This window comes from Balaenoptera acutorostrata, chromosome 4 (genome assembly GCF_949987535.1).
Source record: "Balaenoptera acutorostrata chromosome 4, mBalAcu1.1, whole genome shotgun sequence".
Taxonomy (NCBI): Eukaryota; Metazoa; Chordata; class Mammalia; order Artiodactyla; family Balaenopteridae; genus Balaenoptera; species Balaenoptera acutorostrata.
Window position 1 is genome coordinate 72,879,996 of NC_080067.1, and position 288,358 is coordinate 73,168,353.

The 288,358-nt window shown below is 37.8% G+C and overlaps 1 protein-coding gene across 1 annotated transcript; it reads right to left on the bottom strand.

Moving 5' to 3' along the window:
* Positions 1-1,222: 1,222 nt before the first annotated feature.
* P3H2 (prolyl 3-hydroxylase 2) lies at positions 1,223-163,129 on the bottom strand. The gene is made up of 15 exons (XM_007195216.2): positions 162,341-163,129; positions 42,927-43,079; positions 41,312-41,501; positions 30,901-31,032; positions 29,126-29,268; positions 28,700-28,789; positions 23,372-23,412; positions 21,508-21,602; positions 15,054-15,181; positions 14,399-14,494; positions 13,728-13,878; positions 12,741-12,858; positions 11,703-11,778; positions 7,116-7,256; positions 1,223-2,280 (listed from the first exon to the last, which is right to left on the bottom strand). Exons 1-15 carry the CDS (start codon positions 162,812-162,814, stop codon positions 2,188-2,190), a joined length of 2,121 nt encoding a protein of 706 aa, XP_007195278.2. The 5' UTR covers positions 162,815-163,129; the 3' UTR covers positions 1,223-2,187.
* Between the last annotated feature and the right edge of the window lie 125,229 nt (positions 163,130-288,358).

Below are 288,358 nucleotides of genomic sequence, written 5' to 3' on the forward strand. Positions count from 1 at the left end.
AACATACATGCTTGAGAGAATACGTGATGTCCCAGGTAGAACCGGACATGGGTAGCCTGCCAAACAGGAATAACGACTCTGCTGTCAGCAAGGAAACAAGATGGGGATCTACCCCCATGCCCATCTATCGAGGTCTCTGCTCATTGTCTGTGGGGCTGAATGGCAGTCAGTGCTGGAGTCCTAGCCTCTTCCAGAGCATCCAGGAAGCGCAGGCTGCAAGGAGCCAAAGACTGTTTTCTTTGTTGACGCCTTGTTGCCCGAAAACAGAAATTAGATCCTTGGCCATAACCTCCTATCAGCAAATCTGAGTGCCAGCAAATGCTTCTCAGTAAGAGAGCAGACAAATAGCAACCTCCCTTTCCAAAGTTCAGGGATTTTCAGCCCTAAAATTAGGTTTCAAGTTTTAAAATCACACATACACATAATGGAACCATTCACAATTCTGAAAAAGTTGGTAGAAGTAAATTTGGTTGTATTTGTGAATATTTCTAAAATCAGTTTTAAGGTTTGTTTCGTTTTAGCTTTGTTCTGTATTTAGAGCAAGAGGGAGGGCTTTTGGAAACAATTACAGACAATGATGTCATTTTCAGAGAAGGAAACTGAAGCCCAGAAAGGGAAAGAGAGTAGCTCCAGGTCACACAGCAGAGCATATTCGATCAGGCTGGGATTATAATCTGAGGCTCTTTTCACTCTCCCATGATGAAAATGCAACCAGAAGGTTGGGTGAAAAACGGATGGCACATAAATCATTATGACTCGACTTTTCAGTTTCAAAGGATGAATGTTCTTACCACTACCCAAGATCATAAATGGCAGAAAGTAAATGTGATTTTAAGAAAATGCTTTTATCCGTTGGTTTTCTTAAGGGCTACAACCTCTACCACTGCCCATCACAGAGGCAGATGATCTCGCATGCGTTAGTGGAGCAGACCCCCTCGGCTAGAACAACCCCAGTCCCCATCCCCCAAAACATTGTCTTTGCAGTGTCTTCTTTAGAATTCACACCAAGGACCAGATGTTCTCTGGATTAACACCTGTTTGCTAACCATATCTGTTTCTTCAGAAGTAATGCTCCCACCTTCCTTGCAGCCCCCAAGCACCTGCCAGCAAAACTAGCCATGGCCCAGTATTACCCCGGGTGGTCCCCAAAGCTCCTGGGGGATCCCAAAACCATTACCTGGAGACAAACGAAACATTTGGGAAAAGAAAAATAAACACCAAATATTAAAAGAAGGCTCCCTTTATTTAAAAAATCAGATACAAGCACTAAAATCCGTGAGCTGGAGAGCACCAAAGGGACCCCCAAAATATATGCAGATGGAGAGTGGAATCCATCCAAAATCATTTTCTTCTTCCTGAAGAACAAAACACACCTTCTCAACAGTGGACCCCACTCTCCCCATGGCAACTTGGCCATGGTGCCCTGATTCAGGTGCAATTAAAGATTTCCTTCCAAAGTCACTGGGATGAAGAGCCATTCCACTTCAACCCCTGTACAACCTTTTTAAAGACACAACTCCTCGGGCAGTCCTTTCTGGCACCCGGCTGGAGGGCGAACGGAAGTTTCCAGTGTAACGGCGCTCTCTGCTGAAAACACCAGAGTCAAAAACTCCACCCGGGCCCTGGGAAGGCTGAGCTCCTCCTTCTCATGCAGTCGTCATCAGAGTCATTCCTTTGCAGAGCCTGGGGGCCCTCAAGCCAGCAATACCTGAAGCAGTTCTGACCTCACCAGAGACTCCTCAGAGTCAAACTCATGGCCATCAGCCCTGGGGGAGATGGTGGCTGAAAGGCACAGAGCCAGGAAGGCCTTCTGAGTCCAAATCACATGCCAACTTTAGAAGTGGGCATGTCTGGGAACTGTTGTTTCGCCAAGAATGGACTTACTCTTTCTGCTTGAGTTTTAGGATCTACAGCAAATGAATTGTGTGTGTGTGTGTGTGTGTGTGTGTGTGTGTGTGTGTGTGTATGTGGTGGGGAGGGCATGACTGGGCTTTGAGAGATGACCTGCTGAAAAACCAAGACAGAAAGACCGAGAGGGGCAAAGCAAGCATCCTTAGGCACAGAAGGGAGATCTGGTGACTCATATTAACCTGTTAATTTATACCATGGCTCTGTACAAAAATAAAAAGGTTCTCATAAGATTAACAATTTAAATAAATATCTGATAGAATACTCTTTTTCTCATTTTTATAGCTCATCTTTGGGGTTGATATTTGGTTTGTGCTTCCCTTGCTGTTCTTGATCCAGGATCGCGATCACTTCATCGGCCTGTATTCGCTCCTGCAAAAAAGACAATTTACACATTGCTGTGACAAGCATAATAATCAGTGGCAGAAGCTTCCTCAACACTTCCAGGCATCCATCTGTACATGGATGGGTGCTAAATCTGGCTAAGAAGGAAACCTCATCTCCATCCCTACCCGGGTGCCTTCTCTTGACTTCCCTATGTCCTGAGCAGTTACTTTCCAAGATTTCTCTCTTGCCAAGAAATCTTGTATATTCAACTGCTGACTTCCCTTGCTACTTTGTGGTCCCACAGAGATCTCCAATTCAGTTCTCCAGGTCAGTGTTCAAGCTGAATTCACCATGTTCTCCCCCACAGACCTACTCTGTCCTCTTCACATATTTCTTCTCTCAGTAAAGACCACCACTGCTCCCCCATTTGCCCCAAAAGCCTGACCAGGGTTTCTTGGATCTGATAAATCACCAGTCCTCTCTGTTCTGCCTCCTGTTTCTGCCCCCTTTTTTTTTCAGTGCACATACTGTTGCCTTACTTTAGGCCAGTGTTTCTTAACCTTGGCACGGCTGACGTCTTGGAGCAGAGAACTCTCTGCTGTGTGAGCTGTTCTGTGCATTGTAGGATGTTTAGCAGCATCTCTGGCTTCTGCCTACTACAGGTAACCAGTGGCACATGCCCGGCCCCAAGTCGTGACAGCCAAAAATGTCTCTAAATGTTGCCAAATGTGCCCTACAGGACGCAAAACCGCTCCTGCTTGAGGACCATGGGTTTACCCTCTCATCATCTCTTAACTCAATTACTGCACCAGCTTCCAAACTGATCTGTTTCACACCCCTCCCACGTGCTTCTGATGCACTTGAATCATGACCCCCACCTTTTCCTGCTCACTGCTCACAACCCTCACATGGGTTCCCATTGCTCGACGCTCCAGATCCGACCTTCTTGATGTGCTTATAAGGACTCTGACTTTTCTCTCTTCTTCAGCTCGCCTTGTCTTCCCCTCTCGCCTCACCTTACGTTCCACCTTCCTGACTTACCACAAGGTCTCTGCATGCAGCACTCTGAGAAGGACTTCCTCATCCTACTCCAGGTTAAGTGCCCCTAGGATTTAAAGGATGCTTCCATCGCATCCTAGGCTGTCTCTTATCCCCACACCAATCCTTCAACAGGCCCAGCTGGTCTACCTCCAAATGGCATCTCCAATCGCCCACATCTTTTCACCTTCTTTATCATGACTCTAGTCTACGACGTGTTAGCTACAGTAATCTTTCCTATCCTGTAACTCCTGGGGCTGGAGGAGATGAGGACGGAATATTGCTTCCCCCCTACAGTTAGGGTAGAATTCATATTTCTTGAGCAGCTTGTCCAGTCTGATCGCCGCCTCCTCTGTGCCCTCTTTTCAGCCGGCTCTCCGCCTCGCATACCATGTTCTGGCCACCCTGGTTTTCTTTGCTTCTTGACTGTTCTGTGTTCATTCTTGTCTCTGGGCCTTTACAACCTCTTCTCCCCCTGGAATACTCGTCCCAAGACCTTTACCACGGTTAGCTTCTTCTTGTCACTTGTCTGGAGGCCCCTAACACTTCATCCCCGGCTCCTTTTTACTCTCAGATCAGTTGCCTTGTTCTCTTTCCCACACATCATTTCTCACTATCTGAAAATCCCTCAATTATTTATTCTTTTACTTGTTTGTTGTCTTTTTTCACTAGAAGGTAAGCTCCGTGAAAGCAGGGAGTCTTGTCATGTTTGGTCACTGTTGTATTTCCTGTGTCCAGAAAAGCTACGGACATTTGGCAAGGGAGTATTATAGTTGATGAATAAATAGAGAAGTGGATGAAGGGCTGCCCCTGTCTAAAATGTCTCTCCCTAAGGAAATCATGATCATCTTTTAAGGCTCATGTCAAATGCCATCTCCTCAATGAAGCCTTTCCTGGTTTCCTCTTTCTATCCCCTAAACATCATGCATTTTTTTTAAATTAATTAATTTTATTTTTAGCTGCATCTCGTCTTAGTTGCTGCATGTGGGATCTTTCATTGCAGTGTGCCGGCTCTTCGTTGCGGCACACGGGCTTCTCTAGTTGTGGCGTGCAGGCTCTCTAGTTGTGACCCGTGTGCTCAGTAGTTGTGGCGCATAGGCTTAGTTGCCCTGCGGCATGTGAGATCTTAGTTCCCCAGCTAGGGATTGAACCAGTGTCCCCTGCATTGCAGGACGGATTCTTAACCACTGTACCATGAGGGAAGTCCCCACCATGCATTTTTGCCTCTAATAATTCCTACTGAACTTTGCTATGCTTTTATTACTCAGGCCCCTGTATTATCTCTTCACTTTGACTTTAAGCTCCCTGAAAATAAAAGTTATGTCTTATCTAGTTTGTATCTCCTATAGGTAGTCCCTAGCACAATGTCCAGCATAGTAAGTTACAAAAAGAACTATTTTATGACTTGAAAACAAAGCCTCTTGTATTCAAGAGCTTGTAATTGAGCGTGATGTTGACCAAAAGGCACCTACAAGGACCAAATATACTAAATAACAGAAAACTAAATTGCCTTGATGTCCAAATAAAATGGGTATTACTTTTGTGAATATGGGGAGAACATCTTGCTGATTAGCAAACTGATGTAGATATAAAATGTTGCAATCTGAATGCACAGGAGACTGTTGTCATGTACGTCCTGAAAGGAAAGATGTTTAAGAGCTGCAAGTCTCTATACAAGGAACTGAAGCTTCTAATATTGGGCATCCTTACCAGTGTATGTTGCTAAATACTCCTTGAGAATTCAGTGCCTTTAAAGTAATCTATAATGAGCATGGAAGTCTGCCAGTTCTGATGATGTATTGATAGGCAGGCTTTCTTTGCCCAGGGATTCAACCTGAGAGTAGATGCCTAACTCAGGGACTCTGAAGTTTTTTTGCACATTGAAATCACCTGGGAAGCTTTTAAAAGTTCCGACACTCAGGTTACAGCCCAAACCAATTAACCCAGAATTTCCAAGGGTGGTAGACAAAATGTCGATAGTCGGTAAAGATCGCCAGTTGATTCCAATGTGGAGCAAAGTCTGGGAATCACGTCATAGGCAAAATGTTCTAGCAGTTGCCTCAGAGGCGCTGGTCATTTTCTTCTGTGACCACTAGATGTCGCCACAGCATGGAGAGTGAAGAATTTTCCAAACACTGTACTTTCCAGGTTAGCAAGGCTCAAAGAGAACTTTGTGTTAGCTTATTTTAATATAAAAAATATCTTGGAAGAGAGGGCTGAGGTAATGAATAATAAAACAGGTTAAATGTTTATTGAATTAAACACTAAAGAGAAAAAAAGGCGAGGCAGTTTTTCAACAATGTGATAGCTGCTCTGCGTACTCAGGTACCTAGGTTCCTTAGTCCAGAAGGAGTGATGTGGAGGAACGCTGACATTTTGGATGTGGAGACACAGGAGGAGAGAGGAATTACAGGTGAAGGAGACTGCTCAGTCCCCAGTGACGTTTTCAGATCTCTCCCCGCTCTGCTCCCTCTGTCAGGACCATTCTTTTCTCTTTCTGTGCCTGGCTATCGTCCTGTGCTCTCTTAGGATTGCGCTTATATACGTTAAGTCTTCCTTGTTATCCCCCTGCAAACGCAGACTGCTGTCTTCTCCCCGTCATTTCCTTTTCAGTCTTTCTAAGCTCCTCGTGGTCAAAGCTATGCTTTGTTCAACTGTGTACCCCCAGGGCCTACCTAGTGGAGTTTTCCAGGCACATAGTAGATCTTCCATAAACATTTGTGAAATATATGAAAGAATGCTTAGGGGATATGGCCTAAAAACTGAGTCAGCTTTGACAGCAAAAAGTATATGAGAAAGAGAAATTCATTTTAAAATTTCTGATGAAATTGGATTCAATTTAGGGATGTAAAGAGGAAATTTGGTTAGAATGCCATTTTCAAGACTAGAATTTCATAGCTTCATTAAGACTCAAGGCTGGAGGAGACTCTGAAGTCATCCGGTTTAGCCCTTGCCATGAAGTTTCAGGTTCAGGTTCAGCGTTCCATGCCAAGCAGTTGCTGAGGCTTTGATTGGAGCTGTCCAGTGACAAGAAACTCAATACTTACAAAGAAGACAAGTCCACCAAATAGTGCTGATGATTAGAAAGTTATTCCTTATGTTGAGCCTAGATTTTCCTCCCAGGGGCTTGTATCCAGAGGTCTTAATTCATCCCTCTGCAGCCTCACAGACAGACACCATAATCTCTGCCCACAGCATCCAGAAGGATGTGATCATGGTCTATTACCCAGGCTAAGCATCCTTAGCTACTTCCAATAGAATAATAACAATATTTTAATATTTAACTTAATAGTAGTAAATGATAAACTTTCAGGTCTCCTCACCCTCTTCTACATATGTTTCATAAATTATTCAGTGAACTTTTTAAGGATTTGTTGAGAAAACAAATCAGTCTTCCCAGTGACCAGTAAAAAATGATTCCTCTCTCCTGATGCTACAATTTATGAATAAACTCAAGACTAATTAGAGACTGCCAAATATCACTGTGATGTCTATTTCTGCAAACCTTCACTTCTAAGAACCCATCTGATTAAGAACTGCATTCATAGCCCTTCTTTTCCTCAAGCTCATCCTACAAATATCAAATGTGTAATTGCTAGGTCATGGATCTGATTAACAAAATTTGTTCTTGCTTAGAAAACAGAGCCAGTGTTGGAAACCAGACAGAAAGGATTCTGTAAAAGTTTTTGTTTGGTTTTGGTTTTGGTTTGGTTTTTTTTCCCCATGATCTCTAAGATTCCTGAACGGTTATGGATCAACCCAAAGGACTTTTCCGATAAATCAGTTCATGAAGCAGGTCTATAGGGTGTCTCAGTGGCTTTCTGGGTGGGTCAGAAACTCACCAATTCTCTGTAGAGTGGGTCCAAGGTAAACCACAGAGCCACTGCACACCTCTGGCCCTTGGTGACTGCCTTCACCCCATGCGGGTTCTCTCCTCCAGATGAGAAGCTGATCATACGCCCACACTTTGGTTTTATAGAGGCCTGAGAAAGAGAGTGAGAATTTGACTCTCAATTCCTATACTGTTAACATTTCTACAATCCCCCTTCTCTATCCTTCTAATGGAATCCTGGGGTTGAAGAAGACAAAATTGTTTCAGTTTCCTCGACTGTAAAACAAAGATAAGGTCAAAACAATACCTAATTCAGAAAATAAAGTTATCAGGTAAAACGGCTGGCACAGTCCATGGTAAATGGTAATTGCTCAATACAAGCTATGTTAGGGGCTGGTAAACTTCATGAAGGCAAAGCCTCTCCCTTTTAATTCACGTCTCTAATTTTAGCACTAGCACAACATCTGGCCTAAGTAGATGTACATTTAATATTTGTGGAATGACAAAAGCAAATCAAGGGGACATGTAGAGTGCTGGTAAATTCTTTTTTTTTTTTTTTTTTTAAAGGATTTTCTTTTTTTTATTTATTTATTTATTTATTATTTATTTATTATTTTTGTCTGTATTGGGTCTTCGGTTCGTGCGAGGGCTTTCTCCAGTTGCGGCAAGCGGGGGCCACTCTTCATCGCGGTGCGCGGGCCTTTCTCTATCGCGGCCCCTCCCGTCGCGGGGCACAGGCTCCAGACGCGCAGGCTCAGTAATTGTGGCTCACGGGCCCAGCTGCTCCGCGGCATGTGGGATCTTCCCAGACCAGGGCTCGAACCCGTGTCCCCTGCATTAGCAGGCAGATTCTCAACCACTGCGCCACCAGGGAAGCCCTGGTAAATTCTTATAATTGATCTAGGTAGTGGTTCCATGGGTGCACCCTTGCTAATTCCTTATTGTGCATTTATGGTTTGTGAACTTCTCGTAACACAAAAATTTTTCAAAGTCAAGTCTAATCCCATATGATACTTTAATTCCCGTTACAGTATTCCTGCCCAGTAGTCCTTAGCCAATGTTTTCATACCTCCAGTGATGAGAACACACCACCCCTTCAGGTGACCAATCCCATGGCCTCCAGGGCTCTGGAATGATGGGCGCAGTCCTTCCAAGCTTGGCTCAGATGGAGCTGTCCACTAATGATTAGGTAGGACAGGGTAGAAGGGAAAGAGGCACTGCTGGGGGCCCTGAGCCAGAGTATTAGATCAAACAAGCAGGCTCTCCAAACTGAGTAAGCTGAAGCAATGGAATATTAGGGGTCTCGCTTCCGTGAGTAAAGTGTCTGCTCTAAGCAGAGTTCATTTTTCTTTCTTGAGGAACACAGAAACCTGACTTATTCCATAGTACAGCTTAGAAATAAAAGCAAGAAAGTGGCACCAATCGTTGTACTATTTGATAAGATGGACCAGTTCTAACAATTTTCTGAATTGACTTGAGTTGATACATGACCATTAGAAGAAACTTTGGTCCCCTTCACCATAAAATGGGGTGGCTAAGTTTTTCCACTGCCAGCTTCAGGAGGAATATTTGGAAGATTTCCTGAAGTCCTTGGATTCTACTTAATGTAGGTACTCCCAGACTGTGTGACGAACTTGTGGAAGGTCAAAGGTAAGTGGAGTAGTCAAAGATCCTGAGGGGTCTGTGTGTGTGTTGTTTGTGTGCATGTGTTAAAAGGAAGAGCAGAGAAAAGCAGTCACTTTCTGGGTTACTCTTCTGTTCACAATAACTGAGGAGTGATTTGTCTTTGCTAGAGAGAGTTGCTTTTCTCAAGCAGCTTTATCAAAGTGACTTTCTGCTGTAAATCTAGGTTCCTAGTTACTGGTGCCTTCAGTATCAATCCGATTTTGTGTTTCTGGAGGAGGAATTTGTTGTGCATTTTCACACAGAAACAGTAAAATAACTAATACTAGAAAATATATGAAGCAGGACAGGAAAGCCTTCCTATACACATGGCTTTAGGATCTAATTTCAAATTTTCTGAGCTGCTCATTCCCTGGTGCTGGTCAAGGGCTTACTTATCCACATGTGGTCGTCATTGCTTCTGTGATTAGAGTCTTGGCATCAACATGTTACAATACTAAAGAGAGGCTGTGGGAACAATTTAATGCTTTGTCTCTGATGGAAGAATTGAAAATATGCTTACACATGGAGAACTTTGGGCAAAGAAGCTATCAATTGCCTGAAGCAGTTGGGATTGGTTATAGGTATGTGGGGTCACAAAGGACTAATCTTATCAAATGGAGAGCATCACTTCTCATATATCAGGTATGCGGAGGAATAAACAAGCTCCACTAATGACATTGCTTCTAAGGGAAAATGTATTCTGAAGTTTAAATGATTGTAAACATACATTTGGAACACAGCTCCACTGAGTTTAGTTTTTCATGAAGCAAATGGAACTCATTGGATTTTATCTTTTTCAAACTTGCACAGAGAAACCAAAATAACTAAATACCCATGTTTCACAAATATGCTGCTGTCGAAAATAATCCATGGTTCTTCCAAGTATGACGAAAGAAAATTCCTTTTGCTTTGCATCTAACTGATGATTAAAGTCAGAGAAAGCTTTGTGCTGTACTTGCCTTGAATAAATGTAAATCTTCAGCCACCATTCAGTAATTATACAGTTTCCAGATTTTTCCAAAGTAAAGAACTTAGGAGACTATTCTTCCTTGCATAGCACAAAGCTGGGGCATTTCCCTGCTCCAGTTTTCCCTCCAGAATCAAAGGAGGGAAAACTGAAAAGGAAAACTATCCATTTCTCTTTGTTATTGGCACGGGTTACCTAAGAATTTTAATTATCTACAAAATGCTCCCAAAACTCCACCATATGCGTTAATCTGAAGTAGAACTAATTTTTGAAAATAGATCTCTCAACTTGGAGCTTTTTCATTAAAACATTTTTTAAATTAGTTTTTCTTTTACTTTTTTAGGGGATGGTGGTGGTTAGATTCAGTACTTTTAAAAATAGCTGCATCTTTATCTTAAAAGTATAAATCTCTTAAAGGGGAATAGTATCTGCTTTCACACCTTTAAAAAGCAGAATTACAGTTAATTTGCATTCAAAAATTGGTGAATTCACACATATTTAATGATTCATTTAATTAATGATTCATACATAGTATGAATTAATGATTCATACATATCAATAATATTCCCGCCTTACTTATTTTCAAACATTGAGCATTTCCAAATATGGCCACTAGATGGAGAAGAAGCAAAGAAATCTTTTCAACCACCTGCCTGATTTTCTTTTCAATTGTGTGAAATTCAAGCAGTTTTGAACCTGTTAGCAGAGCTCAGAAATCAAATGCTTTCTGCACAGAGCCTTTTCAAAAGTTGATATTTTTGTATTGGCATTTAAACTGAGCCTGGATCATCAGTCTTGATTTAATTTCCCAAATCATGAAGCATAAAGATACTCCCATGATAATATTTAAGCTTTTTACAAAAAGGAGTGTGAGGCATCATGACCTTTTAAATATACAGTACATTAAAGTGTATGAAATATTTTTCTTAATTATATCAATGTTTCTGGACAATTTTAACCAGAATTCCCATAGGTTTTCCCTTTAAATCCAGTAATACATCGTTTTTATATCATTTGCTTACACCCTGGTAGTATGCCATGAATGAGACCAAGAAGAGGGTACAAAATATGAGGGGAAAAACATAAAACTCAGAAAAAAGTTGTGGAAATAGCTTACATAATGAAAAATCCTTGAAGTTTATCACATACATGTCTCAACTATTTTGATTTTGTATAGAGGAAAGAGATATCTCATAATCTATTTATAATTCAATTATCTCCTCAATCAGAAAACCTCTTTTTTCTACCATGGCATATGCTGTTCGGCTTAAAGACCAAAGATTCTGGCTATACGGTTTATAAGTGTTCAGTAGACTGGTTTTCCAAAGACATTAGTTTGCATAGGAAGATGGTGGTTGAGTTTAACTTTTGATTTTTGATCTACGAAGGTGTGTTTAGAATCTCATCCAAAGTATGAATATATAACACATGTGTGTCTGTGTGAATGTGTATATATCAATTTTCAAGTATAGGTTTACTTACCATCAGAATTTTATAAATATATATGTATACATATATATATACACACGCATATCATAATTTGGATAATGAGGGGTCTGGAAGCCAATGCTCACCTAAACATACAGAGCACCAGGGTACTTGAAAGCCATTCTGTGGAGTCATTTGACTTGTCATAGTCATGGGTGATTTAAGAATAGGTGTTTTTATGTTTCCATCAGATTACTTGACAAAGAATCAGAAGACCTAGGTTCTGGTTCTAAGTCTAACACAAACTAACTATATGATCCTTAATATATATTCTTTAAATTACCCATCTGTAAAAAGGAAAAGAAGATTTTTATTGATGATTCCATTTCTAACATTTTATAATGTACACATTTACTGGATCTCTCTCCACCTCATGAATTCTCAAGCTCAGAAATATTTGAAATCCAGCAGTCTTTGGAAAGTGGCAAAATTGAGACTAAAAATGCTAGATAAATTTGCAAGAATAGGCTGGCTTACAGTCACAGTCTTGGCATCCATCTCCGTGAATATGAATTCTCCTCCTTCAAAGTCATCATTCATATATAGGAGAGCACTGTAAAAAGAAAGGGAAGCAATTTGACCTCTTATATGCCTACACAACATCACCGCAGAATACTGCAGACTGGGCATGAACTGACCAGCCTGATTAGTAAGTTTCCTCTGAACTAAACATTAAAATGATTGACCCTCCTAACCCTCAAGAGTAAGATCAGATGTAGGGTCATAACCCTGAAGTATTTATTTATTCCACTCAGGTTAAAGTTTTAATTATATGTCAAACTTCATCTCACATTTCACCTCCTCCAAATAAAACCTAACTAGGTGTAATCTAGCCCTTTGATCTCGCCCACAGAATCTAAAACTCTATTCTTTCCTTTTATACTAATAACTCGAAAGGATGTATTTTTTCCGTAAGTAGCTGGAGAGATCTAAGGGGTGTATCCAAGTCTTGCAGATAGGGGGCGCTGAATAAACATTTTTGTATAGAGCACAGTGTACTAATAATTAACACATTATATACATGATGACTACAACTCCTGACTCTTTACACAGTAAAATATCATTCAATAAGAGAAAACCTTTTTGTCCTGAGTTTTCAGTTTCTTACTTACAAAATGCAGACATAGTTAAATGATGTGATGAGATCCCTATGCCTGCTGAGATGCACACCCTGTGTTCTCAGACTGAGATACTAATACATATACCGCAAGGAATATGTTTAAATAAAAGCCAAGTGAGAAAAAAAAAACAACATAAACTTTACTTTTTATGTTAAAACAAAAGGGACATTCTGTGGAATAAGATGCAACAAATCGTGCAGGGATTTTTAAGATAAAAATATGAGACGCTGAAGTCACTTCTCAGTTGTGGCAGCTGCTTCAGAAGATTATTTGAGCATTTCTGCTTCATCGAGATGAATGTGATGACAAGCAAAACAGATCAGCTTCCTAGTTTCCACGGGGTTTTGATAACTGTTGGGCAAAAGCTTGGTTCTGAATCAGATGCTGGCTGTACCTATAGTCCCGGAATGTGTAAGCAGGGGGCTCCTTCCAGCATTCATTGGCCTCTGGATCCAACAGGCAGTTGTCAGCATGGATGGGATGACTGAGGTCATTTCTTCTATCCTGTTGACCTGCCAGGAAAGGGAACGGGGAAGCATGAGAAATTGAATGCTGTAAACTGCAAGAGCAAAGCTGGCAATCTGTCTTCTCCCATGGCTGCTGCCCTTTGCAAATTTGAGGATCAGAAGGCAGGGCAGGCTAAAGAACACTGGGCAAGCACCGTGAAGAGACTAGGGTCCTGCTTTGATACGAACTTGATGTAAAAAACTGTAGGCAAGTCACACCTGTCTCTTCAGCTATAAAAGTTCTCCGATATAAATATACATGCAGAAATTCCATGCATTTCATGGGCTGTACTTTGTGTGGGGCAGTCAAAGGATGAGGATAAAATGCAAACGTCAAAAAGGAAAGATCTGATGCAGCTGAAGGTTCACAAGTGGAAAAGTCTACTTCTGTGACATTCTCTCTCCCCTCCTCCTCAGGAGGGTAGAGAAGAGAAGATGGAGAGAAAAAAATAGTGATGCCAGGGTGTGAGGGGGTCTCTGCCTTTTTAAGCACATTTCTTTCAACAATCCTTTTTATCTTCTATGCTTCCCCTCAATGCTGGTGGGCATAATGGTGACTGTAATTTCCAGGTTCTTGAACCCTGAAAAGTGAAACCTAGAGCAGAAAAGTATTTTTCTGTGTGATGGTAGCAAGCAGAAGAAATGGATTTGAAAGGGAAAATAGGCAGCGTGGTGGTCTTCTAATACTTTAGGGGACCAGCAAAGTAGAAAAAGAGGGAAGGGAAAAATCAGAGTGAGTAAGCTTCTTTTGTTTTAGAAATGCAGAACTCTTCTGAACCGTTAGTCTGACATGTTCATAGAGCTTTGTTCTGCATTGTTTTCTTTCTCATTTCACTGTGGGTAAAAGGGAACACGTTCAGACTCTGGAATCTCACCAGACAGGGCTGTGCGGCAGACCATGTGTGTATAGGAAAAATACAGGGTTGAGTTCAGCATGAAATAGGATTCGACAATCTTTCGAGCCTTCTCGCTGATGTCATAAAACAGACGGGCACTCTTCAGGGGGACTCGGCCTTCATAGCCAAACTGAAGAAAAAGAAGAATATTAGGAACCACTGGGTTGATTGGAAGCCTTGAGAAAACCATATGCTAGGTTTTATTAAGCCAATATAGATGCTCCTCTCGCTGTTGGCTCGTGGGAATACTACTACAGACCTGTGGATTTGGTTTAGGAAACTGAGGGAAAGTTGGAAGCTAATCGTCCCTCTCCTCTTCTCTCAGGACACTTTCCTCCCCCTTCTACAAAAACGCCTCTCGCAGTACAGACTGACAACTTTTTTGAGTATGTTTTCACCATTGGACCTTGAGCTTCTTGAGGACAAGGGGGTTGTGTATTATCTGTCAGACGCAAATCTAGGAAATAGAGTTTGATCCATTGATAACCGAATGGAGGAATTAAAAACAATGAAGGTACCATTTCATACTTGCTCCCTTCAATGACCTGATAGGTCTATATCTTAAACCCTTCTCTTCCCTGTATCTGCCATTCCCAGAAGATCCTGGGTTGACAATTAGGAATTCAGATCCAAAAGAAGTTAAGTTTTACTTTGAGTGCTTTCAGGACAGTTGCACCTTCAAACTTTTCATTGGGTGTATGGGGTGAAGTTTTTCCTCTGTATCCATCACCAACAAGCATGATTCCCTAGAAGCAAAATACAAGGTGCTTTATTAATGAGGATTATGAATTCATCACATCTCCCTTTCTGCCTTGACTGCCAGAAAGCTGAGAACCAAAGTCAATACTCAGAACCATCTCCATTTTATTCTAGGATTCCGGTATCATTAATTCTTCCAACCAAAAGAGGGATCTTTATTTAACTTTCACCCCGCATTTTCATTATAAAATGGTGCCACCACTTTCTGTAGAAATAGGTAGAACATAAATAATTAATATATTGATTAATCATTGATAAAAATAAAGAGATTTTTCCCAGCGACTTTATATGATAGGCAGGGCACATGCTGGATGCAGTTGTCCTAGGAATTAAGCCTCTAGCTCTTCCAGACCCAAGAGCCATGTACAGAGCTGGACAAAACTCCAATCACCCCAACCCAAAGGCTATGAAAGTGCCTCCACAATCAATGTCCTTCTCCTAAAGAAAGTAACATTTCAGGCTTGGTTTCCTGGCTCCAAGTAAGTCCAGGACCAAAGCTCTTCCACGCTCAGGCCAGACCAGTGCAGTGGGGCTTCCGGGCCTCACACTAGCAACGCTGTGCAACTCCCGGCACTGTTCTTCCGACAGGACGTTATCCAGGAGGACACGCTGAGTCCCGTTCAGCTGCTCGGAGTTGTAGACGAACGTGATGTTCTCATAAAGCAGGGGGCCACCTGCAGGGACAAAACACATGGTTGTCCTTGTTACCTCTGTTCCCAAGGCGGGAAGCACAGAACACCCAACAGCTTTCAACGTGCAGTTCAGGAGTCAGTTTCCTCACGAATATTTAGGAACGCAGAGACAAATTACAAATCTGGAAGGCTGAGAAACGCAATATAGATTCAAGAAAAAGGCAGATGTCTGGCTACCAGGTTTCCCCATGATGTCGTAAGTAATATATTACATTTGTATAGGATTTGGGGATTGATAAACTATTTTTTTTTTCACTTGATTCCAGGGATGATCCCGCAAAACAGACTGGGCATCTCATAGGATTCTTCTCGGTGAAGACTTTCCAGAATTCTCTCAGCAGTGGGCCCCTCCCTTCTCCACAGCCCTGGGTTCCTACCTCTGCCAAAACATCTCATGCAATTACTGGATGACATGACCTCAGGGTAGGTAAAGACTTTTTAAAGAGATAGCAGGACAACCAAACAATTGAAAAAAAAAAAAAGAAAGAAAGAGAGAAAAAAATTATTTGACAACATGTTTGTGTCCTCAGTTCCACCGGTATCCAGAGCAAAACCTTCACCAAGTAACTCAGGGAATAAATGCCCATCAGGACAGTCATAACCAAGTCACCTGACTCCTTCCCAGTCTTCTTTCCACCATCTACTGACTCTGGATGGTCTGACTTTTGGAATATCTCTTTTTCTCTGCTCTCTGGGCAAATTATATCGATATATATATATATATATATATATATATATATATATATATATATATATATATATATATGTATATATATATATATATATCTCCCCCACAGGGAAGTTTCCTGTAGGCACCTGCTCCCTCACTGGACAGAGCTTACAACTTTATAAAATTAGCTCCATATTGGCTCTTCAAAGCATGATGCTTTGTTTTAGGTGGCGAAATGACAAAATCTAGACCTGACATGGTTCTTTCCTCATAGAGAATAGGACTGAAGGACAAAGCCTCTGATGGTGAGGAAATCTTCCAATGTAGCAAAGTACAAACACCTTGAACCAGAAAACTGAATAGAAAAGCAAAACTTGTTTTTCTCCTCTTTATAATATTCCTCCTAAGGGACCTGATGCCTGTCAACAAGAGCAGTTCACCATGGAGGGCATGGGGGTGAGGAGGGCTCCTCCCATCCTCCCCAGTTGGGCAATGGTCACCAGCACCCTGGTCTAAAACACATCATTGAAGGAGAAAGAGGCAACTGAAATTGATGTCTACTCTTTGGCTTTAAAACAGATTAGTCAAACTAGGGAACAGCACTGAATGTTATTAGTCCAGTTGGGATAAAAGAGTTACTACAGCCCATGATTAATGGAATATTAAAATAATGGGACAGTGTTTCTCAATCTTGACTAATGTACGGTTATCTGTTAAAGCAAAAGTTCCCTAAGAAGATTCAGTGCTGACAAATTATTTGTACTGCAGTTTTACTTCCATGTTTGCAATCATAAAACTGTAAGTACAGTATTTATTTTTATAGCTTCATACAACTATCATACCCAAACCAATGTACAAGATTAAATAAAAGCAAGACCATAAAACCAGCTAAATTCAAATTAACAATATTAATAAAATGGTTAATCCTATTTTGTGGAAACTGAAAAGCAATGTTCCACATGAATATTCTAATGAGTGATCTGGCCCTGGTTCTTCTGAGCCAGCATTCCTCAGAGTGCTCTTGGTGTGCAATGACTCATTCTACTACAAGTTTTCTCTGTTGAAACTACTGTGGAATCTTAGTGGACCATGATGAATTTTGGCCTTCATCTGGTCTTAATACATTATTCATAAGTTTGTCCTACTTCAATTCTTATTAGTCTTTGACCATTGAAGTGTTATTAACCGATGCCAATGTGATGGTAACTGCATCCATACCCACTGAGGTATGAAATCTCATGGCAATCCTTGGCTATAAGTGGTTATTCAGATGACCCACTAGTTGCCCCTCTTAATTTTTTAAATGACCATCAAAATTTATAAACACAGAATTTCTTGGATTCCAGGAATATATCCACAAGCTCCCAGTATTAGTATCAATCTTTTGGAAGAATAGAAAATACATACATAAATATCTATATCTATATCTATGTATCTCCTACAATTCAATGTTTTTCAAACTGTGTTCTACAGAAAAGTTTTTAATGAAAAAAGAGTTTATTGATCAAATATGTTTGGGAAGTACTGGGGTAAACAAAATTTAAGAGGACTTCTTGGAACTTTTAATATGTGAACAGGCATTATGAATATCCTAAATATCAATATAATATGCAGCAGTTCTCACCCTTAAATAAACACAATACCCACCCTTTCTTCCTTCCCTCTTTCCTCCCTCCCTTCCTCGCTCCCTGCTTCCTCCCTCCTTCCCTCATTCCTTCCTTCCCGTCTTCCCCTTCTTTCCTCCTTCCCTCCCTCCCTCCTTCCCACCCTCCCACCCTCCCTCCCTCCTTCCTTCCTATGGCAGAGAGACTCTAGGTTGGCCCCTAATGGTCACAGCCTCCTGGTACGCATAGGTTTGTGTACTTTGCTTCCCTCAAGTGTGGGTGGTACCTGGAGCTTGCCTCTAACTAACAGAATATGGCAAAGGTGATGGGCTATCACATCTTTGATTGGTTACATAACATTGCAACTCCTATTTTGCTGGTTGACTCAATCTGTTGCTTTCTCAGCTTATAGTCTGATGAAACAAGTGGCTGTATTGGACAGGCTCACACAGCAAGGAATTGAGGGCATCCTCCAGCCAACAGTCAACCAGAAACTGAGAACCACAGTCCAATAGCCTTCAGGAACCGAATTCTGTCATCTGAGCTTGGAAGAAGATAGTTTCCCAGCTTTAGAAGAGACGTCAGCCCTGATCAACACTTGATGGAACCTTGTGACAGACCCTGAAGCAATGGACCCAGCTAAGCTACCCCCATAGTCCTGACCCACAGAAACTGTGAGATAGTAAGTGTATGTTATTGTAAGCTGCTACCTTTGTGTTAAATTTTTTCACAGCATGGAATGGACCTCTTAACAAAAAACACAGTTTGTTTGGGAAAGGCTGCTCTAATCTATATAGTTAAGATCCATAGCCACATTGAGACTGTCCCTCAAATATTCAAAAGTGAATGGCACATTCCATTTCCATTCAGAAACATAGAGAGAGACATTCCTTCAACATGAAAGACAAGATACTTGTACGTTCACTGGAAAGAATTTTCTAGTATAAAATTCGAATAGAAATGGAAGACAGATCAAGGGTTTAGTGGACTAGGTTGGTTTGTACTTTGCCATGTTTTTCTCATTTTCTATATTGAGAGTGTATCACTTTAAATATATTTAGTTTACTTTCAAAACATGACTTCAAAAGTTATCTTAGAACATTCAGAAAAATGCTTACCATGCTTAAGCTCTGTATAAGTATTTTCCATTATTATGATGATCATTTTTGAATTGTTAAAATATGCCTGGTATATTGTGTTAAGTTTGAATGAGATATCGTAATAAGCATATAGCATAATGGATTATATTTAAAAGAGAGCTACTGGGATATTGACAATTTCCCCAACCATGGCATAAGCAATATACAAGGATCAGGTGAAGGGACAGAGTGCAACACAGAGTCTAAAATACCTAAATTCCAACAGGTTTGGGCAGAATCTATACTAGACATCTGCCTTTCATGTAGCTTGCACAACCACCACTAAGCACAGAGTTTCATACAGAGGTTTCCCACATATCCATTTAACAAAAAACAGGCAACTACCTACCCATTAACCAAAAGGAAAACAAAAATATAAAAGGAAAAATAAATCCTGCCATTCAAAAATGCAAGTCTACCAGCCTATAAATGACTAGTAGCACAACAGACAGAGAAAAACATTAAAATAAAAATAGAAATGTAGTCCAATAAGTTGTGGTTCCTGGGATCTGATTTGATGGCTTCAGCCAACTCTTAACCACAGCCTAAGGAGATTTAGTTAAACAACTGAATTCTTCTCTCATTCATAAAGTATGTGCCTGGCTCTGACTCTCCATTTGTAATAAAGAGGAATCTTATAGGAAAATGCTCTTTTGTGTTCACTGCCTATGGCTCAGGGCAAGAAGATATATTTTACCATAAATATGACAAGGTCATACAAGTTACAACGGGAGTGTGCTAACAAGACCTTATATGAGCACCACCCTTTACAGTTTACAAAACACTTTCATATTCATCCTCTCCAAAGAGTTGCTATCCTTCTGTTACAGGTGAGGATGATAAGGATCAGAGAGAGTGAGTCTCTAGTTACCCATCACTCTGGAGAACATCAGACTAAGACAGGCTTCCTGACTCCAAGTTCAAAGTGATTTCTACTATACCCCCGCTGACTCTGGGATTATTATCGAGCAGGGCTTTTGGAAAACTTGTGGTTGAAAGAAGAATGGATAAGTGACAGATGTTTTTAATAAGATGACAAGCATATTCCAAGGACTGGAGTCACTCTGCGGTGCAGTAGCCCTGAGTCACTCCCATCTTAATGCGCGGGAGACATACAGTATGAATACTACTAAATACTGTTAGGTAACCAGAGTAGATGACAATCTCTTTGTGGAAGATGAGAAAAGCTGAAATATATTCTACTCTGGAAGCACGCATCCTTTCTTGCCTCCCTGACATCTGCTTTCAGCCAGACTAAGATGTTGAAAGTGTTTTCTCATTGGGAACTTTGCCTCTGTCTACCACTGTTCTTAATTTAGACCATATTTTGATCTCTAGTGACTGCACAGAAGGCCTTCCAGTAGGTTCCCAGGGAACATCCTATGATTCATTAGCCCATTCAATGGCAGAAATGATAGAATTTGGCAACCCAGTCAATCATGACCTTTCTCCATCCTGTGTAGTTTTCTGTTCTACTCTTCCCATTAGCCTTCTTAGTCAGTTGCTGGACATCAGATCCCCTGGTAGCCCGAAAAAAAATGCTTTGAAATTTGGCAACTGTCCTGGAGCTTCCCAAACGTTTACAGCAAAGTGCCGGCTTACTGGCATGTACTTCCTGGGTGATTTCTCAGCTTAAAAAGCAACGTGAACTCTGGCTGACCATGAAGCTCTCTGGCACTCATAAAATAGCTTGGGCTTTGTGACTACAAACTGAGGTCCAGGTCAGATTAGATGAGCGTATTATCCTGTTTACTGCCTCAAACTGACTTGGAAGCTGAGGAAGGAAAGGGCTGGGAAATGTGAGAGCTGCAGAGAGCCAGAAGTTTTCAAATCAGCTAGAGGAATGTGCTGACATCTCTCTTGTTGGGGAAAGGGGGACTGTACTTATTCTCAATGCAGGTTTTTGAAAAACCTCTTCTTATCTTGCAATTATTTAATCAATAGGGAATACATTTCAGATATTTAGACACTTCTATGTTCCATCATCAGGCGAAGAACAGAAAATGGGATTTGGATTCAAAAGCCTGGTTAACCTATTACAAGCTCTGAGGCTTTGGATAGGTCACTAAATCTCTGTGAGCCTCAGTTTTCTTGCCTGTGAAGTGGGGGACACTTGTCTCACAGGAGATGCTGCCAGTATTAAAATGAACTGTGTATAAATTTGCTGGGAAAATTGTAAAACATATAGAAGTAATAATAATTGTTAAGGATTACTACTGTTGTTAGTACTACACTTGCTAATAAGTTATGATTACAACAATGTTTGGCTCTATTTAAAACCTACGCTTGGCAACACTCCACCTATGGCTCCAGTCATTTTGAGGTTATGTAAACAGGCATCTAATATCCTGCTGTCTCCATCTCTGAGCCTTTTGTGTCCTTTGTTTCATCCACTTGAATGGCTCCCTCCACACTTCTGTCAATCTAATCTAAATTCTACTGATTTCTCAAAGCCCTGATCAGATATGTGCCTCAAGGATCTTAGGTTAACTAATATCCCGTGTGACCTGTCTCTTCAAGTTCCCCCGATACACAGTCTATTCCATGCTCTCTAGCACTCCCTTCCAATGTGAGAGAAGCAAGCCAGGTAACCTCTCCAAGCCTCAGGTACTCAACTGAGGACGGCAATGATCATATAGTCCCTGCCTAGCTCACAGGACTCCTGTGAGTGAATTTGGTAGCACTTTTGTTGAAAACCAAAGGTAGTGAGTGATATACGCACCTGAGACATACTTGTTTTTGAGACTTGCTTTCAGAATTTTATGAACTGGAGTAGTTTAGTCCTATTCTTTATTTTTCAGTGAAAATGGGTTCTGCCCTGATCCGGGTAAGAACTGGCCAAGTCCCAGCCTCCCCTTCCCCTCCTTCTAAGAGTAAAAGTGCAACAATACTTACCCTCTCTTAGGTCTCGGTCTATCTTGGGTGATGACTTTTTCCGCGTTGATAATCCATGAACTTCTGTCCCCTCCACATTCACTCCTGAAGGGACCCTGCCCATTCAAAAAAAAGAGTTGAAATAGCAATATCCCATTGACTAAAAATGTTCAAAGGCAAAGGATACCTTACTCAGGTAGTCTATGACTTCATATTATATATTTTTGTGGTTCAAAAGTCCACATCTTTCAAGATCAAATTAGGTGCTATTGCCTCCATGAAGCTCTTCTCTATTTTCCCAATGAGTGTGCTCTATTTCACTTCTCTAAATCTTCTCAGCAACCTTTATTACAGTTCATTGTATCCATAATGTAAACCACTTGAGATTAGACTTTGAGTACCAACAGAGCATGAAACAATGATCACGTGCATGTTTACAATGCTCAGAGTGTTGTATTATATGTCTTGAATATAGAGCACATCACTGAAAGATGGTTGAATTGAAATAAATCATGTCCGACTGTAGTGGTTCTCGACTATTCCAAGATAGAAGACATGAGTTTGTGTCAAACTTTGTGAACACACACAATAGCATGATGCCCTTTCAATATATACAAATTGAGCAAATCCAAATATGCATATACATTCTTGGATCTCTTGAAATAATTTGAGGTCACCCAGGGGTTGAGCCCTTGAAGCTCAGTGAAAGACCACAAGATTTTGAATAAGAAGGTCTGGATCTGCCAGTCCTTCATGGTGAGACACTGAGTCCTTTGCCTTGTCAGGGCCTCAGTTTCTGATTTTGATAATAACCTGGACTTCAAGATCTTGTGGACTAAGAATGCCGCCTGCCATATCAGTAAACGAAGGATGTTGTGGCCATCAGCCACTACAGCCTCCCCTGATGGTGAGCCCTGAAGGAACTGAGGATGGAAACAGGATACCCACCATCAAGCAGTCAGGCACCACAGCCTCCCCCCAACGGTGCACCCTGAGGGGACTCAGGATGGGAAAACACAGGACACTGGCCCCGGAGAGCTGAGGTGCATATCAAAGGAATGATTTCAATGAGCCCAGGCTCTTGAATCTTCCCATACATAGAAAAGCGTAAACCCTAAATTAACTAGGGATGTCTGGTTTTCTTTAATTAACAGTAATCTTTTGCTATTCTGACTGTCTGCTTTTTGTTACAAAACTCCTATACATCCTGGCTCCTCCCTTAACTCTTGGGAGCAGTCCCTCAGAGCCATCTGAGAGGCTGTCTCCTGGGCTTGAAGTCCTCAGAAAATCCACTGAATAAAACATAACTCTCAATTTTACAGTGCATTTTTTTCTTCAGTTGACAATCAATCTCAAACGTGTAACTCCAAAATTCTATGACTCCTTGAAATGCTCAGAACATGTAAACTGACTTTTGACATCTATCATTTTAAAAACTGAGTTTTCTTCATTTCTGATTGAGTTCATGACACTTAATATTTTAGCTTGCTGTAAAACTTTCCGAGCTTGATGCTTTCAAATAAATGCAGTAAGAAAATTTAGCATGAAAAAGATAATTTAATTGTTTTTTTCCTATTAAAAAATCAAAAACAGCATCCAACTTTCTCTGATTTAGAGTCACAGAACATTTAGCCATTAGAGATCACCTGATTCAACCCCTTGATGTGAGGAAAAGCATGAGACCCAGAGAGGAAGATAAATTATTTAAGGTGCCTTGGAAATAAGAGGAAGAGCTGGGACCAGAATGCAGAACTCCTAATTCCCAGTTCAGAGCTCTTCTAGTTATATCCTTTTGCCTATTTCATAGAGCCCAAGTTCTTTATAATAAATATGATTCTAAGTATTTCTTCTCATTACAAATAAACATTCTAAATGGAGAACTTACTGATTCTCAGCCTGTCGTCCTCCATATTGAATCCAATAATTCTGTTTAAAAAAAAAAACAAAAACAAAACTCAGTAGTTTTGTCACTAAAATTCCATGTACAGAAATAAGATAAAACACTCAAAAGACGTAAAATATTAGAAAACTTGCATATTATGTAAAGCTATAATATAGTATTTATTTTTAAATTTTAATAAAAAGGAAGGCTAAGGTTGGTGCAATTTTGGCTAAGACAAAATGGATTAAAAAAATAGCATGGCATTAGCTTGGGCATCCATCCTTTTGTCCAAGAAAGTGATTTAGAATTTGGTAGCAAGAGACACTTAGAAGATAATTAAGTATAACTCCTTTCACTTTTATAAATAAAACAAATAAACAAAAAGTCCAGTCTGGTTAATCATCTGTATAGGATCATAAAGTAAGTGATTTTTTTTCTCCTAGGGTCATTTGGGATAACATAACTTTCAAAAATAGTAAGACCGGATATAAACATATTAGAAATGTTACATTAGAAATGTACATTAAAATTATCCTAATTTTAAAAATGCATCAATAAAAACATAACATAACTAAGAAAGAGATGAAAAATGTGTTACAAGTAGGATATATTATAAACAGTGCTTTTTATATTAACTATTAACATGTACAGTATATAAAGAACTTATATAGCAACGAACAGATAAATGAATAAAATACATGTCCAGGTAAATCAAATGAGAGGACAAATGATTAATAATAATTTGTGAAAACCTGATTTTTGCTGGTAATAATAATTTGTGAGAAGTTGATTTTTGCTGGTAATCAAAGGAATACAAATTAAAACAACAGTGGTGTACCATTTTGTACATAATATATTAGGCATATGAATGAGTTTAAGATGCTACTTCTCATTGCTAAGATGTTCATGGTAAAACCATAAACTTTTATGAACTGTTAGGAATAATGAAGGTACCAGAAAACTCTCCTAGAAAAAAAATTTCAAAAATTTTAAACCTTCTCATATCCTTTGATGGCAGAGTTAACCCACTTCTGGAAATTTATCCTATAGATATAGTTCAGTAGAAAGAAAAATGCTTAATGCATTCATTTCGGCACAAAAGAACAAAAACAAATAAAACAAATGTTCAACAGCAGGAAAAGGATTAACTTATTTATTGTACATCAACTATAGATGTAGCTAAAAATAATTTTGAAAGCTGTAAAGATATAGAAATTGCTTACGCTATCCCAAATAAAAATCAATAAATAAAAATAGAAATCTATATATACTGTGGTACTACTTCTACAAAAGGGATGTCTTCATATGAAGAATGTTTAAAAGACAACATGGGGGACTTCCCTGGTGACACAGTGGTTAAGAATCCACCTGCCAACTAAAAGCTGGTTCTTTAAGAAGATAAACAAAATTGATAAACCACTAGCCAGACTCATCAAGAAAAAAAGGGAGAAGACTCAAACCAACAGAATTAGAAATGAAAAAGGAGAAGTAACAACCGACACTGCAGAAATACAAAGGATCATGAGAGATTACTACAAGAAACTATATGCCAATAAAATGGACAACCTGTAAGAAAAGGACATATTCTTAGAAAAGCACAATTTTCCAAGACTGAACCAGGAAGAAATAGAAAATATAAACAGACCAATCACAAACACTGAAATTGAAACTGTGATTAAAAATCTTCCAACAAACAAAAGCCCAGGACCAGATGGCTTCACAGGCAAATTCTATCAAACATTTAGAGAAGAGCTAACACCTATCCTTCTCAAACTCTTCCAAAATATAGCAGAGGGAGGAATACTCCTAAACTCATTCTATGAGGCCACCACCACCCTGATACCAAAACCAGACAAAGATGTCACAAAAAAAGAAAATTACAGGCCAATATCACTGATGAACATACATGCAAAAATCCTCAACAAAATACTAGCAAACAGAATCCAACACCACATTAAAAGGATCATACACCATGAACAAGTGGGGTTTATCCCAGGAATGCAAGGATTCTTCAATATACATATATCGATCAATGTGATACACCATATTAACAAATTGAAAGATAAAAACCATATGATAATCTCAATAGATGCAGAAAAAGCTTTTGACAAAATTCAACACCCATTTATGATAAAAACCCTCCAGAAAGTAGGCATAGAGGGAATTTACCTCAACATAATGAAGGCCATATATGACAAACTCACAGCCAACATCATTCTCAATGGTGAAAAACTGAAACCTTTTCCACTAAGATCAGGAACAAGACAAGGTTGCCCACTCTCACCACTATTATTCAACATAGTTTTGGAAGTTTCAGCCACAGCAATCAGAGAAGAAAAAGAAATAAAAGGAATCCAAATTGGAAAAGAAGAAGTAAAACTGTGACTGTTTGCAGATGACATGATATTATACATAGAGAATCCTAAAGATGCTACCAGAAAACTACTAGAGCTAAACAATGAATTTGGTAAAGTAGCAGGATACAAAATTAATGCACAGAAATCTCTTTCATTCCTCTACACTAATGATGAAAAATCTGAAAGAGAAAGTAAGGAACCGCCCTGCCTTACCATTGCAACAAAAAGAATAAAATACCTAGGAATAAACCTACCTTAGGAGATAAAAGACCTGTATGCAGAAAACTATAAGACACTGTTGAAAGAAATTAAAGATGATACAAACAGATGGAGAGATATACCATGTTCTTGGATTGGAAGAATCAACATTGTGAAAATGGCTATACTACCCAAAGCAATCTACAGATTCAATGCAATCCCTGTCAAACTACTAATGGCATTTTTCACAGAACTAGAACAAAATATTTCACAATTTGTATGGAAACACAAAAGACCCCGAATAGCCAAAGCAACCTTGAGAAAGAAAAATGGAGCTGGAGGAATCAGGCTCCCTGACTTCAGACTATATATACTACAAAGCTACAGTAATCAAGCCAGTATGGTACTGGCACAAAAACAGAAATATAGATGAATGGAACAGGATAGAAAGCCCAGAGATAAACCCACACACATATGGTCACCTTATCTTTGATAAAGGAGGCAAAAATAAACAATGGAGAAAAGACAGCCTCTTCAATAAGTGGTGCTGGGAAAACTGGACAGCTACATGTAAAAGAATGAAATTAGAATACTTCCTAACACCATACACAAAAATAAACTCAAAATGGATTAAAGACCTAAATGTAAGGCCAGACACTATAAAACTCTTTGAGGAAAACATAAGCAGAACACTCTTGATATCAATCACAGCAAGATCCTTTTTGACCCACCTCCTAGAGAAATGGAAATAAAAACAAAAATAAAAAAATGGGACCTAATGAAATGTCAAAGCTTTTGCACAGCAAAGGAAACCATAAACAAGATGAAAACACAACCCTCAGAATGGGAGAAAATATTTGCAAATGAAGCAACTGACAAAGGATTAATCTCCAAAATATACAAGCAGCTCAAGCAGCTCAATATCATAAAAACAAACAACCCAATCCAAAAATGAGCAGAAGACCTAAATAGAAATTTCTCCAAAGAAGATGTACAGATTGCCAACAAACACATGAAAGGATGCTCAACATCACTAATCATTAGAGAAATGCAAATCAAAACTCCAATAAGGTATCACCTCACACTGGTCAGAATGGCCATCATCAAAAAGTCTACAAGCAATAAATGCTGGACAGAGTGTGGAGAAAAGGGAACCCTCTTGCACTGTTGGTGGGAATTAAATTGATAGAGCCACTATGGGGAACAGTATGGAGGTGCCTTAAAAAACTAAAAATAGAACTACCATATGACCCAGCAATCCCATTACTGGTCATATACCCTGAGAAAACCATAATTCAAAAAGAGACATGTACCACAATGTTCATTGCAGCACTATTTACAATAGCCAGGACATGGAAGCAACCTAAGTGTCCATTGACAGATGAATGGATAAAGAAGATGTGGCACAAATATACACTGGAATATTACTCAGCCATAAAAAGAAACAAAACTGAGTTATTTGTAGTGAGGTGGATGGACTTAGAGTCTGTCTGTCATACAGAGTGAAGTAAGTCAGAAAGAGAAAAACAAATACTGTATGCGTAAACATAGATATGGAATCTAAAAAAAAAAAAAAAATGGTCCTGAAGAACTTAGGGGCAGGACAGGAATAAAGACACAGACGTAAAGAATGGACTTGAGGACACAAGGAGGGGGAAGGGTAAGCTGGGACGAAGTGAGAGAGTGGCATGGACATATATGCACTACCAAATGTAAAACAGATAGCTAGTGGGAAGCAGCTGCATAGCACAGGGAGATCAGCTGGGTGCTTTGTGTCCACCTAGAGGGGTGGGATAGGGAGGTTGGGAAGGAGATGCAAGAGGGAGGAGATATGGGGATACATGCGTATGTATAGCTGATTCACTTTGTTATACAGCAGAAACTAACACACCATTGTAAAGCAATTATACTCCAATAAACATGTTAAAAAAAAAAAAAAAAAAGAATCCACCTGCCAGTGCAGGGGACATGGGTTTGATCCCTGGGCCAGGAAGATTCCACATGCTGCAGAGCACCTAAGCCCGTGTGCCACAACTACTGAGCCTGCACTCTAGAGTCCATGAGTCACAACTACTGAGCCCACATGCCACAACTACTGAGCCCACGCTCTGCAGCTACTGAAACCCACATGCTCTAGGGCTCGTGTGTCGCAACAACTGAGCCTGTGTGCTGTAACTACTGAAGCCCGTGTGCCTACAGCCCATGTTCCACAACAAGAGAAGCCACCTCAATGAGAAGCACGCGCACCGCAACGAAGAAGAGCCCCCGCTCGCCACAACTAGAGAAAGCCAGAAAGCCTGTGCAGAGCAAGGAAGATCCAACACAGCCCCAAAAAATTAGAAAAAAAAAGACAACATGGACACGTGGAAAAAAGTAGTCAGCATGATAGGTAGCACGATTGTGACTGATTCTTTTCTTTTGAAGTCTTTTTATTGTTTAAAATGTTTAAGAGAAATGTTTAAAAGAAAATACAAAATGTTGTATACAGAAATTAGGAAATAAAACAATCCTGAGGCAAACATGTCATATTCAAACCATTTCTTTCCTATCCAAGTATATTTGCTTTTGACTTTAGCTCTCAGTGACATGGAAATCTGTTAAAGTCTTTTACAGTTTGTCACATATACAGGGTAAACAGCCCCTCCCTCCGGTGTTTGTTTACAAAAGGCAGGGGATTATAATCTTCAACAAAAGGGGCTGGGGAATACAATCATAAATAAGAAGTCCACCGAATAGTTCCTTTAAAGACCTTTTCCTCTCTCCTCTTTGCTCTTACCGGCTCAGTGTATGAAAATCCCAGACCCTCTGCAGCTGATTTTATTAGTTCTGATTCCAGGTTATGATGCTTCACAAACATCGCCAAATCCTACAGGAAAAAAAAAAAAAAAAGAAAATGTATATTTAAATAACAATTAAAAGGTATGATTAATGTTCAAGTGGAAATAATTTTCTTTAGACAGTAACAAATGAGCTAAAAAAATATTCACAGCGGCAAAAAATGTCTCTATCTCTGTAGATTTTCACAAGCTAGCACATAGGCGAAAAACACGCTTTTAGCATTACTAATTAAAGTTGCAAAGAACTGAGTCCTAGAACCTTTACTAAATTGTTAGCTATCTTTAAGAGAAGTGTTATATTTTTACCAACTCTCCCCAGAGCACTGAGCAGAATAATGAGTTTCTTCTCAGAACATGGGTCTCACCTCTCTGGCCTGGATAGATGCTGGGTCAGTGCTGTCGTCCAGCAGACTCTCATAGTAATCCACATTGTCTCTGACATCCTCGTCATCCGGATGGAGTAGAAGATAGGCCTTGGCACACTCCAAGGCTTTCACATATTCGCCAACTGAAAAACCCAGGAGTTGCGGCATTAGAGTCAGCCTAGGTTGGTCTACAAAATTTTTAAAAGATACGTCAACATGTCCATGAGAGTCAGCATGAAATGATCAGTAAGAGGGAAGATGCTACCTACTGTATAGCACAGGGAACCCTACTCAATACTCTGTAATAACCAATATGGGGAAAGAATCTGAAAAATAGTGGATATATATATATATATATATATATATATATATATATATATATAACTGAATCACTTTGCTTTACACCTGAAACTAACACAACATTGGCAATCAACTGTACTACAATATAAAATAAAAATTAAAAGAAAAGAGGGACGATGCCATGAGGCCGAGTAGAAGCAGCAGAAATAGTTGCAGATGAAAGGAAGGACAGGATTTCAGGTATTCCAAAGGTACTAACTTCAGTCTGCTATGCTGCTAGATGTCTTCAACAAATTATCAAAGCCTCCATCTGAAGATATTTGCTGGCAACTTACATTATTTAATACAGAGTAGAATTTTTGAAGTTAATTCTGATTTTTGTACTGAATTTGAAAACATGATATCTAAGACCAATTTCTGCAATCCAAATTCTATTAATTGCTTTTAAACATAAGATGCTCACTCTTTCTTTCTCAATGAGATAAATGGAAATTAAACCTTTATTGAGATATCAATTTTCACATAATGATTTGGGAATATTTAAAATTTGAAAATATATTCTGTTGCTGTGCAATGAAAAGTGTACTCCGTGTGGAGAAAAAATCGGCAACATCTGTCAAAATTACAAACAAATAAACCATTTGATGCAGCAAATGTACTTCTAGAAATTTATCCTATAGATATTTACATGCAAATGTAAATGACATACAGGAAATATTATTCATTTGATCATCGATTGTAATAGTAAAATATTACAAACAACACAATGCTCATCAGTAAGGAGACACATTAAGTAAATTATAGTATGGTGATACCTAGATATAAAGAAAAATTAATGAGGAAGATCTTTATGTACTGAAACAACTAGATTGAACCATATAAAACTGCCAGAATTTGACCATTTTTGACCAAGCAAAAGGGAATTTCATAGGTCCAACATACTAAAAAAAATCTGATATGTATCGTTAAGTGAAGAAAACAATGTGAGAAAGAGTGTAAACAATGTGCTATCTTCTATGTGTAAGAGGATAAAATAATTCAGAGACAGTGTGTGTGTTGTGTGTGTGTGTGTTGTTTCTGTATGAAATTTTGGAAGGGTAAATAAACTGTGGATTTTAGGGCATGAAATTGGGTTGTGGGGAAAAAAAGAGAGAGAGGTTTTTAGATATTTAGTCTTTAAACCTGTGAGTATATTATCTTTTCAAATTAAGTTGAAAAATTAAATTTAAAAATCACATAAAACATCAATCTAGTATAACTTTCAGGGCATTGTCACAACATTTGCCCACTTGTGGTTTCACCTTCTGCTCTTGTTCTGAGCTGTAGTGATGTGAGGTGAGAGAGAAAATGCATACACCCCCATAGCTTGATTACAACTGAGGAAGGCAGAGGACTAACCCACAAAAATTCGATGTCTGTTGTGATGAGCCACACCCCTTCCCCCCAAAGGTTTTCACAGATAATCCACGCTTTACCTCGATAGTAGGCAAACTGTAGGTAGTCATAATGTAGGGGAAGAAAGTTCTCGATTGGTGAGAGGCGGCCAGGGCGGGTGGCAAGTTCCCTCACACACTCATGCTGACAAACCAGCACCTGCACATAGTGATCTGAAAAACAAGAGCCAAGAAGTGGTTTCCTCTCATCTGCTCAATGTCCAGACTTCAAAGTGAGAACCACGGTTACACAGGGCATCTCACCTCACCATACACTCTTAGAGAGATATCATTATTATCCTCACTCATGACCAGAAATCCTTTTCACAAAGAAAGTAAGTGACTCGCCAAGGCTTCCTAACCAGTGATCACTAGATTAATTACTCATAGATTTCAAATGTATAGCACTCTTTCCTTCCGTGTATTCTTTTTCTACATCTCCTGAAAGTGACATAGCCCATCTCATCCCACCCATGCCCAGCTGAGTAGATTACTTTCTTATTTAACAACTTGGGGGGGTCTCATTTTGGACGTTAGATGGCCTGAAGTGTCCTGGAGTCAAGATGGGAAGTTCAGATCCCAGTTATGTTAAGGACCGGTTGAGAGAAAGAAACTGCCATGTACGTGGGGAGTTCACGCAGAGAAGTGAAGCCACAATGCTCTTTTTCCTTGCTAACATTTTCAAACCACTTTTACTAAAGGGGAAATAAAAACAACATTCCTTTACATCTATTGATCAGGAACCTATTCTACCCAGTTACAAATTAGTCTATCACCTGGGCATTATAAATCCTAATACTGTAGGGACTGGTAAAATAGGAGAAGGATGAAAGCTAAAGAATTTGAAGAAGCATTTTGCCTCTTTTTCTTTGTTCCCCTTTCTTTGTTCCCATTCTTCTCACTTGCAAACAGGCGAGGATCCTGAAGTGCAGGGGTTTTCATGCTCCTTTTAGCTCTGGGTTCTATCTCATACAAGCATGAGCTGAGGAAACACAAGTGGCTAATGTCCCAGAAAGAAAACCCTTCTTACATTTTGCCCTGACTCTGATTTTTACAATGAAGATAGAGGCAGTCTTTTCCATTAAGAGAATAGTCCATTCATGCTTGTGCAGAGCAAGTTTTCTTGAGAATAATGATAAAACCACCCGACTTCATGACTGTACAGTCTAATCCACAACTGCCTCCTTTCAAAAGGCTTTCTATTAGGCAGAGTTTGGCTTGTATCTAGATGACCTTGAAGAGGGACCCCCAAAACACAACAGAAAGGAAATATCTGTTTCCTGGTGTGTAGGGAAATGTGCTAGTTCTCTTAAAACCTGGCTAACTCAATCTAATATAGTACAGCTAATAGGATCACTATCATCCATTGGTTCTTAATTCCAGTTGGAAGACATGAGAAGAATGGGTTATGTTTATTTGATTAGCATGTTAGAAATAAATAGCTGGCTATTTTATTTCTTAAGAAAACAACAAACAACTCTCAAGCATTTCTCCTAGTTTCGCTGGCCATTTGCTTTCCTCTTTACCTTTTAATATGCACTCCTAATTCCAAACGACAAACAAAAGGAAAAGGTGGGAAACACACCCAACAGGAATCCACAATCTGAATGAAAGTATTTTTCAAAGTAAGATATTAATAGCAGCAAAGTAAGAGTGACAAAATCATATCCTTTAGGGCTTCAGTGAGCATGGCTAGTAATAAATAACTGCATTCAGAAGCCATTTGTAGTTTTCTCCAATTGGTAATGTTCTTCCAACTCTAAAAGTCAAAAATTCTGGCTTTCTAAATACATTCTGTATTTTAAAAGCCAGTTTTACTCCTAATCGAGAATAGTTTTGAACCAGGCAGGAATTTACATAGTTAGGGTAATGATATCCCTTTTTATTAGTTGTATTCCTTGCCTCCTTTCTATATCAAATGCTATTGTGAAATTATTATGTTTTAATATGTTTGAGATTCAAAACACTTGCATGGGAATGCTTTTAAAGATTTCCATCTCATAATGAATTGGATATGCTTCAAATTCCTGAGAAGACTTACCATATTCCTGTAACATATAATATTTGATTGAACTTGAGGGACTATGAATTTTTTATCACTTTTCTTTATTGGAAGTGGGGTGATGGTGGTGGTAGCTGTGTTAGTATTAGGAGCCTGAGTTAGGAGACGTCTATTCTTTTCCAGCAACCAACAGGCTGTGGTGACCTCAGAAAACTGAGAAATGTTAATTTGTGGGAATTTGTCAGTCAATTCTCTTAAACCAGATCTAGGACATTTGCCAAAGCTGTTCAGTGGCCATTGGTAGAGGTAGGTGTAGAGATGAATGGTGGGAATGAAGGCAGGGCACCTATCCTTAAAAAAACTACAAGACAGTAAACTGTAATAAAGGAAAAGCCTGCCCATTCTGAAATAAAATATTAAGTTAAAGAAATATTCAGCAGTTGAAATGTGAAGCACACATAAAACTGACATTCAAATGAGCAGTGTTTACAAAAATGCAAGTAAATGGCTCTAATAGAGGCCCAGCAAAATAAAACCTTAGGGAAAAAAAATCCCCAATAATGCTGTATCGATTTTAAGTGAATTGAGTTGAACTTGAGTAATTGAATGTGTAGCAAATAAGTCACTTGACAAATAATATATTTACAATAGCCAAGATATGGAAGCAGCCTAAGTGCCCATCACTAGATGAATGTATAAAGAAGATGTGATATACATGCACACACAATGGAATAGTACTCAGCCCTCAGCCATAAAAAAAGAATGAAATCTTGTTACTTGTGGCAACATGGATGGACCTAGAAGGTATTATGCTAATAAGTCAGAAAGAGAAAGAAAAATACTATATGGTTTCACTTATATGTGCAATCTAAAAACAAAACAAAACAAAACAGAGCAAATGAACAAACATAACAAAACAGAGACAGAGTTATAGATACAGAGAACAAATGGGCCAGAGGGGTAGGTGGTAGGGGAGGAAAAAAATAGGTGAGGGAGCTTAAGACAAACAAACTTCCAGTTGCAAAATGAATAAGCCATGGGTATGAAATGCACAGTGTGGGGAATATAGTCAATAACTATGTAATATCTTTGTATGGTGACATATTGTAACTAGACTTATTGTGGTGATCAGTTTGAAATGTATAGAAAAACACATTTCTAAAATGTAAAAAAAAAAAAGGCTAAAAGAAGGCACATTGATTTTCAGTTTACTTCTTAGTCTAAATTTTGATAGATATTTCCTAATTATCCTTCTAAAAAACCTCAACACAAACTTGCACAAGGCTTAGATAGCCTCATCCACCAGAGGGCAGACAGCAGAAGCAAGAAGAACTACAGTCCTGCAGCCTGTGGAAGAAAAACCACATTTACAGAAAGATAGACAAGATGAAAAGGCAGAGGGCTATGTACTAGATGAAGGAACAAGATAAAACCCCAGAAAAACAACTAAATGAAATGGAGATAGGCAACCTTCCAGAAAAACAATTCAGAATAATGATAGCGAAGATGATCCAGGACCTCGGAAAAACAATGGAGGCAAAGAGAGTAGATGCAAGAAATGTTTAACAAAGACCTAGGAGAATTAAAGAACAAACAAACAGAGGTGAACAATACGATAACTGAAAAGAAAAATACACTAGAAGGAATCAAAAGCAGAATAACTGAGGCAGAAGAACGGATAAGTGACCTGGAAGACAGAATGGTGGAATTCACTGAGGCGGAACAGAATAAAGAAAAAAGAATGAAAAGAAATGAAGAGAGCCTAAGAGACCTCTGGGACAAAATTACACGCAACAACATTCGCATTATGGGGGTCCCAGAAGCAGAAGGGAGACAGAAAGGACCCGAGAAAATATTTGAAGAGATTATAGTCAAAAACTTCCCTAACATGGGAAAAGAAATAGCCACCCAAGTCCAGGAAGCGCAGAGAGTCCCATACAGATTAAACCCAAGGAGAAACATGCCGAGACACATAGTAATCAAACTGGAAAAAATTAAAGACAAAGAAAAATTATTGAAAGCAGCAAGGGAAAAACGACAAATAACATACAAGGAAATTCCCATAAGGCTAACAGCTGATTTCTCAGCAGAAACTCTACAAGCCAGAAGGGAGTGACATGACATATTTAAAGTGATGAAAGGGAAGAACCTACAACCAAGATTACTCTACCCAGCAAGGATATCATTCATTTTCAATGGAGAAATCAGAAGCTTTACAGACAAGCAAAAGCTAAGAGAATTAAGCACCACCAAACCAGCTCTACAACAAATGCTAAAGGAACTTCTCTAAGTGGGAAGCAAAAGAGAATAAAAGGACCTACAAAAGCAAACCCAAAACAATTAAGAAAATGGTAAAAGGACATATATATCAATAATTACCTTAAACATGAATGGATCAAGTGCTCCAACCAAAAGACACAAGCTCGCTGAATGGATACAAAAACAAGCCCCATATATATGCTGTCTACAAGAGACCCACTTCACACTGAGGGACACATACAGACTGAAAGTGAGGGGATGGAAAAAAATATTCCATGCAAATGGAAATCAAAAGAAAGCTGGAGTAGCAATACGCATATCAGATAAAATAGACTTTAAAATAAAAAATGTTACAAGAGACAAGGAAGGACACTACATAATGATCAAGGGATCAATCCAAGAAGAAGATATAACAATTATAAATATATATGCACCCAACGTAGGAGCACCTCAATACATAAGGCAACTGCTAACAGCTATAAAAGAGGAAATTGACAGTAACACAATAATAGTGGGGGACTTTAAAACCTCACTTACACCAATGGATAGATCATCCAGACAGAAAATTAATAAGGAAACACAAGCTTTAAATGACAAAATAGACCAGATAGATTTAATTGATATTTATAGGACATTCCATACAAAAACAGCAGATTCTTCTCAAGTGTGCACGGGACACTTACAGTATAGATCACATCTTGGGTCACAAATCAAGCCTCAGTAAATTTAAGAAAATTGAAATCATATCAAACATCTTTTCTGACCACAATGCTATGATATTAGAAATTAATTACAGGGGAAAAAAACGTAAAAAACACAAACACTTGGAGGATAAACAATACATTACTAAATAACCAAGAGATCACTGAAGAAATCAAAGAGGAAATCAAAAAATACCTAGAGACAAATGACAATGAAAACACGATGATCCAAAACCTATGGGACACAGCAAAAGCAGTTCTAAGAGGGAAGTTTATCACAATACAATCCTACCTCAAGAAACAACAAACATCTCAAATAAACAATCTAACCTTACACCTAAAGGAACTAGAGAAAGAAGAACAAACAAAACCCAAAGTTAGTAGAAGGAAAGAAATCATAAAGATCAGACCAGAGATAAATAAAATAGAAACAAAGAAAACAATAGCAAAGATCAATAAAACTAAAAGCTGGTTCTGTGAGAAGATAAACAAAATTGATAAACCACTAGCCAGACTCATCAAGAAAAGGAGGGAGAGAACTCAAATCAATAAAATTAGAAATGAAAAAGGAGAAGTTACAACAGACACCGCAGAAATACAAAGCATCCTAAGAGACTACTACAAGCAACTCTATGCCAATAAAATGGACAACCTGGAAGAAATGGACAAATTCTTAGAAAGGTATAACCTTCCAAGACTGAACCAGGAAGAAACAGAAAATATGAACTGACTAATCACAAGTAACGAAATTGAAACTGTGATCAAAAATCTTCCAACAAACAAAAGTCCAGGACCAGAATTCTATCAAACATTTAGAGAAGAGCTAACACCCATCCTTCTCAAACTCTTCCAAAAAATTGCAGAGGAAGGAGCACTCCCAATCACATTCTATTAGGCCACCATCACCCTGATACCAAAACCAGGCAAAGATACTACAAAAAAAGAAAATGAGAGACCAATATCACTGATGAATATAGATGCAAAAATCCTCAACAAAATACTATCAAACAGAATCCAACAGCAGATTAAAAGGATCATACACCATGATCAAGTGGGATTTATCCCAGGGATGAAAGGATTCTTCAGTATATGCAAATCAATCAATGTGACACACCATATTAACAAATTGAAGAAGAAAAGCCATATGATCATCTCAATAGATGCAGAAAAAGCTTTTGACAAAATTCAACACCCATTTATGATAAAAACTCTCCAGAATGTGGACATACAGGGAACCTACCTCAACATAATAAAGGCCATATATGACAAACCCACAGCAAACGTCATTCTCAATGGTGAAAAACTAAAAGCATTTCCTCTAAGATCAGGAACGAGACAAGGATGTCCACTCTCACCACTATTATTCAACATAGTTTTGGAAGTCCTAGCCATGGAAATCAGAGAAGAAAAAGAAATAAAAGGAATACAAATTGGAAAAGAACAAGTAAAACTGTCACTGCCTGCAGATGACATGATACTATACATAGAGAATCCTAAAGATGTGACCAGAAAACTAATAGAGCTAATCAATGAATTTGGCAACGTTGCAGGATACAAAATTAATGCACAGAAATCTCTTGCATTCCTATACACTAATGATGAAAAATCTGAAAGAGAAATTAAGGAAACACTCGCATTTACCATTGCAACCAGAAGAATAAAATACCTAGGAATAAACCTACCTAGGGAGACAAAAGACCTGTATGTAGGAAACTATAAGAACCTGATGAAAGAAATTAAAGATGATACAAACAGATGGAGAGATATACCATGTCCTTGGATTGGAGAATCAATATTGTGAAAATGAGTATACTACCCAAAGCAATCTACAGATTCAATGTAATCCCTATCAAATTACCAATGGCATTTTTTACAGAACTAGAACAAAAAATCTTAAAATTTGTATGGAGACAAAAAAGACCCCGAATAGCCAAAGTGGTCTTGAGGGAAAAAAACGGAGCTGGAGGAATCAGACTCCCTGACTTCAGACTATAATACAAAGCTACAGTAATCAAGACAATATGGTACTGGCACAAAAACAGAAACATAGATCAATGGAACAGGATAGAAAGCCCAGAGATAAACCCATGCACCCATGGTCAACTAATCTATGACAAAGGAGGCAAGGATATGCAATGGAGAAAAGTCAGTCTCTTCAATAAGTGGTGCTGGGAAAACTGGACAGCTACATGTAAAAGAATGAAATTAGAACACTCCCTAACACCATTCACAAAAATAAACTAAAAATGGATTAGAGACCTAAATGTAAGACTGGACACTATAAAACTCTTAGAGGAAATAGGAAGAACACTCTTTGACATAAACCACAGCAAGATCTTTTTTGAACCACTTCTTAGAGTAATGGAAATAAAAACAAAAATAAACAAATGGGACCTAATGAGACTTAAAAGCTTTTGCTCAGCAAAGGAAACTACAAACATGATGAAAAGACAACCCTCAGAATGGGAGAAAATATTTGCAAACGAATCAACGGATAAAGGATTAATCTCCAAAATATATAAACAGCTCATGCAGCTCAATATTAAAAAAACACACAACCCAATCCAAAAATGGGCAGAAGACCTAAATAGACATTTCTCCAAAGAAGCCATACAGATGGCCAAGAAGCACATGAAAAGTTGCTCAACATCGCTAATTATTAGAGAAATGCAAATCAAAACTCCAATGAGGTATCACCTCACACCAGTTAGAATGGGCATCATCAGAAAATCTACAAACAACAAATGCTGGAGTGGGTGTGAAGAAAAGGGAACCCTCTTGCACCGTTGGTGGGAATTTAAATTGATACAGCCACTTTGGAGAACAGTATGGAGGTTCCTTAAAAAACTAAAAATAGAATTACCATATGACCCAGCAATCCCACTACTGGGCATATACCGAGAGAAAACCATAATTCAAAAAGACACATGCACCCCAATGTTCATGGCAGCACTATTTACAATAGCCAGGACATGGAAGCAGCCTAAATGCCCATCGACAGGTGAATGGATAAAGAAGATGTGGTACATATATACAATGGAATATTACACAGCCATAAAAAGGAATGAAATTAGTTTATTTGTAGAGACGTGGATGGCTCTAGAGACTGTCATACAGAGTGAAGTAAGTCAGAAAGAGAAAAAATATCATATATTAATGCATATATGTGGAACCTAGAAAAATGGTACAGGTGAACCGGTTTGCAGGGCAGAAATTGAGACACAGACGTAGAGAACACACATATGGGCACCAAGGCGGGAAAGTGGCAGAGCAGGGTGGTGGGGTGTTGAATTGGGAGATTGAGATTTACATATATACACTAATATATATATAATGGATAAATAATAAGAACCTGCTGTATAAAAAAATAAATAAAATTAAATTTAAAAAACGAAAAAAAAACACAATTTAAGACCTATATTTTCACAAATATAGAGTATTATTAACCGTTTTAATCTCTGCAATGTGATTGATGGATATGTCATCTCCTTCCTTCCCTCATCCTTTCTTCCTTCCACCCATTCATTTAACAGATAGTCACTAAGCACCTGCTATTTGCCAGTCACTATAAGTAGGCACTGAGGATTAAGCACTTAACAAGATAGGGCTATAGCCAAGTGATAGAAGATAACATTTTCAAGTCTGTAAGTGGAAATGAGCCTGGCGTATCTTAGGAATTAAAATAAGTACAGTAGGAATGGATTAAAGAGATAGAAAAAGAGAGAGGATGAAAATGAACACTGGTATGCAGTCATGAAAGTCCTTGTTAAAGGTTTGGGGTTTTATTTCAATTGCAATGGAAGCCAGTGGCGTGGCAGGGGGTGATTCAGCATATCTGTGAGCAGACTTTCTGTTTTTTGGAAAACTGTTCTGTCTGCCTACAGAGTAAAACCTGATCAGAACATGAGGACCAGCAAGGAGACTATCACAGTGAATTTGTTAAAATATAGTGTTGATTTGAACCAGGGTGGTAGCAAAAGGAGTGGAGGGAACCAGGAAATCTCAAATGCTATTAGGAAGTAGCATCTTTCAAAGTTTGGTAACAAGTTGGAGGAGAATAAGAGTTGAAGGAAATGTTGGATTGAAAGATAACTTCTAGGGATTTGGTTTGAGCTACTAGGTGAGTGATGCTTTTTATGAAGACAGAAAACATTGGAAGTTGGGGAAAGAAAACTGACTTCATTAATTTGCATTTCTATGAGTATATGCAAAGTTGAACATTGTTTTTCATGTTTTATAACTTGGAATACAATATGCACTCAACAAATATGTGTTAAACATTTATTATTGAATAAATAACCTTTGCCCATTTTTCAGCTGTGTAGATCTTCAAAGTATGGGCTCTAGAGTGAGAAAATCCTACGTTTGATTCCCAGTTTCACCTTAATCCCATTACTTAATCTTTCTGAGGTCTAAATTCCTCATTTAAAAGGGGAGAAGAGGGTGAAAAACAATACCTACAAGGAGTTGTTTATAGGATTAAAAGAGATATAACTATATAAAATGCTCTGTATATTTTAACTGCTAAATAAATTTTGCTTATTTTTATTACTACCAATAAATAAGAAATGAAGTACCAGTACTACTAATAATTCACAGTCTGTGTTTAAGTATTAATGATATTAACTGTTTTCCTGTAAACATTTTGCAACTTTTTCCATTTGCTATTATAAATCAATTTGATTAAGGTATTTTTTATATTTATAAATCTTATGTAAAATCTATCTTTTTCTTAAAATTTCTTGTCTTTCATCATGCTAAGAAGAGCTTTCCTACTGTTATACAAATATTCTCTTGCATTTTCTTCTAACAGTTCTATTTTTACTCATATTATTAATATAATAGAATTTATTTCGTGTATTTTTTCATATGCAGCGGAGAACTCAGTCCCCACCATACATGGTTAGCTAGTCAGCCTCCCCAATTAATGTATAATGAACTTTACCTACTATTTTAAATTGTGGTATACTAAATTCCCATATGTAACAAAATATTCATTTAAGTAATAGAAGAAGACTATACAAAGGTATTCACTACTACATTATTAATCATAATAAAAAATTGCAGCTTCCTTAGTATTCATCAGTAAAGGACTGGTCAAATAAATTACGCTTTCCCCATATAATGCAATAAGGTAGATCTACATGTACTTACATGAGAAGTCCACAATATATTGTTAAGCATAAAATAAAACAAAAAACATATACTGAAAATCAATATTTACAGTGTTGTCTTATTTTTATAAAAATGAAATAATAATTATAAATAAATACCTAAATATTTATGCATATATCTGAAAAAGCTTGGGAGCATAGTCACCAAAATTTAAGCTAGGGAAAGTAATCCACGGGAGAGAGGATAGGATACGTATATGAGAATTTTTTTACAATTATACTTTTTACAATATATACTTCTACATTATTGGAATAGTTTTACAGATGGCATGTAGTATTTCTATCATCAGGAAATCAAGGGAAAAAATAAACTTTACCTGCAATGGCTTCATAGAGACCAGCTTTATACCCTAAGTACTCATATTCCTCAAATCTCTGAGGCCCCTCACACAGGGCTCTGCACTCCGTATCTTCATTGAAATATTCTCTTAAAGCTTGTTCAAAGTACTTGATAGCTAGTTCAAAGTCATCTGCCTCATAATGTTTAACTCCTTCACTGTAACTCTCCTGGAAAGAAACAGAGAAAAATTATTTTTCAAAGAGCACCCAAGGGGCACTTGAATGGCAAAATTCAGGCAGACTCTGGATCACTTAGGTAGGTGGGTATGGGACTCTTGCACTGTTGAAGATAAAGAAGGGTCGCACTGGGAGATAAAGGGAAACTTCCCTGGCTTCAACTAATTGTAAATGAGAAGGGACTGACTGAGCAGGCCTACTGCTGTGGCATCAATCAATTTCATTTTCTTCCTGAGCTCAATCAAGACTATATTTTCTAACCCTTTTGAATGCAGGTAGGGCCATGCAACAAAGTGCAGGAAGACTGATGTGGGTGGACGTGACACTCAATTCCAGGCCTGGTTCAAATTTTGTGTGTGTGTGTGTGTGTGTGTGTATACTGCAATTTTATTTCAATTGCATAAACAAAGTTAGTGTGTAAGAAATTTAAATGAAGCAGTATGGTAAAATTAGCAGAGAACCAAAAACTCTAAAAAGGAAGTACACCTAAAACATGAGAATTCAACATTCATTAACGTTTCATCTTCAGTTTTGATTGACACTTGATGCTTGCAAATTTTGAAACAAACTTTGAGATCATGATGACTATTTTGAATAGATTTCAGCACCAGCACTAAGATTTGTGCATTCAGTTGGTTTGCAGTTGACTTGTTAGCCGTTTACATAGTGTATAGTACAGATTTGTCACAGATCAGATCACAGCGTTGAAGGAAAGAAGTACCTTCCTGTAATTAGAAAGGATCCCCTAAACTGCACTCAGCTGAAGACATCCAATGTACAAGAGCACGAAAACCATCATAATAATGTGGCTCCAGGGAACATAGTTCATTTTTTTTTTTAAAAAAAAGGAAAAAAGACCTTCATCTAAAATCTTCCTCTCTTAGACTTTTCTTCAGTCCTCTTGGAGGCCACACATTGAGAATGGTGATGTATCCAATTGAAAAAGAGGCCCTTTCAACACACTGTGAACTTCAAGTAAGATTTCATTTAAAGGAATAATTATGTAGCTTAAAAAAATCAAAATTTGAAAAGTACAGGTACCGTGGAAAAAGCCACTGGACTGGTTGCTGGGAAACCATGGTGTGACCCTGAGTAATTCACATGGGCTTCAATTCCAGTGGGTAAAATTGAAGTGCTGGAGTGGGTGCTGAGGCTCAGAGAGGGTTACAGACATTTACGTCACATCTTAATTTTCACCATATCATACTGATTTTCTAGGTTAATTTTCTTTTTCTTTCAATTTTTCAACCCTGAATTGTGATACTTCATCTTAGGAACTCTGAAAGTGTAAAAATGATACTGTATTGGACGTTGGGAATCAATGTGAGATATCCGTTCATAGGAATTTGCTTTGAGTCCATTGAAAGTTAGGAGCACTAAGCTCCTCATGGTTAGGACAGGGTCCCCAAAGCTCACCAGGTGTGGTTTGGCATCCCGATCTACCAGCTGGAGGTCTTCAACGCCCGCCATCGTTCTGTAATTCTTGATGTTCTGCTGCATTTCCATGTGCTCAGGGTTGGCCATGAAAAATGTGTGCGCTGCTTCCACTGCCTTTTCCAGCTGGTTAAGCTATAAAGAGAAAAAAAAGGATCAAATGAAGGCTAATATTTCTAAACTGGGTTCAGCACCAGTCCAAGGTCTCAAGACAGAAAGTGTCAGGGCTGAGTTCTAGTTCACATTCACTCTACCCAGCCTCCACACTAAAGGGCAAGAGGTTAAAAAACAGTGCTCCTAAAATGATATGTGGGTATTTTGGCATTGGTGAAAATGGATAAATGTGCTTTGTTCCAAGTTCGTTTTCTTCTCCCTCTTTTCTAAGACATCTGTGTTTTCTGGGAAATTGAATCTACATGCTTCTGTTTGTCTTATGATTGATCAAAATTAAAATCTGCCAATGCTGTGCCACCTCTAATTCACATTTTCAATATTTTTGTCTTTTATTTTCTCTTCTTTTCTTTTTGTTCCTTTTGCCTTTAATCCTGAAAATGGAAGAATAAACTGTGACTTTCTGAAGGATGAGATTAGGGATACCTCCCACTCCTCCAAATCTGTTTTCCGGCTTTAGAATGTGAAGAACACAAAGTTAAAAGGAATAAATTTTTCCAATCCAGAAGAGATGCTAAATACAGCACACAAAATGTTATACCACATTCCTTTGATTGAGAAATTGATTCCAAACTTACAAGTTGGATTCTCATTAATATAAAAAGGAAGGATTTTTTTTTTTAATTTCATTTCCCTTCTTCAAGCAGTTTTTTTTTTTTTTCTTGCTTTTTTTTAATTAATTTATTTATTTAGGGGTGTGTTGGGTCTTCGTTTCTGTGCGAGGGCTTTCTCTAGTTGTGACGAGCGGGGGCCACACTGCATCGCGGTGCGCGGGCCTCTCACTGTCGCGGCCTCTCTTGTTGCGGAGCACAGGCTCCAGACGCGCAGGCTCAGTAGTTGTGGCTCACGGGCCTAGTTGCTCCGCGGCATGTGGGATCTTCCCAGACCAGGGCTCGAACCCGTGTCCCCTGCATTGGCAGGCAGATTCTCAACCACTGCGCCACCAGGGAAGCCCAAAGAAAGGATTTTTAATAAACTACAAAGACACTATAAATCTCCTCTTAAACCACTTAATAAGCTGCTCTCCATGTAACGTGCAATGATGCATTTTTTGGTAACAAAATGTAATTAAATTTACTTGATTTAATACATTTTGCCCTATGCTTTATTCATGGAGAATGTCTATAGACAGAACCTTTTGCCTCATTTCAGAAAAGTGAATATTCACACTAGTACTAGTCATTTTCATGGTGAAATCCAAATTATGCTTGGTCTATTTTGAGGTATAAAGAAATGAAACTCACTGTTACTGAACAAATAAATATAAAATCATGGAAGGCATATAAGATTCAACTGAGTCAGCTTTTGATAGCCTGGCCACTCAAGTATTAGTAAGAAATAGAAAGTAGTAGTAGGTTCCTGAGCTCCCAGTCACTGCCTTCTCATGATATATAAAGAATCTTATCCCTTACTACAGAAACCATAAACTGCCCTATTTTAAGATCTGATATCCTTAACTTTGTTTAATGATAGTAAAGCCTTCTCTTTTTCTTTTTAATTTGCATATTCTTAGCTACTGGCCTTCTTTCCATTAAATCTTGCCTGAAAGCAGCTTTCCTTGCCATTTTTACCTTTGTTCTCGATTCTGTGGTTTCAGAATTATTTTTGCTGTCAAAATCATTAATTTTGAATTCCTGGTTTCTTTCTTAAATTTCCTCAATTTCTCATACACCAACACAGACAAATATGAGTTGTACGGATGTCTACATAGTGACAAGTATATAGCTATAGAGGAAAATGAATAGGTTCTAAATCGGGTATGTGTCCACACTTACTGATCAAGTGAACCTGGAAAAAGTCATTTAAACATTTGTGTCTTGGTTCTCCATTAAGAAACCGCCGTACCACCACCTACTACATAGGATTTTGAAATGATTTAATTGTGTATTATATATAAATGTGCTTCAGAAATCACTAAAACCCTAAAAAAAAAAACAACAACAGGATACAATTTATATAAGATCTATTCATTTCAAGGATGTGAATATACGCTCATTAACGCTGGGTATGTATAGTCTACAACTCCCATAGACACATAATTTATGAGGATATAGTGAGGTACTTGTGGTTGGTGGAAACTGCCTCCAGTTAAGGGCCAAACTATAAGTTCTGAACACAACAGGTTAGTACTGACACGCTTTAGTTTTATAACACCAGCCATTAACATTGAACGAACATAGATAAATTTTTATAAATTTTGCACTTTCCTACCTTCATGTTTTGCTCAGACTGTTCCAGTGACCTAGAGATCCTCTGACACTTGGATTTTCTTGTTGAAATCTAACATATCCTATAAGGCCAAGCTTAAATCCTGCCTTCTCTAAGAAAATTTTTCTCAACCCTAAAGCTACAGTCAAGCACTGCAATATCATCGTATCCCTGTTCTTCTACTGGCACTTATCATACTCTGCCATATGTGGCACCTACCTAAGTATATTTGTTACTCCTAGTAGAACTTTCCGAGGATAGGGACCACATGACTTATTTATCTTTTTGTTTTCCATCTACTTTACATATAGATGATGTCTATGATATGTTTAGGAAAAGAGAAAAATAAATTCTAAGAAGCAAACATTTACACACAAATCAAAAGGTATATTACATGTGAGTGTGCTTCATAAGCTATAATGGACGAGAAGGATGTAAGTTCAATAACAACATCTCTGAAGTCATCATTCACACTGAGAGCTTCCAATACTGATTGATTATCATTGATGAATGTGATTCAGTAGCTCCTGAAAACTGTTAGCCAACACTGATAAATTGGTTCCTTCTCTTAAATTTGACCACATTGGTTTTTTGCTTATTTGGTGCTTTCCCCATTTATAACCCAGTATTAAACATAATACCATGTTCCCCAATATAAATATAAAGAAGATTCCATGACTTAAGGTTAATCCATAAAACTTATTCATGAACTGGCTTTTAAATTATTGTGAACCAGTTCAGGAAACTAGAATTGGCTGCCAGAGATTCTATATAAAACAGGCCATCGTTTTAACTGGAAGCTTGATATCTTTGTAGTCCACTTTTGAAATTAGATACACACATCTGAAGTGGTAGGAAAAGTCTAGGTGAACATGTGTGTGCTACATATGAGCCTGTACTATTAGATGGAGATTATTATAAGGCCGTATAAGTACTAGGTTTCAGCTAAGTAAGGATCTACCTGCTACTCCATTGAAACAAACAAGAAGCTAACTGCCTTTAAAGGCTTCAAACTGGATTTCCTTTAAGACCAAATTAAAACATACCACAGGAGAGGGTAACTCTAATGTGAGGGTAACTCTATGCGTTAGAAAAGTAAATTGTAAAATAAAGAACAACTGAGGAAAGGGGAATGATTCAACAAGATATCATGCTTTTGGGGAGCTTGCTGCTCTACTGAGATATGAGAAATAACTGGTAAGAAATGCCTTCAAGAAGCACTGGTTCATTTCATCTCAGGCTGTGAAGAACTAAGGCAAAAATTTTCTCCTGCCAGCCATGCTGCATGAAAAAAGGCTGATTAAATTAACACCCTGCTGATGTTTGGAAGTTACTCAGTCAACTGATGAATGAACCAGACTCTATTGACACACAAATGGTTTCCATAATGAATAATAAAGGAGCATTTCAAAAATGTACATTGACTACTTAAAAACTGTCAATAGCTATCCATTGACCACAGAGGTGATTCCAGAAACTATGTACCAAGACATTCAGGAAACTGTAGGATTTGGCCCCTGCCCTATCTTTCTAGCATAACTTCCTCCTATTTACCACTATGCAAACTTTTCCCAGGAAAGTTCTAGAAAAACTTCTAGAAGTTTTATAATTTACCATCCCCCATTCAAGAAAACACAGGCTCAGTACTCCAGCCATACCAAATTCTTTATTTCACTCATTCATTTATTCAACAAGTATTTATTTTGCATTAAATCCATGCCAGGCACTGTGAAAGTCTGAAAGTCGATGAGAATAGCTACATGGCCAAAACAGACAAAAACCCTGCTTTCCAGGTGTTTACAGTCTCATCCAAGGGGACAAGCCTCAAGTAAATAAATCATTAATGAAAGTAAGTTGAGGTTGCACTAAGTGCTATGAAGAAATAAATGAACAAACAATACAGTAAGAGCTGGCTGGGCTGGGTGAAAGCAGGACTCCTTTAGATAAATTAGTCAAGTAAGGTCTCTGCAATGTGATTTTTGAGCTGAGACTTACATGTTGAAAAGCCAGTCATGAACAGAAGAGGAGGAAGAGTGTTCCAGGCAAAAGAAAGTCAAGCAAAAAAGGCCCTGAAATGGAAAAAGCTTGACATATTTTAAAAGCAGAGTAGAAACTAAGAAGAGAGATTTGAGAAGTTGGATAACAGATCACTTATATGCTACAGTAAAGAGTTTGAACATTATTCTAAGTGCAAGAGGAAACCATTAAAGAATTTTAAATAATACCTGATACATATTTTCAAATGATAATTCAGACTGCTATGTGGAGAACAGATCTTTGGTAGCAGGCAGGAGAACACTGCAGTAATCCAGGTCAGAGTAATGCTTTTACATCGCAAAATAAAAATGGGACAGCATAGGTTTGCCTCCTCTTTTTCACCCCTCCCTCTTCCATTCCTTTCTCTTCCTTTCCATTTTTGCCCATCCTTGCCATAGCAAAGTTTCTCAATTCCGAATGCGGACGCATAGCCCAAAAGGAAGCAATTCTAAAATTTCCAAACTTATTTTAGGAAAGACATACAAGTTCCCTCTCTTCTAAATTAGCATAAATATGAAGCTCAAATATTTTGAGTATGAGTTTAGAACAGCTTGTAGGACATGTGCCGGAAAGGAAAGGGACTAATCCTAAAACACATTAAAACATGTAAAGAACACTGCATCCTTTTGAAAGAGAATATTTAAGATTACATTCCATTTTCTGAAGCCTTTTACACAACCAGTATAAAACATCAAGCCTGAAATAAGTAATTTCCATTCTTGTACTCAAACGACTTTTTCAATAAGGAAAGGAATTCTTTCTCTACTTTCCCCACCCTAACTTTGGGAATTCATCCAATATCACGCATTATAGTTTGATGCAGTGCTATATTTTTGCCTTGGCTCTTTACTTAAATTTCACAATATAGCAACTTTAGAGAATTTTTAACCCCATATGAAGTTTCTTACCAACTGCCAAACATGTAAATAGACAGTGAAGACATCCTGTTTCTAAGCCATAGCAGAATTTTTAAGTTCTGATTAGCAGCATAACCACACTAGATGCAGGGGGAAGGAAGTCATCAGATTACAGCATGTACATCATCTGAACACTAAAAATTCATGGGCTGAAAACGTTCGTCTTTCTTTTATGAAGCGGGAAGATTTTTTTTATTAATGGTGATACCCAACATTTTTGTAGATACTTCAGCTCTTGCTAATGTCTCCAAATTTACCTCAAATTTTTGTCAACCCGAAGTTAATTTTCCTTCACAGAACCACATCAGTAAATAAATAAATAAACTTCAAATAACTGAACAACATATTAAAAGAATACTGCTGGGAATTTCCTGGCAGTCCAGTGGTTAGAACTCCGTGTTTTCACTGCCAGTGGTTAGGACTCCGTGCTTTCACTGCCGAGGGCCCAGGTTCAATCTCTGGTTGGGGAATTAAGAGCCCGCAAGCCATGGAATGGCCATAAAAAAAGAGAATACTGTTAAAATAAAGACCCATCCAATTTTGAAACAAAATTTGGAAGCAGTTTGTCTGAACTACTGAATTAAACTAAATCCTACAAGTTACAGTGTTCCAAATGTAATGACCAGGCTTTTTCATGAGAACTCAATCTTAGGAAATTCCTAAACATTTCCATATAAAGGAGTCAGATTTTTAGAGAGTCCAAAAATAGCCATATGAAAACTAACTTTTCCTTCTTATGCCATAATTTCTGGCGATGTTACTGTCCTTTATGTTGTTAATATAATTTGCAAAAAGCCCCATATATTGAGCTCTTTTCATAGTTCAGTTATAGGAAATAATTGGTTGATTTTCCTGATTAATTTATAAAATTAATTTCACCAGACATTGAGGACTACATGATAGGCTGTGTTGTCCTTTTTGTCTTGACTACAAGAAAGCTCAGAACTAAACTGTATTTTCATTTACTGTAACTATATCATGCTGGTTTATAGTATATCAAAGTGAAGCTAGTATATTTCCATTTTTTTCTTTGAGTTTTTTTGTTTTGCTCCCATTTCAAAAATCTAATTATACAAATAATTGCTTTCACAAGGTAACTCAAAGTTCTTCTGGATACAGAAAAGGTGCAATTTACTCAAAAGATAAACCTCCAAAGGAAATTTCTAGTAATTAAATTCTTTCCTACATGGCAAGGGAGGAAATTTAGAACTTTTTAGCTTTAAAGAACACATAGTAATTCACACGTTAGGTGTCCATGCTAAATGAAGAAAATTAACTTATCTTTGCATTTACAGAATGTTAGTCTAAAGTGTAGTCATGGTTATAAGTAAATATTTGTAGCTTTCAAAAGGCTATTTGGTAAGGATTAGATGAGAAAGGACATATTTAAAGAGTAACATTTTCTCTGTGGAGTAAGCTGGAAAGGAAACATACGTCTTTTTCAAGCACTCTCTTTTGCCAACTGCTTTTACCCTTTCCTTCAATTACTTACTGTCCTGAGCCTGAATAATAGACTCGCGTTTTTTCTAAATGCTCTAAGTTTTAATCCGATGTTTACAACTGAACGTTAAACACTGATGGTGCCTTGCCACCGTCAAATGAGGTTACCCGTATGAGCTCAGTGGAACGACAGATTCTATCAGTTAAGCTTTCAGGAAGATTTCTTATCTAAAGAAAAACCATCTCTCAGGGTAACAAAAACACTAAAGTGAAGGAGCAAAACTTTTAAACGTGCTACTTCATATTAGAGACTATTTAAAACAAAAAGTCCTTGAGTTTTTGAGAAGAAAAAAAACAGGGAACTCAAAATATTAGCCAAAAAATATGTGTGTGCTTAATTGGACAAAGTCCCTCAGGCTGTCTGTGTATTGTCTAAGTCCTAACAAGAGAACAGAAAAGACTTGGATGGCTGCTGGGTACAGAGAGAGTACTATCTCAGTGATGGAACATGAGCAAGTCATATCTGCCACGGATCAAATGAAATTAATGTGTGGTTTATTGGTATGTTACCGTTATTTTTGGTTTTAAACATTAGGACAGGGTAAGACTGAACAACTGGGAAGGCATCTTAACCTCTGTGGTATTGTCCAGAAGTCTCCCTTGAGGTGTCAGAGAATGACTAACGTTACCAAAAAGAAAGTTTAGGCTAAGACCTCTCTGACCTTTGTTTCCTGCTACTGTTTTTCGAAACACAGCTTTCATCCTCTTTAAAAATGTCTTTGGAAGGCAGCTGTCACTCATTTCATATTCAGTTTTGCCAACATCCCATGACTGTTGTAGTAATCATCACTTTAACATGTAAAGAATCTTATTCGTGTCTGATTTTGAAAAATAGTAAATAGAAATCCAATGTCCCTCTTTGTGATCTCAGAATTGTACTCTCCTTTGTGACCCCCATACCATGTGAGCATAATTTTGTTTGTAAGCTTGTTAATAAGAATTTACACTCATATACTGTTGTGTAGTTTGCAAAGCACTTTACAATACTACTAATAAGAATTAAAATAATAAAAATGATCGTTTATCGAGTGTATACACAATCCTTATTGCGAAATTCTTCAAGAAGCTGGAAGATGAACCCTTATACCTCACCCAGGGCCCAGTGCAAAAGTAGTTGATCGTTATTTACAAGAGCACGTCATAATACAAACAATGAGCTATAGCACCATGGGGAAGCTAGTGCTGGCACAGACTGAGTGGCCCTTAATGAACCTGATGGTATGAAAACAAAGTTTGTTGTTCTAACTGTTCACGCATGCTTAGCTTCTGCCTGGCTTTCATTATGACAAATGGAGATGAATGCTGTCTATCCCTAGTGACCCATTAAAAAGTTCTAGCTGGCCATCACTTTGCTAGAGCCAACAGCCTAATTGCTCACTACCAGAGTTGTATCCCCTTAGCGATCAGCAGCCAGATCACATTCTTTACACCAAACTGTACAGAGGTGCAATCATTTGAATTTATTTGTCAAATGCAATTGCAAAATGGCAAATAAACTGGATTTGGGCTTTCTGCTTCTAAGATATCCTTTAAAAATCAGCAGTGAAATAGCTTCATATAGATCTGGCACTGATTTTTCTGCCCTTGAGAATATAAAAAACGTTTCAAAACTTTTTTGTATATCAGCCACATTGTTTTGTGAAATAACAAAGTGATGGGTAGAAAATGCTCGTCATAGGTGAGAAGGAGCGGGAGAACTGAGGACTGAGAATCAAAGTTTGGGTTTAGTTCCTGTTTCTTTCACAAGCACCCACATTTCCTGAGTGGATGACAGATGAAGGAATATGTGTCAGGGAAAAGAAGTAACACACTGGGCTTTGCCTTCTTAATTGTAACAGTGCTAGGATAACGCTGGAGATAGCTTGCCAAAATTGATGATTTGGGGAGGGGCTTTAGGGTTTAGTGAGCATATAGAAAAATGCTATCATTACCATTTCTACCATCTTCTTTTCATTCTGGTCTCCCTTCCATTTTGTGTTTATGAAACAAATTTGACATTTCACCCAAACCACTCCGCTGTGAGAAATATAAGAAAAGCAAACAAGCAAATCAAATGCTTTCCCACTTGTACCTTTTTGGTATAAATATGCCACATTCCTCTATGAAATATAAACTTTCTCTTGCTCTTATAAGGGTGGGGAGATTTACTTCAAAAAGTATTTCAAAACCTTCACTTCAGCTCATGTAAAAGAAAGCACCATGGCTGCAAGCCAAAGGGAGTTTCACTCCAAAGACCCACCTTGGAGGGGACTTCAAGAAGAGACTAAGGTCCTTTCAGGTATTTAACCCATCAGGATGACTAATTGGTACTCTTAACCTGACAGGCTGCAGGGTCTTATTAAAGTGGTGGTTTTGATGATAGAGTTCTTTCAATGTTTCATAAGCTCCTCTGGCATCACACCGGTACTTTGTGAAGCATTCAGCCGCAGCAATAACCTTAGGCTGTATTGTAAATTAAATGTCCCTGCCATATACACAGGTTAAATAGAAACCCACACATTTCCTCCATACCTCAGTCAATAGACTGTACTGGAAAGAAGTTCCAGTCCCCCTGAATTTCTGAGGAGGTTAAAGCTTGGAGAAAATCTGCTTACTTACTGAACATTTTTCTGTTACTTTGGTGGAACTTGCATTGGTCTTCTGAAAATTAACTTCCATTAACCAAGATAACCAGGGCTAGAAAGGCCCTTTAAATCACAGAGTACTAGTGCTTCACTTTACAGGTGGATAAAACATTTGCATAGAAAATCAGTGGCAAGACTATGGTTAGAATCTACATCTTTTCTTAAAACATTCACAAACACGTATTTGGGATTTTATTCCCTGTGATTTCAAAGCGGAGATGAGTTCATGCATATGTGGTTCATGTAACATGTGTTTCCTGCTCACCTCTGCCATAGAAAGAACTGTGATAGATGTTCTCTGAGGATATAAAATATTTACAGTATAGTCCTTGACCTTTTATTAAATACAGTTCAACAGGGCAAGGAGACATACACGACTATTCATATCAAGAACTAAGTCTGTACAGGATTAGAGGGCAGAGTGAGTTACAGTCAACACGGTGCTATTGAAATTGAGAGAAATTTGAAACCACAGTAACCTGGAAGGTACAGGAAAGGCCTCATGGAGAACTGAGGCCTGAGAGACTGGGTCTTGAAGAATAGAAAACATGTGGATGTCTCAGATGCAGAATAAGGTGAGCAGGAAGAAATAGGAATGACTCAGATGTTTTTATAGAATAGTAATTTGGCTGAATTGGCTCATGTGGAAGGACTAGATTGCAGAGTAATGGAAAACAAGGTTGAATGCAGCTGGAATTTGAGGATCTTTGAACACTAAACTGAGGTGTTTTGACTTTTATTTTTGGAAAAAGAGACTCAGATATATCTATGTGTGCATGTATGTGAGTGTAGTTATGAAAATCACCCCTGTCTCATTTCAAAAATAATTCAAAAAATAAAAAATACAATATTTGAGGTAACTATAAAAATGTTTTTCTTAAGACTTTATTATTATTTTTTTTTTGGAGCAATTTTAGGTTCAGAGCAAGATTGAGAGGAAAAACAGAGATTTCCAATATCCCCCCATGTTGCCAAACAGGCATAGCCTCTCCCATTATCAACATCCCTAACCACAGTGGTACATTTGTTACAAACAACTGAGGAACCTACAACAACACACCATAATCACCCAAAGACCATAGTAATCACTACTGGTAGTATACATTCTATGGGTTTAGAGAAATGTATAATGACAAGTATATATCATTATAGTATCATACAGAGCATTTTCATGCCCTAAAAATCCTCTGTTCTCCCATCTATTCATCACCCCCACCCCAACCCCTGGCAACCACTGATCTTTTTACTGTCTCCGTAGCTTTGCCTTTTCCAGAATGTTATATAGTTATAATCACAGTATTGTGACTTTTCAGATTGGCTTCTTTCACTTAGTGATGTGCATTTGAGGTTTCTCTGTCTTTTCACTTGATAGCTCATTTCTTTTTAGCATTGAGTAATATTCCACTGTCTGATGTACCACAGTTTATTTATTTATTCACTTACATATGAATAAATACTGTAGGTATGTCAGTATTTATAAGCAGTATGTCATGGCTGTTTCCAAGTCTTGCAAATTATGAATAAAGCTGCTATAAACATCTGGGTGCAGATTATTGTGCTAACATAAGTTTTCAACTCCTTTAGAGAAATACCAAGGAATGATATTGCTGGATGGTGTAGTAAGAGCAGTTTAGTTTTGTAAGAAACTGCTGTTCTGTCTTCTGGAGTGGCCTCACCATTTTGCATTCCCATCAGCAATGAATGAGAGTTCTTATTGCTCCACATCCTTGCCAGCATTTGATGTTGTCAGTGTTCTGAATATTGGTCTCATAGTTGTGTAGCAGTATTTCATTTCTGCTTTAATTTGCATTTCCCTGATGAAGTATGATGTAGAGGATTTTTTCATATGCTTAATTACGATCTGTATATATTCATTGGTAAGGTGTCTGTTAAAGTCTTTACTCATTTTTAAATTGGGTTGTTGGTTTTCTTATTTTTGAGTTTTAAGAGTTTTTTGTATATTTTGGGTAACAATTCTTTATCTCAAATGTGCCTTTTGCCAATATATTTTCCCTAGTCTGTTGCTTGTCTTCTAATTCTCTTCACATTGTCTTTTGTAGAACAGAAGCTTTTAATTTTAATGAAGCCCATCTTATCAGTTATTCCATTTATGGATGGTGCCTTTGGTGTTGTATCCAAAAAGCTACTGCCATATCCAAAGTCATCTATGTTATCTTCTAGAATTTTTATATTTGTGCAGTTTAATCAATTTTGAGTTAATTTTTGTGAAGGACATAATTTTTTATGTAGATTCCTTTTTTTTTTTTTTTTTTTGCATGTGACTATCCAGTTGTTCCAGCATCATTTTGAAAAGACTGTCTTTGCTTCATTGTATTGCCTTCACTCCTTTGTCAAAGATCAGTGAATATATTTATATGGGTCTATTTCTGGGCTATTTACTCTCTTCCATTGATCTATATGTCTGTTTTTGTGCCAGTACCATACTGTTTTGATTGCTTTAGATTTGTAGTATAATTTCAAGTTCAGGATCATTGGTTTTGTTTTGTTTGGTTTCGTACCTTTCTCAAGATTGCTTTGGCTTTTTGGGGTCTTTTGTGGTTCCATACAAATTTTAGGAGGATTTACTCTAGTTCTGTAAAAATTGCCCTTGATATTTTGATAAGGAGTGTATAAAACCAGAAATCAACTACAAGAACAAAACTGAAAAAAAAAAAACACATGGAAACTAAATAACACGCTACTAAACACAAAACAGGATGATGAAGAATTCAAAGAGGAAATCAAAAAATACTTTGAGACAAATGAAAATGGAATCACAACTGTCCAAAACCTATAGGATGCAGCAAAAGCAGTTCAAAGAGGGAAGTTTGTAGTGATACAGGCCTCTCTCAAGAAACAAGAAAAATCTCAGATAAACAGTCTAAATGTACATTTAAAGGAATTAGAAAAAGAAGAATGAGCCAAGACCAAATTTAGTAGAAAGAAGGATATTAAAAAGATCAGAGCAGAAATAAATAAAATAAACAAAAAAAACCCCAGAAAAGATCAGTGAAACTAAGATTTGGTTCTTGGAAAAGATAAACAAAATTGACAAATCTTTAGCCAGGCTCATCAGGAAAAAAAAAAAGAGAAAGAGCCCAAAGAAATAAAATTAGAAATAAGAGGAGAAATTACAATGAATGCCACATATATACAAAGGATCGTAAGAGAATACTAAAATCATATGCCCACAAATTATAAAACTTAGATGAAATGGGTAACTTCCACTGTATGTAGAAACATGCAATCATCCAAAACTGAATTATGAATAAATAAAAAATGGGAATAGACTGATTTGCTAGTAATGAAATTGAAACAGTAATTTAAAAAACTCCTCCCCAAAAAAGTCCAGGTCCAGAGGGCTTCACAGGTGAATTCTACCAAACATTTAAAAAGGAGTTAATACCTATCCTTCTCAAATGATTCCAAAAAATTGAAGAGGAAAAAACACTTCCAAACTCATTTTATGAGGGCAGCATTACCCAAATACCAAAACCAGACAAAGACACCACAAAGAAAGAAAATTACAGGCCACTATCCCTGGTGAACATAAATGTAAAAATCCACAACAAAATATTAGTAAACCAAATTTAACAGACATTAAAAGAATTATACACTATGGATCAAGTGGGATTTATTCCAGGGATGTAAGGATGGTTTAACATCCATAAATCAATCAATGTGATACATCACGTTAATAAAATGAAGAATAAAAATCATATGATTACCTCAACAGATGAAGGAAAATCATGTGACAAAATTCAACATCTATTTATGATAAAAGTTCTCAACAAAGCTGGCATAGAGGGAACATACCTCAACATAATAAAGGCCATTTATGACAAACTCACAGCTAACATCATACTCAACCCCGAAAAGCTGAAAGCTTTTCCTCTAAGATCAGGAATAAGACAAGGATTTCCACTCACCACTTTTATTCAACACAGTATTAGAAGTCCTCACCATAGCAATTAGAAATATAGAAATAAAAGGCATTCAAATTGTAAAGGAAGAAGTAAAACTGTCACTATTCACAGATGACATGATACTATATATAGGAAACCTGAAAGACTCCACCAAAAAAAAATTAGAACTACTAAATAAATTCATAAAGTTGCAGATCCCTTCCTCCAGGTCAGTTAGTCTCTGATGATACTAGAGCAAGTTAAAGAAGAAGTAAGTTGATTGTCTTAGTCACCTTAGGCTGCCATAATGAAATACGCTGAATGGGTGGCTTAAACAAGAGATATTTATTTTCTCACAGTTCTGGAGTCTGGATATGTGAGATAAGGGTTCCAGCTTGGCCAGGCTTTGGTGAAAGTCCTCTTCCTTGTTTGCAGATGGTCACCTTCTCCTTCTGTCCTCATATGTAGTGGGCGGCTCTCTGGTGTCTACTCTTATAAGGGCATTAATCTTATCATGAGTGCCCCACTCTCATGACCTCATCTAAACCTAATAACCTCCCAAAGCCCTCACCTCCAAACGCCATCACAATGGTAGTTAAAGATTCAACATATTAATTTTGGGGGAACACAATTCTGTCCACTGCATTAGTCAAAGGAAATGTAAAAATTAAGGACATCCTTAAAATTTCAAAGCCAGTCAATTATGGAATATGATTGAAACAGCAATGGAAATCAGTTTTTTTAGGCGATTCCAAAATTTTGTCGTGGGTTAAAGAAAATAATCATTTCATTTTGAACTTGGTTGTGTTTGGTATAATGGGAGGAATGCAAAAGAATGCATCTCCTTAGCAGTGAAGAATCTTGACTGGAGAACTGATCAATTGAGAGTTGGGCAAGGTCTTCACCTAAGGCACACTTGGGACCTTTGGTCCAGAGAAAGAGAAGACTTTCAAGGATGAAGGCATGATCAATTAGTATAAGTAACTCAAAGCAACCCAGAAGTGCAGGGAAAATGCCTTTGGGTCTGTGGTTAACCCTTATCTTGCTAAGATGTGTATTCCCCTGGATGGTCATGAGAGTTATTATTTTTTAATGTTTTTATAGTTAATTAAGTATAAGATAAACTGTATTAAAAATTAAATTTATATAGGGTAAGATTTTTAGAATCTTTAATATGCTACTATGATAGTTCATTTCTATAAGTGGAATTATTTTTCTACATTTTTCAAACTTTTTTGACCAAAGAACCATCCTTCCTGCTTCAGAGTGACTCAAGGGACTAATCAGCCTTCTGAGACTCTACTTTGTTGGTATGTATATAGCAACCCACACTGTGGTAAACTTCATTAACTTTGATGAAAGAATGGTTTAATTGTAAAATCATTACGTAAGTGATCCCAGAATCCCAAAATGCAAAGACTGAAATGGTCCTTAGACATCATTTGGTGTAAGACTCCCTCCTCGAATACTTATGTGAATAAGATAACTAAAATATAAAGTGAAAAATTGTTCTCAGGGTCACATAAATCCTGATAGAAATGCTAGATCCCACAACCTGGTCTTCTAATTCCAAAGTTAATGGTGTTTCACTACTTCATTGCATCTAAGACTAAGTGGCCAATCCTTTTTATTTAGCATGAAAATAAAGAATGTACCATTTTGGATAAGTACATATAAAAAAGTTACACCCAAAATATATCCCTCCAAAAGACATAAAAGAATACTTTTCTCCATGCCACCCAGAGTAAGCAAAATTAAAGTTAAAAAGTGGCTGCTAATGAGTACAAAAGAGAACTATAGGATTGGGTTCAAATGAAGAGACTGGTTTGAATTGAACCACAGCCTAGAAAAATCATATCAATAGACGATAAAATTATATTTAGTGGTTAAAAAAAACCTCAGGGTTTCTGATTTTAACTTTGCACATACTGTGGGTTTACATTGGCTTCCTTCCCCTTAAAATGTTATGTTGTGGCAGAGTTTAGCAGCTGTATGTTTGGTTTATACTAAGAAAAGATTGCCATTATGATCTTCCGCATACGGAGTTCAATCCTCCCACTTTGTCTGCATAAGATAATATAAGGTTTGTATTTCTAGGGAAACTGAGGTTCAGGCCACTCTACTTTGTCTTTCAGTTCAACCTGACCAACATTTAATGAGGATCTTATGCTGGGTATTGGGTGGGTGGGGATGATAGGGAGGAATGTGAGTTAATTCCTGCTTTTTATTAGTAATCTGTGGGACGGGGTGGGAAATCAGACAAATACCTATAATTCAGGGTTGAGTATGATTAAGAGAAGAGAAGTAAAAACAAATACTGTAAGGATTCAAAGTAGGGAAAAGCACTTCTAAATAGGTGGATTTGGGTCTAGAAAGTCTTCATGGAGATCTTATTATGAATACGGCATTTGTAATGGAACCTGAAAAATGGATGGACTTTCAACAGACAGAGTCACCAGGAAGGGCATCTCACAATTGGTAAGACACCAATAAACAGTGTTATCCATATGTAAGGATTAGTTTGTTGGAAGTACTAGTGTTGAGAGTGGCTTAAAGTATGTAAGAACACTTAAAAAGTAGGCTGGGGACAAAGTGGTATGGGTTTGAAGCTAAGCACATGTTGTATCACACTTGGGGGAACACTTGAAACTTTCAGAGCAAATGGAGTGACCTGAATCTTTTGAAACTCGCTTCCAGAAACATCTCAGTCTCATTGGAAAGGAGTAAGTCTAGGTTACTAGGTTATACTAGGTCAGTCTGTAGTGAGGCAGCTTAGATCAATCTCACTGAGCTCCAGGGGCCAGTATACCCTACTCCATCCAGTCAGGTCTCAACCTGGCCTTTCATCCCTAGCATTATGGAACCAAGCCACATAATCACACTCTGAAAGTTACAGCTGGTCAGGCATGCCAACAGAGTGCTAAATTGCCACATTTCCCATTACTGAAAGACCCACTTTCTGTTAGTCTAAAGCCTCTTTAAGGCTTTCAAAGATCGAAAGCCTTTTAAAGACTCCACTGCAAGTCCAATTTTCAATCAGAAAGAAATCCCAGCCAAGTTATTAAAATGAACATAGCCTTCCACCTGGGAGTTGCCATCTCTGCTCTCTTTACCCAGAACATGTGGTCCTGCTACAAAATAATATAAGCAGGGTTCATTCTTTTCATTTGAAAACACTCCCATGAGGCACTAAAGGAATTCTCACTTGCTTCTCCTCAGAGACAGTGAGGCAGAGAGATTCTGTTACACTTTTATTAATCTTTGCCTCATGCCCCATGTGAGCACACGGAAGTCTTATAGGAAAGGCTATATCAATTGCAATTATTAACCTTGTGCTTTCCTGTTCAGGAAGTGAAGATGTTGAAACCTATAAGAGTAAAAGGGAGATGAATGGGAGCCTAAATCCTACTCTTCCTACTCCAAGCTCTAGTGAAAAAGAAGCTCAGAGCAAATGTTCATATTCTTAAAGGGAAGAAAGTAAGTATGCGTGTGAGTACTTAAGATAAACAACAGTCTCCTACCACTTATTTTACGAAGAAATTTAACATAACTAATCTCAAGTCATTATCATATGTAGGCTGGGCAGATATTAATGTCCCAATTTCACAGTGACAAAAATGAAGCTCAGAGAAGCTAAATAATAATAGTTGCTACTATTATTGAGGCCAGAGACATGAAATAAATGTCTTATATGTATGACCACATGTTTATGAGCTAAATTGTATCCCCTAAGTCTCATAGGTGAATTTAGGTGAACTCTTACCCCAGGACCTAAGGATGTGACTGTATTTGGAGATAGGGCCTTTAAAGAGGTAATTAAGTTAAAATGAGGCCTTTAGGATTAGGCCTATCTGGCCCTAATCCAATCTGACTGGTGTTTTTATAAGAAAAAAAGATGAGGACACAGAGAGAGACATCACTGACACTAGTGCATAGAGGAAAGGCCATGTGAAGACACAGGGAGAAGGTGACCACCTGCAAGCCAAGGAGAGAGGCCTCAGAAGAAACCATTCCTGCAGACACCTTGATCTTGAACTCCTAGTCTCCAGAAGTGTGAGAAAATGAATGCCTGCTGTTTAAGCCCCCCAGTCTGTGGTATTCTCTTATGGAAACCTTAGCAAAGTAATATACAACATTTGAAAAATGAAAATAACAGAGAGGTAGGAATCAATAACTTCATTTACAATTGAGAAAACTAAAAACCATAAGTAACTGAATCTGACTTTAAATCCAACGATGTCTTACACCAGAACTTGGGCCCTTCATCTCACTGCTGTATTCTCCCAAGTGATAAGCTGATCAATGACAATGCTAACAACTAAATTAGGGCATTGTAACTTTTAACTCAGTGTTCTTTCCATCAGAGTATCATGAAATTACCTTGGTAGGCCAGTTTCGACATTAAAACAGGGTGGGAAACAGGGTTAAGAAAAAAATAGAGTTCCAAATGAAAATTAAAATACCTGGTTTCCCTTATAATTTCTCAGGATAAGACCAAAAAATTCAAGACAAATGAATCTTCTCTTCTAGGCATTCTGGAATGGTACAGCTGTTTTTTATTTATGGTACTTAAACTTCCCATTCTGAAAAGGAGTTTGATCAAAACTCTTCCTCTAAGCATCCCCTTTCACTTTATTGTAACCAAAAAGTTTTCCTAATGCAGAAAGCTCCCAAAGGGAAGATACTTTCCTGGTATTATTTTAATTAGCTAGTAAAGTTCCTGAAAAATGCTGAAAACTCATAATACCAGAGAACCAGACAGAGAAGTCTGCCTGGGAAATGTCATCACAGTTTTGTAAAGCAGAGTTTCTAAGACTCCATATTAACTCTGATCTGATCAAATTAAAAGTGAAGTTTTTAACAATAGGTATGGACTAAATCACAGCATAATTATTTGGTAGAGTATTATACGCCCACTGAGACTAATGAGCCATGCAAAGATGCTCATGATACATTTGAAAGAAAAAAGCAGACTGTATGAAACTATGAATAGTAAGAACCCATTCATGTAATATAAATTCATTAAAAAATTTTATACACCAAATGTTAATAGCAGCTGTGTTCAAGTGGAGTCAGGGAACTTAACTTAGGACTTAATAATTAATCTCTATTTTTCATCTTGTTTTCTAATTTTCAAAAACAAATATATGGTATAGCTGTGTTATGAAGAAATAGAAATGGAAGATAAATGGGAAAATAAGCAAAAGTCAAGGTTTATTATGATTTCCTGAAAAAAGAAATATACTAGTCAAGGAAGGACTTAATCTTGGAAGAAGCTCTTTTAATACCATGAGTGAAATCTTGGAAGAAGCTCTTTTAATACCATGAGTGAAATCTTGGAAGAAGCTCTTTTAATACCATGAGTGAATTTGATTTCTAGAATTTAAGTAAGACAAGTGAAATTCTGAGAATCTGTGTGTGTGTGTGTGTGTGTGTGTGTGTGTGTGCATGAGCACTCCTGTGTGCATGAAGGGCATCATATTTAAATGCACAAAGGCAAACAGCTGTGGGGAACTTTCTTGTGAACTCCTGTTCCCCTTAATCTATTTAACACACTGAAGCCAGAATAATCTTTCTAAAATGCAAGTCTGATCTTATCCCTCCCTGATTGAAATTTTCAAAGGCTCCCCCCTGGTCTGAGGGTAAATTCATATTCCTTAAGTGACTCACAAGCTCCTGCCTAACTGGTCCTGGTTTACTGGCCCAGACTTTCTTCTCACTATTCTCTGTTGCTTTCTCAGCTATGGTCCTGTTGGATTTTGTCTCAGTTCCATTTGCTCTCTCCTCTCTGAATTTCTATGCTCTTTTTTTCGAAAAATTATCCTTCCAAATCTTTGCCTAATTATTTCTCACTCATCTTTAGTTGTTTGCTTAGACATCATTCCCTCATAGTGCCTCCCTCAAGGCATTACAATCATCCACTGACGTGCCTGAGTTCTCCATTGGTTCTCTTGGGGCAGAGTTATGAAGATGTTGTTGTTTACCAGTATACAGAAGGTTATGAGATTTTGCAAGTTAAAAACATTGATGCATTTGTAGAAAAAATAGAACAATATTCTCTCTTTTAATTTGAAGGTATACTCAACTCACAAAGAGCTCTGTCTCTACGTGGCTCTGATTGGCTATTACATTGCTGGTGATTAACCCTCCTTGGCACATCTTGGGTTTTCAGCAACTGGATGAAAGGCTAGTCATGTAGCTGTCCACTCATCAAACACTGGAGAGTTTTGCTTAATGTGTCAGTGTAGGCTAGCCACCAATTATACGTGATAGGCACACAGGGCATGAGTGTGTCCATTGCAATATATCAATATCAACATAGTAAGAGATGATAGCATTGAGAGAGCTACAAAAAGTAGATAAACAATAATCAGGTGGTGAATTAAGTGCAAAAGAGAGTGATGTGGGTATGCAGAATATTTAACTCAAAACTGGTGGCATTTATTCTATCCCCAAGTTTTTCAAATTATAGAAAATGATTAAAAACTATAGCACTCTCCTGATAGCTGTTTTCTGAAAGGAGTTCGGTTAAACTGGAACTAGTAAGTCATTCTTGAGCAATTTTTAAAGATAAAAATAAACTAATGATAATGATGAGGATCTGTTAGCAAACTGACTAACTGAAAGACATTTACTTAAATAGGCATAGACTTCAGCCAGCTACCTGATGACAGATTCATTGGTGGAAAGACAAGCAGGTCTGTCTTCTTGCCACATGGGATGGGGCAAGGGTGAAACATGTAAGAAGAGAAAAATATACAAATAAAACCTGTAAATTCCAAAGAGAAAACAGATTTTCCTTGTAAATATTTTCCCTTAGGACTTCTGACATCCTTTAGGGAAACGATGATTTTAACAACCCTGGCTTTGCATGCTGCTGGGTTTTCAAATATATTTTCCAGAACTGGAGGGTAAATGGAATGGTCCTGGCTGCCAAATGCTGATGGCTTCAAAATCCTCTATGAGAAAAGAAAATTGAGTCAATTAAATCATCACTTCATCATTTTCACATATGCAATATTGCACTGAGACCAAGAATTTGGTGTGGGTAAGATAGCAGTAAATCTGATTTGATCCCATTTTTAAAAAAATAGGAAAAATTATTTATCTTTTTCTTTGTATTTGTCCTCAAGAAAAATACTTCTTTGGGAATTTACTGTCTACTAGGGAGAAAAAAACTTTTGGTGGCAAAATATAGACAATAGATAGCTGATTTATGAGGAGCACTTATTACTTATAGGTGAGGAATTAGGAAGAGATAATGTGAAGAATATAATACGTGCTGGTCTTTGAGGAAAAGACGTGATTTGGCTATGAGGAGTGGGTGCTCGGCAAAGGTTTGTTAAACTAAAAGAATGAATGGGTGAATGAATAAATACTTATTTCAGGTCTACATGAAATTGGAGAATTTTTTGAATTTTCTTTTCATTGAAATTCCATTCTGCAGTTGTATCCAAATAATTTTTATTCTTTCTGAGAGAAAAGTAGACAGGGGACCAAGAGGTACGGTTATGTGAGAAAGCATATCACTGGGGAAAGAGAGGTAAAACTACATAAAGGAAGGGATACTTGGGATCAACCTTGACAGATGGATAGGGTTTGACAGCTGAAAATGGATAGAAAAATGTATTCTAGGAGAAGTAACTATAACTGAAAAAAGCATGCTATGTATTGACAAAGAAGTTCTAATTGGCTGCAGGTGAGGTTGATGATGGGGGAGAGTGAGAAATTAGGCTGGAGGAGAGATTTTCATTGTGAATGTACTCGAATGAATGAATGTAGACACCAACCCTAAGCCCACAACATCCTCTGTGGCTTAAGTCAAAACGAGGGGCTCACTGTTTTCTATGCCATTCATGGCGGTCTTGTGACTTCTCCAATGCCTTGGTCTTAGCATGAGAGCCTTCTTTATCTATCATTCTGATCTATATCACTCTTCCCAATAGCCAGCAACATGCTTTCAAGCTGATGTCTTCAGAACTGCAGAAAATTCTTTACTAGACTTGTGAGGAAGGAGACACTCAAGTAATGAAGAAAGTATGGGACCAGGACACAGGAGACATGGATTCTAGTTCTGGCAACTTGCTGAGTAACCTTAAGAAAGCCAATCAATATTTCTGAATCTGCCACTTCTGTAAAATGAAGGGGTTGGGCCAGGTGATTTTTAAGATGACTTCTAGCTTGCTGTGTTTACATATTTAGATTATATGAATTTCAAGAATGAAAGGCAAAAATAGTATAATCAACTTAATCCCTTTTAGAAACTTAATTGTGAAAAACTTTTAAGAGTGTTTCAGTATATAACAAGCCTTACCCAGAAACCCTTTGGCTCACCCTCCCTTCACTCACTGAAGAATAATTCATTCCCATCCCAGGACCTTCCTTTCATGCCAGTAAGAGACTGTATTCCACAGTAGAAACAGCACTTATCTAGGTAGGAATTCGCGATGAACTCTCCTTGTCTGTCTTACTCATCCCCTTTTGACCAGCCTAGACCTACTCCTCAAGATGAAAGATCTACTTGAGAATGGGTCCCACATTTCTGATCTTTCCTAAACTGGCATCTTTAGGATCAGGTTTAGTTCAGCATCATTACACTCACTGGGCCCATCATACAGGGAGTAGATTGCGGCCCTCACTACTTTAGCCTTTTGGGTATTCCCGGAATGAGCCAGGGTTCAGCCAGTACCTTTGGAGAACCACTTTGGACAAATCATAATGGCTATATTCTTGCCTGGCCTTAAATTCTGCCCGAAAGATAGGACCGGAGATGAATGGTCCACTGGAAGTAAGCAGTTGTTAGAAAAATCTGGATAGAGAAGTTTGTGTGTATGTGTGTGGTTGGAGGGAGCAAGGAGGGGAATTTGCATTCTGCTTTTTGAATGAGTGTTTTCCCTTGGAATTCAGGCATGCTGGTAGGTCTCTAGTAAATACACTTGCTCTTTAGTTTGTTGTTCTCTCTTTCAATCCTCTTAGTCAATCATCAGTCACTCTATTTCTGGCTCATTTATCCGAAGGGAAAGAAATCCACAACAGAGTTCACTGGTAGGATTTCCTGTTCTTCTGCTGATTTCAGTGTGTGGTAAATCCTAATCTGTCTTAGTTTAGTTGCCTGGTGTGTTTAATGGGAATAACAGTAATGCTTAATTTTTATTCAATGTATCTTACTTATTCATCTGGAATATGATTTGTGGAAAGAATGACAAGTTCATAAGTTACAAATCTAACATTAATTTACTATATTCCCACTCCTTTTTCCATTGAATCTCTGCGATGGAAAAGACCATAAGAGTCACTTGGCCAAACCTCCACCCTCTCTTCTGGTGCTTAAATCCTCTGCAAATTTCTGTCAATGATCATGTGACTTCTTCTTGAATACCCGCAGTGAAAGGAAATTCAGTCTTCCAAAGCAGCCCATTCCAGCTTTGGACAGCTCTGGCCATTCCAGTGTCCTTTCTTATGCTGACTAGAATCTCTCTTAAAATTTCTACCAACCCAATCCACTAGCCACAGCCATTCCAAATAGGTCTAAGGTGGCCCTTCAAATGTGTGTACAAAATCAATGAGTTCTTTCAGTAAAAAATCTGGTTCCTTTAAGAATGTTTTTTATCAGTGACTACCAATATCTTAGATCTGAAGCCAGATCGGTGGCAGCACACTCTATCATGGGACCTGCCCCATCCTCTCTCTGTGTGTTCCCTTGAATTTGTTCTTTAGTCCCTTTCCAGCTGTCCTGTCAGTCAGAAGTAGTCTTCTGTATCCTAAAGAATTTTGTTCAAGGAAGCAGTATATCATACGGCAATGTCATTTATTTTTCCTTCATAAATCAGGCAGCCATGGCTTGAGCAGTGCAGTGAAATTCTACTTACGAGTATACATTTAAGCCACCTCAGCTGCTCTCTCAGGAAAGAAAGAAAAAAAAAAACAAAACTATTTTACTGTTGGTTCTCCAGTTACCAAAGTTTGGGAATCATCCCAAAAAATATTTCAAAAGGAGGTATTATTTCCAGAGGCTAAATAGCACACACATGGGATGCAAAAGGTTTGTTGATTCTATGGAGCCAGTAACAGCATGGTAAATATATCTGACTCCTGACAATAACCAAAACAAATCCCAGAGACAGCTTGGTTAATGGGAAATGGATTTAAAAAGAAATTCTCCTCTGGCTTTCTCCTTAGCACATTTACTGCCAGCAGTACACAGTTATGTGTTTGCCATGGAGCTACACCCCTAAGCCACAATGCATTATACATGTGGTATGAGTTGTTGAGTGCTGTTGATGCTACAGCCGCTGCTAGCCTTGGAACAGGAGGCAAGCTTTGTTTGTGGATTCACAAGCAAACAGATGAACATTATAACTCTCCACAGTCTATCTCCTGAAAGGTTTCTCTCTTTCACTTGAATGATCTTGTCTTTGTGATTAAAGCCAAATTATTCGGGACACTGGAATGGTGAAAACTGGTCCCAAGTGGGCAGAAAGTGCTTTAATGCCACAGAAAACTCTCTAATGCCATAGACACATATTCCCCCGTATGTACACATACATATTAACCTAAGTATAACCGATTCGAACAAGTCAGTGAAAAATGAAGGCGTTTAGCTTATCGTTCCCATGAGTTATCAGGTGAGTGAAGACACAGTGGTCAATTCCACAGCCTTTTATGAATTTATCCTTTTATTATGAAAGCTTTTACATGCAGCTGCTCAAGAATTATATGAAACTTTATAAAGAAGTATTATTTTACTCAGCAAAAATAGTTTCTAATAAGAGGACATCGACTTTAAATTACTTTCTTAGCCATTGTGGTTAGTTTTGCTAAACTAATTATTCACATTTTCTCACCGGTTTAATCTCACTTGTACACAGATGCACATTTCTGCAAAATAATAATGATAATGGTAATCATAATAATAATAATAGTAATAGCTACCATGCATTGTACTGCTGTGCTAAACACTTTAAACATATTATCACATGAAGTTTTCTTAACATCACTGTAAGGTTAGTGGTAATAATCTCATTTTTACAGATGAGAAAAACAAGGCTTAAATGTTAAATATTTCAGGTATTTCTAACTCTACTACTTCACACTGGTAGTTTACCTTCACACTATAGGCATAAGGAGAAAATGAATTATAAGTGGTTGTGGATTTATTTCCATATGTTATCACTTGGATTGTCACACTCCTCTCTTTAAACTGTTCACTATTCTAGGACAGACTAAATATTTCTGTCTTTTCCTCTAATACAGATGTCTGTAAGCTCCTTGTGTGGTAATGGGCCAGACTACTATGGAAATAGATGCAGAAACCTTAATGCCACTGTGACTAATGTAGGAAGAAACCACTGGATTCTATACCACTTGTCCCTATCCAAAATACACACAGGAGACTTTTAGAACACACAAGGAAATTTAGACTTAGCTTGACCAAGACCTCCCTTCAAAAAGTCAAGAGAATTGCCATTCATTCAGTAACTGGGGAGATTCAATACAGTCACTTCTTTGACCTGGCATTTAAGGAAAGTATAGTCAGACAAACAGAAGAGAAAAATCCCCATGGGGAACTGGCCCTCCCAGAGTCTGTGAACATAGACTCCTCTCAGGCAATGGAGGTTAATGACACTGGTATTACTTTAACCACGTTTTTCCCTAGAATAGACACCTATTTTTATGCCAAAATACAAGGTATTTCTTTCTAATCCAGAAGTACAATGTGAGAATTTCATATTCAGAGTGGTTGGAGAGGTTAAGCTTAGTTTCCAGAACTGAGAAATGGTCAAAACACTTAGCGGTATTGGTTCAATGATTTAATGATTTAGTCTTACATGAGAAGGTCCCTCTATCCTTACATCCATAAATGGCAGGATGCTTACAGTCATTCCCAATTCAGTTGACCCTTGAACAACGCAGGGGTTGGGGACCCATCCTCCACGCAGTCAAAAATCCCATATAACTTTATAGTCAGCCCTCCATGCAGTTTCCCCATACCTGTGGTTCAGCATCCTGGGATTCAACTATTAAAAACAATGTGCGTATAAGTGGACCCATGCAGTTCAAAGTTCTATGGTCAATTGTATTGTTAATTTGACGCTTTGTAATTGTAAGAAGACAGATGAGCTGGGTCTGTCTTCCATTTGGAGAACCTCAAACAAGTCACCACAGTGCTCTCCTAGTTTCAATAAACTCATTAATGAAATAGCAGTGATGATTCCTGCATGGTCTACCTCAAGGGGTTGCTGTAAGGAACAAATAGAAAAATCTATGTGACACTACTTAAAACTCACATACACAAATACATACACCAGCAAACCCACAACTGAGGTTGCTGCAATTATTTCTATTTAAGTTTGTCTTCTCTCCATCGTGATGACAAGAACTTGCCATATTTTCTTGTTATCTTGAGTATTTAGGACAGATAGGCATTTAGTGAATGTTAACGATAATGATGAGAATGAAATTTAACATGCCTTGCTCAGTGGACACAATTCTGCCAGTAGTCATGATTGCTGGCAGCAAGAGGTGGCACAAGCCTGAGGACTTTGATTAGAAAGGTTCACAGTTGGTCTACTTCTGTAATAAAGTAGGAAGCTATGACATTAGTTCAAAGTTTCTTCCATTAACTGTGGTGACCACCACCTCCAGAAAGCCTAAGCCTTCAACATCAGGTTTCTGGTGCAAACAAAGGTAGTGATTCAAGAAACCTGTATCACATGTCTCCACCGCACCAGATGAAGTCAGCACGCAAGTGGGTCATCCGGATAATGTAAAATTCAAAGAGATTTGGGAGAAAGTAAAATCAATTAAAAGTAAAATCAATCCCCAAAATATTCCTTTTGGGGAACACTGGGAGAACATTCCTAAGAGCCAAGTTTGCCTCTTGTTTTCCATCTTAATCCAACCATCTTATCCTTCCTTTTTTTATTTAAGCAGCTTACTGGATCCCCAAGTATAGTATCGGCAGTAACTTCAAAGAAGCCATGATGAGTCCTTCAAGGACTTTCCCTCATAAGCATCTTTTTTATGGTTGAACAGACCTGACCTCCAGGTCTCATCTTAAAAGTCAAAGCTTTCCCCTTTCATGAAAGCCTCCTATGTCTGATCATCCCAGCTACACAGCAAAGTTAAATAGGGTCACAGTTAAGTGTGGGTCTCTAGTGTAAAGCCCATCCAGGGGTGGGGTGATTTTTCCTGTGCGTGGTCTGGCTGGGCAGCTGCCACAGACACATGTTGATTATTTTAAGCCCGCTGAAGTGCCTGAAGACTAACTGGCCTTTCAGAAAGGCTTCCTGAGGAGTCATTTTTCCAAGGAGGAGTGAACTCAGTCAAAAATGTAAAACAAAAGAAAGCAATGTCTACAAAATCCTAGTTAAAATGCCGGAGTGAAAACTGGCTGGTTCTGGAGTTGCAAGGAGCTTTTAGGCATACTTTAGTCCAAATCCCACAATTTTATAAAAGAAGAAACTGAGACCCATAAAACAGAAATGATTTTCCCAAAGTCACCTGGGAAAACTCCATCCCCAAGGCCCTAACTAACTATCTTTGACTTATACTATGCTAGTCTTCCAGATGTTTAGTCTAAATAATGCCTAACTACAGACTTCTGGAAACCCATGCTTACAGAACACCCAACATGAAAAGTTTCCAAATAATCAAAAATTTGGATTGAAAAATTAATATAACAACAAAAAACATTTGGGCAATTTTAGAGATCTCACACCATTTATGTAAATGTTTTAATCTGGTGGAGAAGTAAACACATCAGAAAGTACAAAAGTGGTTCCCTTTCTTATGCATCATTGTAGCTCATTAAAGTAATAATAATTTGCCTCTGCCTCTGCTTGTTTTTTAGCATTGCTTGAGCCTGGAAAGTGAAATTCAATTGGCCTGGTTCACTTTGTTCTTAAAGTCTTCCTTTTTTGATTTTTTGGGGTTTTCAACACTGCTATAATGCATAAATCCAAAACAAACACATTTTTTTTCATTTATAATTTCCTTTTTTTAAGAAGTAACTTCTTCTTCTCTGCAAATATTTTATTCCTAGATTATGTAAACCCTTTCTCAACCAGTTTTTAAAAATAAAGTCCATACTTAAAGCTTAAATTGTACAAATTTGTAATATTCATACTGTCAGAGGTCTATCTACCTGGCTATTCATCAGCCAGACCATCCATCCATCCATCCATCCATTGACTTCCTTTCTGTTAGCCTATTTACTTAAAAATGAGATTCTTGAGAATTCTTATAATGCCTTCCTCATAGTATTATTATAACAATTAAACTGAAATGAGGAGAGCTTTGTAAACTGAACATATCATACAGATACTACTCGTTCTAATATTGCAGTCTGGTTTTTCAATCAGTGAAATGCATGGTCCTTATTAGGAGCTCTGTGAAAATTTACTGGGTGTATAAAGCTATAAAATTAAAAGTTTAGGCAGGGGGGAAAAAATCTCTAAATTTTATTTAAAACATTAGGCTTTCTACAAGCCAAGCACTGTTTTAGATGATTTACAAACATTAACTCATTTAATCCACATAACACTCTTATAAAGTAGGTACTATTGCCATTCTCATTTACATATGGGGAAACTGAGGCACTGAAAGTAGAAGGAACTTGCCCAAGTTCATAGAGTTGGAAATAAGAGAGAACATAATTCCAACCCAGGCAGTTTGGCTCTGAGGCATGTGATTTTAAGCTATGATGTCTAATTCCTTGCCATTTAGCTCTGGAGAGAGAAAACCCCAAATAGATAATACCTTATTATGAAGTACAGATGATATAAATTTACCTCTGTGTTCTATCCATAAGGACAACCAGAAAAGGGTATCACAGCCAGCTAATTCCACCCCTATGTAAAATAACTAATGAGAGGAAGAATGGCTGGGTACCTGAAAAGTCTAAAATAGAAGAATTCACTGTGAGAAATTATGTCCATATAATGAAACATAAGATTATAAGGATTATAAACAATATAACCTATATTGTAAATATTCGTTGTATTTTCAGTAAGATAAAATTAAGTAGCTCTCTAAATAAAGTAGATGCTGTTAATATTACTGACCCTTAAATGAGTAATGGACTCATACTACTAATTTCCAATCATTCCCTGCTCAGGATTTCATGTAGCCGTCTTCCCACTGGATGCTGGTACATGTGTTTTGCACACAGGAGGTCCTCTGTTCTGGGTCTGAGCATACACCCTCCTCCCTGTTATCACAGTTCTAAGACCAGGCTTCTGCTCCCTGCTTTGCCTTTATTGCTGCCTGAGCCCTCTGTACTCCATTCCTTGGCTTTTCATTTGAAGTGGCTCTCCTATTCCTAGCAACAAGTTCCCTCCATTTCCACACATTTCCAGAAGAGTGACTGATAATCCCCATATCGTCCATGATTTGAAACCCAAATTTACAGTACCATGCCCAATAAGAGACAAATAATAAATGTTAGCCTTTTCCTTAAAGGGATAATTACCATATTTAGCAAAAGAATAGGAAAGCCACTCTCACCCAGAATACCCAGAAGTAATCCATTTGTGTCCTACTTTAACAGAGAGCAAAGTCAGGGTTGGGGTCTAATGTAAAGTCAGGATTGGAAGGAACAGGGATACATGTTTAAAGAGCTATCCCAGCCAAGCCCTGGAGTCCAGAAATCCTCCACCTCTTCTTTTCAGTTGACACACTTGAAGGGGATGTTCCTTGCTAGATGTTTCCATGCTGAGAGGCTCTCATGGTGGTGCACCCAGATCAGCAGCCATAGCTCAAACCAAGGGTCTTTTTGACCATAGGTGTCTTGGCTTAATCTTTGTAGTGCCCTGCATAGGGTGTGATATGCAGTGAATGTTCCTAGAATTAACTAAAACTCTATGATTCTTAGAATGGAGACCCTGTGTTCTATTATGACGTTATTATTATTTGGGGTTTTGTTTGGGTTTTCTCTTAGTTTCCTTACAAAGTCCATTCTTTAAAAGCCCAAACATGTCTCTGAGGATATAAGAAAAGAAAATGATAATGTGTCAGAACTTGGGCTAAGCGAGTCTAGGGAGAGGAGAGTGAAGAAAGCAAGGAGAAATTTCCAGGAGCCAAGATGGAGGTAGAAAGCCGGAAATTACCACTAACTCACAATGTCACTTACAGGCTTCTTTGATTTCTATTAGGTTCTTGCCAACTCCTAGAAAGCCGGCCTGTGTTTCTTAAGTAAATATTGTATTACCTCTTAAGGACAGAGTGAGGGTGGTTAATATTTACTGAGTATCTATTGTGAATTTGGCATCTTCCTGATATCTCACATATGTTAACTGATTTATTGGAGTGCTCAATAACTGAGTACCAGAAGCTGGTGATCCCAGCAGCTGAGACTACTGATTCAATTAACCATGAAGCCCTTGTATCAGAGGTAAACCTCTTATTTAATCTCTTGCTGATAATTATTAACAAGAAAGTTTTAGGGGAGCAAAAATATCCAGGGATTTTTAAAAACTGCAGACTGTTACCCATATTTATTCTTAAATAGCCCCCAACTTGACAATTTCATTTGGTGAGAACTGTATGTTTACAGGTCAAATTGTGGTCAGACCTTCACAACTGATAATCCTTTAGAAATGCCAATAGGCAATAGGAAATTGGTGACTTTCCTTTTTTTTTTTTTCTCTTTTCATTAAAGTATCTGATCTGTGTCTTGCATTCAACATAATTTTGGATTCAGAATCATATTTAATGACAAAATATTAGAGAATCATTATCCACAGTGCTATTTAACCCTGTTCTGGAATTTTGATCAATAAATCAAGATATGACAAAAAATTATAAAAAAGAGACAAAATTTATCGTTACTTGAGAAAAAAAACAATTTGCTAAACTGTTAGATTTAATGAGTTCAATCAAGTAGCTATATAATAGATAATACAAAAAATGTTTAGTTTTCCTGTATTCCTTTAGTAAACAATTTAAATATATAAAGATAAAAGATAACATCTACAGATTGAACATGCAAACCTTTAAAACAATGACTTTTGTAAGTTATGTATTATAGCTATTTGAAGAAAACTAAAATTTCACTAAGAGATAGAAAATATCTAAATAATCAGAAAAACAATCAGTTTCTCTTAGAACTTGACCAAATGATTCTGATGTTCCCTTGAAAAACTGAAAAGACCAAAGAGATAACATTTTGAAAATCAAAAGCAATGAGGGCAAATTTGCTATAATAAAGCCACAGTAATGAAAATAATCTATTAGTGAGAGAAAATCGGACAGAAAATCAGTGGAACAAACTAAATAGCCCATAAACAGATCTTAGAATATAAAGGAACTTAATATAGTAAGAATAAGGCAATACCAATCAATGAGAATAGTATGTGAATTCAGTTAATGATATTCAAAAAACTGTTGATTATTTAGAAAACATCACTTTGACCTTAGCCTGAGATCAAACTAAATAATAAACTGCAGATGGAGTAAAGAGTTATAGGCACTAAAATGCATTTCAAATTATATATTTTAAAAATCTAGAATAAAATGGATGCAAATCAATAAAATTAGAAATGAAAAAGGAGAAATCAAAAGTGACACCTCAGAAATACAAAGGATTATAAGAGACTACTACAAACAACTATATACCAATAAAATGGACAATCATGAAGAAATGGACAAATTCTTGGAAAGGTACAATTTTCCAAGACTGAACTAGGAAGAATTAGAAAATATAAACAGACCTATCACAAGTAATGAAATTGAAACTGTAATTAAAAATCTTCCAACAAACAAAAGTCCAGGACCAGATGGCTTCACAGGCGAATTCAACCAAATATTTAGAGAAGAGCTACCACCAATCCTTCTCAAACTCTTCCAAAAAAATTGCAGAGGGAGGAACACTCTCAAATTCATTCTACAAAGAAGCCACCATCACCCTGATACCAAAACCAAAAAAGATATCACAAAAAAAGAAAATTATAGACCAGTATCACTGATGAACATAGATGCAAAAATCCTCAACAAAATACTAGCAAACAGAATCCAACAACACATTAAAAGGATCATACACCATGATCAAGTGGGATTTATCCCAGAAATGCAAGGATTCTTCAATATATGCATCAATCAATGTGATACACCATAATAACAAATTAAGGAATAAAACCCATTTGATCATCTCAACAGATGCAGAAAAAGCTTTTGACAAAATTCAACACCTATTTATGATAAAAACTCTCCAGAAAATGGGCATAGAGGGAACCTACCTCAACATAATAAAGGCCATATATGACAAACCCACAGAAAACATCATACTCAATGGTGAAAAACTGAAAGCATTTCCACTAAGATCAGGAACAAGACAAGGATGTTCACTCTCACCACTCTTATTCAACATAGTTTTGGAAGTCCTAGCTATGGCAATCAGAGAAGAAAAAGAAATAAAGGGAATACAAATTGGAAAGGAAGAAGTAAAACTGTCACTGTCTGCAGATGACATGATAATATATATAAAAAATCCTAAAAATGCCACCAGAAAACCACTACAACTAATCAATGTATTTGGTAAGGTTGCAGGATACAAAATTAATGCACAGAAATCTCTGGCATTCCTACACACTAAAAATGAAAAATCAGAAAGAGAAATTAAAGAAACAATCTCATTTACCATTGCAAGAGAAAGAATAAAATACCTAGGAATAAACCTACCTAAGGAGGCAACGGACTTGTACCCAGAAAACTATAAAACACTGATGAAAGAAATCAAAGATGACATAAAGAGATAGAGAAATGTACCATGTTCTTGGATTGGAATAATCGATATTGTGAAAATGACTATACTACCCAAAACAATCTACAGATTCAGTGCAATCCCTATCAAACTACCAATGGCATTCTTCACAGAATTAGAACAAAAAATTTTACAATTTGTATGGAAACACAAAAGACCCTGAATAGTCAAATCAATCTTGAGAAAGAAAAATGGAGCTGGAGGAATCAGGCTCCCAGACTTCAAACTGTACTACAAAGCTACAGTAATCAAGACAGTATGGTACTCGCACAAAAACAGAAATACAGATCAGTGGTACAGGATAGAAAGCCCAGAGATAAACCCATGCACATATGGTCACCTAATTTACGACAAAGGAGGCAAGAACATACAATGGAGAAAAGACAACCTCTTCAATAACTGGTGCTGAGAAAACTGGAGGGCTACATGCAAAAGAATGAAATTAGACCACTAACAAACACCATACACAAAAATAAACTCAAAGTAGATTAAAGACCTAAATGTAAGACCAGACAGTATAAAACTCTTAGAGGAAAATATAGGAAAAACACTCTTTGATATAAACCACAACAAGATCTTTTTTGACCCACTCCCTAGAGGAATGAAAATAAAAACAAAAATTAAAAAATGGGACCTAATGAAACTTAAAATCTTTTGCACAGCAAAGGAAACCATAAACAAGACGAATAGACAACCCTCAGAATGGGAGAAAATATTTGCAAATGAAACAACAGACAAAGGATAAATCTCCAAAATATACAAACAGCTCATGGAGCTCAATACCAAAAAAAAAAAAAAAAAAAGTCCAATTAAAAAAATGGGCAGAAGACCTAAATAAACGTTTCTCCAAAGAAGACATACAGACGGCCAAGAGGCACATAAAAAGATGCTCAACATCACTAATTATTAGAGAAATGCAAATCAAAACTACAATGAGGTATCACCTCACACCAGTTAGAATGGCCGTTATCAAAAAATCTAGAAACAATAAATGCTGGAAAGGGTGTGGTAAAAAGGGAACCCTCCTACACTGTTGGTGGGAATATAAATTGATACAACCACTATGGAGAACAGTATGGAGGTTCCTAAAAAACTAAAAATAGAACTACCATATGACCCAGCAATCCCACTACTGGGCATATACCCTGAGAAAACCATAATTCAAAAAAGACATGTACCACAGTGTTCACTGCAGCACTATTTACAATAGCCAGGATGTGGAAGCAATCTAAATGTCCATGGACAGATGAACGGATAAAGAAGATGTGGCACAAATGTACAATGGAATATTACTCAGCCATAAAAAGAAACAAAACTGAGTTATTTGTAGTGAGGTGGGTGGACCTAGAGTCTGTCATACAGAGTGAAGTTAAGTCAGAAAGAGAAAAACAAATGCCATATGCTAACGCATATATATGGAATCTAAAAAAAAAAAAAAAAAAAAAAAAGGTACTGATGAACCTAGTGGCAGGGTAGGAATAAAGATGTAGACATAGAGAATGGACTTGAGGACATGGTCGGGGGAGGGGGAAGCTGGGGTGAAGTGAGAGTAGCAGCGACATATATACACTACCAAATGTAAAGTAGTTAGCTAGTGGGAAGCAGCAGCATAGCACACGATGATCAGCTCAGTGCTTTTCGATGACCTAGAGAGGTGGGATACAGAGGGTGGGAGAGAGGCTCAAGAGGGAGGGGATATGGGGATATATGTATGCATATGGCTGATTCATTTTGTTGTACAATAGAAACTACCACAGTATTGTGAAGCAATCATACTCCAGTAAAGATTTATAAAAAAAAAAAAACAAATAAAACAGATTTTGAAAAAATAAAATAAAATACATGTGAATATTTCTTATACCTACATAAGGATAATTTTATTATGCTTAGGAGTGATGGAAGACACAAGTAAACTACAAATCAATTAAAATACTAAATACCCTAAAATAAACTATAAAACAACTAGAATAAAATATTTGTAGACATGTCTGATTTCTATAACAGAAGACATCAGTAGGAAAAGCTTGTCAATGTGAACATACACAAACTAGAAAAAATAAAACCAAAATAAACCCTTATGTACACCTAATAACAGAATCATGTGGGAGAAATATTTTTAAACAAATGTTAACATCTTAATATACATGGAGTTTTTGTAACTTTTAAGCAAAAATCACTAAAACTCTAATAAATATGATCATGTAACTCACAAAGAAACAAATGCAGGTTGGTAATGAACATTTAAAATTTCAGCTAAGATTTGTAACAAGCATTTTAAAAGTTCGACTAGAGATGGCTGACCAATACTCACTAAAAGTGCCAAGATCATGAAAGACAAATACTGACTGAGAAACTATCAAACTGGAGGAGACTAAAGGGACATAACAACTAATGCAATGTGTGATCTTGGACTGGATCTTGGAGCAGAAAAATGACATTACTGGAAAAATTGATGAAATTGGAATGTCTGTAGTTAATAGTATGGCATCACATGTTAATTTCCTGGTTTTGACAGTTGAATGTACCATGGTTATGTAAGTTGATAAGATAAGGAGAACTGGGTAAAGGATATCTTATTTTTGCAAGATGTCTGTCCTATTTTTGCAAGCTTTCTATAGTTCTAATATTTTACTTCAAAATAAAAAGTTAAAAAGAATTAAGTCACCATGTGACTAAAGGGGAAGAAAGAAAGCATAATAAAAAGTGTTGTATGTTATCAATAAAAATAAACTGCAAAGTTTTTCTTGGGGAAAAAATAGCTCAATTACGTAAGAAACAAAGAATTACAAACAAGAATTAACAAACCCTATGATTTAAGCAGTTTACACAAGAGTGCAGAAGCCCATCTAGCCTGAAATCCCATGTTTATGTTTCTTTTCCCAAGCAGAAGGGAGTAACATTCATATTCTATCACTCAAGATAAAGAGGTTTTCCCCCTTTCAACAGTTTTGTTCTTTTATAGTCAAACATTCAATAAATAGAAATTTGCATACAACGGTTCCCTTGGCAACAAGGGAAGCTCATGTTTTCTGCTTTTGGGTATATATTTGATTTCCTAACATAGTTCTCCCTACAATTTCAAGCTCATATTATGAAATACTTCTTAAAACAATATTCAAACTGAACAAAATGTTCTAAAAAGATTTAATGTTTTTCCCCATCAAGTGGCAACATAAGACTCGGCATGATGTAAAAGCATGTAAAGGAATTTACATAGACTTCTAAGTAACAATGCTGTGCAGAGGGCTGATTAAAGAGGTAGCTGATATACCTAATCACATATCAATAATTATTCCTCATAATCTCAATCAAAAGTCTGATTTAGTAATGATGGTGACACTGAAAAACCTTGACAGCCAGACTTGCATTTTCTGTGTTGGTATTCCCTCTAGGTATATTACGTACAGCCATTAGTGGTATAATATGAACAATGATTTGTCTCAGAATTTGGACATCATCTTTCACAATAGACATGGGAATTCAGCGGTTTCTACAGGATTGCACAGTTGCAGATATAAACAAAAATATAGGGAAATATTCACATATTTTCCAGGTGATTCCAAGCACTCATATAAAAAATCTGAAAACAAAAAGAAGCTAGACTCAAAGCTCCATACTGTTTGATTTCATTTATAGACATTCTTGAATTGGCAAAACTTGAGGAACAAAGAGATCAATGGTTGTTAGGGACTGGGGGCAAGGGCGGGGATGAATATAAAAGGGCAGCATGAGGAAATTTGGGGGGGTGATGGAACTGCTCTGTATCTTAATTTTGATGACAGTGATTACTTGACTCTATGCATTTGTCAAAAGTAATAGAACTGTACACCAAGAGTGAATTTCACTGTATGAAAATTCAAAATAAATACATTTTAGATATTTGAAAATATCTGACTGAATTATATTTCTTGCTCTTCTCTTTCTCCTTCTCCTTCTTGTTTTGTTTCTAATTTGCTTCTTTAGCCATTAGGAATAGTTGTCAAAACAAAGGACTTGGCATCAGAAGACCAGCATTTGACCTTTGACTCCTGCATTATTTGTTGCATGACTTTAGGAGAACATTTTAACTTCTCTGGTTCATTATATATAAAATGGGCATAAGAAGAATTGACACCTCACCCATCCCACTGTATTTAGGAACTGAGTGAGTTAAACAATATAACATCCTATAAACATTATCACATTTTATCTGAACATAAGTTTATTACATAGGTAAAGTTTTAACTCACTAAAAATTACAGTCTTAAATAGTTAAATAATTTATTCTCTATTTTGAAATTTTGATTCCATTTTTGGGGACATCCTTTTTGTCATTCCGTTTTGATCCACTAGCTATGATCCATTTATCAATTCTCTGTCACCCATCCAGGAACCTATGGGTTTCCCTTTTACTTCTGCTATTTTGTTGATATTGTTAACATGCCCTTTGCCTTAATTTTCACTAAAAGGCAGCAGGGTTGGGGTGTTGCACTATTGATACCTCAAAGTTATTCCTATTTAAACAAAAGCAAGAACCATCTGTTGAGCTTGAGGGCATTTGGGGGATTTGAAGCAAACCCAGATCTCATGTAGGAATGTCTTACTGGGCTTTCTTCCCCTAACATGTGCTGCTAATTAGCAGTGAGATTTGGTGTAGGGGAAGGGAACAAAAGGTATAAGCAGAATATGTGCTCAATTGTTAAGGAAGTTTAGTTTGTCATAGATGGTAAACTGCAGTGAAGAGTCCCTGGAAACTACCTACTAATAATTTTATTCTATTACAATCACTGTCTCTGCTACTGTTATACTTCTGTATCATTTGGCTTCCCATTTTTCCACTTTCAGAATAAAATTTACCTCTGAAAGTCCTAGCGGTCACTACCACCTCCTTCCTACCTCTGTTCTTCTCTAATATGAAGTGGCAGTTTCTGTCTTTTTTACCACATGACTCTCCCTTTTCTTCCAAATTCTTTCTCACTGCTTTTTATGTCGTCTTTGATTCTCATTTGAGAAGTTTGCTCTCAACTAATGATGCAGCCTACTTATCACACGTGTCCCCAAACAAATAGTAAATAATGAGTACACACAGACTACATATATATGTGTGTGTATATATATGTATATACTCAAATATATATATTTAAATAAATAAAATACTAGTGAAATCCCATGAGAACAAACGCCAAGAGAGTGATCTAATCATTTTGCACTTTGGAACTGTCTTGAAATGATTATTCCTTAATGACTAACAACATTTAAAGTAGTATATCACTTTACAGTTGACAAGCTGCAACCTACCGATATAATTGCGTCATGCTTACTATAATCTTGTGAGATCATTCTTTTTTATCTCCATTTTTAAAATAGTAACATTGAGTCTCAGAAAGAATATGAGAACTTACGATTGCATGGAGACAAGGCAGGGAATTCAACTCATAATCTAACGTCAAAACACATGCATCTCTATTCTTTCTATTTCTTCCTTAACCTCATTCACTCAACCTACCATTGACCTTTATTCAAAGAAAACAAAAGTAGTTCTTCCAAGTTTCCTTTGTAGAATCTGACACAGGCCAGGGATATCCCCGGCTCTGCACTAGCACAGTGGTCACCCTGCTCCTGCCCTTACTATGATATAGACTAGGCAGTTGTCATGGTGTATTAGATACTTACATAGATTCATTTAAAAACAAAGGCCTCCAAAAACATGGAAAGTCTATGAACTGGGTAATCATTCTTTGAAAAACTAAAAGTTGACAACATTGGCAAGGTAGCAAGGATATATTTACTTGGTAATATAATAAAATTTTTAACTAACAAAAAAAAGTATCATGGATTGGCAGATGCAAAAGCCCAAATAACTTAAGATAATAGTAATAATCTCTATGTGGTATATTTTTTATTGTTTATTCTAGCCAGTCACATAATCCATTTTATTTGACTCTCAGGAGAAAAAGGAGTATCTGCCCATTTTAAAGATAAAGACACCATAGTTGAGTAATTTCTCTGAAGTCACACCAGTAGAAAGGAAAGAATTAAGGACTATAATTTATGCCTTTCCATCTTAATTCTAGGATCCTTCCACCAAACACACTGTCTTCCCTAAAAGGAGAAGTAAATTATAAGTCAAATATGCATTAGTGATTTTTAATATTACTGGATTATTACTTTTAGAAATTAGTGTAAACTTTAGATTTCTCCCCGGAAGGATGCTCATGTGTACACAATTTTGCATACAATATTATGGATTTCATAGATCCCCAAGCCTCAACAAAAATATGGACTCTGAGGAAAAATCACTGCTCTGGATAAAATCTTCAGAAAATAATAAGATACCGTGATCTGAGATTTTAGCAAATGGATTTTTAATATCAATCCTTTTCCCTCAGTCTCAATACCTCAATCTCCCGTACCTATGCATCCTATGCATTTGCATAATATTGCTATCTTCATATAGTTATTAACCAGCATGCTTTTTAAGGTTATTTTAAGTTACTGATGCACATTAGTCATTTGAAGTATGAATGTTGATGAGTCTACGGTAAGGCATTTTGATAAAATCAAATCGTAAGCAATTTAACTGTGGATGCTGTGTCTAATTCTTTTTTTTTGTTTTGCTTTTTGCTTTTCTTCTGATGCCATATATTGCAGACATTCAATGTCTGTTACATGAAATCATGATTTTAAAAAAATAAGACAATGAATTATTCCCACTGCAGTGAATAAATAGAGGCCCTGAGCGTCTACACAGGTGGCATAAGGCTGGCCTTTGCCACAAGTACCCTTTCCTCCCTGCCCCTGACTGTGATTTAGTGACCTTCAAACACACCCAGAAAATCTTGTGCCTTTTGCTTATGTACTCCACCTTGACCCCCAATAAAGGCACTTGTCCATGGGTCCTCTTTCTCTCTCGGCACCCCCCAGCTGCTTGGTTGAGCTGGCCCCATTGACGCTCCCACTACATGACTCCCTCATGGCATGCAGTGCCTCTCTTTAGAAGCTGTGAATATAATAAACTTTGTTTTCTTGAACCTCTTTCTTGTCCCCTCTTGTGGCCACACCTGACTAACCATCTCATGAAAGAATGCAAAACACACTCAAATGGTTTCACAAAATGCTTATCCACTGCACCTAACGACATAGCAAGTGAAGACCTGGCACTAACATGGAATCCTGATTGGTCCCAAGCCTCATAGAGGCCATGAGTGAGTAACAAGGTAAGACACACAGAACCTTTTGGCACTTGAGCTGCTGAGGTCTCTCGCAGCCTCCTCAGCATCCGCTCTACCTCCAAACCTTAGGCACAGCCCTGCATTATCTCTATCACCTCCTGTGTCCTCCTAGATAAAAACCTAGATATGCACAAGAAAAACTAACTCCAGAATGGAAAAAAAAATGTGAAAGACACAAGCAGGAGTCAAAGAAAAAAGTTATCTAAAATAAAAGCTAAATATTTTTCAGTTCACATTCCCTCTAAAACTCAAGGGATGAAATAAGGATAGCAACTGGCATTGCAGCCTAAAGAAAGTTGTTCCTCTAGGATGCATTAATCATTGAAACTAGAGATGGAAGTGACTGCATAGGCCATTTATTTCTTCCTCAAGGCAAGCCAGAAACATACCTTATAGTTTCCTCCCGAAGTACATACAGCATTTATCATACCCTGAATAGAACGATATACCACAATAATTCATATTTTATTGTCAAGACAGAGGTTAAGAGTTTGATGAATAAGCTATACTTAATATGCTTCATTAGAACCTACTTTAAATTTTTTTTTTTAACAATTGAGCATTATAAGGAAGGAAAATTTTATGGGACGTATGATGGTTGAGTTTTCCACTAATAGTAAGGCCCCTGAGATCCCTTCAAACATCATTGCCAGGTGTAGTTAAATGGCAACTGAGAGTTAAATGAAAGCTATATTCCATTTTAATAAGGGTGATTCTTTTCATTGGTATAGTGTTTCACAGACTGCAAAATTTAATGCATCTAATTTTGATATCATAACTTAATAATATGTAGCATGCATTATCCTCACTTCCTCACTTACAGATGAGGAAACAGGCCCCAGAGATACTAGATTACTAGTTAGAAGTCTTATAGATTGTTAGTGGCAAAATCATCGGATCATTCATTCATTTTTAAAATGTGTAAGTTCATAATATACACTAGGAATAATAGTGGGAACCAGGGATACAAAGAGGGGGAAGACACAGTCTTTGCTTCCAGGAGTTCCAAGTCTACCAAGAAGCATGCAAGGAACACACATAAGATTCTAAAGACAGACTACACTATATCCCCAAGAAGGCCTCCAAAATAGCATGGGGACTCAAAGGAGGGAGGGATCAATATGAGAGATTATTTGAGTTGATTTTCTACTTATAGTGAACTTGCTAAGGGTAGAAAATAGGACGTATTCATTCTTTTTTATTTATATATTTATGTATTTATTTATTTTTGACTGCATTGGGTCTTCGATGCTGCACGCGGGCTTTCTCTAGCTGCGGCACACGGGGGCTACTCTTGGTTATGGTGCGCGGGCTTCTCACTGCGGTGGCTTCTCTTGTTGCAGAGCACAGGATCTAGGCACCCGGGCTTCAGTAGTTGCGGCATGTGGGCTCAGGAGTTGTGGCTCGTGGGGTCTAGAGAGCAGGCTCAGTAGTTGTGGCGCACGGGCTTAGTTGCTCCACGGCATGTGGGATCTTCCCGGACCAGGGCTTGAACCCGTGTCCCCTGCTCTGGCAGGCGGATTCTTAACCACTGCACCACCAGGGAACTCTCAGGACTTATTCATTCTTGTTTCTCCTCAGAGTCTAGAACATCCTGTAGGTGTTGGATGGATGAAATAAATAAAATGAATGCATTAAGCTGTCTGTTCCCTGTATTTCCTTTATGTGATATAGCTAAAATGATTACTGTACACTCTAGGATTAAGGAACAGAACAAAAACTCACTGGACTGTGGAGAAATGAGAAAGGTAACTATGGTTGCATTAGACATTTCTTAAAGGTATATTCAGCCTTTTAATCCTTTTCCCTGTAATGACTCAGCATTTGTGTATCGATGTCCATAGTAACTGGCACCACAGAAATTTGCCTTACAGTTTATCACAAGGCACGCAGGAGACCACCAGTTACAGGACAATGCACGTTTGGCAACATAGATTCCAGGGGAGATTTGAAGGATCTGGGATGGGGATGTTTGCAAGGCACTGACAGAATATTTAAATAGTTTTATTGGGTCTATAGCATGATTGCGTCTACGAATGATTACGTAGCTCATTTAATCCACAAACCTGAGTTCAAAAAAGGGTGATTTCAGGCTTGTAAGAGAGAATGCCAACTAATGGTTACTGAATTGTCACTTGCAGAATAACTGGAAAATCAACCTGTTCCATCACAGTCAAGACCTACAACTGGATCATCTTTTCATAAGACATGAATCTGATCTGAATGGTCATCCAAGGACAACTGATGTATGAACCAAAAAAAAAAAATCATAACCATCATATCCATTCTCCATGAAGGCAATGCTTTCATCTTCATGATCATGAACATGCAAAGTAGCATTTTTTGAGGTGTGGTGATGATTTTGACTTAAGACATGTACATCTTTTAGTTTGTTGGCCTTATACAAAGTAGCCTCAACTCAGAGCAAACTGAATTATTGTCTGGAAAGCTATTGGCCTTGCAGATAGACTGGATATATTTCTATCATACTATACGCAAAAACTGAGTTAACCAATATGTGATCCATTCAACAAATATTTATTGAGTATCTATACACAGCTAGTATGTAATAGTCATAAATTAAGTTCCATTTGGTGGCTTGCGTGACCTTTAGGGAAGCACTAAAATCTGTGTTCAACACAAGTTCTTCATTTGTTATTTTCATACCCCATTTCCTTTCAGCTTATTAAGAGTGCATTTTCACCAAGAGGGTGGGAATAAAGAGAAGAAAACTTTACCGCCTACTCAGCAAAATGTTTAAAATCTCAGTCCAATAAAGGGTCCTAAGAGGCTCACAGCTGGCTTCTACTTAGTGCAATTACAGAATGAAAACCAGCACTTTTGTCAGCCTGCTTAAAAGTTTCCATGCCTGACTTGCAAATGCTTAAAGGAAGTAACAGCTATTCTGCAACGTGAAAGGCCCCAAAGACCTAGGTCAATAGCTCAGCATCTGGTTTGGTCACTGTTTACCCTCCATTAACATTTTAAAACTTAAATTAAGTAATTTCTCCCAATTGCTTTTATATGGCTTTATACGTCCCCAAGGACAGAGAGAGACAATCTGCCTTTATTGGCCATAAAGACAATTCTGAATTGCTGAGTGGAAAGTAATACCGTAAACAGAACTTAAAATTTCATGGTCATGGGAAGTTCAACTTTTTAAAATTTCTCAACATATGAGAAAGCAATTACTTCATTTTGGTTACCTAGTTTTTTACAGTTTAGAATCACATACACACACAAAACACATTCCTCTAAGGGAAATACATTAATGATTAAAGTCTATAATTGCCTGGATGTCATCTGGCAATTAGGTGCTTTAAAGACAGTAAACTGGCCCCTATTTTCCCAGTGCAATGGTGGAGCAGTGGAGAGAGTGGGAGAAAGAAAGTTATTTATTTTGTTGAAGACCCATCTGGAGTAGAGTCCTCTGATGCGTAACTAACCTAGTAGACATGAATAGGAATCTCAGATTATGTACTGTGTTGGGGGCTGGGGATCACTGGATATTTGATGTTTTTTTAAAACAACTGATCCAGTCCATAAAGTTTATTGCACGTGTCCATGAAATTTCAGTGTAGACAGCAGAAAGAGTACAGTATTAGGAATCAGATGATATGGTTCCAAAATTTTTTCACTTGTTTACTTTGTCTCCTTGTCAGGACATCCTATGAAAGTCATTGTGTGTGTGTGTGTGTGTATATTTATATCCTGGCCATCTGTCTCACAGGAGTATTGTGGGATATATCAAAGTATATCAAAGTAGGTTGCAAACTCTAAAGCTATATAGCAATGTAAGAGATTATCATATTTAAGGAATGATTTTAAAGATTAATATGGCAACTTCCTTCAGAACAACCTACGAATAAAAATACCATATTTTCTATTTCACATCATTTCCAGTCCCAGTTTTAGTGTACTAAAACTTTTGGCCTGGATTCAAAGGAGTGGTTCCTATTTCACATTGGCATAGTTACTGTTACCTTTTAAGGGTATGTGGGATTCCAGCATGTTGACAGTTCTTAGTAACAAGAGGCAGTGAAAATTTGTCCCCAGAGCTCCACATTCTGGAGAAAACTGGTGAACGCTTATGTTTGCTTTTCACAGAAATAAAAGAACACTTTGGTAGAAAGCCTGAGTAGGAAAAAAGGCTGATCGATTCTAATGCTAAAAATGAAGGCAGGTAGAGATTTTCATTTGAAATTTAACCATTAGAGATAGTCATTATATATTTTTCCCCTAAAATAATCTCCAGTAACAGAACAGAACCAGATACATGGCCTATTAGTGAAGGGCTATGAAAGAGGAAATATAAGAAAGTGCTTGGGAATATATGGCATGAAACAGAATTCCAAAATCACTTTTACAATATCACTATTATAAACGAAGAGAGGTGTGTGTGTGTGTGTTTGAAGATGGAGTCTTACATTTATCACATTTCTAGTTAACTATAGTAAGATCTCATCTGAGACTTATTACATGCCTTCATGAAATGCAGGCAGTTCTCACCCGCTAAGAACCAGAGCAACAAATCAAAATTAAGGAACTAGTGTCTCTAACATCCAGAAGGCCATGTGGATCCCACAGACAAATGGAGATGATGAGGTCACAGAGTGATGAGTGGAAAGAGTGCTGATTTGCTACGGGTAATTCACAGCTTTCAGCAACTTTTCATTCTTTTTGAACTAGTATCTTATGCTGGTGGAAGGGAGAATGGCAGCCTGTAAGATCTTTATTGGGAAAATATTATACCTCTATCAAACCCTTATCCTGTTCTTGATATCAACCAAGTGTTTATGTCATGATTAGAAATGATAATGAGAATAATGATAATCAACCCCCAGCCGACATGTTCCACAAGTCCTCAGCAATGTTTCCCAGGGTTAGGTGGAGGAGGCTGAAGTCACAGAGTGACACGGTGTCGGGGCTGAAAGGAAGCACAGAGGTCACCCTCTCTGATCTTCTCAAGGGGACACTGCAGCTCAGGGATAAATGGGGTGAGGATGGAAGGTTTGTTCAAGGTCCTAAGGGTCAATAGCAGAATCAGAGCTAAAATTCAGGTTTCTCACTAAATATTGTTCCCACTGTACTCACAGTCTCCCTTTTAGTTTTCTAGCAACTGCAGGAAGAGGAGGGAGATAAGGAAATCTAACTAATTTGACTGCTAAGTCAGCAAGTTGATTTTTGATGGAAAAGGAAAAAAAAAATAAAACAAACAAAAAAGCTTTGAAGCCAATAAGGCTTTGAATCTCAGTTTTATCAACTACTGGGCAAAGTACTAAGCCTCTATGATTCTTACTTGCTTGCCTACAGTTTAACTAGGATACAATTTATGCTTATTTCCTCTTCCTAGTTTCTAGGACAATATTTTTCATTTAGTAAATACTCAGTAACTGGCAGTGCCTGAGGGAGGCATGATGCCTTAGAACAAATCTGGGGTTTTATAAAAACTCTAATCAATTTCCTCCTGTATGTCTGCATCTACACCACCACTGGACTGTCCAGGCTCTGTGTGATCTCCTTCAGGGATAAGGAGCTCATTGGATTAGATCTGACTGTGCTGCACCGTGACTTTATAAAATCCTCCCATTTGGAGTGGCTCTGACTTCTCCAGGCATTTCTAAGAAGTCCCACCTTATTTCTTCCTTACACTCATTCCAAAACTTGAACACAACTTTCAAATTCCCATGTTATCTTTCCCCCCAAGTTAAATGTTCCCATTTCTTAGAGCTATGTGAATTTCCTGTCTTTTTTTCATTGGCAACTATTATGACTTGTGTTTCATGTACAGTGTAGGATAGGACATGCTACTGATGACATGAAGGAGCCCATCTAACCACGAGGTGGTTAATCATTTGATAACAGTTTTTTATCCCATCCAAAGGTGGTCCAAAAATTTGTATAAATAACATGCTGCTAGTTGGACCTCCATTTGCAACATTCCTCTCCTTTACTATTTTAGGTTTACAATTACTAACCAACTTCAGCTGGAGAAGACATTCCTTTTGTAATTTATGAACATTGGCAAAGCTACTGACCATGGGTCAAGGTCAATCACTTAAATAGTTAGCATATGTAAATAGAGTCACCCGCTGGTAAAATTTTCTGGGAAGAAAAAAATCCAGGCGATAGAGTTATTTCATAATTCAAATAATACTGACAATGTAGGTGGTCTTAGTGCATTGAGGTACAAACAGAAAATTGCTTTCTTGCACAAGGGACTTCATAAAAGCAAATGACATTTGGGGAAACTTTCTCCTTCTGAAACTACAACACTCATATCTGCAGAAGAACAATCATAAACCACAAGTATTATTTTTTGATAATCATGAAAATTATAATTTTCTCTTCTGAGTTCTATTTTTCTTGGTATCTATTATCTATCCTATTATACACCCTTTTATGACTATCAGAGTAGGAATTGGTGAAATTCTATGTAGCACATTTCCAATTAAGAAATTCTTAGAGTGGACATAATCATTAATCCATTACCAAAAACTGCCCTAATGATACCCTGATAATCTACATAAATTCACGTTCCTCCTACCAGAGAACAATATAGGCAGTAGAGAAAATAAAGTACAACATATTTCATAAAATATCTGCTAACTATGATATTCAAACTTTTAAATTATAATCTGCCCATAAAATGATGCTATTTTTTGAACACACACGGTGAAGTAAAAAATTTTCTTTTCTAGCAAATCTGCCTTAAAATCAGGTCTTTGTTACTAAAATTGGAGTTTTGGAATGTTATCTGGATGAATTCCAGGGAGAAATCAAATCAAAACAACAGAAATATCTTGCTTTACAGGCTTTCCCAGGTAATAATAAATTCTTTGCAAATAAGTATAACATTAAAAAGAAAAGTGTTTACATATTATTTTACTTTTAGCATATTGCACATCTGTTAAAGTATACACAGGATCAAAAAAATGTTTTTAAAATAAAAGCAAAATAAAAGCACAAACAAGGGAATGAATAGGTGTCCAACTCTTTTTTAGAGATATTTTGAAAATCATCAGCCAATCCTTCCTCAGCACTAGTTAGAAGTAGAAGTTATTCCCTAGATACTCACCACCCTCTCACCACACTTCATAATCACGACACATTACATATTAGTTTCGGCTGAACCAGATGCCAAATGGGAGAAATTTTACAGTACAGAGGAGTCAGCGTGGTGGAATGATACAGAAAATTTCAGCCAAGGCACATTCCCTCGGCTCCCAATACCCTTACAGCTGCCATGAGGCTTCCTAGAATGCATCACACGCAGCATACTGTTCTGACATCTGCCTCCCTGTGGTCCCAGTGAGAATTCTAAGAGGTTGATATATTATATTCCACTCAGGAGTGGAGAATGAGACACCTCACCAGGGACACTTGATTACTTCTGCAAAGGCACACATTTATCAACAGAGTGTAAACACATAAAACTTCCAAAAATAATATTTATCGTAATGCAGCTTAAAATAAAAACGTATATAAAAGGAAAAGACAGTATTAGAAGGAAAGACCAAAAAAATACAGAAAGGAGTGATTAATTGTACCTGGAAAGTAAATTGGGAATCATTTATTCATTCCATAGTATGGAGTAAAGCTCTACTAAATGTCAGGTAAGGCTCTTGTCACTATGATTTAGTGGAAAACAAAAAGTCTCTGTTCTCCAAAAGATGCAGATAAAGTGGAGATACATAATAACTAAGAAAACTGTTAAATCACTAAGATTATTATAGATATAACTTTTCAATATAAAAATTAAAATTGGATAGCGGGATAAAGTAATTTGGGGATGAGGAGACTCCTTTAGCTAGGGTGGCAAGGAAGCCCTCTCTGAGGGGGAAATATTTGAGCTGAGATGCCAATAGCAAGGCCAGGAAAGAGAAGACTTGGAGAAGGTGTTCAAGGCAAAGAGAAAACAGCAAAGGTTCTTGGGAGAAGCCCTTTGGCATCTCTGAGGGAAAAAAAAAAATGCTGGTTTGTCTGGAACCTAATAAGCTGGATAAGCAAAAAAGGCCCAGATCATCTAACACATTGCAGGCCAAGGAGCTTGGATTTATTGCTAAATGATGGGAAAATTAATGCAATTAAAATTAATGCAATTTACACTTAGATCTGAGCTTCCAAGCAGCTATGGTCTTTATACTTGTTTTTCCTTCAGCAAGGAAAAATAGGGCTGTCATTGTAAGAAAAGGCATCTGAAAAAAACAATCAACAAAAATATTCTTTTTTCCATTAACTTGCCTTCCTGTTTACTAGATTTTATTCTTGCCCATCCCCCTGCCCCAAAATTCTTTCATAAATCCTAGTTCCAATTATAGCAGAGAGAAAGAGAGAGACGGAGGGATAGAGAGACAGACACACGGAGAGAGAATGAAAACTAATTACAGAAGTGTAATGGCCAGTTTCATGTGTCAACTTAGCTAGGCTACAGTCCCCAACCAAACATTAACCTAGATATTGCTGTGAAGGTATTTTGTAGATGTGATTAATGTCCATAATCAGTTTACTTCAGTAAAGGAGATTATCCCAGATAGTCTGAGTGGGCCCGATTCAATCAGTTGAAAGGCCTTAAAAGGAGAATTTCTTCTTCCCTAAAGAAAAATAACTTTCTTCTGTAGGTGGCAGCTTCAGCTCATGACCAAAAGTTCACATCTGCTCTTCCTGATGGCCTGTCCTATGGATTTCACACTTACTAGCCAGCCCCCCAATCATGTAAGCCATTTCCTTACAATAAAGCTCTTAATATATATCTGGTTCTATTTTTCTCGCTGAACCTCACTGATCCTATGTCACACTTACTTTGAAGTAATGTCTTAAAGATAATCTGTGCCAAACACCAAAGGGGTAAAGATAAGCATAATTCCTTTACTCTATGACCACACTAAATGGATTTATTTATGTGGAAGACGAGGAAAAGAGTAACAGTCAACTTGTATAATGGGGCCAAATTCAAAATTCCATTGTTCTGAACAAATGAACTCATGGTAGATGATGACGAAGACAGGATCAGGGCTCTCACCCATTTTGGGTGTGAGGGCCACTCTAGTCCCTGATACCTTATCACAGTGACCAGTGATGGCAAAGAATTAAGAATAAACGTTTCAACACAAAAACCTCACAGATGAGAATTTACTTTAGAATTTACTGTAGGGCTTCCCTGGTGGCACAGTGGTTGAGAATCTGCCTGCCAATGCAGGGCACACGGGTTCGATCCCTGGTCTGGGAAGATCCCACATGCCGCGGAGCAACTAGGCCCGTGCACCACAACTACTGAGCCTGCGCGTCTGGAGCCTGTGCCCCGCAACAAGAGAGGCCGCGATAGTGAGAGGCCCGCGCACCGCGATGAAGGGTGGCCCCCACTTGCCGCAACTAGAGAAAGCCCTTGCACAGAAACGAAGACCCAACACAGCCATAAATAATAAATAAATAAATAAATAAATAAATAAATATTTTAAAAAAATTAAAAAAATTAAAAAAAAGAATTGTCATAAGTAGTTTTTTTAAAAAAAGAATTTACTGTAAATCTCATTGACAGATGAGAAACAATAAGATATGAATGCAAAAATTGATATAAAGGGATTTTCCTCAATAAAATTTGCAACTAAACAAAAAGAGGATTAAACTAACCAAATGCCTATCATTAGTGTGAATTAAAGAAATCTGGGGTAATTTATATCATGAAACACTATTCAGCCATTCTAATTAGTGTTGTAGAAGAAGATTTAAGAATATTGAAAAACTTTATGATATCTTGGGGGTAGAAAATATAGGTTACAGAAAGATTTAGCAAGGTGATACCAGTTTTGAAACAAATGCTCATAAGTTGGAATCAAAAAAGACTTGGAAAAATACCTCATTGTGTTACCAACGACTATCCTTGGGCATTGAGATTTAATAATAAATTTAATAATTTTCAGTTACTACTTTTTACTCATCTCTATCCTTTATTTTTTCTTTGACAGTGAACACGTATTATTAAAAGAGTAAAAACTATTCAAGTTATTTTAAGAACTGAATAGCCAAGAAGTGTCCTTCATTTTAAAATAAATATACTTTGCTTGAAGTTAAAAATCATTGTGGCTAAGAGTAAGTATGATGTACCTATCACATCATCCAGCCATCTTCTGACCCATCAGAACTATCAGGTTGAGCCTGTGCCTACCATACACTTTCTCATACCCACAGTATCTTCAGTCTTCCCAACCCACCACAGTTTCACCAGCTCAATGTCAATTAAATATCCTCATCCCAACTGCATCTATTCTTTATATCCCTGGATTCCTTCAACATTAATACAAACCTTCCTTCTATCATGTCTAACATGGTCATATCCCATTCATTTTCCTGGGGTATTAGTTTGCTCTCCCAAATGTTCACTACCTCCGTAATGTTGCTTCTGCCTGAGACCTTCAAGAAGAACCCAAACTTGACTACAGTCACTCTTAAGGGTCTTCTCTGCTCTTCTCTGACAAGGAGCTACATCAGTCTACTCATCACCTTCTAACAAGCTACAAACTTCCATCCATACTCATTAGGTTTTGTCTGCTTTAAACCCCTTTTTGAACACATCCCCTTTGACACAGCACAGAATTCTACTCATATTCTAAGGAAGAACTCAATGATCACTTATTTCATATCCTTCTAATGCTTCCAATCACAGTCAATTCCACTGAGCTCTCATAGAATTGTGTTTTCCCTCCACTCTGGTACTTAAGATAACCCGCTTCTTATTCTAGGTAGTTGAATCCATTTTCCTCTTTAGAGCACACTTTTGCTTTATTTATTTTTTTTAATCTCATATAGTAGACATTCAAAAAAGTAGTGGACAGAATTGAAATGATCTAGAATGTGAAAGAAAAAAATCATAGACCTTAAGAATAAAAGGATAGATTGGACCTTCCATCTTTGATCTCTAGTATCAGCATCACGCTGGCAATCAAAAGTACTGACTGCATTGGACTGAAAATCCAATGACTTTACAATTCTATCCTTTTGTGGGGAGCAGTAGTAGTTCCTAAACCTGGGGGCACAAAAGACTCACCTAGGTAGGTTTTATTAATTTATTTATTTTAATATTTTGGATGCAAATGCCAGAGCCTAACATAAGATCTACCAATTCAGACCTTCTGGGGCTGTGAGCCCAAAACCTGTGTTTTAAAAAGCTTGAGATGATCCTGAGGCATAGCATTGCTTGGGACATCTGACCTAAGAATATGTCTTTATGTTTCCCTGGTTTGGAATGCAATGACACTAAGAAAAACAAAATATAAGCTAGGCCATATTATTAAAAAACAAGAGGTAATTTTTTTGGCTATTGATCTAGACTTGCCTTACACTTAATCACAAAGAGCTTATTTCATCCTTCCTGATGCATATGGGTCCTAGGATTTCCCATATTCTAGAGTAGTGGTTGTCACACCAAGTTCCTGGAGGTACCTCAAGGACTGTAGGACACAGAAGAGACACAGTTTTACCAATAAAACTCTTCATTTATAGTTATATTTTTCTTCTTTTTAAAAATCAAAATCATTCAAGATTTTTCATTTGAAAAATGGCTTCTGCTAATTTTAAGAAAAATGGTTCGGAAATAATGACTCCAGATTTTGCTTCGTTTTATTAGAGATCCTTTTTACTTAGGTTATTGATGGAGTTTGACATTAATAACTAAATACTTTAAAAAGAGAAGGAGAGTGAGAGACAGAGAACGGAAAACATAAGCTTGATATTATATCTTTGGCCTATTTCAAAGTTATTATTTTCCATTTCTGTGGCTAAACGTATGTTATGTAATATTTACATAAAATACTCATACTCGTATACTCCTGCAGCAGTTTATCCTATTTGAAGACTTACTATCTGATTGGACTATAGAGACAACAGCTGGAGATCAGCTGCAACATATTTTGGAAACACCATTTCTTCTTGATCAGTATTAAATCACTCACAAGTTTAAAAAAAAAGTCCTGTAAGAGACAGGAAAGGGATTCTCTTTACTGTTTTCTATCTATATGTCCTCCCAGTCCTAGAACCTTCCAGAGGAACAAAAAAAATAAAAATAGCTTTGCAGGTGTGTCCATATATGTGTGATTAGCATTTCAAGAGCTAAACAGCAGTATTGGAATTTGCTTCAGATTTCGGCTTCAAATTACAGAAGACGTGAGTAAGGGCATGTCCATGACTCAGTCCTCAACCCTTGCCAAAGTAGTAGTTTTCTAGAAAGAAAACTACAGGGGGAAAAAAGCCCAGAAAGTCAGAAAAGAGACAAAGAAACTGCTATGCACATTCATAACTTGTGCTCATAACTAAATCTTGACAGTGACATAAGGAGCATAGGATCGGTGTTTAGGAAAGAGAAATATACATACATAAGGCCTACCCAACATTTCTGTAGACACACGGTTATTTTCAGTCACATTAATTAAGCTCTGTGCATGGTGCTTGCACATAAATAAAACCAGATGTTTTAAGCTGTGGTTCAACCCTGTATTCTCTCACATCTACTCCTGCCCTCCCTCACCACACTCAATAAATTGGCTTTTTGCCTAAACTGCAAGGGAGGGAGGGGAAAATTTAAAAAAAAAATAGTTCTGGTGTTGCAGGCTTACTTTTCTCTTGATGAACAGTTGATAATGTGTGGTGACTATAACTGGCTTTCATGACCTCTCTGAGGGAAAGTGGAGAATTGTAGTCTTTTTGAGGCAGTTGGGATCCTAAAAAGATTATTTATTCATCATGGTATCAATTTATCAACCATCGAGACAACTATGTTTCAATTTGGTCAGTTATGTATGAGCATGCCTTCAAACTCACGCTGAGGGAATGATGCCAAGTGAAATAAATCAGACAGAGAAAGACAAATGCTGCAGGACATCACTTATATGTGGAATCTAAAAAATACAACAACTAGTGAATATAACAAGAAAGAAGCAGACTCACAGATATAGAGAACAAACTAGTGGTTAGCGGTGGTGAGGGGGGGAGGGGCAATATAGGTGTAGGGGACTAAGAGGTACAAACTATTAGGTATAAAATAAGCTACAAAGGTATATTGTACAACATGGGGAATACTGCCAATCTTTTATAACTATAAATGGAGGATAACCTTTAAAAACTGTAGATCACTATATTGTATACCTGGTACTTTTATATTATTATACAGTAAATATTATATTTCAATAAAAACGAATTAAACCAAAGTCTAACAAATTATATTAAAAAAACTCACTCTCTGATACACAAGCACAGGAAACACACACACACACAGGAATACAAGTGTTAGTTAACATGTGAATGTGTTAATAAATATGGAGAGAATGGTTTCATGGAATCAAAGTCATTAGGTCTCCCTCTTCCAATGCGTTTTTCCATATGTGTTCTGAAGCATATTTGTTCCACAAAATGTGACACATTTTTAGGATTTAAATTAATTTGAGAAATGATGGGTTACACAAAGTTAAACAGGTTTCTTTAATGTAGGACTTTCGGAGCATCTAATATGCTGATGCACACTGAATATTCAAGGAGCAATATCCTATGTAGTCTCTCTCAAAGCTAGTTGACTCAGAGTCTTGTGGACTATCTTGTGAGGGTAGCGATCTTCAGGGCATGCTGTGAGAAATGCTAATCTAAATTAACCCAAGATATTTGTCCAGGCTCTGGTTGAATTTTTCCTGAGTGAAGAAAACCACTACTTTCCAAAAAAAGTCCATTCTGTCTTACAAAACATCTAAGTCCAACATAATTTCTTTAACATTGAACCGTAATCTACTTCCCTATAACTTCCTCACTGCTCTTGGTTTTGTATTTTGGAAGAACAAAAACAGGCATAATGCAATCCCTTTTTCTTATGATAGATCTTCAGGCATTTGAAGGCAACAATTATATTCCTACACAGCCTTCTATTGTGCAGAAAAAGAACTCCAGTTCTTAAATGAATGTGTTAAATTACATGCTCTAATCCTCTCTATTTGAATGTCTTCTTTAAGAGAAGGCACCAGAAATGAATACAAATTCAGATATGCTTCAATAGATGAAGTCCTAGATCTTATTAGTTTTTGTCTAGAAGACATATCTTATTGATTCCTATTAATTTACTAAAGCTTTTGAGTCCTTCTCATAAATTTTGTGGCAGCGCATGAATGTATGTATGGTTTTTTTTTTTTTTTTTTAAAGCTGCCAGGCCTTTTTTTTTTTTTTTTTTTTAATTTTATTTATTTATTTATTTATTAATGGCTGTGTTGGGTCCTCGTTTCTGTGCGAGGGCTTTCTCTAGTTGCGGCAAGTGGGGGCCACTCTTCATCGCGGTGCACGGGCCTCTCACCATCGTGGCCTCTCCCGCTGCGGAGCACAGGCTCCAGACGCGCAGGCTCAGTAATTGTGGCTCACGGGCTTAGTCGCTCCACGGCATGTGGGCTCTTCCCAGACCAGGGCTCGAACCCATGTCCCCCGCATTGGCAGGCAGACTCTCAACCACTGCGCCACCAGGGAAGCCCTGTATGGTTTTTTTGAGGAATGTTGGGAGAACACAAGTCTGCTAGATTTCATTTGCTCTCCATCACAGAAACTCTTCTGTATAATAAATTGGTTCTCTTTTCTCAGTTCTCTTACCTCAGTCTCATGTGCATCTTATCATTTTAAGAGAATGGGGTGTAGTATCCTGGCACTTACTATCAAAGTCCTCTTTCCAGTTTAATACTAATTCATTATTTGACACCACGTAAATCCTTCCAAGCTATTACAAAGCCACATGATACCAATCAGAAAAAACTTCTCTAGCTGGTTATGAATATTAGAATATAATAAAAGACACTGTCAAATGCCTTCTGAAATTAAGATATTAATCTGTAGCAATTTCCTGGTCTGCAAACCCAAGTAGCCAATCTCATAGCTGTAGATAATGTAGTTCTTATTAATTCACCATCGATGTCATCAATAACAGTACCATCATATAATTTGATATGTTATGAATGTTGTGGGAATAAGACAATGTTAATTGCAGCTGGTGTAATTGCAGGTTAGGATCTGAAGGAAGTAGGTTGTCAGTAGCTGACAGGTCACTTTGAATGACAGGAGAGTGAGGAAACAAATGAAGAAAAAAATCACCATAGTCATGATGATAAGCAACCAGTACACAGGAAGGCTTTTGTTTTCGTTTTTGTTTTTTCTTTATAAAATATGGGAATGGGGCTTCCCAGGTGGCGCAGTGGTTGAGAATCTGCCTGCCAATGCAGGGGACACGGGTTCGAGCCCTGGTCTGGGAAGATCCCACATGCCGCGGAGCAACTAGGCCCGTGAGCCACACTACTGAGCCTGCGCGTCTGGAGCCTGTGCTCCGCAACAAGAGAGGCCGTGACAGTGAGAGGTCCGCGCACTGTGATGAAGATTGGCCCCCGCTCGCGGCAACTAGAGAATGCCCTCCACAGAAACCAAGACCCAACACAGCCAAAAATAAATAAATAAATTTATTAAAAAAAAAAAAATCTTCAAAAAAAAATGGGAATGGGAAGAGGTGACATAGAATTTTATAGCATTAAAATAAACAATGTCATTTCACTCTGCTCAAACAATGAACTTTAGTATGAAAGGGTTAAATAATTTGTTCAATCTTCTGTACCACTAGACTCCTCAGTTAAAAACAAAAACAAAAACAAAAACAAAAAAAACACCCAAATAGACACAAATCCTCGGTATTTAGTAGCTTCAATAATAAGACTTTACCTAAAGAAGAGTTGATTTTGAAAAGTTATATAGCTTAGTCTACTTTTTCTTAAAAAATTAAAAGAAGCAAAGGAAAACTGCCATTTGGCAAATTCGTGTCTTATTGAATTGTCTTAGGCCATACCAAGTCGCTCATCTGTAAAATCCCCAATGATTTCATTGCAACATAGAAAATAATAGATATCTGCAATACGTATTTGTCATTTTAAGAACAAATATTACTTCCAAATCACTTTTTCTCCCCAGGATTTAATCTGCCAGGTTTCAGCCCACAGTGAATTCTTGCAGCTGGGTTAGGATCCCCCAAGAAAGGGCATTCAAAACAGAAATGCTGAGGAAGGCATTTCAGCCATGGAAGGCATTTCAGCTGTGGAGGAGGATGGAAAGTTTCTGAGCGCAAGGATTTCCCCTCTCAGGACCGGGAGTGAATGCCATCTTACAAGGCTTCTTCACCATTTTTTCTGCTCATGCTTCCACAAGAGTCAGATCTTACATAAAAATCCAAAGCAAACAAAAAACCCTCTAGAAAATAGTTCTTGAGGGAACACAATTTTGCTCCTGGTAACAGACATTCTCAAAAATAAAAGAAAAACAGACAGGCAGAATAAACAAATCAGTAAAGTTTCAAACGAAGTGAACTATTACCATAGGGTAATAATTTTAGCTAACATTTTTTGAGATCTTGCTCTGTGCCCAGCATTGTTGTTCTCCTTGAGGGAAATATTATATCACCGTTTTAGACAAATATAAACTGAAGGCAGAGAGGTTATTAATTTGTTAAGAACACGTGACTGTGTGCATGGAAGTGTAATGAAAGAGTATATATGAGAGTATGCATATATGTGTGTATGTATATGAGTACATGTGTGCATATACATGCATATATATAATTTTTACTGACATAATTGGTGACCAATAAATTACACATATTAAAGAACACAATTGGATGAATTTTAACATATGTATTCACCCACAAATGCCTATCATAATCAAGATAAGGAATATATCTATCACCCCTAAAAGTTTCTTTGCAGCTCTTTGTGATCCCTCTCTTTCCCTTTGTACATTTGAGACTATTGATCTGCTTTCTAACCTATAAGTTAGTTTGCATTTTTAAAGAATTTTATAAAGAATTTTATAAAAGGAATTATACAGCATATACTTTTTTATCTGGCTTCTTTCACTCAGCCAACACAGTTTGAGATTCAACTATGTTGTTGCACGTATCACTAGTTTATTCCTTTTTATTGCTAAGCACTATTTCATTGTATGGCAATACCACACTTTGTTTTGTCATATACTTGTTGATGGACATTTGTTTCCAATTGTTAACGATACAAATAAAGCTGCTAAAAATATTCAGGTACAAGTTTTTAATTTCTCTAATGATGTTGAGTATCTTTTCAAGTCCCTATTTGCCATCTATATATCATCTTTGGTGAAGTATCTGTTCAAATTTTTTCCTGCTTTTTTTAAAATTGGTTTATCTTCTTATTATTGAGTTGTAAGTATTCTTTATATATTCTAGATACATGTCTTTGTCAGATATATATTTTGCAAATAATTTCCCCTGGGCCATAGCTGTCTTTCCAGCTCCTTTTTTATTACAGTGTCTGTCTTTCCAGCTACTTTTTTATTACTTTTTTATTGCTCTTTTGAAGAGCAATCCTTTTAAATTTCAATGGGGTCCAAGTTCTTCATATTTGCTTTCATAGTTTATGCATTCCTTTCCCTATTTAAGAAATAATCACCAAATTCAAAGTTGCCAGGATTTTTCACCTATGTTTTCTTATATAAATTTTATATTTGTAATTCTTATACTTAGGTCTATAATCCATTAGAGTCAATCTTTGTATATGGTGTGAGATAAGGATTGAGGTTCATTTTTTTGCACATGGCTATCCAATTTTTCCATCACCCTTTGCTAAAAAGATTATTCTTTCTCCATTGAATTACCATGGCACCTTAGTTAAAAATCAATTGACTATATATGTAGGGGGTTATAACTGGACTTTATTACCTTATGCTCTTAATCACTACACAGCATTACACTCAGAGGCCACTAGCTAAACACTGAGGTCACTGAAACAATACCTGATCAGAGGCCCCCACCCCCACCTATACTTTAGTTTCCAAATGCCTAATTTACTATCAATGAAGTGATTTAGGCGATGACAGTATTTGGCTTATGTAATTATGATGTTCAAAAGAAGATCATAGTCCGAGGAACCTGCATTTTGAATAATCTGCAGGTGGACTGACCTGGTCTCTGAGGATCTAGTAAAGTCATCACCTGCTATTCAGACTGACCTGAGAGCTCATACCAGAAAGGATATTCAGCTTTGTCATATCTTTGGGGTGTTGAGGTAGGTGCAGGGAGAAGATCATAGAATCTCAGAACTGAGACAGACAGTACTGGGCTGGCAGGTCAGCTGTTTGACATCAGGATTATCTTTATCATGTAAGATATCTTTACTCAGTTATCAAGGTTTGATTGGACTCCTACAGAGAGGCCAACATCTTTCCCTCCCTCTACCCAGAGCAGCCCATTCGTCTATGGATAGTCCTATTTCTCACACTGTGCAATCCCTATGATCCTGAAACTCTCACCTATGAATCCAAGTTTTGTAGCCCCACATGGATTCTACCTGCCTAGCCATCAGTTGTATGAAGACACAATCAGGTACTGCCCTAATCTCCCCACCCCACCCAGTGTTATGGGTGGGAATAAAGGAAACTAATCTTAATATTCCCCCTTCTTCACATTATAGAGTTGTATGCCCCTTACCATCTTGTTCTCCACTTTGAATAGCTCTCCTTTTACAATATTCATCTTAAATGGTTAGCCCAAAGCTGAACACAATTCTTCTACATGGGCATCCCATGGTAATGAGAATGCTGACCTCTGTGCCAATAAACAAGCTTTAATGGGGAATTTTAAAGTTAGGAATAATAACAAGGTGTGCATAGCAAACAGTCTGATGTTCAGTAGTCTCCTTCTTACTTATCCAAGTTTGTTTTACTTTGGATAAAAACTAAACATTTTCAAGTTGATTTTTGAGTGATGTTATATTTAATTTTTGTAAATCTGAGTTTGAAAAATTGAAATTCACATTAATGTGTTTTTAATTACACCCCTTTTACTTGACTAACAACCATGATAACAAACAGTTTTTCAAATCTTATAACAAGGACCTTTAGATGCTAAACCAAATGTAAGCAAAATTCTGGGATAGAAAATCTTGCCAGATACAAAGTGTTAGTTTTCTCTTTCTCTAGTTTCACTAAATACCAAAAGGCCCAGTACTTAGATGTGTAAGGTATCCACCAATTACATTTCAAGAGTCAGGCAATGGTCATAGTTATATTTCACAAAACTATCACATTCTCTTGAAGGACGTCAAAGATTATTATGTGGGCATTGAAGCAAGTATGAATAAAATAGACTCTGGTTTCCAAAAAGGGAATACAGAATACAATATCATTCTCAATTTTATCCTCCTGGCTTTACTGATTGATACTTTTGGTGGATAATAAAAGTAATCTTTATAAAGCAATTCCAGGTAATACAGTTCTAAAAAGAGCCTATATCTTTCTTCTTCCTAGCATGTATCATACTTTGTAATTAGGTATTATTTGTATGTTTAGTTGTGTTGTAGACAGAATGTTTGTGTTCCCCTCCCCACCCCCCCAATTCATATGTTGAAGCCCTAACCCCAGTGTGGCTATATTTGGAGATAGGGTCTTTAAGAAAAAAATTAAGGTTGAATGAGGTCATTAGGGTGGGGCCCTGATTTGTAGGATTGGTGTCCTATGGATCAGGCTATAGAACAGAGGGTCTTACAACCCCCTCCTCAGATTTGATTAATTTGCTAGAGCAGCTCACAGAACTCAGGAAACCCATTTATTCACTAGAGTACTGATTTATTTTAAAAGGATACAACTCAGGAGCAGCCAGATGGAAGAGCGGTTCCGGGCAAGGTAGATGGGAAGAGGCACAGAGCTTCCGTGCCCTCTCCAGTCACACCACTCTCTCTTCATCTCCATGTGCTCACCCAGAAGCTCTCGGAACTCTGTCCTTTGGTTTTTTTAAGGAGGCTTCAGTTCATAAGTATGATTAACTAAATCATTGGCCATTGGCAGTTGAGCTCAGTCTCCAACCCCTCTCCCCACCCTGGAGGAGGGGTGGGAGCAGGGACTGAAAATTCCAACCTTCTAATAACCTGGTTGGTTCTTCAGGCAGCCAGCTCCCATCCTTAGGTTACCTTAGGGCTTTCCAAGAGTCGCCTCATTAACATAATAAAAGACATCTTCCCTGGGAAATTCCAAGGGTTTTTGGAGCTGTGAATCAGGAACCCTGGAAAAACACCAACTGTATATGAGAAATATATTCTCGTCATCTGAATGACCAAATACATATTTCTTATAAATCATAGTATCACACTCTGAAAAGCCATATCTATAGGAAACATTAGTTCACCAGAGTGTGGGTAATAATCTGGATTAATTCATCCCTCTTTAAGAGTCTTACCCATAATCAAGCTTCTAAGCACTAACAGAAATGGCAGAGACTTTTTCCTAGCTCCAGGCCACTGGATGCCTTAAACATGCCAGCACAGAGTCTATTTCAATGAGTCCAGGAAACTGGATTAGAAAAGCACATGCAGCTGCTCAGGCTTCCCCACTTCCTCTGCCTGGGGAATGTCCTCAAATCCATGCCCTGCCCAGACCCTGCTTTGTCTTACACAGGCTACACTTCCCAGGCCTTAACAGCCCAGACAGACTCTCCGCCTTCACCACAGCCTAGAAATCCATCTTCGGAAAATGTGATCTCATCCCAGGGTAACCTGGGTTCGTTTATACTGGAGAGAACCCATGCAGCTGCTGCCAACCTTCAGACAAAGGAGGAGGGATACAGGGGAACAGAAAGTGATGTAGAACAGAAAGAGACAGAACTACCTATAAATCAATTTTGAAACATTTGGAAGATCTGACTTTAAATCTCCTCTTATCCTGCTGCCTTTTACATAGTGATGGGTAGCTTAGAGTCTCACAACCCAGGGTGTGATTCCCCAGGCCAGAAGCAAAGACATCAGTTAGCTGGGAACTTGTTAGAAATGCTAATCTCAGGCTTCACCCCAGACCTACTGAATAGAAACCACATTTTAACAAAATAGCCTAAGTGATTTGTATGCACATGAAAGTCTGAGAAGCACTGGTTTTCACGGTTTGGAGTAAGAGCTAGAGAAGGCTAAGTTCCCAGGGAAATATCTGAAACCTACTAGTTCTGATCCCTAGTCAGGCTCTGGATAAACTCTTTGCTCCCTCACAGCTCTCTTTTGAGGCCTCCTTCCATCAGGGCTAGCCCTTGTCTTGTCCCCTGGGAACAGAATCCTGCATCACTCTTCCATCTGAAGCAGGCACTTGGTCCTTTGGAGATTTCCCATAGGTGTCTATCTAGGTTAACGATGTGGATGCAGAGAAGGAAGAAAGAGGCTGCCATGCTTTTATACCTGACAGATCCTCCTGTAGGAGACAAAATTCAAGCAAAGTTGCTAAAGGGTGGGGCAAATAGAGATGGTGTGGGGTGAGGTCTTTGTTTTAGGCAGAATTTAAATTCCTCTACATTTCAGAAAACAAACAGAAAAAAAAAAAAAAAAACCTTTGGCTATCAAGAGCATCGTTCCATAAAAACATGGGAGTGAAGACAGAGATGAAAGGAGAGGCACAAAACTACTTTCAGAGCATAAGGAAGACATGGGGGTGGGGGGATCACCATTAGAGGCTGCTCTCCCCTCTTCCCTTCTCTTTCTCAGTCACTCCCAGCACTAATGCGTAGCTGACCTTCAACCTGAAATAGTCAGAAATGAGAAAAGAATCTGAGATCTGGCTATGGAAGATGGGGGTAGTTGAGTTAGAGAAGCAGCTGGGGCAGATCAAAAATGGGAACACAGGCTATCCTATCAGCAGCACCTCCCCCAAAATAAAAGAGTACAAGGGAGGGCATGGAAATTCCCAAGATCGACTCAGCAGCTCTTGACTGAATAGAACTTAGGAGAGTGCATATTCTTCTACACGTATACTTAGGGAGCCAGCACAATGCCTTGTACATAGAAGATTTTAGTCCATGTCTCTGATAATTGCCTTTTTGAAGACCTAATCCTTTTCCAATAAGATGGGGATATGCCATACTCTCCTGTGTACAGGTAAGCAGCACTTATTAAATATTTTATGAGTCAACTTTTTAATTTCACAGTGAAGATAATGGGTCCTGTGGCCCTCCAGGAGGTAAAAGTGTGCCTGAACCAAGGCGAAATTTGCTGGGATCCACAGGAACTACAAGGGACAAACTCCCGTTGTTTCAACCAGGGTCAAAGTTCTGAGATGGATTGGGGAGTAAATGATCCCAAGAATGCTGGAAAAACTTGGTAACAGAGTGGGAGTGAGGGCAAGAAGGGGAATGACCAGGAATGGAAAGGATGACATGTTTATATCAACTTAAAAGAGCAAAAGAGACATTGCCTTGACAGGTTCAACAACATGCTGGAAGCTGGGGAGAGAAGGGGCCCCCTGCTTTGCTGATATAGACAACAAGTTACAGGGACTATGTAAAAAGGTCAGCAAATGTCAAACTTCATTTGAGCTACTGCTGTTATTTTAACCCTGTTGCAAAGGGTCACAGTGTTCCATCCCAGATAATGAAAGGATGTCGGGAAAAGAGCAGAGAAAGCACATAGAAAATGGAAATTCACCAAACAAAGGCCAGATTTTGTTCAGGGAGAAATCAACTGGCTTCTGCTGGAGAGTTTTTGTAGTGATACACTGTGGCATCCTTTCTCCCCTGCTGTCCTACTAGCTTAATGGATTGGGGAAGGCGGACGTTATTATTAGCTACCAAGAAGGCACATCCAGTTGTGGAAGTTCCATTCTGACAACCACATTCCTGGATTGCCTGCTGGTACCCAGGACTGCCCTCAGACAAGGCCAGGCCAGAGAGGAAGCAGGCCCAGACAGGCAGCATCTGCTTCGTGGCAGCTGGCGAGGCTGCAGTGGCTTCCTACCTTGTGCTTCTGTAGCCCTGTGGGCATGCCTCATTATCCCCCAACCTGTGCCACAGAACATAATGATCTGTCTTCACATCTGTCTGCCCCACTGATTGTATGTTCCTTGGGCGGCAGTTCTGTGTACGTTCCACTTTTATAAAGCTGATGCACAGCGCAGGTGCTCAGGATGCGTTTGGCACATGTATCACAGAAAGGTGGAGTAAGGGACTCGGAGCACAGCTGCCCTGCACAGTGGCACTCTCAGCACAGCTGCACGAGGCAGTGTCAAAAGCACGTAACTGTCATCCAACACTGGAGAATGGAAAATTGAAAAGGTCACTGGTTTCCATCACGGAGCCCCTTACTTCCTCTGCATCTCCAGCCATAGCGGCATCTTGAAAGAAGCAAAGACCAAGGGAAGGAGAAAGCTGTGAACTGTCAGTACTGGCAAAAAATGACATTTTCCTATTCATCCTCATATCCTCATTTCCCTGCTCTACTCGGCTCCCAGAACCGTTCACCTCCACTGTATCTGCCACCGACGCCTCCCAACAGCTCTGGCCACCGCCCACTAATGCAGGCCTCCTGGTTCTGGGAGGTCTTTAGGATGTGGAAAACAAACAAACAAACAAACAAAACTGAACCACAACTAAGAAGTCCGCATGCCTCAACTAAAAGATCCCATATGCCGCAACTAAGACCCAGCACAGCCAAAATAAATAAATAAATAAATAAATAAAAGTAATCTTAAAAAAAAGAAAAAACTGAATGCCAACTAAGGGACCAGAACAAATACATTCTTGAACTTTCTTTTGCATCCTGCAAGAAGCCTAACCATGCTCTCTTCACAGAACATACTTGTTTATAGGTCTGACTTCTTAATTCTCACACTGCGAAAGTGAGGGTGTTTGTTTGCTCCTAACCTGAGATTTTGTAAGGCCAAGGAGTACCATCATGATTCTAAGTAAGTTACACTGGGAAAACCTAACTATGCGAAACCATACTTAACCCTGAGTTGTGGTTCCATTTTTAAAAGAAAAGATAAGAAATTTTTACCAATTGACAAGTTAATAAAGAAATTCAAAGTAACAATCTTGGATTGCTGAGATATTAAGGTTTTGGCCAAAATCAAGATTTTTTTTAAATAGGCTTTATATGTCACTTAAGCATTTCGAACGTTTTGATGAGAACATTTTGCTTCAATCTAATACAATGCCTGAGAAATACCTGAGTTTTGTAACAAATAGCTGGAAGTGTTTGTCTTCAAGCAGCCTTTGGAGAGAGGCACCAAATTTACTGATATTCACTGCTTTAGAAATTCCTAAAATGTGTGGAGGTTAAGGGAAAGAGGTAGCCATTAGAACAATACAATACCTGCCACTACAAATAAAGCATATGGCTAAATCCTAATCTAGGTATCTATTTTTGAATTAAGCTTAAGATTTGTAAGGAAGTTCATATCTAAATTGTAACTCATTCAACAGCCAAAGCTACCAAGTTTCTGAAGGTTACAAATGAACACAAAATCTATTCAAGCTCGCGTACTAATTTTGTGGGAATTAGAGGGACCATCAATGCCAAATAAGAAAAAAATTCTGGATATTTTTAACAGTCAGTGACTCATGGAAGTATTTCCCTCTTACTTGCTCTAATTCCAAGTCTTTTTTTTTTTTTTTTTTAGTAGTTGTTTGTGCTTTTGGTCAAGTCATCATTTCTCTGTTTTTAAGTAGCTGAACGATATACTGTATCTTATTCACAATAGCCTAATTTAGACTATGATCTCTACTTCCTGAGATGAAGTATATCCCCAAGGGACAAAGCAAAGATTTCACATCAAAGTATAATTTGGTGCTATTTTGTTCCACTATCTCATAAATGGGAAAATCTGATTATAAGAACTTCAGAGAAATAAGAGTGGATTGTAAACTAAAATCCACCCATTAGCAAGCTAGAAATGTAGGGAAGTGGAGGTTGGGATGGCAGGAATGACTACATGGTTTGCTTTATTTTGATTACCCTTACGTAACACCAAAAGCCTGCTTTATTCCTGTTGGTGGGGCTCTCGGCACAGCCAATGCTGTTGTTTCTGACCATGGAGCCTTTACAAAGTGAGACTGAGCTGGAATCAAAAACAAAACTAAAACATCTTCTTTCCCTACTTTCCCTTCTTCTTTCTTCCCCCATAATTGCCGGAGAATCCCTGCTCCAGTTTATTTTCCCTGGGCCTCACGACAGCATTCACAAAGTATGCTGTGTTTGGGAATTTACTGTGTACTAATCTCAACTGAGGGAGAACTGATGTCCCATAAGACTGCACATTCCATTGTAAGGTTGATGTCACGAGCTTATGGGTAGACTTTATTTACTGCTAGATGGTTCAATGTTTTTTTTTTTTTTTTTTATAAATTTATTTATTTATTTATATTTATTTTTGGCTGTGTTGGGTCTTCGTTTCTGTGCGGGGGCTTTCTCCAGTTGCGGCAAGCGGGGGCCACTCTTCATTGCGGTGCGCGGGCCTCTCACCGTCGCGGCCTCTCTTGTTGCGGAGCACAGGCTCCAGACGCGCAGGCTCAGTAGTTGTGGCTCACGGGCTTAGTCGCTCCGCGGCATGTGGGATCTTCCCAGACCAGAGCTCGAACCCGTGTCCCCTGAATTGGCAGGCAGATTCTCAACCACTGCGCCACCAGGGAAGCCCTGGTTCAATGTTTTTAATGAAAAACTCTGATGATAAGGTAGAAGTGAGAACAAAGGCTCAAGGAAAGGTCGGGCATTACAAAGGTCAGGAGCAGGATGATGGGAATGTGGGTTTAACCGCAAAACTCAGAGATAGAAATAATTCACCCAGTTTGTGTTTACCAACCCCCTCCTACTGTATCTAAATAATAGTAAGCCTTGCAGATTTCAATTCCACAATGTCCTACAGACCGTTTCTTATTCTCTATTCTTCTACCAATACCCTGCTTGAGGCCACCAGTGCCTCTTAGTCTTGCCTCCTTCCTACTCATTAAGCAAACTGATGCCTAAGAAGTAAATATACTCATGTATTCTTCTCTTAAGAAATTTTTAAGAGCTCCTCATTGCCTTCAGAAGAAACAGGGTATGATGGAGTGAAAAGAACATATGTTAGGATCCATGCAAGCCTGGATTCCAATCCTAGTGTATTTCCAGTTGACCTTGGGGAAGTCCCTCAGTCTGTCTAGGCTTCAGTTTTTCCCTTGGTAAAACAGGGAAAACAACAACTATTTGTGGTTGTGAGAATTACATGAGAAAAAGCATGTAAAATGCCTGGCACATATTAGGTACTCAATAAATGACAGATGAACTTTCTCTCTTGTCAAGTCCTCCATGATATACCATAATATGCTTTACTAATCTCCTCAATGTGCAACAAACAGAAGGATATTCTTTCCCCAGCTTCCTGGACTGTCGTTTATCCTTCATCACAGTCACCCTTCATCAGTTGTATTCAAATGCTACCCATCCTTCAAAATTCACCTGGAATACCATCTCTTTTGTCCTCAAATACAAAGGGAGTAGGGACTCCCTTCAACCTTCATATTTCCCTGTGAATCTCATAGCTCTTTATGTTTACCTGTCTTTTGGCACTTCCTAATCCTGTGCCCTATACCATAAAGAGATGTATATGACATATCATATCCCCTCCTACTGCAGACCTTGATGCAAACATCATTTTATTTAACTCTCTAGTCTCAGAGTGCCTTGCAAGAATAGCCCCGTTTAACAAATTCAAATTGAATAAATGAATAAAATAATTTCTTATTCTCAAGAACAAGCTCTGATAACTGAAACCCCATGGGCGATGCATTACCCATTGCTCTATCACTGAATGTTGGAAAACTATACTTGTATACTGTAGGCTTAATAGATGTCCAGTGAATACTTACTGATTAATAATAACCCTGGCACTATTACCATGTGTGAACATTGCATTTTCAAAGCAAAGCTACACTGCCTATGTTGAAATCCCAGCTCTTCTACTTACTAGCTTGGGTGAGTATCTTAAGTATCTTAAGCTCTCTGTGGCCTGGATTTATCATTTGTAAAATGGGGCTAATAATATCTTGTTTCAAAGTGAGTGATTTTTCCCTCATAAATATCTCTTATATCTGCAAACCCCATTCTCTACTCCAACTATCACCAAGGACTTCAATAGGGAGCAAGTTCCTGAGACAATGAACTGGTGAGAAGAGAATGCTAAAGTGGTATAAGACCAGCATTGGGAGCAAGGATGAGAGTGTGGAGGCAGGGAATAGTTGGGAGCCATGGAAAAATCCTATTGGACAATTTTGTTTATGTTTAGTTCGAACCTTGCATTACCAGAGATCTTTATGTATTTAAAGAAGTTACATCAAGCTATTTTTCTATTAAGCCAGGATACAGGGTCCAAACCAAACTCTCCAATAAATGGCTTCTGAGATGTTTTACTTCAAAGTTAAGAGTTCTACTTTTACAAGTTGCTTCAGAATCTATGAAAAATGTGCCACGTGTGGAATGCAGCTACTGGCAAAGGACAGGTTGCTTCTAGTTAGTCGGTGACGAATAGTCTGCAGATAGCATGAGCTGTGGGTTATTAAAACGTAAACAGTAATTCTGCCCTGGAGAGACTCAGAATTCATCATTTTCAAGCCCAAGCACAGAATCCTACCTCCTAGGATGCCAAAGCCAAAAGGAAATGTTCTTGGGACAAAGATATTCTGCTAAACTCTCACACAGGTCAATGAATTTGGCTATTAGGGACAGACTGCAGTCCTAATGGTTCTCTTTAAATAGGACAACTCCACCAGACACTGCTTGGTAAAAAAAAATTATTTTTAAAAGTCATATCTGCAGTTGTCTCCAAGACTTCTGTTTTGCATTTTTTGGTTTGAAAGGCTCTGTTTGAATTTTTTATGTTCTATTAAATACCAGGTATGTGCTTTGTCAGAGATTCAGATGATAGTGCTTCAATAACGTTTCCACCCCTGGTGTTCAGTGACATGTAAATGTGTCCAGTCTCCTCCTCCTCATTGTCATGGTTGTTGTGATTATAGTGAATATTATTCTTGGAGTGAGTGAAGCCTGTGGTGAACCAGCAGAGACCCTCTGAGCTGCCTCTGGAACTTAAGCTGTCACTCCAGATCTGCAGGAAAAGGACTGGGAAGAGAGAGGCAGAGGCCTTAAAGGGAGCAGCTAATTTCTTAACTATTTTCTGCAAGGAAAGAAATTGAGGAGCCTCCATTCTCTTTTCCCTGATGAGTTAGATGTGAGATTGTTTATATTTAACTATGTATCTATGTAAACAGTTCAATTTAAATCAACCCTAATAAAAAAGTAAAACAAAATAATTTTAGCATAAAAATTCTCAATAACAAAATTCTAGGACAAAATTAGGTCATTTTATCTCTGATCCTTTCTGAGGAGTGAGTCAGGAGACAGGGCAATGCTGAATGGACAAATGAATCATATTAGGACATGAATATTGAGAGACTAGAGCTGACAGGTTCAAGCAGGGGCTTATTTTGTAACTTGATATAAATACAATTAACATCTCACATTTCCAGTCCTTGAGAATTCACATATGTATTTATTGTTTTAACCTATTTTTATTGAGTCAGGGTGTGCAAGACGCTTTGGTTGGCACCAAGAATAGGTGCAGAGCAAATAATGGCATAGCTCCAGGCTTTACTGAAGTGATCCAATAGTCCAAATGTGCATATGTTAAAAATCAGGGCTTCCCTGGTGGCGCAATGGTTGACAGTCTGCCTGCCGATGCAGGGGACACGGGTTCGAGCCCTGGTCTGGGAGGATCCCACATGCCGCGGAGCAACTAGGCCCGTGAGCCACAACTACTGAGCCTGCGCGTCTGGAGCCTGTGCTCCGCAACGAGAAGCCGCGACGGTGAGAGGCCCACGCACCGCGATGAAGAGTGGCCCCCGCTTGCCGCAACCGGATAAAGCCCTCGCACAGAAACGAAAACCCAACACAGCCAAAAATAAATAAATAAATAAATAAATAAATCTATTTTTTAAAAAAATCAAAGATGCCCACATTTTAAAACGATGAAATTTGAGTCATTCTGTATAATTTTGTAAATCTCCTTTAAATTAACAGAGCATCTTGAGCGTGTTCCTGGAAGGGGAACTTGCAGTATGACCTATTAGAGAACCATAAAGTAAGCCTTCCTGTTTTGTGCCGGGCAAGATTCAGGCACAGAACAAAGCCTTCAGATACAGAACAAATTCAAAATGTAATGCAGGCATATTAGGTACAAATAGGAGACTCAAGGGGCTGTTCAGCTAATTTCATCTTCAGGGTCAAGCCTGCTTTTGCACAGAGAGTCTGGGCTGTTGGTTTCTGATAGGCTGGCTCACCGGGGTTGGAGGACTCCCTGCCTAAAATCTCCTTGCCCCGGAATGCAAGATGTCCAAGGTCTCCAGGAGAGCACGGTCTCCATGGAAGAATCCAGTGTCTCCTAAGATCAGTGCAGACAATGCCAGTATTTCAAACTCTGTCTGGTTGTTCACTAAACCTGCTTTCCTTTCACCTTGAGCACGAAGCAAGAGCATATTTTCCAGCCCCTTTGCATTAATTGTCACAATACTGAATTAGACAATGGAGTATGGATACAAGAGATATGTCATTTCCAGGTTTACCCAAAAGAATCTCCCGTGTAATGCTGCACTTTCTCTTCCCTTGCCTACCAGCTGGCTAACCAATGTCAGTATCCAGGATTACCCTGGAAGCCATTTGTTGAAGATGGTAGAGGAGCAGTACTTGCCAACACTCCCCACCACCACTTGGACTTTTTACGAGAAATAAACTTTTATTATGTTAAGCCTTGAGATTTAGGAGTTTATCTTTTACAGCAGCCAGAGTTATGTTAATAAAGACCCAGAGTTTTGTTTTGCTTATTTTTCCTGTACCTGCTCCTATGGGATTCTAACTGAAGGCTCCCGCCCTCTCTCTCTCTCTCCCTCTCTCCAGCCAAATCCTTGGTCAACATTGGATTCAAAAAGAAACATTGTTTGGTTTATTTTACCATTTCCTTAGTTTTATATATAACACCCCAGAAATATTTGGTCATCATATCTGCCTTTGTCACCATATGAGAAAGCCTTTCTGGACTACTGCAATAGCCTCCTATTCAGTCTCCCATGAGTCTGTCCTCTTACAATCTATTGTCTGTTTAGTGAAACAGATCTGATAGTGAAGTTCCTCTACTTAAATCATTTAAGACTCACCATCTACATTACAAATTTCTTAATGGGCCATTCAAACTCATGCCCAATCTGGCTCCAACTTACATCTCCAGCCTTGTCTATTCAGAACTCACACAAAAAAATAAAACAAACAAACAAAAAAACGCCAGAGACCCCTCATCTGGCCTTTTGCTCACGTTGTTCCTCCCACCTAGAATGCCTTCTGAATGCCTTCCCCTCCTACCTTTCAAGATCCAGTTCAAATGTCACTTTCTGGGTAAAGCTTTCTCTGAAAGTCACTAGCTGAACAGTAATTCTCTCCACTATATCCACAAGTAGTTTATCTTGACATTTAGCTTTAATTATCAGTTTCTTAGCTCTTTGTAGACATAATTTGAGTCTGACTTATCTTTTTACCTAGTAAAATGCCTGACACATGTCTTTCAAGAAATATTTATTGAATAAATAGTAAATGAAGAGAAAGGGGAAGGAAGAGAAGGAGGAAGGAGAAATATGAATAACTGTGAGGTCCTTTTCTACAGTCTAGAAACTTGAGTTCCATGTTTCTGTCACAGAAGAAATGAGACGAATCCTTGTGTGATTATCATATCCCTTTCAGTCATTATTTCCCCCTCACACACACACAAAAGAAAAAGAAATAATTAGCCACAAAAACTCCCAGTGATAAATCTTCAGTGCCCTTTCCACTATTCTATGTCAGCTCAATTTCTCTAGGGTTTCTCTTTGGATACATAGTGGTTCTGTGTTACTCTCTGGTATTTAATATTAATTTACCTATGGTGCTGGCCCATTTACCTACTAACCATATACTTATGATTCTCTCCACCCATAAGTGTCTGACAAAAAGGTTTTTTTTAAGTATTTACAAAAGCTGTTTAAGATAAATTTTAGAAATCACTTAAAGCATCCTTTCTCAGAACTTTAAAGAGAATGTATTGTCAGCAAACATTTCAAAAAAGGACCTTAAGAAGGAAAGTAACCTGCTGAATTTCAACAGACAATTAAAACTAAAAGTGAAACCTAAATAACAAGAACTGGAAAGAAAGTTGGCAAGTTAGCCTTGGCCCAGCCTCTGATATTGACAAGACCCCAGAGACCTCAACCCCGATGGTCACTGTAGGTCCCCCCCTGGTCTGGTCACACGAGAGGATGTTCAGCCTGTTGAACAAATATAGATGTTTGTGGGAAGTCATCCCCCTCTCTTTTTCTCTCACAGAAGTTGCTGGGTATTAAAAATGCCGAATTTAGTAAACTGGGCTCACTCTAAACCTTAACTGATATCAAAACTGAACAGTTTCCTTTTTTTTTTTTTTTTTCCCAACGTTTCTAAGAACCTGGCAAAGACACATAGAGTAGTACTATGTAGGAGATTAGTTTCTTTGGAAAACTACCATTTCATCAATTTACCAATGCAATATTCCTGGAGGATGAAACAGGAGCAGAGAGGGCAGTTTTACAAAAGCCAAAGTTGCAATTTCCTGAGTGAGAAGGCTTATCACTCAAAAGGGTCTCCTATTTTGCTCAGTGGAAAGACTGATATTTGCTGATCTACATAATGTATAATTTTCTTTGGTAATAATTTTCAGTTCTCCTATATATTGATTCTTTTACATCCAAAAAATGAAATTAAAGTATAATTTCTAAGACTTTTCTTTTTAAAAAAGAAGTTGCAATTTGTTTTCAAAAAGACCAGACGTAATCTATTATGACTCTCTAAACTCTTGCTACACATACCATTCCAGGCCCAGTGGTATCCTGAGAAACCGTGAAAAAAATGCTTCATATTAATGAGGTCAGTATTTTCATAAGTGACACTTAAATTAGTTTCAACAAAAATTCTATTCTCTGGTATATTTGTCCAAAACAGCCTCACGCATCGGTGCCTTCCACACAGTAGAAACTCAATAACTATTCGGGTGATTAAGGAATGAATGTCGGCCTCTATGTGGTTTAGCCCCAGGCCCTGGAGTTGTACCCTTTGGAGAGAGTATAGCAAGAAAAACAAGAAAGTCTATGGTGACACACTTTTTGTTTCTCTTTTGGAGCATTGCTAAGCCTTTTGTTTCCAATTAAAGGATATTGCTACTTTCAACGTGGGGCTTAATTAGCTTACCAACCTCACTGGGTGTGGGCATCTTTTGACTTTTCACTGACTTCAGGGCTGAAAACAACTGAGGGTTCAGAGTCCCCAGAAATCTTTTCCTAGTCTCAAAGTAGATACAACATATTTGATGGGACATTTTAAACTCCTTCTATAAATAAATCTCCCCTTCACCTACCCTAAGTTCCAGCCAAAAAAAACTTTCCTATAAAATTTAAACACGTTCACTTTTCCTCCTTTCCCAGTCCTATGTGTTAAAATTCTGCCTATCTCTTCAGTGACTGAAATGTCCAAGCACTCCAACATTCAGAGGTAAGGTAAAAATGAAGATCCAGCAAAGGAGACAGAAAACAGCCAGTTAAACAGAAGGAAGTCTAGCAAGAGTGAAGGAAAGAATGGCTAGAGAAGGGAGGGTTTCAAGATACAATGTGTGAAATACTACTGAGAGGTCAAGAAGTTGAAGTCAGATAACTGATCATCGGTTCTAGCAAGGTGTAGACCACTGGGGACATTTATGAGGGCCATTTCAGTGCATGGTATAGATGGAAATCTAACATGAGTACTGAGCAAAGTGAGAGAGAGGAAGTAGAGACAGAAAGTCCAGACAAGTTTTTAAAGTTATAATAATGGAGGAAAAGTGAGGTCAAAGGTGGTTTATTTGTTTTAAGATGGGTCCATTCAGGTAGGTTTGTGAGCTGATGGCAATCATCCAGTGACTACAGAGAAACTGATGATGTAGAAGAGAAAAAAAGGATAATTGTAAGCATGAAATCCTTTGGAAGGCTAGAGGAAATGGGCTAGATCCAGGGTACTAGTAAAAAATCTCGATCTAATGTTGATTTTGTATAGAGATTTATTTTATTTCCTTTCATATTATTATTATTATCATTATCATTAGTATTGAGATAGGAGGGAAAGAAGCAGTGTCTATCTACTACAGAAGCTGGTGGATTGATGGACTTGATTGTGACAAGATGGGATTGTTCTCATCTCATGACCTCTATCTCATTCTCTTAGAAGTCATAGTACATTAGCAGATGTAGAAGGGGTTCTAAAAAGAATCTGGTTCAACTTTCTTGTCTTGCATTTAGGGTAACTGAGTTCTAGGAATATCCAGTGAGTTTCTAGTTACAAAAAGCCATGTGTCCTCTGAAAGAGTATTGGGGATTTCTCTTAGTCATGCTGCCTCTCCTTTTTCTCTCCAGCATTGTCAAGAGCACCCCATCCAAGGAGGGAGTGCTCACACTTACAGCAATGAGGCAAGAGTTTATGAGACAATAAATCTGGACTATCTACATAGTCATTTCTCCTTCCCACATTAAACATTCTTATTTTTAACAAGACATATTCACAGCCAGCCTTCTCAAAAACTTATCTTTAGTAAAAACACATTGTCTGCCTGAAGCAGGAATTTCCATTACCTCAAACCTGCCTCAAATTCCAGACTCTTGCTACAGCTTCATCTTTCATGTTTATGTGTTGCCCTCACTTCATTAATTTCTGTTAGTTAAGCCCAAAATGTTGGTCTTTAAGCTGACCAGAGCAGAACATATTAAACATAGACTTCACAGGATCTTTTTCAATGATTTAAAAGCAGAATAAATTAAATCAAGGAAAATAATTTATTAGAGAAATTTTAGAAAGTAAGATAACTTGGCTCTAATTCTGGATTCTGGAACATTTTTTTCCCACTAGCCTCCAAGAGATACATCAAATCTATGTACCTAATTTCCTCAATAAATACCAACATGTTCCAGGATGACATCTTTGCACTGAAATTGATGAACTAAGCAAAGTTCCATGACCTTGGCTTTAGCTGTCATGATTTGTTTTAGACAGTAACCAAACTTTTGATTACAAAAGTTAAAAATAAGATAATTACTATTCAAATTATTCCAATGAGGATTTTAAAAGCACTATTGGACTATTTCACTACTTTCCATTCCAGAAAAGATCATACTCACTATCTTCTTGTACTATTCATGGGTCTTTCTAGGCACGCACATGTTGAAATCAAAAAGAAAAAGTTGCAAATGTGAAAGAGTCCTCTGAGAGTGATTAAAAAGGGGATTTATTTTTCTAGTATTTAGGATTTATTTCAAATTAGCTCTGGGTAAATCTTCTGATCTCAGGTCTAAGTTTGGGTAATAAACAATTCAAGAAACAATGACGAACTAAGAAAAATATGTGCAGGATTAATATCCTTAGTCATAAAGTAAATCCTATATAGCAACAAGAAAAATAATCGATACCTCAATAAAATGGACAAAAGGCATAAGCAATGATCAATAAACATTTTTAAAGATGTTTTATATTTGATAATCAACAATGCATATTAACACAAGATGTATTTTTTATCCATCAAATTGTCATAGTTTCATTTATTTAAGTATAATTTAGAAAGCTGGCAGTGGTTCTAGGAAACAGATACTCAGCCTCTTATATTTAGAGTATTAAGTGATACCAACTTTCTCAAGGGCAATTTGGCATTATATATCAAATGTCTTAAAGCATGCATACTATCTGATCTAGCAAGTCTACTCTTAGGAATGTATTTTTTAAAAATGATGACAAATGAATATTTAAATTAAATAATGAGAATCATGCAATATTTATGAGAGTGTAAAACTGTACACAGCGCAAATAACTAAGCAGGTATTTGTTAAATAGATTATAATATATTCATATAATAGTTACATTACAGCCATTTAAAAATTTAAGAGGTCTATTTTATATTTTTTAATTAATAGAAGTTACAGAACAACATGCACAATATGATTCAAATTTTGTTTAAATATACATGAACATGCAGTGTGTGCGTATCTGAAATGGTATACATTAAAGTGTTACAAATGGTTAGGCTTAGGTGATGAAGCTGACTAAGTATTGATTACTTAGATTTAGATTTCTTATTTGTACTCTGCTTCTCTGTATTTTGCAAATTACCTGCAATGAGCATATATTATTCCAGAAAAATAAATATTGTTCTTAAACCACTTAAGACTAAGTATTATTCTTAAACTCCTATTGTAACAGCTTCATGTCATAGTTACTACCTTCCTGTATTGTTCTTAAAGTGTATTTATATGACTGCAAATAGCAAAAACAAAATCACATGATTATATAAAAAGATGATATAAACAGTAGCATGTAATCAACCCTGTAAAAATGTTGATTATCAGAATTTGGCACTAATGAAACACAGATATCTAATTTGGAATTTTGAATGGACTGCAGATATTGGTAAACAGTCTTTGTTAAATAGATGTGCAGTTTGTGACATACAACCTGCGCAATTTTTTGTGCGTATGTGAAAAAGATTAAAAGTGAATCCAGCCACTGACCCCTGGCTTGCTCCCACAGACTCACAGCAGAGCTAGAAGGAAATCTGAGAGGTCACTGAGGCTATAATCTCTCACCCCACCTCCTGAGTGCTACAGATAAGAAATGCTGCAATGGCTTGGGTGTCATTCCAGTTTGAACAGCTCTGAGAAGACCTTATTCCTCACAATGAACCACAAACCATCTGCTTCCTTTCAACTTCCAGGCAAGTCTGAGCTAATCAGCTACAGGCATGCTTGAATGTAGACAGTAGAAAGATCATCAGCCACTAAGGCCTAGAATGCACCCTGTCATGTGGCCTGGGAACTGCGGCTGCCACCGCAACTCTGGTGGGCATGACTGAAGGACGATGACAGCTGTGTGCCCAGAAACTACAGTGTGGTCAACGAAAGTAGGACAAGTGCGAACAGCAGGGCCAGAATGTCTAAGGCTTGGCTGATGCCAACTGAATTTCTTTTTTCAAAGCCAGTGGTGCAGTGGGGTATGGATGCTTTCATAATCGTGAGCTAAAGGAAGAGATGTTTGTGATAATGGAAGCAGACAGTCCAAGTGCAGCCAAAGACTTTTGTTCCTTTTGAACTAAAGCCATACCTCAAATGAGCTACAAATAAGACTGTTTGGTGCATCAGAACTTTGCCTGAATTTTTAAAATGATAAAGAGGACTTACAAAGAATGCTTTTGAGGGCAGTTTGGTTTTTTTTGTGTAAAGATCAGCTATTGAAGCAGATCATTCAGTGAATGATTTGTCATTAGATTAAAAAATATCCCCATACCAAAAAAAAAAACAGGATACTTAACCTACAAGTCAGGACACTTGGATTTTACTCTGGAGTCTTTATAAAAAAGCTATGTGACTCTAACTAAATTACTTAATCTTGTACAGTTTCAACTTATTCATTAGTAAAGTGTCATTGAACCACTTAAGATCTCATTTATCCCATTGAGTCTGAATCTAAACCTAGAACACTAGGATTCTAAATTTATAATCTCACAGCAAAGGTTTCTCTATAAAGAGAAAGTGACCCCCTAATTTTATAAAACACAATATAATTCCCACGTTTACAAAAGCTGTACTTGTATGAATATTATAGAACCAACCCCATCTCATTACAGCCACAAGGGGAAAGATAAAGAGAGAGGGGATATGTGCACATGTAAACACAAGCCTATTGTCTCTGTACTCAACACTCTTGATTGTTAACCATTTGTTTCATGTCTTTTTCTCTAACTTTCTCATGCATCCTCTTAGTTCCCTCTAATACATTTTAGAGAGTTTTTAGCTCTGGTTGATTCTGACTCAGCCCCACTGGCATGTGTGATTCAATGGTTTGTGTCAAGCATGAATTTCAGCCCAGTGCCCTCCATCCGACATATTCTCATTCCTGAGCCTGATGGCAGAACTGGTCTCCTAGCAACACTGAACATTTTCTCTGCCTAGTCATCTGTAGCAACTGGCTCTTTTTCAAGGTTCTCCTTCGCTCCTTCTCTGTCCAGACAAACCAAAAACCTTTATGCCATTAAACGGATCTGAGGTCTGGATTCAGATCTGGAAAATCAGTTGAAATTACATTTTTTCTCTCCCATGCTAGGTCTCCTTCTCCCCTTTTCGCTAATCTCTTTTCTGTCTCTCACTCAGATACACACACACATCAGCAAACAGAATGGTCTTGATATCTATTCTGAGTAATGGCAATATTGTCTAGTACAAACACATGGAATGCTCCTTACTAGTGGTAAACTTAGGAATCCTCATCACCTCTTTAATTACGTCATCATGTAAAAGGGGGATGATAAATATCCACCTCACAGAGTTTGGGTGAGAATCCAAAGATACAATGAATAATAAAAGGTTTTGAAATAATAAAGGCTGCATAAAAACTCGTTATTACATTAACTGAATTAATTTTAACAATAAGCAGAGGAAATGACCTTTACATACAGATTTAGGAAGAGAAACATAGGAACAAGGTTGTGAAAACTAGTCATTATTCACGTACTATCAAAGTTCTGATCATGACATGACCGGAATTTACCCTCTATCATTCAAATTCCAAGTTTAATCAGAGCCTCACAGAGAGGACTGATTGTAGCTGATGGGAATATGAGACCAGGAAAAGGGAAATGTCATTAAATATAGCAATTTTCAGATGGTTCAAAATGCTCCTGTTGGCCCAAGGCAAATCTACAGAGGGCCCTTCTACCTGCTTCCAACATAGCTCAAGCTAAAATAGAGGCACAGGAGCAACTCTGAACCCTCTCCATCCCCTTCCTCAAGAGACAATAAAGTAGAACTAGAGTTTGGAGGTAGGTAGGGTGGAAAAATACCTAAGGGGGAGAGGAACTTGGTCAACCTTCAAAATCCCTAAACTGTAAACTTCATAAATCCAGAGATCGAAGGTTGTTTGTTTTATTCTTAAATTATCATTGTGTCTTCATTGCTCAGAATAAGGCCCAATATTTGGTAACCTTTTGATAAACATTTGTTGAAAGATGGAAGAATTCAGTAGTCAGGGATATGCAACTGTTTATTTTAGCAGTTTTGCTTCCATTTATGATGAATTTGATTGAAACTAATACGATTACTACTATTAAACAAGAAAATATGTGTCAATCATTTGGCATTTAGTAGGATCTCAATAAATGGGAGCTGCTGTTGTTTCATCTGCTACTACTATACAATTCAACCATCACTTACTACCACCTGCTAAAGGTAAGTGATTAGAGGAAATTATGTACAAGGAGCTTTATAATTTAGCAAAGGAGAAGGACAAGCAGTAACAGCCCCACGAGACAGAAGAGCATATATTATACGAAGATCAACTGGCATACATGTCCACAGACTGGAAAGGGCTAGAGGTAGCAATGTCAAGTATTACCACCCTCACTCAATTTCATAGAGAAGAAAAAACAGGCTCAGTTCCCTGGGCTCTGACTGTACATCTAGACTTGTCCTTTGTTTGTTTTTTATTTATTCTTTATAAGATTATCATTTACTTCCTGCAAACGAAGACTTTGCACTTTCAGGGAAGCAGCAAAGAAAGCAGTGTGTATGCCTGCACGTTCTTAGTCAAAGGATGCAAGAATGGTCAGACAGCTCCCTTCGACCCTCCGTTAGAAGGTACAGGATGGTGAGAGGACTGTTTGCGTGGAAACCGTATGCACAGTGGTTGGAGGTGTGGGCTCTGGAGCCCAAATGCCCACCATGCTCCAGTCTGAGCTCAGTCACTCACTAGCTATGTGACCATGGACATCAACTTAACCACGCTGTACCTCAGCGGCCCACTTTGTAAAGTGGGGACATAACAGCACCTACCATAAAGGATAATTGTAAGAATCAAGTTAATACATGTAAGCACAAGTGAGCAATAAATAAATTTAAATTTTATTTTTATTAGAATATGATCTGGCAGCATCCCTTTAGGTATATGCCCACAGCTCATAACATCTTATTTCCTTAACAACAAGTTTTCCTGGGATTGAGAGCCCACTAACGTCCCAAAGACATAGAAAGACACTGCCAAGTGTGCATCTCTCTTTCCACCTTCTTAACTGAGTATCCACCAACACCATGCACGGGGCTTGGAACTGGTATACAGAAATAAATAAGACATTGAACTTCCTCTTTCTTAATTCAGAGACTTGAGGTAGTATGTTTACTGGTCAAAAGTCTGGGCTTTAAAGCAGATCGATCTGAATTTAAAATGCTGTCTATCATTTACTAACTGTGTGCCCAGTTTTCTCATCTGTAGTGGGGAGGGAGACTGTTAACAGCAATGTCAGATATTTATGATAGGCCATTTACATAGTGTATGAAAAGTGATTAGGACAGTGCTCAGATTACAAAACAATTCAATAAATAACTTCACTGTTATATACTAGGGAAAGGCAGGTTATACATTATAATTATAGTAAAGGCAGAAAAAACAAATAATCTACAGGCATGGACTAGTTAGGTAATTGGCTATACAGTCTTGAAAATCAGTTCAGAGGGTGGAGTTAAGGCTTGAAAGGCAAAAAGAAGAGTATGGATAAAATCACAGATATGGGTGGGGGGATAAATTGGGAGATTGGGATGGACATATACCCACTACTATATATAAAATAGATAACAAATAAGAACCTACTGTGTAGCACAGAGAACTCTAGTCAATACTCTGTAATGACCTATATGGGAAAAGAATCTAAAAAAGAGTGGATATATGTATATGTATAACTGATTCACCTTGCTGTACAGCAGAAACTAACACAACATTGTAAATCAACTATACTCTAATAAAAATTAATTTAAAAAACACAGATATATAACTGAGCATGATGAATTCAAGAAGCCGTAGGCATAAATAGTGGGCAATGAGGCTGCAAAGAAAGCAAGGTTACATTATGTGAAGGACCTTGAGTGTTGCGTTAAGAGTTTTAGTCTTTATCTCATTGTCTCCAGATGATCTTGATGACAAACCTGGAAGAGAATGAAACTTGAGCAATTTTTATAACCTCCACTATAGGTGGGGGTAAAAGTTGAGGGAAGAATCACTTAAAAACCCACTAATCCAGGCAATGTCTGTGATGAAGTAAGGGAGAACAAAATTAAAATAATGGCCTTCCCATCTGCTAGATTCACAGACACCTTCTAGAACCTCTTAATTAAAGAAGAAGAAACATTCTGATGTTTCATTCCTAAACAGACAATAATTTATCTCAAAAGAAGTGCAAGGTTTAGATTGCCATGCTCATGTGAACAGCTCTGGCTGACATTCACACCCAGTTAAACTATCTAATGCTTACGGTGACACCAAGCAAACAAATGACACTTCTGTGCCTCAGTGTCTGAGTTTCCTACATAATAGGAAAAGCATATATATCTTTTTCATAGGGCTATAGAAATTATCAAAGATTAGATTATAATAAGTATTATACATTTAAATAAAAGTCTTTATGATTTTCTTATCTGATTTATTTTTTTTCACTTTGGTATATAATTAATATATAAAAATAGAGCTTCACGTTACCATTGACCCCAAATAGAAGGGCTTCCTACATTGAGTTGTATGTTCTATGTTTACAAAACTGAAATTGAATATAAGTGGAAAGAAAAAGAGTGATTTGAAAAGGGAAAATGGCCTTCGAGTTTTTTCAGGGAAACGAGTCTGATTCCTAAAGTGAACTAACATCCAGTTTGACCGTCTTCTCTTCTTCAGGCCTAAGAGCACAAGAAACGGTTTCTAAGCCCATCATTCTAGTCTGGAGGAAAAGCACAGTGATACACCTGCCAGCACTGTTTCTATGCCTACCCTAGGTATTATCAGTTTTCATTGCATTATTTTCCTCAAAATCTTAAAATGACCAATTTACTTTAAACCAACTCTACCTTAGAACAAAAACTAAGTTATAATATGAAATGCAGAAAAACTGAAGGGATTCAAAAAGTCAATGATAGGCCTGGAGAGGTAGGAAGAACATGAAAATACCCAGCCATTCATTCTAACAAAATTACAATTCATGGAGTTAAAAAATGTTCTGAATTTCTGAGACATGAGACTCAAGGCACTCAGCTGAAGAAGCTAAACAAATGAATGGCTAAAACACTGGCCTTGCTGTGAGATGAACCTCAGATGTCAGTCCTGAATTTGTCTTCTTCTAATGGTATGAATGTGCAGAAGGCAGTCTTGATTTCCTTGTAGAAAAATGTCTACCTCAAGATTTTTATGAGGAATGAATGAGTATATTAAGGCATGTACTTAGCAGAGTGCTTTGCATAGAGGAAATGCTCAGAAAGGATTAACTACAAATCCTGATGTCTATAATAAGGGAAAATGGAGAATTACTTCCAGGAAGAGACTATACACACACACATTTTTTGACAAAAATAGAAATTTTATTGTAATCATGTTTTGATTAAAGAACATAATACTCCAAGTTTAAGTGGGTGAATATGTATATATAACTAGAATTTCACAATGCAGAGAATCACGGAACTTACCTGCATCCACCCAAGGTCATCAAAACTGAGCAGCTAATAAGGGTGTCTAGCACTTTCTCTTAAGACAAAATTGATTTTCTGAAGTCTTGAAAATCCACTTATGAAAATACTTTGCAGTCTTCCTTCTTCAGTATAATTTATCCAAGATTACATTTGGCCTGAGAAATGCAAAACATTTTACATATTTTAAGGGAAAGACAGGGAGAAGAGATGGGATGCTCGTGGCAAAGTCTGAACAGCAGGAAACACTAAAGTCATCAGAAGTGTCCGGGGAGGAGGTATGCCTCATGCATCTACATCAAAGGAAGAAAGCCCACACCCTTTCTATTTTGGATAAGGAAAAGGAATTAACTCCCTGGTGTGTTCTTTTCCAATAAAAACTACAGCCTGCATAAATTTCCTCAAGACTCAAAAAAATTCATATGTGCTAAAAGGACCCAACCATTTTCAAAGGGTTTTTAAATGTTAACCTTTTAACTGGGGAAAAATGAGGGGGTAGAAATTACATCTGTCATCAAAGGATCCTCCCTTCTAAAAATGTGTAATTGTGGTGTGGCCTGCCCCATCACTGGCATAAAAGCAGCTCTAAATAAAAGTTCTTTCTAAAATCAACTGTGTATAAAAATTCCCTAGGCACCCATAGAGACCTAATCCATCCTCAAATCGTGTACAGCCTTCCAGGAACATTTCGGATTAGCATCAAACATTTTTTTCCCCTTTGCCAATTGCACTCAAGAGCAACTCTGGGCTCCATACAAGAGAATCCTGCCTTGTGGCTCCCACTGGGCTTGTATCTGTGTTCAGACAAAATAATTAGCTTGTTTAAAAATGAACAAATAAACAATAACCACAAACTTGGTTGGAATATAAAAATGGGAATTTGGATGTTTTCATTATAGTAACAATTGATACATTAAAAGCCTTTTAATGTGCTCCATGCCCATTATTTTGAAAAAATATTACCTCAAAGGCAAAAGATATTTGTCAAAGCAACTTGAGTTGTTAGTGAGAAGATGATTTGAGGAGTAGTGTGATTCCTCAGTGACTTAGCTGGAGTCAAACAGCTATTAAAGGGCAGAGTAAGGATATAAATCAATTCATGAGAAGCTTAGGACTCAAATGAGCTGATTGTGTATACTGTGCCTACTGTATGTGTAGCTAGAGTTTATGAATCATTCCTCACTATTCAGTTCCTTGATCCTGCAGTAAAACCTCCTCAATGTATTTGCAGCTAACGAGCTTCAGGATGGGAAGATTTCATAAATAAGAGGTCTCTACTAACCCTTTGAATGTGGATGACAGAGGATTTTTTTTAAACCAACCTTTGCCACGACTTAAAACAGCATTTAAACAGCATTTTTCATCATCTAAAACATAAATAACATTATTTTGTGTCTAAATTATTCAGAAAGTTGTCCTAATTTTCTCCATCTCTTGGTCAGAAGATGTACCTTTAGTCTTAGGTCATGTTATTTACTTACAAGTCCTAAAAGCGTATTTGAAAGGGAGGGAAACTCAACTGTGAAGACTCTATAAAAGCCAAACACCAATTGAATAAATGAATAATTACGGATGCTAAAGGTAAAGCTGTTATTCTAGCCAAAGGCCTTGCAGTTGTAAAATCATATTAAATGTTTAAAAAATTAATATATAAAAATATGCCAACTCTATGAAATGTCTTTATTCCACTTCTTTATTTTTCCTTTATTGAGACAATATGAAATAACACGAAACACACAAGCTTTGGAATCAAACAGACCCCATCTCCAATCTTTTCTCAACTGAACTTTTTGAGCCACAGTCTCCTCAGTCCTAGAGTAGACTTAATATCTATCTCACAGTTTTTTTATTCAGATTAAAAAAAACACTATACAGATTTTGGAGAAAAAAATTAGAATTATGTTCATCCCAAATGCTGAATTAGAGAGCACATGCAGGCTTGGCTTAAAGAACTTTGTTTAGGGCTTAAAGAACTTAGACATGAATTATTCTTATGTTGCTCCTGGTGAAACTCTCTCATTTCACAGATATAACAAATGAGGCTCAGAAAAGAATCGTGGCTCTTTCAGGGTCATAGTAAATGGGGGGAGGAAAAGGAGCTAGAACCTAGTGATCCTTCTGACAATGCACAGCATTGTCTAATGATGCAGTCATTTGTGATGTCTGCTGTTTTTACTGGGGGTTTCAGTATAACCAAGAGGGCCAATATGTTGACATACCTATATTTGTAGATGCAGACATATGTAAAGCTTGCTAACCCCCTGAGATGCTACACATCTCTGGATATATGCGGTTAAATATATAAGCTTTTAAATGGAGAACAGAAGTGTTGCCACAGCAGGAAAGTGATTGACTTCCCAATTGCTAGACAAGTGCCTGCACAAATTATCGAATCATGTGTAGCTCTGCACAATCTAATAGATTAAACCCGTTTCTTGTAAATGAATGCCTCTTCAGAATTGTTACTCTTATTGGAGCTGACTACCTATTTTCCTGTTCATTGTTCATTAACAATTACTTTTAACCCTTTATTTGAAACAGATTAGAAAATCCAGAGGGAGAAAATACTAATGTTTACGTATAGAACTGACTTTTGAATTAATGACATATTTAGTATGTTTGTGAACGTCCCCCTCCAAAAACATGGATTATAAAAATGTGGCATATTTTCACTTTGCTGAAAACTTTGTCCTTACCTTACTTAGATCTCAAATTTAAAAATCCACACTTCTATATGTTCCCAGTAAGTTTACAAAATTAATAACATGTAATGATTTGATTTTTAAATTTTCCCTGGACAGGCAAAGAGAGATGAGAATATTCTATTGAGTATAGCAAAGCGTATTAAAAAGACTTCAATAAAGTTCATTCTCTATTAGTGCAGAAGACTGTATGTTTGTGTTCCCTCCCAAGATTCATATGTTGAAACTCAATCCCCAATATTATGGTCTTTGGAGGTGGGGTCTTTGGGAAGTGATTAGGTCATGAGGATGGAGCCCTCATGAATGGGATGAGTGCCCTTTGAAAAGAGACCCCAGAGAGCAACCTTGCTCCTTCTACCATGTGAGGCAAGAAGACAAACGCCAAAGAACCAAATTCAGGATCTGCCAGTGCCTTGATGCTGGACCTGACAGCCTCCAGAACTGTGAGAAATAAATTTTTTTTGAGAAATCAATTTTTGTTGTTTCATAGGCCACTCAATCTATGGTATTCTGTTATAGCAGTCCAAAGGGACTAAGAAAATTACCAAAACTAGCCTCACTAAATTTACTTCCAAACTCATTATACTGTTTATTTTGACTGATGGCATCACTAACTACATCATCACCCAAGCAACAAATGCTGACGTCATCTTCAACTACTCATCCACCAAATTCAAACTAAATCCGTATGACTATAATCTCCTTAGTATATATTGACCCCATTGTCTCCTCTTATTTTTCACAGAGTCTTCTAATTAGTGTCACTGGATAGTCTCTTCCTGGATGAGAAAAGAGGATAGACAGCGCAGAGAGGAATCCCTGGAGAAAGAATCAGACTTTTATGAAAGAACCTAAGTACCATAGCATGAGGTGTCGGCTTCCCTGGGTGTCACCTAGAGGTACTGCTGGCCCCCAGATGCCCAGCTCTTCCTTCTACCTCCCAACCAGCAGTGGCCTTCCTGGTTTCCTCAGCCTGCATATAGCCTGAAGGGGATCCAGTCCTCCAGCTTGCACAGGAGAAACTTTAGAATTGATACAATCATGGTTGTGCAGAGCCCTGAGGTCATCATGCAATGAGAGTGCAGTGTGTAAAGATTTCAGTTTCATAAATGGTTAGGACTAAGGAAATCATAAATCTGAACTCTTCTGCCCAAAAGGTCAAGTGGGACCAACTGTACCTCAGTGAATGTCAGTCCAGGGGCCAGAGCCAAAGGACTCCATGAGGATCTGGACAAATCTTCTCTCCTGACACCAAGAAGTTACATTAAACCCTTTCAAATACTTAGAAACAATCTCTGTTATGTTGCAAAGGAGCATGGGGAAGAAACAGAAAATCTGAAAGACTGAGCATTTTCCCAAAAAGATTGAGTTATTTAAAACAGACAAGATGGACTTTCCTGGTGGTGCAGTGGGTAAGAATCCGCCTGCCAGTGCAGGGGACGTGAGTTCGAGCCCTGGTGCAGGAAGATCCCACATGCCGTGGAGCAGCTAAGCCCATGTGCCACAACTACTGAGCCTGCGCTCTAGAGCCCATGAGCCACAACTACTGAAGCCCATGCACCTAGAGCCTGTGCTCTGCAACATGAGAAGCCACCGCAATGAGAAACCCACGCACCGCAAAGAAGAGTAGCCCCCGCTTGCCGCAACTAGAGAAAGCCTGCGCACAACAACGAAGACCCAACGTCGCCAAAAATAAATAAATAAATAAATTTATTTTAAAAAATTAAAAATAAAAATAAAACAGACAAGACCATAAGGGGATGAGATGTCATTAACTGGCAAGTTAAAGTCCCTCTACATAGCCCAGCCCCTGGCTCACTACTCAGCAGGATAGAAGCTTATGAGAAAGGTTACATCTGTTATGGAACATAAGCTTTAACTTATTTGCACATGTGAGTAGTAAGCAAATTTGCGACCCCTATGTGATAATCCATGCTATTGACTCTAACTTGAACTCTGCAAACTCTTACCCATCTACCCAGACCCAGTTAAGGTCACCTCCTCTTATAAGGTCGCAGCCTGACAAATGCCACCAGGTAGAACAAATTCCTTTCTATGCATATTCCACAACACTCTGCATGTACCTCTCTATAAAAGTATTTTTCAAATTCTATCACTACTCTTTCAACATCTGTATCACCTGCTTTAAGATTCTTTAGGAAAAGGTCAATGTCTTAGCAATCTACACTGCTCTACAATATAAATTAAAGATCTTAGTGCACCTCAGGAACTCAATATTTGCTGAAGAATTGATTAGTAATTCCAAATTCATATCTATAAAATTCCATAATGCTCCTAATTCTTGTGGGGTTTTGTTAGTTTTGTTTCTGATGAGTATTCTTGGGTAGCAAATGAGTGGGAAGAAAGGGCAGGGAAGAGGAAGAAAGAAGAGAAAGACAAAAATTGTCTGGATTACTGTAAATTAAAGGGAGAGTTGACTACCCTACAGTGTCATAGATAACTAATCAGAAGGATGCCTTATTATATTTCACTGACAAATAAATATTAGAAATAAAGGCATTGGCCCAAGTTTTTAATAAATTCTTGAAGCGACTGCCTTCTGACTCCTCAACCCATGAATTACACTATTAAAGTTTTTCTTATCAAAATTACATGCTAGATTTTCAACTTGACTTTAGTCAAGGTAAGTTTAACAGAGACCAAATAAAAAATTCCATCTGGAACACATGGAAACAATCTTCATTTCAACAGATCTAAAGTCTCAGTTGTTGATAAACATAAAAGTTAAAGCCTTTTTTAAAGGAGTTCTTTCTTAAGTCCTTAAAATGAATACCCCCTTTAAACATTCTTGGAATCATTAAAACGTTATTTCCTCAGAATATTAACATACCTAATATTGCATCTGTATAATCATGCTGTGGGGTAAAATCCCTTGGCAATACTGAGTGACATAACTGTATTGGACTACATTAGAACCTTCTGAGATGTCTTGGGTGGAAGGGAGAGAAGGCAGATTATTCATTAAGCTCAAAACTTCCATGTTTCTTTGTTGATCTGAAAACTAAATCTGTGCTTCTTTCTACACTGCTGATGGTAAAGAAAACATATGGGTCTCTCTTGTGGCTGGACTGTCAGCAAAATGAATCAGACTTGGGGACAGAAGGATAAAAATTGTGTCTAATATCATACCCTTCTCTTGGCTTATACTTGCTAACTGCAATATTGGGGTGAACATTAACACAACCTATGAGACCAGACCAGAAGAAGGGTAAAGGGAAATTGTTTTTTCTCCCCTGAGTAACAGCTATGGACTTGTGAGAATGTCAAGGACTGATCTAAAGAAAGATCCTTGTGCTTGGATCTCTTCTCACTTTAAAAAAAAAAAGAGGGACTTCCCTGGTGGCACAGTGGTTGGGAATCCACCTGCCAATGCAGGGGACATGGGTTTGAGCCCTGGTCTGGGAAGATCCCACATGCTGCGGAGCAACTAAGCCAAATAAATAAGTAAATAAATGAAGAAAAAAAAAAAAAAAAAAGAAACTAAATTTTTTTTTTATTAATGAGATTCATTTTTATTAAAATGAAAAATTTTGCATAGCATTTTTACATATATGACTGCCAAGAAAACAGTCCCTGTAATACTTGGGGATATTCAGGAATGAACTTCCTTTCACCCATGGAACGTGCAATATTTGACTCACCTCTAACCACCCTCCAGCTCCCCTGCACATACACCACCCTGAGCACCCAGAGTGTATGAGAGCCAAAGGGAATAAGAACTAGATCTAGTTTTGTTAGAAGTCTTCCCTGCAGCCCCTGGTGTCCTCTGGCAGATGCTGGGGGTTCCACAATCACACCGCACGCTCTAGTCCTTTATCTCTTAGGACCCCTGCCCGCACCATCCACAGACAATGACCAGGGAAGTTTCCAACGGAGTGAATCAGGGGTTGAAGTTAATTAAAAATCCCAAAGTAGTCATATGAAACAAAAACAATGCAGGATGGGCCCCCATGTCCTGAGGCCAGATTATTAAGAACTGCTTAATCTCTCCTTCCCTGTGATCTTCTCCCCCTGCCCTCCTAACCAGAGGCAGGACTGGGTAGGTGCTCTCTACTGACTCTAGAGGGTAGTCACAAATGCTTACCTTATATCCCATCCTCTACCTCCCCTCTTTTTGTATCTTGTCATTGCGTGGATGTACCTTTTATAGGAATAAGCCAGGGAGGCCTCTGAGACATTTGAAGGGAAACGTCAGAAACTGGGAGACAAGTGTTTGGTTGTCATGCTGGGGCTTCCCAGCCCCATGGAGTCATAATAATCTGGGCAGGGCAAGATGGGTGTCCAATTTGTGAGGTCTGTTAAAAAAGACTTGGAAACCACAAGACTGCCACCCTCGTGTAATTTGGGTTTTCGATCCCATATTTAGCTCTAGTACTGCTTGCTTCTTCCACATCACATTTCAGTCACAGAGTGAAGAAATGATGAATGGAGGCCTTTGTGGGGAAGGCTTTCTGGGCCTGGCACAGTCCCAGCGGTTGATGAGGTAAAGGACTTGTGGTCTGGTGTCTGTGCCATAAAGTGAAAGGAATGTGAAGTCAGTGAGTCTCTCTGTAGGTAGATCATCGAAGACCTGGTGGGTAAGTCTTCACAACTGCTCCCTCCTTTCTGCTCCAACAGCATCTTTTCATTTCTCACTATGCATCAGGTCACACATGTTTCTTCCCTAAATAAACATGGCTATGTCCTCAAATAATTGGTCATTTCTTTAGAGGGTAGTATTTGTTTCCTTTTCATTTCCTTTTCTTTCTGGGGTCTTCCAGATCATAGGCACTAAATATGTTGAGTTCAATGCTTACTGAAAACAAAATATTAATCTGGCAAACAAACATTTTAAAGATCTCATTTTGCAGTTCTCACTGTGCAGATGAGAGACTTAAAAAAGCTTTACCAACTATTACCTTAGAAAATGGACTGTACACCTAGTAGAATTCCTCATTGAGCACTTAGACACCTCCAAGGCTTTATACAGGATACTCCTCTTATTTGGAGCCTGTTTCCTCTGTGTGAGGGCCTCTCACTCATTTGAAAGGCATAACTTCAATGTCAACTTCCCAGAGAAGTTTTCCTTGACTCACCCAGAGTTATCCATCACTGATGAGTACCTTCATATTCCTTCTCACATACTATTTTTAATACTGAGTTATGTGTCTGTATACCCCCTCCCAGAACTATAAACCATAAACAGGTTCTGAAAGAATATTATTCTTTATAAACTATAAACAGGTTCTGTCTTAGACATTCTGTTAGGTTCACTATATGATGTTTGTTCTATAAATGAATTAAATACTGAAGCTAATTTCTTATTGTACAAATGAAGAGGAATATAAATCAAAAAGCAGGTAATCCTCAAATTATGTGTGTTGATTTTCATATTAAGTCTATTTGAAGAGACAAATTTACCTTCTGTGTAATGTTTGCCAAGGGATAACATCAAGCTTAAGTTTGCTGAATGCCTTGTGGTCTGAGGTAAAGCATCCAGATTAATGCAAGTGGTTCTAAGAGTCACATTTGCCATGTGGAAAAACAAAGTGGACACATTTGTTACCTTGATTTAATGGTAACTTAATTTAATGAATATAAACTCTCAATCTCATGCTTCTCCCTAATTCACAGTGAATGAAATAATATTATAGGCTATCCCAGGCTGTGTCCCAGTTCAAGAAAAGAAACAGAGTGCTATTACAACAAGTGTGCAGCACCACTGACAACTTAGAAAAAGATGTACCTTGATGTCTGTAAATGGATATTTGGCACTATTATATACATATATATTTATGTTAGATAATTTTCTTAATGCCAATATATAAAAGTTTAAGGAAATATGGCAGAAGCCAGACCTCCCACAAATAGACAACTTGGATAATTGTGAAAAGAATGACATTTTTAAGAATATATAGACTGGCAGAGGAAAAAGGCATTTGACATTACTAGAGGAAAAGGATGCTGGAAACTCAGTATCTGTTTCTTGTGTCTTGACATTCTCTGTGAAGTGGGGAAGGTGGGATACAAAGAGACACACTGTAGAAAAGGAAGAGAGAAGCTGACCTGAGCTTTATGTGTCATCAAGGATGTGTAGTCACATTTCCCAGTAGGTCGTTGCCAGACTATATTTCTATCAAAGAGGAAATGTGTCGGCTGAAATAATACACAAGGGCCATGTAGGTAGATATTCGGGGCAACTTGCTACTAAAACAACTCCCGTGCCATGTGTCACTTGGCACCAACTCTGTCAATCTTTGACTTGCTAAAAAGGAAAACCCTCTGAGGAGAGAGTTGGCTCAGCAAAATAGCTGGTGCTTAAGAAAGACATAAAAATCTAGAAAATAATCCCATTAAGAGCTGCATCTCACTTACATAGCTATTTTTAAAAATAAGAGGAAGGGCAAAGGACTTAGGGCATTTTTCCAAAGACAGAATGCTGGTCTAGTTGTCTGACATTACAGAGCTTAAACTTGATTTATTAAAAAGATTATTCTTTCTGGAAGCCAGGACCTGAAATCTTTTTACTCTGTCTGGTATGTGCCCTTTTATTTTGGAAGCCCAATTTATTTGAAGCAATAAATTGTTCTATTTTATGTAAGGTAATTAAGCACAAATAATTAGATTTTTAAAAAGGGCAAAGAGGAACAAAGTGGCAAGGGAACGTCACTTCCTCTCTCCCTATCCTACTTTCTTTCTTAAATTTGCTTTTGTTCATGGAATCACAATCCTTCACTTCCCCAGTCTCCAAATCTCTGGGTCAATTCTGATCTCCCTCTTTTACCTTTCCCTTCCTACTGACAAAAACAATATAAATGCTTATTAATTTCACTTTCTTAATGTCTCATACATGTGCCCTCTCTTCTCCTTTCCCAACACACCACCCAAAATTCCATCCATTATCAAGGCTTGCCTTAGTAATGTGGGAGATAAAAGTTATTCCTAGAATGAAGGATTACAGATTTGGGGACTATAAATAATTCTGGACATCAACTCAGAGAAAAAATCCTGAGCGACACCGGCAGAAAACTGCTAAACAACACTAAAATCCTAGCTGTGAGCACACAGCGACAGTAAGTGGTAGACGTCAAAGGCATGGCTGTGTGACATTAGTCTGCAGTGTTCTGCAAACAGGGTTTGAGCCTTGCAAAGCTTGACAAGATGGAAAGTTATGGAAGAGAGTGACTGCAATCCTTACTGCATTGCCAATGCCCATAGGCCCCTATATAAGTGAATAGTTAAAGAAGCTGCCCATGGGGTTGGTTTGGAATGAAAGGTAAACAGAGGAGGAACGGACATCAAGGTAAGTTCTGAAATACTAGATAGCTAGGAAGGGCAAAATCGAGTAAAGAAATTTGGTAAGTTTAAAGGAAAACTCTCAAAGCAATGTCCTCATGATGGCTGAATTCACAGAGGCTGGTAGTTGACAAAAGCAAGGACAATGATGAAACCACAAACCAGAAGCTGAAGCCATCAAGAAAGCTATCCAGAAGGGCAGGAGTGGGATAAGCAGACGGCACTGGTGAGAATGTGACAGGATGTGGGGATCAAAATAAGTGACTGTACAAAGACTGTTTGTTTCCTTTTGTTTTGTTTTGGTTTAATATCATTGTCTCCAGGATTAGCAGTAGATACATTAGAAATAATTGAAAAGTTGGTGGCTTTTCTATAAGTTTTGCAAAACTCACCATATGAATCTTTAATGAAAATTCCAGAGAGATTAACCAAGATGGCGGAGTAGAAGGACGTGCTCTCACTCCCTCTTGCGAGAGCACCAGAATCACAACTGGCTGCTGGACAATCATTGACAGGAAGACCCTGGACTTCACCAAGGAGGACACCCCACGTCCAAGGACAGAGGAGAAGCCACAGTGAGACGGTAGGAGGGGCTCAATCAGAGTAAAATCAAATCCCATAACTGCTGGGTGGGTGACTCACAGACTGGCGAACACTTATACCACAGAAGTCCACCCACTGGAGTGAAGGTTCTGAGCCCCACCTCAGGCTTCCCAACCTGGGGGTCCGGCAAAGGGAGGAGGAATTCCTAGAGAATCAGACTTTGAAGTCTAGTGGGAATTGATTGCAGGACTGTGACAGGACTGGGGGAAACAGAGACCCCACTCTTGGAGGGCACACACAAAGTAATGTGTGCATCGGGACCCAGGGGAAGGAGCAGTGACCCTGGGGGAGACTGAACCAGACGTACCTGCTGGTGTTGGGGGGTCTCCTGCAGAGGCGAGTGGTGGCTCTGTTTCACCGTGGGGATAAGGACACTGGCAGCAGAGGTCCTGGGAAGTTCTCCTTGGTGTGAGCCCTCCCAGAGTCTGCCATTAACCCCTCCAAAGAGCACGGGTAGGCTCCAGTGTTGGGTTGCCTCAGGCAAAACAACCAACAGGGAGGGAACCCAGCCCCACCCATCAACAGTCAAGTGGATTAAGGTTTTACTGGGCTCTGATCGCCACAGCAACAGGGAGGGAACCCAGCCCCACCCATCAACAGTCAAGTGGATTAAGGTTTTACTGAGCTCTGACCGCCACAGCAACAGTCAGCTCTACCCACCACCAGAGCCTCCCATCAAGCCTCTTAGATAGCCTCAACCACCAGAGGGCAGACAACAGAAGCAAGAAAAACTACAATCCTGCAGCCTGTGGACCAAAAACCACAGTTACAGAAAGACAGAGAAGATGAAAAGGCAGAGGGCTATGTACCAGATGAAGGAACAAGAAAAAACCCCAGAAAAACAACTAAATGAAGTGGAGATAGGCAACCTTCCAGAAAAAGAATTCAGAATAATGATAGTGAAGATGATCCAGGACCTCGGAATAAGAATGGAGGCAAAGATTGAGAAGATGCAAGAAATGATTAACAAAGACCTAGAAGAATTAAAGAACAAACAAACAGAGATGACCAATACAATAACTGAAATGAAAACTACACTAGAAGGAATCAATAGCAGAATAACTGAGGCAGAAGAACGGATAAGTGACCTGGAAGACAGAATGGTGGAATTCACTGCTGCGGAACAGACTAAAGAAAAAAGAATAAAAAGAAATGAAGACAGCCTAAGAGACCTCTGGGACAACATTAAACGCAACAACATTCGCATTATAGGGGTCCCAGAAGGAGAAGAGAGAGAGAAAGGACCAGAGAAAATATTTGAAGAGATTATAATCGAAAACTTCCCTAACATGGGAAAGGAAATAGCCACCCAAGTCCAGGAAGCGCAGAGAGTCCCATACAGAATAAACCCAAGGAGAAACACGCCGAGACACATAGTAATCAAAGTGGCAAAAATTAAAGACAAAGAAAAATTATTGAAAGCAGCAAGGGAAAAACGACAAATAACATACAAGGGAACCCCCATAAGGTTAACAGCTGATTTCTCAGCAGAAACTCTGCAAGCCAGAAGGGAGTGGCATGAAATACTTAAAGTGATGAAAGGGAAGAACCTACAACCAAGATTACTCTACCCAGCAAGGATCTCATTTAGATTTGATGGAGAAATCAAAAGCTTTACAGACAAGCAAAAGCTAAGAGAATTCAGCACCACCAAACCAGCTCTACAACAAATGCTAAAGGAACTTCTCTAAGTGGGAAATACAAGAGAAGAAAAGGACCTACAAAAACAAACCCAAAACAATTAAGAAAATGGTCATAGGAACATACATATCGATAATTACCTTAAACGTGAATGGATTAAATGCCCCAACCAAAAGACATAGACTGGCTGAATGGATACAAAAACAAGACCCATATATATGCTGTCTACAAGAGACCCACTTCAGACCTAGGGACACATACAGACTGAAAGTGAGGGGATGGAAAAAGATATTCCATGCAAATGGAAATCAAAAGAAAGCTGGAGTAGCTATACTCATATCAGATAAAATAGACTTTAAAATAAAGAATGTTACAAGAGACAAGGAAGGACACTACATAATGATCCAGGGATCAATCCAAGAAGAAGATATAACAATTATAAATATATATGCACCCAACATAGGAGCACCTCAATACATAAGGCAACTGCTAACAGCTATAAAAGAGGAAATCGACAGTAACACAATCATAGTGGGGGACTTTAACACCTCACTTACACCAATGGACAGATCATCCAAAATGAAAATAAATAAGGAAACAGAAGCTTTAAATGACACAATAGACCAGATAGATTTAATTGATATATATAGGACATTCCATCCAAAAACGGCAGATTACACGTTCTTCTCAAGTGAACACGGAACATTCTCCAGGATAGATCACATCTTGGGTCACAAATCAAGCCTCAGTAAATTTAAGAAAATTGAAATCATATCAAGCATCTTTTCTGACCACAACGCTATGAGATTAGAAATGAATTACAGGGAAAAAAACGTAAAAAAGACAAACACATGGAGGCTAAACAATACGTTACTAAATAACCAAGAGATCACTGAAGAAATCAAACAGGAAATAAAAAAATACCTAGAGACAAATGACAATGAAAACACGACGACCCAAAACCTATGGGATGCAGCAAAAGCGGTTCTAAGAGGGAAGTTTATAGCTATACAAGCCTACCTAAAGAAACAAGAAAAATCTCAAGTAAACAATCTAACTTTACACCTAAAGAAACTAGAGAAAGAAGAACAAACAAAACCCAAAGTTAGCAGAAGGAAAGAAATCATAAAGATCAGAGCAGAAATAAATGAAATAGAAACAAAGAAAACAATAGCAAAGATCAATAAAACTAAAAGTTGGTTCTTTGAGAAGATAAACAAAATTGATAAGCCATTAGCCAGACTCATCAAGAAAAAGAGGGAGAGGACTCAAATCAATAAAATCAGAAACGAAAAAGGAGAAGTTACAACAGACACCGCAGAAATACAAAACATCCTAAGAGACTACTACAAGCAACTTTATGCCAATAAAATGGACAACCTGGAAGAAATGGACAAATTCTTAGAAAGGTATAACCTTCCAAGACTGAACCAGGAAGAAACAGAAAATATCAACAGACCAATCACAAGTAATGAAATCGAAACTGTGATTAAAAATCTTCCAACAAACAAAAGTCCAGGACCAGATGGCTTCACAGGTGAATTCTATCAAACATTTAGAGAAGAGCTAACACCCATCCTTCTCAAACTCTTCCAAAAAATTGCAGAGGAAGGAACTCTCCCAAACTCATTCTATGAGGCCACCATCACCCTGATACCAAAACCAGACAAAGACACTACAAAAAAAGAAAATTACAGACCAATATCACTGATGAATATAGATGCAAAAATCCTCAACAAAATACTAGCAAACAGAATCCAACAACACATTAAAAGGATCATACACCACGATCAAGTGGGATTTATCCCAGGGATGCAAGGATTCTTCAATATACGCAAATCAATCAATGTGATACACCATATTAACAAATTGAAGAATAAAAACCATATGATCATCTCAATAGATGCAGAAAAAGCTTTTGACAAAATTCAACACCCATTTATGATAAAAACTCTCCAGAAAGTGGGCATAGAGGGAACCTACCTCAACATAATAAAGGCCATATATGACAAACCCACAGCAAACATCATTCTCAATGGTGAAAAACTGAAAGCATTTCCTCTAAGATCAGGAACGAGACAAGGATGTCCACTCTCACCACTATTATTCAACATAGTTCTGGAAGTCCTAGCCACGGCAATCAGAGAAGAAAAAGAAATAAAAGGAATACAAATTGGAAAAGAAGAAGTAAAACTGTCACTGTTTGCGGATGACATGATACTATACATAGAGAATCCTAAAACTGCCACCAGAAAACTGCTAGAGCTAATTAATGAATATGGTAAAGTTGCAGGTTACAAAATTAATGCACAGAAATCTCTTGCATTCCTATACACTAATGATGAAAAATCTGAAAGAGAAATTATGGAAACACTCCCATTTACCATTGCAACAAAAAGAATAAAATACCTAGGAATAAACCTACCTAGGGAGACAAAAGACCTGTATGCAGAAAACTATAAGACACTGATGAAAGAAATTAAAGATGATACCAACAGATGGAGAGATATACCATGTTCTTGGATTGGAAGAATCAACATTGTGAAAATGAGTATACTACCCAAAGCAATCTACAGATTCAATGCAATCCCTATCAAATTACCAATGGCATTTTTTACGGAGCTAGAACAAATCATCTTAAAATTTGTATGGAGACACAAAAGACCCCAAATAGCCAAAGCAGTCTTGAGGCAAAAAAATGGAGCTGGAGGAATCAGACTCCCTGACTTCAGACTATACTACAAAGCTACAGTAATCAAGACAATATGGTACTGGCACAAAAACAGAAACATAGATCAATGGAACAAGATAGAAAGCCCAGAGATTAACCCACGCACCTATGGTCAACTAATCTATGACAAAGGAGGCAAAGATATACAATGGAGAAAAGACAGTCTCTTCAATAAGTGGTGCTGGGAAAACTGGACAGCCACATGTAAAAGAATGAAATTAGAATACTCCCTAACACCATACACAAAAATAAACTCAAAATGGATTAGAGACCTAAATATAAGACTGGACACTATAAAACTCTTAGAGGAAAACATAGGAAGAACACTCTTTGACATAAATCACAGCAAGATCTTTTTCGATCCACCTCCTAGAGTAATGGAAATAAAAACAAAAATAAACAAGTGGGACCTAATGAAACTTCAAAGCTTTTGCACAGCAAAGGAAACCATAAACAAGACGAAAAGACAACCCTCAGAATGGGAGAAAATATTTGCAAATGAATCAACGGACAAAGGATTAATCTCCAAAATATATAAACAGCTCATTCAGCTCAATATCAAAGAAACAAACACCCCAATCCAAAAATGGGCAGAAGACCTAAATAGACATTTCTCCAAAGAAGACATACAGACGGCCACGAAGCACATGAAAAGATGCTCAACATCACTAATTATTAGAGAAATGCAAATCAAAACTACAATGAGGTATCACCTCACTCCTGTTAGAATGGGCATCATCAGAAAATCTACAAACAACAAATGCTGGAGAGGGTGTGGAGAAAAGGGAACCCTCTTGCACTGTTGGTGGGAATGTAAATTGATACAGCCACTATGGAGAACAATATGGAGGTTCCTTAAAAAACTAAAAATAGAATTACCATATGACCCAGCAATCCCACTACTGGGCATATACCCAGAGAAAACCGTAATTCAAAAAGACACGTGCACCCGAATGTTCATTGCGGCACTATTTACAATAGCCAGGTCATGGAAGCAACCTAAATGCCCATCAACAGACGAATGGATAAAGAAGTTGTGGTACATATATACGATGGAATATTATTCAGCCATAAAAAGGAACGAAATTGAGTCATTTGTTGAGAAGTGGATGGATCTAGAGACTGTCATACAGAGTGAAGTAAGTCAGAAAGAGAAAAACAAATATCGTATGTTAATGCATGTATGTGGAACGTAGAAAAATGGTACAGATGAGCCAGTTTGCAGGGCAGAAGTTGAGACACAGATGTAGAGAATGGACATATGGACACCAAGGGGGGAAAACTGCGATGAGGTGGGGATGGTGATGTGCTGAATTGGGCGATTGGGATTGACATGTATACACTGATGTGTATAAAACTGATGCCTAATAAGAACCTGCAGTATAAAAAAACAAACAAAACAACTAATACTAAACTTTCATTGGGTTATTTGTATGGAAATATGTTAATATAAATGTTTCAGACATTACATGAAATTTCTAAAAATCTTATATTTGTATTTGTATGGAAATATGTATGGAAATATGTTAATATAAATGTTTCAGACATTACAGGAAACGTCTAAAAATCTTATATGTTCTGGTATAATGTTATAAGTAATAATCCTAGTTATTACTTTAAAATGTATATCTCAGAAATAACTAATTTTCTTGTCAACTGCATTATTATGAACTTTCATCAAATCTTTAACCATGGTCATTTTTAAGTCTTTTGTCATTTACAGACAGTTCTGGGTGTACTCTGATGATTTTGCAAATATGTTCCTATAAAAGAGTTTCATCTTCAAGAAATTCATGGAAAAGACTCTGACAAGTACAGGTTTCTGGTAACTGACTGTACTGCTGAACTGAATGAATAAGCATTTTCAGAACTCTAATGAAAAACTGATGAACTCATAAAACTGCTAACAAAAGATCAAGATGAAAAAAAAGAAATTAATTACATGGGACTGAGTGAACTGATGAGGATGAGTATAATTTTTGTGACTTTCTGTCTGAATTAAAAAAAAAAAAAATCCCAAAAAAAAAAAAAAAAAAAAATTCCATGAAAATAGAAGATTAAATGCTATAAGTTTATACTGTTCACTGAAAGATTCTACTGAAGTTATTTAGGTTTCCTTTCACAAGATGAAAAATTCACAACCTTTCCCCATTAACACCTCTGCTTCCAAGAAGAAAAATGGTGCCGTGTAGCATAAACCAAAGTCATTTAGAATAATTCTGAGAATTTCACAAACATTTGTACAGAGCAATGGCTAACAATCTGATATACTGTTTAACCAAAATTGAGAATGTGCTGATCTGGCAAATTGATCTCTATTCTATTCCCTGCACCTTTGGGGCTACATACATTGCAAAACCCACTAAACAGCAATCTAATACTGATACTATTCCTTCCACCCAGGAAAGCAAACTCTTGGACCACATCCTCCCATCTACATCCACAATCGTTTTGAGTTACAAGCAGGAAATCCCAAGCCTCGAGCTACATTTCTTATTTTGCTTTCTTCAACACTGCAGTCCTAGCCTTGGGATTCTTGCAGAAGGCATTACTTTGGGAAGTTATTTTCCATTTCTCTTGTATATCTGGTATCCTTCAATTCTATGACCCTGGTTGCTGGTAGCAACGAGAACTATTCTAGATACATCTGTCCTAATATATGAAACAGTGAAGGAAATTTAGCAGCCAAGTCAAACAGCCTACTGATTCACGTTTTCCCTGCAATTTCCAGGGAACCTAGGCACAGTGCCATAAGTATTGGGACAATGGTGGCCTTGGAAAGGCTGACTCAAGGTCAACAGCCCTGATGTAACAGTTTGGTTGTGCTTGAGTACATATACCAACAACAGTAGAGTACTAGGTTCCTTTGACATTCTGCCCAGCCCAAAATAGGAACTGAGAAAGCTGGGATAATAAGAAGCCACATGTACGTAGTATTTTGCAATACACAAAATACTTATACAGCCAATACGAAGAAATGTCTCCCCAATAATCTTACAAAAGTAAGGAGACCAAGTATAAGTATGCCCCTTTTCTTCACCATAAGAGAAATCTCATATTAAAGATGTAAAAATATTTGTCCAAAGTCATGCAACTAGAAAGGGAATGACCAGGACAATATCCAGATTTCCTGACTGGTCATCCACAATTGTTTGGTTATAGCAAGATAATTCTGCCACAGTCAAGCCAAACCTAATCAATACCACAAATCTGAAAACTTACTAAAAGAATAGAATCAGTATTTCCCAAAGTGTGATCCATTAGATTGAACAGAAAAGCTAACATGTGTTTCATGCTAATGACTTGTTAGGCATATCTAAGCACTTTATATGAATTAGCTCATTTAATTGTCAAAATACGTCTAGGAGTTGCTCATCTGACAGACAGGAAAACTGAGACTTATTATCATGCTCATTTTCCAGACGATGAAAGTGAGTCTTAGAGACATTAAATAACTTGCCCAAAGTTACAAAGTTATACACACACAGGAGCTTGAAGTTGATTTCTACCTTAAGTCCAAAATCTATAAAATATAAAGAAGTACTCCTGAGAAAGATACAGTTTTCAACATTTTGCTTATAATCTCCAATAGGAAAGAACAACAAATTCCATCCAACACTTTAAGAGCAGGGATTTAAGTGGAAATTTCTCTTGGCCACATAGTGAGTAAGAACAAGAGAGGGCTAAGTCCATGAAGATATATCAACTAAGGGGAAAACTCAAAAACAAGTTGCTATTCTAACTTATTACAACTCAAGGGAAAGACATGTAAATATATCATGAAAGGCAAAATCAAAACCAAAACAACAAAACCACGTGTAATTGTGAACCATCTCTTTCAATGTACTATCTTAGATTCTGAAAATCATGTAGTCTTCAGCTGATCAGAGAATGGAATTCACACTGTATATCAGTGTTTACACTGAGCACAAATAGAATATTTACAAACTAAATCCAGACATAAACCAAGAACTCGACAAATATAATTGAGGCGCATACAACTGTTGTTTCTTTTATGTGAAATGGACAATTGGGACTATTACCCAGATGACTCAAGGAAGAAGAGTGGGGTGTGGATTCCATCTCAGATGGAAAAAGCTTTGGGGTCATCCCACATTCAGTTGTGCCATTGTGCTAGCTGTTGGCTGGAAACAGTATTCTCATACCCGGCCCCTCCTATGCTGTCATAGATCAAGGAGCACAGACACCCAACAGGGCCATAAGCTCCCATATATTAAAGAGAGGGCCAAAGGACTGAATTAGAATCTCTTTAGCTCAGAAATACCACATATCAGAAAAGATAAAGATACAGAAGAGCAGCATCATGAGGGTCTTGAAATGGAAACTTATTAGAATATATAGTTTTGTGGCTCCAAAGAACTCTCCAAATCTTAACAGAGAACAGCTGTGACATGTTGGCAAGAACGTTGGCCTTGGGCCACAAAAAAGCTCCCCTGAGTCACAGTGGACATTCTCTCAGTGCCTGACTGGACAAATCATGAGACTTCAGCTTTCCTTCTCATAGGGCTCTCATGAGGAAGTGAGGACGTGTGTATGAATGTCCTTCACCAATTTCCAAGCATGATGCAAACATGAGCAATGATTATCTTCATTTCCATTGTAATTGTCACCACTCAAAAACAAAGAGAACCCAGTTCAGGAAGCTGAGTGCTGGGATATATTATGCATGTCCTGACTCTGTCACTGATATACTGCATGACTTAAGGGAAGGAATTGCTCTGATTTTTCCAACACTGATTCTTTCCATGCATTTGAATATCAGAAATAATGATACTGCTTTCTCATGCACAGTTCAATAATGCAGTCAATAAGAGACTGACTCATAAACACGCTACTAATAAAAAACAAAAAATTTTAAACCCTAAGAAGGCATAGCACTGACATAACTTCAGCCCTATGATCATGCCAGTTGTGATTTGAAAAGTAATGAGACCCCCACTTACTACACTATGGGGCCAACTCTGACCTCCCTCGCATGTTCACATTCCTTAGTTTCTTTCTAACCTCCTGTATCACATCTAGAAAGTCTTACTTGAAGGCCCAATTTTGATTGCTCCTAGACTTCCCACAAATTGCTAGATCATCTTTGGGAGCTGATGTTATCATAGGAATTCAAAACAAGAAGCTGCAAATATTCTAACCGTTGGCCTTATCAAACAATTCCTGCCCCAAGTGTTGTTTCAAGCAACAGCTTCCACTCCCTACTCCCCAACCCCCAGGGACAAAAGCATGCGTGGGTCTGGAATGTATGAAAGGAAGTCAGAGATCTTAAAAATTTCAAGGACAAAAAGAAACCTCTACATATGCTCTCTTACGCCTTCACGGCCCATATTTGACTTATGTAAGCTCAAAAGTGTTCGGAAAAATACTTTTAGGTCATAGTATTAAACTTTATGGCCAGCATGGATGTTGTCATTGTTCAAGTAAAACTGAGCAGCTTACCAATCCAAAAATGGGCGGAAGACCTAAATAGACGTTTCTCCAAAGAAGACATACATATGGCAAGAAATATATGAAAAGATGCTCAACATCACTAATCATTAGAGAAATGCAAATAAAAACCACAATGAGGTATCACCTCACACCAGTTAGAATGGCCATCATCAAAAAACCTACAGGGCTTCCCTGGTGGCGCAGTGGTTGAGAATCTGCCTGCCAATGCAGGGGACACAGGTTCGAGCCCTGGTCTGGGAAGATCCCACGTGCCGCGGAGCAGCTGGGCCCGTGAGCCACAATTACTGAGCCTGTGCGTCTGGAGCCTGTGCTCTGCAACAAGAGAGGCCACGATAGTGAGAGGCCCGTGCACCGCGATGAAGAGTGGCCCCCGCTTGCCACAACTAGAGAAAGCCCTCGCACAGAAACGAAGACCCAACACAGCCAAAAATAAATAAATAAATAAATACTTGAAAACAAAAGACCTTCGATATATGTTAATGACATTAAAATTTCCTTTAAAAAAAAATCTACAAACAATAAATGCTGGAGAGGGTGTGGTGAAAAGGGAACCCTCCTGCACTGTTGATGGGAATGTAAATTGATACATTATGAGATACGTTATACATTATGAGAATGTAAATTCTCCATTATGGAGAACAGTATGGAGGTTCCTTAAAAAACTAAAAATAGAACTACCATATGACCCAGCAATCCCACTACTGGGCATATACCCTGAGAAAACCATAATTCAAAAAGATACATGCACCGCAATGTTCACTGCAGCACTATTTACAATAGCCAGGACACGGAACCAACCTAAATGTCCATCGACAGATGAATGGATAAAGAAGATGTGGCACATATATACAGTGGAATATTACTCAGCCATAAAAAGGAACGAAACTGAGTTATTTGTAGTGAGGTGGATGGACTTAGAATCTGTCATACAGAGTGAAGTAAGTCAGAAAGAGAAAAACAAATACCATATGCTAACACATATATATGGAATCTAAAAAAAACAGTACTGATGAACCTAGTGGCGTGACAGGAATAAAGACACAGACGTAGACAATAGCCTTGAGGACATGGGGGGCGGGGGGCAGGGGAGTGGGACGAAGTGAGAGAGTAGCACTGACATATATACACTACCAAATGCAAAATGGATGGCTAGTGGGAAGCTGCTGCATAGCACAGGGAGATCAGCTCGGTGCTTTGTGACCACCCAGAGGGGTGGGATAGGGAGGGTGGGAGGGAGATGCAAGAGGGAGGGGATATGGAGATATATGTATATGTATGGCTGATTCACTCTGTTGTACAGCAGCAACTAACACAACATTGTAAAGCATTTATACTCCAATCAAGATATGAAAAAATAAGATAAAATTATCTATGAAAAAAAATGAGCAGCTTAGTGTGGTAAAAAATGTAAGAGAAATTTTTATTACTATAGTAATAGTAATTTTTTTTAACATCTTTATTGGAGTATAATTGCTTTACAATGGTGTGTTAGTTTCTGCTGTATAACAAAGTGAATCAGCTATACATAAACAAGTAATAGTAATTTTATGACATGAAACAATTTAACAAATTATACATATTCTTATATGAATAAGAAATTACTTGCTTTTACATTACATTTGTATAGAACTTGAACATTTTTAAAATTCCTTCCTGGATCCTTATAGTAAACTTGTTGCATAAATAGAGTAAATATTTGTAGCATATCCCCCATTTCAGAGAAAGGGAAATCGTTTCAAAGAAATTAAAGACTTTTTCAGGGATCTGTGGAATCAGTCTATTGTTTTGTAATCACACTGTATACCATTCAGGATTTAAACAACACTAGGGTAGCGTTAATCTCATGCTACAAAATTAAAAATTAAGAAGGTGAGGTCTGAAAATTAGAATTGTCACAATTCTTCTTAAGTTATATAAGCCAGATGTAAGACAGAATAATAGATGATAGGCAGCCCATTAGAAAAATAATACTGATAATAATATAACGTCAGCAACAATTATTATTTAATGAGTGCTTATACTATGAGCCAGGTGCTGTTCTAGGTGCCTGACAGGTATTCGCTCATGAAATCCTCACAACACGCCTATGGACTTAACCCTGTTTTAAAGACAGAGGCTTTAAGTAACTTGTGGAAGGTCATAAAACACCACCTCATTCACTTTCTAGAACAGTATTTCTTAAAATATATCCATCGTCCATGGCTTATTACACGGACCGCCAACAGTTTCAGACTTAAAAGTGATTTCGTTAAGGTATATTGCACTAATTGAAAAATGTAGGTTCAATTAAACTACACTTAATTGAAAATGTAGATTTCAATTTTCATAGAAATCCCATGATGGTCTTAATAATCATGACATTCTTAAGGTCATACAAGTTCTTTGCTGCACTACTCTGGGTGTTTTCTGTCATCTACCATTCAGTTATCAAGGTGCATCTAATCTTTCTTACTTTATAACATTTACAGGTTGTTTATTATTATTAAATTTGCAATTGTATTATCATTGCTATGTTTTGATATAGCACCATTCTACAAAAAGAAAAAAAAGAAAAAGATACATGGTTCCTTAGTGATTCACCAAAGGCTGATAGTAGAGATAAAAACAGTAACAAACACCAGAACTAAAAATAATATACCTGATTTTAAAAAGACATTTTGCAAAGTTACACTCCTTATAGCAAAAATAATTACACTGAATACTACTGCCTAGAAGCTTATAAAAAAGAGTCTAAAATTAATAACACATATTATGACTAGAAAGAAAGAAGAATGAGCTTCTGGAAAAATTCCATTTTTAAATGACTGCAAGATGTCACATAATACAATACATACAATGAGGAAGGACAATTATTATCATATGTTTTGATATAACTATATTTTACTGTATAGTTGGATAATCCAGTAGAGAAGACTCACATCTGGTCAACTGGTACATATGTAAGGGAAAAGTCAGGAGTACCTTGTTCATTTATCACTAAAAGCCCATGCATCATGAAAAAGACTTCAATGTTCTGGTTTAACTCAAAATATTATGTGAATCAGAACATGGGTGTGTTGGAACAAGATGTGTTGAAATCCAAATGGATGATAGAGCACTGATTTGATTTTTTATGCAGCAAACAAAAAGTACATTTCAAATAAGAGGTCTTGCCTGAATGTCGATACTTAAAAACTGCTTTATTCACAGAGAACAGTTGGCACTGACATTTTATATCCTGATCTTGACATTGTCCTTGCTCTTGTCATTACAGGAAATAACGAAAATGTTGAATAAAATTGAATCTTAACTATTAGCTTACAAATTTTCAGAAGGGAGTCTGCAAAACTGTGTAGTAAATACAACACTTTTTCTAACACTGAATTTAGAAAAGAGAGATACAGTCTTTGAATCGACTGACGAGATTAAAATATTTCTTCAGGACACTGACACTGCTGAAAAAGACTATTTCTATCATTGCAAAAAGCTTGCCTATTTGGCTTTCCTCTTCAATATATTCAGTGTTTTATATTGCCTAAGCTTACCATTTTAGTGTCTAAATATCAAAATTTTTAACGTTGAGGGTAAGATACTAGTAATTACTGAGACCATATTGAGGTGCAAACAGTTTAATTGCTGAGAGTTTCACAGTTTACTAACATTTAATGACCTTGTTTTGTCAAGGAAATATTCTGCCAAACATTAAAACATATTAAAGTTAATAGAGACTTTCAAGAGTATACATTCCAATCACCTCATTTTATAAGTGAAGGAACTGAAGCCCAGAAAGGAGAAATTCATCATCTTATCACCATAGAGAGTTAGTGCCAGAGTTATAGTTAGAGCCACGGTCTCCGAACTCATTACTCTAACTAGCACTGTTTCCAGTGCATCCACCCAGCTTCACATTAATAATCGTAAATTGACCTATGAACTTGGCACCCTCACGAAAGAGCCCTCTTTCAAAATGATGACCAAGTGCATAGAGTGGCATTTTTAAATGCCTAACTATATGGAGTATTAAAGGGATAAATTCATGCCTTAGGAGAATTGACAGTTCAATTTCAACAAACAAGTATCAAGTTCCTACCAAGTATAAAAAATCAGTGATGTTAGCCATGTGTGAATGTTGAGGTCAAAGACCTGCACATAATAATCTGGAACATAGGAAGTATTGATTATGGGACTGTCATATGGATTTTGCGACAGTGAGAAAGAGAAAAGAGAATTGTTACTTAGGAGCATTTTTCTTATTCTAAACCCTAAATTAAATTGGTTTCCCATATATAACATGGTAGGTAAATCTTTATTAAATATCCTATTGGGAAAATGAACCGGAATGATCACATACTTATTTATGAAGAGTTAAATCACAGTATTCCAGAGGGGTCTCCTCTATGGACCTATAAATAAGTGAAAGGGCAGGCGGGTGGCAACTCAGCTAAAGGGTTGGGATTTTTTACACCTCTAAGGAAAGACTTAACAACCTTATATGAACCATAGCACAGTCCAGTTGATCTACTTAGGTTTGATTTAGTGGTGGTGAGATTTTCTTTTTGTTTACCTCACTAGATCACTGGCTTATTATAAAAGGATATAACTCAGGAACAACCAAATGGATGAGAGACAGAGGGCAAGGTATGGGGAAGGGGCTCAGAACTTCCAAGCCCTCTTCAAATGCCCTACTCTCCCAGCACCTCCACATGTTCACCAATCCAGAAGCCCTCCAAATCCCATTCATCTGAGGTTTTATGGAGACTTCATTATGCAAGCATGATTGATTAGCTCATTGACCACTGGTGACTGATTCAACCTCTAGCCCCTCTCCCCTCCCTGGAAATCAGTGGGTGGGACTGAAAGTTCCAACCCCCCAATCAACGTTGGTTCCCCTGGCAACCAGCCCCCTCCTTAGGTGCTTTCCAAAGGTCACCTCATTAACATAAACCCAGTTGTGGTGGAAGTGGTGATGAGATTTGACTAGAGATTTTTATTAGAGATCAGAAAGGCTTTTCTGTAGCTTTTTGCAGTAAAGCATTGGTAACAAAGATTACCTCAAGTTTTTTTAAATAAAGTCCACTCAAATTGTATTCATCATCATCATCACTATAATTTAAAGATCACTTAAAGAATATGCATGAAGACTTCTGATTCTGAACAAGATGGAGTAAATTCATTTCTCCCTAGACCTTCTCTTGAGCACACCTAAAAACTCCGGACAGACACAAGAAGATTCAGAAAGGTGGCATGAAGAGGCAGATGGGCTAAGGACCTGCCCCTTGAACACAGAGGTGAATTTCCTGGGTTTTCTTTTTGTCTCCCTTATATCCCAGATTGGACTCTGCCTGCAACCCGGACATACCAATGGGAGCAGACACAAAAAGGCCCCACCCAAAGCATGTTCCCTTTAGTTAAAGAACCGAAATAGTGAGGCATAGCAGAATAGAAACATCTGTGATCATACTTGCCCAACTCCAGCCAAACACCAGGGGAAAAAAATCTTGCTGCCCCCTGCCCTTGGTCAGCTCCTAGGGCAGGAAGCCTGGACTTCCACTCCCCTCCTCTCCAAGGGTAGCAGGCACTCCTCCCCCTCCCAATTAGAGAGTAAGAAAATAATTTCAGAGGAGAAGGAGCCAGCTAAAGGAATTTTAAAACATTCTTTAGGAACATTTAATATCCTTTAAATATTCTTAAATATGATGATCTGGGCAGACACCCTGGCAACTCATATGTGAAACTGACCAGAATGGACATTGGCAGAAGGTTTGATAGCTGAACTACAGTGTGGAATACGGCAAGGTTTTCAGTTTAGCCTCTGGATAGCACACAAACGAAGCAAATGAGAATAGCAGCGCCAAGACTCTGTGAATGAAATTGGGTTTTCTGAGTATACCATAATACACTCGCTAAGAGAGGTGCACCCACTTTCAATTCCTAAGCATGTTTGTTCTGATCAGTTGTTACCCATTTAACCTAAAACTCTCACTGGTACTATGCAACTAAATCCTTTTCAGATGTTATCTCAGAGATACTTGAACCAGAAATCAAAGGACTGATGCAGATCATACATATGGATACGGTTACTGCTAAATATTCCCTGTGTGTGTTTGTGTGTGTGTGTGTGTGTTTCCATGTGTGTTTTAAGGCCTTGGCACTGTTTTTTTTTTTTTTTTTTCTTTCCTTTTTTGCCTTATGTAAGTTATTTAGAGGGAGTGTGCTGGTGACCCTGGTCTAAGATTACATTAGCCAGAATTAAGAAGCAGGATAGAGAAAAAGCTGTAAGATTTTTTCCAATGAAAAAGTCTTTAATGATACACCATCTGTGGGTATAAGACATTTTCATTTCATAAGATCGTGGAGTCTTATTAACTCTGGATTGGAAAATGTTAAATCTTATCGATCTCAACATCGCTTTAATGTTTAAACCTTAAATGCAACTTCCCTGTTGAAGCATTTGTCTGACTTATGTTTGAACACCTTCTTTTTGGGCTATTTATTATATCTGAACAGCTGTTAGTGTTAGGAAAGTCTTCCATATCTGAGCCAAGGTCCTGTTTTCTGTACCTTCTGTTACTTGGGCCTACTTGTTCAATTCCTAGGTGCCATAAAGATCAAGAACAATTGTCTCAGATAACGATCTTTCTAGAACTTCTTTATTTTATTTATCTACTCATCCTTATTTCAACTGTTTCTCATAAAACATAGTTTTGAGTCTTTTATCTGTATCTTTTTGTCCTTCCTGAATGTGCCCTAGTTTATCTTGTACCTCTTAAAGTACCACCAAATTAAACATTAGTGTGTCCTTCTTCAAGCTTTACTTTAAAATGATTGATTGCCCAAAGGTGAGGACTAGCATCAGACACACTGAAAGTACCCCCTTTCTTTTGACCTTTTAACCTTCCTTTATCTCCATTCTACCGCTTTGTATTCCATTACCTTAGCTCATCATTTTTCTTTTCCACAGGTAGATGGTTGGCTCACAGTGTACCTGTCCACTAAAGTACTTTAGAATCTCAGGCAGAGGTAGCAGAGTTCTTATAAACCATCTGGCCCAACTGTGCCCTTGTCCGAACGGAGACCTCAAGGCATTAGTGCCACCATTGGGGACAGGGCCTAAATTGCTTGATTCCTGGACTCAGAACTCAACTATATTTTTATCTGAGCTACTCTTCCATTTGCCTGACTGTTATACAAGAAGCAGTCTTATTTTTGGTAGCTGTGATGAGATGGTTGTTGATTCCCACACCTAGGCCATCTCCCAGGAGTACCTGAGATCAGGGTGGTGAAGAGGCTTAAAGGGGTTTAAAATTCCCAAGATGCGTTGGTCTGTGGGAAGAGATTTTATCTGTTAATAGGAAACAATGAAGGTTTGGAATGTGTTTGAACAGAGTCTATTTTTTGAAAAATACTAAGAAGAAGCCACAATCTCAGGAAATTGTGAAATCAGAGGGTTGGAGAATGTAATGGGGAGAGAGCAAAAGGACATTTCTCAAAACAGCAAACAGCAGTCCCAAGTTCTCATTAAGAAGATGACTCGTTTTAGTCTGATGGTGAAAGGAAACTGCTAAGCATATGCGCCAATGTCTAGAGAATCAAACTTGAAGTCAGCAGCTCCAACTGAGCAGGTAAAGTTCCTGTTTTGTGTGTCCCCAAGTTTTCTCTACCTACTGTACATGTAATTATCGTCTCAGTTTATCATGATATATTTGCCTATCTATTCTTTTGCCTTTCATATTCCCTTACAAATTTTCTCTCTCCATAGCAGCTATGAGGCAAGGAATAAGTACAGTTGACCCTTGAACAACATGGGGGGATAGAAGCACCAACATCTGCGTGGTGGAAAATCTGCATATGATTTACATTTGGTCCTCCTTATTCACGGTTCTGAATCTGTGGATTCAACAACTGGGGATCATGTAGTGCTGTAGTATTTACTACTGAAAAAATCATGGGCCCCCATAGTACAAACCCATGTCATTCAAGGGTCAACTGTCTTCCTGTGTCAGTACTGACATAAGTAAGCCCACAACACTTTTTTTTAAATTAACTTCTCACAAGAAGCCAGTGAAGTAGGTATGATTATCCCCATTTTCCAGATAAGAAACTCAGGTTCATACATGTGAACTTTTCCAGTGTCACATAACTAATAAAAGGCAGGACTCTTTTGAATATAGGCCTGTTTCATGTCAAAACCCAAAGTGTGAGAAGTAAAAAAGAACTCCAGTTTTGTCCTCAGAAAAGCCTGGATTCAGATTCTGACTCTATTACCGACTAGCTGTGTGATCTCAGACATACCATCTAACCATTTAATCAGTTTCCCTATTGCAAAATGAAGAAACGGGGAACATTTGGCTACACCTAGGATTTCAAAGAAACCTGAAATGGCAAAATGGCATTTCCCTTAACAGTTGGTAAACATTCACTGTTGTGCATGTGGAATCTGCCCCAAAGCCATTCCTTCCTTCTCTGTTTCACCAGGAAACTGAGTGGCTCTGCTACCCTGGGCTGTATCAAGGCAAGAACATCTCAGCCAAGTATGGGGCCTTTGGCATTACAGGAGCCAAGAAAGACCAACATCTGCTTCCGGATGATTGGTCTTATTACAGAGACATGGATTTCAGAGGATGCAACATCCATGTTTGTTTTTTGTTTGTTTGTTTGCTTTTTAACATCTTTATTGGAGTATAATTGCTTTACAACGGTGTGTTAGTTTCTGCTGTATAACAAAGTGAATCAGCTCTACATATACATATATCCCCATATCTCCTCCCCCATGTTTGTTTTGTGTAAACTCCCTTCACATGTGGGGCCCTGCTTGGACTTTTTGATTTATTGTTATTGCCTTCCTTTACCTAATTTTTGCTATCATCTCTTCATCTTTCTCCATCTATTTCTGCATCTCCCTCTGCTATGGTATGAATGTTTGTGTTCCCCCAACATTCATGTGTTGAAACCTAGTCCCCAAGGTATTAGAAAGCAGGCATGTGGGAGCTGATTAGGTCATGAAGGCAGAGCCCTCATGAATGGAGTTCATGCCCTTATAAGAGAGGCTCCAGAAACCTTCCTGCAATGTGAGGTCACAGCAAAGCAAGACTCTCACCAGACACCGTATCTGCAGGCACCATGATCTTCGCCTCCCAGCTTCCAGAACTCTGAGAATTAAATGTTTGTTGTTTATAAGCCACCAGAGTATGGTCTTCTGTTATACCAGCCCAAAAGGACTGAGACACCCTCTGACTCTCTCTCTCTCAATCTCACAATCATTTCTTCTTTCCTCTGACCCCCTCTCATTTTCCCCACTTTCCAGCCTTCTATAAGATGGCATTTGGGGTTTGAGTCAAGCTGCTTTCTAAGAGTATATGTGATAAAGAACTAACCCCAAGAAAACCAAGAGTTGCAGTGGATTACTTTTACATGACTGAGTTTGGGTACTTTCCGAGTTGAATGAAAAACCCATTAATTCTGGAGTTTGGAGTTCACAATTGAAAGGTGTTAGTTTGTATTGCTAAAGTAACCTGTCCTGTCATGTTCGGATAATAAGTAGAGAGAAGCCAGACTACTCTGGTCTTTCCTACAAGCTGAATCAGCGCGGCCACGGGCAGGACCAGCTACGGGATACAAGCCCAGTGATTTGCATCTTGGAGAAAGAGGCTCTATTTCCAATGGAATTCCCCTCATAAAAGATATGACGCTATAGCCAAACTGTTTCATAAATATCATGATTCATCAGTGGATAAATTGCCATCTAGCATGTGGGTTGTCCAAAACTTGATTTGTACTTGTCTAATCTCAATGCCCAGTTATCTTAAATACGGCTACATGTTTAAATCAGTGGTTCTCAAAGTGGGGTGATTTTGACCCCAAGAGACATTTTGCATTGTATAGAGACATTTTTGGTTTTCACAGCTTAGAAGCAAGGTGAAGTGTGTTGCTACTGTTGTTGAGTAGCTAAAGGCCAGGGATGAGTCTAACCGTCCTAAAATGCACGGGACAGCCCATCACAACAAAGAATTATTCATCCCAAACAGCAACAAGCCAAAGTTGAGAAACTCCAGCTTAAATGCCTACTGACCTGAATACCTGAAGATTCCACTGTGTAATTGAGCCCTTGATCATCCTATAGAAACAATAATTGTCTGTGAAAAGTCTCTGTCCCTGGTGGCATTTACTAAATGCCTTGTACTACAATCCAATGCTGATTGTTGATTCTGGATTCAATCTGAAAAATATTCCTAAGAAATAATTCTTACTTCAGTGGGGAAATAATTTTTTTATGGTCTTCTGGATTAATCTTTGATACTATAATTTGAGATCATTTTTGAAAACAGCCAAATCTGGCTTTAAGGTAATTCACTGTGTCTGGTGTCCTAATTATGTGTTGATTTTTTTGTGCAAGCCTATTAATCTTGGCGAAGTGAAAACTAAGAATTTAGCGTTCAAGCAGAAAGAATAAATCAAAATTGGCTGAATTAACTTTCCTGTGATTCAGGGTTTGTTAACAGTTTCTGTGTTTTGTTTTAGATTTATTTATTTTATTATATCTTTTGCTTTTCTCCATTCCTTTTCCAGAGTTCCAGTATAATTACACTGTAATCTTCAGCAGTGTCTCATTACTTGCACAAAAACTCAACCCATTATTTGTAGATAATGAATTCCAGCAGGATCATTCTGATAGCCCTGAACTTCTGGAAAATCTGACTTCTTGGATCTCCCTCCTTCTGGCTCTTATACCTTCATTTCCCTTCCAAAGAAGATTCTTTGCCTCATTCATTTTCATTAGATTTATTGGGGTAACAGCATTAATCCAGGGGCCTGTTTATGAGATTTTCCCAGAAATGGGCAGAATAGTAGTGCAAGGAATAACACTGCATAAGGTAGCTTTTATTTTCAGGGTCTATCCCATTTGGAAAATAATGTAACTGGCATGTTATGTGTATCAAATTAATTTTGTTAAGTTCGTGTTTTCAGTGTGTGTCTTACAATTAGCGGTCATCAGCAATGTCACAGAGATGGGAACTGGGGTTCTTAGATTCTAATCCTGGCTCTTCCATTAAACTGCTGGATAAATTTGGACAACTTGATTCTTTTTCAGATTTTATTTTCCCATCTTTAAAATGGGAGGATGGGAACACAAATGTTCTATGAATGTGGCAGGGAGCAGTTGCAGAAAGATGGGGAGCCAAGAGGAGAGGGAAATGAATATCTTTCCCAACATATGCTCAACTCATGCACAAATCATATGGGGAAAAGGGACATAAAAAGAATTTCATAGAAGTAGACGCCTAGGTCTGTGGAGCAAATTAAATAAGAGGCTCTATGGCCTTCATTTTATTAGAACCAAAGCCCTAACATTACCTCTACCACTACCTGCTTCTCCCCTCCCTTGATTGATCCCATCAACCCTCTCCTTTGCAGATTAATTTCACTGCGTAGATCACCGGTAGGACACGGAATGTGAAAGGAGAGAGAGAAAGAGAGAAATAAGTATAGAAAACAAAGTAAAGCAGAGAGGGGTGTGGTCAAGTGAAATCAGCTTCTTCTGACTATAGCCTGCAGCTCTCCTCAGTGCTAAACCCCCAAAATCATACACACGGCACTGAAACATACCATACAGAAGGCTGACTACAAATCATTTTTTTTTTTTTAATTAATTTGTTTATTTATTTTTGGCTGTGTTGGGTCTTCGTCTCTGTGCGAGGGCTTTCTCTAGTTGCGGCAAGCGGGGGCCACTCTTCATCGCGGTGCACGGGCCTCTCACCATCGCGGCCTCTCCTGTTGCGGAGCACAGGCTCCAGACGCGCAGGCTCAGTAGCTGTGGCTCACGGGCCTAGTTGCTCCGCGGCATGTGGGATCTTCCCAGACCAGGGCTCGAACCCGTGTCACGTGCATTGGCAGGCAGATTCTCAACCACTGCGCCACCAGGGAAGCCCCTACAAATCAATTTTTTTTAAAGATGTGTTTGGGCCATTTGGCAAATGAGGGCCAGCTCTCATGGAAATTACATAGCTAGGAAGTCAGACAGCAGGAAAGGAGAGATGAATAAAAGGACAGAAAAAGCATTATAGGAGAAAAGCTGAATGGAAAAAAAAGACGGGAGAAATTATTTTTCCTAATGAGAAATGCAAAATTTTCCACCAGACAACAGTGACTCTTGGCTAGGTGGCCAACATGTCACGTGAATGAAAATGCAGGGTGGGTGGGGTGATCCAGGAAGCAGGGCCTTGTATCTGCACTGTCTCTGGAGGCACCAGGTCCACCACAGGTCTCAGTGGCACCTCTGATTCACCAGACTGCCCCTCAGGAGGTAGCAATACCCACTGCACAGAGTCTGGAAAAAGCACTGGACTAAAAATTAAAATAACTACATTCCAACCCAGCTCCGCTTGCTGACCCTCCTTGATTTGTCATGGAACCTCTGAGGCCAGTGTCATCAGCTATTAAGTGACAGGGATAGACTTCTTCATGATTTCTGAGGTTCCTTCAAGCTGCAGCATTTTTACCATTTTAATAATTATCACTCCTCACCCTTGCAAGACCGCATTTCTTAAGGAAAATACTTATCCCTCCCTCTCTCACCCCTGCTTCACTGCCCCAAACCAATTATTTAACTTGGAGAGAGAGGGTTGAACAAGATGCTCTCTTGGAGTTCCTTCCAGCTCTCTGAGATCGGGGATTCTAAGACACCCAAGTTTACTCAATTCCTTAGTAATACAAAAGAACCCTTATTACACCGAATCCAATCAGTTTTCATTTTAGGCGAACCCATCCACTTTTCAGAATTTTCAAACTCCATCCACGAAGCAAACTGACATTTTATCAGACATTCCCGAAAGAATACCACACACCTATCCCTTTGGAGTTTATCACTGAGCAAATGATATTCGTGACAGAATACATTTGCTTCTCAGAGATGGGATCTGTGGAGACAAGCAGTTCATTACTTTCTTTTATTAAAACTTGCAAAGGAATACCTGATTCGCCAGACTGAGATAGGAGAAAACCTGTAAGCAAGTGCTCCCCTCACCTAATTGAATTTTAGGCTGCTGTGGCACTATTTGCAATCACAATGGATGACTGATAAAGAGCTGACTGGGCCTGCAAAGGGTCAGCCTCCTGGAAGGAAACAAAAGAAATTCTATCTGCTTAGCACACAGGAACTAAGAGCTGGCTACACAAAGAAGCTCCCAGGTTTCCTTCCTAAGGAGTGGGACAGAAAGATGATGACTAGTGGATTTTGATGATTCAAGCTCAAAAAAAAAAAAAAAGAAAAAGTCCAAATGTAAGAAGAAAAAAAAAAGTCTCACCCCTTGAAGAAATAACCACCAGGAAACTTCAAAACAACTATTTCAAGAAGACGTAAAATCAACTTCCTATTTGAAATAATTTGGGGACAAAATGCACATAGTCTACATATAAGTAAAAAGAGATTTAAATATGGGATTTGGGAAAAGTTTTTATTCTGAACTAATAGAATATATATCATGCACATGTCATGTGGCCTACGTTTCAAACTTTTTTAAAGGCCTTCATCTAGAAAGAGAAAGAAGTTGATAAAGCAGAATAAGAGGGCGGAAAATCCTTGAACTTACTTTTTTTCTTTTCTAGAAACCACTAATAAAATAAATTATGGTCAAGAAAAAGGAAGTTTAGGGAGCTGACTCTAGGAGGGAGATAGAATTGCCTAACTTAATTGCATTTCCCTTCCCCCCCACCTCTAATCTTAAGAAGAAAAACAAAGGTCAAATAGCACAAAGCACCAACTTAGAAACAAAACATGGAGGGGCAAGCTTGTTTTAAGTAAAAAACATAAATAAGCAGCACTGGTTGTCTTTTTTTATTTTATTTTATTTTTTCTTTTACTAAATGGCTGGGAACACTGAAAGAAAAACAGATACTGTCAAAGTATGCCTGATTATAAAGTACACAGATAAGAAAAAAGAAAAGGATCTCGCTTACATTTGTTTAAATTCCACAAATGTACATAAAACAGGCACAGCATGTCAAGAATTTTCCGAAGCATAGTTTTAGGAAATAAGGATTAAATTAGAAAAAAAAAATGGAGGGGGAGGGAAAGGAGGTTTGCAACATTAGCCGGAACTTGCAAGTAGAAGAGAGTGAAAAGTCAAGCAATCTACAGTCCTTCTATAACTTCCTCCCCCAACTGACCAGCCAGGAAACCAAATAACTAATTTGAGAAAACCTCCTGCCGCCACACAGAAATCTTTTTCAACAATATTTCATACACGAGCAACCAAACTATCATTCATTCAACAAACATATACTGAGCATTTACTGCTACTGCCCCCTGTTTTAGGTATTTGGGGGAAATATAAATGCTGAGACCCAACTCAGACCTACTGAACCGAAATCTCCAATTTTAAATCACATTTTTAATGCCCAGGGGATTCATAATAATTATGTATCTGCTCATCTTCCAGATCTGGAAACTCCTACTTTAGGAGGTGCAAAAATGACTGTGACCATTCTTGATCTCAAGGAGCTCACATAAGTGATGCACAAATATATGAATTTCTCCAAAACAAGGTTCAAAGTGAAACATGATATGAGAGGAACATATTCTCTACTGTGGACATTCAGAGGAGCAAGAAATGATGGATTGTTGGGGGTTGCAGAGGGAGTGAAAGAGGATCTCACAGAAATAGGTATATTTGTCCTAGTACAGTGACCAAAGAAAGTGGGAAAATCTACTGTTATAACTAATAATAATAAGAGATACATCTCCAGTGTTTCTGGAAACAGAAATGGGCCCTGTCCCCAGTGCTTTATACAAATCCTCTCTTAAACCTAAACCAATCACGTAGGTCCCATTATTTCCCCATTTTGCAGATGGGGAAACTAAAGCTTAGAAAGTTTATGTGATTTGCTCGCAGTCACAGAGCTAGAGATTGAAGAGCTAAAGTTCAATCCCAGATCGATCCCATGCCAGAGCCTACATGCCTCCCAAAGAAGAATAAATAAACCCAGATGTGCAGAAGTGTCAGACACATAAAATTAAGCATCCATTGTTCCCGCTAGCTGAAGGATGGCAGAGTGGGAGGAGATTGGGCCTGTAAAGTTAAGCGGCAGCCAGGCTGAGGGGTGCTGTATTCAACACTGTGGGCTCTATACAGAAGCAAGGGGAAACCAGTGAAGGTTTCCGAGCAAAGACTGCTCTAATTAAAGCTTTATCTTAGGTTTTAGGCTGTGAATCATGAGTTACATCTTACAATCTGAAATAATAAAATTTGATAGTTTGAAGAGTCTCACCCTGCCTTTAAACAAAAAAGTGTGGATAGGATCTAAGTGGAACTACCACCTCGTAGCTGTCCAGAGGATTTCCCAGCATGCCAGGGCTTAAGGAAGATTCTACAGAATAGCCCTTAAGATAAATGCAGTGAGTGTCTGTTACCCCACAGGACAAGGACTGACTCATTCCTGGAGCTGTCCAAATCTGGCAAAAGAATAGCCCTGGGGACTCAGCATTCCCTGGGACCTGAGGTGACTCCACGGGACAGTGGATGTGCACAGGCATGATCAAGTATTGGCAGAGCCCAGACCCCTGACTCCCAGTCCTGTGCTCAATTCATCAAATCAAATCGTATGTGACACTGGGTGAACCCCTTCCCCTGTCTGGATTTCCCTTTCCTCATCTGTGAAATGAGAAATTGATCTCAACAGGCCTTAGATTTTACAATTCTCAATCTTTCCCTTCCAACACTCTAGCATAAAGAATCCGCTGCCATCAGTGGCTCACTAACTGGGATTTGGGGGAGGAACGGCATCTCCCAAGAGCTTCTACAGTTTGCAAACCCCTAGCTGAGAATAAATGTGTTTCCTTATCTCTAGGAAGTCTGCTAGTTCTGACCATATTACAGGAGTCACAATTCTCAAATCTTGGCTACAAAGTCCTCACTGAATTCAACCTGGCCCAGGATTATTCTTTTCAAATGCAGACTGGATCACTGATATCCAAAGTAAGTAAGCAACACAAGGTACCATGATCATATGCAGGTATATGCAGGGAACCCCTCTGTCATCAGGGAATGAACACTTTAGGATTCAAACCTGCCAGAGCCCAAAGATACTGTTATTTTGAGAGTTCTGTTTTGCTATCAGAAGATTGTGTGTGTGTGTGTGTATGTGTATTTATGAGTGAAATTCCCAAGAAGCCAAGCAAAGGCTAAAATTGTGGAGTTCTTGCAGGGAGGGAACACCTTATTCGATGTTCATAAAGATGCTCCTGTAAACTCCAACCCATCAAAAATGAATTTCCAAAGGGGTAAGAAGATTTCCTCCTTAAGAGATTATCAGTTATGTAGAAATTGTACCTATCGGAGTGGAGCTGAACAGGAAGCAGATGCAAGATTTGTTCTGCTCTCAGAAACATTGCCAGTAAAAGAGAAATTAGCACATGAACTCACATATTTTTGAAAGGACTTCTTAGACTTCATTGGTTCATCAGACCACAGCCAGTAGTTCACCCACAGAGCTACCTGTGAGTGACTATCTCCTGTAATCAATTCACTGAAAAACACTGAGGCATGTTAAAGCTATGGCTTCATCTTCTTTGACCTCCAACCAGGAGATGGGAGCAGGAGAATGATCAATGTTAACATTAGCAGTGAAGCAAGTGTAATTACAGAACCAAAGACACTCACATTTTGAGAGTTACCTCGTGGTTATTTATTTTTATAGGAGTGAAAATAAATATGCATTCCTTTTCCAGACCTGAGAAAGGAAAATATGCCCAAGATGTGTGACAGAACAATCAGCAGGACTACCAACCTCACATCTGCGACTCCTGGGAAGACAGTATTACAGGGGGACCAAACTCGACCACCCACATTCTGCTCTGGGAACTAGCTTAGTATATCTTCAGCTGTCGGGTACTCACAGGCCCCTCTCTGCCTGCTATTGACTGATTTCTCTAAGACTACCAAAAACTGTGCCATTCATTTAAAAGAAAGCAGATTTATACTTAATACATGCCTCAGCAAATGCTTCAGGAGGCACAAGCAAATAGAAGACAAATCCTGGAAGGGATTCAGGCTTTCTCCTTATTTCTTGCCCAAGAGACTAAATGTAGCAACTTAGCCAGAGCACTGGGAGTTAAGAGTTAGTTACAGTTGTGATTTCCTGAACTCTACCAAAAACTGCAAATCTGCAGAGAGCCCTACCAACTGTGAGCTCAGAGACCTTGTGGGATGAGCTGCAAAAGACGTTAGAATATCTGCACCTGGTGTGTATTTTTCACCACTTCAGAAATGCAGCCTGATCCATTGGCTGGCATGACCAACCAACCCCCAAAGCTGCCACTTCTCCAACAGCTGGAGAACAGACATTGATATACTGACATAGAAAGGCAGAAGGGGGAGAAAGTGTAAGTTCAGAGCAACATGGATGAGTGAGAGTGGGAGATTGAGGAACACAGGCTAAATTCTCTCTGCCGAAGCATTCACATAGATCTTTAAAACTGTGAATGTGGGGGAAGATGTCAGTATACACCGTCTACATCCTGGCACTAACTTCAGGCAAGTTGAATACACAAAAATAAAACCAGAAAGAGGGAGCATCTGATGGTGAATAATTCAGTCCGATGCTTACCTCCAGAAACTGGAAGCCCTCTATCAAAGGAGAAAGAGTCAGCACTTTGGGTACTTTTAGTGAGACTGCCTCACACAGATTCACCTCTTCCATGCACACCTCCTCTTTAACCTTTGATCTTTCCTTTTTGTGCTAAGTGCAGGGGGAAAGGCAGAGGGATGGGTTTCGGAGCAAGTCTACTTTTAACTCTGCTGTTTTGAGACCGCTCTCTTTTAAACTTCAAAGAAAAGGTGCAGACTAGCTTGTAGGAGGGATGAGGGAGCGGAGGTGGAAGAGAAACTGGGTGAAGCTAGACCAGGGAATGAAGCGAGAGGAGACCTTATACTAGACCCGGCTCTACCAACGTTCAGACATTAGTTCTGAATGGGTACTTTAAACGTCTTATCGGTACAGTCCTCTTTTGGAGAGAGAAGTGGATGCCGAAAGAGCTAATGGCTTGCCCAAGTTCATCGAGTGTTGGTTACAGAGCTCGGGCCACCAGCTATGTAGATCCACACATGAGACAGAACCGTTAAAGGAGACCCAGTCTGACTCGCTAAGGAGCAGCGCGACGGCCAAGAGACGGGAGCCGCGGGGAGGGCTGGAGCGCATCCCAGGGCAGCGGGGGGCGTGAGGTGTGCGCTCTGGGTACCTTGATGTAGGCCCGCTGCAGGTAGTTGTAGGGCACTCGGCGCTGGAAGTCGCTGCGCACATCCTCGCTGGCGCGGTGGCGGGACGCGGGGCCCCCGAGGCGCTGGCTCTGGCAACTGCGGTAGCAGCGCGCCCGCTCAAGCAGGGCGCGGAAGAAGGGTAGCTCGGCCCCCGGGCCAGCGCCGGGGGGCACGAGCGGGCGGCGCGCGGCGCAGTGGCGGGCGCAGCGTGCGCGGATCTCCCGCAGGCGCCGGTGGCTGCGCAGCGCCGCTTCTAGGTCGCGCACGGCCACCTCGTAGTCCCCGCTGTAGTAGGCGGCCACGCCGCTGGCGTAGAGCAGGTCGAAGGGCTGCAGAGGCCCGGGTTCGGGCTCGCGCTCCGGGCACTGGCCGTCAGGGGGGCCGCCCCACAGCGGCGGCGGCAGCAGTAGCCAGGGCAGCAGCAGCGGCAGCTGCGCCCAGATGCGCTCCCGCATCCTCCGCCGCGGACGGGCGCCGGCCGGCCACGCTCGCAGTCGGCTCCGGGCGCTTGGCGTCCAGGCCCCGTCTCCCGGCTCCGCGGGCGAGATCGCCGGCCCTGCCGCCAGCCGGTTGCCCTGGGAGCCTCAGGTGACCGGCGGCGCTCGGCGGACTGAGAGGCGGAGGCCGGCTCGGACGGCCGCTCTTAAAGGGACGCCCACAGCTCACACGCTCCTCCTGCTGCCCGAGCCTCCGCGAGCCGCTCGCCGGCGCCCAGCGCGCGCCCTGCAGGCTCCCGGCTGCAGCCGCCGGGAGGCCAGGGCCCGCACACCCCAGTGCCAGCCAGAGAGCCAGCGCCGCTGGGGGCCAGCCCGGGGCGGGGCGGGGGGCAGAGCCTGACGCGTGGGGTCCATTCGAGGTTGCAGAATGGACATGATTACTCCCTTTTTAGAGAGGAAGAAAAGCCGGCTTAGCGAGGATAGGGCTTTCATCATTTTCTGAAATGTGTCCGTGACCTCGCAGTTTGCAGCGTCCTTCACCTTCACATGAAGCAGTGAAGCTCCCTCTCCAGCTGTGAGGAAAGCCCTAGAGGGCCAGTTGGCCCCGTTGGGAGGCCTGAGGAGAAAGGTGATTAGTCCATGTTTATAGAACTGTGAAAAAGCGAAGGCAGGACTCAACCCTGGGCCTTCAGAATCAAAGCTTGCTTACTGCTCCGTCTCTTAGAGAAGGCCCCACCCTTGTTTCTCATCCCACTTTGTATGGGTGTGTGTCTGTGCATTGGGGCACGGAGTAGGGACACGGGAACAGTGAATAGCCCACCTTTCTGTGCGGAGGAGGGTGTCACAGGACCCAGAGAATTGTTGGAATGGCTGTACTTAGATTCCGCCTGGGTCAGTTTACCAGTGCCGTAAACTTGCACAGCGGAGCCTTACTTAGGTTCCTCATCTACTATTGACAGACAAATATCCCAACACGTCAAACGGTTTTCAGATCTAAATTCTTTTTGCAAGAGTTGAACAAAGAGGCAATTGAATAAACCCAGTACTCCCAGGACTTAAGCAACGACCATCAGTCTAGGAATGGGAAAGCTGACAGAAATGGGTGCCAGACTCCAAAGGACTAGCTGGAGGCTCTCCTGTTCCTCTGTTTCTCCTCCCTCTTAAATATCTTCTGAGCCAAGGTGTTCCCTTCTTTCCTGTTCCTTGGCTTCACACTCTCACAAGGATTCCTGAGAACTTATGCACTGGACCCTTGACTCCAGCCTGCCTCCTGGAAACATTCCTGTGGTCTCCTAGTGCTTGTGGCAATCTCACCCAAGTCTCCCTGGCCACTGGGATGGTGAGCAAGAGGGAAGGGCAACAGGAAAGAACACTTACCGTATATAGCTGGTATGAATTCCCCAAAGAAGGTTTTTCCGTGGAATCACCACTAGGCCCAGGAGGCTGCCAGAGTTTCATGCTCATTCCTTCACTCATTTTGTTGGGTTTGACCACTCTGGCCATAAACAGCCTTGGCTCTGTAACTCCAAGGGACCCCAAAGAATCATGCTCTTATTACTTTTCTCCACCAAACCTCACTTATTTGGCTTATTCCACTGATGGAAAAGCTTCACCTTGGAGCTATGTCCTCAATACTTTGGATGTTCAGTATTCCAGAATTTGCACTTAGGTCATCCACCCAGACTTTTGCTCTAAGGATTTGTCTCTCTTTTCAGATAAAGACTTTGGAGTCCGGAGTTATTAATCCACTTGTGGAAGGTTTTGAAGCATATTGGCTAGGAAGTCCTGCTGTGGGACTGAGGGCAAAGTGCCAGGATGCTTTGCTATGGATTATCTCTACATTCCATGACATTTCCACATCATTTAATATATTTCAATTAAATTTATATCTTTGGATACCTACTCTCAAAGTAGGTACTGTGGGGGAAAGGGCTATAATACAAGGGCTAGTCTAACATCTACCATATAATAGAAATGGTAGATGTTAGATTAGATTCAAAGTGCTATAGAAATGCAGAGCCTGCAAAGATGGCTTCTGGTCGAAGGATCTAAGAAAACTTAGGGGACGAATTGGCACTGGCACAGAATCAAAAGCTTACAGGTTGTAGCCATACCAAACTTTATGCTGATTACCAAACTGACATTTGCTTTCAAACCTTCTGCATGTCCTATTACCTTTTCTCCCTCTGTACAAACCCTATCTGACTTTATAGAAAGTGTTCAATTGGCATCTCAAATGTGCTTGAAGATTGGAATCATTTGAGAAGGCAAAAGTTCTGATATCTGGTTCTCACTCTGAGAGATTCTGATTTAATTGGTCTGGGGTTTGGCCTGAGCATTGAGATTTTTAAATGTTCCCTATGTGATTCTAATAGGAAGCCAAGATTGAGAACCACTGGTCTAGAGTCAATGCCATAGCCCAAAGAGTAAGTCTATGAGTCAGGGCCCAGGTGCATAGAGGATTCATGAGTCTGAGATGTGTCATCCCTCAGATCTCACCTCCCCAAGAAGGAAAATCTGATCTGCCTTTTAAGGCTGAGCCAGAACAAAATTCATGACCATATGGTGATAGAAGGCACACAATTGCACACGGGTGGAGCAATTGATTCCAGGCAATGCTCTACCCAATGGTATCAATGCTGTGTTGAGAAAGTCCTCTCTCACATTTCTGCTTTCTGGGTTTACCAAGAATGCACTTCTTCTTTACCTGGGCCATTTCTTAGACAACTGGGTCCCACCTCAGAGATTATGATTCACCAAGTCTGGGGTGGAGCCCAAAAATGTGCATTTCTAACAAATTCCTTGGTGATGCTGAGGTTCTTGGTGCAAGAATCATATTTCGAGAACCGTTTCATCAATACAATTCCTCATGAGCAGCGGTACTCGAACTTTGTTGTGTATTTAAAAGCTAATTAAAAAACAAACAAACAAGCAAACAAACAAGCCCAGAGGCCCTGGCTTTGTAATTGAATCTAGTCTGGGCCTTTATATTTTTACCAAGTTCCCCAGGGGTTTTGATACCCACCAAAGTTTGAGAACCATTGCTTTAATTAGTGACTTTTTTCAGCCCAGGAGTCATTTGGCAATTGTTGGTTTTCACAACCAGGGGAGAGAGTATAGCTGTACTGCAGGCATCTAATGGGTAGAGGCCAGGTACGACGCTAACCATCCCTTGATGAACAGGACAGCCTCCCACTACGAAGAATTATCCAGCCGAAATTTTCAACAGTGTGCAAATTGAGGAACCCTGGGACAGAACATAGTTTGAGCACTGCAAGTCTTACTCAGTTCCCGTAGTTTACAAATGAGGAAACTTAGGCCCACTGGTCACATAGCTAGGCAGTGGCAGGAGTAGTATGCTTAATTTTATATACCAAAATGTAAAACACGTATGCTGAATGTCATGGAGCACTGGATGATAGTAGCTTTGCAAAATTTTTTTAAAAGAGAAAGAAAACGAAAATGCATGAAAGTAAGAAAGAAACAAATGATGATTTGAGAAAAGGAGCCATTGGAAGCAGAAGATGTTGAAATTGCTGCTAAGGTGGGTATGAACTGGGAGCCTGCAATTTCGCTTTTGCTCTCCATTCCTTACAAATTCAGAGAACAGCCAAAGCACAAGAGAATCCATCCAAAAGCTCTAAAAGGGATTCAGTCATTTCCTTGTTTATTATCTTTGGAATGAATCTTGACAGAAGCTTGAATTTCCTTTTGACTTCTGTTTACAAGTCAACAGCATGATCATTGCACTCCTTGCTTTAGGGAACCTCCAGCAGGAATGAATTCAGGAAAGGGAAGATCTTGAAATGCTTCTTGTTTCTCCCCAAATCAGCTTAGGTTTTTTTTTTCCAAAGGTGACTTCTCTCTTTCCTGCAAAATCTTTATGGAACAATAAAAAGTGTACTCAGACTTTAGCAGTAGACTCAACCGACACTTTCCATAAGCAAATCTAACACTCGTTTATTTTGATCATGTGTCACCAGGGCTCTTGCTTACTCCAAACATCTTTGATTCCCTTGAAATGAAAGGAATAATTCTCACGATGCAACAACCCAGGCTGTTCAGCTGCTGTTGATGCAGCGGCAAGGGAGCTGTTTGGAAGACTTTTTTTCTTATTCAAATAGGATCACCTGAGGACTTTTTTCCTCCAAATAAGTTAGTGTGAAAGGCAAGCCACCAACAATCTGTCAACATAAGAGAGAGAGAGAGAGAAAAGGGCCTCCCTGGAAGGAAGAGGGATATTTTTTTAGAAAAATTAATATTTAACTTACATTTAAAATCAAACAGGAGCTGCCACGTTCCAGGACTGTCTGTTCCTTTCCAACTGCATTAATAGCTCTGTCCCTGTGCTTACCTTAATTCCTGATTGAGCTCTAAAATTCCAAATCAAATAAAACATTTGCAAACACTCTGTCCCCACACTCGACTCATGGAGGCATTCCAACTTCATTCTTCAGGAGACTCACATTCTAGCTGAACAAGAAAAAAAGGTGAAATAAAGAATGATAATTATTCCCCAAATAATTTAAGCTAAAAACACAATTTAGATTGAAATTCGGAGAATCCGGTGGACCTCCCCTTATCCGGTGCTTGGTATCATGCCAGCTCTTCTCACAAACATGTAGTCATTTGGCTTGCAAGGAAGGGTCTCTCTGAGTAAGGCATTCGTACTGTAATTTTACCAGTGAGAAAGCTGAGGTTTATAAATGAGGGATGACTTACCAAAGGTTAGTTTGCAAGTTACAGGGCCAGGACCGAAGCCTATTTAGTGTGTCTCCCACTGCACTACACTGCCTCTTTCTAGGCCTTAAATATCTTCATAGCCCCTGTCAAAATTCTGCTTGGGTTAAACTTGTACAGACCACATTTTTTCCTTAGTTACCAACTTTGTTTTATGTTCCTCATTCAGCTAGAACAGGGGTCCCCAACTCCCCGGGCCACGGACTGGTACTGGTCAGTGGCCTGTTAGGAACCAGGCCGCACAGCAGGAGGTGAGCGGCAGGCAAGTGAGCGAAACTTCATCTGTATTTACAGCCGCTCCCCATCACTGCCTGAGCTCCGTCTCCTGTCAGATCAGCCGCTGCATTGGATTCTCATAGGAGCGTGAACCCTACTATGAACTGCACATGCGAGGGACGTAGGTTGTACACTCCTTATGAGAATCTAATGTCTGATGATCTGAGGTGGAGCTGAGGCAGTGATGCTAGCGCTGGGGAGTGGCTGCAAATACAGATTATCATTAGCAGAGAGGTTTGACTGCACAGAGGCCATAATAAATCAACTGCTTGCAGACTCATATCAAAACCCTATCAGTGGGCTTCCCTGGTGGCGCAGTGGTTGAGAATCTGCCTGCCAATGCAGGGGACACGGGTTCGAGCCCTGGTCTGGGAAGATCCCACATGCCGCGGAGCAGCTGGGCCCATGAGCCACAACTACTGAGCCTGCGCGTCTGGAGCCTGTGCCCCGTAACAAGAGAGGCTGCGATAGTGAGAGGCCCGCGCACCGCGATGAAGAACAGCCCCTGCTCGCCGCAACTAGAGAAAGCCCTCGCACAGAAACGAAAACCCAACACAGCCATAAATAAATAAATAAAAATTAAAAAAAAAAAACCCTATCAGTGAGTGGCAAGTGAAAATAAGCTCAGAGCCCCCACTGATTCTGCATTATGGTGAGTTGTATAATTATTTTATTATATATTACAATGTAAAAATAATAGAAATAAAGTGCACAATAAGTGTAATGTGCTTGAATCATCCCAAAACCATCCCCCCACCCCCCTAGGTCTGTGGAAAAGCTGTCTTCCAGGAAACTGGTCCCTGGTGCCAAAAAGGTTGGGGACAACTGAGCTAGAGTCACAGACTCATAAAATTTTTCTGCAGAATAAATGTGGACAAGGTGTGTGTATCTCTGTGTGTAAAACCATATGTACTGGACAGAGGCTGAATATGACTGTGAACTCAACTTGATAGGTGATATAATGCCTGTAGAAACAGTCATGACCATGAGAGTAAATAGGTTTAATTCATTCCTACATTAGAGATGTCAGATCACTGTTCGTGGATGCAAAGAAAAACCTTACCCATCAGAAATTCTGGGAGAGAGGAGACTGTACGCGTGAGTGATCCATCATTCTGAGGTTACCCTCGTGCCTTTCCTATCTTTGAGACCCACCCTCCCATCTCCATCCTTGAATTCTTCATGTGAAAGCCCACATTTCAGGCTCAGCCCTGCTGTAGTAGTTGGAGGAGGCCTTCTCCCATGGCAAAGACAGCTTCACTCTTCCTCAACTGGCCTGATCTGCCCTTGAAATCTGATTTAGAAACTGAAACCCATGTCTTCTCCTGTTTGAAGATATTTGGGTTGATAATCACGTCTCTTTTTCCAACTTCAATTTTGAAACCATTTGAGAAGACTCAGAGATGGAAGCAATAAATACCCAAATATTACTTTGTTGCTGAAAAGCAGGTTTGGAGAATATGGGTTTTAATATGCAGTAAATGGCCTTTCTGTTCCTTCTGCCACCCATGCCCTGAAATCAAACTACCTGCCTATGCTCAGGCCAAGCTGGTCAACTTCTGAAATATTAATCTAGAAATTTTCTCATCATGACAAATAAGGAGAATAGGGGCTCCCCTCCAACACTCTACTTATCTAAATAGAATAATTATCACCCCGTTTCCTCTGAAATGGGGCCCCGCTTGTTCCTGCTTTTTCTAACTGAGGCTATTTTCACACCAGTCCCCTATTCACAGCTTTTGGACATCACCAACGCCACTAAGCTGCCTGGACCAGTGCCTAGTTCTCATTGACAGTATCCTTAGGTCTGCCGTGGTACCCACCCTCTGTCTCTTACAGTCACCCCTGATGTGAACTGCTTTGCTATTGGACACCTGGCTGAATTTCATCCTGTTGCTTGCTGATTCTGTACCTCTAAGCCTGGCCTACCAAAGTGTTTGCATTCTGTTGTCAGACCTTCCCTCTGTATCTGTTTTACCCTGCTTGTGACTGGTTCCCAAGCTGACACTGGGGCCTTTCCTGGCTACAGCGGAACTGTAGGTATTCTCATCTCTCTGGCCTCAGCTTCATAGGGAAAGGATGGAGGAGACCACTTCAAAATGAAACATATCAATTTCCAGCAAAAACAGACTGTTGCAATTTCCACATTTTGTTGGGGACCTAGATGGAGAGCTAAATGTAGAAAGCACAGGAAGGAATATAAAGGTATCCCTTGTTTGGTGAAGAATTTACATTAAATTCCCTCGTAGCATTAAACTTTTATCTTTGTTCAGGTTCAGCTAATGCTAATGGAGGATTCTGAGCTGGAAATATTTTGTGATTTTATTTGATCCTTGGAGTTGGGAGTTGGGGAGAAGTTATGGATATGTGGTTATACAAACTTTACAAGTAAAGAAATTTGGGTAGAAAAAGTTAAAAGTTCACAGGCCAAATAAGTTAGGGAATCACGACTTGAATGAGTCCAGAGCCCACTTTCCTGAAGCTCTCTTCCTTCTCCTGTTAGGGGCTCTAGAGAGGAATTTCTTTTAGTACCTTCTGACAGAGGCTTTGTTCTAGACAACTTCTCCAGCCTCTGGTAGCCTCCAGATTCAGCTTCTGGTGGGATCACAGGGAAATAAAAAAGAGCCAAATATTTGGGCAATAAAGCCTCAGCTACTAAGACACCCTGAATTCTAGAGCTGGGTGCCTGCCACTCTCACACGGTCTGCTTTGCCCACGCTTATCACCATTTCCTTCTTTTTGGACCATTTCCAACAATGTCCACGTCATGAATGGTCCAGCCTATGGTACTCTGCATGCTGGCATCCCTGCTTCTCTGGAGAGCATTTAGATGTGCCTCTGCCAGGACTGCTGAGCCTTCTCCCCGGTTCTGTTCTCCAGGGTCTGATAGGTATTAGCAGTCTTCCCAAACTGCTGGAGGATGAGTCCTCTCCAAGTCTCAAGGAGATGTATACTCCTTCCCCGCCAGCCCCAAGAATTTCAACATCTCATTAATAGCTTTGTCTGTCGCAAAACTAGGATAAATTGCTTTTGAAGTAATAAAATAATAATATATAATTTTTTATTTTAAATATATATAAAACATAAGTGCCCCATCTTTTACGAAAATTTGATTTGTAGACACAAAGATTAACAACCTATGTGATTTACTACCAACTATAGAATAAAAGGAAATTAAGTAAAGAGGCAACATATACCATATATATATGGGAAACTTGGGAGGAAAGAGAAACATTTTTTTTTTCCTTTTGAATAAAGAAAAGTATCCTCTGCAGAATTTTTCAAACTGTTCAATAAATCTTCGTGATCAAAATAAAATTATCAGAGCTAAAATACCAAAATCCATGTTTTTAAGATAGATTATTTTGCTTACCACATTGATTTTAAAGAATTCATTCAAACAAAAACATTGGCAGAACCCACCACAAAACGCACCAATGTGGCTCTGCTGGAAACCTTGTCATGCATTGTAACTGACTATTTTAGGTTCTGACTTCACTGCTCATTTTGGCTCCCCTGAAAATAGACTCCAGCTTCCTGATTACCTGACCACCTGTTTCTCCTCCCCAGCCTGGCTGGGTGCCTGCCTGTGGTTTCTTTTACCATGCTGCCTCATACACCAGCCCACTCCTGCTGGTTCTCTTCCAAATTACCTTTCATTAGCAGGACCTGACCATGTGCAGATTACCCAAATGGAAACTTATTTTCAAAACACCTAATGAACATCATCCTCTTAGCCTTTCGGGAAGAAAGAGATTTACTAGACCTTAACACTGTCTGTGTTCTAGAAAATACTATTTGAATGAGTGAATGAAATAAATGTATTTCAAAAGAGACAGGCACATAATATAACCCTGGACAGGAAATCAGAATGCCCTGGATGTTGTTCTGGCTCAGTCGTGATACCCGAGGCAAGACATTCCTTCCTGGGCCTCCTTTACCCCGAGTCAGGAAAGGAAGTTGTGGAACTGGACTTCTGAGATCCATTCCAGCTTTAAGTAATTTTTTATTCTTTCATTTTAAAAGTGTAATGTTATCACATTCTTAGTGGTTTTCCAAAGAATTACTCGCCCCCCTCTTCCTACATTTATCTCTGGGATAAAGCTAAACTTAGATTCCCAAGCAAATTTCAAAGCTCCCTCTGGGGTCGTTAAAAGTCTCATCTTACTTCAGAGCTTGTTGGTTTTGCCTTGAAATATCAGCCAGCCTTAGCCAGTAGAGCAGGGGATGAGTTATTGTTTTGAGGTAACCCGAGGTGTAGTAACAATTCCAGGCACTGAAGAGTTGCTCCAGATGCCCACACTCCCTGGGGACCTCCAACTTCAGTCTATCCAGCATATGTATTCTCCTTCTGTCTCTCTGCCTTTACCGGCAGGAAAGAATCATGAAAGGAATCCAGGATTTAGGGAAAATAAGGAGTAGAGGTACAGCTACCCTTTTCTCCCATCCCAGTTGATAAATGGAGAAGTACCAAGACCCAAATACAGCGATGAAGTGGCTCAACTGAAAAAACTTAATAAATAATTGGCCAAACCAATATCTTAACTCCTCTCTTCCATTGAATCTGACACCCTTATCACCTTACCCTTGGAAGAGGTCAGAATGTAAGTAGTATATTGACTTGTGTCACTTTACTTTTGGAGGAAGGGACAATTTATATTTACAATTTAACTTAATTATCTCCAAACCACTTTCAGATTTTTAATCAGAACTTTTAAGGTACTGTACAATATATTCATATACATACGATGTATATATATGCTTAAAAACTTTTTAGATAACTTTTTCCTCTTAGTTCCAACGAGGTAAGTTAAATAAATAAAATCTCCATTTTCTCCCACTTTAGTCCTAATACACCTATAAAAAAACATGGGACACTAACTTGAACTTCTGCATTTCAAAGACTGCCAGACCTTTGATTCTACCATGCAAAATGTAACCATATGTCTGTTTGTTAAAATAAACATAGAATAAATTGTATGGTTGGTTGCCTTCAAAGTAGACACCCTGGATGCCATATGCTAATTCCATTTATGATACCAATGCTTTGGGAAGGATTTGTAGAGAAATTTTGCATATTATTTTATAATCAAAACTGAATTTTTACAAAAAAGGGTCTTCCTTAACTTATTTTCCAGAATCAACTTCAAATGACATTTAGATGTTTCCTGGAGTCAAGTGTACTTTGAAAAGATAAAGAATTACTATCATGAAAAATATTGCAATGACTGAAGCCAAACTTCTAATGAGTCAGAGGCTTTCCTTTTGATTCATGAATAATCATTTAATATATAATAATATTACTTTTAAAAAATGGCATCATCTTAATTTTTGTAGTACTTGATCATTTTCAAAGCCCTTCTACACATGCAAAATGATAGATTCTCTCTCCCCGCCTGGTCTGGTCTCCTAGGCATTCCCTGTACAAAGGCTTTGGGTTATATTGCAAAGCAAGGGAAAAACAAAATCTCACTCAGCCGCTAAGACTGCTTTTAGCACACGCCCATCCATATCCAGGGACTGAATACTCCAAAGCAATCCATTCCTCCTCTTTTTCCAAAACCCCATTCAATCTCCCTCACTGAAAACTTTAGTCAGGAGGGAAACAATTTTATTAAAGCAATATACTTAACTTTCTGAAGGTGTTGCTGCATTTTGAGAGATAAACTTAACCAAAATGATTCCCAAATTTTAGGATATATGAAAGAGTTACTACTGAATGTCCTATTCCTCTATTTTTTTCCCCACTTCATTCCTGATATACCCACAAGAAAACAAGACTGACTTCCACACTCTGCGTCTGAAAGACTGCCAGATCTCAGATTCTATCACTCAATGTTGGAAATTCTCTAGGAATCTGCTTCCGTATTATTGCAGGATAACAGGAAAGAACAGATGAAAATAGGAGCTTATCCTCACTGCCTCATTTTAATCAGCAAAACTTATAACCCTTTTCTTGGAAGATTATGCCATAATTGACAAAGGCTTTCTGACAAGCCTTAAGGACATTAAAAGCCAGAGATAAATTTTTTTCACTTATTCATTTTTTTCCACAGTGACATTCCTCTTAAGAGGGTTTCTCATCTGACATTTAAAGAACAGTTCAATGAAGCCAAATTATGTATTTATTCATAATCTCTGTTCTTTTTCCATGAGTATAAATCAAAACTTCTCAAATTTTCCTGAAAATGAAACAGATCAAGACCTGGGGATTTCCCTCGTCCTCAATCCCACGGTGAGTCTGGAACTAAGTCAGCGAATGAAGATTGGTAACTAGCTTTCTGATGGTGGTAGGCCAAATCACCAGCCTCCTACTACCATGCTTGTCCAAGCTTCCCACTACCTTCCCTTCCCCCCACAATCCCACACTGACCTACCATTCAGAAAGCAAGTTGAAGAGGTTATCATGAGCATCAGTCTCAACAGAGACAAGCTTGAATAGTTAAGCTCATAGGATGTTCTGGGATGAGAAAAGCTTTTAAGATCATCTAGTGCTTTTAAGATCTCTGATTCAGCTGAAGAGCTCCAGGCCTAGATTGGAAAGTTAACACACAAGCATACAATGATTTCGTGGCTAAGCTAGCATGAAAAAGTAACTTTTGTAGACAAAGCTTTTTCTTGGGAGAAAGAATTTATCACGATTGAGGTTTGAACTCTTCCTAGCTAATTTGCTTAAATTATCATTAGACTGCAATCAGTGAGATGCTTAGTGGTACTTAGAGTCCTTGAGACCTTTTGGAACCCCTGCTTCCACTACAGCCAGAGCTCTTGGATTTTATTTGCATATAATGCATTAGAAAAGAAAGGTGCTGTGGTTTTGAAACTTGGAAAGACCCTCATTTCAAATAGGCCACACTTTCAACCAACATACCCTCATACAAGTCCAGGCAGGATCTGGGGAGGAGAACTTCCTAAGGACAAAGAAAACATATACATAATTTCTCAGTTTCTCAATACTGATGTTCGAAGTTGAAAACATCAATATTGTTCAATTGCATGAGACTTTATAAATTGCTTTTGCTTTTATTTTACATTACATTTGTGATATGCTCAGATTTCTGTGGAAGAGAATATTATTTACTTCTAGGCTACAGGTCAAAATGTCCAAGGAAACAAAAAAAGCATGCTGTAGTCAGCAGTTCTGAATCTGAATCCATCAGATCTACTATCTGAAGACGGATCCAAACACAACGGAAATTCAATGAAGGTTCAGGGATGAACTCTGAAAAATAATTTTACTTCCTAAAGGCAAGCTGGAGAAACTCGGGAAAACAAAGACAGAGCCACTGGGTAAATCCAACCAATTTTCTCTGGGAATACTAGACAAGAGAAAATATTTCTTGGGACTTCCCAGGTGGCGCAGTGGTTAAGAATCCACCTGCCAATGCAGGGGACATGGGTTCGAGCCCTGGTCGGGGAAGATCCCACATGCCACAGAGCAACTAAGCCCGTGCACCACAACTACTGAGCCTGCGCTCTAGAGCCCGCGAGCCACAACTACTGGTTTGTGCTGCAACTACTGAAGCCCGTGCACCTAGATCCCCTGCTCTGCAGCAAGAGAATCCACTGCAATGAGAAGCTCGTTCACCGAGACGAAGAGTAGCCCCTGCTTGCCACAGCTAGAGAAAGCCCACATGCAGCAACGAAGACTCAACACAACCAAAAACACCACAAAAAAAGAGAAGATATTTCTTTATCAAGTCTCTTCCCTCGATTTCATTTTTTCTTTTCTAGTCTTCCCCATATCATTAAATTCACCAATATCCACCTAGTTGCTCAAACCAAAAAATCAAAAATTATTCTTGAGATCTAGTTTTCCTCATACTCAATAGCTAATCACTCAAATTAAAAAATATATTTGTCCATTCAAATTTAAAAATACAACTCTAATTCATTCCCTTTGTCTCCAATCCAGTCCACCACTCTAGAGCAAATCACCATAATTTGTCACTTGGTAAACCGAAATAGCCCTTTTTCTGGTCTCCCACGTTTCATGATTGTCCTTCTCCAACTTATTCTCCATACAACAGCGAAAGGATGTATTAAATTCATGTAAATATGATTGTGTCATTCCCCATCTTAGTATTCTTCAATGATTTCCTATTGTAGTTGAGATAAAATGCAAAATCCTTGATTTTTCTACAAGGTAATGCATGATCTAGCCAATGCCAAACTCAGTCTTACTTCTTGTAAATTTCTTCCTACTTCCTACTCTCTATTTTTACTGGACACTTTTCATTTTCATAAACGTGCCCCAATATTTCACACCTCAGATCCTTTCCACGTGTTACTTTCTCTTTTTAGAATTCTCCCCGTTTTTTAGTTATCAACCTAAATATTACTTTCTCAGAGGGATTTTTGTTATGCCTACAATACTAAATCCCTCTCATAATCTATTGCACAGTACACTCTCATTTTTCTTCATGGCACTGAGCACAATGTATATATTTGTGTTTCGTTTTTGTTGTTCTCCTTTAATAAATCACAAGCTCTATGAAGGCAGGAATCAGATATTTTTTTCACCATCGTGTACCTAGCAACTAAAACAGTGTCTGATGTTTACTAATACTGTCAATTGACTAGTTAACTGAAAGAACCAATAAATGACTAAGTGAAGTGAATAGAAAAGTAACAAATATTCAGCTGATATGCACCATGGAAAACTCAGGGAAAGCTTCTTTTTTCAATCTCCATGGCCTCTGCAACTTGCATCAGTTTGTTTTCCTCATCCCCCATGATGAACAGTAGAAAACAGTTAAGTGAATTCACTTGGCATCTCTTTAGATATTTGAAACAACTCTTGTTTCTGAATTCTTTCAAATTCTTTCATCTTATAATAATTGCATGAATTTAATATTTATCTTTTATGTTTCTGTTATGTTCAAGGGACTTGCCTGATTTAATGGAGAATGCAAGAGTAAATAACAGACCTGTCCTCAAAAAGGACAATCTAGGGGACGTAGAAACAGTCCCGGACCAGGGCTCCAACCCGTGTCCCTTGAATTGGTAGGCGGATTCTTAACCACTGTGCCACCAGGGAAGTCCCAAAAGTCTCCATTTTTAATAGAGAAAACAGGAAAATAAAATCTCTCCCTTTTATTCAACATATACCAAATAAAATTCCAACAGAATCTAAGTTAAATATAAAATCTGTAGTCATGAGGGAATAGGAAAAAATAAAAGTCAATATTTGATCTATAAGTGAGGGAGGAATTTCTGAAATATAGAAACAAACAACTCAGTTACAAAGCAAGAGATTAATAGATTTAACTACATATTTTTAAATATTAAAATTAAATATAAATTATTAACTGTGAAAAAATTTTAAGTATATTATATACAAAGGGTTATTATCTTTAATATAAAGAATTATTGTAAATAATAAGCTGAATGCTTCAAATGTTAAAGAGCAAAAGGCATCCTAGGGATACCAAAAGAAAGAAAATACAAATAAATAGCATATGAAGAAGTGTTAAACTTTTTGACATATTTCATTTTCACTTATCAAATTGGTAAAATTTTAAAATAATAGTTGCTGACAATTCTATGAGTTACTCTTCTCATCTGCTCTGGGAAGGAGTATAAATTGGTCTGGATCTGCAATCTCTTATCCACACTTCCAAAGTTCAAAGGCTTTCATAGCTTATTTGGTGGCAAAACCAGACTTGAACTGATGTGAGGCTACTGAAAATTTTTATTTATTCTACTTAGTGAGAATATTAATACATTTTGCTAAAGAAATATTAATGTATTTGATTGAAGGTGTTTCTCTATACCTAAAGAAGGATGTTACCTTATGTAAGGTGAATGCAACATACTATCTTTCTAAAATCCTAAAATTTCTAAATTCCAAAACACGTATGACTCTAAGGATAAGGGATTGTGGACCTAGACTTTAATTTTTGGGAGAGGAGCAATTTTTCAGCAGTTTGGCTAGTGTCTTAGAGAAGTTCTACATTTGGCCTAAAAATAATAATACACTTAGGAACTTATTCTAAGTAGAAATCCTCAATAACATGCAGAAATATTTATAAGTAAGGATATTCACAGGAGTGTTATATCTAATATTAAGAAATTGAAAGTAACCTTTATGGTCATCAAAAGGAGAACGTAAGATAAACAGTGGTGCCAACAGATGCTGAATACCATAGTAAAAGCATACATTCAAGGAAATTGGATGACAGGTACCAGAGCTGAGGTAAGAACAAGACACAGAAGTATGCATGAAATAATAATACCAACTGTATATTTATAGAAAAAAAATACTTGAAGGCAATTATTAACTCTGCAAAGTAGAATTATGGGTTGTTTTAATTTTTTAAAATTTCACTCTTATAAATAAATCCTCCACAAATTCTGTGTGACATTTACAAGCAGAAAAAAGTACGTGTAATTTAATTTTAAAATTTGAGATTCTTTCAATTATTTAATCTCAGAAAGAGCTTTCAAAAATAGAGGCCCACCTTAGACATCTGGAGTAATATTTACATGGCCTGGACTCCCTGAGGTGATTAAATCACAGGTCACATATTAGCTTTTGTAACTAAAAGAAAATACTTTTCATCCAGCAATTATTGACTCACTCAAGCATATATTTCAGGGTATTTGTTATTATTTGTCATTTAGTATAATAGAATGTAAAAAAGGGTTAGACATGCTTTAAACCTCAAAATTAAATGTTACAATAGGTTAGAAACATCACCTTATGTTTCTATAGCATCTTACAGTTTGTCGAGCATTTTCACGTATGTTTTCTAATTTGCCCTTTATGTGTATTTCTGTGATTCTGCATTTTATAAAAGTAAGGTTGCAAAAATGCAAAAAAGCAGAAAGAGTAACAAATTTCTGAGTTTTCACAATCTGGTATTAATAACCATTAATATTTCCATTTTTATAAATAAGAATGAACATTCTCTGGATAAAACTGAAGTCCCCCATCCACATTCTCACAGGTATCTCAAATGTACGTTCATATATGTATATACACATATCTCTCCATGAACAATATGTAGTATTCTTTTGTTTTGTGTGTAGGGGTTATTTTAAATTTTATACAATTTTATACTGTACATATTGTTCTGCCCCTTATCTTTATTTCAATATTATAAGTTCTATCCATATTATTCACACACACACACACACACCATTTGTGTAAACTACCAAATTTTATTGTCATTTACTCTTCAAAATAACACTATAAGGTAGACAAGGCAGGGACTTTCATCCTACTTTACAGATGAGATGTTAAGTGAGTTACCAAGATGTATAAGAGGCTTAATTGGAATTGTTCTAACCTTAGTCCAGTGTTCAGTATTTCTTCTCTGATAAAAAGCAACTTTAGACAGAAAAGCCAGACTTACAGAAACATGAAAATTTACTGCTAGTTACAATTGATGCTACCCTAGAGAACATCTGGAGATTTGTCTCTTTTTCACCGACTAAAAGAGTTGGAAACAATGACTTCAATTTTTACCAGTATAACTCATATGTTGAATTCATGACATAAATGATACATAACTGTATGTGATTCTTTAACTGTCCTTTAAATTTTAATCAGTGGGAGTAAGTCTTCCCAGGCCCTGGATAACAGATCCATAGGTCTCATTGCTTCAATTCTTAGGTTATAGTCTTATGGTTACTTTGAATGTAAATAGAGTCTGCATTTAGATATTTTAATGTTCTGTCCAAGATACTAGCCAAATTTGTGAACCAAATTTCTGCTTCTTGACAAAGCAGCTAATTGTTCCCTGGCCAAGTTTGGGTCTATTTCAGGCTGAAGGCCTGCAGTGGGGAAGGCGGTGGACTCAGCGTGGCAAGGTCCTTCTGCTTTCTGCTCCCTCCCTGCTTACTTTTCTGCCCACTCACCAGCTATTTTCAGATTTCCTTCTACCAGAGTGTCAGCAGGAAAAGAAGGAAAGATAAAGGGTAGTACATTTCTAACTGCATGGGGTGACTATCATTCATGGGGTGAATGGTAAGAGTCAAATCTTTCTCTTGGTGAAGTTTTTATGAGTTCTGCAGACGTTCTTTGCTGGATCTCTCATTTAAATTTTCTGGATAACTCTCTTCCAGGTAGCTACTGTATTTGTCATTCTTTCTTCAGCACCTGGTTATACAGGCTACACATATAGTCTCTTCCTTGAGGTCCTCTTGCCCCTCCAGGCAACCCTTTTGGAGAGAATCAAGAAGACCTTAACTGACATTCTCTCATATGACCTTTACTTGAACCTTGGAAAATATTCAAGCAACCCTTAGCCACTGGTGATGGATTCCAATGCAGAAGCCCTTTCCAGGCCCTCCCCACCAAACCCAGACTGTTTTTGTCGTTTAGAATTCCTTGTTTGCGACCTGATAAAGCTTTCTGGGGAAAGAGGCAGGCATAGTGCTTTATACTGCACAATTTTGGGGAACACATTTCAAAGCTCTTTCAGGGGTTGGCTTGAAACCCTTCTCGCTGTGTCTGGGATAAAACATTAACTGTGTCCCTCCCCCCAAGTGTGTGGGGTGAAGATTTAAAGCATAACAACATGTTTCCAAAGAAAAGTCTCTGCAAATCCCCTGATCACGCCTTCTCTTCTCTTTTTTTTTTCTTTTTATTTATTTATTTATTTATTTATTTATTTATTTATTTATTTATGGCTGTGTTGGGTTTTCGTTTCTGTGCGAGGGCTTTCTCCAGTTGCAGCAAGCGGGGGCCACTCCTCAGCGCGGTGCGCGGGCCTCTCAGTATCTCGGCCTCTCTTGCTGCGGAGCACAGGCTCCAGACGCGCAGGCTCAGTAATTGCGGCTCACGGGCCCAGTTGCTCCGCGGCATGTGGGATCCTCCCAGACCAGGGCTTGAACCCGTGTCCCCTGCATTGGCAGGCAGATTCTCAACCACTGCGCCACCAGGGAAGCCACGCTTTCTCTTCTAGTCTTTGTTTTTATTCTTGATCTGCCTGAGAGATTCCATAGCCCCAGTATCATTTCATGTAAAAAAAAAAAAAAAATGTGTTGATAAGAAGGGGTTTGTTTTACACTGTGGTAACCAATATTTACACTATTGGCCCCTCAGTCAAAAAGAAGAGGGAAAATCTCATTCTGATTTCCTGTGTTACCTGACCAAGTGACACAGGGCTAATTATTTAACCACTCTGCAATTTCCCCCTCATTAAAAATGAAGAATAAATGAGGTAATGGGATAATAGTAGTATTTAATTCATAGGATTGTTGTGATGATTAAATGAGTTAATACATGTAAAGTCTTAAAACATGTCTGACTTGTCATAAGAACTCTGTAAATGTTATTATTTATCTTTCAAACTTCCAGGTATAAAATAAATGTCATAGAGATATAATGTACAGCATGGTGACTATAGCCAATAATACTCTTTTGCATGTTTGAAAGTTGCTAAGAGAGTAGATCTTAGAAGTTCTCATAACAAGAAAAAAATTGTAACTGTATATGATGGTGGATATTAACTAGATCTATTGTGGTGTTCATTTCAAAATATACACAAATATCGAATCACAATGTTGTATGCCTGAAACTAATATAATGTTATAGGTCAGTTTTACCTCAAAAAATAAAAAACAAAACAAAACAAAACATTTTAACTCAATTGGCATTTCCCTAACAAGCTTTTCTTAATTTATTCTGTCAGTGTTACATACCTTCCTCAGTGTTCCCAGAAAAACTTAGGTGAGTTCTGTCTCTTTGTGTTTTCAAATTCATGTATCACATTCCTATAAATAGGTGTTTATATGCATGTTTTCCCCCATAACCATTTAAGTCATGGATTTTGATTTATTTATTTTTGTTTCCTAAGCATGTTCGATGGATATACAAGTGAACACGAAATATATGATGGTGAGACTCAAGAGGGAGGGGATATAGGGACATATGCATGCATATGGCTGATTCACTTTGTTGTACAACAGAAACTAACACAGTATTGTGAAGCAATTACACTCCAATAAAGATCTATTTAAAAAAAAAATAAATAGATCGAATTGCTTAATAATGTCAGTAGATAATCCACTGCTGAGGTAGACAAATGAAGGAAGAAAGCCTGAATAGCAAACAAGTCTCTGAAAGCTCTAAAAAAATCACAGAAACATACACAGTTTACACATGATGGTGCCAATATTTTCCTATTAAAGCCATAAGAATTTGTAACAAAAACAGACTAAGGAAGCATTGGATCTTACCAGATGTTTAATGATACCAGGCTGTGTTCAGAAAGGAAAGCATATATTTTATAATCATCCCATGTGGTAATTTGTTGAAAGAAATATCAGTCTAAAAAATAGAGATAGCCATTGTTCCCTGTTGCTATTGGGTAATTCTAGCTGATAATTATGCTCTAAACCTCAAGGAGAGAAAATGAAACTCACAACTGATCAAAGTAGCTAGATGATGAAACTATTGAGTATTAATCTGATAAAATTAGAAACAATATTTAATTATAATTACCTTGTACTTATAATGACTATGGATAAGAGACTACAATAAATACAGAGTTAAATGTAGCACAATTACATTCTTTTTCTTTTGATTCATAAATAATTTTTAGCATTAAATTAATTCTTTAAAAATATTATAAAGTTAATTGAGACTGAAAGGTACCCAAACAGAAATAAAATTGATTTCCTTGATATTCCAAAATAATTTAATTATTTTTCAATATTTTTCATTTTTTCAAATGGATACTTTCTTCAATGGTAGAAGGCAGATGCTAAAAACATTAGCAATCATTAAGAGAAAATAATAGTGAAGAAAAGTCTTGCTCTTTTATGTGTTATTCCTCTTTAATCCAAAATAGTCCACTTATTTAATTCCATCAGATCTGAAACTTGGGAATGTTTTGAGCCATAAAAAATAAAGTTATATTAACCCTTATAATGTTCCATGAATTCCTCTCCGTAGCATGGAGAACTACTCTGGAAGCCATGTTGAAACTTTGGATATGTCCTCTTGTGGCATTGTTATCCTGCCTACTTGAGTCCGAGTAAGTCCTGGTAAGTCCCTGGAAAGGTTTGGATGCTAATATGGGAAATGGGGAATGAGTTAGACTCATTCTGCCTTTGCTTTGCTATTTCACTTTGGGCAAGTTATTCAAGCTCAGCTCTAGCTATAAAATGGGACATTTGTTTAATTATTGGTAAAGTGGAGATGAGTACATTTATTTCCCAGGGTTATTTTAAAGCCTAAAGTCAATCTTTATTCAGTGCCTTAGAACTTCCCACATACCCTATAACAAGGTTATTATATTAGTAATAGATTTTGATTCCAAGAAACAGAAACTAATTCAAATAGAGGAGGGATTGGTGGGCAATACTCTTCATGGCGGGAGTGGAGTGGGTCCACTTTCCTGTGTTCTCAACTTGGGATGTACTCATATATTCAGTCCTGCTGAGAGGGATTCACCCCTTGTCTCAGCAGGTGTAAGCACACTTATTTGGTGTATGAAAACTGGAAGCTCAGGGAGGGTATTTAATGCACTCACAGTTTTGACTAGATATTTAAATCAGGACAGGCAGGAGGATGTTCCTCTTTACACTAGGGCAGCTCTTCCTAAGAGATCATCAGCTGGCCAAGGCGCAGAGGCAGTTCTGTGCAAAACAGCTCTGAACACTTGGATCGTCTTTCTCCAGGTCCTCAGGTCCTGCTGGGTTATAAGCCACAGACCACCTATGGACCACTCCAAAGGTTGGAGCCCACAAAGCATTCTTGTCCCCTTGTCCCATTTCTGCTTTCATAACCCCTCCTCTTTAGACTTTCTCTTTCAGAAGTTCTCCTTCAGTTTCTTATCCTGCATGGGCTTAATAACTAATCAGAAAGCGTTTAATGGCCAATCAGATGGAGCCTTAGGACCCAGTGACACAAAATACACTTTATACCCTCATGGAATACATGGGGTCAGATCACTAGAAATACAACTGCTGCTCTCTGTCATCTGTGAGGAAAAAAGAGTGATTCATTTCTTTCATGATACATCAAGAGCTGACAACCGGGGCTTCTTGATAAAGCAACAAAAATAAGTAAATACATGGGGCTTCTTGATAAAGCAACAAAAATAAGTAAATACATAAAAGTCCAAAGCACAAGCAGTTTCCCAGCCTCGTCACAACATCATAGGCACTCAAACAGATTTTCAAGTGAGGAAATAAAGTACGATACTCAGGCCTCACAGGCAGTAGAATTCCAGGTACTGAGAAGACTACCTCTCAGAGGTCACACCATTTTTCCTACTGCTCTTTCTCTCTGCACATTTTTGCTCCATCCTCCCCTTTATTATCCAGCTTCCTTGATATATTCATCTTGCACATAATCATTTTTATGATTATGATCATTATAGTATGATCATTATTCTTGGATATACATTATGACTTCTTAGGTCTGGCACCTACCTTCAGCTGGCAACGGTCTCTGTGTCTCTTAGATCAGAGAGACAATTAGATTAGCCCAGATTAGTATCAACTCTCTGAAAATACCAGCAAGATAACCTGATGACCACCAAAGTAACCTCTTGATAAAGGAGAGTTTATTGCTCAGTAACATCTCAAAAGAAAGGGATAGCAGGGGTGGGATATATATGAGGATTTGGAGGTCTAGTTCAAGGTCTTTCAATGCTGGAGCCAACTTGAGATTGAACAGGTTTGTGACAACAGTTTATGGTTGATGGACACAGAGAAGCAAGGGTTTCTAAGGGTGTTGAAAAAACAGTCTTCTGATGTGCCTACTGAAGTTACCTATCGTTCTAAGAAGGAGTAAGAGTAGTTGAGTAGTCAGTTGTTCAGATAAATGGATTCGGAGGGTAGTTATTGAAACAAACACTAAAGTCACTTGGAACTTCATCTTCTTGGGCTAGAGTTTCCCAAAGTCATGTTAATTTAGACAGTAACCTGTGTGTTTTAGATAGTTTTCTGTTCTCAAGTCTCAATGCTGACTATGATTAGAATCATTTGGAAGAGGGAGGACATTAAAAAAATACACATCATCCCACGTTGGGACGTTTAAATGTTTATCTTCAGGGGAGGTGCTTGGGCATTGGTAAATTTTTAAAAAATTTCCCAGGTGATTCTAATGTTCAGGTGTGTGGTAAACCAATGACCTAGATAATCTTTTGAAGCCAGGCCATAAAAGTCATATATATATGGCCACTCAGTGGTTTTGCCATGTTTGATCAGCTGTCCATCAGTGGTGGTGAGGGAGGAGGGGAGAAGGAAGCTGGGACATGAGAAATATAAGATTGCTCCTTCTAAGGACAGTGGGTGTGGCAGGTAACTGGAAAATTGTCTACCAGAGGTATTTATTATCCCTAGGGAGTGCCTGATCTGAGATGAACCATGGTATGTGTACTCCACCCACATTTTTTATCCAGGTGTTAAAAGACCAACACCCCTGGAAGTCATAAGGGTTTGAACTGCCAGGACATGAATGTGTCAGGATCCTGTGTAGGCTGGATACACAAGGTGCCATGATAGCTATTGATGACTAGAAATGGGTGGAGACAGCAGAGGGAACCTTGTTTCATTCCTAGGCCGTGGCCCAGAGGTTCCAAAGAACAGACGCTGAAAAGATGATGAATCAGCTAATCAGTGTGGGAGTGCCAGATTATGGTCAGAAAAAGGCTGTGGGAAACAGGGGAATGGAGAAGTGGGGGAATGCCTAGAGGTCTATTAGGGCAGAGAAGGGGTTTGACAGGAATTTAAGCTAGTGTCCCATGGTATTCTTGGTGGAGGAGGGTAACGAAAGCAGGAACTAGAGGTGAGGCACTAGGGAGAGCAGCGGAAAGAATCTGGCCACACAGTAGCAGAGAAGAAAAAGGATTCAATCTGGGGATAGTTGCTGTTGGTGTTTTGATCTCAGGCTACTTGACAAAGGTAGAATTGTAAAGATTATCTACAATGACCTACCACAGCAAGCAGGGAATAGAGGGTTAGTAGCAGAAAATGGGAAAGGACAATCTTTCAGTGTTTTCCCCAGTGAGACAAAATCAGATGAATAAAGAATACCTCAGAGAATCATTGTTCTCAGAGAGGATGGCATTAGATCCATAAGTTACTTACTAATGGACCAGAAATATTGGAAGGGAAGAAAAACAGCCATAATACTGAATAATAAGGCAAAAACTAGTTTGGCAAGATTATGGAAACACAACTATGTCATATACTACTAGTTTACGAAATCCCTTTGAAGAGTAAGTTGGCCTCAGAAAATCATTTAACAATGCCATTTCTAAGTATAACTCTTAGAGAAATTCTTACAGAAGAAGATATTCACAAGGATGCTCAAAAAGTGTTGATTGTAAAGACCCATAATTAGAAATAGCCCCAATGGTTGAAGAGGGACTAAATTAATACTTTAATATCAGGGAATACAGTATGTAAATTAAAATAAATAACTTTGACTCTAAGAATTGACATTTATAGATAATAAGTGAAAAAGCAAGTTGAAAAGGAATACATGTGGTATAGTAGTGCTTATATTTATATATATTTAAATATATAGACAAGTAACATATTTCATTTATTGATACATACACATATTTAGGAAAGATATAAAAATATAGATTGCATATGCACCAAAGCCACGAAAACAGTTGCCTCTGGAGGAGGAATTGAGATTTGGAATTGTAGTACTACTTGCTGTGTAATAATTTATTTTTAAAAGTCTGAAGCATATATGATATATTATTATCAGATTGGTAGGCTCATGGGTGTTGTCTGCATTTTCTTTTGGCTTTACTGATCTTAAAACAAACTAACCAAAAATAAGTATACAAACAACAAAAAGCTCAATCACTAGGTGCTTTTCACAATATTTGGTGAATTTTATTAGTTCAATTTATCAAATACCATATAGGGAATTGAGAATGTAAGGACAATAAAATTTAGTCCATGCTCCCAAGATGCTCACAATGTCTAAAGACACACACACAATTATTCAATATAAAGAAAACACACACACAATTATAAAGGTAAGTATAAACTTTTATGGAAAGACATATAAAGAAGATATTAATTTTTGTTAAGAAATGGGAATTAAAAAAACTACAATGTGGATAGAACATTTTAGATTGGCCACTAGGAAAAGTAATTTTTACAGCAGGCACAGGAAGAAATGGTGTTCAGAAAGATGAAGAGCACAAATAAAAAGGCAAAGAGATACAACATGAAGATATTTTTAATAACAATACTTAGTATTGTGTGATTGGATCATATGGATTGTGGAGGTAAATGGCAGAAAATGGACCTAGAAATTGGGGCTAGTTAGTAAAGAGCCTAGAATGCCATATTAAGGAGTTTGGGGTCCAAGGTGCATTGCAGTAAAACAATGCTGCTGGCGATATGGAAGATGGATTGAATTGATGTTAATCTGGAGGCAGGAATATAAGAATACAAGTAAGAGCTACCCATCATGCATTACTAGATGATGAACAATGTTTAGATGGAGTCTCTTCCACGTCAGTCACTACAAATAGATCCTCATGTCTTTAGAGGTGAGCTGATAGTCAGAGCTGGAACGATTATCTTGCTCGTGGCAACCCCAGAGAGAAGCCAATATTGAGGCTCAAAATGACCAGAAAAGTAGAGCACAAAGTTGCTCTTCACCCAGTGGAGAAAGCTTTCTGTTGACTCTTTTTCATCATAAAGAATACATAAATATGTTTTGCAAAGCAAAACTGGCTTTCTTGAATGGTTCCACTGTAAACAGGAGCCCTTTGTAACTGCACCCTTAAGATTCTGTTCAACCTGCCAAGGGGTGGGTCCCCTTGGCTGGAGTAGTAACACAGATTGGCTCCTTCACAGGAAAATTGGAATTTGCAATAAACCATCAAGGACCCTGAAAGCACTTGTTTGAGTGTTATTGGTGCTTGTGGTTGGAGTGACATTCTGGCTGAGACAGAATTTTTTCTTTAACTCCCACCCTACTCTCCCCATACCTTAGAAAGAATACTGTTCTGTATGTCAGAGGACTTTGAGCTTACCTCAGTGAAACACTTTCATCCTGTGAGTTATTTATAAAGTTGCTTTACCTCTCTGGGTTCCAGACCCCTCATCTGAAAGTAAATTTTATTTCTCTCAACTAATTCCATCTTTGTCTGGGTGTATGGAATACGATAACCATATTACTCAGCAGCTGGGCTTGACTTGCTCATTCGGTGTCCTTCAAATTCCTTCCACTAATAAAAGTGAAGGGAGTGGAATGTTTTTGACATGCCTCAAAAACATTCCTGTGTGTCATCTAGACTATGAGGGGAATGATGATCCAAATGTGGTTCCCGATCCATAGAGGATTTGGCACAGAGCAGTAAGTATCAGTAGTTCAAGGCCAAGCAGATGAAGATGGGTGTAATTCAGCTGATCCCAAAAGATCTCAGAACTTGGCACCAGGTGACTCTCCCGTAAGTGTGTGTGGACTCTGGCCTTTTCAGGCTTCCTGGAGAACTCCTTTGGGGAGAAGTTATGTGCTTGGCTCTACCTCGGACTATTTTTATAGTTCTTATTTTTGTTCCTAACATTTGGCCCAGTCAGAGAGTCTTTCTCTCTCTTATGATGAGGTTGAAGTCCTTACCCATCTTACACTTCAGAGTTTTGTTAGTGAATTCAAAGTAATGTCTGTGCTTTTCTTTTAAAGAAGGAATTTGAAACTGGTAATCTAAAGGCCATTTCAAAAGCAATATTCTTAGTCTTGCCAAGGTTCAGCACTGGGCTTAGGGTATGCAAGGCAGTGTAGAAAAAGCTTTGATAAAGTTCTTTTACTAGCTGTGAAACTTTGGGCAAATTATTTACCACCCAGGATCTTCAATTTATTTGTAATTAAAATCAGGAATACAATGCCCACGTATAAAAATTGTTACAATGGTCACTTGAAGGAGAAGATTCTCTTAAGAAATTTTGGAGCCAAGGAGGTGTTCAGCACAGATTAGTTCAAGTTACTACTCTATTCAGTGTAATCAACCAAAAAAAAAAAAAAAAAAGAAAATGCTGTTGCTTTCTAATAGCAACCTTGAATTTCAAAATTGCGTTTTCGTAGGTTATTTTTTTCAGTTTCATTTTAAGATTAAAATAATGTGATTATAAATAGGTTACAGCAGTGAGAATGTGATAGAAGTGGGAGGTAGGATTGTGATTTAACTTTCTGATATACTCATCTTCTCAACTGGCTCCACCACTGTTGACTGTTGTCATGCCTTACAAACTAATGCATTTCTCTGGGACTTCTTTATACCTCTCTTTCCATTGATCTTTCTGGGTAAAAGCCAACTTTCTGATTACTCTGTGTTGACACCTGAGTAGTCAAACATTGCTGGAGTAAAACAGATAAGTATGCTGTGATTTACAGCTCACTTTATTTATTTATTTATGTGTTTGTTTTAAAATTTTTATTGGAGTATAGTTGATTTACAATGTTGTGTTAGTTTCAGGTATACAGCAAAGTGAATCAGTTATACATGTGCATATATCCACCTTTTTTTTTTTTTTAGATTCTTTTCCCATATAGGACATTACAGAGCATTGAGTAGAGTTCCCCGTGCTATATAGCAGGTTATTCGTTATCTATTTTACATACAGTAGTGCGTATATATCAATCCCAGTCTCCCAATTTATCCCTCCCTCCCTTATCCCCTGGTAACCATAAGTTTGTTTTCTACATCCATGACTCTACTTCAGTTTTGGAAATAAGTTCATTTGTACCCTTTTTTTTTAGATTCCACATGTAAGTGATATTGTATTTGTCTTTGTGTGTCTGAGTTCACTCAGTATGACAATCTCTAGGTCCATGCATGTTGCTGCAAATGGCATTATTTTGTTCTTTTTTATTGCTGAGTAATATCCCATTGTATATATGTACCACGTCTTCTTTATTCATTTCTCTGTTGATGGACATTTAGGTTGCTTCCATGTCCTGGCTATTGTAAATAGTGCTGCAATGAACATTGGGGTACATGTATCATTTTGAATTGTGGTCTTCTCCGGATATATGCTCACAAGTGAGATTGCTGGGTCATATGGTAGTTCTATTTTCAGTTTTTTAAGTAACCTCCATACTGTTCTTTAGATTTACAACACAAACCTCAGATGTGACCTCAGGGCTACTGAGCAATCCAACTACATCGCCTGAGTCAATATACCCTTCTCCTCTCTTTGGACACCTAGTTTATGCCTTTTCCTATATCTGAAAACCTCTCTTACATCCTTAACTGATGCATATAATTTTGCTTTTTATATTCACCTGAAAAACGAAAAAAAAAAAAAAAGCCATCAAAATAGAGATTCGACATTCTCCCTCCAACAAACTAAACCTGAGCTGCATTAGAATCTGTATATTGTGCTATCCTTTCTGTTAAAATGATGAACTACCCCTGTTCCTATTTAAAGTCAGGATTTTCAGTTGTGTACTGAACCCTATTTCCTCTTAACTTCTCAAGGACATTACTCCTACATCATAAATTTTACACTTTCTGCCAAAGTATTCTGACATCACAAACCTGCTATAATATATTTTATCTTAAGACAACAGCAACAAACCTTTATAGATCCCATGCTTTTGGCTCCTCAGAAATTAGTCTGTACATGCTGCCCTCATCTCTTTCCTTCCATTTGTTCCTCAACACATTCTAATCAGGAACCCATTCCTCTGCTCCACTGAAACTACTTGTCAGGGACACCAACAAGCCTCATTAACCAAGTTCAATCATCAGTTCTGTCTTTATATTATTTAACTTAGAAGCAGCATTACCAGAGTTATTGCTCCTTTCTGAAATGCTTCTACTTTTGGTTTTCAGTATCTTCTCGGTTAGACAAAGGCATTTTACATTTATGAAGGGCACTGTCCCACAGCAGCTTCACATGTAGATAAGAATAGAGAGAGATTTTTCTCAAAAAATTTGCGGATGTGGCATTTTGGGTAGGCAGTGACATCCAATCAGTTTCATGGGAAATGTATAAAGTTTAAGAGGGATATGCTGAGAAAAACACCACCAACTTTGATAAAAGGAAACTAAGAGAGTCCAAAAGGAAAAACAAATGTCTTTGGACTCAAATTTCTATGGGCAGGCAGTAGGCTGAGAAAAATTCTCAGCTGCAAACACAGGCCATTTTTTGATGAAAAGGAAAGACGTCTTAGAGGCAGAGCTGAGAAAGAGAAAAACATTGGATTGAATATGACAAAGAAAAAAAGAAAAAGTTATATGTATATATATATACATATATATACACATATATATATGTATATATATATATACATATACGTATATATGTATATATATATATATATAGAGAGAGAGAGAGAGAGAGAGAGAGAGAGAGAGAGCTGAATCACTTTGCTGTACACCAGAAACTAACACAACATTGTAAATCAACTATACTTCAATAAAAAAAAAATCTGAAAAACATTGGATTAGAGAACAACTCTAATTGGTTGGACTGGAAACATTGGATTAAGGAATTTAATTTAAAAACTATTCCCTGCTCCTAGAATAGGGGGTTCTGACATGATATGCTAGCTGTATTTCAGAATTGCTTAGAGACAATGATTGCTATGTCACTCCCCGCCCATCCACATTTTGATTGAGAGTGTCTATAGCTGTTTTCCTGGCTTTGTAACTTTATTGTTGGATAACTTCCTTTTTTAAAAATAGCTCCCTAGGCTGGAGATTCGTCCGCTACTGACAAGCTTCATCTATATCCCAAACTGATGTAGATCACAAGATTTAGCACTCTGAGTCTAATATGATTGGATGATATTTGGGAATCTTGGTATGGTTGAGTGTAATCTGCACGTGGGAGGGACAGAAATTTTACAGGGATTGTTACAGTAATAGGCTCCCATGAATTTTGCCTCCACATATCTGTGTTCTCTGCCATATTAACTCTGGCGCAGAGACTTTGAAAAGGGCTCATGCACTGGGGATCACTTCTTGTGATCCTTTACCGCGCTGTAAAGAAACCCTGGTGGGAATGACCATGTGGAGGGAGAGACCAAGCATCGCCGCTATCACAGCTAAGTCTATCCCCCAACCATCCCGCCAACTGCATATAGCTACATAAGTGAGCCCATATGAGATGGACAGAATAAACACCCATTCAACCTATACAATCATGAAAAAGAATAAGTCATCATTGTTTTAAGCCACTGTGTTTGAAGGTAATTTGTTATGCATCAATAGATAACTGATACAACATATTCTTGGTTTCTAGAGAGCAAAGTAGCAGTTATATCTTTATTAACTGGGACTAAATGTCCAATATCCCACGTAGTCAAATACTTGACAGAAGAATCTTTATGTGTTCATTGTCCTTGGCCAGAATATCAGGTGATGGAGAATGGCAAAATAGTCTTAAGAGAGCTGAAAGCAGTTAAGAAAAAGATATTAACAAATGCTAATATAATACTTGATTTTATTACTATTTATGGTTTAATTGGCTGTCTTTTCAACACATCCTTATCTATACACCTCAGGCAACATATGTGTATTTGGGGAAACATAGCATGCTTAGAAGTTAATCATGTAAGGTTAGTCACTTACTAGTTGGGTGATATCTGAAAGTTAATTTAAACCTCATTGTATCTGTCACCTCACAGGTAAAGGGAGAAATAATAATGGTGTGTCTACCTCAGGGGGTTATTGTGAAGATTCACGAAATTAATGCAAGTAAAAACCTTAAAAATCTGCTCAGTGTAGTAAACACTACATGTACATTAGTTCTAATTACTAGTGGAGAGAGCTCAAGTCTTCTGATCTTAGCTGTGCTGAGTATGTGACTACTTACTGCTCTCTGATTATGTATGATGTTGAGCAATACATTTTAATCTCTTGAAGCTGCTTCCATTTTCTGTTCTGTAAAATGTGAATATTTCTTTATGATGTTTTAGCAAGATAATGAATATAAAAGCATACTTCAAAAAGACAAAATTTTATGTCATTTATTTTTAAAGTATTTATGGCATAGGGTAAGAATAATGGGTGAAAATTATGAAGAAAACAAAACAAACAAAAAAAGAATCCCCTAACACTCAATGAACAGTCCAAACCCAAAGATGGTACAGTCTGGTTTGAGATAGTTTAATTCCATTCTGGTAATCCTTCCTTCCTTCTTGGTGTATTCAGTCATTTATCACACATTTGCTGAGTATCTACTCTCTAACGGGCCAGTGATATTTAGAAAAGCATTCTCTATCAGGGAGGTATTCAAGCGGAGGTAAAGGTCCACTTCATACCGAACATCCATTGGTGAATGGGTCACGTAGGGAATTCAGTCTTCAGATGGGTGGTTGAACTAGGTTACAGATTCCACAAACTAGGTAGCCTTTTTTTCCTTCCTTTTTTTAAATTGAAGTATAGTTGATTTACAGTGTTTCATGTGTATAGCAAAGTGATTCAGTTATATATATATATATATATTTTTTTTTTTTCACATTATTTTTCATTTTTGGTTATTACAAGATATTGAAAATAGTTTCCTATGCTATACAGTAGGTCATTGTTGTTTATCTATTTTATATACAGTAGTGTATATCTGTTTATACCAAATTCCCAATTTATTCCTCCCCCACCCATTTCTCCTTTGGTAACCATAAGTTTCTTGTCTATGTCTGTGAGTTTATTTCTGTTTTGTATATAAGTTCATTTGTATCGTTTTTTTAGATTCCACATATAAGTGATATCATATGATATTTGTCTTTCCCCTTCTGACTTACTTCACTTAGTATGATAATCTCTAGTTCCATCCATGTTGCTGCAAATGGCATTATTTCATTCTTTTTTTAATATCCAAGTAATATTCCATTGTATATATATATATATATATATCACGTCTTCTTTGTCCATTCATCTGTCGGTGGACTTTTAGGTTGCTGCATGGATAAAGAAAATGTGGTATAGGTAACTTTTTAAAAATATAGATTTCTAGAACCTAGTTCTTGGTTCTACTGAATAAGAATCTAGAAAATGAAGGAGGGACATTGCAAAGAGAAGGAATCCAAAAATTTCACCAAAAATTCTAATGTAGACAGTCCACAGACACTGACCAATTTAAAAATGGATTAAAGGCCTCTTAGTTCTTTCCAATCTAAAAATATAATAAATCATTTAAAGGGACAGTCATATAAAACAAATGAATGTTATTGCTTTCTTAATTTTGACATTTGAGGATTGCGATACAGGTCCCCTTCAGAATTTTCTAAAGAGAATGTTATCATTCAGAGAGTAATGATACTTATCATGTTGGTAGAAAAAACCACACTCCAACACCTCTTATACCAAGATCCAAAGTGTTTGTCCAGTGGTATTAAGTATCTTGCTTAACAGATCTAGGCTAGAGGCAAATCCTCTTTTTGAGCTTAGGTAGTTTTGCTCCATTTTTACCCCGTGTTCGAGTCACTCCAAAATGTTGATAACAAAAAGGAAAGAGGGAGGAAACATAACTGGATCAGCCTGAACCCATTTCTACTATGAGAAAGAGTATGTTATCTGTGAGCAATGGTTACTATCATCATTGTCACTCACAATAAAGGACTAATTGTAAGTATTTTTATTTCAGGCTTCAAAATTTAGAAAGAAATAGTAATAAAATATTGGACTTTTTATTGTTATATTAAACAGTTTCTGGTTTTCTAATGGCTTATAGGTCAATCCCTTGTTAATGCCTAATAAAAAATGAGAATACAATGTTCTCTTTTAGAAGCAGAAAATAACATCATTTTGAACTCACATCATTAGAAATGGAGGTATTTTAGATTTATCTGTTTAATTTCCTCATTTAACATGTGTTTTCCCTATGTCCTGGAGAGGTAAGTGATCATGTATCATTGGCAGAAATGGGAGCTAGAATTTGTCTTCAAATTTCACTCTGGTGGGACTTTCCTGGTGGCGCAGTGGTTAAGAATCTGCCTGCCAATGCAGGGGGCACAGGTTCAAACCCTGGTGTGGAAGATCCCACATATCGTGGAGCAACTAAGCCCGTGTGCCACAACTGCTGAGCCTGTGCTCTAGAACCCACGAGCCACAACTGTTGAGCCCATGTGCCACAACTGTTGAAGCCCACACACCCTAAAGCCCACGTGCTGCAACTACTGAGTCCACACACCACAACTACTGAAGCCCGCATGCTCTAGGTCCTGCATGCCGCAACTACTGAGCCCATGAGCCACAACTACTGAAGCCCGTGCACCTTGAGCCCGTGCTCCGCAACAAGAGAAGCCACTGCAGTGAGAAGCCCATGCACAGCAAAGAAGACCAACACAGCCTATTAAAAAAAAAAAAAAATCCAGTCTGGTGATTTTGTTGTTGTTGTTAAGTCATACCTATGCCAATTAGAAGTCTACACACAATTTCTAGTCATAAGATTACTTTATATGGATTTCAGAGCAGGCACCATAAATGTATAAATATCTATACATTTATTTTAAATTTCTTGAATAAGAAAGAAAGCTTGTGAGCATCATGGTCTCACATTTAGTCAAGAATATCTTTCCACTATTTGTGCATTGAACACTAACAAGTAGATTCCTTTGGAAATTTGGCATTGCTTCCTGAACTAGAATTAAAGAAAGTTTTCTCCTGAAACAACTGGAAACATAGTACATGTTCTATTCATTGCTTCATACCAAAGCCAGCCTTATAATTCCTTTTCTGATTTTGTCTGGACAAGCCCAAATTAGCTACTACATGACTAGCCCAGATACCCTTTCATAATCAAAACTGGTTGGCAAATGACAAGAACTTTGGCAAAAGCTGTGTTTTCCTGTGCTCTTATAAACTGCTCAGTTTAGAGGGAAGTGAAAGTTAGACAATTGCTGTTTTCCTAATGAACCGTCTTAGAATCATACAGTGGTAGTCTTTATTAGAACAAAAAGGCACTTTGGGGATCATTTGGTTCTGTTTCTGTGAAAAGGACCATGTGTTTGCTTCTTTCACTCCACCACCCATCTGTCAAATATTGATACTTTTAGAAAAACAAAATTAAAATTAATTAGCAGAAAAAAAGATAAGCAAAATATAGACCTTATGTTTTATCAAGTTTCCAAAAAGAAGTAAAAAGTGACCCTGTCAGAATGTGATGGAATGTTTTTAAATATTTGCTCTCAATTTCTGTACTCATCTCAGACCAGTAACAAAAACTTTAAGAACTGACACTAGTCTGAGGGTCCTGAACCAATACAATTACCTCCTTCATTTTATACATAACATCCCTGAGACTCCTGGACTGACTTTCTCAAGATCACAGAACCAGTCGTCACCAGAGATAGGATCTGATCCCATGACCTTCGATGCTAAGTCAATGCCCTTGGTAACAGAGGGCTGCCTGCACTAGTAACTTTTAATGGGGACATAAGGAAATCTTAGAAGATGTCTGTGCAATTCAGGTACCTGTGCAAGTCACCACCAGAGTTCAAATTGATTTAAAATATGTGTCACTTTTATATAAATTCTAAAATACTTAAGAGTTGGGTTCTTTAACATTTCTCTCATAGATGAGAAAGGCTAAGAAACTTTTAATGTAGCTTTTATATTTTTATTTTAAAACATAATAGTATTAGCTTTGTTAAATAATTAAATTGAATATAACAATTTTAATATTTGACTTTACCCAAGAGTTCAAATCATAACAAGTCCATGTGATTTACGCATTTCTTTTTTCTTATTTTTTCTGGATGCAGAATGATATTCAAACAGATGACACTTATTTTTGCCTTCGTAATTAAATTCTCCCTGGGGAATAGACTACCTAACTGACCTTGACAGTTTTTATAAGTGTCACAAAGGACTCATAGAAGAAGATAAAATACCAGAAAAAACAAAAACCAAAAATTTCACAGATAAGTTTGCATGTTGAAAATGTGGTCCCTCTTAGATACCCAGTAAAACTTCCTAGTTCTTAAGTTTTATTTTGGTTTACATGTTACTGATTGTTAGATGAGAACAGTTAAGTTAATAATATTGTAGACATTTTATTATGTGTTCATAAAATTATGTACAGTATAAATAGTTAGTTTCTAACTTATCAATTGGTTGGTACATTAATGATCCAAATGTTAATTTCTAGATAAGACTTTTCTAACTTATTTTTTTAATTTCCCAGAGGAAAAATATCTATAAATTCTTTCAAAGTACTCCAGCTATTATATAGATTTACTTTGTATATAAGATTCCTGTTTTATAATATAATACTTTCCTAGCAGAATGATAGAACCTTAAAGTTATGTTTAGATATGTGTTAATTTTTTAAATATGTACAGAATTCCAGGGAAGCAAGAATAAACCTGAGTCATCCTTGATTAAACAAGGCACTACATCACTCTAACAGCCAATAACTTCCCATTAAAGAATAATGGATTCTCCTCTAGTTCCATAACAAAGGCAGTACCTATCACCTTGAAGGCTCTAGAGGGCAAAGAGATGGACATCTTAGCCAGGCACTCTAGGCCTTGAACTACTTACTTCCAATTAACTGTAGTTCTTCAATTGTTCAAAAGCTTGTTTGATCCCAAATATTGTGCTCAGAAACATGAAAGCATATTTTTACGTAATGGGGTTGAAATGAAATAATTTCAAGTCATATATCTTCTCTTAGTAATTTTGAACACACAAGAGTCAATAAAACACTGGAATGAAAAGCAACCCATTGGGAAAATTCAAGATGGTGGACTGTAAAAAGCTGTTGAAGAGTTTAAAGAAATTCACAAATGTTGAATAAAAAACTTTCACAAAATTCCAATTAATTTACCTAGTTTAGTTGGTTCTGCAAGAGCTTCTTGTTATTGACAGCCGCCTCCCCCATAATAAGGGATGAAATCAACTCTTTAGTAGACTAAAGCAGATTTACCATGGAGCTAATGAATGTAAACTTTCTATAGACCCTTCCTGAGGTCTGGGAGGAGCCCTTGCATTGTATCCCTATGGTCTTATACTGTTATAAAATTTACAAATTTTTCTTTTCACTCCAACTTCCTTCTGTCACTCTTCCATTCATGAAGTGTGGCCTTGGAGTGACCACAGGGAGGTTACATTTAGTTTGAGTTCAATGGACTATCTATATAGATATAGCATACAAATATTTAAGCTAAAGTGTTTAAGGTCTACATAGCAGTTGCAATGAGCACACCTAGTACATAAATCTTGGTCCCTAGTACCATATCCACTGACAGGAATTGGGGCTCCTAAAGTTATGAATGGTACAAGTGTCGGGGCAGGTCAAAGTGAGCCTGCTGAAGAACTTGTTAGTCCAGAAAGTAAAAGTGCTCAAGAAAGTATAAGGGAGATAGAAACTAGCTTGTAGGGGCTTCCAGTGACCACATATGGTACAATATGATGACCAAAATAATCAAACACAGTAATTAATTATAAATTGTAATTAATTGAAATAAATAATTATGATTTAAATTGTATAAATTGTAATTAATGATATAAATTGTAATTAATTAATTGAATAAACATGAATTCATGAGTCCACTAATAAATAAGCAAGTAAGTAATCAGAGGAAAAAAGAGAAAGCAAGCAAAAATAAAGTAAATGGAATAAAATATTAGCAATAGGGGAATACTGGTGAAGGGTATATACAGTTGTTCTTTTACCACCTGAAGGGATTAGTACTGTTATTACAGTACTTGGAGCTCACAGAAGGCCAAGAAGAGTGCCTCTTCCCACACAGCCAGACAAGAAAAACTCCTAGTTTATGGAGATTTTGTGTAGAGTGCTCAGAATAAGGGCATTGTCTCAGTAGCAGGGTAAAATGAGCCCTAGAATAAATACTATACTACACAATCTTAGAAAAGCTTAAAAGCAAGACTCAAAAGGAACAAACTGTTCCCAAGTAATTTATCATCATGCCAGAACAAAGATCAAGAATCTTTATAAGAATACAAAAATATCCAGCAGTATATTAATTTCCTAGCTGCCATATAAAGTACCAAAAACTGTGTGGCTTAAAACAACAGAAATTCATTGTTCTGGAGCCCAGAAGTCTGAAATCAAGGTGTCATCAGGGTCATGCTCCCTCTTAAGGTACTAGAGAAGATGCTATTCCATGCCTCTTTCTTCACCTCTGGTAGCCTCAGGCATTCCTTGTTTTGTAGATGCATCACTCCAATCTTTTGTCTTCATATAGTGTTCTCCCTGTGTGTCTTCACATTGTCTTCCCTCTGTGTGTTTCTCTTTCTGTGTTCAAATTTCGTTTTTTTAATAAGGACACTAATCACATTGCCTTAAAGTCCACTTTAATGACCTCACTTTAACTTGATTACCTCTGTAAAGACTCTTTTTCCAAATAAGGTTACATTCTGAGGTAATGGGGGTTAGACTTTAGCATATCTTTTTGGGAGGAACATGATTCAGGTCATAACAAGCACTCAACAATGTAAAATTCACAATGTCTGGCATCTAGTCAAAATTACTTGGCATACAAAAAAACAAGAAATATGATATATGATAAAGAAAAAAAAATCTATCAATCATAAAGAAAACCCAGAGCTATCACAGATTTTAGAATTTCTAGAAAGGACATTAAAATAGTTACCATAATTATATTTATATGTTCAAAAAGATAGAGGAAATGTTGGTTATATTAGGTAGAGACATTGAAGATATTTTTAAAAGACCCAATCAAACTTCTACAAATGAAAATTACATTGTCTGAGATGAAAAATACATCCTCTGGTTTAATGAGAGATTAGATACAGCAGAAGGAAAGATTAGTGAATTGAAGTCATAAGAATAGAGAAACTATCAAAATGAAATGAAAAGATTAAAAAGAAAAGACTCAGAATCAGTGAGCTGTAGGAGAATAGCAAGCTCCTTGCATATACTCAAGTCCCTGAAAGAGAAGAAAGGCAGGACAAAAGAGAAAATTTGCAGAAATAATAATCAAACTTTTTTCAAATTTGATGGAAACTATAAGCTTACAGATTCTGTACGCCCAGTAAACTTCAAACATAAGAACCATGAAGAGAGCTACACCAAGACACATAACAACTGAATTGCTAAAAACGTATAATAAAAAAGAAAAAAAATTTAAACCCAGGAAATAAAACAGATTACATACAGAGGAACAAAGACGGATAACAGACAATTTCTTGTAGGAAACAATGCAAAGAGGAAGACAGTGGTGTAGCTTCTTAAAAGTATTCAGAAAAAAATGTTGTCAACCTAAAATCCTATACCCAGTGAAAATATCATTCAAAATGATGGCAAACTAAAGGCTTTTTGAGATATACAGAAACCTACAGAATTCATCACCAGAAGACCAACACAAAAAAATGTTAAAGGAAATCCTTTAGGAGGAAAGAAAAAATAATACCTGATGGAAAGAAAGGAAATAAGAAGCCTAGAAATGGTAACTATATGTATTAAATATATATGATTTTGTAAAATTATCTCTTAAATCTATTTAAAAGATAATTAGCTATTTAAACCAAAACAGTACCAATGTAGTTGGTGTTTATAATATATGTGTAAGTGATGTGTATGACAACAATAACATAAAGTCCAGCAAAAGAGAAATGAAGGTATATTCCTATAAAATTCTTGTATATAAAGTAGTATAATATCACTGGAAAATATAAATTGTAATAAGGTAAAGAAACTTCTGGAATAAAAAAACAAAGAATTGTAGCTAATAAGCCAACAAAGGAGATAAAATGGAATCATAACAAGTGCCAAAAGAAAGCAGAAAAAGGGGAGAAGGGAACAAAGAATAGATGAGACAAATAGGGAACAAAAAACTAGATGGAAAATTTAAACCTAAACATATCAATAATCACAGTAAATGTGAATCGTCTAAACTCACCAATTAAAAGTTAGAGAATATCAAATTGGATAAAAAGCAAGCACCAACTATATGCTGCTTAAAAGAAACCCCACTTTAAATATAAAAACACAGTTTAAAAACACAGAATTTTAATACTCCTCTTTCAGTAACTGATAGAAAAAGTAGATAGAAAATCAGTAAATATGCAGAAAACTTGAACAACACTATCAACCAACTTGATCTAATTAACATTTATAGAACACTCTACCTAACAAGTACAGAATGTACATTATTTTTAAGTGTACACAGGAAATTAACCAAAATACACTATATTCTGGGTCATATCAATAAAAACCAATATCAATAAATTTAAAAGGATTCAAGCTTTACAGTGTAGGTTCTTTATCAATAATGGAATTAAATTAGATGTTAATCAGTGAACCTCATATTTGGAAACTAATCAATACACTTCTAAATATATGAGTCAAAGAAGATTTCAAAAGGAAATTAGAAAGTATTTTGAATTGGATAAAAACGAAGGTATCCTCAAAATTTGCAAGATGCTACTAAAGCAATATTTAAAGGGAATTTTATAGCACTAAATATCTATATCAGAAGGAAATATAGACATATGAGCTGGTGACACTAGAAAGCCTTGGATATGTTACTAACAAAGATATTCCACCTTTATAGTCTACAACATGGTTATAAAACCATATAAAATTGATCCAGGTGGACACTGACACTTCTTAGTAAAGGTTTAAAAACACGACTGTATCAGAACTTTCCACGTACTTTCATATACACTTTCTCCCTAAATGCTGTAAGATATTATTGTTTCCTTTAACATATGAGGAAATTAACTCAGAGAGTTAAAGCAAATTTGAGGTCACATACCCTGTGAGTAGCAACCAACATCTAAGACTTTGGAATTATAACCTAGTCTTTTTCCTATCTTAGACACAAGAAGCTCTATATGACTGTGAAGCATATATAACACCAAGGCATTGCACTGATGGACAACTGCACATAGTAGGAAACTGGCCAATTTCCCTTTGGGAATTCTAGTACTGTCCAGAATACACATTCTGAGACCAATACAATGCATTTATTGGGGGCGTTATTGGAGACATGGCCAGGAACATTCACAACAGAGGCATTTTACAAGGTTTAGTCAGGAGATTCTGGTGCTTTTTTCCATGTGATACATTTTTTAACTGAGGATGTGGTTTGAGGATTTAATCTCTCAGCAGTTACTGCTTGCTAAACCACTTTACTTTCATCTTTTGAAAGGCTTATGGAATTAAGCGGTGGTAACTTGTAGTGAAATATAGAATAGAGAAAAACAAACTACTTGAAGTGGGCTATATATTGAAGAAAAACACATTTTATTATCTTAGGCAAGGATGCCATTGGCTGGAAGAAGATAACTTAAATGGGCTGCTGTCTGCCAGGCCACAGCATGTGGCAGAAAAACAGAAAGCAGTGGGGTCATAGAAGTAGCTCATTATCCCTAACACAATATCGATTTTAATAGAAGCCTGGTTGGGGCTTGGTGTCATGTTGAAAAGCACTGGATTGGAAGTCAAGACATGTGGGTTCTAGTTCTAGTTTGACTGGTAACCGGTTGTATGATTTTAATCAATTCCTCTTTTTTGGCCTCGGTTTCACTATTTGTGAACAAATAATGAAGGGATAAGTTTAGGTGATACGTAGGACCTTTTCCAGCTTGGCAATCAATCAATATATGTTTATTTAACACCAATATGTGCCAGGAACTTTATTATGTGCTGGGAATGCATTAATAAACAAAATAGACTTGATGCTTCTCTTTATTTGAACATGAAGAAAAAGCCAACAAACTGATGTAGAAGAACTTTACAGGGCCTTAAATATTCCTGAGAATTAAGAAAGCCCCAGGAGTTCTACTGCTGTGCCCGAAGGGAGCTATATATTTGCATTAAAATTTTACTGCAATTCCCTACTTTATCCTCTCATTACTTTTTGCTGGAATCATTGCAACCACCTCCTCACTAGTGTCTTTGTCTCCATTCTCAGTCCCTCCATACAACCATACAAATTGCTATCAGAAGTTGCTATCAGTGTTCCAAGAAACAATTAATATCATTCCCTTTTTAAAATATTTTGCTTTCCCATGGTCAACAAAAGCATGCACAAATTCCTTAAGATAAGATTTAAAGCCCTTCATGCTCGGGTCTGAAATTTTCTTTCCTATTTTTGCCCAGCACATACATTAGTCTGTGCTCTAGAGGAGTTGAACCACTTATGTGGACAACCATAGTATGTGCTATCTCTCTTACCAGTGTTAATTTCTGCCACTACACCAGGAGCTCTAGGAGAACAGAGATAGTGTCATATTAATATCTGAATCCCGGTGTATAAGCCGGCACTTGGTGGCACTGTAGGTACTCAATAAATATTTGTGGAATTGATTGGATACCCTTTTGGCAGGATTTTTCCCTACCTGTTGTGTCTTTCACACTGCAAGCTCTCAATAAGTAACTGTTGATTGTTTCTCCACTAGTGCTAGGCAGGGGTCTGTGAACTGCCAGCATCAGCTACAGCTGGGAACTTATAAGAAATGCAAATTCTTGAGACATGTCCCAAGTGTCTTTGAAGGTGGGAACTACAGAAACACCAGGCCTCTCCAGAATTCTTATGCATGATAAGTTTGAACAGCACCCCACTAAACCATTACCAGAGACTAAGTTATAGACTGACTCATGTTTCATTGGATAAAACTGTGGTATTTAACCAGTGCCAAAACACTTTGGCCAGGAGTTCCAGTAGTTGTTATAAATCTAAAGACAAAGCCAGAACAAGGCTTGAGCATTGGCAAAGTTGAGACAAATGTCAAGATTTTTTAAGCTACTTTGCTCATCACAGCTCCATTGTAATCTTTAGCTCTACTCCCAATAAGAAAATAGCAAAAATAAACACTTGCAAAAGTTGTATAATGTGATCAAACTCCCCTATACTATAAAAGTGATGTGTGTTAGGCAAGGACTAGGGAGGTGTTAATATGTTAATCCTCCTTGATAACACAACTTGAATTTACAAAGACCTCCATGATATCAATCCTCTATTCACTAATTAGATCCTTTATTCTTTCAACTAACATTTATTAAAGGCCTACTATGTGTAATTATTATGCCAACTATTGTAGAGTTGCACAAAGGCACAGTCTTTGCGCTCGAATTGCTGACTATAATAGAGGAAATACCCAATAAATGTGCAGTTTTAAAATGATGCCACTTGTGTTAATTAGGAGTAAACACCAGGTGTCAACCAGCCCACCACGTGAGCCCTAACTCAGCTTCCAGGGCTGGGGAGGCTTCCTGGAGGAACTGGTATATCGGCTGTGGTCAGAAGCACAAGTGGAAGCCATTCAGGCTGAGTGTGCAAGGAGAAGCGATAAAGCGGAGGATAGGGTGAAAAGACGCTCCAGCCGGAGGAAATCGCACGTACATCGGCCACAGAACAGGGTGGAAAAGCAACAAGGTGCCTTCATGGGACTGTAAGTGGCTCATAGAATACAAAAAAATGGTAAGGAGAGATGAGGGTGGTAAGACACGGACAAATCATGAAAGCCTCCCAAGCCATATTAAGGTGTTTGAACTTAATCCTTGAGAAGGGGTGAAAGGAATGAGGGCGAGGAGGTGAGGAGAGGAGCCAAAGGTCAACCAAGAAGAGCAGAAAAGGTTTAAAGCATTGAAAAACCCACAGTCTAATTTCTGTTTTGGAAGAACAGTCTGGCTGGACTGTGTGTAACACAGGATTGGAATGGGACAAGACTGGATGGAGGGAGGTCCAATAGATGCATTATGACCTGACCTGACCCAAGTCACAGTGAGGAAGGGAGAAAGGATGGCTGCAAGAGGCAAAGTGCTAAGAAGCAACAGGCTTGACGTAATGTTGGATGTGGGATGGGAAAACAAGTCTAAGACGGTACCTAAGCTGGCAACTGGTGGGTATGGGTTCACTGAGAAAGAGAATTTAAGAGGAGGGAGTCAGGGAGTGGACAGAAGTAGTAGTGAGAATAATGAGGAAGCTTTAACCTCAAAGTAAGTATGTTTTTTGAAAGCTGGAAATCTGTTGTTCTTCAAAGGCACACTGTGAGACCACCAGCTCTGCTCTGGACATTCCACAGATACCTCTGAATAAATACACTCCATTGCACAGAGCAAGGGTCTGCTGAGCACTCTGGATTGAAGAGGAGGTGTAGCCATAAAACAGCTCTTTGTCCCATTATTCAGTTCAGTGACCTAAGGAAAGGTCTGAAGATCGAAGACTCTGCCCCTAAGGTGCTCATAACCTCTGTATTTTACTTTTTTCATTTGAGAAGTGGGAAAAATATTATATCAACCTACTTTGCACAGCTGCCCTAAGGAATTTCCACTTAAAATACACATAAAGTATTCTATAAACTGAACACAATCATAAATGCGTAACAACTGACTTGCGAAACTTAAAAAAAATATTTCCTAATCTGTGAAACTTTTCACCAGTCTGGAACTTCTTTGAAGTCACAAGTCCTGAGTTTTTTAAACTGAGTGTTTACTACCCCACCCCTTAGCATAAACTCGGGGAGAATAAAATATTTCCTCTGATGTAATTAAAAGCAAGAAAAATTTTAATCTTAAAAACTTTTGCTCTGGGATTAGAAACTCAGAACACCTCATGCACTGCTGCTAAGCTTTGGGTCACTGGGTCTTTATGACTATCGTGTTTAAGTATTCTATTACCTCATTTTGATTAGAAGATGATATTTTGAAGGGAAAAAAATCTCATGATCAGTTTCAAAGAACTTGAAATTGAGTCCCAGATTTGATATTGCCTAGCTTGGTGACCTTGGGCAGTCCTCTTTTTCTCTTACACTTCAATCACTTCCTCTGTTCTATGGAATGAAGGTGATAGCTTTTGTTTTGCTTTCCTCACTGGCATCACTAAATTTTTATTTAGGAAGAGTTTACTTAAGGCTTACTATATGCAGGGAAGTTTGCTAGGTTTGGTGAAGCAGAGGAAATGAATAGTATGGCTGTGGAGATGCATATTTGTTCAGAAACATTACAAAACAACATGGCACTTACTATTCATTTCTTCAAACAACTATAGGAGGACAAAGAACAGAACTAACAGCCTGGGCAAATCAAAGAAGGCTTCATAAAGGAGGTAATATTCAAGCTATAATCTTGAAGGATCTGGTTGAGTAAATAGGTGGTTGAAGGCCATTGTATTCTGAATAGCATGTAATAAAAACATGTCATGCTCGGGAACTATGACAGATAATTATTACTATTAAGAGTATTTATATGCTCAAGTACTACTGAAAAAGAGATGCAAGGCTCAGATAATCTTTTCCATCTACAAGGCCCCTACCTTTACCCATCATTCCCTCTTTTACTCAGACTTGCAGCACCCCAGTGTACACGCTGCCCACAAACTTTGTGGTCTGAAATAAGGGAAAGGTTATGGCCCAAAGGATATTACCCAAGGGATCCAAGAGCAATGCACTGGAAAGGTGAGTATGAGTTAAAGTCTTCAGCATTCAACAAAGTTCAAAGCCAAGGAATCCAAGTACCCATGCCAAGTCCAAAGGGCAAAAGAGAGGCCACAAGATGGAAATGAAATCAAGGGTTAAGCCCAGGATGGAAAGTGGCATGGCATCAGCTCCTGAAAAGAGGAAAGCTCCTGGAATCTAGCACTGAGAGATGGTAACTTTCTTTTACTGGTCATTGGGCACACGGAGTGAGTTGTATATGGTCAGTTTTATTTATTTTTTCCTAATTCTACTTTTGCATTTCCTTAATTCCACTTCTTGCATTATTATATGATCTGTATCTTGGTTTAAAAAGAGTTCTGGCTTTTAAATCCCACTTGAACTTCTCATCTATCTTTATCTTCACCCTATCTTCCCCAGACATTAATTCATTCTGCAGATAGTCTGATTCTCACCCTTTTTATTTATTCTAAGTTAATTTTTAGAAAGGTTTATCCAAATTTTATTCAAATACCTACTAATGAAAAGAAGTAAACTATTTTTTTTTCTTTTAAGATTCTCTTTTTAAGATTTGAGGTGAAAGTTGGAAAATATAATACTTAGGATGCAGGAAAACAGACACTTTCACATCATTTGCAAGGGGGTGAGAATATGTGTAAATATCTTATAAATGAAGAATGTGAAAGCCCACTGATCAAATAGTTTTATTTAGATCATTGAGCAAAATTCTTAGGACCAAAAATTCAGTTATCTACGTTCAAAGAAATATAAAATATAATAGTAAGATACAGTTTATACTCTAGTAGATTTTTAAACTCTAAAGAAAGTTTTTGAATATCCCATGTTGGCAAGGCAGTGGGAAAACGGACATTTTTTAGGAGTGCTAATGAGCATTAAAAATAGTGAAACCTCTCTAGTGAGCAGTTTGACGATGTATGCAAAAATTTAATAAATGTCTCATTCTATTTGTCTCAGAAGATCCAGTTCCAGACATTTAGCTTCTAGACGGAAAGCATTATGTCTCCATGTTCTGACTGTCCCAGAAACTCATTTCACAGTGAAGAAGGTACAGCAGTGAATGTCCATCCCTGGAATAGAAAGGCTTCTAACGTTAACTTTAAATACGTTTTGAACTCTAGGCTCTTCCCTTCTCTCATCAGGAAGAGAATCCTAAATACTAGGTCTCAATTTGTGCAAGAACTATACATTGGGCACTTCTAACCCTGTGTTTGGTTCAATCTCTTGTGCAATGCCATCAATTCATGCTCCTCTTTTCTTCTTTTCTTAATTATTAAATTATGTCTTTAGTTGAGATTTATCTTGCTTTTCAAAAAAGAATTTTCTGTTAATTTTTTTGGAAAGGGACTATAGGAGTTCAAGATAAAATCTGAGTACCTTAGAGCCTAGAAAACCAATGTGCTCCAAACCCCACAAACATATATATAGTTAAAAAATTAAAACAAAATTCATCATTGCCAGTTTTTAATAGGTTTTTTTAAATTGACTTCTCTGGTCTGCCACCTATATTTTATGTATTATATTTCGTATAATACCTTAAATTCCATAGAAGTCTTTTAAGGTGCAATATTATTTCTTTCTCACAGCAACCTTATGAATAAGGCCCTAACTTTATTCCATTTTTCAGATGATGAAAATGAGTCTCAGGGTGGTGAAGTATCTTGTAGAAGATTCAGCTAATAGTTACTAGCTGGGCCTCAGAGCCAAGTCTTCTGCCTCCTGGACCCAGGCTCTTTATATAACACTAGATGCCTTTCTGGTTTCCTCAAGAAGACCTCTCAGAACTGCCTTAGAATCTTGGCAATGTCTCCCTCCTGGACTGTACATTTTTTCCAAAGGTCTTCTCAGCGGGATCCTCTGGCTGCGTCTGAGTCCAGAACACTCAATAGCACAGGTGCTTTCTCAAGATCATCACCGCGTTCACCTCAGAGTCCTGTGTCACTCAGCGCAACTTTGCCAAGGCCACGTGCTTGGTCCTCGAGACTCTTGTTGTTGTGACTATCTCACTTTCCCACCCCTTGCATACACAAGCTGCATGGCTGGAATGCTACATATCATAGTCTGGAAAATTTTAAGATAGTTCTAAATTTAGCCTAACATTTATATTTCTTTTTGTATACCTTAAAAATGTTACTGCATCCATTAAACAGCTTTCTGGAGCCCAACTTCAAATCAGGAATACTTGGAAACTGAAGAAATATTTAAACTGCTTCCGAATCAGTTGTAAAAATAGCAGCATGTAATCAGTTTTTATTTATAGAAGCTTTATAGATATTACCAGATGCTATAGAGTTCCCCAGAGAAAATTGGCTCTTGCTCTGGTGTCGATAGTAAAGACTCATAATCTACATTGGGAGACCTGTCTATTAAGTTCAGTAAACTCTTATCTCTAGTATTTAAGACCCACAACCATACTGCTTAAATGTAGTTTTCAGTCTCCTCTTGCATCAAATTTCAAGGCTCCAGCTAATATGGATTATTTGCTTTCTTGAATATGCTTTTTGTGTTCACATTTCATGACTTTACTCATGCTGATCCTTTGACCTAGCAGAATAATAGTCCAGTTATTATGGAAAGCCTACATTTGCACAAGGATCTCCATATATATAATGTTTTATGGTCTTTACAATAGCCCATTGCCATTTTACAAGTGAAGAAAATGAAAGTTTGGGAGGGAAATGCTTCGTTGAATGTCTTACTCTTGAAATCTAGGCTTCAAAGCTTCACCATGCCAGACTGCCTTTCCTGGTACAATTTAATTAAAATTCAGAGAAAGGTACTTTCAAAAAATATAACCACATATTTATGATGTGGTTTAATAAAAGTATATAGTAACAAACTGATATAAATGACATTGGGATAAAAGAGTAAAGAAAATAAAAGAATTTAGACTTAAAAACAGCAAAAAATTGAGAGAAGCATCCTTCACACATAGTATTCCCTCAGAGTAGAACATTCTTTCCCCTTGTCTTTTTCTAATTCTTACTCATCATTGAGATCTTAGCTTAAGTGTCACTTCCTGTAGGGAGCTTTTTCTGACCTGCCCTTTGGAGACTGGGATAAATGGTCTTGCCATGGGACCCTGTGGCCCTGTGATTTCTCGATCATAGCAGTTAACACACCGTTATTCCTTGTTTAATTTTCTATTTTGCTATTAGATTGAAAGCTCCATAAGGGGCAAAGACTGTACTATCTATTCTTTACTCTAATGTATAGCAGCACCATACATATCTCCTGGAACATGGTAGCCACTTATATTTGATGAATGAAAGAAAGAAGAGAGAGAGAGAGAGAAAGGGGTAATAGAAAGCCCTTAGACTCTAGAGTGTAACCAAACTTAGCCATTTAAGAGTTTTTTACTTTGAACAGTTACTCAACTTCTCTCAGTGTACAGTTTCTCACCAGTAAAAGGGTCATACTAGCTAGAATAACAGCTATTTATAAGAGGTCTTATGAGATGCTTGGAACATAATAAAAAAAAATGAAAAGAATTTCTTTTTGATATCCAATTACATGACATTCTCTCATTCTCAGTTATAGTGTGACTCTGGAGAACCTCTGTTTCTAGTCTTTTGGTAGCAGTTCCTCTGATAACACCCCGTGTTCTAATCATGCAGAGAGCCCTTGGATATTTCAAAATCAACACTGACAACTTGAATTCATTGTCTTTCCTCTCAAGACTTTTCTCTCCCTTTATTTCCAGTTCCTGTTAAATGTACCACAATCCACACAAAAGATGAAATCAGAGCCGGAAACCTTGTCTCCTACCCTCACCGCTCTCATTGTCTCCCTTAGTCTATAGCGTTGTTTCTCAGTTAGACATAATTTTGCCTTTGAGGAGACGTTTGGTGTTGTCTGGAGACATTCTTGGTTGTCACGATAGGGAAGATGTGGTAGCACCTTGTGGTAGAGGCCAAAGACGCTGTGAAAACTCCTACAATGCATAAGACAGCCCACTACAGAAAAGAAGTATTCCACTCAAGGTATCAGGAGTGCTGAGGTTGAGAAAACTTAGTTTAGAGTGGGAGGTTAGTAAATTTAAAAACTGACATTCTAATCATTGGTCTTTGAAACTGCTGGCAGTACTGCATAATTTACTGGTGATAAAAAAGGGCTGACTTCCTCCAGAAAGTGCTATAATTACCCCAAATGTCAGTAGAATTGGTGAGACCCGAGGCTGACTGTTTTGGAAGGAATTATATAGATTCTCTAGATTTTCTCTAGAACAGCAGTTCTCATAGTGTGGTCCTGGGACCTCTGGAGGCCCCTGAGACATTTTCAGGGAGTATTCAAAATTAGAATTATTTTTACAATAATATTAAGATATTATTTGCCTTTTTCACCCTTTATCTTATGAGAGTAGAGTGGAGTTTCCCAGAGTCTATATGAAATACAATATTGCCACATGTTAAATTCAGAAAGAAGTAAGTATCCACCTGTGTTATATTAAATCAGACATTAAAGAGATTTGGAAAACTGTATAATAATGCTATTCTTCTCACAACTTTTTGTTTTTAAAATATATGGTTATTTTTCATGAAAATGTTATTCAACATATAATGGGTTTATTATTGTTATTTAAACTAATTAATAAATATTTTGAAAGTCCTCAGTTTTCATTTCTAATATAGGAAATATTGATAGATATAGCCTATATAAACAAATACTTTGGGATGCTCAATAATTTTTAAGAATGTGAAAGGAGTCAATAGAACCAAAAATTTTGAGAATTGTTATTGCAGTGCAGTGTTTCTCATAGTCTGTGTATTACTTGTATACATATGTATATATAATATATTAAAACACATATTCTGATTCAGTAGATATGATGCTTAATTTTTTGTGTCAACTTGAATCGGCCATGTATCCAGGCATTCGATCAAATATTATTCAGGGCATGTCAGGGTGTTTCCGGATGTGACTAACACTTGAATCTGTAGACTGAGTAAAGCAGATTGCCCTCCCTAATGTGGGTGGACCCCATCCAATCATGTGAAGACATGAATAGAACAAAAAGACTGATCTGCCTAGAGTTAGAGGGAACTCCTCCAGCTTTGACTGCCTTGAGCTGGGACACTTGCTTTTCCCCTACCTTCTGACTCAAACTGAAACATCGGCTTTCACTGAGTCTCAAGTTGCTGTCATTTAGACTAGAACTATGCCATCTGCAATCCTGGTTCTCAGGCCCTGAGAGTCAGATTGGAACGATACTATCAGCTCTCCTAGGTCTCCAGCTTGCCTACTGCATGGGACTTGTCACTCTCCATAATCACATGAGCCAATGCCTTTTAATTAACTTCATTACATGTGTTTATCTCCGATTGGATCTGTTCCTCTCCAGAACCCTAATATAGTAGGTCTGGGGTGGGGCCTGAGATTCTGCATTCTAACATTCTCCCAGAAGATGCTAATGTTGCTGATCCATGGACCACACTTCTAGTGGCAACGTCAAAGCATCAACATCACTTGGGAGTTTAGGGAGTTTATTAGAAATATAAAATCTCAGACCCTGCCTAAGAGCTATGGAATCAGAATCTGCATTTGAACAGGATCCCCAGGTGATTCATGTGCACATTAAAATTTAAGAGACGCTGCTCTAGTCAACCCTGACTACTTAGTAGAATCACTTGGATAGCTTTAAAAAAGAGATGCCCGGACTCTACCTTGATCAAGTCAGACCAACTAAATCAGAATCTCAGAGAATGGGGCCTAGACATCCTCACATTTTAAAAGCTGCACAGGTGACATTAGTGTGCAGTCATGAATGAAAACCACTGGTCTAAAGAAAAGGCTGAAGATCAACAGTTGCAATCTTTGAGGCTTTTAAAAAAAGAAAATTAATTACCCAGGGTATGGGATGAGAGTAAAAGATGGCAACTAGCCACTTGGTGTTTTTGGATATGTAGCTCTCAAATAAGATATCCATGGAAATTATGGCATTACTGTCTGTAAGAAGAGATCATACAATTTCTTGCGTGTTTGATGTTATTTTTTTCTGGAGTGGGACTTAACTTTGAGTGTTTACAGAAAATTCTTTCTAAGTCTCTTAAATTGTTATGTGCTGTACTATATAGAAGTAGACTCACAGAGCTGGAAGGTGTCTCAGGGATTATCTAATCTAACTGCTTCATTTATAGATGGGGAAACTGAGGCTCAGAGAGGCCAATTCACTATCATAAGGACAGCATCGTATCGTGGAGGCAACTCGAGCTCGAGTTCAACTCGAAGCTCTTATACCTCCTCTGGAGTCATTCTTTTGTTCCAAGTTACACACTATGGCTAGCACCACCGGAAGTCTAGAAATACCACGATCAGATCAGTGCAGTGACGCCTTCATTGAAATTTTGCTTATTACCGAGTGTTTTACACTCACTTCTTATAATTCAACAACTGTTTAGTGAGCTTGTGCCAAGTGGTGATAGAAATTTAGTAGATATTATTAAAAGAGTTATTTTGTCATACTACAATTATCTGTAGAATTATTTAATAGAGCCCAAATCTCTTGATTTCCACTTCAGTATTTGTTTAACTTCATGTCATTCTGTCCTCCTTGGCAGATGAAGAGGGCTGAAAAATTGAACTATTCACTCAGCTGAAAAAGTGGGATTGGGATCTTGATTCTGGACTGATTGAACTGCTCTGTCTGCAAACAGACTGGGGCCCGAAGAGCAGAAACTGATGCTGGAAATCCTTGGTAACTAAAAGCTCCTCCCAGCTGTTCCTCCTTTCTCTGAAACAAGAACTACTTAAAAGGGGGGAGGGGGGGCTTCCCTGGTGGCGCAGTGGTTGAGAATCTGCCTGCCAATGCAGGGAACACGGGTTTGAGCCCTGGTCTGGGAAGATCCCGCATGCCGCGGAGCAGCTAGGCCCGTGAGCCACAACCACTGAGCCTGCGCGTCTGGAGCCTGTGCTCCGCAACAAGAAAGGCCAGGATAGTGAGTGGCCCGCGCACCGCGATGAAGAGTGGCCCCTGCTTGCCGCAACTAGAGAAAGCCCTCGCACAGAAACGAAGACCCAACACAGCCAAAAAAAAAAAAAAAAAAAAAAAAAAAAGAGAGAGAGAGGGGAATAAAGGAAAGAAAAGAAAAGGCCCACTGTTTGATGTACTGTATGTTGGAGGGTTCTGGAAAAATTTATAATGTGTTCTGTACTCAGAGACAAAATTTTCCAAAAGGATATTTATACTATTTCCTTCCAAGAATCTGCATCCTGTTATACTCTGGAAGAAGTGACCTCATGGTGTTTGTATTTTTCTCTCTCACAAAACCTCTTTTATAGTATTAATGCATGTGCAGCTCTTAAGATATGTAATGCATGAGGCTCTGACTTTGGCAGGTCATTCAAAGAACATGCTGCTACTTTCATGCTGGCGTCATCTTGTTTTACAGTGGCAGAGAGTCTGGGAGAAGGAGATCTGGATAGGAGGAAGTTCTATGCCAAGTTACTTGGAAAATATATGCCACAGCAATCTAAGGAACCTAATGAAAGTGAAAGAATATTAACTAGTGATACTTGTTATTAGTCTCAGAGGAACTGACAGTAATCACTACAATCCCTTACAGCCTATTAGAATTATAAGGTGATTGCTTGCACATTACCTCATTTGTACAGTACTTTACAGTTTATAAAGTACTTCCTCATAGGTCATCTCGGTTGTTTCTTCCAACATCCACGTGAGTTATTCAGGACCACTATTTCCCAAATTTATAGGTACAACAACTGAGGCTTTGAAATAAATAAAAATATGTAAATTCTTTGATGTAGAATTTAACAACATCAAAAACTCTTTTTATATACATGAATTCATTTGGTTTCCACAACAAATATCTGTAGTACATCATTTGCTTATAAGGAAGCCAAGAAACAGAGTAAATGACTTAACTGAGATTTCACGGCAAATTAAGTGGCAGAATGAGATGTTCGATCCAGACTCCTTAAAAAGTGCTCTTTCCACTACATAAAAATGCCTCTTTACAGAGCATGGGCTTGGAGTCAGCCAGACCCATGTATAAATCTTGGCTCTTGAACAGGTGGACGGTAGGGTGAAGTCTGAGAAACTACTTAACCTCACTAAACACAGCTTTCTAATCGGTAAAATAGGAAAAGTAATCCCTACCTCATGGGATTACTGTGAGGAAAAAATGAGCTAATGTTTCTAAAATGGTTAGCATAGCGCTTGACACGCAGAAAGGGCCCAATGACTGCTATTGTAATACATTGTATCGCTGGCCCCTGCGAGTACACAAGGCCATAGGATCCCAACTTTAGTCCCACCAGAGCTGATCAACAGTGTTGGAAAATGTCACTTGTTTTTTCCAACTGAAGCTGTGGACTCCTCTCTGAGCAGTGAGGGAAGATCTCTGAACAGAAATCAAGATTCAAAGTGCCAACGCTTTCCTCTCCCTCCTTTTCTGTCTCCTAGAACTCAGGCAAGCCCTCTTGTTTCCAGCCTCTGTTCCCAGCTGTAGGTCAGAGTGAACAGGATAAAGTGAGAACCACGCTCAGAAGGAAAACAAACTGAGGCTGTGTCCAAACATCTGGTTAAAATTCCAGAGCCCAGGACCCCACACTAAGAGGATCCTGCTACTTTACGGGGCATCTCGTCAACCTCAGCTGTCTCCACTGCACCTCTAAGAAATCAAACATCTGATACTTAAGGGGGTTTGAGGCAAAACAGCCCTTATGGTCAGGGAATAATGAAGGTGTGTAAAGATCAGCCCTGAACACTTATTTGTTAAACATGCTGCTCATTCTCATGGGAGATAGATCCTTCCCAAGGCTTTTCCGCTCACGGACTCAGCACCTTACTGCGGCAGTGATCTTCATGACGTTGCCCCACTGGCTTTGAGCCTCAGTCTCTGACACTCGCTGACATAACACCTTGCTTTCCACTTGTTCTGAACTGTTTTGAGTTCTCCAAATGCACCTTACCTCTCACATTGTAGTGCTTTTGCACAAGTTATTCTTTTTTTTTAATATAAATTTTACACTTTATTTATTTATATATTTATTTTTGGCTGTGTTGGGTCTTCGTTTCTGTGCGAGGGCTTTCTCTAGTTGCGGCAAACGGGGGCCACTGTTCATCGCGGTGCGCGGGCCTCTCACTATCGCGGCCTCTCTTGTTGCGGAGCACAGGCTCCAGACGCGCAGGCTCAGTAGTTGTGGCTCACGGGCCTAGTTGCTCCGCGGCATGTGGGATCTTCCCAGACCAGGGCTCGAACTCGTGTCCCCTGCATTGGCAGGCAGATTCTCAACCACTGCGCCACCAGGGAAGCCCACAAGTTATTCTTTTTATCAGGAATTCTCACTCATTTGCTGAACTGTTGTTGCAAGGTGAGTTCCTATTCATCTTGAAGATGTAGCTCAAGTAGCTCTTCTTTGATGGAAGGTCTCCTGGTGACCTCTCTCCCTGAGAAGCTGTTTGGGGTAAAGTTGGTGATTTTATCTTTTTTCTCTCACCACCTTTCTTGTGGTCTTTAAATGCTATATATATATATATATATATATATATATATATATATATATATTTTTTTTTTTTTTTTAAATGTTCGCATGTCAATTTCCTTTGCAATTCTCTGAGCTCCCTAAGGGTAATTTTTTTCTGTTGATTTATGAAACCCCGTGCTAGGCACATGGTAGGAATGACTTCTGTGAGAGGAAGTATGGACGTTTTTGAATCTTAACCTTTTCAATATGCTGGCTACCTTTGGCTGCCTTGGGCCTCCAATGCTACTGTGATTTTTTTTTTTTTTTTTTGGTCACTATTCATTGTGAAAGAAAATGTTAAATTTCAGTTAAAAACTAGTATGAAAATGACTTTTTATTTGGTTCCAGATTAATGAGCCCCTTGAATTCTATTCTCACATTCCTGGTTAAGAAGCCCTAGTACAGGATTTACAATCGGACTGAGATTCAATTATCAGCATCTCTTAACACCAAATAAATATGAGCTGACATTCCTTTCCTGATTTTTATAATACTTACCTGTGTGTGAAGTAATGTGAAAAAAAAAAAATCAGACACTATCTATAATGATGTCTAACATGTGGCCACTGCTAAGTAAGTGCTATTTAGCAGCATTATTATGAATAAGTGTTATTAGTTTATTGAGACTTTATGAGACAATCAGAGAAGCCCAAATACTCTGGATTTCAATCCCAGCTTTACCTTTTATTCGTTATGTGACATGGGCCCCTTTAAATGTCAGTTAATTCATGTGGAATATGGGGCTAACAATACCTACTATAGAGCCTTTTTATAACAAGTAATACAGTAAGAAATGTGCTAGCAAAGGCTTGGAAAATAGGAAATGTTCAATAAACAATCAACTGAATGAATGAGTGACTGATATTTTAAAACATAATTAATTCTACTTCTTTCGGTCCGACAAATTTCACTTCTCAATTAAATTAAACATTCTCTCTTTTTTTTTTTGGCTTCATTTTTTCTTTTTTTTTTTTTTTTGTTTATAGTTCTTTTATTTAGGTAAACTTTACATACAATATAATGCACAAATCTTAAGTGTACAACTTGCAGAGTTTTGACAAATGCATATAACCAGGTAACTCATGCTCCATCAAGATATAGAACATTTCCATCATCCCGGAAAATTCCTAATTGCTTTTTTCTCAGTGAACACTTCTCAGAGGCAATCATTTAAAATTTTTTTCATTAGATTAGTTTCACTGTTCTTGAATTTTATATAAATGAAATCCATATACAGTGATTCTTTTGTGTCCATTTTCTTTCTCAGCATAATGTCTGTGAGATTAATGCACAGGCATAACTCATTTTATTGTTTCACTTTATTGCATTTCACAGATACTGTATTTTTTTTTTACAAATTGAAGGTTTGTGGCAACCCTGCATGGAGCTAGTCTATTGGCGCCATTTTTCCAACAGCATTTGCTTACTTAGTGTCTGTGTCACATTTTTTTTTTTTTTGAACTTTTGAATTTTATTTTATTTGTTTTTTTATACAGCAGGTTCTTATTAGTCATCAGTTTTATGCACATCAGTGTATACATGTCAATCCCAATCTCACAATTCATCACACCAACACCCCCACCCCTGCTTTCCCCCCTTGGTGTCCAGACGTTTGTTCTCTACATCTGTGTCTCTATTTCTGCCCTGCAAACCGGTTCATCTGTACCATTTTCTAGGTTCCACATTGACAAATTTCACTTCTCAATTAAATTAAACATTCTCTCTTTTTTTTTTTGGCTTCATTTTTTCTTTTTTTTTTTTTTTTGTTTATAGTTCTTTTATTTAGGTAAACTTTACATACAATATAATGCACAAATCTTAAGTGTACAACTTGCAGAGTTTTGACAAATGCATATAACCAGGTAACTCATGCTCCATCAAGATATAGAACATTTCCATCATCCCGGAAAATTCCTAATTGCTTTTTTCTCAGTGAACACTTCTCAGAGGCAATCATTTAAAATTTTTTTCATTAGATTAGTTTCACTGTTCTTGAATTTTATATAAATGAAATCCATATACAGTGATTCTTTTGTGTCCATTTTCTTTCTCAGCATAATGTCTGTGAGATTAATGCACAGGCATAACTCATTTTATTGTTTCACTTTATTGCATTTCACAGATACTGTATTTTTTTTTTACAAATTGAAGGTTTGTGGCAACCCTGCATGGAGCTAGTCTATTGGCGCCATTTTTCCAACAGCATTTGCTTACTTAGTGTCTGTGTCACATTTTTTTTTTTTTTGAACTTTTGAATTTTATTTTATTTGTTTTTTTATACAGCAGGTTCTTATTAGTCATCAGTTTTATGCACATCAGTGTATACATGTCAATCCCAATCTCACAATTCATCACACCAACACCCCCACCCCTGCTTTCCCCCCTTGGTGTCCAGACGTTTGTTCTCTACATCTGTGTCTCTATTTCTGCCCTGCAAACCGGTTCATCTGTACCATTTTCTAGGTTCCACATTGACAAATTTCACTTCTCAATGAAATTAAACATTCTCAAAAAGGTAATACTGATTGTATCTACTCATTCAAAATCAAAGTTATGAAAAACTATTATTTTAAAATTGAATAGTTAAAATTTAATGATGAGATCAACTCTACTTGTCTCTTTTTTTTTTTACAAGCACATTTTTACCAGATGCCAAGATTTTTCTGCAATCTGAAGAAAAAATCTGAAGAGGGAAGCTGCTTAAATAAACAAAACATATTTCAGTTAAAAGATTAATAGAATTATAAGAAAATAAAATTTTACATGAAGTTTACTTATTAGTAAACTATTTTTATGTATAAAACTGTTTTAATATGTTACTTAGGGACACATATTATAAATAATGGAGATAAATACAAGTAAATATGAAATACTTTGAAAAAACAGTTAATTAAGATATCTAAATACTTAATGAACACAAAGGCTAAATATTTATTGAACACAGATACCGGTGACATACAGAGATGTGGAGTCAGTTACATTCCACAATCTGATTGCTCAGAAGAGATGCCCAGATCCTGAACCACACTGCAGATTTACCTTTCGATTAACTGCTGACTCTTGCGTTTTCCCCAGCTGCCCATCTGTGCTCCAGTATCTCAAAGGCCAGAGTGGATGGCAAGTGTTGCATGTGAGCTGCACAACTCCAGCCGCCCCAGAGGGCTTCTCCTAAGTCTCTAGCTGATGTTTAACATGAGAAGAAAACATTAACAGATGCCGTGTCTTAACTTTGCCTGCTGTCTGACTGTCTTCTCCAGTGGGTCCCTCTTGGCCAATGACTGTAACTTTGGAAAGCTGCTTTGTAGAGTAAAGGGAGGGAGAGAGGAAGAGAGAAGAGGAGAGAGATAGAGAGGAAGAGGGGGAGGCAAAGAAAAATATTCGTGTTGTGCTGAGAAACTAAGAAATCTGGAATGTAGCTCCACTGCAGCCATGAACTTGTGGGAACTTGGTAAAGATACTCCCCCTTTCAGTGCCTCAGTTTCCTCATCTATAAAATGAAGCAATAGGATAAGATGGTCTGAAATCCTTTCTAGAGCTAGCAATGATATTCACTGCTTAAATTACCATTTTAAATTACCACCTATCCTATACAGTAATAGCCCTACCAAAACAATAAAATCTCTATAATAGAATAACCTGAGCATTTGGATAAATCAGTTTTATTATTCCAACAATAAAAGGGAGGAGGAAACCAATACATAGCATGCTTAGTATCTGTCATACACTTTCATAAATTCCTCATTTTACATGATCACAAAAATGTAAGTAGACTTTCCACATTTTAGAGAAGAGTAAAATTAAGTTCTAGAGGTAAATAACTTGACTAAGGTCAGGATATTAATTAGCAAAGTCAGGACTTGATTCCTTGTATTCGTTTATTCATTCCTTCAATAAATATTATTGAGCACCATGCCAGGCACTGAATTAGGTATAGGGTTAGAACAGGGAACAGTGTCTCCAAAGATCATATTTCTTTTTCTGCTACAGTGAAGGTATACTCTTGCCAGAATATGTTGAGAATGTCAATCTTTGGTGTTCTGAGACTCAATTTCCAATACGGGCAATAGGGCAGGGGGAAAGACGAGGACCACCACACCTCAAAAAGCAATTCTTAGAACACTAGATGGGTGTCCCAGAAGTCAACTCCATTCTGACACTATCTACCCAGAGATAGCATCAGATTCCACAGTTTGAGGGCTCAGCCCTACAAGACTGCCTGCCCACCCCCCTCACTTCAAAGGCCAGTCAAAAGTCCAGGCTGTTATCTGTGCTTTTGACCCACTGGCTATAAATCAGAGATTCCCATGACCCCCTTTCCTTGCATTCGAATAATTTGCTTCAGTGGCTTACAGAACTCCGAGAAACATGTTACTTACTAGATCACCATTTTATTTTAAAAGGACATAACTGAGGATCAGCCAGCTGGAGGAGATGCATAGGGCAAGGTATGGGGAAAGAGCGTGGGGCTTCCATGCCCTCTCAGTACACACCATTCTCTCCAAATCTTCATTGTTCACAAACCTGGAAACTCTCCAAATCCTGTCCTCTTGGGTTTTTATGAAGGATTCATTAATAGTCATGATTGATTAAATCATTGGACATTGTGGATTGATTCAATCTCTAGTCCCTCTCCCTTTCCAGGAGATGAAAAATACTATCTCGAGTTCCAACCCTGGATTCCAAAAGTCACCTCATTCACATAACAAAGACACCTTTATCACTCCCAACACTTAGAAAATGCCAAGTTTTGAGAGCTGTGAGTCAAGAATTGTGGACAAAGACCACATATATATATGATAAATATATTCTGGTCATCTAAATGAGCAAATATATATTTCTTATAAATCACAGTATCACAGTCAAGGAACCAGATAATTTAAATTTTCCAAAGTACATCAAATATTTGAGAAAAGAGATTCTCAAGCCACTGTTCAGTAGTTTTCCAACATTTAGGCTCTGACTCTTCCTGTTCTACATTTAAAACATGAAATTCATAATGAGGAAAAATGGATTTTATTAATCTCATCTCTATAAATGCAAAGCCTACATGTATTTCTCTTTTTTAAAAAAGAAACACGGGACTTCCCTGGTGGCGCAGTGGTTAAGAATCGCCTGCCAATGCAGGGAACACAGGTTAGATCCCTGGTTCGGGAAGATCCTACATGCCGTGGATCAACGAAGCCCGTGCACCACAATTACTGAGCCTGTGCTCTAGAGCCCATGAGCCACAACTACTGAGCCCACGTGCCATAGCTACTGAAGCCCGTGCACCTAGAGCCCGTGCTCCGCAACAAGAGAAGCCACTGCAATGAGAAGCCCGCGCGCTGCAACTAGAGAAAGCCCGCGTGCAACAATGAAGACCCACTGCAGCCAATAAATAAATTTACTTTAAAAAAAGGAACAGCACTAATATCTCATAATTTTCACTACAAAATTGTAGAGCATAAGAAACATTTTTAGAAGAAAAGAGATTCTCTAATATAGAATACAAATATAAGCACTTAAGGAAAATAATATTAAAAGATTAGTTACATAACTAAAAAGAATAATTAGAGAATATTAAGATAAAATATTTATCCCAGGCACACCTTATTATGGAGTGCATTCCGTGTACTTGACATTAAGCTATGTACTATGGAGGATAAAAACTCAAGGGAATCCAGATCATACCAAAGTGAATGATCATACCAAAGGCTTGACGAGTTCTATTGATTTCTTTCAGGATTGTTGCTGCTGCTGCTACTACTATTGAAAACAATAATACACATTTTTTGTGTTCTTACTATTTGTCAGAAACTGTGTTAAGTGCTTCGAAAGTATTATACCATTAATCTTCTTAGCGACTCTTTAACATAGGTATTATCATTATTTCCATTTTACAGATGAGGAAGTCTGAGAATTGGAAATGCTAAGTAACTTGCAAAAAGACACACAGAGAAAAAGTTGTTAAGCTGATATTCAAAGCCAGATTCTCCTGAGTCCAGAGTTAAAGCTTTTATCATCTAACCTAATATTCATTTTAAGATCTCAAGTTAAGTGCTTTGAAAGTATTATACCATTAATCTTCTTAGTGACTCTTTAACATAGGTATTATCATTATTTCCATTTTATAGATTAGGAAGTCTGAGAATTGGAAATGCTAAGTAACTTGCATAAAGACATATAGAGAAAAAGTTGTTAAGCTGATATTCAAAGCCAGATTCTCCTGAGTCCAGAGTTAAAGCTTTTATCATCTAACCTAATATTCATTTTAAGATCTCAAGCCTAAGTAATTAATAGATAGATAAAATTGTGAATATCATAAAAATTAAGATATGAGCTGATTTGAAACAGAGAAGATGAGTTAAGTTTCAAATGTGTTCACCTTTAAATGACAGTGCGACTTACATGTAGACTTCCTATGGAATTTCAGCATGAATAGGATTTAGACCCACTCTTCCAAAAAAGTCAGGCAAGGATAGAGTGTACAGCAAGGCTTAGAGGACAGCAAGCTGGAACTCCGAAGCTAATTATGGTAGGACAGATGGGAGAGCTCATATACTTAAGCACCTATGGAAAGGCTAGGACTTCTGTGACTTTAAAGAGACATCTAGGTAGATTTCACAGTCTGATGCACCTAGAAGCATAGAGTAGGATATTTGTGCAAATATATTCAATATTTGTGCAAAGACTGAGGGTTAGCATATAAAGTGACATGGTATATTTTGGAAAGTGGAACCTAAGGATCCTCCATTATATTAGGTAAGATGGAGTCTGAGAGATTCTATTAGGGTTTTTTTTTTTTTTTTCAAGCTTTTTTGACTGTGATCCACAGTAAAAAACACATTTTTATCACAATCCAGTACACATATTCATATACATGCATATATTTAGCTGACACAAGTATCTCGCAGAATGAATATCTGCCCTTACTATGGGCATTGCACTCTGACATTTTTCTACTGCATTATTTTTTATTTTTTATATTACTGGATGCAAATAATTGATTTCACAGCTTACTAATGGGATGCAATTTGTTGCTTGAAATGAATCAGCCAAGAGGTCCCTGGAGGAGGTAAATGTTAGCGACATATGTGTCCTGGAGGAAGAGAAGGATTCAGGTAGCCTATGGGACATGTCGGTCTATTATTAAAAAATATGATATTTGAGGATGAATTTGAGTTCAAAGTCATGAATGCAGTTCAGGAGTTCTGGGCACAGAGATGATGATAGTTGAAACCTTGCAGTAGATAAGTTATTTAGATAGAGTAAAACAAAAGGAACAAAGCAAAGCAGAAGATCAAAAATTGAATTCTACAGAATACCCACAGTTCTGCAGTGGAAAAAGGAAGAAGAATTTGAGGAAGAATAAAAAACGTATATTTACATAAAGAATTTAATAAAGTATAATTTATTGCAATTGTTTTGAAGTAGGGATCATTGATCTATTTAATATTGACTTTTTTTAGGTAAATATTATTGCCAGTCTATCTGGTGTGTTGTGGACTATAAAATACTTTATTCTTCTCAGCGGCGATGTTTCTTTTCTAGAGAAGCTTACACCAGTCCAGAAATGATGGCTTCTTCTGCCATCTAGTGGTCTACTTTATTACATTATCATCTATAAATTGACAAGTACTGAGCTGGGAAAAACAAAACCAAAAAGACATATTTTCATTATGGTGTATGCTAGGTGAATATTGGAGGCCAGTCAATAGAGCTAGAAATATTAAAATCTGAGGTAGGCCGTCCTCTTGGGCACCCTTTCAATATATTCTTCCTCACAAAATTCTAGGAAAACCCATAAATTAACTAGGAATAAGCCTAACATGAAGAAAATTGTAGAACCTTACCAAGGCATACAGAAGAAGGAAAAGGTATACTGCACTTTTTAAAAGAAATGCAGTATATTATTATTATAAATATGCGTACTGTTCCCAAATTTAGCTACAAATCCAACAAAATCCTGTGCAAAATCCCAAAGGATTTTTGTTTGTTGTATACTGGAACACTATAAATAGGTTCTAATATTTAAATAAAAAAGAAAATGTGAAACAATACCCGCCCCAATAAGATAAAGGACCTGCTTAAGATATATATAAAAAATCATAAAATAATAGTCATTAAAAGATGTCAAATTATGCAGAAATAAATAAGTAGGCTCACTGAGTAGCACACAGAGTCCAGAAACAGAATGATGAAAAAATGTTGAAGTTCAGCTGTTAATTAAAGTGACAGTTCAACTCAGTGGGAAGAAAGAGAGCAAGTCAGTATTCAATGAACGGCGTTGCCAAAATGTGTTATGCATTTGGAAAAAAATAGTTATTTTCAGCTTCGAGCCGTCTACCAGTATAAATTCCTTATGGCTTAGAGAGGTAAATGTAAAAAGCAAACTATAAAAGTGTTAAGGAGAAAATGCACGATAATTTTTACAACCATATGGTGCGGGAAATCTAAGCAAAACACAACCCCAGAACCATAAAGAAAATGTTTGAAACACTTGACTGCATAAAAATTTTCAATTTCTCTGTGACGAAAGACACCATAAACAAAGTTAAACAACAAGTGGTAGACTGGAAATTATATTCTGAACATAAAAATGCTTCTACATCTACACATCATTAAGAAAACAGGTCAATAGAAAAATGGGTAAATGATTTTTATCAGGATTCACTTAGGATTTATAAATGGCCAATAAACTGATAAAAAGATGCTCAAACTTAACATTAAGAAAAATGCAAGTTAAAATCAAAATAAGATATTTGTATGTATTTTTTAAATTTAGTATTATCAAGAGTGTGTAATAATATGGGGAAACAAGCACTCTCAAACACTCTTGAAGGGTGATTAAATTGGTGAAGCAGTTTTGGAAGGCAATTTGGCAGAATCTGTAAAAGTTTTAAATGCGCACATCTTTAGCATGCAATTCTACTTCTGGAATCAATCCTTAGGAAATATTCACATATGTGCACAAAGATATACATCCATTGCCTAATTTTTAAAAAAATACTGAAAATGCGGAACATGTTAAAGTGAGATCACTTTCCTCTCTTGCTTTCCAAAATGTCACGCTCTCCTGGCTTTCTCTCTTCCTCAATGGCCTCTGAGACTGAGTCTCTTTTCTTGGTTCCTCCTCATCTGCCTCACCTCCTCCTGTTGGAGTTCCCCAGGACTTGGTCCTAAGATCTCTTCTCCATCTATACTCACTTCCTTGGTGCTCTCCTCTGGTCTCCTGATTCTCTGATTCCACATCCACTACTCTTCACTTGACAATTTATATTTCTAGCTCAAATTTCCCCTCTGGCCTCCAGACTCATGCATGCACCTGCCTACTGACACCTTCTCTTCCATATCTAATATACACCTCACACATAACTTGAAAAACAAGCTCTTGATCTTGTCTTCCAAACCTGTTTTCATCTTGGTCTTCTAGAGCTCAATAAATAGAAACTTCATCATTCCAGTAGCTTAAGCCAAAATCCTAGAAGTCACTATTTGAAACCACTTTCTCTCATATCCTCCATCCCATTTGTCAGTAATTTGTACAGTCCTATTATGGCTATACTTTAGAGATATATGAAGAATCTAATCATTTCTCACCTCCTCTATTCTTACTTTGGTCTGAGCCATCATCATTTCTTACCTGAAAGGCCTAAAACAGCCTCCTAATCTGGTCTCTCAACTTTCAGTCTTATCCCCCTGTGGTCTATTTTCAATAGAGCCAGTAGAATGATGAATCCTGTCTCTCTCCTGCTTAGAATTCTCCACTGGATTCCCATCTCACTCAGAGTAAAAGCCAGGATTTTCACAATAACTTGTAAGCCTTAACATAATTTTAGCCCTCACTTCCTTCCTGCCAGTGCTCTCTCCTCTTACCTTTCTCACCTCACCTACCAACACTCTCCTGGCTCACTCTTCTCAAGACTCTCTAACCTCCTTTTAAAACTTCAAAACGCCCGGACATAACCTTGGCATAGGGGCCCGTGCACTTACTGTTCCCTCTGCCTGTACTTCCTCATATATCCCCTGAACTATTTCAAGGCTTTACTCAAATTGTCACCTCATTGAGCCTTTCCTGAGCAGCCTATTTAAAAGTGTACACTTTATCATCACCATCTGACATAGTGTATATTTTATGCTTTTTTTTTTTTTTTTATGGCTGTGTTGGGTCTTCGTTTCTGTGCGAGGGCTTTCTCTAGTTGCTGTGAGTGGGGGCCACTCTTCATCGCGGTGCGCGGGCCTCTCACTGTCGCGGCCTCTCTTGTTGCGGAGCACAGGCTCCAGACGTGCAGGCTCAGTAGTTGTGGCTCACGGGCCTAGTTGCTCCGCGGCATGTGGGATCTTCCCAGACCAGGGCTCGAACCCGTGTCCCCTGCATTGACAGGCAGACTCCCAACCACTGTGCCACCAGGGAAGCCCTATTTTATGCTTTTATGAAGTTGTGTTTTTATTTTCTATCTCCTTCAACTGGACTGTTTTTTGACTGGGTTTTGGTTTGGTTACTTGGATGATTTTGTTTATTATTATCCACTGGGGCACCTCCACATCTTAAACTAGTTACTCGGCACACAGTAGGTGCTCAGAAGCATCAGCTGAGTGAGGAATGATGAAAGTCCATCAGTAGGAGAGTGTCAGAAGACTATTGTCTTTAAAATTTTTGTTCATTTATTCCTCAAAAGAATTTTGAGAAACTATGACATATTGACTTTATTTTAATCATAATGTTTTATTGCAAAAGATGTGATTTCTGATGTTCTTAAATCGTGCATATGCTTTAAATATATTTTCATCCAAGTCTAAGTGCTATAAATTCACTCACTCAATTTATGGAGAAAGTCTGCCGTATAATCTAAAGAGCAAAGATAGCTCTCATATTTATGTCAAAAATATTTGACTTCATTTTCAATTCAAATAGACATATAAATACCTGTTTCAGGGACAACCATCTCACTTTCGAATTCCAGTGCTAAGCTATTCCAGTTGCCTGAGTGAAATCAATGTTACATTCCCAATGTTTAAACTTTCTGTGCCTTATTTTTCCTGACCCCTTCCCCCAGAAGCTATGCATTCTCCAAGGGTCCTTTGATTTGCACCCCAAAGTGCTTTATATCTTGAGGCAATTACATCAGACTAAATAATAGGGATTGGAGAGAGAGATGTTTTTCTGCTGTTAAATAGGAGAATGGTGATTGATTGATTGATTGCAAAAGTGGAGAGAGGAAACAAGACCAACCTGATCACAGGAGCATTCTCAGGCAAATCAATTTTGGGGCAAAGTACAATGGAAAGTTGAAGAATCTGGAAATCAATTTCTTTCTTCATTCCCATATGTTCCTGGAAAGTCTATGAGCAACCCTGGGTACTCAGGCACTGAAACTTTATTCTAAAGAGAAATTATACTGTGGAATTTTACGCAATAGTAATTAAAAAAGAAGTGCATCTGTATGAAATGATGCAGAATTTTTAAAGAAATAATTTTAATTGAAGAGACAAATTGCACGACAATGTTTCCCATTTGTTTTTGAAATATGTAATTATCTGTGTATGAATGTCAATTCTTAGAAGGGGACTGCAAGAATACAGACAAATCTATTAGTGGCGGGTGCCTCTGAGGAAGGATGGAGGAGTGGTGGAGGGGACATGGAATAAGAGATTCACATTTTGCTCAGCTAATGTTGTATACTTAAATTATTTTTTCTTAATTTTACATGTTTGTTAAGAAAAGTTAAGATTAATTAAAAATTAATTAAGAAAAATACTAACAGACTCTAATTAATAGTGCTGAGGTAATCTTAGACATTTTTGGCCTTAGAGCAGTTTGTAAATACTAAAGAATATTATCAATAGCTTTCCAAAAGTATAAGTCAGTTACAACAGCTCTTAATTCGCTCTTCCCTTCTTACACTGATATTTTCCTATCCCATACCCTTGATATTCACGTTGAGCCTCCATCATGTCATGTGTTCTGCTATAGCTCTTTGTGTCTATAACTATTGTGTCTATAACTATAACTAGAAATATCAGTTATATTCCTTTTTAAGTTCAAGGTGGCACATAAGAAATATGATAAAATACCTCCCTTCTACACAAAATCCATTAAAATGATATATACATATTTTTTTAATGAACAAATTTTTAGCCACACTCAAAAACAAATAAGAGAAAGTTTCATGAACCAGAAGTGAGGAAGTATTTCTAAAAGAGTAAAACAAACTTGAAACCACCACAGAGTCTGCTGCTTTACTATCATGAAGCTGGAACTAGGGCTGTGTTGCTTGGAAACGAATTCTGATATGTCTCTGCCCAGCAGACAAATCTAAAGCTAAGCCATCTTCAAGGTTAGTATCTACACAATTGTGAAGCCACTACACTAGGAGAAATTCTCCCCACAGAATGTGGAGAGAATTCCTGTACAAACAGCTAAGAATGACAAAACCGCTAAGGAACACCAACATCTTTACATAAACACAGATAAACTCAACCACCAAAAGAACATATAACCAAGGAAGTAAAGGTCATAATGCAGTCTAAAAAGGATTTTAAAGTAATATTTAATAATCTCAAAGAGCCAAAGGAGGTAACTTCTTCCAAAAACTAGCTTCAAAGAGTTAGACCCAAACATTATGATAAAGAACAGGTGCTTATGAAGAAGCACAAAATAAAAATTCTAATAAATAAAAAACAGTATTTTAATTTGAAAAAACAAAGGAATTAAAAAATGTGCTAGAAAATGGAGCTGAGAAACTTCCCTGAACATGTCCCAAAATACTGAAAATATTAAAGAAAAGTGAAAGATAAGAATAGGTCCAGAATCTAAATATTCAGTTAAAAGAAGTTTCAGAAGGAAAAAAGGGAGAGAATAGAGGGGAGATAATATTAAAGAAATATGACCAAGAATTTTCCAAAAGTGAAAAAAACATGACTCCTAAGATTAAAGGTTTCTCTAGTTGCCTAGCAAGATTAAAAAACAAACAGAAGAACAAACACCCATAACTAGAAATAACAAAATGAAACTTAAGAAAATAATGGAAAGAAATTCACTTCTGAGGAGAAACTTTATATAGAAAAAAAAAAAAAACTACAAAGGAATAATAAATAGAATAACATTAGTAATACTGTTTTTGAGAAGACAAAGTAGCAATATCTTCATATAATTAAGACAAAATAAACTTGAATGTAGAATTCTATACTCAGCTAACCTATTTTAGCTGGGCAAACAATTTTAGACATAGCTGATTCATAAAGTTTATAACCCACAGATTCTCTTTGAAAGGGCAAGTAACAAATATAGTCTACCAAGAATAAACATTAAGTTAATAGTATATACTAAGATGCAAGAAGGAATCACAACCAAAGAAATCAGTAAATGAGATTAGTAAATTTAAGTATTGTTTGATTAAAAATTAGCTTTAAATGACAAGGGAGAAGTAAACTTTTAGATATTATCAACATGGAGTTTGGATAAAGCTAGTGATAAGATTTTGTTAAAATAATTTTAAATGTGTATGTCAGATATTTAAGACATCGCTAGATGATAGAAAAGAAAACATTTATCTTTCAAAATTTAACAAAAAATGAAAAGGAGCACTAATCAACTAGAAAGCTACAGAGAAGAAAATATAAGCTAGGAGAGAAAACATGGCAATTCATAGGTTTTTTTTCTATATCCCAGTTTTAAATTTTGATGTAAATTTATCAGTCTTTAAAGCATTTATTTTTGTGTCTATTTAGGAAGATTTTATACCCCAAGGCTATGATAAATTTCACTATAATTTCGTTAATAATTTGGAATTTTTTTTTTTGTTATCACCATTTGAGTGTTAGTCCCATCTGGAATTTGTTTTTTGTTTTTTGTTTTTTTTAATATTAATTAATTAATTTATTTATTCTGACTGTGTTGGGTCTTCGTTTCTGTGTGAGGGCTTTCTCTAGTTGCGGCAAGTGGGGGCCACTCTTCATCGCGGTGCGTGGGCCTCTCACTATCGCGGCCTCTCTTGTTGCGGAGCACAGGCTCCAGACGCGCAGGCTCTGTAATTGTGGCTCACAGGCCCAGTTGCTCCGCGGCATGTGGGATCCTCCCAGACAAGGGCTCGAACCCGTGTTCCCTGCATTGGCAGGCAGACTCTCAACCACTGCGCCACCAGGGAAGCCCTGGAATTTGTTTTTGAGAATAAAATTAAGTGTGAATCTATTTTTCTACATAGATAATCAGTATTTTTGAGTAGTCCACACTTTCTTCACTGATTTAAAAAGGCTAATACATGAGTCTTTTTTCTGATCTCGCTGGTGCATTTCACTGATCTATTTGTTTTTTCTTGTAAAAAATATTACACATTTCTAATAAGTTGGAGATGGACGAACTGAAAGTTGGGAGACTAACTAGGGGAACATGTCCAGGCATAAGATGGTGGTAGCCTGGACTAAGATGATGGCAGTAGAAACCGAAGCAGGTGGTTTTGGGGATAAGAACTAGCACGGCCTGATGATTAATCAGAAAAAGAGGAAGAGAGGCTCTATAGATTTTAGGATCGAGAAACTGAGTCTGGGGTGTTGTGATTTACTTTGATAGGAAAAAATAGAGGAGAAACAAGTTAAGGGCATGGGAAATCAAGAGTTCGATTTGGGAACTATTAATATGCAGACATTTAAGAGACACTAAGAGGCGATATTTTGATTCATTATGTTGATACAAGGCTAAAACGGGCTGCCACCAAACAACTGACTCACTCAGTGGTAGAGAGTGGAACTTTTTAGAGACTTTATTCTTTAGAATAATTTTGGACTTGCAACAAAATGATGGGGTCGTGCTGCATAGTGCTTGAGTGAAAGAATGTGCCTACTGGTCCGGATCCTTCACAACCTGGCTCAAATCGGACCTACACTCTAAATAAACTGACACCTATTTCTGTCACACCTTCACATAGTGTTCCTTTAGCACTGAGTTTTACCTAGTTTATACAACATTGCTTTATGTTGCTTTGACCTATGTTTCCTTCTAGGAGTCTTAAATTGCTTTGTGCTTGAATTTTGTTGAAACTATTACTTCATGGGTTTATTTATTCACTTATCAGCAGTTATTCAATTCATTTATCCAAAACACTTATTTGGGATTTTACCATCCTATGCTAGGCACTATATATTTCTACACATATAGTTAGTTAATTGATTATACCCCTCTTCGTCCCAGTGAAAATTTGGGACAGCAAAGAAATAAGAACAGTGTCTTTTGTCCACATGGAGATCACAGTATAGATATAAATTAAATCATTATCACATAAATATTAAAAGGCTTATAAAGAGGTACAGGTAAAATATGACAGGAGTATAGAATTGTAAATGTTACTTCCTGAGTCTGAAAATGAGGGAAATATGATGGAAGGGATGTAATTTATTTGTGCCTTGATGTATCATCATAATTTTCATAGGCAGAAATCAGAGAGAAACATTCAGTCGTTCTCCTGCAACTCTAAGGAAATTGATTCTTGACCTGCAAATTCTTCAGCTCTGTGTCAGTGTGATACCTGAATCTCAGTCACTAATCTGCATTCAAATTAGTACACTGGTCTTTTTTTATGCCTTAATTTTGACATTTATGCATTTGGAAGGATGGTGATGTTTTAATTCTGCCCTATTTGAAGGATTAACTAATAAAAAATGGCTTCATAAGATCTTCATTCCATAAAAGACGTTATTTTCTTGTAAATATTTATGATTATTGTTTATTTTCAGCAAAGCTTAAAATGGACACCAAAGAAATCACAACAAAAATTGTATTTTAATATGGTCTCTAGATGCGTCGATTTGTTAAATTTTTATTACCATGTCTCAATAATACATGGTCCTTTAATGTAACTCTTAAAAATAAAATCAGTAGTGATTTTACAGATCTCCAATATTTATAAGCTAAGTAGTTCATCTTATTATTCATGGCAAAGAACACATTTTCCTGTGAGAATATAACCCTCTCAGCTCTGCTCCAGAAACCAACTGCCGCTTGAAAAGCCTTCAGTGACTGGAGGATCTGAAAAACAATTTTTCTGCCCATAGGGGGAGCTACATGAACACAAGTTAAATAAATAATTAATTAATTAAACTTTAAATCATCACTCAAAGCTGATACCTTTCTTTTCTTTCTTTCTTTTCTCTTCTTTCTTTTTCTTTTCTTTCCTTCTTCTTTCTTCCTTCCTTCCTTCCGTTCTTTCTTCCTTTCTTTCTTTCTTTCTTTCTTTCTTTCTTTCTTTCTTTCATCTTTCACAGAGGAGCCAAATTTTCTTTACCATTCTTTGGTTATTTCTTCTTCTTTCATTTTTTTCCTTTCCTGTTTCTTTCTCCATCTGTTCCTTCCTTCTTCTTTCTATCTCCTTTCTTCCTTCTTAATTAAAAGAAAAATTACAGAACTATATACATCTTTTATACCAAAATGTTAGAGGAGTTTTGTACTTGAAGGGGCCCTCGCTGATGTTCTAGTCTAGTCCCTCTGCCTGGGTTTTCAGGACCACAGTCTTAGGGATTTCAGGGTTCATCAGAAATCTTGCTTTCCCAACTGACTACATATGTAGCAGGAGGCTTGAGAAAGAGAAGTTTTCTTTCTTTCCTTTTCAGAACTATGTCCACTGCTTCCCGCCCCCTCAAGAGGGTGTTTTCCTCTCTATAATCAGCACACAGAACATCCTTTCCTCAAAGAAAAAATTAATTTTTGGCTGAAGCAGTGGCGATGGTAATTCAATTCTTTGCTCAGCGAATACTTCTTAAGCACGTTCAAGTTGTTAGTATTTTATGTTAGATAGTTCTCTCCTTTCTCTGCTAATAGCTATTAACGTAGCTGCAGCATCAGTGGGAGGCAAAAAGAAAAGACTGTAGTAGTGAGAAAGGATCAAAAACAAATACCCACACTTAAAGTAAAAAGAAGGATGAAGTCAGAAAATGTTCTTTCTCACCTAAGCTGTCTAGATATCGGACCCCCCAACATTGCTTATGCCCTGGCCTTAATTATATGAAATTTGTCACTTTGGTCTCCCAGAAAATTCATACAGTCTTTCAGATCTTCCAACAGAAAAATATTTTCTAATTCACATGCCCCGAAGGCTCACATTGCAGAAGACATTGCTTTTGATTTTGTGGCAAATTATTATGGAAGTGGAATTATTAAGGAATTATTAAAAGTTCCTCATCTTTGTTCTTGAGGAACTTAAAATTAAGGTGATGGTGGAACAAACCCCGTTGGAAAAAAAAAAAAAAACTCAAAGGCTATTACAGAAACATTGGACACATCATTACACAATTGTGGTTGCACAGAGATAGACTTAATCCACGGGATCCACTTAAAACTCTTTATGGAAGAAACAGCCATTATCAGTGGTCAGGAGAAAAATGACTCTGTTCATTGGACAGGAAATTGGGCAGCAGGCCGTGCAAAAGGGAAGGAATATGTGTAAGCTCCAGAGACAAATCAACTGCGTTGTTTACCTAGGAAGGTTAATAATTTTTCTGGTCAGAATAGAGAATACAAGTTGGGGCAAAGCAAGCTATTTGAAGATAGATGGTAGGAGGTAAAAGATAAGGAGAAACAATTGTAGTTTTAGAGTCATCCAAGTGGTAATTTGGAAAACTATAAAAGAAAATCTTCCTTTTACATTTTACTAGGGAAATTTTCAAACCTACATCAGAGTAGAGTGAGATCAGTCTATGGACATTTAGGTTGCTTCCATGTCTTAGCTATTGTAAATAGTGTTGCAATAAACATTGGGATGTATGCATCTTTTCAAATTATGGTTTTCTCAGAAGTGGGATTATATATGCTCAGAAGTGGGATTGCTGGATCATATAGCAGCTTTGTTTTTACTTTTTTAAGGAACCTCCATACTGTTCTCCATAGTGACTGCACCAATTTACATTCCCACCAACAGTGTAGGAGGATACCTTTTTCTCCACACCCTTTCCAGCAGTTATTATTCGAATGGATAAAGAAGATGTGGTGTATTTATGCAATGGAATATTACTCAGCCCTAGAAAAGAATGAAATAATGCCATTTGCAGCAACATGTATGGATCTAGAGATTATCATACCGAGTGAAGTAAGCCAGACAGGGAAAGACAAATATCACATGATATCACTTGTATGTGGAATCTAAAAAAAAAGATACAAATGAACTTATTTACAAGACAGAAATAGACCCACAGACATAGAAAATAAACTTATGGTTACCAAAGGGGAAAGAGAGGAGGGATAAATTAGGAGTTTGGGATTAACATATACACACTATTATATATAAAATAGATAACCAACAAGGACCTACATAGCACAGGGAACTATATTCAATATTTTGTAACAACCTAAAAGGGAAACGAATCTGAAAAATATAGATATATATGTGTGTATAACTGAATCACTTTGCTGTACACCTGAAACTAACACAACATTGTAAATCAACTATACTTCTATAAAAAAATAAACAAATGTAAAAAAAAAAGCAAAAAGAAAACCCAAAGTAGAGTGGGATCATGAACCCCTCTGTGTCTGTTACGTATCTGTTGATAAATATCAACATTTCACTAAATATTTGAATAAGTGAACATGTAAATTATTTTGTCTCTTATGGGTGGAAGTGACTGAATACTTACATAGGTTATCAGAAAAAAAATCATGGATTTTCAAGCCAGAAAGCATTTAAACATTCAGAGTAAGTCAAATGGGTTCTGCTTTTAAATTAGTTTCCCACAGGCCAGGCACAGGAACAAAATGGGAAGTCCCTCAGAAGTCAGGTTTTTGATATGACAGTCCTGTCAAAGGAGCTGATGTGAGGTAGAGAGGCCTTCATGGGGACAGTGTGTCTCCCTGGGAACAAATAGAAATATAGTTTAAGTGTAACTAAAGAAGCCAAGTATTCTTACAGACTAGAACAAACAATAACCTCCAGGTAATAACTATGTTTCAGATACCAGAAGTGGAAATGACATTTGATAAGAATGCTGCCAAATACTATGCCGGATATTTTACCCACATTACCTCATTTAAGTCTCATAAAAATCACTTTTTAAAATTGTTTTCCTATTTTACACATAAATGAACTGGGACATAGAGCTCTTCAGTCACTTATTCATGACTTACGACCAGTAAGTGGTAGATCTAGTCCTGCAGCCCAGTTCAGTCTAACTTCCAGTTGTGTTTGCTCCCCTGTTACAGCCAAGAAACCAGAGAGGAAAAAAACAAAAACAAAACAAACAACAAAAACAAAGCAAAACAACAACAAAAAAAGTGGTCTTGCTCAAGGTCATTGATGCTCAGGGACCCAAAGCAAGAATGATCTCTGAGAGGGTCAGATGTACCACGCTGAGCAGTTCAGGGTGTTCTGATACCCAGAAGGAGAATATGCAGTTCAGCTAAGAAAGTACCTTCTTTGTCAAGGAGATGGTGGGCTGGTCACAACTAAAACTATGTTATTTTAAGTCACTACCTAGTGTGCCTTTTTGTCTTTTATGTGTTTGGTGGTGAAAGGAGATTTGTCCACCCATAGGACACAGAAAAGGATTCAGAAATGTGAGGCCCGGTGGTGGTAGAAGATTTCAGGATGGAGTAAGTAAATGGGTCAACCTGGTGAATTGGACAGGTATTGAGAAAGCACCTGAGAGGTGGAGAAGGAGGGCAGTCAAGGGTACTGGCTCCATTCCCAGCTGGACTTTCCCTCACAGCTTGCCTTTGTTTATGTCTTCTCTGAGATGAGGACAAGTTTCTTTGTGGAGTTCCAAAGGAAAATTTGAGTTTCCCAAGGTACGATTTGTTTACAATGGATGATATACAAGATTTTGGGTTCAGGGATAAAAGAAAATTTTAGGTTATCCATGAAATTCCATGAGTATTAGAAAAAATTTTTTTCTAAATGCATGAATTCATAGACATGATTAATTAGAGCAAAGCTAAAGTTTTGCAAATTAATTTAGAGAATAATATTAAGTTAAAATTGTGTGGGCATTGTGGTGGTAGATTAATATAAAGCATGTCTGAGCAAGATAGTAATTGCCGAGTAAGGCTAGACTGGAAAAAGAGGAAAGACATGACGAGGACGTGTGGGTAGAAAGGTAGGGGATAAAGCTGGGCAAGCTAATGCCACAGGACAGTTGGCTGTACGTCAGTGACACACTTCATAGAACTTCATCATATCAAAAATGGGAAATCTGGGCTTCCCTGGTGGCAGAGTGGTTGACATTCTGCCTGCTAATGCAGGGGACACGGGTTCGGGCCCTGGTCTGGGAGGATCCCACATGCCGCGGAGCGACTGGGCCCGTGAGCCAGAATTACTGAGCCTGCGCGTCTGGAGCCTGTGCTCCGCAACAAGAGAGGCCGCGATAATGAGAGGCCCGCGCACCGGGATGAAGAGTGGCCCCCGCTCACCGCAGCTGGAGAAAGCCCTCGCACAGAAACGAAGACCCAACACAGCCAAAAATAAATAAATTTAAAAAAAAAAAAGGGAAATCTGAGGTCTGGATGAAAAGATAATTACCAACTATCTCACAGAAAGTCAGTTATAGAGCAATGACTGGAACCTGGGGTTTTGCTTCATAACCCAGTATTTTTTTTTTTTTTTTTTTTTTTTTTACTAAACCAGTCCCTTCTTAAAAAATGGTGTTGGGATGAATTGGGAGATTGGGATTGACATATATACACTAATATGTATAAAATAGATAACTAATAAGAGCCTGCTGTATAAAAAAAATAAAATTCAAAAAAAATATTTTGATTACATATGAAGAATGTCACTACTCAATTCATCATGTTGTAAGTTCTTATTCATACCCTTATTTTTATATTATCTGGTGTCTCCAATTTAATTCAAAAAGTATTTGTCTGGAGGATGTTCATATCTTCATGATTTCATGTGAAAGATGTCTACAGGTAGATCCCAGTGATTGAAAACATTTTTTAAATTGCCTAGGTTATTAATGTAAAACATTTTGAAAGAAAAAAGTTGAGACTTGGACAGTGCTGCTGATTGGTAAGACCAGGGGCAAAGCACCACAGTGCTTTGAATTCTACCAGTTTGAATTCTGGTCCCCTGATCCACAGAAGGACTGTAAGCAATGTACTTAAGATTCTTGGGATCTTGATTTCTATAACATGGGAACAATGAAACCTTCCTGAAAGATGTATTTGAAAGTTATAGACAATAAAGAGCACTGGTGCAGCTCCCGACACCTAGCAGGTATTAAATAGGTAGCAGTTATTATTATGTGTGTGGTAGGGTAAGAAAGAGGAGAAGGAACGCTATGGAACGGTCTTGGGGCCAGAAACCGGAATGATTTTGATGTGGTACCAGCAGAAAGTGGATAAGTAGGAAGAGAATGATGGGTTTGGGTTTTACAATCACTTTCAGAGGAGCTGGTAGGTACGCAAGTTCTGCTTACATTAGCATCCTCATTCTAGAGAGTGAATCATTTTCCTACCCTTAGAGGTTTTGGTAGTTATGCTGTTTCACTTAATATTTCTGCAAAATAATGAGAATTTAAGAGGGAATTTCCTAAGCCAAAACTTAACTCCTACTATCTGGATTCCATGAAACTACAATGTTGACAGCTCTTAATGAACATTTTTAGCATCTGGATTATATCAACTTTCCTTGACTCATAAATCTTTTATCTTTCCCACTTTTGCAAAAGCAAATTAATAATATTGCTTCCATGTGGCTATATTTCTTTGTATAGCCAGACATAGAGATATACAATGTTTTTGGGGTGAAGCAAATACGTTTGTATATGACTGGTGTTACCAGCAGACTCCTCAGATTTAATCTACATTATTTTTAAAGTAAATACAAATACATTCTTTACATTTATACAGCTCTTATGAGTTTGCAAAATACTTGTATTTGCACACATATTAACTCATTTACTTTTCATGACAACAGTATAAGTACTAATATTCTCATTTTCTAGATGAGGCAGCAAAAGCCCAAAGTTTCAATGTCTTGTTCAGGGTCATATGGCTTATGAGAAATTGATCCAGATAATCTGACTCCAAATTCAATATAGTTTTCACTCTGTACCTCCATTTCTTATTTCCATCATTCAATATAAGATGAAACATGAAACATATTTGTCCCCGCCCTCAAAGAATTCCCAATTTCATTTGGCAAGGAACACACACACACACACACACACACACACACACACCTGAGTGAAACATCACTACAGGCAAAACAGTACACGATGCCAGATGCCAAATGCCTCATTACTCACAGGGTTGTTAACACAAACAGGGAAAGAGAGATTGAGATCGCTATGAGATGGAGTGCTCAGGGGCATATCGTAGAGGAAGTAAGAAGAAAGGCAAGAAGAATATTTTCTGAGAGTAGAAAACAAAGCACCCATTTGGGATGACTGTAGTAATCAAGTTGTCCTCCACCCCCAAGCTCTAACTCTCATCTGTAAACATTCCAAAAGGAGTAAGACATTGCATTCTTGGCTGGAAATTAAACAAGCAAATGAATCATCTGAAAATTCAGGGTTGCAGCAGGTTTTCGTCTGATCACTATGAGAGATAGCCACGTTGATGAGCTCCCTGCTGACGATGTACCCGCAGTAACCAACTCTGTGATGTCTGGTACTTTTTACATGCTGCTACATTACTCATAACCAGGCTTCAACAAACCAAACCATAACTTTTTTTGTCAGTATGGTAAGCACTGTGGACAGGGAGACAAAGGAAAGAGCACTGAATTAGGAATCAGAAAAACTGGGCTTTGTCTTAGTGTTGCAGCAATTGTGCGAGCACGACCTTGAACAACTCCCTTCATCTCTCTGTGTTCCAGTTTCATCATCAGTAAAATGGGCCAAATGATACCTGCCCAGCCTACTTTTCTGAAAAGGATTAATGGGGCGACACATGTGGAAGTGTCCTGAAAATGGTAAATTATATAAAATATTACACAAATGTTCACATTATACAGACATACACTATATGCAAATATTATATACTGATTTCCAAGGGATCCTTTTATAAAATCCCCTCCAATTTTCTTTTGCAACTTAGCAAGCACTTAATTTTTTTGCATCATCACAATTCCTATATATCTGATGTACACAGAGATAACAGTGAAATCATCGTACGTAAAGACTGAGTGAAAAAATCTTTTTCCCATAAGCCTACTCTTCAGTGAAACTGTTGATTGCTATTTTGAGCAGGATTCACTATATTAAGTGAGCTTTTGTAGAATTATTAGCTGTGTGGGTTGATTTGGAGGGTTCTGGTAGGAGTTAGTGAATTAAAAAGAAAATGTAAATGTAAAGACTAAGCAATATCCTTCTCTGAAAACTTGTTGAAATAGGCTAATAACAGCAACCAATTACTATGTGACACTTCACTCTCTACCACTGTGCTATTAGAAAGGGGCTCTATGGACCAACCACAAGGGAATATCAGGCAGAAGCTTGTTAGAAATTCAGACTTCCCTGCTCTGCCCCAGATCTACCCCAGAATCTGCATTTTAACAAGATCTTGGGTGATTTGTGTGCATACTAAAATTTGAGACTCACTAGCCGATGAGACACTTTCAGATACATTATAGCATTTGATTCTTGAGACTGTTGTGTTAAAAACAGTATTAGTACCTTGTCCTCCCAAGCCCCATATTCCAGTGTAACTCAGAGAAGTTAAGCCAGTGACATGGCTAGATGTGGTAGGTAGCTGAGGGATTTAAGCGTGGACTTCCTGATTCTAATGCTTGTGCTTATCCCACCATAGGTCTCTTTTTTTTTTTTTTTGTTTTGTTTTTTTATACTGCAGGTTCTTATTAGGCATCAATTTTATACACATCAGTGTATACATGTCAATCCCAATCGCCCAATTCAGCACACCACCATCCCCACCTCACCGCAGTTTTCCCCCCTTGGTGTCCATATGTCCATTCTCTACATCTGTGTCTCAACTTCTGCCCTGCAAACTGGCTCATCTGTACCATTTTTCTAGGTTCCACATACATGCATTAATATACGATATTTGTTTTTCTCTTTCTGACTTACTTCACTCTGTATGACAGTCTCTAGATCCATCCACGTCTCAACAAATGACTCAATTTCGTTCCTTTTTATGGCTGAGTAATATTCCATTGTATATATGTACCACAACTTCTTTATCCATTCGTCTGTTGATGGGCATTTAGGTTGCTTCCATGACCTGGCTATTGTAAATAGTGCTGCAATGAACATTCGGGTGCATGTGTCTTTTTGAATTACGGTTTTCTCTGGGTATATGCCCAGTAGTGGGATTGCTGGGTCATATGGTAATTCTATTTTTAGTTTTTTAAGGAACCTCCATATTGTTCTCCATAGTGGCTGTATCAATTTACATTCCCACCAACAGTGCAAGAGGTTTCCCTTTTCTCCACACCCTCTCCAGCATTTGTTGTTTGTAGATTTTCTGATGATGCCCATTCTAACAGGAGTGAGGGGATACCTCATTGTAGTTTTGATTTGCATTTCTCTAATAATTAGTGATGTTGAACATCTTTTCATGTGCTTCGTGGCCGTCTGTATGTCTTCTTTGGAGAAATGTCTATTTAGGTCTTCTGCCCATTTTTGGATTGGGGTGTTTGTTTCTTTAATATTGAGCTGAATGAGCTGTTTATATATTTTGGAGATTAATCCTTTGTCCGTTGATTCATTTGCAAATATTTTCTCCCATTCTGAGGGTTGTCTTTTCGTCTTGTTTATGGTTTCCTTTGCTGTGCAAAAGCTTTGAAGTTTCATTAGGTCCCACTTGTTTATTTTTGTTTTTATTTCCATTACTCTAGGAGGTGGATCAAAAAAGATCTTGCTGTGATTTATGTCAAAGAGTGTTCTTCCTATGTTTTCCTCTAAGAGTTTTATAGTGTCCAGTCTTATATTTAGGTCTCTAATCCATTTTGAGTTTATTTTTGTGTATGGTGTTAGGGAGTATTCTAATTTAATTCTTTTACATGTAGTTGTCCAGTTTTCCCAGCACCACTTATTGAAGAGACTGTCTTTTCTACATTGTATATCTTTGCCTCCTTTGTCATAGATTAGTTGACCATAGGTGTGTGGGTTAATCTCTGGGCTTTCTATCTTGTTCCATTGATCTATGTTTCTGTTTTTGTGCCAGTACCATATTGTCTTGATTACTGTAGCTTTGTAGTATAGTCTGAAGTCAGGGAGTCTGATTCCTCCAGCTCCATTTTTTTGCCTCAAGACTGCTTTGGCTATTCGGGGTCTTTTGTGTCTCCATACAAATTTTAAGATGATTTGTTCTAGCTCCGTAAAAAATGCCATTGGTAATTTGATAGGGATTGCATTGAATCTGTAGATTGCTTTGGGAAGTATACTCATTTTCACAATGTTGATTCTTCCAATCCAAGAACATGGTATATCTCTCCATCTGTTGGTATCATCTTTAATTTCTTTCATCAGTGTCTTATAGTTTTCTGCATACAGGTCTTTTGTCTCCCTAGGTAGGTTTATTCCTAGGTATTTTATTCTTTTTGTTGCAATGGTAAATGGGAGTGTTTCCATAATTTCTCTTTCAGATTTTTCATCATTAGTGTATAGGAATGCAAGAGATTCTGTGCATTAATTTTGTATCCTGCAACTTTACCATATTCATTAATTAGCTCTAGCAGTTTTCTGGTGGCAGTTTTAGGATTCTCTATGTATAGTATCATGTCATCCGCAAACAGTGACAGTTTTACTTCTTCTTTTCCAATTTGTATTCCTTTTATTTCTTTTTCTTCTCTGATTGCCGTGGCTAGGACTTCCAGAACTATGTTGAATAATAGTGGTGAGAGTGGACATCCTTGTCTCGTTCCTGATCTTAGAGGAAATGCTTTCAGTTTTTCACCATTGAGAATGATGTTTGCTGTGGGTTTGTCATATATGGCCTTTATTATGTTGAGGTAGGTTCCCTCTACGCCCACTTTCTGGAGAGTTTTTATCAGAAATGGGTGTTGAATTTTTTCAAAAGCTTTTTCTGCATCTATTGAGATGATCATATGGTTTTTATTCTTCAATTTGTTAATATGGTGTATCACATTGATTGATTTGCATATATTGAAGAATCCTTGCATCCCTGGGATAAATCCCACTTGATCGTGGTGTATGATCCTTTTAATGTGTTGTTGGATTCTGTTTGCTAGTATTTTATTGAGGATTTTTGCATCTATATTAATCAGTGATATTGGTCTGTAATTTTCTTTTTTTGTAATGTCTTTGTCTGGTTTTGGTATCAGGGTGATGGTGGCCTCATAGAATGAGTTTGGGAGTGTTCCTTCCTCTGCAATTTTTTGGAAGAGTTTGAGAAGGATGGGTGTTAGCTCTTCTCTAAATGTTTGATAGAATTCACCTGTGAAGCCATCTGGTCCTGGACTTTTGTTTGTTGGAAGATTTTTAATCACAGTTTCAATTTCATTACTTGTGATTGGTCTGTTGATATTTTCTGTTTCTTCCTGATTCAGTCTTGGAAGGTTATACCTTTCTAAGAATTTGTCCATTTCTCCCAGGTTGTCCATTTTATTGGCATAAAGTTGCTTGTAGTAGTCTCTTAGGATGCTTTGTATTTCTGCGGTGTCTGTTGTAACTTCTCCTTTTTCATTTCTGACTTTATTGATTTGAGTCCTCTCCCTCTTTTTCTTGATGAGTCTGGCTAGTGGCTTATCAATTTTGTTTATCTTCTCAAAGAACCAACTTTTAGTTTTATTGATCTTTGCTATTGTTTTCTTTGTTTCTATTTCATTTATTTCTGCTCTGATCTTTATGATTTCTTTCCTTCTGCTAACTTTGGGTTTTGTTTGTTCTTCTTTCTCTAGTTTCTTTAGGTGTAAGGTTAGATTGTTTACTTGAGATTTTTCTTGTTTCTTTAGGTAGGCTTGTATAGCTATAAACTTCCCTCTTAGAACCGCTTTTGCTGCATCCCATAGGTTTTGGGTCGTCGTGTTTTCATTGTCATTTGTCTCTAGGTATTTTTTTATTTCCTGTTTGATTTCTTCAGTGATCTCTTGGTTATTTAGTAACGTATTGTTTAGCCTCCATGTGTTTGTCTTTTTTACGTTTTTTTCCCTGTAATTCATTTCTAATCTCATAGCGTTGTGGTCAGAAAAGATGCTTGATATGATTTCAATTTTCTTAAATTTACTGAGGCTTGATTTGTGACCCAAGATGTGATCTATCCTGGAGAATGTTCCGTGCGCACTTGAGAAGAACTTGTAATCTGCTGTTTTTGGATGGAATGTCCTATATATATCAATTAACTCTATCTGGTCTATTGTGTCATTTAAAGCTTCTGTTTCCTTATTAATTTTCATTTTGGATGATCTGTCCATTGGTGTAAGTGAGGTGTTAAAGTCCCCCACTATTATTGTGTTACTGTCGATTTCCTCTTTTATAGCTGTTAGCAGTTGCCTTATATATTGAGGTGCTCCTATGTTGGGTGCATATATATGTATAATTGCTATATCTTCTTCTTGGATTGATCCCTGGATCATTATGTAGTGTCCTTCCTTGTCTCTTGTAACATTCTTTATTTTAAAGTCTATTTTATCTGATATGAGTATTGCCACTCCAGCTTTCTTTTGATTTCCATTTGCATGGAATATCTTTTTCCATCCCCTCACTTTCAGTCTGTATGTGTCCCTAGGTCTAAAGTGGGTCTCTTGTAGACAGCATATATATGGGTCTTGTTTTTGTATCCATTCAGCCAGTCTATGTCTTTTGGTTGGGGCATTTAATCCATTCACGTTTAAGGTAATTATCGATATGTATGTTACTATGACCATTTTCTTAATTGTTTTGGGTTTGTTTTTGTAGGTCCTTTTCTTCTCTTGTGTTTCCCACTTAGAGAAGTTCCTTTAGCATTTGTTGTAGAGCTGGTTTGGTGGTGCTGAATTCTCTTAGCTTTTGCTTGTCTGTAAAGCTTTTGATTTCTCCATCAAATCTAAATGAGATCCTTGCCGGGTAGAGTAATCTTGGTTGTAGGTTCTTCCCTTTCATCACTTTAAGTATATCATGCCACTCCCTTCTGGCTTGCAGAGTTTCTGCTGAGAAATCAGCTGTTAACCTTATGGGAGTTCCCTTGTATGTTATTTGTCGTTTTTCCCTTGCTGCTTTCAATAATTTTTCTTTGTCTTTAATTTTTGCCACTTTGATTACTAAGTGTCTCGGCGTGTTTCTCCTTGGGTTTATTCTGTATGGGACTCTCTGCGCTTCCTGGACTTGGGTGGCTATTTCCTTTCCCATGTTAGGGAAGTTTTCGACTATAATCTCTTCAACTATTTTCTCTGGTCCTTTCTCTCTCTCTTCTCCTTCTGGGACCCCTATAATGCTAATGTTGTTGTGTTTAATGTTGTCCCAGAGGTCTCTTAGGCTCTCTTCATTTCTTTTCATTCTTTTTTCTTTAGTCTGTTCTGCAGCAGTGAATTCCACCATTCTGTCTTCCAGGTCACTTATCCGTTCTTCTGCCTCAGTTATTCTGCTATTGATTCCTTCTAGTGTAGTTTTCATTTCAGTTATCGTATTGTTCACCTCTGTTTGTTTGTTCTTTAATTCTCCTAGGTCTTTGTTAATCATTTCTTGCATCTTCTCAATCTTTGCCTCCATTCTTATTCCGAGGTCCTGGATCATCTTCACTATCATTATTCTGAATTCTTTTTCTGGAAGGTTGCCTATCTCCACTTCATTTAGTTGTTTTTCTGGTGTTTTTTCTTGTTCCTTCATCTGGTACATAGCCCTCTGCCTTTTCATCTTCTCTATCTTTCTGTAACTGTGGTTTTTGGTCCACAGGCTGCAGGATTGTACTTTTTCTTGCTTCTGTTCCCACCATAGGTCTCTTTTGCTGCATGCCTCTCTCTCTCTGATATTTTATATGAGGACCCACCTTGAAACTGGATATGACCTCCAGCAGTCCTTTTTGACTTAAAGATCCACTAATTTATCTAAGGTACCCCACTCACGAAACCTTGCCTCATGATGCAGGAAACATCACACTAGTAGCGGAAGAACTGCTTCCTTTCGTAGCACAGTAAGACCCTTTGGATCTGTGCCAAGCTGATGACCGGGGAAATTCCCTGTCATCAGGGAATTTGTTGTTATTAGCCTATTTCAACAAGTTTTCAGAGAAGGATATTCTTTAGTCTTTACATTTACATTTTTTTTTTATCCAAGTAAATGAAATTCTTCTTCATTTACTTGGATAATTGAGGTCTTAAATGACATCAGACTTTCTGAGATCTTCTGGAAGTTCATTCTTGGCTGATGCTATCATCAGAATACCACTATTATAAGGTGCCACCCCTGGAATTGCTCAAAACCAGTGGCTGACTGGGTTTCTTTTGGGTGTCTCAAGGGAGCTCCTTGGAGTACAGAGTTTGCTTGCACTGTAAGATTCAATTGGGTACTACAAGTGCTTGAAATATGCTGTTGGATGTCCTTCAGCTGTCCCTTTCTTAACAGATTCCCAACCTCGTCACAGAAATCATAGGGTAAGCAGTCAACAGGTAGTGGTTTGAAAAGTTTCACCAACAGTGATTTATATACAGCTGAGAACTGGGGAATTAACTACACTCCATGAAATATAATATGTATGGGCAAAAAAATTAAAAATGAAAGAAAACAAACCAAAAATGAAAAATTCAAGGACCAATAAAGACACTAAGATTGTGCTTGGAAGCTTTCTAATACCAAGTGTGCCAACTGTAGTCCTATACAGAGTTGAGGTTTTTATTGTCTTCCTTAAGAGTGAACTCAATGGGCTTTCCAGGGTGGAGAGACCTGGGCTTACTATATATTACCCCCTTCTTGTCGACCCTTAGGATGTAACACAGAAGACACCAACAGATTCTAGATAGCTTTAAGTTAAGAGTCAGTCATTCTCAAAATGAGAACTTCTACCAGATGGCTGTTTCTGTTTAGTTCAAGTCAATGAGATTTTATTCCCTGTTTATTCCCCACTAAGTCTTTCTATTCATCACTGGATCCCCAGCAGCTCTACAAGATGTACCTTTAACTCTTGCACTATTGTTACACCTATCTACAGATGTCCAAAGATTTTTGCTAATACTGTTCTTTCAGCCTGAAATGTTCCTTATCACCTCAAATATTTCAAATCCCAGGCATCATTCAATGCTATTCCTTTCTGAATCCTCCCCTGATTGTTCAAATAACCACAGATCACAACTTATATCTCTACTAGAGCACTTGGGTTTTCTGCCTGTTTTAGAGTTATTTGTGTAATCGTCAATCTCTCCTACTAGGCACATCTCAGTCTGTTTTACTAGATTATGTTTTTCTTGTTTGTGTGATTTTATAATACCTATTTCTGATCCTGAAACACATGAGTGCAACAATAAATCACCATTTGAATGGGAACACCTCTCTCAAGGTTAAGAAAGAAATGTCAGGCCTTGCTCCTGCCCTTCGAGTAAGCAAGTTATGTTTATAACCCTCAAACCCTGTGGGCCTTTGAAGTCACCTGTGTGCCCCAGGGGCTGAATCCAAACCCGTAGAACTTGTTCTCCAGCCTGGATGAAAATAGTTCTTCACTTCAAAATGAGGTTCCACCCTTTCTCGTTTCGTAAAACCTAATATCCTCTTCTAACATAACATAGATATGTGCACTAGACTTTAAGAAGGTTTTTAAAAATCCTTAAGAAATTAGTATTGTGGCATAAGGAGAATAAGAAAAAAAATCATGGACATTATAAGAATAAATATTATTATAAAGTCTGTTATTGTCTCCAAAGAAATATGCCTTAGCTTATTTTTTATTTTTTATTTTTATTTATTTATTTATTTTTGGCTGTGTTGGGTCTTCGGTTCGTGCGAGGGCTTTCTCCGGTTACGGCAAGTGGGGGCCACTCTTCATCGCGGTGCATGGGCCTTTCACTATCGCGGCCCCTCCCGCTGCGGAGCACAGGCTCCAGACGCGCAGGCTCAGTAGTTGTGGCTCACGGGCCCAGCCGCCCCGCGGCATGTGGGATCTTCCCAGACCAGGGCTCGAACCCGTGTCCCCTGCACTAGCAGGCAGACTCTCAACCACTGCGCCACCAGGGAAGCCCAGCTTATTTTTTATATTGCTATAGAAATAAAAACATTTCAAACAATCCTGAAAAAAAAACTAGTAATTACTCCATGACTGAGACTTACAAGGAGGATGGCTTTAGGATAGGTACCTTCAAAGCAAAACTCTTAAATGTGTAAAAAATCTGTAAAGATTCCAATGAGAAAGAACTGGAGGAATAATCTTTGAAGGGATCTACAGTATCTTGAGATTTGAAAGGCAGATGAAAAAAATTGGAAAGAGAAATTTGAGATGACAAAATATTGTGGGTAGGGGATTTGATAGCGGTATAAGGGATATCTGGGAAATCTAGGTATCTTCCTCTCAATTTTGCTGTGAACCTAAAACTGCTCCAAAAAAATAACGTCTTCATATAAATCTCCAGACACTGCCAAATGTCCTCTAGAAGGTAAATTCTCCCTGGCTGAGAACCACTGCCTTAGCACTTGTTAAAAATGTAAACTGTGGGCCCCAGCCCAAACCCACTGAATGAGAAACTCTAGGGGTGAGGCCCAGCAATCAATCTGTGTTTTAACATGCCTGTCTTGCAGTTTATTCTGATGCAGCTTAAGTTTGAGAACAACACAGGTCTTATCTACTCCTCCAAGCAACTGTATCCCAGAGGATATAGACTAGTATTCCTTAGTGTGGGGACCATGAATTATCTACATCAGACTCCTGTTGGCTGTTTCTTGAAGCAGCATCTAGGGGCCCACCCTAGAGTTCTTTAATCAGAATCTTATAGGGGATGGGAAAGATGAGAGTGAAATAGAAAACAGGGATCCAGTGTTTTCCTTTTTCTTTTTTTTTTTTTAAGTATGTATACCCCAATTTCTCTTATGTATGCAGAAGTTTGAACACCACTGACATACAGACTCTGCAGACGTTCTTTATTTGTATCACTGACATGGCAAATTCTGGTTCTGTGTGTCCAAAACAACTTTCTGATGAGAAATTGCCTTCTGATTTAGATCTACCTACAGCAGTGTTTCTCAGCCCTGGTTGCATTTTTGAAACACCTGGGGAGCTTTTAAAAAACACCAATGCCTAGTCCCCACCCAAGACCAATTAAATCAGAATCTCTGGGGGTGGTATTTTTTTAAGAGTCCCAGATAATCCTAAAATGGAGCTAGGCTTGGAAACCACTGGCTGGTCAAGGAAAATATTTTAGTTAGTTTAATGCTTCATATCTCATTACAAATTATGAAAGTAATATTCTGGTTTTTATTTCATTGCTCTGTGTCTCTAAATCCACTCAAGTTCTGAGGGTCACAGCTAAATAACAGACCCTGGAATGCAGTCATGTAATTGGGATTTTCTCCTTTCCACATCACATGCTGGCATTACCTGTATTCTCCCTTCCATCTCTTGTAAGTCAATCTTCAGGGTTTTGTAAAGTTAATCATACTAGAGAAATGGTTGCCAATTTCTATCTTCAAAAATAGAGACATTTTAATGTTGATGTAATCAAGCCTTTATATCTTACTTCCAATTCACAGGGAGTGGGGGGGATAGAAGAACAAAACAAATACCCATAAGGAAGGATTTAGACTAACCCAAAAGGTGAACATTTTATAGAATAACTTTCCTGTCTCTTCAAATAATCAATATTATGAAAAAACTAAATAAATAAAATTAAATAATATGATATTAGAAGAAAAAATATTGAAAGAAACTTAAGAGACATAACTATCAAAGGCAATGTATGGGCCTTGATTGGATCCTAGTTAGATGAAACAGCTATAACTGAAATTATGGCAGTATTTGGAAGAATTTGAATATGATTTGGGTATTAGATGATGCTAAGAAATTATTCTTAATTTTGGTAGGTATGATGGTATTGTGCTTACGTAGGGACATATCCTTATTTTTTAGTAATGCATAACAGGGACAAAATGCCACGCTATCTGTAATTTAAACTATTTTAGTGAAAAAGAAAGATGATACAGATATAGCAAAATATTAATAATTGTCCAGTTCAATCTGGGTTATAGACATATGAGTGTACATTATACTGTTTTCTCTTCTTTTTTTTTCATTTCTTGAAAGTTTTCATAATGAAAACTGGGGTTGCAAAAAGAAAAAAAAAAAACATATAAAGGCAGTTTAGATAGTGGAGAAACCTCTGGAATGGGAATAATACCACCTGGGTCTGGTCTTAACTTTGAGTGGTACCCTCTCTGGGCCTCAGTTTTTCCTGTGCTGAAGGAGGGTGTTAGACCAGGGTCTTTCCTGCTGTAATCCTGGGGTAAATGTCCTCATGCACAATTTTATTAGAACCTGAAACAGTAACTGGCATTTCTAAAAGCAAGATATTGCCCCCAAATACGATTTAAAACCTCTCTGGGTAATAGCAATTGTGGATGGAGAGGTTCGTTTTTGTTGTTGTTTGTTTGTTTGTTTTGGGTTTTTCTGTTTTTGGCAAAGATTTTCTGTTGCTAATATTTCAATAGTGAAGAGTTTACCATTTCTCTTTGAAGTTTATGGAAAACTCGAGTTCTGTAACCTACAGTAGAAAAGCCTCAGATCAAATTTTTTTTAAAATTCTTTTTTCTTTTTCTTCTAAATTAAAGTATAGTTGATTTACCATGTTGTAGTAGTTTTTGGTGTACAGCAAAGTGATTTAGTTTTATATATATTCTTTTTCATATTCTTTTCCATTATGGCTTGTCACTGGATATTGAATATAGTTCCCTGTGCTACACTTGTTGTTTATCCATTCTATATACAATAGTTTGCATCTGCTAACCCCAAACTCCCACTCCATTTCTCCCTCACCTCCCTCCCCCTTGGCCACCACAGGTCTGTTCTCTATGTCTGTGAGTCTGTTTCTGTTTCGCAGATAAGTTTATTTGTGTCATATTTTAGATTCCACATATAAGTGATATCATATGGTATTTGTCTTTCTCTGTCTGACTTATTTCATTTAGTATGATGATCTCTGGTCCATTCATGTTGCTGCAAAGGGTATTATTTCCTTCGTTTTTATGGCTGAGTAATATTTCATTGTGTATATATACCACATCTTCTTTATCCATTCATCTGTTGATGGACATTTAGGTTGTTTCCATGTTTTGGCTATTATAAATAGTGCTGCTATGCACATAGTGGTGCATGTATCAGATCAAAGTTCTTATGTGGAATTCTTAGTAGTGGAAAACACTCAGGGTGCAATCATGTCTAAAGTTGAAAAAAAAAAAAAAACCTCAGCGTTTTATTTTATTCCAGATTTGACTATGGAAAGGATACAATTCTAATGGGGTCAGTGTGCTCTATCAGGGAATCAAGAACAGGCTGTTCGAAAGAAGTTCTCAAGGTATAAGCTTCCTCTAAAGTCGGAAAGTATAATAAAAAAATATTTCAATGCCATTCATTTGAGCAAATCCTCACTGAGCCCCTCCTAAATGATCTCACCTTAACTAATTGCATCTGCAATAACCCTATTTCCAAATAAAGTTACGTTCTGAAGTTTGGAGACTAGGACTTAAGCGTATGATTTTTGGGGGGAACACAATTCAACTTTCTTTCTAAGAGGAGAAGTGAATTAGATTCTATAATAAAGTGCTTTACCGAGGAACTAAGACATGATAGTTACTTAACAGGTATGAGTTTCCTTACTTTTGTATGATGAAACACTTATTGCTAATTTTTTCCCCAAACACTCCATTCTGTTACTCTTTGCTATGATTCTTTCTTTCTTTACCTTTACCCTTCGCCTCCTATTATGACCTGTTGAGGCTAATTGCCTCTTCCACTCATTCCCAGAAGAATTTCTGAAACCTAGGATGGAGTTATGTAGGTCCCAAGCTGCACCTTTTATGGGAGAGTGCCCTAGGAATGAGCCCCAGACTATTTTTTCAAGGTCATCCTAATTCCTCCAGCTCTTCTTAAAAAGTGGAGATTGACCACCTTGACCCCAATCACGGAAGTGTCTGAGGGAGTCCCTGCCTAAAAGAGTAGTTGTGAATTCATTAAGACTTGGCCGCAAGGAAACGCTCCTGACAAAATGTCCCAGAGAGGTACCGTCAGAACTTTCTGAGAAAAGTTCATAAACGTGTCTGAGCATGAGGGGGTGGTTTGAGCAGCAGATGCCAGATTCTGAAGAAAGAACAGTTCTGATGGAACAAAAGTTCACTGGGGCAAACAAAGGAAGGGAAATACAACTGCATCTTTTTCAATTCAAGTTTGTCTAAAACCAAGATGTCCAAAGTGCCTCCTCCGGTCTTTAGCTAGTTATTCCTCACTTGGGAGGTTGAAATATGGTTATAACTCCTACAGCAATCTGACATGCCCTCTGGGGACTGTGAAATATTATTTACCAAGAGGATTGCTTTAAAACAACAGGCTTTAAAACTTCTATGGGTAGTTAGAAGTAGAACTTCTCTCAAAATCGCTGCACAGACTATACACTAAAATATGAAAATTAGAGTCCAGAGGCTGGGCAGATCACAGGCCTGCCTCTGATTTGCTGACTACACCTGACACACATCAAATAGCCAGACAGAAGCATTTCATTATGAGTGACGGAATTCTTTTTTGCGTGTAATGCGTACAGGCTGCCCCAGGGCAGAGTGGCAGAGGTTAATTCTGGGGTAGATGTATTTGCAAGATAAGAGACAGACATTGAGAAACATGTACATTCCCTAAACCTAATCTCAGGCTGCTGTTTGAAAAAATTGGGTCACTGGATTGGGAGTATCTTTTATAAGCCTGTCCTTAGGGTCTCGAAACCTGCGTGTCTACATCTCTAGATATCTGTGGATGGGACTGGGAGCATTGGAAAGGCAAGGAAAGCTCTTTTTGATGAAGGGATTCAGTGGGTGGAGTTGAAGTTGGAGGCTAACTCTCTTGGTGCAGGTGTGTGTGTGTGTGCATGTGTGAGTGCGTGTGTGTATGCTGACCTCGGCTTGGCTAGCTCAGCTGTTATCTGGGAGGGCAAAACAACAGCCTAATTCCCTAGCGCACCATCAGCTGGTGTTCCAGCCCCACAGTGCTGGTGGTCTTGGGGATCACGGCAGACCACCCACACAGAAAAGAAAAGAAAACAATATTTAGCCTCTCAAGCAGGTTTTGAACTTTTAATCTCAAAATATTCAGAAGTCGGAAATCTTTTACAGTTTATTATCATGAAGTCCCTGGAACAGGCATCAGCATTTTAGAAAGAGGGAACCTAAGTCAACATGAGGCATAATAATATCAATAGTGTAGAGCAATAACAATGGTAATTCATACTTTACATCCCTCTTTGAAGAATTTTTTCCCATGGAGATTCCTTGCAGAAGAAAATGCCCTTGGTTTGGAGTGACCTGAAATACTGTTTTGACTCTAGCATTAACTCCATTAATTTGTGCAATTACCTTATCTGTGCAGTTAACTTATCTGAGCCATATTGTCTCTTCAGCAAAAATGAGAATACTGCCCACACAAGGCAGCCCTCATGACTGGCTAATCACACACACATATATGATATACATTCATATATGTATATATGATAAACTTAATAATTGGAAAAATAAATTGTACTGTCAACTATCACTCTGCTTATTTTGCAAAAGCCATGAAGAATTTCATGAAAACAGAAGTTATATCCCACTTTGATTCAGCTTTTGAAAATTAAGACTCTCTACTTTAAAGTATACTTTACCCAAAATGCAACTGGATTTTCATAATCAGCATTAACAAAGCAACTAAATTGGTGTATTTCACTACACTAGAGCTTGGAAGAGTCACTAAAAAGTAATGGAAGATGGGCTAGCTGGAGAGGCAGGACCTATACACAAGAGTCAGGCAGGAAGGAGTAATTAATGTGTAAACTCCTAATATCCTAATTATGAAGGTCCCTCATGTATGATATTGGACTCATTTTTAGACCCTGAAGACACTATGGCCTCCTATGTCTCATCCCATAGGCACCTCCTTTTGTACGGTTCAGAGAGTTTTTGAGGATTTATGGCTTCTACATTGCGCTATCTTCCTCACTGATCAAGGTGATGATTTTTTTGCTGGCATTGTTCTCTTTAATAAACGTTCCTCAGTGGCTCAGTGAGGTATACTAGTTCCCCTTGATCTAGGTTTGGAGAAAGCACTTATGGCAGGAATAGCCCAGGAGGATGGTAACAACATAGCTGCAGAGACTTTGGAACAGGGAGAAGAGATGCTATTTAGAAATTTGGGCAGCCTTTCTACAAAACAAGAAGTTCTGAGATTTTAAGTCTTCATGTATCCTCACTATCTCTAAACATAAATGTGGAAAATAGCAAAAACACTCCATGTTCCAATCGTGCCAAAAACTTGATTCAAGCCATCCTGTGCAGTGTCAAAATAGCCAAGTGCAACCCCCTTAAAGTATACAAGCTCCAGTAACCTTTGGTTGCAGTTGTCACCATATGGCAGCACCCATGGTGTGCAAAGAAACTAAAGATTTCCCACACCCTTCCCTCCCCCTTATACAAGTGTTTGAGAGGGAGGATGGAAGAGCGAAGTGGTCCTCAAACCTTAGTGATCCCAATGAAAGCTTGTTCCAAATGAAGATGCCTGGCCATATCTCCAGAAATTCCCATTCAGTACCCTGGGGAAAGGTCCAGGAAACTGATTTATTGATACATACCTCAGGTAATCTAATGCAGGTGGTCTGGACACCACACTTTAAGAAATACTAACAGAGGATCTAAGAGCTCAAGATTTCAAGTCAGAAAAATCTAGGTTTAAATTCCAGAGCCTGAAGTTCCTTGCTATTTACCATTGGACGAGTTGTTCAACTGTTTAAGCCTTAGTTTTCTCAACTATAAAACTATGGGAGGTGGAGTACAAAGAACTTTTCTCAGTGACTGCCACATAGTAGGCATTAAATCAACTGCGGCTATTATTTGACATAACTCCATGCCTAACTAAACTCTGGCAACTCTTTAAAAGGTTTGACATCTTGAAGGATCCAAGTTTATTCTTGAGAGGAAAAAAATAATAGTGGAAACAAAAACTAAATTCTTCACAATGATGGTGAAGCACAACAGTACCATGAGTTTATGCCTTTTTTTTTTTCTAGCCAACTCCAAAAACCTGCATTGAAGTATAACGAGTCAATTTGGACATCAGGGCATGATACGTTCATCCTTGAGGAAACTGTCACATTGTAAGTCAAGTGCTGATAAAGGGTTTTGAGACAGTCATATGAGGGTATTGAAAAATATTTTGGTAGTCATCATGGTTTGAAGTAGTAAACGTAATCTTGGACTAGGGATCCAGGTGGCTGTTCTCCTGGTGATATGTGATAATAGCAGTTTGTCTTGTTCACAGGAATGTAAGAATCATGGAAATGCAAGAAAAAACAATCTGAAAATTGTGCAACACTAAAATGATAGGATGGTTATGATGAGGCCTCTGCTCTAAAAACAAGAAAAGTTAACACACAAAATAAGTACTAGTCTCCTTCATAAAGAAAGCCCAGTATTATGGGCTGATCATAAGTATAGTTGCATGCCACTGTTGTGCAACCAGAAGGCTAGATATCCACACGGTAAGAATGACGAAGAGCTGATTCAAGAGTCAGACAGGAGGTCCAGATTAAAACATTTCAAGATTTGCTTCTGTGCAGATATTAGAAGATTTTAAGCAATACCCCATCTAATTAGACACTCAAAAAAATAGAGAGGGAAAATTTATTCCAAATTTTGCCAGTTAAGCTGGCACAATTTCTAGAGAAAAATGTAAAGTAAAATAAGTATTTTTAAAAGCCTGTAGTTTTGAGGCAATAGCTCAATCAAGTAAGAAAACAAAACCAAATTACAGACCAGGTTGTTTACTAAGTGAAAACTCTGGCCTTCATTATTGTTGTGGGATTTGGATCTCCCAGAGCTATCCCACCTGGCTTGTTGAGCAATAAATACCTGTGGCACCGTGAGTCAGATCATGCATTAACTGGCAAGTTGAGAGAATCAGGACACAGTCCTGAAATGACATCTTTCCACCTGTATGGGAACAACACTTGCTACCCCAAAGTGATACAGCTTAATGTGGATGGGAAAGGGGAAGGAAGAGGAGGCAAGAGGCCCAGGATTGGGAGCTACTCTGAAGAAGATATCATTTCTGTTGACAAACCTTCAGGAAATTAGGCTCCTCTTTCTGTGTTCTCTCTATACTTTGTATTTATCTGCCCTACATTTTATTTATTCATATAAATCGATCCTTCCAACTAGATTTGAGGTCCTAGAAAAAAAGATTGATATTTGATTTTATTTTTAGGCTCATCTTCTCAGTGCCTGATATTTGGTGTATGCGCAAATATTGAATTATTTAAACTATCAAGTTCTAGGCTCTTTACATATATTGTCCCCAGTTAGTATAGCAGGAAGTTGCTTAATCTAGATAAGAAAATGCAATTCTATATTTTTCATAGAGTTATAATTGGGAATGGAAGATCAAGTGTCCCTAAGACATGCACAAGGAAAAGACAAGAAGCAGATTCTATTCAGCTTCTGGGAGAGCCACAGACTCAAGAAAATAGGGCTGCAACCACTGATGCAAGGGCAGGGCCCTTTTGCTATCTGCCTTGTTTTTATGATCTGTACTGAGAATAACTGAGCAATGACTCATGGTTATTTGCCAGATGCCAGAGAGGGGTTGAAGCAGAGAACAAATCTTAACCTGGAGTCCCGGCACATTCCATGAAATGTCTTTCTGGGCTCCTTGCTGTGGGAATTGTTCAAGCAGAGGCTAGATATCTGCAGGGCAGGGATGCTGTAGGGGGAAACTTAGATGCAGAGTCTTAGGTAGAATTGAATCAGGTGGGCTTTTAGTCCGTACCTATTATACGTTTTTCCAACTATTTTAAAAATGCAAGCTATATCATTTATTGAGCATTGTGTTAGGTACTGAGCAAGGTACTTACTACATATATAATTATAGCCAACAGTTGCATAGAACTTACTATGTGATGAATAGAGTTCCTTGTGTATATGTATTTCATATACCTTCACACAAGCCTATGAAGTGGGTATTGTTTTAAGTTTCATCCTACAGATGAGGAAACTGAGGCACGTGTGGTTCAGCAACCTGCACAAGGATATTCAGCTAGTAAGTAGGAGAGTTGGGATTTTAACCCCTAGAGTCTGGTTTTTGACTCTACTCATATCCACCATACTATACTGCTGCTCTGAGGTTTAACTGGGTGACAATAGGATTGTTACTTTTTCTTTATAGATGAGAAACCGAGGTGTAAGATATATGTCGTGTGCCTTTGATCAACATGGGGTCCTCTGCAACTTCCCCATTGCCCCGCTTGGTTCTAGTGCTGCTCACGCCAAGCCTGAGATCCTGCAAAAGCTTTTTATCTCTCCTTCCAACCTCTCACCCCTCCCACTCGCCCTTTAGATTGCTGCATGATGTCATTCAAGAATCTCCATTGGCTCCTTCTTATCTGTGGCATCATGTTTAAATATGTCAAATTTTGTGACTTTTTGTAACCTGCCTCCCTTACCTTTTGCAAATTTATCTCTGACTCTTTAAAATATAGACTCTTTTCCTATTAGACTTATAATTGTCCTACTCATATTTGTGAGTAGAAGCAATAATACTAATATGTCCTTGTTAGGGAACATATTCAGTCTATATAGTCCTCAAATTTAAGTGTCTCTTTCTATCTCTCACCTACATTCATTTTGGCCCCATGTCCCTACCCTTTCATCAATACACTCTTCTACTTGACATCACCATAGTCTTAGTTCAGACCCTCATCACCTTCAAATGAATTAATTATATATTTCCTGATTGTTCTGCTGCCAGTCTTGTCTCTCTAAAAGCCACTCTCCATAATGCTGATAAAAAAACCCCTTTTAATTATACTAATTTTCTAGATAAACAAAACAAAACAAAACAAACAAAAATCATTTAGCCTAGTGGGCCTTGAAAACCAGGCTGGGGATTGGATACAGAAAATTTTTATATAGAACATAATAATATTGGAAAAACTTATGCTTTCTTCTGGACAGTATGGCACAGGATTGTGTTATAAACCAAGCACAAGACACTGAAGATGCTTGAGAAAGGGGCAAAGAAGATTTTTGTTGCTATAGCTTCTTTTATTCCTCATTTCTGCTGTGATTCTGTCTCTGGAGAAGATTGGTTTGATAGGGAAAAGTGAAGGGAAACAGAAGAGAATACTGTGGATGGCAGGGTGGTAGCACAAACAGAGCTGCAAAGCTGTGGCCCTAACCTGTCTCAGATGACTTTTAAATATCATGATGCGAGCTTCTGACTCTTACTGTAAGAGGATTCTACAGCCACCCATTTGCAGGAAAATTCAGATTTTGGAATACACTGAAAAATGTAGAAATCTTATCAATTCTCTTGATCTTATTTCTGATCTATTAAATCTTATTTCTGTTTCATTAAGGTCCTGTGGTTTCCTCATGGCTCCACAGTGGATCTTCATATACTTCCTCAGACATAAAGTATTTGTACCTTTCCTGCCAGATCATAATTTGAATCCCTCAACTCCATTTTCTCTTACTTCTCCTTTTGGTATTAAAATTACAAGTTAAACCTTTTGAAAAATTTCCACAGTTCTTGGATATTCTGGGGTTGTTGTTATTGTTGTTGTTTTTTTCTTTTCAGTTTGGGAAGTTTCTATTTATTGATCTATCTTCAAGCTCACTGATTCTTTCCTCAGCCATGTCCAGTCTACTGATATGCCCATCAAAGACATTCTTCATTTCCATTACAGCATTTTTTATTTCTAGTACAGTTAGCCATCCCTAACTGCAGTTCTGCATCTGTGGATTCAATCAAGCATGAATTGATCAGCAGTTGGTTGAATCCACAAATGCAGAACCTGTGGATACAAAACCTGTGGATATGGGGGGCAAACTGTACTATGCCATTTCATACAAGGGACTTGAGCATCTGCAGATCTCGTATCCATGGGGAGTCCTGAAACCAATCCCCATGGATACTGAGACATGACTGTTTTTACTTTTGAGTCTTTCTTAGAATTTCCATATTTCTGCTTACATTACCTATCTGTTCTTTCATGCTGTCTACTTTTTTCATTAAATTTCTAATATAGTAACCATAGTTATTTTAAATTCTCTGATACTTTCAAATCTGTGTTACATCTGAGCCTGTTCTGATACTTGCTTTGTTTCTTTAGCCTGTGCACTTCCTCATTGTGGCATGTAATTTTTTTTAAAGCTGGATATGACATATCACATAATAGGAATTAAGGTAAATAGGACTTTAGTGTAAGGATTTATGTTAATCTGCCTAAGAATTGGGTTGCTTTTAATATTTGCTGTAGTTGTAGGTGTCAGAGGCTTCCAATTCCTGTACTGTCCTTGTTTTTGTCTCCTGCCTTGACTTTGGGTTTCCCTTAGTACTCTTTCTCTAAGACGGTCAGTCTTATAGCTCTTTCAGCTATAATCTGTTATAATGTTGGAAACTGTTGGTACAGTGGGAAAGTGTGGGGGACAGGAAGAATTCTATAATCCTATGATTAAATCTCAGTCTTTTAGTGTGTCTTTGTCTCTGGTGACGACCTTCACAATAGTTTCTTCAGTGATATAGCCCATCACTACCTCAGGTGATACAGGAAGGCTAGAGGGGACTGAAGTTGGAGACATGTCCTTCCCCAATTGGAATAAAGCTCTGGTAGTCTCTTTCCCTTGAGAGTAGGCCTTTGTCATGGAGAATACTGGTATATTTCACAATGATTATACCCTCCCTTCCCCCTTCCCCACCAGAGACATGAAACCATTTTCTTGGGTCTTTAATTTTATAATCTTATGGGATTCCTGGAGGTAAAACCCACATAACTGTGGGAATCTTTCTAAGACTGCAGCCCCCATTTTTCACATCCCCATGGTTGTCTGTACTCAGCCTCTAGTATTCATCAAAATCACCATTCAGCTTTTCCTATCAGTTTATAACTTTAATGCCTTTTCCTCTAGGTAAGTGGATCTCAGCTCTGTCTCTCTGAATTCATCTGTCTCTCTAGGGTGGTGGTTTGCCCTGCAATCTCACTTCTTTGATGGGTCAAAGAAAAGTCATTGATTTTCAATTTGTTCAACTTCTTCTTGTTGTAAGGACAGGAGTGATGACTTCTAAGCTCTTTACACTGTTGGCACTGAAGTCGGAAGTTGGCTGTGAAATGGTAAAAGAAAGAGACATATATATGCTGTACCTTATTCAACTTTGCCTTAAGCTTTATGCCCAGGAGAATAGAGTAGGAAGCTCAACAGATTGTAAAGTATTAGCATTGAGTCAACAGAAAGGGACAAACTGTCCCAAACGTCAGGAAACTAGTATACTTAACAAAGTCAGTGAATATTCCTAAGTGTAATAATTACATAAATCATAGAAGAGATGTACAATACAAAGGCATAATAATGTTTTGCAATGTTGGATGTGCATTCTTGAATAAAATTACAATCTTATACCAAGCAGGTTATTATTCATGCTGCTTATAAATCTGAAACTTAAAAGGGAAACCTATAAATTTTCACCAAACAATAGTACTCACACAATTAATTCACATGTCTGCTGGTTCCCAAGCACCAGATTTTACACAGCTGCCTGGAATTTTGGCAGAGAACATCCCAGATGCTGCCAAGATTGTGAAAGAGGAAATGAGTCTTAACCTAGCTAATTCCAAATTTTAGGAGGCAAGATTGTACGTTTCTGAGTGTTTAGCAAATGTAGAGTTAGGAGGTGAGAACAATGGGTGAGGAGGAGAAAATTTCTATATGATTGAGACTAAATTCCTAATAAGTACTCATTAATAGAATGTAGGTTTAAGTTATAGTCCTATGTTCAATAATAAATCAAATAAACATTTTATATGGGTTTAATTGTGTGGTTCTGCCTTATATTTGTCTTCCTTTACTACTGGCAAATTTTTCACAGTATAGCTATCCTTTTCCCACCCAAGCCATGCAAAACCTGACCATTTCCTTCAGTAATGTTGACTTTTGAAGTTCTATGTTTTTGTTTACATTAATATAAAGAGCTCCTCTGCCATTAAAATCTTACTACTTTTTTCAGGAAGATTAGAATGAACCTTGGGATAGTGGATTCAAATCAGAGATACCAGTATAAACTCCTGGTTTTCATGCAGACACACAAATAGATACAGAAATGAAAATAGATGTGTGTATACACTTGGTCAGTTTATATACATATATTTCTAAGATGTTAACATCAGGGAATGCTGAATGGAGTTATGTGGGAAGTCTATTTACTATTTTTGCAACTTTCCTGTAAGTCTAAAATTATTTCATTATAAATAAAGGAAAAGAGAAGAGCTGTAAGAGTCCATATGACATATAAAAATGTTTAAACAAATGAAAAAACTTGCTATAACTTTAAAGCCTAAGTCAGCGTGACCTTCACCAACATCCCCAGAAGTCATCTGTCCTTCTCCCCATAAGTCTAGAGGCTTGAACCTCTATGATACAATTTCAGAGATATTTTTTCTTATTCCTAATGGGATGAGTTAAGAAAGAGGTTAGATGTGAAGGAGAAACCTGGTAACGCTCTAACAAGTAACTCCTCATTCCTTCCCTGCCGCATTCATGCACTAGAATTCCATTAGGAATCCAAATGAGTCTCAGAGCAAGTATGTTAGTGGTCATTCTTTCCCAGCAGCTGTGGAGCAGAGAAACCTGGCTGTAGTTGTAGGAGATGCACAAACCTGGCTTGAGGCAGGAATTTAGGAGTGGATTTTAAAGGGAGCTCATGCTCCCAGGAAAGAATTTTTTTTCTCAGCATAAAAGAAGAATCAATCACACAGAAATTGTAAATATCTCAAAACTCTTACACTCAGACTTTAAGTTCAGTAAATAATTGTGATGTTTATCCTGGGAAAGGAACATATTATATAGCAAAGGAGTCTGGATCGAGAATCGAGAAAAACCCTTGTAACTCCAATCAGGTCTATAATACCAGATGTGGGCATGCTACAATCCCCCTGTATGCCCATTTCTAATAATTATAAATACCCTTTTCCTGAAAGGAAGATGTATCCACATTGCTGTCTATAGCTATAATGTGTTAATTTTTCACTGTTTCAGGGTTTTCCATTGTATAACTCTACCACAATTTATTTGTTCTTTATTGATGGACATTTGCCTATCATAAATTGTGTCACAATTAATATTCTTTTACCTGTAGCCTATTGCACACATGCAATAATTTCTTAAATCCTAGTTTTTGTTAGATTTTATGGAAATAAATAAAGACCAACTAAATGAGAAAAGCAAAACTTGTTTACCGAGAACTTGCTACAGCAAAGGTGTCACTCATTGTCACTTGCATTTTGACAAAGATTCAAAGGCAGGCAGAGGAGTGGGAAAGTTTTACAGTAGAAAAAAAGGAAAGGCTACAGGTGTACCATGATTAGAGACTGTTGGTGTGGGGAAGCTATAGGGGTGAATATTTGACTTTCTCTTGTTGGTCCTAAGTTGGAATTGGGGAGTATTAGGGAAGCTGTCAGTTAATAATCAAGTCCTGATCATTTGGGGTCAATTATTGCAAGAATTACTGTTCAGCTTACTGGATTGTTACTAGAGAAGAAATCTGGCTTCCTAAAAGTCCTAATTATAGAAGGCTGGCTTCCTGGATTGTTTCTTGTAGATAAAAAGTTGATTTTCTGGGCAGGTTGCTGCAGGTAGTGGGTCAGAGTTCTATTTTTATATATGGTCTGACCATTGTCTATTTGTATATTCAGTCTCTCACTTTTGTGATTTCTGTCAAGTTATCTACTTTTCTTGAGCTTCAGGGCATAATAATAAAAAATAAATTTCATATTTTAGTCAAAGCATAATAATATGTTGAATACCTACCTCGCTCTTTGACATGTATAAGTATTCTCTCTTCTTTACATCTCTTTTAATTCAATAGATGCTTGAGTGTCTATCAGTGAACTTCAAGCAACATTGCCTGAAGTGTAGATGTTATAAAAAAATTCAAACATCAAAGTGTTGGAATAGTTATCTGATATTCTTTCTAATTCCAAGCATCCATGGAAGTGCTCCCAGTTGTAGCATCTTTGTGTTCTTTGTAAAGATAAAGATCCTTGGGTAAGGGCTAAGGACCTTGTGCAAGGTCATATAGCTAGTAAGTAGAACTGAGATTGAAATCTTGTTCTGATTCCAAATTATATGCATATTTTTTTTCTTTCCTGTATATAAATGTCTCCCAATACTTTAGATATTTTCCTAACTCATCAGACCACAGGAATACTTGTAAGGTTATAATGTATTAATAGAAATCCAACAGAGAATCATGAGCAATAATAAGCAATTTGAGTACAGTGATAGCTAAAAATGATTTCACAACTGAATTGTTGCCAGCAATGATAAACATTCATTTTTCTAATGAGTTGCCTTTAACCTTATAACAGATAAAAATAGAGAATTCAAGTTATTTTATATTTTGTATTTTATTTTGAGTATTACTTAACATGAAAATCCTATTTTAGGGCTTCCCTGGTGGCGCGGTGGTTGAGAATCTGCCTGCCAATGCAGGGGACACGGGTTCGAGCCCTGGTCTGGGAAGATCCCACATGCCGCGGAGCAACTGGGCCCGTGAGCCACAACTACTGAGCCTGAGCATCTGGAGCCTCTGCTCCGCAGCAAGAGAGGCCGCGATAGTGAGAGGCCCGCGCACCGCGATGAAGAGTGGCCCCCACTCGCCACAACTGGAGAAAGCCCTCTCACAGAAACGAAGACCCAACACAGCCAAAAATAAAAAAAATAATAAATAAATAATAAATTAAATAAAGAGAAGATGAACCACCCAGTAATAAGCTGATAGTCTTGAATTAGGATATTCTAAACATTATTAATGCTTACATCTTGGAAAGATTATCACTTTTTTAAAACAAAGGCTGTGGTTGTTTAATTTATTTTGAGGAAATCTGAATTTTTGCTTATTTCACTCAGTCATAGTTTGAGAACCTCAAGATTTTGTTTTGTTTTGTTTTCTCCTCTTAGCCACAGAATCTGTTTTTGTATAACTTAGTTATTCAAAATAAACATGTAAGACATTGCATTTTAAATAATGAAAGGATACAAAATATGTTTGATATTTCTTAACATAATATTAAAATTAAATTATGGAAGGAGATATTTCTTTCATTATTTTTTCATAAGAACACCTATTAGCATTTTCTCAAGGACCTTTTAGGAAATACTCTTGTGTTAAAGCTACAGGGACTAAACACTCAGCATAAGTGACAATTAGGATGCATTGAAAATTTCCAAATTTGACATGCTTTTTATAGCTGATTTCACTCTCCTTTTATCCTACCAGCTGTTACTGAGAAGTTGGATTTTTTAAATAGCACTAAACTATAAAGAAAGAGGCATTCAATGTTTGAAATATTCCAACCGGGACATCAGCTTGTTTATACCTCCAACATAGAGTAGTGCTGAAGTTAGCTGATACTTATCACGGAGGGTTTTCTCCACCACGACTTTTAGAAAATAATTTTGTGCATGTCTGATCCATGGAAATTATATGGCATGGAATTATGGAATCCTTTCTACAGCTTAGTAAAACTTGCCACCTTGTTACTGGCCTTTCAGAAAAGTCTAGGCCAGCTTCTGTCCAGCCCCCGTGGAATCAGGCTGGCTCGTTCCAGTCACCTCCCTAAAAAGCCTGGCAAACGCTGCAGCTCAGAAAGGTTTTATTCTGTTTGCAAGAGACACGTTTACAACATAAGGATATAGAAAGAATGAAAGCAGACGGATAGAGACAAATACACCAGGCAAATAATAACCAAAAGAAAGCCAGTGTAGCTATTGTAATATCAGACAAGATTTTTAACAAAAGAATTTCTAGAAATAAATAGGGTCACCTCAAAATGATTAAATACTTAATTTATAAAGAAGATATAATTCTAAATTGTCTGCAAATAATAATGCAGACAACTAATAACACAGACTCAAACTACATACGATAAAATAAAAGTTACATAACAAAACAACAAAAGTCAATTTCTCAATGAATATTTGAAAAATATAAATGAAAACTTGATCTAATTGACATATAAAATACTATACTCCAAACTTTAGAATATACATTTTTTTTCAATTACTGAAGGAGCATTTACAATAATTGACCAATTCTATACCATAAGGCAAATCTCAGCACATTTCAATGGACTGAGATCACAGTGTGTGTCTTTTAACAAAAACACAATTAAAATAGAAATTAATGATTTAAAAAAAGAGAGATAGAACAAAAAGTTTTACTTTTTAAAAATTAAGGTATGAACTCTAAAATAGCCTATGGATCAATGAAATAACAATGGAAGTTAGAACATGTGTTTAACTGGATGCTAACACAAGTATGACATTTCAAAACCTACAGATTGCAGGGTAAGCTGTTCTTAGAGGAAAATTTTTATCTTTAAATTTATATTTGAGGAAAGAAATGAGACAGAAAACTCAATCTTAGCTCATCTACCTCAAGAAGTTTTTTTTTTTAATAACAGCAAATTAAATTCAAATAAAATAGAATGAAAGACATAGAGAATATAGATACCAATGAAATAAACAAATATCCTGTAGAGAAGCTCCAAAAAAAAGTCAAATGTTGATTGCTGGAAAAGGCAAATAAAATTGTAAATTCTTGGTGAAATTATCAAGAGAAGAAAAAGGCAAGAAGGAAAATAGATTTGTTTCACTTTAATGATTGTAAAGATGGAGTGCGGGTAGAATGAAGAAAAGAGATTGTACTTTGCAAAGCAGCTGTTTATAAATGATCCACTTTTATCCACAGGGGTTTACTATACCAGCTGGATTTTCCTTATGAGACTACTTATAAAACTCTCAATTGCTGATTTAAAAAAATAGGTATTGTATCTTCCTCTAACGTGCTAGCACAATGCAGAACATAGCCTCTTTTCCTCCTTGAAGTTCTATACAAAGACAGACAGAAATTTCTCAACTCTATCGGTGAGTGGAACCAAAACACTTGAATTTCTCTCTATGTTTACAATAGGCAAGAGAATGTGATTTGAGTTATTTGTTCTGACATGTCTTGTGGCTTATAATGAAACCAAGCAAATATGAAAACACACTTGGTATGAATATGTTTACTTTTGCACCCAAAGAATTTAAAGCATAAGAAACAATGATTACTGAAATCTTTTAGTAATAACCTAAGTATCTGTACTTTAAGTAGAGGAATTGGATAGATCTTATGCTTGGATTTTGAGTGTCGTTACGTCTTTTGTCTAAATATTCTAGAATCTGAAACTGGGCAGCAAAATATATGGAAAGATATAAAAATACAATAGTAAACACTGCTGTCAAAGATTTCCTTATTGGCTATCAAATCAGGTGTACATTGTTCATTCTGGTGTTCTAAACATTCCACAAAATATTCCCAATCCCTTTCTCCCTCTTAGTTACTACTACTACTTACAAGAATCCTAAGCACAATCAAGACTATTCCATGCTCCCCACAAATATCTCTGACATTCCTGGGATATCTTTGCTCAGACAGTTCATGATGAAACCATATTATCTTTCAAGTCTCCTCCATAATCTCTTTTCTTAATTCCCTAACAAGATGTGATCTTTCAACTCTGCAACATCATAATACCTTTCTTATATTTCTTGGGTAACTGCTTTTTTTTAAATTGGACATCATCATTTGAGAACTTGTCTAATTTTTAATTTCTTAAGGGCTGGACTGTGTCTTCAAGATATTTATATCTTTATTATCATGACTTTCATTGAATTGAATCAAGTTGTTTGGAACTAAAAAGATAGTAAATGAGAAGTGAGAAAATGGGAGATGATGAGGAAAAAAACATTGAAAAAACATGTGGCTGGTTGAGAGGGTGGAGTTTGCCTGGTGTGGAGGAGGGAGAATGAGAAAGAAAAGTTTAGTTTTTTTTGGCTGCTCTCATGGATATCAAATCACAAAGGAGAATTGAAAGAACCTGAATTTTGGAGGCAGAAGACCTTGGTTTGAACAACATACCTTCTTGAAAACTTGGTTTCTGTATTTGCAGAAGAGGACTAATAATTTCTTCCTTGTTTGATTCTGTACATATGACCTTAATGAAATAATTACATATTCGGTTATTTATTATAGAAAGCTTGATTCTCATTTTATGCTTCGTACTCGACAGAGGAATATTTTTGATATGGGGGGAGACATTTTCTAATAAAAGTCATACAACGTAAGTAGACATATTATGAATAAAAATGATAATGAGAAGAGAATAACTAACATATATCAAACTCCTTAGGTACCAAACATTGTGGTAATGATTTCACACAAATATGTCATTAATCCTTACAATAATTTGATTGTTATTCCTGCTGTAGAGAGGAAGAAACTGAGGCACTGGGAATTCAATTTACCCAAGTTTACACTGCTGGTCAGTGTTAGAGCCAGGACCCAAATCCAGATCTCTCAAACTCAGAGGTCATGCTCTAACCACTCTCCTGTATTACCACACCAGAAGCAACACTGAGATTAATTTACTTGTACCTAGAAAAGTTATGGTGAAAGCACGTCTTGGACAAATCATTTCTTCCTCTGAAAACCTCAGCTTGAAATGAAGATAGGTAGTGGTAGAATCAGAGCCTCAATTAAAAAAGACTGTTTTCCCCTCATAAGTATCAAATTATAAACATTGTGGTGAATCTAACTGAATACAGTTTGGGGCCTTTTTGCTTCTTTCTAATTTAGTTGTAATGAGCTTACAGCAAATTAAGTCTGTAAGGAAGGGAGACCTAGCCAGACCCAAAGTATGCTTTCCATGGGATATAAATCAAACCCTGTATATTTAAAAATTATGCTGTGGTTCAAAGTGTTTGGACTGTACAGGGATTTTTGACCACCAGCATTGTTGAGAAACCGCTAATACTGCAGAAAGGGAATTGTGTGTACTGCAGAGAAATCTGGCAATTAAAGATGAAGCATATACTGGTACCCTTAGCTCAGTAATTGTACAATCACAGAACAAAAAAGGAGTCTCCTCCCTGGAGACTTTCATCTTAACAGCATTTGTGTATTGCTGCATCTGTACCTACCCTCATGTCATCTGTCTAGCCAAGGGCAGATGCTCCCACCAATTATCATATTCAAACAGAAAGAGTTAAACAGCTAGAGAGAATCCACATGATAGACAATCATTAGTGGTCTATTTGCGGAGGAAACAATTCATATCACGGTTTTTATTTATTTGTTTGTTTTTGGTGTATGTTGCCAATTTTTCCTTCTAAACAGTCCTTATTCAGTGTCAGCGGTGTGCTTGTATTCTTAGCTCTTGCAAAGAACATTCAGCAACAAATCTATGATAATAGCTTTGTTATTTTGTGCCCCTAGAATTAATCTTGGTCTTCAGTAGGAGAGCAGTGCTGAGCCCTAAACTTCCTTGGTTATAGTTGTATAATTTTTCTCTGTGACAATTTCCTGTCTGGTAAGAGTCAGCTGACAGTTAACAATTGATGAAGTGGACTAAAAGTCAACAGGTAACAGCAAAGTAACCCAGAATTAGTAACAGCTGGAATTCTCTAACACACCAAGGCTGGAGGGACAAAGGAAGGAGGTGGTAAACCTGTGCTTGGGGTCCAGGGTCTCCTAGCAGAAGCTGGAACCATGGGGGCTGGTAGCTAAAACCCAGAAATGATGGAGATAGTGCCAAAGATGATTCACAAGGTAGGGCAGGAAAGAGGGAAATATTAATAGCTGGTGTCTCCCTTCCTATATCCTCCCATTTCCTGCCACTGTCTACCATCAGCAAAAAGCCTACAGACTCATAACCTGGTTATCACAGTCTGCAAGCGTTAGACTCCTTACAATGTCAAGCAGCACATGGGAAGAGGGAGGGATTGATCTGAGGATAATAGGCCCAGGACTGGCAAGGGACATGGAAATAGATGGAAGGGAGGGATCTTTTTGGAGACATTGAAATATTTCAGTGGCTTAGACCAAGATAGTGGCAGAGAAAATGGAGAGAAACAGATGATTTGAGGTGTATTTAGGAAAAAAAAAAAAAAAACAACCCTCAGCATGACTTAGTGACAGATTAGGTTTGAGAATTAAGGGAAAAGAAAGTACTGTGAACAACTTCAACCCTTTTCATAGATTGGGTTAGTTTTGTAGTTTCTGCAGAACAATAAGGCTGATACTTAAAATAATCCCTGAGTGTTTAACCAAACTGTTCCTCCAATTATTAATAAGTAAGAAAGGGTAGTCAGCAATTGGCTAGAAGTTAGACAACAGAGAAGGAAGGAGATTGGCTGCTGCCATGGGTTGCCATGGTTATTGTTGTTGGTTATTGCTATCAGGAAGCAAAGGAGAGAACAGAAAGTTATATAACCAAGGAACAGAGGATTTATGGAATAACTCAGCTTCTTGATATCACTTGAGGCTGAAAAGGAGTATTGTTTTACAGTATTTAGTTACAAAGACTAACTCACTAGAGAAACGAGACAGCTACTGTACTAAGCAGTTACGGTAATAACTGCCAGATGTGTGTGTGTGTGTATGTGTGTTAAGTACCTGAAAAATACTTTGAGGATATCTACAAAGCGACAATTAGCCAGTCCAAAAACAAGGCTTTAAATTCAACATATCAGAACAAAGGTGGAGACTAAGGTGTGGTATAGAGGAAGTCATGAGCCAAAACAAACGGCTGCTGACTTGTCCCATGCAGTTGCCCCTGCATTTAAGCGGGGTGAAGTGGAGAGGGCAAGAGGGCTCAATAGTCACTAGACCTTCCCTTGGCAGCCGTTGCCTGTAAACCATCAGCACAGAGCCAGAACCTTGACACCAGATGCTTCTGTTACCATTAGTTTATAACATTTTAACTTTAGTAACAATGTGAGAAAAAGATAGCAAAATCAATTGTATTAAAAATAATCCAACTCGGGCTTCCCTGGTGGCGCAGTGGTTGAGAATCTGCCTGCCAATGCAGGGACACGGGTTCGAGCCCTGGTCTGGGAGGATCCCACATGCCACGGAACAATTGGGTCCGTGAGCCACAGCTGCTGAGCCTGCGCGTCTGGAGCCTGTGCTCCGCAACAAGAGAGGCTGCGATAGTGAGAGGCCCGCGCACCGCGATGAGGAGTGGCCCCCGCTTGCCGCAACTGGAGAAAGCCCTCGCACGGAAACGAAGACCCAACACAGCCAAAAAAAAAATAAAGTAATTAATTAAAAAAAAAATAATTACAGAAAAAAATAATAATCCAACTCTAAAATGATAAAGTATCTCTGCAGCCCAATAAAGCAACATTACCTAAGTGCTTACCATATGTATGGCTTTGTGCTAGTTCCTGAAAGGACTACAGAGAAATATAGGGCACACTTCAGCACAATCACAAGATCCTTTCATTTTTAATTTTAGTAACACAATTAATTAGCTCTAGCAACACTGAATTCCAAACAAATTCACTTTCCTGGTACATATTGACATTTCACATACACTAAAACCTCTAACTAAATTTGTGGGGAAAAAGTTTACTTCAAGAACCAGAAAAAGTTAATATATAGGATTTGAATAGATAATTGAAATGTGAATATTATCAAACTAGTATGGAATGAGAATTTGATATAGACTGAAGAGTTATTAAACAGGTTGTATCAAAGAAGCCCCCAAATGTCATCTTGACCTACATACAATCTCTGAAAACTGACAAGAAAACTATTAGAAGCTACATTCCTGTACCAAGAATAAAAAAAAATAATCGAAGGACTAATAAAATAACAGTGCAGAAAAGAAAAAGTATCGAATGTTCTGCATAGGAAAATAATTGAAAACCAGTTAGGAAACAATCAGATGACTTGCCAGAGCTGGGGACCTGAAGAGCAGGGTGCAAATAACATTATAGAAAATATATAATGGCAAATTGACCAAACTATTGAGATTGATTGAGCAATCCCGCTTTTTGGTAGTTATCCAAGGAATTGAAATCAGGATCTCAAAGAGATAGATGTGCTACCATGTTTATTGTAGCATTATTCATAATACTCAAGATAGAAACAACCAAAATGTCCATCAATGGGTGAATTGATAAAGAACGTATGGTGTGTACATAAAATGGAATATCTTGCATTTTGTGTTTTTTATTAATTTTTTATTGGAGTATAGTTGATTTACAATATTGTGTTAATTTCTGCTGTACAGAAATGTGAATCAGCCATACATAGACATGTATCCACTCTCTTCTAGACTCCATTCCCATATAGGTCATTACAGAGCACCCAATAGAGTTTCCTGTGCTATACAGTAGGTTCTTATTAGTTATCTTTTATATGTAGAAGTGTGTATATACATGTCAATCCCAATCTCCCAATTTATCCCCCCCACTTTCCCCCTTGGTAACCATAAGTTTGTTTTCTACACCTGTAACTCAATTTCTGTTTTGTAAATAGGTTCCTTTGTACCATTTTTTTAGATTCCACATACAAGAAATATCATATGATATTTGTCTTTCTCTGACTTACTTCACTGAGTATGACAATCTCTACGTCCATCCATGCTGCTGCAAATGGCATTATTTTGTTCTTTTTTATGGCTGAGTAATATTCCATGGTTTATATGTACCACATCTTCTTTATCCATTCCTCCATCGATGGACATTTAGGTTGCTTCCATGTCCTGGATATTGTAAATAGTGCTGCAATGAACACTGGGATACATGTATCCTTTCAAATTATGGTTTTCTCCAAATATATGCCCAGGAATGGGATTGCTGGATCAATTTTAGTTTTTTAAGGAATGGTAGCTCTATTTAGTTTTTTAAGGAACCTCCATGCTGTTCCTGTATTGGTAATGGCTGTACCAATTTACATTCCCACCAACAGTGTAGGAGGGTTCCCTTTTCTCTACACTCTCTCCAGCATTTATTGTTTGTAGATTTTTTGATGATGGACTTTCTAACTGGTGTGAGGTGATAACCTCATTGTATCAAAGCTATCTTGCATTTTGAATCAATATTTTATCCATGTATGGTTGTGTAATATTATGCACTGATCATTTGTAAAATATTAGTTCACTAAGTTATACAGATTTTCCAAATGAATGGTACAATCATTCCACAATATTAACAAATCAACTTTGTTAACATCACCAATCTCAAAAAGAAAAATCTTTAAAAATTTTTTTATTGAGGTATAATTTACAATGTTGTGTTACTTTCTGGTGTATAGCAAAGTGATTCAGTTATAATGGACATATAGATTGCTTCCATGTTTTAACTATTGTAAATAGTGCTACTATGAGCATTGGGGTACATGTATCTTTTCTATTAGAATTTTCTCTGGTATATGCTCAGGGGTGGGATTTCTGGATCATATGTCAACTCTATTTTTAGTTTTGTAAGGAACCTCCATGCTGCTTTCCATAGTGGCTGCACTAATTTACATTGCCACTAACAGTGTAGGAGGGTTGCCTTTTCTCCACACCCTCTCCAGCATTTATTATTTGTAGACTTTTTAATGATGGCAATTCTGACTAGTGTAAGGTGATATCTCATTATAGTTTTGAGTTGCATTTCTCTAATAATTAATGATGTTGAGCACCTTTTCATGTGCTTATTGGCCATCTGTATGTCTTCTTTGGAAAAATGTTTATTTAGATCTTCTGTCCATTTTTTGATTAGGTTGTGGGTTTTTTTTTTGTTGTTGTTGTTATTGAGTTGTATGAGCCATTTGTATATTTTGGAAATTAAGCCCTTGTCGGTCACATCCTAAAAATCTTTAAGCACTAGAAAGTTATCAAGTTCATAATGGCAGATACACGTTTTCCAAGTTGCAAATAGATATACATTTTCATTTGAAAGTGCAAATTTTTACCATTGGCAACAAATATTCTCAGTTGTTTTCCTTGGAGTGACAGCCTCACTTCTTTTATTTTCAAGAAAATGTTTGCCTAATACCCAAGGTTTATTAACCATAGTTTGTCTTTCAATCAGCTTTTCAAGTAAAAATGGTGTTCCATGAAAAAAGCAGCTTGTTCAGTTTGCAACTCAAATAATCATACAAGTGCTTTTCCTTGAAACAGCTATCACACTTCGGTATGACAGGGAAGTACTTTATGCATATGTCTCATTTTGTCACAGGGAATATTGACAAAGCCTGTAGTCAAGGGCTGTGATCTAATAAAATTAATAATTCTTAGTGTTTCATGAAGGACATTCTTTGATGAATTAGTTACACTGATGTGGCAGAGAAGAATATTATATAATGATTACAAATACACTTTGGTGTCAAAACCTTGATTCATGTTTAGATACCGGAAGTTTCACCAGCCAGTGCTTTTTCACCATCAGTGGAAATGGCACATAATATCTGAGTAGTATTATAAAAATAGTTTTGATTTCAGAAAAGTCCTGAATAAATCTCAGTGTTCCCCAGAAGATTGAACATCAAACTTTGAAAACCACTAAATTTGGGTGATTTTGCTGCAGAACTGGAAAAAACTAATTTTATGACTCCCTTTATCACATTGACAAGACCCAATCCATTTGTCCAAATATCCAATCTCATATCTGAGATACCCATGAAGGGTAAATGTTTATATTAATACTGAAGTTATCAAATTGCCTAGATAATTGAATAAAAATATTTTATCTGATTATGGTACTATTATTTAAGTGGAATGTCTTCAAGTACCTGATTATCTTTTACTAGAAAAATATATTTGCAAAATATTTTATAAAAACTCTATTTGAATGATCAATAACTCAAAATTTTATACTAATTCCAAGACGCCTCACCTTTTACTTTCACTTCTAAGTGAGAACTTTCACTGGATAAATAGCGAAGAATTCTAGAAGATAAAACTATACCCCATTTTTTCCCCATATCATTATCAAGAAAAGAGTAACTAATAGTGGGTAATGTCACTGAGTGACTACCAGGACCAGGAAGTATAACTATTTATTTAATACTAACAACAACCCAGTGAATTAGTTAATTATTATTCCCAAGTAAAGCTGAGGAAATTGAGTCTTAGAGAGAGTTAATGACCTCACCAATGTCACAGAAGTAGTAAGTGAAAGACAACTTAATCATGAAGCTATTTAAGTGTCAGTGTGAATCCCTGACTGGTTAGAGTCAAGAAAGCTCATGTTAAAGTAGGTGGCTCCTCATTTTTGGAACTGTTAAGTGGCTTTACTATTCATCAGCACTGATAAACCTCTCACATAATCTAGTCCTGGTATAAATTCATGACAAAAGAATCGCTCTTGGGAGATTCTCAGTCTCTCTTTGCTATGATCTGTGAGCTGAATCACAGTTACAGAAAGCCTGACAACATGGCCCCAAGGTCTGGAGGCTTGGCAGAGAAAACAGGACCTTATGTTGAGCTTCAGAAATTATAACAGATTTTACACTTGGTTAGGATTGAGACTGAAAGAGGATCTGGAAGTTAGTTCTTTGGGGGACTTAACAGGAAAAATTCTCTAGTGATAAATGGAATATAACCTCTGAAAGATACTCCAGAAGATGGAGCTTATTTGGGAGATGCATGTGACTTATGATATCTGTGGCCCTGTATCAGTGAGAATCTTGTCTTTGGAGGTAGAAGGGATGACCACTTGTCTAGGATGCTAGAAAAAGGATTCAGCCTAGGCTGGGTTGTCCCATTTGACTTCTAGGACCTTATTTAGTCCTGGGTGGAAGAGAATTTTGAACAAAGGAAAAACACTGCCTTTGTCCTCACCATTTTCATTTCCACAGCTCCTTTCCTGTCAGTCAATTCATCCTTGGAGTTCTACAAATGTGTAACTAAGGAGGTATTTCATCTTTTATTCTACATCTCTGCCACCTTACAATGAGTGTGAAAAACTCAGAAATAAAGAATTCTCCTTTTTTTTAAGAAGCTGTGAAACACACTGTATGACAATGTTAAAGTAAAAGAAGAAAAGTTTATTATTAATTAATCAAGAAGTTTTTGATTGTCTGCTCTGAGCCAGGCACGGCTATTGAAACTGGAGATACAGCAGTGAACAAAACAGAAAAATTCTTCACTTTCATGGAGCTTATGTTCCACTGGAGAGATGAAAGATATGCACATAAACAAAGAAACCCCAAATATGTATAATATATAAAATAGATATTATTATATTTATAGAAATATGTAATATGCACATTGTATATTTAGATATATATGTCATGATAAGAATTATAAATAAAAAGCAGGTAAGATGTTAGAGAGTGATGAGGGGTTGGGTTATATGTTGTTTTATTTAGGTTGGTCAGGGAGGATTTTTGGACAGGGTGACATTTGAGCAAAAATCTGAATGCAGTGAGGGAATAAACCATGTGAGTATCTGGGGGAGGAGCTGTCTACTCAAACGGTATGACAAATGCAAATGTCCTCAATTGGGAATATGATTTTCGTAACTGAGAAATAGCAAGGAGATCACTGTGGCTGACAAAAAATGAGCCAGGGAGAGGAGATGATATCAGACAGGTAACTGAGGGTCAGATAATATGTAGGGCCTTACAGGCAATGGGTCAAGGTGTGGGATTTGAATTTTATTCTGAGTGAGATGTAAAAGCCTTGGATGGTTTTGAGCAGAAGAGTGACATCATGTGAATTGGGTTTTAAATAATCAACTGTTGTGTGGAAATTAGACTGTGAGTGAACAAGGATTGAAGCCCAGTGACCAATGAAAAAGTCTAATGAAATATCAGTAATCCAAATGAGAGATTATGTAACTTGGAGGAAGGTGGTGAGAAGTGATAAGATTTGAGATAACTTTTGAACTACAGCTGACAGGATTTGATAATGGATGGATGGAGTGCATGAGATAAATAATAAGGCCACTGATATTGTCAAGGCTTTGTCCCAGAGCACTGCAGAAACAGAGCTGTAGTTAAACTGAGGAGACAGAGACCTTCTCAAGTTTCTGTTTTGTTTGCTTTGTATCAAGAATTTGGTTTTTCCCTTTTGTAGTTGAGATTCCTGTTAGACATCCTATTATTGGGTCAGGAGCTGTGTATCAAGTCTGGAGTTCTTGGAATACATTGAGACTGGAGTTTTAAATTTGAGATGGCTTTAGTTGAGAGGGAAATAACAGCAAATCATGAAGGAGAACTAAAGGAAGCTGCATATTGCTTTGAGAGTTGTTTCCTGTTAAGATTTACCCCAGTCTGGGGGATTGTTTAGCCAGGGCAGTTTTTCAGCTGAAAACACTGCCCTCTAAGATACTTGAAGTTTCAAACCATGTCTCACCATCTTTACAAAGCGAAGTGCTGGCCTTATGACTGTGCCAGAGTAGACATCGGTTCACTTTAAAAAAACAAAGTCGTGGGCTTCCCTGGTGGCGCATTGGTTGGGAATCTGCCTGCCAATGCAGGGGACACGGGTTCGAGCCCTGGTCTGGGAAGATCCCGCATGCCGCGGAGCAACTGGGCCCGTGAGCCACGACTATTGAGCCTGCGCGTCTGGAGCCTGTGCTCCGCAATGGGAGAGGCTGCGACAGTGAGAGGCCCACGCACCGCGATGAAGAGTGGCCCCCGCTTGCCGGAACTGGAGAAAGCCCTCGCACAGAAACGAAGACCCAACACACCCAAAAATAAATAAATAAATTAAAAAAAAAAAAAAAAACAAAGTCGCTAGTATTAGGTAAGTGTTCAGCGCATACTATACATAGATTATTGTGATCACTTAATTCATAATCTTGGCTGAATGAGAGGCTGATTGGTATAAAAGGACAATGCATTAATAGTTAAAGTGAAAACATGTGCTTCAAAATTTCAACATAGAATGTAAATTAATTTAATTTTTTAAAAATTTCTAAACAACACATGCTTTTAGTTTGTTTTTTTAAAATTGTTTAATTTTTCTTTTTACATCTTTATTGGAGTATAATTGCTTTACAATGTGTTAGTTTCTGCTGTGTAACAAAGTGAATCAGCTACATGTATACATATATCCCCATATCCCCTCCCTCTTGAGCCTCCTTCCCACCCTCCCTATATCACCCCTCTTAGGTGGTCACAAAGCACCAAGCTCATCTCTCTGTGCTATGCAACTGCTTCTCACTAGCTATCTATTTTACATTTGGTAGTGTATACATGCCTATGCTCTCTCACTTCTTCCCAGCTTCCCTTTTCCTGACCATGTCCTCAAGTCCATTTTCTACATCTTTGTCATTATTCCTGTCCTGCCACTAGGTTCATCAGAACCATTTTTTTTTTTTTTAGATTCCATATATATGTGTTAGCATACAGTATTTGTTTTTCTCTTTCTGACTTACTTCACTCTGTATGAGAGACTCTAGGTCCATCTACCTCACTACAAATAACTCAATTTCATTTCCTTTTATGGCCGAGTAATATTCCATTGTATATATGTGCCACATGTTCTTTATCCATTCATCTGTTGATGGACGCTTAGGTTGCTTCCAAGTCTGGCTATTGTAAATAGTGCTGCAATGAATATTATGGTGCATGTCTCTTTTTGAATTATGGTTTTCTCAGGGTATATGCCCAGTAGTGGGATTGCTGGGTCGTATGGTAGTTCCATTTTTAGTTAAGGAACATCCATACTGTTCTCCATAGTGGCTGTATCAATTTACATTCCCACCAACAGTGCAGGAGGGTTCCCTTTTCACTACACCCTCTCCAGCATTTAATGTTTGTAGATTTTTTGATGATGGCCATTCTGACTGGTGTGAGGTGATACCTCATTGTGGTTTTGATTTGCATTTCTTTAATGATTAGTGATGTTGAGCATCCTTTCATGTGTTTGTTGACAATCTGTATATCTTCTTTGGAGAAATGTCTATTTAGGTCTTCCGCCCATTTTTAGATTGGATTGTTTGTTTTTTTGATATTGAGCTGCATGAGCTGTTCGTATATTTTGGAGATTAATCCTTTGTCAGTTGCTTCGTTTTCAAATATTTTCTCCCATTCTGAAGGTTGTCTTTTCATCTTGTTTACGGTTTCCTTTGCTGTGCAAAAGATTTTAACTTTCATTAGGTCTCATTTGTTTATTTTTGTTTTTATTTTCATTTCTCAAGGAGGTGGGTCAAAAAGGATCTTGCTGTAATTTATGTCATAGAGCGTTCTGCTATGTTTTCCTCTAAGAGTTTTACAGTGTCTGGCCTTACATTTAGGTCTTTAATCCATTTTGAGTTTATTTTTGTGTATGGTGTTAGGAAGTGTTCTAATTTCATTCTTTTATACGTAGCTGTCTAGTTTTCCCAATCTCAAGAAACAAGAAAAATCTCAAATAAACAACCTAACCTTACACTTAAAGCAATTAGAGAAAGAAGAACAAAAAACCCCAAGTTAGCAGAAGGAAATAAATCATAAAGATCAGATCAGAAATAAATGAAAAAGAAATGAAGGAAAAAGTAGCAAAGATCAATAAAACTAAAAGCTGGTTCTTTGTGAAGATAAACAAAATTGATAAACCATTAGCCAGACTCAACAAGAAAAAAAGAGAGAAGACTCAAATCAATAGAATTAGAAATGAAAAAGGAGAAGTAACAAATAACACTGCAGAAATACAAAAGATCATGAGAGACTACTGTAAGCAACTATATGCCAATAAAATGGACAACCTGGAAGAAATGGACAAATTCTTAGAAAAGTACAACCTTCTCAGACTGAACAAGGAAGAAATAGAAAATATGAACAGACAAATCACAAGCACTGAAATTGAAACTGTGATTAAAAATCTTCCAACAAACAAAAGCCCAGGACCAGATGGCTTCACAGGTGAATTCTATCAAACACTTAGAGAAGAGTTAACACCTACCCTTCTCAAACTCTTCCAAAATATAGCAGAGGGAGGAACACTCCCTAACTCATTCTACAAGGCCACCATCACCCTGATACCAAAACCAGACAAAGATGTCATAAGAAAAGAAAACTACAGGCCAGTATCACTGATGAACATAGATGCAAAAATCCTCAACAAAATACTAGCAAACAGAATCCAACAGCACTTTAAAAGGATCATACACCATGATCAAGTGGAGTTTATCCCAGGAATGCAAGGATTCTTCAGTATTTGCAAATCAGTCATTGTGTTACACCATATTAACAAATTGAAGGATAAAAACCATATGATAATCTCAGTAGATGCAGAAAAATCTTTCAACAAAATTGTTGTTTTGTTTTTTTAAAGAAAGAGAGTTCAAAAGCCATTCATAGTAAAAACAAGTTTCAACACACCCTGTTGAAATTGGTGAATAAATAAGCTACTTCAAGAGTTAAATAATGCCAATTTCATACAAATGATATATTCAATAAATATTACTTTTATGTCTTAATTTAAAAAAATCTCTAATGTCCATCTGAAGAACATATTTTTTTTTTTTTTTTGGCTGTGTTGGGTCTTCGTTTCTGTGCCAGGGCTTTCTCTAGTTGCGGTGAGTGGGGGCCACTCTTCATCGTGGTGTGCGGACCTCTCACTATCGTGGCCTCTCTTGTTGCGGAGCACAGGCTCCAGATGTGCAGGCTCAGTAATTGTGGCTCACGGGCCCAGTTGCTCTGCGGCATGTGGGATCTTCCCAGACCAGGGCTCGAACCCGTGTCCCCTGCATTGGCAGGCGGGTTCTCAACCACTGCACTACCAGGGAAGCCCTGAAGAACATATTTTTAATCTAATTTTATCCCAAGAAGAAAGTCATTTGTTCTTACAGATTCAGGATTTACTCACATTGTTCCTATCATAATAAATAGTTTAATATAAACCATAAAGCACATTGCTTATAAAAATGGAGTAGAGTTTTTGAAAATATCTTTAAACAAATCATTAAAAATAATAAATATGAGAATTAAAACATAAAGTCTATCAGAAAATTTCATGTTTTCTCTTCTCCAGTAAAATCAAAATATGATGTGGAGGCTACTCTTTTCTAGCTTTATTTTAATCATCTTCTGATATATTTTAAAAACATGGGAATCCAATAGAGGTGATTGTCTCAGATCTTGAAAATTATAAAAATTAAGAAAACTCCCCTACAATCTTTTACAGTACTCTACACAAGACACATTCATGTTTGTATGTAAAGAATAGAAGGTATCAAATATCTACTGTGTTCCAGGTACTGAGCTAGACATTTTCTTATAATTTTCTGACAGTCCCATGATTGAACTCGTGGGGTTTGTCAGGTCCACAGTAGTGCACAGAAACAATGATTGGGTTACATTCACCAGGTTGCAGGGAATTAAAAGATTTATGACTTGCAATAAACTGTGGGAGGAAAGGCATGAATGTTACAAGACTTATGAGGAAAAACAAATCTTTATAAAAGCAATTTTTCTTTCTCTAGCAAACCTATAGCTTAAGTTAGATTTAGAGGATTAATTCTGATATTTTCTTTAGAGGATTTTTTTTCTGAGCTGGACTCCCCTACAGTGAGGTAGCAGTTTAAATTTAAAAAGATTAAATAACCCAGGAACTTCATCTCAACCTACTTAATTTCCTAGGATTCCTGGCTTGAATACTAGGCTGTTTTATAAATGTACAACAACCTAAGATTGTGGGATGGTTTGAATCTATTTGTGCAACAGCTAAACAATAGAGTGCCAAAAGACCAGGATTTGGACTCGGAAGATCCAAAGTTAAGTCTTGGCTTCAACATAATTTTGTGAGTTTGGTTAAAACTCTTCCTTTTTCCAGATCTCAATTTACCTATTTGTATATGAGGAGTTTGAGGATTATACTCGTCAGGACTTTTTCAGAAGCAAATGTCAGAAATTCAAGTTGAAGTGCATTATGAAAATAAGAAATGTATTGGTGCACATAACTGAAAAGTTCAGAGTTACAACTAGCTCTAGGTATGGCTGGATCTAGGGCTGGAATTATGTTGTCAGTTTCTGTTTTTCTACATCTTGCTGCCCTACTTTCCTCATAGAGTTGGCTTTATTTATTCATTTATTTTTGGCTCTAGGCTTTACTCTTTTCATCTAGCAACTTCTAGAGAAAAAGCGTTTCCTTTCCTAATACTAATTACAATAAAAGGATGGAATCTCTTTGGTCCAACTTGTTCCATATGCTCTGCCTTAAACTAATCACAATTTATTTGTTTAACTAACTTATTTACTAATTATTATTTGAGCTCTACAATGGGATAGGTACTATGGTTCTAGACATCTGTGATACAATGATGAACAAACATAAAAAATATGTAAATATATAAATACTTCACCTCCAGAGTGGGACAGCTAGACAATACACTAATACATGAATAAATTTATAAATTTCTGCCATGCTTGTCATGTTTTAAGGAAAAATAAAGCAGGACAAGGGAATAGAGAGTGATAGGGCCTATTTTGTATATGGTGATCAGACAAGCCTTTTTTGATACAGTGATATTTGTGATTCTTCTGGGAGAAAAGTGACTCTGGAAGAAAACAATAAATTCAAGAAGCTTGTTTATTCTGTCACAGAATAGCAAGGAGTCTAGAGTGGATGGAGCAGGATGATTTAGGAGGAGAGTGGTAAAGCATGAGGATAGGAAGGTGGTGTCAGGTTTTATCCTAAGTTAGACATTCTGGAGGATTGAGAACAGTAGAGAGACAGGAGAATTATCTAACCTATGTCTTCAAAGGATGACTCCTGTTAGCATTTGGAGAATAGACTGTAAGACACCAGACTGGAAGCAAGGGATCATTTGGGAGGTTATTCCACTGGTATTGGTAGGAGATGCTTGTGGCTTAAACTACAGTAGCAGGTGGAGAGAAATGGTCAGATTCAGGACAAATTTTGAAGGTAGAGTTGACAGGATTCACTGATGGATTTAAAAATCTTCCTTCAAGAGAAAGACCAAGAATCATAAGACAGGAAGAATTCATCAGACACTCCAGTCTTCCTTGGCATGTACTGTAAATATATAATTGGATATACATGTCTAAGGGATTCTTGGCTATTTTTCTGTATATTCTATAATAACATTTGTAATGATATTTACAGCTCTGGCATGAATATGGAATATACTGATGTTCCTTTCCATTGGAAGTGGATGTTAGGTTAGGCCATTTGAACCACCCCTATTGCGAGTCATGTAGGATATTTCTCTGAAACAAACCTTCATGCTGTTACTAAGGGAGAGTGAATATTGGACATAAAAAAGCCACAGAAGATGTCTAGCATAAAAATATGTTTAGTGTAAAATTATCGTAAACTGTAGAGCTTTTACCATACCTTCCTGTTAATTCTCAGAAAAAAAAAATTTGTTTTAATCTTTGTAGATAGCGAAGCACCTACCCAGATTCCTTAATCCGAAATTTGAATTTTTGCATATGCATCATCTCCATTACACTTTCTCTTCACTTCAATACACTGGGTCACTTCCCATAACTTGCACATTTTGTTCACTGCACTGCTCGACCCCTACACCTCTGCACACTCTGCTCTCTACTGGGAATGCTTTTCTTTCTTTTGCCCACCTGGTAGATTCTTGACCATTCCTCAATGTTTCCCTCTCTATCAGCTTTCTCAGACTAAGTCTCCTCCTGCCTCTGGGCTCCACTTAGTACTTTAACATCAATAGTTTCACCTCTATTATAACACGGTCATGATATGTACATGCGTTGGCTTCTCAAGGATACATATCTCAAATTGACATTGCTGAATCACAGTGAAAGATTAACCTTTACTAGGCATTTTAAAATTGGCTCTCTATAGCAGTTTAACAATTTACACTTATAAATGAGGGTGAGCACTCCTTTCTTCATATCTAAGCCAACCCTTGGTATATTTAGATTTTAAGATTTTTACCAATCTGAAGAATATGAAATTAATCATTTTTCCTGATTATTAGTGGTCATTCAAGGTTCTTACCACAAACCTGATTTGTATCCTATTTGATTTATTTTTATGTTTCTTTTTATCCATTATTTCTGTTTTTGTGGCCTGGGCTATACACTGCACAGCCTATAGGGGGCATCATTCATGTAGACTACTGTGAGAATGGTGTCAGTTTGGGTTTTTGCAAAAAAATGGCCCTGAGGCAAAGACTATGTTTTACTCATCTTTCTACAGCAATTCTGTTTGGTTCAAGATTTGGCACAGAGTAAACACTAAATAAATGTTGCATTGAATAGAGGATAGTTTCACTGAACATTTCAGCAAAATTGCTTTGTTTCCAACATCTTATGAAGAAGTAAAATATGTAGTAATCTGGCTGCATCTAGACATTATTTCTATTGTATTTATATTTTCTGTTTTATCCTTTTTTTTTTTTTTTAAGAAGGCACGTTATCAGAAAGTGTGCATGTCTGTATGATACATTATGATAACTTGGCTTCTCAATTCTGTAACATGGGACTCTCAATGCTGAGTCTATATATTATTCTGGAAGACAGACAATGAGGTAGGTTAACATACAAAATCAGAGAAAGACTCTACCCAATCAACTGTGCACTTGAAATTGTCAAGATAAAGGCTTCAATTTCCCCAAAAGAATTATGCCTGAGAACCACAATCCTTTACATTTGTTCAATATTTTTGGTTTACAAAGGACATTCACGTATATCATGTCATTTGACTTCCACTAAAATCCAATGGGTTAATTTGGACACATATTATTACTGAAGCTAAGAGATATTAGCAACTTGGTCAAGGTGTTGTAGCTAATGAGGCAGGCAAAATCTGATTTTCATGGGCAGCAATGTGCCCATCTGTGATACTACACATCCCAACTTCACTCGTTGCTAGATGCGACCACAGAAACACCATTTCATCCAGTGAGACATAAAAGTGGAAATTGGCTGAGAATTTCTTTGTTTTATAATGTATTTCTTTATTGTCTTTTCTAATACACTATTTGCTGCAAACCAAATAATATGCATGTAATATATGTAAGTTTTGAAGAATAATAATTATATAATGAACACCTGGGAACCCACTCACTACCTAACCCAAGGAGTAGAACATAACCAACAACACTTATATGCCTGTAAGTTCTTCACCTATCCAACCACTGTTTTCTTCCAGAAGTAACATTATATTGAATTCTGTGTTTATCATTTCTGTTTTTCCATAGTTTTGTCTCTTATGTATAATGCCTTAACAATATATTTTTTAGTTTTGCTAGTTTTGAGTTTTATAAAAATGATATTATGCTCAGTGTGTTCCTCTGGGACTTTCTTTTTTTCACTCAAAATTATTTCTTAAAAACATCCATTTTATGTACAACTATATTCTATCTATTTTTACTGCCATAAGATATTCCATTGTGTGAATATACCACAAATTATTTACCATTCCCCTACCAATGGACATTTGAAAGGATTCCAATTTTCTCGCTATTACAATTACTACAGTTGTTATTCTTATATATGTATCCTTGTATATATGTAAGTGTTTCTCCAGTAGTGAATTTTTATATGAATTTGGGTGTTTAAATTTACAGTATAATGCAATATTTCAAAATTTGTTGGACCAATTGAGAGAGACCTACCACCATTGATCCACATTCCCTTCAGCACTTGTATTATTAGACTTTTTAAATGTTGTCAATCTAGAGAATATGATTGGGTCTAAATTTGCATTTTTATTAATTTTATTAATAATCTTTTATTATTAAGGTTATTAATAAGGTTGAGCATATTTTCATACTTTTAATGACTTTGCATCATTTATCTTTTGTGAAATGACTTTGCATGACTTTTGCTTTTCTATTGAGTTGTGTTTTTTAATTGATTTATTGGGGTTTCTTTCAGATTCTGGATATTAAATCTTTGTTTATTATATACTATGTGGTGGTTATCTCCTCCCCATTATGGATTGTCTTTTTATGTTCCTATTATGTCTTTGATGAACAGAAGTTCTTCAGTTTAATGTAGTTGTATATAGCCTTTTTTAAAAATATGGTTTGCTTTTTGTGTCTTATTTAATAATCAAAAAAAAATCCTGTAATTCATGGTAAAGAATTCATTCTATTTTTTTATTCTGACATTTTTTAAGTTTTTGTTTTCATATTCAAGTTTTTAACCCATATGGAATTGACTTTTGTATATGGTAGGAGTTAGAGATTATTTTTCCCCCACATGGATACCCAATTTCCACACAACATATATTGAAGCATCCCTCATATCTCCACTGATCTGCAATACTGTCATGTCTTGTATCATGGTTTTACATATGCTTGAGCTATTTTGAACTGTTCATCCTACTGTTCCCATCTCACTGTTAAGTTAGTTTTTCCTTCCACTGGGGATTTCTGAGAAAGTTTTGATTTTCTGATATATGTGCTATTACTTTCTACCTTTCTCTTTCTTCCTCTTTTTCTTCTTCATCTTTGTATGTTGAATAAGGTAATGAGGGTGAAGGAAGAGTAGCAGTCTTGAAGCCATAACGTAGCTATGAGAATGGAAGCCACATACTAAGAATGATAAAGTATGAAGATAGAATATACCTGGTTATTTGGCTGTATTACAGATTCTTCATGCCATATTTGGATTACCTACCTCTGGATGACTTGTTATATGAAACAAACAAAACTCTATTTGGTTAATTCTCTGTAGTTTTATGTGAAATTCAGGAGGTGCGTTATTTACGTTTCTCTTCAAATAAGAATCTGCCATAGTGGGGACAGTTTGCCAATGGCTTTCAGCTGCCCTGCCATTGGGATCTGCTGCAGCCTTCCGGCTGAAGCCACACTTTTGCTGGACAGCTCCCAGATAATGACTAAGTGCAGCAGGGGTGCTAGAGCCTGTCCATTTCTGCCCAGTGCAGGACTCTTCTATGGACATCCTTTAAACCACAGCCCCCCATGGACTGGCCCCAAGACTTTCTCAGAGCTGCACAGCAGGCTGAGGCTTTTCCTGCAGAATTATCCTCCCTTCCCTCTCTCCTTTCACAAGTGTTAGACCAGGCTGTGTTGACTAACTATGGCCCATGGACCAAATTTGGACAACATCCTTTTTTTTTTTTTTTGTATGCTCTGTAAGCAAAGAATAGTTTTTGCATTTGAGACAGTTGTAAAACAAACAAAAACAAAAGCAAAGAAGAATATGTAACAGAGACTATATGTATCCCATAAAGCCTAAAATATTTACTATCTGGTCCTTTACAGAAAGTTTGCCAACCCCAGTAAAGGCTTTCCTGTCTATTCTTGCTTTCTTTACCCTTGCTCTTCCACAGGAATTAGCATTCCACCTCTTGCAATTCTAACCCTGTCTTGACATTCTGCTTCCCAGAATACTTGAACTGAGACATTTGGTCTCTGCTACTACATTAAATTATTAAAATGTTATCATTAAAAAGTAGATTAGTAAAGGGGAGAATCAGGACCAAAATCCAGGGCAGGCCTATGACTCTAATACACCAGACTTCTTTGAGGATACTTTCGAGAACACTAGAATGCAAAATTTGGAAGATAATAAAATATTCAATAATGGGTAAAATAGATTTGGTTTCTACTTTTATTGACTTTTTACCCTAGTGATTATAGGTATCAACTTAACTGTCCAGAGATTGGGACATATTTTCAGCTTGGTAAGTCATATGAAACTAATGTTTGACTTCTCTCTTCTTTTGAAAACACTTTCTCCACTCTAGATTTCCACACTCCTGCCTTTTCCCACTGTCTACTGGTCATCTCTACTTGGATGTGCAATAAGCATCTTAAACTTAACATGTCCAAAATAAAACCTTTGATTTTCTCTTCATACCTACTCTCCTGTAGTCTTCCCTCTCTGGTTTTTGGCAGCTCCATCCTATCAATTGCTTGGGCCAAAAATCTTGGAGTCATCTTTGACTCTTATTTTAACATGACATCTCACATCCAGTCAATCAGCAAAACTGGCTGGCTCTACTTTAGAATGTTATCCAGATTATAACCACTTCTTACTGCCCACTGCTATCACCAAGCCACCTCTTGCCAGAATTATTGGTAATATCCTTCTATCTGAACTCACTGCTTTTCTCCTTGCCCTCCTATAGTCTATTCTCAACGCAACAGAAAAAAATACATCTTAATTTAGATCTTGTGCCTTCTCTGCTCAAAACCTAACACTGTTTGTTCCCTTTACTTAATAGATGAAGTCCTTACAATGGTCCACCATGCCCTATACGGTTTAGATTCCCCTTCTTTTCAAGCCTTCACCTCCTATTACTCTCTTCTAGCTTAAAGCATTCCAGCTACACTGGCCTCCTTACTCTTTTTTGAACATTTAATACATAATTCCACTTTTGAGCATTTAAACCTGCTTTTTTTTGGAATGTTCGTTCCACTAGATAATTGATTTGCTTCTTATTCTCCTTGATATTGTTTCTTAAACATCACCTTTTCTTTGAGGACTTCCATGACCTTATTATTTTAAATTGTTACCCTCTTCCAACCTTCCCAGTCTTGCCTACTTTAGTTTTTATCTATATGGTTTATCACCATCTAATATACTATATATTTAGCATGTCTATTTTACTGTCTATATTCCCATATAGAATGTAAGTTCTAGGAGCAAAGGGTTTTTTGTCTGTTTCATTCATGGTGGCTATGTTGCACAGATCCAGGGCCACCATTTTCTTTGTGTCAGAAAATACTTGGCGAATATTAGCTTCTTAAAAATATTACTGAATGAATGAATGAATGTTTATGAACTTTGCATGGTAACAGTATATTACTATACACTTGAATGGAAAACAAAAAAAAAAATCAAAATTATTTTTACTATATGATACTATGAAAAAAAAGTAAAAAATAACAACAAACTCCAAAGCTGATCTTTGGGAAAAAAAAGGTGGCTAGAGAAGATCACATCAAATTATTAATAGTTTTGCTTTTGAATAATATGGCTATTACAATCTTAAATAATTATTTCTACTTTTCTATATTTTTCTACTTTATTATTAATACATTTTAATTTTATTATTGGGAAAAATAAATATTGTGGTAAAAAATAATTTTCAAAAATAAATTCCTTTTTCCTTGCTGTATTAGGGGTCATTTTTTCTTTCATGTATTCCACTCTCATCTCTAAGGAAATATTCTCTGCTACCCCTGACCCTTGTTTCAAATGTCTGCTTATTTCAGGTCTCTTATAGGCTGTTGGACTTTTTATAGTTAGGCAGCAGCAATAGACACCTGGGGAAACCACAACGTTAATGGAAACAGGAAACTTAATGGACAAAAATGATTAAAAGGAAAAAAGCCCCGTTGGGAGAAGAAAGTGCTCTGGTCCAGGTCATCTCAGTTAAGAAATACTTGTCCAGTTTTCAAACTTTATCTTTCCCCAACTGGTTAGAGAGAGAGAGAGAGAGAGAGAGAGAGAGAGAGAGAGTGTGTGTGTGTGTGTGTGTGTGTGTGTGTGTGTGTTTACTTTTTCTTCTTGGGGGAACAGAGAATAAAAGCAATAAATCATGGAAATTATTACATAAATAAAATCAAATCACAGAAATGTTATTCAATTAAAAATAAATGTAGCAAGATTATACTTTGGCTAAGGACTTTCCTGAAATTTTCATATAACAAAGGAAAATAACTCAGTGATTATAATACGATAAACACTTATACTCTTGAGCTAATATTATTTGTTAAACAGAAGGCTGTTCTTTAAACGAGAATTTGCTTTGTATTAATGACTATTATTGGTGGTGACTTAAAAAATAATAGAAAATGACAAGAAAGAAGGTTATTTACCAAAGAAATATGACAACAGTTTCTGAAGACCATCTCCATTTAACTCCTTCCTTCCTCTCACCAAAACAAACAAAAGAACTCCTAAAACCAGAAAATAGAACCATAATGTTAGAGAAAGGGTAAATAAACAACATTTCATCTATGAAGTGCCTGGATGTGGTTTATATAGAAAATTTTTTGAGCAAGCTTGGTCCTGAGAGATGACACAGCCCAGTGATGTGCAATTCAGAACGTGCAGTGGAATCGCATGGGAAACTCATACCTGATACCCTCCTCTCAGAGATTCTGATTCCCCTAACCTGGGTTTAAATCCTTGGAATTGGGAAGTTTCAAAAACCTCCAATGTTCAAATGCTTCCATGTTGTTATGGATAAGAACCACTGCATGGGGCCAAGCTCTTCCTTTTACAAATGAGAAAATAGTGGATGGAGATCTCCAGAGCTCACAATGGCTGATCAATGGCAGAGCCCAGCACTAGATTTCAAATTCATTTTTCTTCCCACTTAACACTCTTCACCCTCCTGGGGCCCAGGAGAGGGTCTTATTTGTTTTTTATATCCTTTATCCTTGTCAACATTTAATGGCACTGGCCCATGGTAGGTGTTCAGTAAATATTAATTGAATAAAGTCATATCTCTTGTCTAATTGCTGATATTGGCCATGTGGGAAAAACCTGTCAATGGAAGATGGGTATTAAAAATACCGTGAGAGTTTCAGAGCATTGAGAACATTTCTCACTGTGTTTTAAAACTCAACAGTCTGTCCCCACATAATCCTGGAACCTGCAGTGACTTCTGCCAGTTTCCATGGTACCAGCTAATTATAGAGATTTTAGGGCAGGTTGGGGGTACCTGGGGTATAGCTGGGGTGGGGGAGGAGGAGAGTGCAGAAATCTTATACCTGAGCCACACTCAAAAGGAAGGAAGAAAACCCATTACCAGATTTTACTAGGATTAACAACAGGCTTTAAAATGTTGGAATGTGGGAATGGTATGGAGTTTTCCCTGGACCTGGGCACGGATCCACATAGAAAGTACTAATTGATGAGTAGGAGAAACGACATGGTTTGCAGGACAATGGCATTCATAAGGAGGGGCTCACACAGAGGGGGTGTCTACTTGGTATGACTGACAATCCATGTTTTCTCTTAAGAGTACTTGTCAGGAGCACTTAG

Coding starts and splice junctions, on each gene's coding strand:
- P3H2 (XM_007195216.2), bottom strand. CDS start 162,814: ATGCGGGAGCGCATCTGGGCGCAGCTGCCGCTGCTGCTGCCCTGGCTA. Junction 28,790..29,125: donor CATCTATCCAGGCCAGAGAG/GTGAGACCCATG, acceptor TTTTTCCTGTAG/GATTTGGCGATGTTTGTGAA. Junction 7,257..11,702: donor TGGATGCCAAGACTGTGACT/GTAAGCCAGCCT, acceptor TCTCTTTCTCAG/GCCTCTATAAAACCAAAGTG.